Source organism: Coregonus lavaretus (genome assembly GCF_964263955.1).
Source record: "Coregonus lavaretus genome assembly, chromosome: 19".
NCBI lineage: Eukaryota > Metazoa > Chordata > Actinopteri > Salmoniformes > Salmonidae > Coregonus > Coregonus lavaretus.
Window position 1 is genome coordinate 38,016,321 of NC_140006.1, and position 288,358 is coordinate 38,304,678.

At 43.4% G+C, this 288,358-nt stretch overlaps 14 protein-coding genes, 1 long non-coding RNA gene and 1 pseudogene across 17 annotated transcripts in view; 7 read left to right on the plus strand and 9 right to left on the minus strand.

The window, feature by feature from the left end:
- The window catches only part of LOC311146290 (zinc finger protein 644-like), a 7,004-nt gene extending 3,483 nt beyond the window's left edge, over positions 1 to 3,521 (plus strand). The window contains exons 4-7 of the mRNA XM_084182782.1: positions 955 to 1,521; positions 1,686 to 1,811; positions 2,027 to 2,132; positions 2,424 to 3,521. Of these exons, the coding sequence (XP_084038908.1) occupies positions 955 to 1,521; positions 1,686 to 1,811; positions 2,027 to 2,132; positions 2,424 to 2,622 (998 nt within the window). The 3' untranslated portion in view covers positions 2,623 to 3,521. The remainder of the gene's footprint in view (positions 1 to 954; positions 1,522 to 1,685; positions 1,812 to 2,026; positions 2,133 to 2,423) is intronic.
- Positions 3,522 to 7,204: 3,683 nt separating this feature from the next.
- Positions 7,205 to 11,855, minus strand: LOC311146411 (uncharacterized protein). The gene is made up of 11 exons (XM_084182916.1): positions 11,632 to 11,855; positions 11,325 to 11,350; positions 11,114 to 11,201; positions 10,114 to 10,537; positions 9,924 to 10,002; positions 9,571 to 9,643; positions 9,037 to 9,184; positions 8,875 to 8,938; positions 8,408 to 8,538; positions 7,995 to 8,084; positions 7,205 to 7,808 (listed from the first exon to the last, which is right to left on the minus strand). Exons 1-11 carry the CDS (start codon positions 11,697 to 11,699, stop codon positions 7,779 to 7,781), a joined length of 1,221 nt encoding a protein of 406 aa, XP_084039042.1. The 5' UTR covers positions 11,700 to 11,855; the 3' UTR covers positions 7,205 to 7,778.
- A 1,416-nt stretch (positions 11,856 to 13,271) lies between these two features.
- On the minus strand, positions 13,272 to 20,174 carry LOC311146398 (volume-regulated anion channel subunit LRRC8D-like). The gene is made up of 2 exons (XM_084182899.1): positions 19,783 to 20,174; positions 13,272 to 17,012 (listed from the first exon to the last, which is right to left on the minus strand). Exon 2 carries the CDS (start codon positions 17,008 to 17,010, stop codon positions 14,464 to 14,466), a length of 2,547 nt encoding a protein of 848 aa, XP_084039025.1. The 5' UTR covers positions 17,011 to 17,012; positions 19,783 to 20,174; the 3' UTR covers positions 13,272 to 14,463.
- A 5,894-nt stretch (positions 20,175 to 26,068) lies between these two features.
- gtf2b (general transcription factor IIB) lies at positions 26,069 to 37,752 on the plus strand. The gene is made up of 7 exons (XM_084182925.1): positions 26,069 to 26,146; positions 27,574 to 27,686; positions 29,195 to 29,328; positions 29,848 to 29,994; positions 32,089 to 32,218; positions 32,532 to 32,813; positions 37,194 to 37,752. The coding sequence occupies exons 1-7, from the start codon at positions 26,130 to 26,132 to the stop codon at positions 37,325 to 37,327; spliced, it is 957 nt and encodes a 318-aa protein (XP_084039051.1). The 5' UTR covers positions 26,069 to 26,129; the 3' UTR covers positions 37,328 to 37,752.
- Positions 37,753 to 38,615: 863 nt separating this feature from the next.
- Positions 38,616 to 77,429, minus strand: LOC311146397 (serine/threonine-protein kinase N2-like). Its single transcript, XM_084182898.1, has 22 exons — positions 77,102 to 77,429; positions 63,290 to 63,590; positions 58,516 to 58,670; positions 57,492 to 57,621; positions 57,098 to 57,243; positions 56,467 to 56,680; positions 55,980 to 56,165; positions 55,443 to 55,552; positions 55,048 to 55,191; positions 54,779 to 54,854; positions 54,246 to 54,390; positions 53,960 to 54,098; positions 53,512 to 53,654; positions 52,879 to 52,954; positions 52,131 to 52,222; positions 50,033 to 50,209; positions 49,063 to 49,125; positions 48,887 to 48,963; positions 46,563 to 46,705; positions 42,778 to 42,885; positions 42,524 to 42,604; positions 38,616 to 41,096 (listed from the first exon to the last, which is right to left on the minus strand). Exons 1-22 carry the CDS (start codon positions 77,120 to 77,122, stop codon positions 40,893 to 40,895), a joined length of 2,931 nt encoding a protein of 976 aa, XP_084039024.1. The 5' UTR covers positions 77,123 to 77,429; the 3' UTR covers positions 38,616 to 40,892.
- A 6,393-nt stretch (positions 77,430 to 83,822) lies between these two features.
- On the minus strand, positions 83,823 to 106,579 carry LOC311146415 (heparan sulfate 2-O-sulfotransferase 1). The gene is made up of 7 exons (XM_084182920.1): positions 106,151 to 106,579; positions 88,418 to 88,662; positions 87,912 to 87,997; positions 86,773 to 86,911; positions 86,368 to 86,465; positions 85,616 to 85,773; positions 83,823 to 85,157 (listed from the first exon to the last, which is right to left on the minus strand). Exons 1-7 carry the CDS (start codon positions 106,272 to 106,274, stop codon positions 84,931 to 84,933), a joined length of 1,077 nt encoding a protein of 358 aa, XP_084039046.1. The 5' UTR covers positions 106,275 to 106,579; the 3' UTR covers positions 83,823 to 84,930.
- A 163-nt stretch (positions 106,580 to 106,742) lies between these two features.
- LOC311146431 (selenoprotein F-like) lies at positions 106,743 to 124,735 on the plus strand (annotated as a pseudogene). The gene is made up of 5 exons (XR_014615618.1): positions 106,743 to 107,073; positions 109,716 to 109,883; positions 120,923 to 120,986; positions 123,245 to 123,294; positions 123,979 to 124,735. The product of XR_014615618.1 is annotated as a selenoprotein F-like (transcript).
- Positions 124,736 to 126,973: 2,238 nt separating this feature from the next.
- On the minus strand, positions 126,974 to 129,957 carry cldn18 (claudin 18; the record flags this gene model as incomplete). Its single annotated transcript, XM_084182923.1, is given in 6 exon segments — positions 126,974 to 127,592; positions 127,725 to 127,835; positions 127,934 to 128,078; positions 128,304 to 128,468; positions 129,422 to 129,654; positions 129,656 to 129,957. Coding segments are annotated over 6 exon segments (1,059 nt in total). The 3' UTR covers positions 126,974 to 127,489.
- Positions 129,958 to 132,925: 2,968 nt separating this feature from the next.
- LOC311146425 (transcription factor Sox-14-like) lies at positions 132,926 to 133,660 on the minus strand (the record flags this gene model as incomplete). Its single annotated transcript, XM_084182931.1, has 1 exon — positions 132,926 to 133,660. One exon carries the CDS (start codon positions 133,658 to 133,660, stop codon positions 132,926 to 132,928), a length of 735 nt encoding a protein of 244 aa, XP_084039057.1.
- A 10,977-nt stretch (positions 133,661 to 144,637) lies between these two features.
- Positions 144,638 to 162,882, plus strand: LOC311146414 (septin-2B-like). Of its 2 annotated transcripts, XR_014614668.1 has the most exons (14): positions 144,684 to 144,778; positions 146,318 to 146,357; positions 150,707 to 150,821; positions 152,149 to 152,235; positions 152,414 to 152,537; positions 153,014 to 153,148; positions 154,999 to 155,116; positions 156,528 to 156,629; positions 157,030 to 157,175; positions 157,681 to 157,764; positions 158,892 to 158,958; positions 160,741 to 160,838; positions 161,193 to 162,183; positions 162,304 to 162,882. XR_014614668.1 is itself a non-coding variant. In XM_084182919.1 (13 exons), exons 2-12 carry the CDS (start codon positions 146,334 to 146,336, stop codon positions 160,825 to 160,827), a joined length of 1,089 nt encoding a protein of 362 aa, XP_084039045.1. In that variant the 5' UTR covers positions 144,638 to 144,778; positions 146,318 to 146,333; the 3' UTR covers positions 160,828 to 160,838; positions 161,193 to 162,882. The 2 variants fall into 2 exon arrangements, 1 of the variants encoding a protein (XP_084039045.1); XM_084182919.1 differs by having other exon boundaries at positions 144,638 to 144,778; positions 161,193 to 162,882.
- A 2,243-nt stretch (positions 162,883 to 165,125) lies between these two features.
- On the minus strand, positions 165,126 to 171,477 carry stk25b (serine/threonine kinase 25b). The gene is made up of 11 exons (XM_084183935.1): positions 171,074 to 171,477; positions 170,396 to 170,626; positions 170,140 to 170,196; positions 169,655 to 169,763; positions 167,523 to 167,680; positions 166,968 to 167,153; positions 166,433 to 166,578; positions 166,097 to 166,202; positions 165,929 to 166,000; positions 165,676 to 165,812; positions 165,126 to 165,444 (listed from the first exon to the last, which is right to left on the minus strand). The coding sequence occupies exons 1-11, from the start codon at positions 171,101 to 171,103 to the stop codon at positions 165,405 to 165,407; spliced, it is 1,272 nt and encodes a 423-aa protein (XP_084040061.1). The 5' UTR covers positions 171,104 to 171,477; the 3' UTR covers positions 165,126 to 165,404.
- A 32,388-nt stretch (positions 171,478 to 203,865) lies between these two features.
- LOC311147220 (bcl-2-related ovarian killer protein homolog A-like) lies at positions 203,866 to 209,191 on the plus strand (the record flags this gene model as incomplete). The annotated part of the gene is made up of 4 exons (XM_084183865.1): positions 203,866 to 204,073; positions 205,088 to 205,216; positions 208,538 to 208,701; positions 209,066 to 209,191. The coding sequence occupies 4 exons, from the start codon at positions 203,866 to 203,868 to the stop codon at positions 209,189 to 209,191; spliced, it is 627 nt and encodes a 208-aa protein (XP_084039991.1).
- A 1,391-nt stretch (positions 209,192 to 210,582) lies between these two features.
- thap4 (THAP domain containing 4) lies at positions 210,583 to 222,792 on the minus strand. The gene is made up of 5 exons (XM_084183867.1): positions 221,843 to 222,792; positions 215,541 to 215,694; positions 211,928 to 212,037; positions 211,374 to 211,477; positions 210,583 to 211,009 (listed from the first exon to the last, which is right to left on the minus strand). Exons 1-5 carry the CDS (start codon positions 221,865 to 221,867, stop codon positions 210,893 to 210,895), a joined length of 510 nt encoding a protein of 169 aa, XP_084039993.1. The 5' UTR covers positions 221,868 to 222,792; the 3' UTR covers positions 210,583 to 210,892.
- A 97-nt stretch (positions 222,793 to 222,889) lies between these two features.
- Positions 222,890 to 227,490, minus strand: LOC311147221 (alanine--glyoxylate aminotransferase-like). The gene is made up of 11 exons (XM_084183866.1): positions 227,176 to 227,490; positions 226,584 to 226,776; positions 226,350 to 226,414; positions 225,281 to 225,381; positions 225,046 to 225,116; positions 224,778 to 224,862; positions 224,531 to 224,629; positions 224,386 to 224,455; positions 224,112 to 224,207; positions 223,721 to 223,849; positions 222,890 to 223,457 (listed from the first exon to the last, which is right to left on the minus strand). The coding sequence occupies exons 1-11, from the start codon at positions 227,419 to 227,421 to the stop codon at positions 223,350 to 223,352; spliced, it is 1,263 nt and encodes a 420-aa protein (XP_084039992.1). The 5' UTR covers positions 227,422 to 227,490; the 3' UTR covers positions 222,890 to 223,349.
- Positions 227,491 to 229,711: 2,221 nt separating this feature from the next.
- Positions 229,712 to 230,570, plus strand: LOC311146822. The gene is made up of 3 exons (XR_014614716.1): positions 229,712 to 229,754; positions 229,862 to 229,953; positions 230,312 to 230,570. It is a non-coding gene; the product is annotated as an uncharacterized lncRNA (long non-coding RNA).
- A 5,938-nt stretch (positions 230,571 to 236,508) lies between these two features.
- Positions 236,509 to 285,764, plus strand: LOC311146392 (kinesin-like protein KIF1A; the record flags this gene model as incomplete). Its single annotated transcript, XM_084182891.1, has 48 exons — positions 236,509 to 236,614; positions 241,215 to 241,288; positions 241,584 to 241,766; positions 248,583 to 248,651; positions 252,007 to 252,185; positions 252,318 to 252,429; positions 252,781 to 252,858; positions 253,079 to 253,144; positions 253,252 to 253,269; positions 253,443 to 253,521; positions 253,690 to 253,768; positions 254,093 to 254,235; positions 254,335 to 254,373; positions 255,321 to 255,520; positions 257,705 to 257,784; positions 257,897 to 257,972; positions 258,135 to 258,214; positions 258,496 to 258,602; positions 263,041 to 263,124; positions 263,409 to 263,589; positions 263,691 to 263,763; positions 263,889 to 263,985; positions 264,108 to 264,256; positions 265,253 to 265,431; positions 265,593 to 265,730; positions 266,016 to 266,134; positions 266,276 to 266,361; positions 266,496 to 266,631; positions 268,386 to 268,566; positions 269,680 to 269,770; positions 269,944 to 270,062; positions 270,159 to 270,214; positions 270,325 to 270,433; positions 270,549 to 270,615; positions 270,699 to 270,783; positions 271,137 to 271,242; positions 271,512 to 271,535; positions 272,075 to 272,189; positions 272,322 to 272,455; positions 274,094 to 274,155; positions 274,634 to 274,779; positions 275,074 to 275,262; positions 275,445 to 275,516; positions 277,067 to 277,173; positions 277,386 to 277,508; positions 279,429 to 279,621; positions 281,557 to 281,675; positions 281,889 to 285,764. 48 exons carry the CDS (start codon positions 236,509 to 236,511, stop codon positions 281,926 to 281,928), a joined length of 5,148 nt encoding a protein of 1,715 aa, XP_084039017.1. The 3' UTR covers positions 281,929 to 285,764.
- Between the last annotated feature and the right edge of the window lie 2,594 nt (positions 285,765 to 288,358).

Below are 288,358 nucleotides of genomic sequence, written 5' to 3' on the forward strand. Positions count from 1 at the left end.
TATGTTCTGATCCTTCAATATAATGTTCAACAGTGCTGGTCACCTTCATGTTGTTATACAGATGAGCCAGCGGTCAACCATTTGGCTTCACAGAAACCTCCTCTAAATAGAGACGCATAGGGTTTTTATTAGCTACATTTACATTTTAGTCATTTAGCAGACGCTCTTATCTAGCGCGACTTACAGTTAGTGCATTCATCTTAAGATAGCTAGGTTGGACAACCACATATCACAGTCATAGTAAGTAGATTTTTCCTCAAAGTAGATATCAGCAAAGTCAGAGCTAGTGGGGGGGGGGGGGGGGAGTCAAGTGTGAGTGTTAGTTCACGAAAGGCATTTTTTGGGGAGGGGGTGCTGTGGAATTATTCTCTTTTGAAGAGGTGGGGTTTCAGATGTTTTCAGAAGATGGGCAGGTACTCTGCTGTCCTAGCTTCAGGGGGAAGCTGGTTCCACCATTGGTGTGCCAGGACAGAGAAGAGCTTGGACTGGGCTGAGCGGGAGCTGCCCTCCCGCAGGGGTGGGAGGGCCAAAAGACCAGAGGTGGCAGAACAGTGGTCGGTTGGGGTGTAAATAAAGGAAACTAAATATTGTATTGTAAGAAAAAAATTACACACCTGGTTTGATTGGAGAAGTTTACATTATTCAACATAGGCAAATTCATCAATAATTTGGTAATAATTTGTAGGTTGTTAATGTCATTACAATGTATTCATGATGTGTTAATGTATCATGCTAATACGTGAAATACCACACCTTAAAGTTATACGTCCGTGATCTTTCATTACTGTAGTACTAGCTTTGCCATGACACATTTTGGCGTAGTCGGCGGGATTGGGTACACTGCTAAGTACTCGATAAATAATCTTTAAAAATTTTGAATGGGATGGGAACTAATTTCTTTGGCATACAAAGAAGTTTTGACCAATTATTTCTGCTGTGTTGCTATTATTTCAGCACCCAGGTTGGGGTCCGAGGACTCTCCGGTCCGAGGGCACTCCTGTCCATTATGTGGGGACTCTTTTGATAATAAGACTGGGCTGTCCAACCATGTTCGGGGCCATCTGAAACGGCTCGGCAAAACCATCGCCACTAAGTCCAAGTCCCCAATGTTGTTGCTCCGGGAGCTGATGCGTGACAAGAGAGAGTTCCAGAGAGCTCTGCAGATTCTGGGCAAAAAACGGATCCCCTCCCATTCCAGAATCCCCTCAAAGCAGGCCACATCTAATCACCTGACACCTAAACGGAATCCCATCCAGAACCTCTACAACAATGCCAAATCACTGGTGCCCATGTATTCTCTACCAGGGGAAACATTGGATAGGAAACAGGCAGAGACTAAGTTGGAGGTGAAAGGTTCACTCTCGAGTGCCTTGATAGGAATTCTGAAGAGGAGGAAGTGTCAGGTGGACTCAAAGTTGAGGACTTCCTCTCTAACGGCAAGAAACGCCTTGGCAGTTCCCCCCACCAGCGAGCACAGTAGAGGAGCACAAGTCAACTCAACACTCTCAAACTCTACATCAGGTAAGACCAAGAGTCCATTTAAAGTTAGGTATGAAGGGATGTTAACGAAATACAAAATGTTAGCATGAAAGATATGAACGCCAAATCGAGTGTCTGTATGCGTGCAAAACCATGGCTGATGTGGTCAAAAGTGTGATTGATTTTCGTTAAATATTGTTTCACAGAGAAAGGTGAATTCAACAGGAAGGTGTGTGTCCATTGCAATGCAACCTTCCACAGCGGTGTTAGTCTGTCCAATCACTTGCGGGCATACGCAAAACGAAAGAGGACTGCCTTGCTGGAGGGAACAAGTAAGTGCCTTTGCGTCATCATCAATGGCACATGTTCACAAAGTAATATCATTGCTCACGGCCTCACTACTGTAAAGTGAACACAATGCTTTCTTCAATGTCACTGCCTCACACAAACCCACTGCCTCACACAGACCCACTGCTTCAGTACACGCATGGTCACCAGTCAATACCAAACTTACCTGAGCATGTTGTTCTGTCTTGCCCTGTTTCAGCGTATGACTGTAAACAAAGGAGGCAGAGATCGAGGCCTGGTTCCAAGAAGAAGACGTCCCCCACTACGCCACACGCACCAGAGGAGATGTATAGACTAACCTGCAGGTACTCTATACCTCATCTTGTTATATGCCACAAAGGTTGACCACATACCACACTGTCTATGCCGTTGGTGTAAATTATTGTATTATTCATTTAAATGTTTCTGCTAATAAACACTAAGATTTAAGTTGGGGCAAAGCTCTATTCAATGCATTTGTATTGACGCTTTCAAATGAATTAAGTTTACCAAAAATATTTGCATTCAAAGATATTTAAGACCCAGGTTGTAGCTTATACTGTCTTTGAGGGCCACGTCTGAATGGGGGTCTTACTGTGCTTGGATCCTCTTTGCAGATTCTGTGACCTAGTCTTCCAGGGCCCCTTGTCGGTCCAGGAGGACTGGATAAAGCATCTACAAAGGCACATTATGAATGCCAGTGTCCCCAACACAGGGGCAGGCATGAGGGAGGTCACTTCATTGCCCAGGGACCCCTCCTTCTCCACCACCACTGAAAGACAGAACCCATCACTGATAACTCACACTGCCTCCTAAGCCAAGGGGACCTAGTTTTAAAAAATCACTATTTTGGTCCTGTGCGTGTATGTGTTTGTACATTGGATGTTCCTTCAGTTTTATACAGTTATAATTGAAAAATGCTTGCCACTATTACAACACACAATTTCAGAGGAGTATGACTACCTAATCTCTTAAAACACATTACATTTTTTGGCTATTGTTACATTTTATCAACATTTTAAATGTCCCATGTTATGAATATGATTCCATGTGGGCTGACTGTTTTCTTGTGTTTATGCAGTAATTAGTGTGGAACCCATTTCCAATAGAGACAACTCTTACCTCAGATTCCTAAAAATTCTCTGTCCACTTGGTCCAGTTTGGAGCACCTTTTCTCTGTATGTTGATATTTACATTTATGCTACACATGAAAACAAAAATGGGACAAATACAATTCTCTTCTGTATTTTAACATGTATTGAAATCATGATCATATTGCTACGATTTGTGTTTGCAGGTAGGGGGTTCTGGGTAAGAAAATAAATTGATAGGAAATCTACCTAAAGATTAGTTGATGACTATCAATATGGGTAAGTGTGGCTTGCAAGTTAATCACAGAACAAAAGGTTCAAAACATGGATGCCAGTTTGGGGTGGTGGGTTTCACATGCTGCAGTTATCTGCATATTAACTGAAACACCTAAATGAATAGGGTTTATCAGTCAGTCTGTTCAATGATGCAGTCACAGTGCTTATTGTAGCTGCCTTTCATGAATAACTGTTGCCTATATTTAATGTTTTTTAACTGTTTCAAAAAAAAATTGCTGTTTGTCTTTTTAAATAATTTATGTTTAAATGTATATCATACAGATATGATGCAGAAACCATTTTTGTGATGTTCTAAAAAATAAAAAAACGTACTGTTTAGTCAACTGGATTGACCTGTGGTGTTTTCTTTAAGTGTCCCACTATTAGTTTGTCAAGGATGGACAGATTGCTGTCATCCATGAACAATCAAATCATACCTGAAACTTAACTCATTCAGTAGTTTTATGATACTTAATCTGGTGAATACATCAATCTACAGTGGGATACCACAAATGTGTGGGACCACTGAAGACTCCATGAAGTTTCAACTCAATAAGAGGAATCTGTATTCACAGGATATCAAAGGGCACTGTTATTCTATAGAACCAGAAAATTGTTCCTTTCCAAAACTGCACAATTTTAACCTTAAGCAATAGTTGGTATTTCAAATGGCTGGTTTGCATATACTGTAGATGAACTACAGTGGGGAGAACAAGTATTTGATACACTGCCGATTTTGCAGGTTTTCCTACTTACAAAGCATGTAGAGGTCTGTCATTTTTTATCATAGGTACACTTCAACTGTGAGAGACGGAATCTAAAACAAAAATCCAGAAAATCACATTGTATGATTTTTAAGTAATTAATTTGCATTTTATTGCATGACATACAGTGGGGAAAAAAAGTATTTAGTCAGCCACCAATTGTGCAAGTTCTCCCACTTAAAAAGATGAGAGAGGCCTGTCATTTTCATCATAGGTACACGTCAACTATGACAGACAAAATGAGAATTTTTTTCTCCAGAAAATCACATTGTAGGATTTTTAATGAATTTATTTGCAAATTATGGTGGAAAATAAGTATTTGGTCAATAACAAAAGTTTCTCAATACTTTGTTATATACCCTTTGTTGGCAATGACACAGGTCAAACGTTATCTGTAAGTCTTCACAAGGTTTTCACACACTGTTGCTGGTATTTTGGCCATTCCTCCATGCAGATCTCCTCTAGAGCTATGTTTTGGGGCTGTCGCTGGGCAACACGGACTTTCAACTCCCTCCAAAGATTTTCTATGGGGTTGAGATCTGGAGACTGGCTAGGCCACTCCAGGACCTTAATGCTTCTTACGAAGCCACTCCTTCGTTGCCCGGGCGGTGTGTTTGGGATCATTGTCATGCTGAAAGACCCAGCCACGTTTCATCTTCAATGCCCTTGCTGATGGAAGGAGGTTTTCACTCAAAATCTCACGATACATGGCCCCATTCATTCTTTCCTTTACACGGATCAGTCATCCTGGTCCCTTTGCAGAAAAACAGCCCCAAAGCATGATGTTTCCACCCCCATGCTTCACAGTAGGTATGGTGTTCTTTGGATGCAACTCCGCATTCTTTGTCCTCCAAACACGACGAGTTGAGTTTTTACCAAAAAGTTCTATTTTGGTTTCATCTGACCATATGACATTCTCCCAATCCTCTTCTGGATCATCCAAATGCACTCTAGCAAACTTCAGACGGGCCTGGACATGTACTGGCTTAAGCAGGGGGACACGTCTGGCACTGCAGGATTTGAGTCCCTGGCGGCGTAGTGTGTTACTGATGGTAGGCTTTGTTACTTTGGTCCCAGCTCTCTGCAGGTCATTCACTAGGTCCCCCCGTGTGGTTCTGGGATTTTTGCTCACCGTTCTTGTGATCATTTTGACCCCACGGGTGAGATCTTGCGTGGAGCCCCAGATCGAGGGAGATTATCAGTGGTCTTGTATGTCTTCCATTTCCTAATAATTGCTCCCACAGTTGATTTCTTCAAACCAAGCTGCTTACCTATTGCAGATTCAGTCTTCCCAGCCTGGTGCAGGTCTACAATTTTGTTTCTGGTGTCCTTTGACAGCTCTTTGGTCTTGGCCAAAGTGGAGTTTGGAGTGTGACTGTTTGAGGTTGTGGACAGGTGTCTTTTATACTGATAACAAGTTCAAACAGGTGCCATTAATACAGGTAACGAGTGGAGGACAGAGGAGCCTCTTAAAGAAGAAGTTACAGGTCTGTGAGAGCCAGAAATCTTGCTTGTTTGTAGGTGACCAAATACTTATTTTCCACCATAATTTGCAAATAAATTCATAAAAAATCCTACATTGTGATTTTCTGGATTTTTTTTTCTCAATTTGTCTGTCATAGTTCACGTGTACCTATTATGAAAATTACAGGCCTCTCTCATCTTTTTAAGTGGGAGAACATGCACAATTGGTGGCTGACTAAATACTTTTTTTCCCCACTGTAAGTATTTGATACATCAGAAAAGCAGAACTTAATATTTGGTACAGAAACCTTTGTTTGCAATTACAGAGATCATACGTTTCCTGTAGGTCTTGACCAGGTTTGCACACACTGCAGCAGTGATTTTGGCCCACTCCTCCATACAGACCTTCTCCAGATCCTTCAGGTTTCGGGGCTGTCGCTGGGCAATACGGACTTTCAGCTCCCTCCAAAGATGTTCTATTGGGTTCAGGTCTGGAGACTGGCTAGGCCACTCCAGGACCTTGAGATGCTTCTTACGGAGCCACTCCTTAGTTGCCCTGGCTGTGTGTTTCGGGTCGTTGTCATGCTGGAAGATCCATCCACGACCCATCTTCAATGCTCTTACTGAGGGAAGGAGGTTGTTGGCCAAGATCTCGCGATACATGGCCCCATCCATCCTCCCCTCAATACGGTGCAGTCATCCTGTCCACTTTGCAGAAAAGCTTCCCCAAAGAATGATGTTTCCACCTCCATGCTTCACGGTTGGGATGGTGTTCTTGGGGTTGTACTCATCCTTCTTCTTCCTCCAAACACGGCGAGTGGAGTTTAGACCAAAAAGCTCTATTTTTGTCTCATCAGACCACATGACCTTTTCCCATTCCTCCTCTGGATCATCCAGATGGTCATTGGCAAACTTCAGACGGGCCTGGACATGCGCTGGCTTGAGCAGGGGGACCTTGCGTGCGCTGCAGGATTTTAATCCATGACGGCGTAGTGTGTTACTAATGGTTTTCTTTGAGACTGTGGTTCCAGCTCTCTTCAGGTCATTGACCAGGTCCTGCCGTGTAGTTCTGGGCTGATCCCTCACCTTCCTCATGATCATTGATGCCCCACAAGGTGAGATCTTGCATGGAGCCCCAGACCAAGGGTGATTGACCGTCATCTTGAACTTCTTCCATTTTCTAATAATTGCGCCAACAGTTGTTGCCTTCTCATCAAGCTGCTTGCCTATTGTCCTGTAGGCCATCCCAGCCATGTGCAGGTCTACAATTTTATCCCTGATGTCGTTACACAGCTCTCTGGTCTTGGCCATTGTGGAGAGGTTGGAGTCTGTTTGATTGAGTGTGTGGACAGGTGTCTTTTATACAGGTAACGAGTTCAAACAGGTGCAGTTAATACAGGTAATGAGTGGAGAACAGGAGGGCTTCTTAAAGAAAAACTAACAGGTCTGTGAGAGCCGGAATTCTTACTGGTTGGTAGGTGATCAAATACTTATGTCATGCAATAAAATGCAAATTAATTACTTTAAAATCATACAATGTGATTTTCTGGATTTTTGTTTTAGATTCTGTCTCTCACAGTTGAAATGTACCTATGATAAAAATGACAGACCTCTACATGCTTTGTAAGTAGGAAAACCTGCAAAATCGGCAGTGTATCAAATACTTGTTCTCCCCACTGTATGTTGTACCAGATTAATATCACAATGGTAACCTTGACAATGTTTCAAACAGGGTCAACCGTCTATGTTGCGGTTTATAAAAGGCTGTGAATATCAGTCACACACCAACAACTCATTATTTTTTTAAACATTTATTTTTGGGTATTATTCTTTTTTAATGATTGTAAGAAACTACAAAGTTGGGGAAAGCCTGTAAAGACCGTATTTCTCCAGGAAACAAAACATAGCAGTATTTCAAACCTTAAATCTCACAATGAATCGAAGCAGAAGTTCTATGGACAAATGATAATTGCGGGAAAAACATTGCAAATGTGCTTCAATATCTATTGAAATTAAAACCATTTCCAACTGAAAAATAAAAAGGTCCACAGTTACTGATGGATGTTCTTACGTGAAGAAATGTCTACATCAAACACAAAATGACTACAAGTTCTCAACTACGTGATATCTAGCTAATGGATGCTCCACACTCAAGGAAAACAGGTATTCTGTATTAGTTAAGATTATTCTGTATTAGTTTAGATTATTCTGTATTAGTTTAGAGGTACATAAGACTGAACATCAACGCTCAGGGCACAGACTATGTCCATTTGGTCTTTGTCTAGTTGGTTTTAATAGGTGGTTGTTGGCTGTCCATAGTTGTCCATAGCCAGTAGCTAGCAGTTAGCATCAACTGTTTGCCTATTCTTCATGGCCCTCATGATGACTGTTCAAAAGGATCCTTGCCCTGAAATACAACCAATTATTTGTCAATTCCATTCAATTTAAATGTGTTTTTGTCTACAGTTTTATAGAATTAACAGACTTTAAAAAGTAATACAAAACTTTGGTATTTTACAGATTATGGTGTAATTCCTCACAGATTCATAGCATTAGTTTAATGTATAGCAAAATGCCTGTTCAGATTGTTTACCTCACAGAAGCTTGCATACTCAGTCTTCATTCGTTTCATGGTGGCCTTCGCGAAGTTCACACTTTCCCGCAACTGTTTCGTTCTAAATTCCTTCAGTAAAAAGTCATATAAACATGAAATAGTAAGCACACCCACTTGTCTGTTGCAGTGAAAGAACAACAGATTTCAATAAAATAATGTATCATCTATCGCTTTGATGTTTGTTTCTTTAAAGAATTGAGACAAAATTCAAAATCAAACAACACAATCGGCCAATTTGGCCAACTTCATGTTGCATCCCAGCTAACACTACAATGACTTCCAAAACAATATCAGTGAGTGACCATTGCTTTTTAAAGATGTATCATGTGTTCCATTATTCACTGATTATCTGAGGTGTGATAACTGCTGTAGCAGCAGAATGGCTGCCTTACCATTTTGTTCCTCAGGTGGTCTTTGGAGCTCAGGTGATCCTGCAGTGACGATGGATGTACGGAGACGTAGACTTGGCAAGGAGCACAGTGGAAAATATCTACCTTTGTCATGTAATCCTTGTCCTGCAACGCTGCAAATGATAGGGGTGAGATATAGACGTCAAATCACGTGTAGGCTTAATGACACCTGGTAGTGATGTTCTCCAAATCATACAAGTGCATTTAGAATCAATAGGTTTCGTTTCTATTGAGGAAAGAAAAAATACCTAAACATTGGGGAGTTTAAATTTAGCCACCTTTAAAAAATATATATCTTCTAATTACATTCTTCACTTTATTTTCACAGTTGGACACAGAGGGGGAGAATAGTATGAGGGATGGACGCGGGAATGAATCTGGTGGGGAACAGTATATGTGACTAGCCAGGAGCGTTACCGATAGGCCACAGGCTTTGCACATTAAACTACCTCTAAGGCTTTGTCTGTTCATCTGCGGTCTATCACCTTGCCGGACTTTGGTTAACATGGCCTCCTGAAACGTAAAGAAAAATAAATTTCCCTTAATCGTCATACAGATTGATAATCTCACATTTCATTCCATCTGAGAGAGAATGTTTTTGCTTGACGTACATGTAAAAATGCGATTGCCGTGTCGTCGTAGTTGTTTTGATTTTGGATGTGCTCCAGGGTCTCCCAGTGACTATTGCACTTCAGATGCACCTCAAGGACACTCGCTTTATGGAAATCCAAGTTACACATGTCACAGGTGAAAAAATCACTGAAAAGACAATAGAAGGGGTCTTAAATCTGTGTCAACTCAAATCAATGTTTATTGGTAGCGTACACAGTTTTGCAGATGTTATCGCAGGTGCAGCGAAATGCTTGTGTTTCTAGCTCCAGCAGTGCAGTAATACCTAGCAATAAAAAAAATTATAAAAGCATTATACACATAATCCAGAAAAATTTTAAATATCAGAAAAGTCTGTCAGAGACCAGAATATAAATATATATATATATATATATATATATATATATATATATATATATATATATACACACACACATATAATGGTGTGTGTCAATATTATTGTGCATTTTAGTAAAGAGGTCCTTGCAAAAAAAACATGATAAGTCAGATGATGGTTCCTCCAATAATGTCTTTACCTTGGTATGTCCTCATTTGGGCTTCTGCTTCTCTTCTTCGTGACCTCTGGGGGAGACTTGGTTTGGTCCCCTCCTAAAAATGGACATTTAAAGACGTCCTCCAGTGATTTGAGTAAAATTGTGTGTTTTTTTTAGACACCTGCAAACTTCAAGGAGTAGGACATTCAATGAGTTGGTCTGATGGTGACTTTGTGAAGTCATCGGCCTCCCCTTGCTTGAGGAACAATAGAGGAGCAATAGAGAACCCCCCCCCCCCTCCAGGAGACTGGAATAGGACTTAACAATCACACACTTTCTCTCTCTCTTCACAACTCTGCCAGACCATTAGCAAAACAACACAGTTACAATCCTACCTCTTCCACTAGATTCTGATTGGCGATGATTGGGGTTGGTATCCCAGTGGGACCGGGTAAACCCTGGTGGATTTCTTGTCTGCAAAGAACAGAGAAACATCACCATTACAACGCTGCACCAGTGCAAGCCTCAGCAACATCTTTTGACCTTTCCCCCCAAATAATAACCTGACTTCGGTGAACCTCTTACCTCTTTGTCAAGTACTGCGGTTGTGGACATTTCTCTCCCATTTTCCCCCTGCCCCCAATATGCATTGAGGGGGAATGGTGGGGTTTCTGTCGTGGGCAATGACCGTTCTGAGTGGTCATGGCTGGACTGGTCAGGTCTGGAGCCATGGCTGGACTGGTCAGGTCTGGAGCCATGGCTCGACTGCTCATGTCTGATGCCATGGCTCGACTCTTCATGTCTTGTACCAGGCCGAGAGTATAACAAATCCCAGTTGAAGCCGTCACTATGTCCAGCTCCTGAAGCGGAGCCTTGATATCCACTACTCAGGCGGCTGCTCCCTCCACTAACTCTGTGTCTGTGATGGTCTTCCCTGCCTTTGGAAGGCTCCACTTCAGAGTCTGATGATGAGCCAGGATCAGGATCATACGGGTCGTAGAGCTCGGCTCTGGAGGAAAAAACAAGAGCATTTCAGCCAGGTCTTGTGCAATCCACATTTCTATGGTGTAATTTTTAAGCAGGCCTTCCACATCACTAGCTTCTATAGCCACAAAGTCATAAACCCTGCCCAGTTCTACAATTGATCTTGTTAAAATGTGATTTTAAACCTAAATCTAACGTAACAACAATGCTAAACTTATGCCTAACCCTAACCTTAAAGTAAGACCAAAAAGCTAATTTTGACTTTTGTGGCTGTGGAAACTGACTTTGTGGCTATTGGAAACCTTACACTAGGACTTGGCCATGTCTTCAACATTTACATTTACATTTAAGTAATTTAGCAGACGCTCTTATCCAGAGCGACTTACATTATTTATTTATTTTTCATACTGGCCCCCCGTGGGAATTGAACCCACAACCCTGGCATTGCCAACGCCATGCTCTACCAACTGAGCTACATCCCTTCAATAGCCATATAACGTACAAAGCTATGTTCCAAACAAGTCTAAATCACATTTTATGGGAAATACTCTGCTTGATACATTTAGAATGGATAAATCAAAAGCAAAACTGCATATCTTACTTTTCTGAGTTGCTTGTTTGCTGAGAGTTGTAGGATGCTGGGCTTACGGTCGAGTGCCTTGTGTGGTGAGTATAAACATGGGTTGTTTCTATGTGGAATAAAATAAGCTTTGTTCATTGAAATGAAAAACAAAAATAGAATGTAAGGAATGGGTTTCCTATCCCTATCAGACAGGTTTTACAAATATTGGGCCAAAGGTAAAATGACCTACCTGTACTTCGCTGGGTTGGTGTGATGCTGTACTCGAATAAAGAAAAGAGATTAAGGCTGATCTACTCAAACACAACACATTAATAGCTAACTGAGAAGCTAACGTGAATTTATCGCATGAATTATTTTCTTGACATACTTTTGTATTTTCAACAAAAAAACAGCAAACTATCTGTATGTTTATCATCAACTACATTACATTCTTAGATTAGCTAGCTAACAACTCTCAACTAATAGCTAGCAGCTAGTAAACAGTTAGCTACTAGCTAGCTTGCTGGCTACAATGGCTATGACGTTAGCTAGCCTACCTTCCATGAGCAGTGTATGTATTCGGCGGTCCAGAATCATAAAACGAGTGATTATTTCGTCGACTCATTCTCGTCCTCAGGTAATTCACTATTAATGCCTAACGAACGTTCATATTTTTGTTAAATGACTGTCTCGTTTACGTGACTGCAGCTAGCTAAAAGGCTAGTAAGCGGTCATCATGCTACAAATAAGATACGGAACACAATTTTCTATTTCTACCTGCAGGGGGCAGTATCTTCCTACTGTCACAGTAGTCAACGAAGAAGCTGCTTCTAGGCTCTAAAATGTATGATTACTGCCACCTATCGTGCTGGAGTATATAGACTACTCTGTAATGAGTTTCTAAACAACAGCTTTTTATTGATGATTCAACTTGCAAGTTGCAATTTTGAATAAAAGGTATGTACATTATGAAGTATAGCTATAGGGTTTAAAATGACAAGAGCTCTCCACATGCCAAGCAGATATTTGTGGCTTTCCTGGCTTGCTTGTAATGTGTAACTAGGAGCATAAAGCAAGTGCCAACATGCCCCATGTGCTGGAAGAGAAATACAGAAAGTCACCCACATAACTCAACTTGACTATATGTTATAGAATTACTAAAGTACTGGCAAGATAGTGTTCTCTGCAAAGCCTGAAATGTCTGTGACAAATGTCTCTCATCTGTCCGGATGTCAACCTCCCGAGTGGCGCAGTGGTCTAAGGCATGTGTCACTAGAGATCCTGGTTCGAATCCAGGCTCTGTCGTAGCCGGCTGCGACCGGGAGACCCATGGGGCGGTGCACAATTGGCCCAGCGTCGTCCAGGGTAGGGGAGGGAATGGCCGGCAGGGATGTAGCTCAGTTGGTAGAGCATGGCGTTTGCAACGCCAGGGTTGTGGGTTCGATTCCCACGGGGGGCCAGTAGGAAAAATGTATGTATGCACTCACTAACTGTAAGTCGCTCTGGATAAGAGCGTCTGCTAAATGACTAAAATGTAAATGTAATGTCAGAGTTACAGGCATTGACTTCCAGATTGTATTTCAAAAGTTGTCTTCAATTGCCCTATTGTTTTGGCATGACATTCTCCCTAAAGATGTAGCATAAGTTGTACCTTGCTTGATCATTCCCCTCAGTTAATGTAATGCACAGGTTATAACAATATATAATTATGCAATAAGGCCCGGGGGATTGTGGTATATGGCCAATATAGCATGGCTAAGGGCTGTTCTTAAGCACGACACAACACGGAGTGCCTGGATACAGCCCTTAGCCGTGGTATATTGGCAATATACCACAATTGCTATTGCTATTATAAACTGGTTACCAATGTAATTAGAGCAGTAAAAATAAATGTTTTGCCATACCCATGGTATACGGTCTGATATACCACGGCTGTCAGCCAATCAACATTCAGGGCTCGAACCACCCAGTTTATAATATAATAATATATACCATTTAGCAGACGCTTTTATGCAAAGCGATTTAGTCATGCGTGCATACATTTTACGTATAACAAACCCTTAACAAATAAATACTTTTGTACAGCAGCTTACCAATTATGTTATTCTTTATACAGATATAAATGCAGTAATCTACAGTAATGACCAATGACCATTGAGAAAGATATTGAAACAGAGAATAACAACAATTAGAAAAGTGTATCTAAAATCTAGTTTTATTGTGCCAGAAATGTATGGACTAAGCGTATGATCAGTAATTTGGTATGCTTGCAAATGTGAACAGTTTATGTACAGTACAGAAATACATTGGAAAAAGGCAATATAACAATATTTGTCCCATGTGTACACTTAATTGATGCTATTGTTGCCTAATTTAAACACGTTTTTTTGGTGTAAAACATTGTCTCCCTTTTGTTAACCCTAATCTATTTTCAATCATACACACAAAAAAATGCTTAGCATGGTCTGTGATGGGGGAGTGTAATCCATAGAAAACATTTAACAATATTTTAAAAAAGCTAAGCAAATATTGGTTGTGCAAAGTACTTCCAATTTCAAGCGTAATCCCCAAAAGTTAATTACTACTGAAAAGAGCATTTGTTATTTTACTGAATGGTATTGTGAATAATGACAGGGAGTGTATCGACAAACATGAGAGCTGTTTAGTCTTTTCTTATGAAAGCCCTCACTGAGAAATAGCAGCAGTTAAGGCGAAATGATGTTCCCCATGGTTAACATTATACCTGAGTAGCTAATACAATATTTGTTGATAAGCCTAAAAATCTATTCCCGCTTTCAATATTATGTCATAATACCCTATGAAGCAACTAAAATATTTTTATTATCCTGAACATTCTTAAATACTTCATGAAATTATACTTTGAAATGATGTTACATTATTTATAGTGCTATACAGTCTGCGTTGAGGAGAAGCATTCTCTCTCACTTTATTAAGCAAAAAATATATAGGAACTACCCATATAGGGCATTGATAATCAATAAAACGTGGTTCAATACCCTGTGAAAGCAACTGCCCCTTCTGCTTTACTTCCTGGTCATGTCCCCTAATCTTTTGAATGTGCTTGAAGTTACATCATAAAATTCATGAAAACGCGATCATTTAAGATATACATGTATATAAAATTATATTTGTGTTTGTGGATGAATTTACTTCTGCCATATGCCTTTATGAAGTATTTGGCTTCAAGACCATTGCGCTACCTTTTTTGCCCATTGAAGAGGATTCAAAAAGTCTACAAAAGTTTTTAAAACTACAAGGCTAGTTTCTGGTAAATAACGTGTTACTTTCGTAGCATTTTGCTTCAGTGAGTAATATAAATTTCAGTTAATCACTGTACCATAAGGGTTTAAGATATCAGAAATTATCAACTATAAGCCACTCGCAAAGGACACATTGGTCTCCCGACTAATGCTCTCCTTTACCTCTACAGGCAAAGTGTCAAAAAGGTGGTCCTCAACAATGAGGCTGTTTTTACGTAGAAGGTGGCAGTTCCCCAGCAGTGAGGGAAGGCGGTCCAGACAGTTCCCCTTCAGCTCCAGCTGAGCAAGATGCACCAACTGACCCACTGTCTCAGGCAGGTTGGTGAGGCCATTGTTGCTCAAACACAGGAACTTCAGCTTGGTGCACCTGAACAGCTGCTTGGGCAGCACCTCCACCTTGTTTGCATTGATGGCGAAGTGCTGGAGGTTCTGCAGGAGACCCAAGTCCGGCGGGATCACCGTGATGGAGTTGTGACTGACATCCAAGTGCCTCAGCTTGGGGAGGTGGAACAGCGCCGGCGGGAGCGTCTCCAGTTTGTTGTGCGAAAGGTGAAGTGACTCCAAAGACTTGACCTGGCCTATGGAGGCTGGAATGGTGATGATTTTGTTGTGCCACAATTTGAGGCAGGTCAACCTCTTGAGGTGCTGAAAGCTGATGACCTCCTCGATGGTGCGAATGTTGTTGGATTTGAGGTCCAGCTCTTGGAGGTTGGTTAAGCTGAAAATAGCATGAGGGATCCTCTCCAGCTCACAGTTGTGCAGCTCCAGATCAGCGAGGTTTGTCATCTTCTTTAAGCTGTTCAGTACCAGTAGTTTAGTACCATCGTTATGCACCACCAGTTTGATCAGGTGTGGAGACAGCTCAGTGAGGTTGGAGGGCATCTTGGTGAGGTTGCTCTTCAGATACAATGTCTTAAGATGTTTCAAATCACGCATGCACTCTAGTCCTATCATTTTGTTGTTTTCTGAGCTTAAATTCCCTACCAAATTTAGCTCCCTCAAACTCCTCAACAAATAAACCCATGCTGGGATCTCAGCGACGTCTGTGAACTTGACGTGAAGGCACCGGAGGTGGTCACGGAGAAAGACAAAGGCAGTCTGCTCAACTTTGGCGGGGCAGTGGCAGAGGTGCAGCTCCTGCAGATTTGTCATTTGGGATACCTTTGCCGAAAACCTGACCTCAGGAATTAGCTCTAGTTTAAGTATTTCCAGGTCGGTGAGGTCAAACACTGCATTGGGGAGACCAGAGAGCATGAAGAGGTGGAGCTCCTGCTGGTCTTGGGCATTTCGGGTCACAAGCTGTCTGAGCTTCTCGAATGTCCACTCGTGGTTCAGACTGATCTCCCTCAGCTTGTTCTCGCTGACCTCTGAGAGGAAGACACCAAACCGTTTGGAATACAGCTGGTCGTACTGATCGACCATGTGCAGAAGGAACGCAAAGTCGTTCTTCACGTCAGGAATGTCACTGAAGCTACTCTCCTCTCTGACTTTCTCAAATGAGTACTCTTTAAGGGGGCGCCTGAACAGCCAGTGGAGGGAATACAAGCACACCATCCCATAGATCAATATGAGGGCCATGTAGCTGAGGAGGAGCTTTCTCAGCATGAAAGCCATGTTGTGGGTACAAAAGAATTTCTTATATCCGGTTAAGTCTTTGATGTTGGGCTCACATGTGTGGTGAAATTCGATGGCAGCAATAAATGTTGACGTATAGGACAGAATCAAAATGAACTTGACCGTTTTGACCACAGTCTGAGCTACATAGAGCTTGTAGATGAAATCGCTATCCTCCACATGGGCGCGGAATTTCCTCACCTTCTCAAAAAGAGCCTTCGCCTGCTCTCCATCTTTCTTGTCCAGGATAGTCATACTTGGGGCCTCAGCAACAGGCTTATCTGCTGAGAACTTGACTCCTGTATTCCCAAGCATAGGGGTAGATGAGTTGGCAGCATTTTCATCTTTAGTTTCCTGTGATAACTCTCTCTGTGCTGAAGTGGTGCCAGTCAGTCTCTGTTTGTTCTCCTCAGAATCCTCACAGGCTGTCTCGGACAAAGCCTTTGTAGTCCACGGAGACTCAAAGCACCGTCCGAGAATGGACACAAAGTGTTCAATCTTTGAGCTTGTCTTGGGGTATTTGAACCAGAAGTTACTACTGACCATAAGCACAAGGGTGTGGATGAGGGAGAGGTACGGGAAGTACTTTGAGTACCAGGGCAAGGCAACATGGTAACACATTTGATTGACAAAGACGTACTGCTGATAATCTAAGTTGGTTCGGATCCCTGTGGGCTCGGGTTGCTGCATTTTGCTCTCTCGCTTCACAATGATGGGCTGGGTGTTGTGGATCTCGTGTACTGCACTGTCTGGTAGATCTTCAGTGGCCATTGGTGTAGCAAGCAATGTCTTTATGCTAACTGCTGATGAGGCGGTTTCTTGTGGACTTTGGGATGTGCAAGAGTTTGGCCCTGCCGCCTCTTCCTCCAGGCATGGAAGACACGCCACCTGGTCCTTTGTGATCTGCATCGTCATGGCGAAGATGGACAACATGAGCATGACCACCCCCAGGTAGTCCATGAAGACGTCCCACCATGGTTTTAGGATGCGGTAGGTTGGCTGGATGTCGTTCAGCGACGCTAACTCAGTGATGGTAAACATTCCTGCAATGGAAGGAGACAGGGAATTTAGCTAGTAATAAGAGCACTTATTTCTCAAACGATCAAATTATTTTTTTAAAGCACTTCAAATGGGTTTTTGTTGGTAAATGTTTGTACTTGGTATGGTTAAAAAGGTAATAAAGGTTGATCAATTTAGTTTCATAACTAATTTGAATGGCTCTCCATGTCAAAGTGGCTCATGAAAGACAAAGCAGCATTAGTAATAACATTGGCTTATTATATCTGTTTCATATTGCATCTATCTTTAGAATTTGAAAATATCTGATGACAAAGCCAAGAGTCTGTCTGATCTAGTGTAAAGAATTTCCCCTCCTGGGCGTAAATTGGTTTTCCTTCACATCAAGACTAGTTAAGACATGTGGATACTGGAATGGCAAAGGTTCCTTTGATGTTAGTCTACCTATTGTGAGTCATTGAGACACAATATTGTCCATCTTTGGCTTATTATTTTTACTCGTTATTGTTATTAGTTATTCACTGTGTATTTATACTGTGTATTTATTCTTCGTGTCACTATTTATATATATATATTTTTTAAATATTTAATTGCCTTGTTGAAAAAGGACCCATAAGTAAGCATTTCACTGTTAGTCTTCACCTCTTGTTTAAGAAGCATGTGACAACTAACATTTTATTTGAGAAGTTTAGCATGTTGGTGTGCCATTTTGAGAAGCAATGAATGGTAAGTATGCCCAGTTTCAGCATGTTGGCTCACTTCCTGTATTTGCCAGTGTTGTAACTAACTCTAACTCTGTTCCGTTCTCTGATCCTTTTCCCCCAGGACAATTAAAAATAGTTTTAAATGTTTTTATGAGAGTTATTTAAAACAACAATGAAAATACACTTGTGTCACATTGCCCAAACTAAGTACATAATGATCACAACTGTTAATAATATGATTATTACTGTTACTACACTATTAAGGCCAGGCACCACAGGCTGAAATGTCAAAAACGTATTGTGAATGTATATTTTCTTTACTTTATCATACTACCATCATCAACATTTTATTAATTTTAACCACTTTTAAATGGACATCCATCATTTCAAAGCTCACACATAATTTAAAAACCCATTTCATAGTGAATGTTACAAACTGGACTATATGTAGTAACTTACTTTGAAGAGATGGTGATTGGGTCAATATAGGCATTTGGCAATTGGTAGGCTAAATTCAGTGTACATTTCCCCAAAGTAAGACCCACCAGCCAACTCATTTTTCTCAGCTTCAGAAGAATCTACATTCCCCAAAGTTTGTGTGGATATCCTTAGATATATTCTCCAAACTTACTCAGAGGGAATTGTTGATATGTTGTCAAAATTGTATTCTATACTGAAATAAAATATAAACGCAACATGTAAAGTGTTGGTCTCATGTTTCATGAGCTGAAATAAAAGATCCCAGAAATGTTCCATTATATGCACAAAAAGCTTATTTCTCTCCAATTTTGTGCAGAAATTTGTTTACATCCCTGTTAGTGAGCATTTATCTTTTGCCAAGATAATCCATCCACCTGACAGGTGTGGCATATCAAGAATCTGATTAAACAGCATGATCATTACACAGGTACATGCCTATGCCCTTCCAGGTCCACCCATGGCTGCGCCCCTGCCCAGTCGTGAAATCCATCAATTAGGGACTCATTTATTTATTTCAATTGACTGATTTCCTTCTATGAACTGTAACTCTGTAAAATCTTTGAAATTGTTGCGCTTATATTTTTGTTCAGTATTATTCAAATATTCTTGGAAAATTTGCCAAAAATGCTTTTTATGTACATGTCTTTAGTATTTTACTGATAGAAAGATTTATTCATAATCTGGTCAAAGAAAGTCCTGGAGTGTCTTGACAAAATGAAACCAAAATATTTTGGTTGACTTCATCCAGTGTCCCCAAAAAATAGATTTGCATTCTATGCAAACCGTATACAATATTTCAGAAACATTTTAATATAGAAAAGGCATTATATTTAAAAGTTGATTGTGATATGATTAAGTGGGGAAAAAATCCCTATTAGGGTGTGGTGCCTGGCCTTAAGAGTGATTTTATGCCATATACTTTTTCTTTGCCACAAATATGGACACTAGATTTATCACCAATAAATCTTTAGATGATATTTGCTCTCATCAATCATTTCCTTTCATAGTTGAACTAAATAATTATAGTAATATCAATGCATATTTTTGATCCTATAGGCTATAGCCTATTGGCTATATTTATAGGTATAATATTAATAAAAAATGCTTTAAGGTAAAATCCCAGTAAACCATCATCAATGACGTTTTGCATATAGGCCTAATCGAAGTGGGAAGAGGATCTGCAGAGGGCGAGACAGCTTGTAGACAACACTGCTTCTAACAAAGAGACGGGAAGCAGAGAGACCAGTTGTGTAATAAACCTAGGCTACTGATCAAACATATTTACAGTCATTTAACTTATAAGAAATATTAGATAAATGTTAAACCCTTGAGATTTTTCTGGAGATCTTGCGTATGAACTTTTCTGTTGTTGTCTGACTCTGGGGTCAGGTGACTTGCTGTAACTGTAACTGTAACTTTTTTTTTTTACTGTGTGTGACTCAACTTCAACATGTGCCCAGAGTTAAACATTTACAGTGCGTTAACAATTTATTATCTGGCCACTTGCGATAAATAAACTACCCTGGGATAACCGCACAACGTCAAATAAATATATATTATGATTTTACAGTTTTTAAAGCGTGGTAAGTCCGAGAAAAACGAGCATACTTACTATCTTGGTGACGTTATCTAATTAGATGTCCTGTACTCCATTCCACGATTCAGCTCAATCCATTAAACTAACGAATAAAGCTTGTGACCAATAACATTTGTTCGTGACAATGCGAATATCGGCACCATCCTCAATCCCAGCGGTTCTGCATACCTGAGCGGCGTGGAGAATATGCGCATAACGTCGACCTCTCCGTACGCATGTAATTTGAAGAAAAGGGTGGTCCAATTTCAACATGACACCGCTATTACCGGCGTTTCTTATTGGTGGAAGCCACAGATCAACGTCCTTAAGACACAACATTCTTATCTCAAACAGCTTCACAGTTCTTTCAAGCTAGGTCTCACTCAGATGCCACCAAATTCGAGATAATGATGAAAACTAGGTCACCACGGACCGCATACGACTTGATCGAATGTGTCTCCCGCGTGCACATTCTGTTACATATTAATATAACTCATTCGGAAGCTTTGAACTGTAACCATCTATTCAGTAACTATGGAGCAAGTGACTCCAAATATTAATGCTATAAATGAATACATTGTATCCGGCACATCATATCTGTTGCACCTGTAGATTGTAGGCTACACAATGTAATGTAAATCCTCGCCATCTCTCTTCCTCTCTTCCTGTCTGTAGCTAGGCTATATAGCCTAATTGTGAAAATGAAGACATGGGAATCTATGTAGAACCCTTGGTGAAAGTCGCTACCGACTTAAGTCAGATATCTGGATTTGGTTGCACACAGCACACTCGAGGAAGTGTCTCTTGTGTTTGGTACAGGTTCCAACTGGTCCAGGCTAGATAATATAAAAAATAGTTGGCCACCCTCTGCTCAATGTACTCTCGGAGAGGTGAATAAAAATACCAGCCAGGCCAGGTTCATGAGAGGCCATACAACTTTATAAAAACTATAGATTATAATTAATCAAATTATCGTTTATTACACAGTTGAAAGACTGTTATAACATATAAATATTATACACATCCTAAAGGGAGAATACGGTGACCTGATATGGATTGTGATTGTGTAACAGCAGAGATCTGATTACAGACCTGTAGATGGTGGTAGACACACAGAAGAGAAATCTGACACTGGGTCATATAGTTGGGGGCGAGAGCGGTACAGGGTTGTGGTCGTGGTTACAGCAATGGGGAATAGGTGGATCCGTGTAGTAAGGGCCTGTCTACGGGGCGGAAGCAGACATACAGACGTAACCCCCACATGTCCTTAGCAACCAGGTCATTGTGTTGAAAAAGGGCTGAACACAGTAAATTATTAAAAAGCCAGAGATGTACAACAACACCCCACACCTACACCCATCATCCTTTGAGAAATACCTCAGGCAAACATCATTACAGCGATATGATTTTTATGACAAGTGCTGTCTGAAAAGTGCAATCATAACTATCTAGTAGCCCCATGAATTTGCATGAATTTCCCAGATGCAAACCCAAACCCAATCCCACACAGACATATGTTTCCATGACAATTAATGACTAGTAAGCACCACATGTCCCCAATCCCAGTATACCAGATTGTAATATGATTAATAATAACACCAAGTGACTACAGCTACAGCCCTGTATTCACAGTCACTGATACTGTATGTCTGTGCATGTTCACGTTTTTTTCGATTGAGGCTGCCTGAGACGGTCTGAATCAGTAATATTGTCTAATAAAAAATGTCAAGCGCCTTAGGGGGCTCGGGTGAGGCACAGACAGGTGACATATAGACTAATGAAGGAAGACAAACCGCCTACCCGTAGGCTACACATTGTGTTTATGGTGTTCTGTGTGACTCATTGAGAGTGTTGTTTGTGTTTATCAGTGCAGATGAGATGATAACCCCTGTGGTGATGCTGCTATGGGCTGTGGATCAAATACAGGTCCCTCAGATGGGATTTAGGGACTCACACCGCACAGTGCTGGCATCATATGGTGCTTTCAAGGCAACTGGGAACTTGGGGGGGGGAAATGAGGTCAAATCATACGTCTGTGATCTTTAGGTCGTAAAGATGGAGATCTAGAAAGATGCCAGAGTTACATATTGGATTTCTCTTGAAATTCTCCATCAAAGGATGTCTGGCCAAGTGAAATTACTCATTTTTTGGTGGTTGTCGAACCAGAGCTGTTGAGGTCAGTGGTACAATGGGTGTGTGGGCGAGGAGCAATCAAGGCAATACAGTCCGAGATTGGCACAAGGATAGGGCACAGACTGGCACACAGAGACAATGCCATCACTGACAGTTTCATGAACAGGCCTGTCTGCTATGGCTCTCACAGTGAGACTGCTGTATTGACGGCTCAGAGTTGAGTCAGTTTGTTGAATGGGGTTAAGTAGGGTTATGCTTCCACTTGCCACTGCCATTTCTGCTTGAACATGTTTTCTTATGTAGGCTACACATAACCAACCATTTAAGTGCTATTTTTCTTTAGTGGCTGGCAGGTGGAAATATTACCAACCCTGTTGTGTTCCAGCTGCACAGCTTGCAGAGGTGTTGGCTAGTATCCATTGCAACAATAAGCATGTAAAAAAGTTTGAGTGACACAAACAAACAAAAATCCACACATTTGTTTTCCCTTTTCACTAGTTTTTGTTTAGCACTTGATCATTTGCATAATTTTATTCACTTAAATTTCATTCTGTGACTAAAGGTGACACAGTCAGGAAGTCATAGGATTTAATTTGATAAATGTAATAATTTAATATATAATAAATAATAATACATGTCAAAAGCATTGTTCCGTAACTTGGAGTACATTACCCTTTTATAAGTAGCCAACGTCCTCTGTCCTCATATGTCAATCGCTTTTTCAAGATCTAGTTTGTGGATGAGCTGGAGGAGCATGGCGTCTTCAGTGTAAAGACGAGCAGTTGGAAAGGGAGTAAGTCCCGATGATAGTGAGGATAACAGCTCGGATGAGGGATCGGAAGACGATGGTGATTCAGGAGAGGAGGACAGTGGATCAGAAGAGGAGAGCAATGAAGAGGTCAAGGCCCAGGATAGAATAGATGCCGGAAGGGAAAAGAGGGGGAAAATTGAGTCCTTAAAGAAGGCAAGAAACAGATATAGGTTTGGAGAAATGCAGTATTATCATAAGGAGACGTATACTTGGATGAATGAGGAGGAATGGAGGGAAAAAGAGAGGCAGAGGAGGTCTAAGAGAGAGATGGAGGAAGATTGTGAGTTTGTCAGTTAAAAATGGCGGGAAAAGGGAGAAGGTTTGTTAAAGAAGAGTGGTAGGAAATGTAAGCAAAGTGAGCTGAAGGCAGTAGTAGAAATGGAAGTGAATGAGGGTGATGTATCGGAGGCGGAAGGTGTGGTGAAGAACTCGGAGCCCGAGGATTGCACAGCGGGTCAGGATAAAGATGAGTCTGTGACAGAAGGAGTGAAGTTTGTGGAAAAAATGTATCCTTGCCTTTTGGCTGATCCAATTGTGGTTTCAAGATGGGTGAAAAGAGCGTTGGGTAAAGTGGAATCGGTGAGGGTAACCAGAAGTGATCTAGTGATAATTGTTTGTGTTTCTGTTGGGCAGAGGGAGAAGGCGCTCAGCGTTAAACAAATGGGGGAAAGAACTGTGAATTGTTTCGCTCTTAAGAAAAGGGCGCCATTGAGAGAAGTGATTACTGGAGTAGCAGTGAATGTAAAAGTTGACCAACTGAAGGAGATGATTCCCGGTGTGTGTGATGCTCGTCGTTTGGTGCGACGTAAACAGGGTGGCGAGAGAGGGGAAACAGAAGAGTCATTGTCTGTTCTTTTGAGTTTTGAAGTTGAGTCTTTGCCTGAGAAAGTGAGGTTAGGATATACAGTGAGGGAAAAAAGTATTTGATCCCCTGCTGATTTTGTACTTTTGCCCACTGACAAAGACATGATCAGTCTATAATTTTAATGGTAGGTTTATTTGAACAGTGAGAGACAGAATAACAACCACAAAATCCAGAAAAACACATGTCAAAAATGTTATAAATTGATTTGCATTTTAATGAGGGAAATAAGTATTTGACCCCTCTGCAAAACATGACTTAGTACTTGGTGGCATAACCCTTGTTGGCAATCACAGAGGTCAGACGTTTCTTGTAGTTGGCCACCAGGTTTGCACACATCTCAGGAGGGATCTGGTTCCACTCCTCTTTGCAGATCTTCTCCAAGTCATTAAGGTTTCGAGGCTGACGTTTGGCAACTCGAACCTTCAGCTCCCTCCACAGATTTTCTATGGGATTAAGGTCTGGAGACTGGCTAGGCCACTCCAGGACCTTAATGTGCTTCTTCTTGAGCCACTCCTTTGTTGCCTTGGCCGTGTGTTTTGGGTCATTGTCATGCTGGAATACCCATCCACAACCCATTTTCAATGCCTTGGCTGAGGGAAGGAGGTTCTCACCAAAGATTTGACGGTACATGGCCCTGTCCATCGTCCCTTTGATGCGGTGAAGTTGTCCTGTCCCCTTAGCAGGGGACACCCCCAAAGCATAATGTTTCCACCTCCATGTTTGACGGTGGGGATGGTGTTCTTGGGGTCATAGGCAGCATTCCTCCTCCTCCAAACACGCAAGTTGAGTTGATGCCAAAGAGCTCCATTTTGGTCTCATCTGACCACAACACTTTCACCCAGTTCTCCTCTGAATCCTTCAGATGTTCATTGGCAAACTTCAGACGGCCCTGTATATGTGCTTTCTTGAGCAGGGGGACCTTGCGGGCGCTGCAGGATTTCAGTCCTTCGCGGCGTAGTGTGTTACCAATTGTTTTCTTGGTGACTATGGTCCCAGCTGCCTTGAGATCATTGACAAGATCCTCCCGTGTAGTTCTGGGCTGATTCCTCACCGTTCTCATGATCATTGCAACTCCACGAGGTGAGATCTTATATGGAGCCCCAGGCAGAGGGAGATTGACAGTTCTTTTGTGTTTCTTCCATTTGCGAATAATCGCACCAACTGTTGTCACCTTCTCACCAAGCTGCTTGGCGATGGTCTTGTAGCCCATTCCAGCCTTGTGTAGGTCTACAATCTTGTCCCTGACATCCTTGGAGAGCTCTTTGGTCTTGACCATGGTGGAGAGTTTGGAATCTGATTGATTGATTGCTTCTGTGGACAGGTGTCTTTTATACAGGTAACAAGCTGAGATTAGGAGCACTCCCTTTAAGAGTGTGCTCCTAATCTCAGCTCGTTACCTGTATAAAAGACACCTGGGAGCCAGAAATCTTTCTGATTGAGAGGGGGTCAAATACTTATTTCCCTCATTAAAATGCAAATCAATTTATAACATTTTTGACATGCGTTTTTCTGGATTTTTGTTGTTGTTATTCTGTCTCTCACTGTTCAAATAAACCTACCATTAAAATTATAGACTGATCATTTCTTTGTCAGTGGGCAAACGTACAAAATCAGCAGGGGATCAAATACTTTTTTCCCTCACTGTATAAGTTATCCAGTGCGAGCATATGTGCTGAATACCTTAAGATGTTACAGGTGTCAAACTTATGGGCATGTGGCAGCAGTGTGTAGGAGGGAGATTCCAAGGTGTGAGAAGTGTGCAGAAGGGCATGAGACTAAGGAGTGTGAAGCAGTGGGGAAAGTGGTGGTATGTGCTAATTGTAGGGGTGGCCATGGGGCTGGGGATCAGACATGTCCAGTGCGAGAGAAGCAGGTTGAGGTATCCAGGGTAAGAGTAGAGAAGAAGTTGTCATATGCGGAGGCAGTGAAGAAAGTAGAGGAAGATGGGTCAAGGGGGAGGGATCCTGAGAGAAATGGTGTGAGTAGTAGAGATGTACCAGTACAGAGGGATAAACCAAAAAGTGATATATGGTTCAGCAAGATTGGATTTTTAGCGTTTATAGCAATGGTTATTAATTGTACTGCAGGGATGGAACGCAAATTGAAGAAAATTGAGGTGGTGGTTGGCAGCTGCAGAGAGATATTTGGGTGTGCAAGACTTGACAGCAGAAGAGTTACAGGGAGTGTTAAGTGGTGATGTCCCATCAATTCAAGTTGAGGGCATGAGGTAGGAGTGAGTGTATTTAAACAGTGGAGAAGGGTGGGGTTAATTATTAGTTGTAGTGTTGAAGGTGTGAGTGTAGTGTTAGATGGTAGGATATTTCTTAGCTTTGGTTTATTTAATTTTTCAAGGAAAGATAAGGGAGTTGAACTCCAGTTTAGTAGGTGGCGGTAATGCAACAAATTGGATGCCAACCGCCGTTAAACCTCATTGAAGAAGAAGATCTAGTTTGAGCCTTTTGCCATTCCGTCGTCATGTAAACACGTGGGCCAAAAAAGCCATATATAGAGGTAAAAGACGCCATTGTTCGAAACAGTCCACCACTGGTAGCATTATATAAAGAAGTATCTAACATGGCGTCTACGAGCCGGTTTGTATATAATCTATTCCAAACTGTGTTCTTTGTGTTTTGCATTATTATGTTTTCATGTAGGGTACAGTTATTGAACAAAGGGTGGGGGGTGGCGATCAACACCTAGAGACGTTTGTTTCTAACGCGACTCTCCGGTGTTTTTCATCATAGCCGCCGGAATGTCCATACTAGTTCACCTTAACTAACGTTAGCCTACCAGAAAATACTATCAAATCACAGTTTGACACATTGTATAGATCGTATATCATGTTAACTTGATCGTGTTGCTCGTGTGCATCCGAGGTCGAGGACGATGTAGAACAACATGAATGATGTATATATCTTCCAAATCATGACGCACATGCGACTGTGAATGACCGATGTAACGTTTTTAAAAGGGATGGGTGATGTCGCACGGTGATGTTATCGGGCGATCTCAGCTGGCTAACTCCAATTACACTAGCTAACGTTAGTTAATATATTTTTACAGTAGCCGAGTGTCAACGCATGACACCTTGACAGTGATCTAATCATTACAAGTTATTAATCCATTGATAATAGTTATAAGGACACGGCAAGTTGATTTGGTTATTTTACCAACTAACTAACTTAAAATAAATAGCTTGTTTTCGCTTGCCTAAACGAAGAGAAACCGAATGTTAACGTACCCGTGTCAAAGGAAACAGACAGGGGATTGGAAGAATACTTTTAGTGCCAGAATTTCGGCTAGTTAGCTATATGGGGTATGTGTCGGTTTTGGTATTAACGTTATAGAATCGAATTGGTGTCGAAGATAATTTCCAAAACGCAGGATGCCCATTTTATGGGTCCCGTGGTCCCACGAAGGACCGTTTCGATGCGCTTTTTGGCCACATCAGCATAATTTCGGTTGGAAATTCGTCTGGGTACAAGTAAACACACAATCTTTGTGGTGGCTTCTGCACCACTAGCTAGGTTTGCAGTACTTCCCAGTCCAGTTATATTATATTATATTATATTATATTATATATATATATATATATATATATATATATATATAATGGCGGTGATTGCTTGTGAAAAGTTAAAACATTGTAACTTGTAATTTTCAGAAGTGCCTTTTTGTTTTAATAATCTTAAAGGTAGCTAACTATGTTCCTAATATTTCTCTGATCAAGGGGAAGACTGACATGTTTCATAATTTGTGCAAAATTTGAACAAAGGCCTGTAAGATTTCCCTGTCATTATCATCATTTGCCAATTCAAATCTCACAGTAAACAATCGGCTTTAACCGAAGTTCACTGAAGTGTGTAGAGTAAGTGAACTAATACCACAAACTTGACAGTAAACCAGCTTTATGGAGATAAGTACAGTCACATTCAATTCTGGGGTAACTCTCACTAGGCAGGGTCAGAGCTTAGAGGTCACTGTCGGCTGACCTCTGGGATTTCTTCTTTACTTGCAGTGGAGACGTCCTTGCCCTTCCCAAGGTGCAGTGCCCCAACCACCCAGACGCCATGCTGGTGGAAGACTACAGAGCAGGGGACATGATCTGCCCCGAGTGTGGCCTTGTAGTGGGTGAGGGATAGAGCACGCACAGCTTTGTATTACTATACTTGAGGACTTTTTACCCTAAACCGAACCCTAATTCTAACCCAACCTTAAACCTAACCCCTAAGCCTAAAATAGCCTTTTTTAGACGTTAGGACCGGCCAAATGTTCTCACTACTCTGAATTGGCTTTGGTTTACCATTGTTGTAAACCAAGGCCAATTGTCAACAGACTGACACAAAGCCTTATCTGTAGGGAGGATAAGTCTTTGCAGTAGGTAAATAGCGTAACATAACATAAACCGACATAGGCCTGCTGGCCCTACACTTCTATAGACACGTACTCAAAATACTAACCTCTAGTTCAGAGGGAGTGATGTGACAGTGTTTGTGCTGGTATTATGTGACTCGAGCAGTGATGTCATGTCAGACCTGCCACATAGTTAGAGTGCATAATAATATGTAACATGATACCATGAAATTCTAGAAATGACAACATCCTCTCAAAGATGCAATAGAATCAAATCTGTCCACACCTTCCTTAGACTTCCTTGGAAAGCCACGGTAGTTAGAGCAACGGATTGCATTACAAGGCTCTATCTGAACGTAACATAGCAGGTCTCCCATAATGAGTCCCATAGGAAACACTTAGCTAATCATATATAGTGGGTAAGTGGGCCGATTCAGTAATGCTAGATTGTATCCCATAGCTTTGCCATAAGCAGATTAACGTCATATTAGTGCTCGATATTAGCGTGATTTATGTATGGAAAGGGTTTATGGGATTAAGGCGAAGAATCTAATCCCTGACCCTGCTAGTTTCCAGGAAGAGACGATAAACGAGAAAAAATATTGGACAAAGGAAAGTCTCACTCAGGAACTGGACAATGACGCCATCTTGTGGCCTGGTCTGGGAAGTGCAGGGTGTAATCAAATCTGTGACCAGAACAATGGGGAGATGAGCCACGTTTGGTTGATTGTGTCCTGGTTGTATCATTAGACCAAGTGGTGGCCAGGGTCCCACTGACACGCAATACTGCTTCCTTCCCTAATATCGTATTTCCTCATCTCCTTTTGTCCACGCTCTGTCATAGCCGGCCGCGACCGGGAGACCCATGGGGCGGCGCACAATTGGCCCAGCGTCGTCCAGGGTAGGGGAGGGAATGGCCGGCAGGGATGTAGCTCAGTTGGTAGAGCATGGCGTTTGCAACGCCAGGGTTGTGGGTTCGTTTCCCACGGGGGACAAGTATGAAATAAAAAAATATATAATGTATGCACTCACTAACTGTAAGTCGCTCTGGATAAGAGCGTCTGCTAAATTACTAAAATGTAAATGTCACAAAAGGAAGGACTCACTTGGTGTAAGCATTATACTATGATGGTGAAATCAATACAGTGGGTGCTTGATGTTAATCACATTCATGTCAGTGCTCACTGCTCAAGGAGACGAAGTAGAGTAAATTACACAAGGAAAGGAAGAGGTTTGAACGTATTGTAGCGTGGCCCCATGCGGTAATGTGACTGGTTCCTCCTCAGGTGACAGGGTGATTGATGTGGGTTCAGAGTGGAGGACCTTCACCAACGAGAAAGACACCAAAGACCCGTCCAGAGTGGGCGACGCCCAGAATCCACTCCTCAACGGGGGAGACTTGACCACCATGATCAGCAAGGTAAGTACACAAAGTTATCACTTACAGGGAAAGCTGCTCTAAAACTATTTTAATGTTTGTGATCTGTGGCTAGATGTTGATGCATGACAAGAGAAGGACCACATCTAAATGTGGCCCAGGGAGCCAGACAAAGAAATGCAATGACAAGAAAATGTCTGCTCCCCTTTGTGTGTGACATGGTCATCATCAGGTACCACAAGTTCCTCTGGTCTCCATAAAATAGACTTCATTGTCATAAGATGTGTTGGTAGTAAATGGGTTATGCTAATAAAAGGATCAGACATTGCATATGTGTTTAAAAAAAATAATTATAATAGCATTTTTGTATGGTTGTATTTCTCATGATAGTGTCTTGTTGTATTTGTATCATTCATTCCTTGTTATGTAGCTTGTATTTTCTGCTACATCTTTTGTGTGAAGCAGGGCTCCTTGAAAATGGGACTTCCCTGTGAAAAACAAAGGTTAAATAAAAAGTATTTATTACCACTATTGGTTCCAACCATTCTGTTGTCACCATAGGGAACAGGCGCGGCGAGTTTTGACGAGTTCGGCAACTCCAAATACCAGAACCGGCGGACCATGAGCAGTTCAGACCGCGCCATGCTAAACGCCTTCAAAGAGATTACCACCATGGCCGACCGGATCAACCTACCAAGGAACATCATAGTGAGTTCTGTTCTCTCTTCCATTTGTTTAGCTTTGTGGAACCTAGTAGCTAGCTAGCTAACTGCTCATGTCTACCTACAGTGCCTTGCAAAAGTATTCATCCCCCATGCCGTTTTTCCTATTTTGTTGCATTACAACCTGTAATTTTAAATTGATTTTTATTTGGATTTAATGTAATGGACATACACAAAATAGTCCAAATTGGTGAAGTGAAATTACAAAAATTACTTTTTTCAAAAGATTCTAAAAAATTAATAACGCAAAAGTGGTGCGTGCATATGTATTCACCCCCTTTGCTATGAAGCCCCTAAATAAGATCTGGTGCAACCAATTACCTTCAATAATTAGTTAAATAAAGTCCACCTGTGTGCAATCTAAGTGTCACATGATCTGTCACATGATCTCAGTAAATATACACCTGTTCTGAAAGGCCCCAGAGTCTGCAACACCACTAAGCAAGGGGCACCACCAAGCAAGCGGCACCATGAAGACCAAGGAGTTCTCCAAACAGGTCAGGGCCAAAGTTGTGGAGAAGTACAGATCAGGGTTGGGTTATAAAAAAATATCAGAAACTTTGAACATCCCACGGAGCACCATTAAATCCATTATTAAAAAATTGAAAGAATATGGCACCACAACAAACCTGCCAAGAGAGGGCCTCCCACCAAAACTCACGGACCAGGCAAGGAGGGCATTAATCAGAGCAAACAAAGAGACCAAAGATAACCCTGAAGGAGCTGCAAAGCTCCACAGCAGAGATTGGAGTATTTGTCCATAGGACCACTTTAAGCCGTACACTCCACAGAGCTGGGCTTTACGGAAGAGTGGCCAGAAAAAAGCCATTGCTTAAAGAAACAAATAAGCAAACACATTTGGTGTTCGCCAAAAGGCATTTGGGAGACTCCCCAAACATATGGAAGAAGGTACTCTGGTCAGATGAGACTAAAATTGAGCTTTTTTGTCATCAAGGAAAACGCTATGTCTGGCGCAAACCCAACACCTCTCTTCACCCCGAGAACACCATGCATGGTGGTGGCAGCATCATGCTGTGGGGATGTTTTTCATCGGCAGGGACTGGGAAACTGGTCAGAATTGAAGGAATGATGGATGGCGCTAAATACAGGGAAATTCTTGAGGGAAACCTGTGTCTTCCAGAGATATGAGAATGGGACGGAGGTTCACCTTCCAGCAGGACAATGACCCTAAGCATACTGCTAAAGCAACACTCGAGTGGTTTAAGGGGAAAAATGTAAATGTCTTGGAATGGCCTAGTCAAAGCCCAGATCTCAATCCAATTGAGAATCTGTGGTATGACTTAAAGATTGCTGTACACCAGCAGAACCCATCCAACTTGAAGGAGCTGGAGCAGTTTTGCCTTGATGAATGGGCAAAAATCCCAGTGGCTAGATGTGCCAAGCTTATAGAGACATACCCCAAGAGACTTGCAGCTGCAATTGCTGCAAAAGGTGGCTCTACAAAGTATTGACTTTTGGGGGGGGGGATAGTTATGCACGCTCAATTTTTGTTTTTTTTGTCTAGTTTCACACACAAAAATATTTTGCATCTTCAAAGTGGTAGGCATGTTGTGTAAATCAAATGATACAAACCCCCAAAAAATCCATTTTAATTCCAGGTTGTAAGGCAACAAAATAGGAAAAATGCCAAGGGGGGTGAATATAAGCCACTGTACATGGATTCATATATTTCCAAAACTCAAGTTATTTAGCAGGTTACTCTAAATATGGGGTTTTCTCTTAAAGGTGCAATACGCAGAAATCGCTCTGCCATTTCCTGGTTGCTAAAATTCGAATAGTTCGCCTAATTTCAGTTTATCTGACAAATCAAGCAATGCATAGTTTAGAGAACAAAAAACGAGACTTGAGAACAAGAAGCATAGACACAGAACAGATCTACTACTGTTCTTAGACTTGCTTTGAATGAGAATGACAGATCTATAACTCACATTTCTAAGTGAATTTGGTTGGGTTGACCAAAAAGGTACATATTGCAGCTTTAACCAAATTATAGTAATGTCTGCAGCATTTTAAGAGATTTTGCGCTGAGCTGAATGTTGTCCTGAATGTTGTCCTGCAGGACCGAACAAATAACTTATTTAAGCAAGTGTACGAACAGAAGAGCCTGAAGGGGCGGGCCAACGATGCCATCGCATCAGCCTGCCTGTACATCGCCTGCAGACAAGAGGGTGTGCCTCGGACATTTAAAGGTGAGCTCCTATAAATACGATGTTTAGAGCTCATATTAGGATGAAACAATGTTTCACACAACACCTTGGAATGAGTGTCTGTTGCTACAAATTTAAAACCAAGACTTCATGGTTATAATATATTCCTGGGTTGCGTTCATTAGGCACCAAACGGAAGAAAATTGTCAAACAAGGAGGGCTACTACCTGGACAGGTCCAATTAGAAACCCTTATTTTCATCTTGCGTTTTAAAAAATGTTCTCTGTTGCATGCCTTATTAAAATGATCCTGATGGTGTATCACTAATGACTCCCTTGTCATCCATCCCCCGCAGAGATCTGCGCCGTGTCCCGCATCTCCAAGAAGGAGATTGGCCGCTGCTTCAAGCTGATCCTCAAGGCCCTGGAGACCAGCGTGGACCTCATCACCACCGGAGACTTCATGTCCCGCTTCTGCTCCAACCTGGGCCTGCCCAAGCAGGTGCAGATGGCGGCCACCTACATCGCCCGGAAGGCAGTGGAGCTGGACCTGGTGCCTGGCAGGAGCCCCATCTCCGTGGCCGCCGCCGCCATCTACATGGCCTCCCAGGCCTCTGCCGAGAAGAAGACCCAGAAAGGTGAGGTGGGGGATTGTGGGAGATACAGTGGGGGGAAAAAAGTATTTGATCCCCTGCTGATTTTGTACGTTTGCCCACTGACAAAGACATGATCAGTCTATCATTTTAATGGTAGGTTTATTTGAACAGTGAGAGACAGAATAACAACAAAATAATCCAGAAAAACGCATGTAAAAAATGTTATAAATTGATTTGCATTTTAATGAGGGAAATAAGTATTTGACCCCTCTGCAAAACATGACTTAGTACTTGGTGGCAAAACCCTTGTTTGCTATCACAGAGGTCAGACATTTCTTGTAGTTGGCCACCAGGTTTGCACACATCTCAGGAGGGATTTTGTTCCACTCCTTTTTGCAGATCTTCTCCAAGTCATTAAGGTTTTGAGGCTGACGTTTGGCAACTCGAACATTCAGCTCCCTCCACAGATTTTCTATGGGATTAAGGTCTGGAGACTGGCTAGGCCACTCCAGGACCTTAATGTGCTTCTTCTTGAGCCACTCCTTTGTTGACTTGGCCGTGTGTTTTGGGTCATTGTCATGCTGGAATACCCATCTACGACCCATTTTCAATGCCCTGGCTGAGGGAAGGAGGTTCTCACCCAAGATTTGACGGTACATGGCCCAGTCCATCGTCCCTTTGATGCGGTGAAGTTGTCCTGTCCCCTTAGCAGAAAAACACCCCCAAAGCATGATGTTTCCACCTCCATATTTGACGGTGGGGATGGTGTTCTTGGGGTCATAGGCAGCATTCCTCCTCCTCCAAACACGGCGTGTTGAGTTGATGCCAAAGAGCTCGATTTTGGTCTCATCTGACCACAACACTTTCACCCAGTTCTCCTCTGAATCATTCAGATGTTCATTGGCAAACTTCAGACAGCCCTGTATATGTGCTTTCTTGAGCAGGGGGACCTTGCGGGCGCTGCAGGATTTCAGTCCTTCACGGTGTAGGTTGTTACCAATTGTTTTCTTGGTGACTATGGTCCCAGCTGCCTTGAGATCATTGACAAGATTCTCCCGTGTAGTTCTGGGCTGATTCCTCACCGTTCTCATGATCATTGCAACTCCATGAGGTGAGATCTTGCATGGAGCCCCAGACCGAGGGAGATTGACAGTTCTTTTGTGTTTCTTCCATTTGCGAATAATCGTACCAACTGTTCACCTTCTCACCAAGCTGCTTGGCGATGGTCTTGTAGCCTATTCCAGCCTTGTGTAGGTCTACAGTCTTGTCCCTGACATCCTTGGAGAGCTCTTTGGTCTTGGCCATGGTGAAGAGTTTGGAATCTGATTGATTGATTGCTTCTGTGGACAGGTGTCTTTTATACAGGTAACAAACTGAGATTAGGAGCACTCCCTTTAAGAGTGTGCTCCTATTCTCAGCTCGTTGCCTGTATAAAAGACACCTGGGAGCCAGAAATCTTTCTGATTGAGAAGGGGTCAAATACTTATTTCCCTCATTAAAATGCAAATCAATTTATAACATTCTTTACATTCGTCTTTCTGGATTTCTTTGTTGTTATTGTCTCTCACTGTTCAAATAAACCTACCATTAAAATTATAGACTGATAATTTATTTGTCAGTGGGCAAACGTACAAAATCAGCAGGGGATCAAATACTTTTTTCCCTCACTGTAGTGGTGGTTGATTGTCTTTTTGAGGTGGTCATCACTTAAAGTTCTTTATTGGCTGAATCTGAACTACACTACATGACCAGAAGTATGTGGACACCTGCTCGTCGAACATCTCATTCCAAAATCATGGGCATTAATATGCAGTTGGTCCCACCTTTGCTGATATCAAAGCCTCCACTCTTCAGGGAAGGCTTTCCACTAGATGTTGGGACATTGCTGCGGGGACTTGCTTCTATTCAGCCACAAGAGCATTAGTGATATCGGGCATTGATGTTGGGCGATTAGGCCTGGCTCACAGTCGGCGTTCCAATTCATCCCAAAGGTGTTCGATGGGGTTGAGGTCAGGGCTCTGTGCAGGCCAGTCAAGTTCTTCCACACTGATCTCAACAAACCATTTCTGTATGGACCTTGCTTTGTGCACAGGGGCATTGTCATGCTGAAACAGGAAAGGGCCTTCCCCAAACTGTTGCCACAAAGTTGGAAGCACAGAATCGTCTAGAATGTAATTGTATGCTGTAGCGTTAAGATTTCCCTTCACTGGAACTAAGGGGCCTAGCCCGAACCATGAAAAACAGCCCCAGACCGTTATTCCTCCTCCACCAAACTTTACAGTTGGCAGTATGCTTTCGGGCAGGTAGCGTTCTCCTGGCATCTGCCAAACCCAGATTCGTCCATCGGACTGCCAGTTGGTGAAGCGTTATTCATCACTCCAGAGAACTCGTTTCCACTGCTCCAGAGTCCAATGGCGGCAAGCTTTACACCACTCCAGCTGATGCTTAGCATTGCGCACAGTGATCTTAGGCTTGTTTGCAGCTGCTTGGCCATGGAAACCCATTTCATGAAGCTCCCAATGAACAGTTCTTGTGCTGGCTTTGCTTCCGGAGGCAGTTTGGAACTCGGTAGTGAGTATTGCAACCGAGGACAGACCATTTTTACGCGCTTCAGCACTCAGTGGTCCAGTTCTGTGAACTTGTGTGGCCTACCACTTCGCGGCTGAGCCATTGTTGCTCCTAGACGTTTCCACTTCAAAATAACAGCACTTCCAGTTGACCGGGGCAGCTCTAGCAGGGCAGAAATTTGAGGAACTGACTTGTTGGAAAGGTGGAATCCTATGACAGTGCCGTGTTGAAAGTCACTGAGCTCTTCAGTAAGGCCATTCTACTGCCAATGTTTGTCTATGGAGATTGCAATGGCTGTGTGCTCGATTTTATACACCTGTCAGCAACGGGTGTGGCTGAAATAGCCAAATCCACTAGTATGAAGGGGTGTCCACATACATTTTCACAGCACTCTATATCCAAAGTATTTGCCCCCTTTCAAATTGTATCTACTTTTGCATATTTTTGATACTGAATGTTATCAGATCTTCAACCAAAACCTAAAATTAGATAAAGGGAACCTGAGTGAACAAATAACACAACAATTACGTAATTTATTTAACAAAGTTATGCAACACCCAATGCCCCTGTGTGAAATAGTAATTGCCCCCTTACACTCAATAACTGGTGTTGCCACATTTAGCTGCAATGACTCCAACCAAACGCTTCCTGTAGTTGTTGATCAGACTCTCGCCTTGCTGTGGAGGAATTTTGGCCCACTCTTCCATACAGAACTGCGACATTTGTGGGTTTTCAAGCATGAACTGCTCGTTTCAAGTCCTGCCACAACATCTCAATTGGGATTAGGTCTGGACTTTGGCTAGCCCATTCCAAAATTTATAATTTGTTGCTTTTTAGCCATTTTCATGTAGACTTGATTGTGTGTTTTGGATCATTGTCTTGCTGCATGACCCAGCTGCGCTTCAGCTTCAGCTCACAGACGGATGGCCTGATATTCTCCTGTAGAATTCTCTGATACAGAGCAGAATTCATGGTTCCTTCTATTAAGGCAAGTTGTCCAGGTCCTGAGGCAGCAAAGCATCCCCAAACCATCACACCACCACCACCATGCTTGACCTTTGGTATGATGTTCTTACTGTGGAATGCAGTGTTTGGTTTTCACCAGGCATAATGGGACCCATGTCATTTAAAAAGTTATACTTTTGAATCATCTGTCCATAGAACATTTTTCCAAGAGTCTTGATGATCATCCAGGTGCTTCCAGGTACTTTTTGGCAAACTTGAGTCAACTTTTTGAGATGTGGCAGGACTTGAAACAAGCAGTTCATGCTTGAAAAGCAACAAATGTCGCTGAGTTAAAGCAGTTCTGCATGCAAGAGTTGGCCAACATTCCTCCACAGTGACATGAGAGACTGATCAACAACTACAGGAAGCATTTGGTTGCAGTCATTGCAGCTCAAGGTGGCACAACCAGTTATTGAGTGTAAGGGGGTCATTACTATTTCACACAGGGGCATTGGGTGTTGCATAACTTAAATAAATAAAACATTTTGTATTTGTAAACTCAGGTTCCCTTTATCTAATATTAGGTTTTGGTTGAAGATATGATAACATTCAGTATCAAAAAATAGAGAAAATATGAAAGGGGGCAAATACTTTTTCATGGCACTGTGTAGTATATTTGTGTTTGTTTGTAAGCTTTATAACCTGCTTCAGTAAATTTCAGGCATGAATAACAGTATAACAGTGTGATGCTCATGTGGTATTTCTGATTTGAGAGCTCACACAAACAGTTTCTGAAGGTTCGGGGACTCGTATTTCTGATAGTTCTGAGAACACAGGTGCAGCACCAATGGTCTCTGAATATTCTTAAAGCACCAGTAGTAATTTCTGCAAATCTATGCTTTTGGACAGAGATTGGAGACATCGCCGGTGTGGCGGATGTCACGATCAGACAGTCGTACAGACTCATCTACCCCCGCGCTGCCGACCTCTTTCCCCCTGACTTCAAATTCGACACCCCCGTGGACAAACTGCCCCAGCTGTGATGACCCGCTTGCCCCAACAACACTTTCTGCTGTACTGGGTTCTTTTTTTTATTGAATTGGATTTCTACGATTCTTTCCCCTTCTTTTCCCTTGTTAATTAAGCCTTCGGGCCTTTGTGAAAGCACTTTTTGCAGGAATACAGACAAGTACAGGACACACATTCCAATGCTTTTAGAATTAATTGCAAACTGTACATACAGTATTTCATTTGAGTGTGTGTGTATATATACTGTATTTATGTCCAAGTGAGAAAATGTAATTGGTGCTTGCAATATTAGGCTGGTTTTATACTGTATACACCTACTTTTGTAGGAAATGAGCAGGTTACATTTTGTTAGCTTGTTTGCATTGTATTAAATTAAATGCTTTTCTGAAAAGCATGTTGAACATCTCATGCATTGAATAACATTAAACTTTGTACGGAATGTGTTTGCTGAGTGTATTGACTCTAATACTGCTTTTTATTTTATCATTTGAAATATTAAACTTTTGTTCTATTACTAGACATATGTTCCACTTGGGAGTACATTGATCAGTACATCTCTGCCCTTCAGACAGCCAGACAAGTTTATCAAGTTCCAGCTTGTATCGTCCCTCCTGTCAGGTGTACAGTTGTGGGCCTAGGATAGCAATTGAAGCAAGAGTTCAACACACCTTTGCATCTTTTCAAAACCAAAGTAATTTCTAAGGGTCAAAGGTCATCTGGCTGTCATTACATCAAGTATTTGGAAAGTTGAACATGACAAAGTTATACTTTAGCTGTGCCACTCGGTCTAAGGCACTGCATCTCAGTGCTTGAGGCGTCACTACAGACCCCCTGGTTCAACTGGCCGTGATTGGGAGTCCCATAGGGCCCAGCGTCGTCAAGTTTGGCCGGTGTAGGCCGTCATTGTAAATAAGATCTTGTTCTTAACTGACTTGCCTAGTTAAATAAATAAAATAAGGGTTACTTGCTCTCGATGCTTTACCTGGATTGATTAAAGGTAAATGAGTCTCTTTACTCTTCTGCCAGAGGTTTCGATCCTTCTAAGAGACGTTTTAGTTATCCACTTACCTCGACTCCAAATCCAGGTCACTCCCTGCTATTTCTCCAGAGCGCTTCAGTAAGATACACTCTGGGTCACGGCTGAACAGTGGACTGCCGTAGTACGTTAATGGACAGTTCTATTGGGCATGTTGCTCTTCACACCATTGAAGAGATTCTCAAAGCAAAGAGACCAAGACATAGCATGGCCTTGAAAGTGATGCGCTCACACCAATAGAATACAATATGCAAAGGTAGCACCACTCTATTAAAAACGTTTAATTTGTGCATTCATGATAGACGACTGCTTCTTTACACCAGGGCCAACAGTCTTGTAACTTCAATGTGGTGTACCATTCAAAAAAGCTTCTGTTTTTGCAACACGCTCAAGCAGCCATTTAAGCACGGAGAAATAACTTTGTACAATCTATTTTCATAATTACACTAAACATAGATACAAAAATAACTATTGATAAAATGAGTGCTATCAGCTTAATTGTGTGTACATACATATATAATATACCCTGCCCTCACCTGTAGTGATTCATTTACATATTGTCTGCACAAACTGCCACTGAGCCAAGTTGAAGCTCCAGGGTGAAGTTTCCCTTAGGTAAAGATCTAGGGTCAGCTTCCCTTAGGTAAAGATCTAGGGTCAGCTTCCCTTAGGTAAAGATCTAGGGTCAGCTTCCCTTAGGTAAAGATCTAGGGTCAGCTTCCCTTAGGTAAAGATCTAGGGTCAGCTTCCCTTAGGTAAAGATCTAGGGTCAGCTTCCCTTAGGTAAAGATCTAGGGTCAGCTTCCCTTAGGTAAAGATCTAGGGTCAGCTTCCCTTAGGTAAAGATCTAGGGTCAGCTTCCCTTAGGTAAAGATCTAGGGTCAGCTTCCCTTAGGTAAAGATCTAGGGTCAGCTTCCCCTTCCCCAATCCTCCTAACCTAGAGGCAACTTCACCCTACACATAGGTTTAAGTCAGTTCCATCATACATCCATAGTCCCACTGTCAGGACTGAATGGATGAGTTTTGGTAATCAGCTGTACTGTATCAGTCACTTCAGATCCACCATTTGACTAAGTCCAATCATTGCAGGCTGTGACGTCTTCTGGTTCTTGTATCTTCAGTTAAAAAGAATAATTGAGGTATCGAGGTTGGAATCAATTCCATTTCAAATCAGTCAATTCAGGTAGGGAATGGAAATTCAACAGAAATCCTAAATTCATTAATTCGCTGCATCGATTGAATTATAATGGAACGGACCCAAACTCTGTTCGAAATGCTAGAGTAATTGATTCTATCCACAAGAGCACAACATTGCTAGCTGAATGCATTGTTATCCCCCAAGAACAAAATCTGGGTCTGTATAGCTCAGGGGTCTCAGAGTAGGAGTGCTGATCTAGGATCAGGTACCCCTGTTCATGTAATCCTTTTCATTGCAAAACTGATCCTAAATCAGCACTTCTACTCTGAGACGCTTGATTCATATGGCCCCTGCTTAATGGTGCTAGGAATCCACCAGAGGGAGCCATGTCAGATATGTCTCCATATTGTGTGCTCCTTACAAATGACTTTAAAGCAGCACAGTCGCCTTTGATGTGTCTAGAACTCTTTGTTCTACCGCTTAAAACATGGTCCTTTATGCTAGTAAATGAGGGATAGTTGCAATACCATGAGGACTAACACTGGATCCACCGCTTTGCCTAATGATCATCTGTTTAAAATTAAACATTTTCTGCACTCTATTCTTTGAGTCAGCCAGCTCTTAGCTTTGCTAGCAGAAACAGGAAGGCATTCTTTAAAAACTGTGGGAGGGTTCTCCCTGCATTGTTGGGAAGGGCCCGTAACTAAGCATTTCACTGTTAGTCCACACCTGTTGTTTACGAAGCATGTGACGAATAAGTGTGTGGGTGGGGGATGAGAATGACTAGGATCAGCTATAAAGGAGCCCTTACTTTGGGTTTCAAGTCAAAAGGCAGTAGTAGTCAAAATGTGTTTTCTTTAACCTCACGTGACGGTTCAGTGATAAATGCTCAAAATACTCATACAAGGCAGACATGTCAAAACCTTACAGAGAGAAGTCATTTAGTTATGGCTTGAGAAATGACTCGTTAATACAGATGAATAATATTCTGTACATAATATTTTAAAAAAAGACTGACAATGAATAACATGTTGCCGGCGTGTCCTTTGACAGAGTTCATATGAAAACATTCTCAGTGGTCAGACAAAAGAAAACATGCGCTGGAGGCCTCCTTCCCCCTCTTCTCTCTGAATTCTCAGAAGAGAAGCAAAATAGAATCTCTTTATGTTAAAAAAGTTATTCATTTTGTTAAAAAATAAACAAGGGTGTTCAGTTGTGGAGTCGGGGGGCGTCTTTCAATGGCACAGAGTGTGCCCAAAGGCTGGAAGAGCGATGTTTTCCCCTCCCTCTCAATGTTTGTTTGGAAAAGAGGCGGATTTTAAAATGTGAGCTACAGTCAGTCAGCGCTGTGTTGTTTGGTTCACAGTGTGTGTTTGTTCAACGTGTTAGGAGGAGGGAGGGGGGCTAACACCAGTCTGCGATGTAGTCAAAGTCTGAGAACATGTCCTGCTCATTCCTGCTGAGCGCCCTGGGTTCTCTGGGCGGGGTCAGGATGGGCGCTTCTGAGGTAAATTCGTTGTCGAAGTTGCTGACGTCATTGGAGTCCTGGATGGTCGGCACGAACGGAGGCTTCACCTTCTTGGCCAGTAGTCCGTTCCAATCCATATTCTGTGGGGACAAAGGAAGGAGAAAATGGATGAAATAGTGAATTTATGTCAACTATCAAATCAAATCAAATTTTATTTGCCACATGCGCCGAATACAAAAGGTGTAGACATTACCATGAAATGCTTACTTACAGCCCTTAAGCAACAATGCATTTATTTTTAAATAAAAATGTAAAATAAAACAAAAAAGTGTTGAGAAAAAAAGAGCAGAAGTAAAATAAAATAACAGTAGGGAGGCTATATATACAGGGGGGTACCGGTGCAGAGTCAATGTGCGGGGGCACCGGCTAGTTGAGGTAATATGTACATGTGGGTAGAGTTAAAGTGACTATGCATAAATAATTAACAGAGTAGCAGCAGCATAAAAAGATGGGGTGGGGGTGGGGGGGGCAGTGCAAATAGTCCAGGTAGCCATGATTAGCTGTTCAGGAGTCTTATGGCTTGGGGGTAGAAGCTGTTGAGAAGCCTTTTGGACCTAGACTTGGCGCTCCGGTACCGCTTGCCGTGCGGTAGCAGAGAGAACAGTCTATGACTAGGGTGGCTGGAGTCTTTGACAATTTTGAGGGCCTTCCTCTGACACCGCCTGGTATAGAGGTCCAGGATGGCAGGAAGCTTGGCCCCAATGATGTACTGGGCCGTACGCACTACCCTCTGTAGTGCCTTGCGGTCAGAGGCCGAGCAGTTGCCATACCAGGCGGTGATGCAACCAGTCAGGATGCTCTCGATGGTGCAGCTGTAGAACCTTTTGAGGATCTGAGGACCCATGACAAATCTTTTCAGTCTCCTGAGGGGGAATAGGCTTTGTCATGCCATCTTCACGACTGTCTTGGTGTGTTTGGACCATGATAGTTCGTTGGTGATGTGGACACCAAGGAACTTGAAGCTCTCAACCTGTTCCACTACAGCCCCGTCGATGAGAATGGGGGCGTGCTCAGTCCTCTTTTTTTTCCTGTAGTCCACAATCATCTCCTTTGTCTTGGTCACGTTGAGGGAGAGGTTGTTATCCTGGCACCACACGGCCAGGTCTTTGACCTCCTCCCTATAGGCTGTCTCATCGTTGTCGGTGATCACTATTGTGTCGTCGGCAAACTATCAGGACAGACGTATTGAATCGTCTACCTTGTGAGAAAAAAAGTTAATGACAACCAAGATAATAAAGGAGACAAGTCGAATGAATATTATAAACTGGGTGGTTCGAGCTCTGAATGCTGATTGGCTGACAGCTGTGGTATATCAGACTGTATACCATGGGTATGACAAAACACTTATTTTATATTGGCCATATACCACACCTCCTCAGGCCTTATTGCTTAAGTAGCCTACATATGTAATGATGTGTCCACATTGCCTGTAATCCAGGCTGTTTTGGATAACAATATCAAAACAGATCAAATATATAAAATAAAATAAAAAATACTTTCAACTTACTCTGAAGAACAGATGTTTCTTTACTTCTTCTGCGTCTCGTTCTCCTGCCCCCAGACGTCTTTCTGGACTCCTCCTCAAAAGCTACAAACATAAAGAGCATAACAAAGCAGAATAAACATTAAAGCTGTATTTCAATAACGCCATTGTCTTTTGTTTCTTCTCAGTTCACACTTGCTGACAGCAGTCGTTTGAGGTGTTGTGTTTCAGTAGAGGTCAATCTGAAGTTACCGTAGTAGAACTTCACCAGAACCCACCCTTCTCATGATGGAGATGGCCTCTGTTGAGAGGAACCTTGGGTAGCGGACTTCATCGTTGACGATGCTGTCAAACACCTCCTCCTCATCGTCCCCAGGGAATGGAGACTGTCGGACGGGCAAAAACACAGATTTTTGCACATACAGTCAATTATTTAGATTTTTATATGGACAAGTACTGACCAGGTCAGCTATATAAACTCAGCAAAAAAAGAAACGTCCTCTCACTGTCAACTGCGTTTATTTTCCAGCAAACTTAACATGTGTAAATATTTGTATGAACATAACAAGATTCAACAACTGAGACATAAACTGAACAAGTTCCACAGACATGTGACTAACAGAAATGGAATAATGTGTCCCTGAACAAAGAGGGGGTCAAAATCAAAAGTAACAGTCAGTATCTGGTGTGGCCACCAGCTGCATTAAGTACTGCACTGCATCTCCTCCTCATGGACTGCACCAGATTTGCCAGTTCTTGCTGTGAGATGTTACCCCACTCTTCCACCAAGGCACCTGCAAGTTCCTGGACATTTCTGGGTGGAATGGCCCTAGCCCTCACCAGAGCATATGAGCGGAGTGGAGCGGTGAGAATCTCAGCTCCTCGCTCACGGAGCTGTTCACTCCTCCGCTCCCCCCGCCCAAAGCCACATCAGGCCAGTCCGCTCATTATCGCTCAGTGCTCAACGCAGTTTGCATCGCGCTCCACTCAAATGGCCCCCCCGCTCGCTCCAAAAAAATGAAAAAAATCTGCATTTATTTCACTTTTAGCTTAAACCACAGCCTTACCTTATCTCCCCGAGTTTGTTGCATACAGACTCATCTCGGATTATCCATTCTGTCTTGAAACGGGGATCTAACACTGATGGTAAAATGAGATGTTTATCAGTATAGTATATTCCATAGCGAATTGACACGTTGTTTGCCAATGTTTCTGCAAAAGCAGCGATGCCCATTGGAAGTGCAGCGTGAGTGTCATCGGTGAGCAGGGATTTGATTTCTGTGACAGCAGGGAGGATCATCCCCAGGTTCCCCAGCTCCTTCTGCATTTTGTCTGTGAGGTCTGCCCACTGACAAGGTGCGTCAGCTGCCGTACTTGATTCAGGGTGATGTTAGCAACATTAGACTTGAGTTTGTTTTGCCATAACGGGTATTTTTGGAACAACCGGATGAACGACTGAATCATCCGCAGCTGGCTGCTCCATCGAGTGGCGCAGGCATTTGTGGGGCGGACACCTAATTGGTCGGTTTCCTCTGTGTTCAGGGTGCTCTTGCGTACACTTTTCACCAGGTGCCCGACTTTCACTAACAGCCTATTAATGTTGTCGTGCTCGTTAACGGCGTCTTTGATCGCCAGCTGAAGCATGTGAATGGGGCATTTCAGATGTAAATTTGACACAGTAAAGTACTGATTTATCATAGTTTCTACATTAGAGGTTATCACTTCCACAAGGACTTGCGAGGGCGCAGGTGGTCCCTCATCCTCCTCTTCATGTTCTGCGCTGCTGCTGGCATCCGCGGTCACTTCACCCTCTGCCTCCTCTTCAGTGCCAGGGAGGAGGTTAAACGCCTTGATCATGTTGCTGGCACTGTCAGTGACGACCCGAATCACACGTCGTTGCACGTTCCAATATTTCAGTACAGTTCATACTTTTGGTAAATACGATCTGCGGTATGGTGCCCCTGTATGTGCTCACAGCCCAACAAAACCGTGTGCCCCCGGAACGTCCCATCAATGAAACTGGCCACGATGCCAAGGAAGCTGTGCCCTCTTCTACTGGTCCAAATGTCCGCTGACAGAACGAGCCCATCACCATTTTGCAGTAGGTCTTGCAGTTTGGCTTCCATCTCTTCCAGGGCATGTGGCATGAGAGTGTCCCGTACGGTGTTGTAGCATGGGGGGGGGGGGGGTGTAGCCCGGTTGAGCTGCGCTGGCGAAGTGTTGCATCCCTTCGCGTTCTCCTTTACTCAGCGGTTCATAGTCCATAGAAATCATTTTTAAAAATGCTACATCCAGCTCTCTTTTTCTCTCCCTTGTTATGGTTGGGCCTTTGCGTGCAGTGAAGAAACTTTTGAATTCCTCAACCCTTTTCTCTTGTTGCTGCTGCTGCTCCTCTCGCTCTATAAAATACAAATTCATGGACGACACAAATTAAATGAAACAGATGGATTCTGGGTAAGGCTTGAGCATGCTTCAGACTCTGTGTGAGCGAGCGAAATTGGAGCGGGACATAGGGCGACGCTCCGTCCTTTTAAAAATGCCGCTCTGCGCTCTGTCCAAAATCCGCCCGCTCGCGCTCCACGCTCGCTCCCGCTCCACTCCACTCACATGCTCCTCACCCTTCGATCCAACAGGTCCCAGACGTGCTCAATGGGATTGAGATCCGGGCTCTTCGCTGGCCATAGCAGAACACTGACATTCCTGTCTTGCAGAAAATCACACACAGAACGATCAGTATGGCTGGTGGCATTGTCATGCTGGAGGGTCATGTCAGGATGAGCCTGCAGGAAGGGTACCACATGAGGGAGGAGGATGTCTTCCCTGTAACGCACAGCGTTGAGATTGCCTGCAATGACAACAAGCTCAGTCCGATGATGCTGTGACACACCGCCCCAGAGTACAGGCCTCGGTGTAACACTCATTTTTTCGACGATAAACGCAAATCCGACCATCACCCCTGGTGAGACAAAACCGCGACTCATCAGTGAAGAGCACTTTTTGCCAGTCCTGACTGGTCCAGCGACGGTGGGTTTGTGCCCATAGGCGACGCTATTGCCGGGGATGTCTGGTGAGGACCTGCCTTACAACAGGCCTACAAGCCCTCAGTCCAGCCTCTCTTAGCCTATTGCGGACAGTCTGAGCACTGATGGAGGGATTGTGCGTTCCTGGTGTAACTCGGGCAGTTGTTGTTGCCATCCTGTACCTGTCCCGCAGGTGTGATGTTCGGATGTGCCGATCCTGTGCAGGTGTTGTTACACGTGGTCTGCCACTGCGAGGACGATCAGCTGTCCGTCCTCTCTCCCTGTAGCGCTGTCTTAGGCGTCTCACAGTACGGACATTGCAATTGATTGCCCTGGCCACATCTGCAGTCCTCATGCCTCCTTGCAGCATGCCTAAGGCAGTAGAAAGGCCTCTTTAGTGTCCTAAGTTTTCATAACTGTGACCTTAATTGCCTACCGTCTGTAAGCTGTTAGTATCTTAACGACCATTCCACAGGTGCATGTTCATTAATTGTTTATGGTTCATTGAACAAGCATGGGAAACAGTGTTTAAACCCTTTACAATGAAGATCTGTGAAGTTATTTTGTGCCAAGCTTGTAGTGTCATACCCAAGAAGACTCGAGGCTGTAATCGCTGAGTAAAGGGTCTGAATAATTATGTAAATGTAATATTTCCGTTTTTTATTTTCTCAAAACCTGTTTTTGCTTTGTCATTATGGGTTATTGTATGTAGATTGATGGGGGGGAACAATTTTAATGAATTTTACAATAAGGCTGTAATGTAACAAAGTGGGGTCAAGGGGTCTGAATAATTTCCGAATGCACTGTAAGGTCTACAGTATGCTGATCTGAAACTTAATTATCTTTGAAAGACAAGGTCCTGAAAAAGGGACGTTTCTTTTTTTGCTGAGTTAATATATATATATATATATATATATATATATATATATATATATATATATATATAAAAATATATATTTTTAGAGTTGATAAAATATTGGCCAGCTTCACGAGTCATAGTATTGAGTAGGTATGCATCCATATGACAGGTGAGAACCACTAACCTCTCCAACCAGCATCTCAAAGATGAGGACCCCCAGACCCCACCAGTCCACAGCACGCGTGTAGGACGTCTCCGTCAGAACCTCTGGGGCCAGGAACTCAGGAGTACCACAGAATGTACTGGTGCGGTCCCTGAACCCCATTCCTGCCAGAATACACATAACCAAGACATGTTTAGTACAGAAACTTTACTGTCCACACAGACATGGAAATCTGACATGCACATAAGTTTCAGATCAGCATACTGTAGACCTTACAGTGCATTCGGAAATTATTCAGACCCCTTGACCCCACTTTGTTACATTACAGCCTTATTGTAAAATTCATTAAAATTGTTCCCCCCCATCAATCTACACACAATAACCCATAATGACAAAGCAAAAACAGGTTTTGAGAAAATAAAAAACGGAAATATAACATTTACATAATTATTCAGACCCTTTACTCAGCGATTACAGCCTCGAGTCTTCTTGGGTATGACACTACAAGCTTGGCACACCTGTATTTGGGAAGTTTCTCCCATTCTTCTCTGCAGATCCTCTCAAGCTCTGTCAGGTTGGATGGGGAGCGTCGCTGCACAGCTATTTTCAGGTCTCTCCAGTGATGTTCAATCAGGTTCAAGTCCGGGATCTGGCTGGGCCACTCAAGGACATTCAGAGACTTGTCCCGAAGCCACTCCTGTGTTGTCTTGGCTGTGTGCTTAGGGTCGTTGTCCTGTTGGAAGGTGAACCATTGCCCAGTCTGAGGTCCTGAGCAGGTTTTCATCAAGGATCTCTCTGACAGGCCTCCCGAGTGGCGCAGAGGTCTAAGGCACTGCATTGCAGTACTAGAGGCATCACTACAGATCCGGGTTCGATCCCGGGCTGTGTCGCAGCCAGCTGCGACCGGGAGACCCATGAAGCGGCGCACAATTGGCCCAGCGTCGTCCGGGTTAGGGGAGGGTTTGGCCGGCTGGGATGTCCTTGTCCCATCGCGCTCTAGCGACTCCTTGTGGCGGCCGGGCGCATGCACGCTGACTTCGTACGGTGTTTCCTCCGACACATTGGTACGGCTGGCTTCCGGGTTAAGCGAGTAGTGTGTCAAGAAGCAGTGCGGCTTGGCGGGGTCGTGTTTCGGAGGACGCATGGCTCTCGACCTTCGCCTCTCCCAAGTCTGTACGTGAGTTGCAGTGATGGAACAAGACTGTAAAAAATAATAGAAGTATCTCTCTGTACTTTGCTCCATTCATCTTTGCCTCGATACTGACTAGTCTCCCAGTCCCTTCCCCTGAAAAACATCCCCACAGCATGATGCTTCCACCACCATGCTTCACCGTACGAATGGTGCCAGGTTTCCTCCAGATGTGACGCTTGGCATTCAGGCCAAAGAGTTCAATCTTGGTTTCATCAATCCAGAGAATCTTGTTTCTCATGGTCAGAGTATTTAGATGCCTTTTGGCAAACTCCAATCGGGCTGTCATGTCCTTTTACTGAAGAGTGGCTTCCATCTGGCCACTCTACCATAAAGGCCTGATTGGTGGAGTGCTGCAGAGATGGTTGTCCTTCTGGAAGGTTCTCCCATCTCTACAGAGAAACTCTAGAGCTCTGTCAGAGTGACCATAGGGTTCTTGGTCACCTCCCTGACCAAGGCCCTTCTCCCCCGATTGCTCAGTTTGGCCGGGCGGCCAGCTCTAGGAAGAGTCTTGGTGGTTCCAAACTTCTTCTATTTAAGAATGATGGAGGCCACTGTGTTCTTGGGGACCTTCATGGCGGCATAAATTTTTTTGTACCCTTCCCCAGATCTGTGCCTCTAATCCCTATGGACAATTCCTTCGACCTCATGGCTTGGTTTTTGCTCTGACATGCACTGTCAACTGTGGGACCTTATTTAGACAGGTGTGTGCCTTTCCATATCATGTCCAATCAATTGAATTTACCACAGGTGGACGCCAAATCAAGTTGTAGCAACATCTCAAGGATGATCAATGGAAACAGGATGCACCTGAGCTCAATTTCGAGTCTCATTGCAAAGGGTCTGAATACTTATGTAAGTAAGGAATGTTATTTTATTTTTATACATTTGCAAAATGATCTAAAAACCTGTTTTCGCTTTGTCATTATGAGGTATTGTGTGTAGATTGCTGAAAAAAATATGTATATTTAATCAATTTTAGAATAAGGCTGTAACGTAACAAAATGTGGAAAGAGTCAAGGGGTCTGAATACTTTCCGAATTAGACTTTTGACTAAGTCAGGGTAAGGTTATTATACATTTATTTTACATTCAATGGTGTTGGAACAGTGAGAGATGACATTAAGTTGAGGTTGTGTTGTTTTTGTCCCATTTACCCTCTTTGCACAGGCCAAAGTCAGCTATTTTTACATAGCCCTCAGTGTCCAAGAGCAGATTGTCAAGCTTCAGATCTCTGAAATTAAAACAAAAAGAAATAAATCATGAGAATCAGCATCAATATATTAAAACAGGGCATATATTCACCCAGTGAATGGAATTATGGAATCATTACCTGTACACAATCTTATGTTCATGTAAAAACTGTAATCCCAATACGACACAAGCTGCATAAAATCTACAAAAGAGAGAGAGAAAAAAAAGATTTGGTGGATTAGTTGGGAGCGGATTTCAGCAAGGAATCAGAGAAAATGAGAAGAGAATCCACTTTATGATTTAGGGTACCGCTGATTCAGGGTACCACTGATTCAGGGTACCACTGAAAACAAGACACTGGATATGGAGGTGAGCACTTAAGACACTATTTCAAAGCCGGTTAACCCAGAAGATAATCTTGGTGCTCATAAAGCAAGTGAACCTTCATATTACTACTAGACAAAAATACCTTAAAGATTAAATTCACAGTAGGGGAAACAGCGCCACTATCTGCCCCATTGCCGTTTTGTTGACAAGCAGAGCTGGGGAGCATCGTGGTAAAAAGTACATATGCTGCTGTTCTGTCACAAGTGCAATGATGTCAGAGAAGGAAAAAAAAAAAACTGTTGTTTGCAGTAACTTCTGTTGTAATATCACAAATGGACGTGGCAGTTTCACCATGAAGGATTCTAGCTTTAAAAAAGGGGCAATCTGCAGTTGCTACATCCATTTTTGGACTTATAAATTAATAATATGTGTCCATTGATTCTGGAAGAATATAACTTATAAATGCCTCATGAACTTAGTTCAACTGTCGTACCTCATCAGAGCCCAAAATATAAGCTTGTTTTACTCCAATGTTTGTAAACAACGTAAATGTAAACAAACACTATACAGCCTCAAAACATGGTTAAAACTATAATTTAGATATAATGGATGGTCAGTCCTTGCATCCATAGCTCTGTCTATAAATTTGAGAGTGATTTCATTTCTCCAGCCCCATCCCTTAGCTTTTTAGTGAAACAGGGGCAGGAGAGGCTTTGTTATTTTTTCAACAGCTGAGTTCTGCTTTAAAGCATATAAGATATTTTTGTAATTGTGTCACTCACATGGCCCTGGGCTCTGAGAAGACGTCAGAGTGGATGTGCATCATCAGGTCTCCCCCGGCAGCATACTCCATGACGAAGCACACGTGCTCCTGCGTTTGGAAGCAGGCAAAGAGGTTGACCAGGAACGGGTGGCGCACACTGTTCACCGTCTCAAAGATACGCTTCTCACACATCAGACTGGGGGGGAAGACCGAGAGACAACGATGTAAGCCACTGATACCTGATACCTGGGCAAGGCTTTTCTTAGATTACAAGAAAATAAATGTAATGCTACTTAAATCCATGTATAAATAAATTCCTGAAATTAGTGAAATTAAACAAAATCAGCCCAAACTTGTGGTTAGAAAGCTGAGCTAATATCTTTATATCTTTCCCCAGATGGAAAACAGCATCAACTGTTAAAGGAGCAATATGTAGAAATCCCTCTACCAGCGCCTGGTTTCTAAAAATCTAAAATACTCAACTAATTTCAGTTTATTTGACAAAACAACCAATGTATAGTGTAGAGCAGGGCTCTCCAACCCTGTTCCTGGAGAGCTACCGTCCTGTAGGTTTTCACTCCAACCCTAATCTAGTGCAGCTGACTCTAATAGTTAGCTGGTTGATAGTTTTAATTGGGGTTGGGTTGAACTTACGGGGGTAGCTCTCTGGGTACAGGGTTGGAGAGCCCTGTTTTAGAGAATCCTTGTACCATCTAAACACCTGTGAAATGTCTTCAATAACCAAAAATATGGTATTTTCAGCTGTTTGAGCTGGTGTACAAAACCAAAAGTAAAAAGACGCAAAAAAAAGGACATAAAACGGACCTACCGCTTATCAGACTCGCTTTCTATGTGAAAGACACATCTATAGCTCACCTTTCTATGTGAATGACACATCTATAGCTCACCTTTCTATGTGAAAGACACATCTATAGCTCACCTTTCTATGTGAAAGACACATCTATAGCTCACCTTTCTATGTGAATGACACATCTATAGCTCACCTTTCTATGTGAATGACATCTATAGCTCACCTTTCTATGTGAAAGACACATCTATAGCTCACCTTTCTATGTGAATGACACATCTATAGCTCACCTTTCTATGTGAATGACACATCTATAGCTCACCTTTCTATGTGAAAGACACATCTATAGCTCACCTTTCTATGTGAAATACACATCTATAGCTCACCTTTCTATGTGAATGACACATCTATAGCTCACCTTTCTATGTGAAAGACACATCTATAGCTCACCTTTCTATGTGAAAGACACATCTATAGCTCACCTTTCTATGTGAATGACACATCTATAGCTCACCTTTCTATGTGAATGACACATCTATAGCTCACCTTTCTATGTGAAAGACATCTATAGCTCACCTTTCTATGTGAATGACACATCTATAGCTCACCTTTCTATGTGAAAGACAATAATAGCTCACCTTTCTATGAGAATGACACATATATAGCTCACCTTTCTATGTGAATGACACATCTATAGCTCACCTTTCTATGTGAAAGACAATAATAGCTCACCTTTCTATGAGAATGACACATATATAGCTCACCTTTCTATGTGAATGACACATCTATAGCTCACCTTTCTATGTGAAAGACATCTATAGCTCACCTTTCTATGAGAATGACACATCTATAGCTCACCTTTCTATGTGAAAGACACATCTATAGCTCACCTTTCTATGTGAAAGACATCTATAGCTCACCTTTCTATGAGAATGACACATCTATAGCTCACCTTTCTATGTGAATGACACATCTATAGCTCACCTTTCTATGTGAAAGACATCTATAGCTCACCTTTCTATGTGAATGACACATCTATAGCTCACCTTTCTATGTGAATGACACATCTATAGCTCACCTTTCTATGAGAATGACACATCTATAGCTCACCTTTCTATGTGAATTTGGTCCGTTTGCGCACAAAGCTACATATTGCGCCCATATAAATGGACTTTCTTTTTGCGCGTAGTCAACTCTGAACTGAATAACCTGGTTGAAAAAGGTAAACTGTTCTGCTCAGCAAACAAATGGTTAAAAAGACATCAGTATCTGGCCTACTTGGTTGAAGTGCACAGGTTGAGCCCCTTACCTGTCCACCTCATCACGAGCCACAATGTCTCCTTTCTTCAGGGCTTTGATGGCAAACATCTCTCCCATGCTTTTATACTCGGCTAACAATACCTGTATGGAGTGAGGGAAGAGAGGAGACATTTTAGGAAGGCTGGGTTGAGTTTTTCAGTAAGAGCACATTTCTCTAGAGCAGGGTTTCCCAAACTCGGTCCTGGGCAGGCGCCACCTGTGAGACACCACCCCAGCCCCCGAGGACTGGAGCTGCCAGCCGTTCTCCAGGAACAGGGTTGGAGCAAAAACCTACAGGAGGGTAGCTCTCCAGGAACAGGGTTGGAGTGAAAACCTACAGGAGGGTAGCTCTCCAGGAACAGGCTTCGAGTGAACACCTACAGGAGGGTAGCTCTCCAGGAACAGGGTTGGAGTGAAAACCTACAGGAGGGTAGCTCTCCATGAACAGGGTTGGAGCAAAAACCTACAGGAGGGTAGCTCTCCAGGAACAGGGTTGGAGTGAAAACCTACATGAGGTTAGCGCTCCAGGAACAGGGTTGGAAAAGTAAACCTACAGGAGGGTAGCTCTCCAGGAACAGGGTTGGAGTGAAAACCTACAGGAGGGTAGCTCTCCAGGAACAGGGTTGGAAAAGTAAACCTACAGGAGGGTAGCTCTCCAGGAACAGGGTTGGAAAGTAAACCTACAGAAGGGTAACTCTCCAGGAACAGGGTTGGAGAGCCCTGGAATCGAGAAATGGGTTTGGGTGTGTGCCACGTACCTTTCCAAAATGACCACGGCCAAGGACTGCAACACATTTGAAGTCTCTGAGACTAAACTGAAATTGTTCTTCTTCCCTGGAAATGGAGGTAGATGTACATTAGATATCATATATTCAATGGAAAAATACAAAGACAAACTATTGGGGTCCAGTGTGGCTCAGTTGGTAGAGCATGGTGGTTGCAACACCAGGATTCTGGGTTAGATTCCCACGGAGGATCATAACGGGGGGAAAAAAACTCTGAAAATGTATCACTACTGTAAGTCGCTCTGGATAAGAGTGTCTGCTAAATGACTAAAATGTAAAAAAATAAGTATTACTTTCAATAAGATAATAACCAATCAATTAAGAGGTAAAAACATGCACTTTCTCATGGAAGTTGGGAACAATACACTGCCCCCAATAAACTAATTATAACCAATCAATCAAAAACAAACATCTGTTAAAAGTGTGTCATGAATGCATCATTTTCTCCAGAAAATGTCCTCAAACAGTTAAAACAATATTTGAGTCGCTTCAGCCTATTTGAGAGGCACAGAATTGCTGATCTTGAGCTCATAAAGAGTAATTATTTGTAAATCAGTGATTCTGCGCAGTCCAACTGCAATCATGTCCTTTCTCAGTGAGCCCTACCGTATCTCCTTCTGTATGGCTGTGAGCTCCAGGTCTGGAGGCTGGATCTCCTGCTCTACTACCTTGTCTAGTCGGTCTAGGTCCGACGACTTCACCGCTATGCTGTTCCTCTTGTTCAGGAAGTCAAACGATGCCAGGGCGTCCTGCAACGGCAGAACACACTTTTTAGGAGGATGGGGCAGTGTGGTTGTGTTCAGTATGGCACAATGTAGCAAAATGTTTTGCAACGGAAAAAGTTGAGTTGGGATTCAGGCAGTACATCCCCGTTTCAAAACGTTTTCATTGAACATGACCCAGGTTTCCATTGACCGTTTTTGTATGTTTTAATTTGCTTGAACTGGGATGACCATTCCCACTATCATAACCATTATCATAACCATTATCGTATATGACTACATGTGCACTACTTCCTCTATCAGGCATCTCCATGGTAACCCCATGTCTGTACCTGTACTTCCTCCTTGTCGGGCAGTTTGTTGTCCTGTGCCAGTGGTTCTCTGATGCCAGCGGGTACAGGGTAGTGCTTGGGTCCCGGGGTGGGCTCTTTGTCAAAGTCCAGCTTGGTCACCAACGGTTCACTAATGGCACTGGAAAGAAAGGTGCCACATCTTAATGAGAGAGTCTACAGACTGTGTATGTGTGAAGATGTTAGGAAGGTCTCTGGCATTTGTGACAGTGTGTGTGTGTGTGTGTATACAAGCAACAGTGTGAATTCATGCCTGTTTTATATATACCTGGTGGGTGTTGGAGATCCCGGCAGACTGCTGGGCCCGGTCTCAGGCACCTGTGGGCTGCTACCGGTTGGTATGGCCCTCCTGACCAGGCGGCCCCAGGTGGCGATGTTGATGTTCATTTGAGGAGCACGCAGGAACGTCTTCCCTGAGGAGGGACACAGGATATAGGTCAGTGACACACTAACCTCCTTAACACCGGTCACAAAGCCAGACGGGGAACACTAATCCTCACAACACCCCTACAGACCTTATGACCGGGGGTGATCATGGAGATAATATGGGTCATGGAGACCACTATTTGACTACCCTTTATTTAGTGGAAGAGACATAATTAAACCGTCCAAAGAGGACAATAAATAATGTCCTGAAAACCAAAGCAGATACGTGATATCTCAGACTAATTTACATTTCATTTGGAATTAATGAATATGTTCCATAAAAAACATGTCAAGTTTTTCTCCTGTTGAGTATGAAGTAAATTGTATTCTGCTTTGGCCTCTATTTTTGTGTTTTCTCAGAAAATGACGAGTTACCTTGCTGCTTTGAGAATATCTTTTTTTGTCTCTGCAGTTTGGGTCGCCGCTCAATGACAGGGGTGAAAAATGTGACCTGAATAAAAATCCATAGTTTGGAGGAGACATACAGGACAACAAAGCAAACAGACTTCATCATTAGGGCAAGCAAGGAAAACATTTAAAACCGCTAGCACCGAAAACTAAAATGAGCATCTCTTATTGGACTTGTCCAGATAGTCCCCTTCAGTTCATGAACACAACCCTGGTGTAGTATCAAAGTGGGATACCTCTGCGAACAGGGTTCCCTGGGGCTCCAGGTAGAGACACATGCCATGACGCTGGTTGTCCAGGAAGTCCTCCAGTCGCAGGAACTTGACGGCACACAGCGAGCGCCAGTCTCTCCAGTACACCGAGATCTCCAGCTCACGAGACTGCAGGTCAAACAATGCACACAAGGTCAAGCGCACAAGGTCAAGCGCACACACACACACAAGCAAAGTCAAGTATTCATAGGGCAACATTTTCGTGGTGCATTGTGATTTAATTTGGAGGCGATTATTTAACTAGAGTCTGGTGAACTGAGGAATGCATAATAGTCTTCTCCTTATAACACATATTGTTGTAGAAAACACCTACATTAAACTGGCTGCCAGATAATGAGGTTTGTGTGTGTGTGTGGTACCCTGTCCAGCTCCAGTGTAAACTTCTGATCCCAGGACTGGTTACTAACAGGTCTCCAGTTGGTTTGTCCCACCACTGTATTGTCCAGCTTCAGCACAGCACTGATTTCATCTGGAGAGTAACGCAAAGATTGAATACCATTTCCTGCCCAAAATGTACATATTACAGTTCATACATGACATTACATTTAAATGAACATGGTGTTCTTCCTTTAGGATACACTACATATAGAGTGCAGTTGTTTCTGTATATTTATAGCTCTGCTACAACCCATGCTCTCAAGCAGAAGGGATGATGGCAGGGGTAATCAGTCACTGGACAGGTTTCAGGTTTCTCCAATGTGCTTTTGTCAAGTGTGTATATGGCTGTGTCTGAAAATGGGCCCTGGTCAGAAATAGTGCCATTTCAGACAACTATGTATAAATATTTTACATAGTAAATCCTTGGATTTCTGATTGTGACAAAAAAAGTTATCAATGGATTAAGTTATTGATCGAGGGCTGATAGTAGGAGAGAATGCTGGTGTTAGGAAACTCACTGGAGAGGTCTTCACTCTTGGAGAGGTTCCGTGCGCTGGCACCTCGGTTGCGGTTCCCCCGGCTCATGAAGGAGGAGCGGGTCTCGCTGGGGCTCCAGCAAGGCAGCGGCACGGAACCGGCTTTGGAACGACCCGGAACGTTCTCCAGCAGGTCCTGGCAGCCCATGAGCCTGACGTCTAACGTGCCTGTGGGAGACGAGAGATTTTTATCATAAAGTGATAGATTTTATAAGGCCAGGCAAAGCACAGTACTACAGCAATACTGTCTTGATATATTGGTAACTGCATACTTTTTTAAAGACTGAAATCCCAAAATGCCAGTACATAAAAGGCTAGAACTTGAGATCTTTGTAAGTCAAGTTTTCGCACAAATCTTCCATTGACATGATTAACAGGTGCATATCTCAAGTTAAGATTCAGCCCTACATTCAGAGGTTTTTACAGTAGGCAACTGGTGACCACTGCTGTGGGATATGGGCGCTTTTACCTGTGAGTGCGGCGGGCTTGGCCACGGTGCTGTACTGGTTCTGGGTGGAGATGATGCTGGAGCGCGGGCTGAGGGCGGGCGAGGCCATGAGGGACAGCTCCTGCACGATGCTGCTGCTGCGAGGGTGGTTCTTGGGCAGCTCACTCAGCCTCTGCTCCAGGGAATACTTGAGCAGGTCCAGCTTCTGACTGGACTCGTTAAAGCGGGCCTGGGCCTGGGGAGAACAGCAAGGTCAAGGGTCAAAACAGGGGCATCTTCACGAAATGGGTGAAAACTCAGAAGGTACTCATTTTATTGTTTTCGACTTGTAAATATGTTTGCTCTCATACTGATCCAGCAAAAAACAAGTTTACAGACAGAAAGGGGATTTTGTATACTTTAGTTTGTCCAACAGGCACGCCCAGACATTTTGAAAGCGTTTGCTCCCATTTTGGGCATAAGTTTGTTGAGCAGTGAGTTGACTAAGGGTTTAGGAATAGCTTTCGAAAAATATTTTTTGTCTAGTTGTTTATGGGGCCAGGGTAGGAGTGCTGATCTAGGACCAGTTTAGCCTTTTAGATCCTAATTATATAGACGGGGGGGACCTGATCCTAGATCAGCACTCCTACTCAACTAGGGTTGTGGTCTGTACCTCTGAGTGTGCCCTCTTCTCCGTGACCTTGCCAGAGCCCAGGAGCTTCATGACGTTCTTGGCGCCCTCGGCCACGGCTGACTCTATCCTGGCGTGGTGACACAGCTCCTCCACCCGTAGGTCCAACGGGCTGATGATGGGCTTGGCTGGAGGAAGAGGACCTTGTTAGAGAGACTATCAGGGTGTTTGAGGAGAGGAGGTGCAAAATCCCTCATCTGGATCACACAGTGAGTAGTTATTTAGGATGGAAGGTAATTTGTGAATCCACTGTGTGTGTGTGTGTGTGTGTGTGTGTGTGTGTGTGTGTGTCTCTCTCCATATGTGTCAAAGGGGATAACACAGAACAGGAGGCCACGGCCAGAATGAGTCACAGGCAGGTGTGTGTGTGTCTCACCCATGACGTCATTGTTATCGAAGCTCAACTCGCTGGCCTGGCTGCCTTTGAGGATCTGCATCCTGATGAACTCAATCTTCGTCTTGCTGTCCTGCAGCATCTGTTGAGCAGTCGCTAGCAATTTCCGGTCCTGAGCAGAAAGTAAAGACCAAAAAAAAACAAATCATCACCAACAGGTATATATAGGCGTCTATAATTAAGGTAACTAACTGGACGTTGTGACATTGATCAACATCTGATCAAAACAGCATTTCTTCCTGAAAATTCATGAGTATAAGAACACAAAACACCTGACCCAAATTCCGCATCATACTTCAGACAGAATGTGTGTGTCTGTGTGTGTGTGGGTTACCCAATCCGAACAAGGTCTCGTCAAATCATGACCTTAAGTGGAGCAAAAGTTTTCAATGAACTCATGGAAAAAGTTATTCACCTCAGGCAAAAGTAGAATGTCATTGTGTTATCGGTGACCCTCGAGTTGATGCACGCACACACTGGCCCGTGGAGTAAACTAGTCGACTCCACCCAGAATTCCTCTGGTGGCGGAGCGCGCTATGCTATGCCGTGCCGGCGTAGAGGGCAGGAAAGGCTTCCGTCTGACAGGCATTTCCTGGCTGACATCATCAGGCCATGCTATTTCCCACAGGATGGTGCCACTTTCTCCAGGCGCTCCAGCATGGGAGCGCTGACCGGGGGTTGCCAACATTCCATACCTTGATATTATACAGTGCTCACAGAGTCAGCTATGGCTGATTTTAGCAATGGGCACCTTAGCGAATAGAACTCAGCTAATACGCCATAGCTTGCATTAAATGCTGTGGCTAGTAGGTAGCACTGAGGTTGCTAACATTCCATACCTTAGCGCTAACATCCCTACTGTATTAGTGCTGTATGATATTAGCTGAATTCATCCGCATTCTACACCTTAGCAACCAGTGCAGAGCTAAATAAGGCCTGCTAATACTCTGCTAATATTTGTACTGCTAATTATTGTTTATGCTGGTCAAGAGGTCAGTGGGCGTACCTTGGAAGAGCCATTGGAGTACATCTGGATCATATTCTCCGCCCCTTGTTTGACCTTCAGCTCAATGTCGTTCTGCTTCTTCAGGGCGGCCAGGCGGCTGCTGCTGGTGCACATCCTTGCTTCGCTAGCTGGGGTGTCCGGGGTCAAAGGGCACTCTAGAAACAAAGGTAGAAGATCGGAAGGGAAGATATGAAGCTTGGATATTAAAACCATTAAAGCTCTTACAATACAACAATAAAGTTTGCATGTTCATTAGCTACAACATTCAAAGACTTGTATGAAGGGAGGTCTTCGAGTTGGCCATAATGCATTTCTCATCTTGTTCAATGCAGCCATATTGATCTGGTTGTCGTTTACCATCTACAACAAAGCAATTAGTGTAAAAACAGAAGGCCTGTTGGCAGGGATGGAATTTAAGGATTTTGGACACTGGCCAGCAAACTGAAATCTTTACTAGCCCAGGTCGAAAATCTGTGCCATGGGATATTTGAAAATAGTAACATTTCACTATCCCACGGGCTAGTTGGGCACATTTTCTACCAGCCCAGTCTGAAAAGTAATTTACATCCCTGTCTGTTGGTATGAAAACTATTGAAGACGGGGAATTCTTGTTTGTACACTAGATGCTTTACTAAAATGCCCTGAAAAGTTGGGATTTCTGTTCCAAACAGCACAGAAGTTAGGGGAACCCTGTAGCAGTCTCTGGAGAAAAACAAGCATGAACTTGCTAAACACTGGATGTGACGTTCCTGTACATGCAAATATGACATGCACATTTATGGTATGACTGACAGTCCCTTGTTGCTTTAAGCCGGGGTCGTGTTCATTAGGCACAAAACAGAAGAAAATGGACGAACACGTCAAACACACCTGAAGGTGTCCAATAAGAAACGCTCAAGTTCATTTTCCATTGCAAAGCGTTTTGCTACGGTTTTGCCACCCAGGAACTCCATGCTCTTGTCCTGCCCCAGGGGCTATTGTGTCTGGTGCAGCATGCACAGCCCCCTCCTTCCCTCCAAAAACAAAACGTGCTGAGCTCACTGCTTTTTGTGCCTGGGTTGAACCCCTCCTCACCACTACACCCCGAGACGAGTACTGAGCAAACGCTTGCTTCTTCACACACAGGTGGGAAAAACTCTGCCTGACTGACTTATACTGTCTCTTACCGTCATCTTGGTGACAGTTTGAGGTAAACTGTGCTCTTACTTTGAGGGCTAGATTTAATTTCAATTTACAGTTAAATTAGAACTGAGAAATAAAAAGGTCTAATCAAAATGTGAAAATGTGGAATTGACTTGATTCCACAGCGTCACATCCCACCTGCAATGCTACACCAAAATGCAGTGGAGGCTGCTGAGGGGAGGACGGCTCACAATAATGGCTGGAACGTAGCAAATGGAATGGCATCAAACACATAGAAACCATGTTTGATGTATTTGATAGCATTCCACATATTCCGCTCCAGCCATTACCACGAGCCCGTCCTCCCCAATTAAGGTGTCACCATCCTCCTGTGCTGAAATGGCACCACAGCTGACCAACATATGCCACCGCTAACTAGCTCTAGGCCTATACCCAGTCAACAGCGCTAACCACAGTTAGCATTCAAGTATCACACACCACTTTAGCGTGAGAAGCACATCCTGTTAAACATCGGTGTCTCTGGAGACGCCTCAGAAGGTCACCGATTCATTCAAACATAGTCTAATTATTAATTTAATCAGCCATTAACCGGGGCAGTGCATCTCTGTGGTTGATCTAAATGGGGGATATGAAGGAGAGTACGTCAGGTTGCTCTAGGCAGCACCAGTCATAAAGTCGTCTGCTAAATTAGCGTTATTGAGAGAGATTATGGGTCCGCAAGATTCCTCCGACAATATGATTGAACTGTGTTCAAGCTCAGATAGACAGAGGGTCAGCAGATGCAAATATAAACGGTGGATACTCAGCTATGTTGTGTGTGTCTGTGTGTGTGTGTGTAATGTATTGTAGTCCTAACTAACTTTCAATTATTTGTGTGTGTGTGTGTGTGTGTATGTATGTGTATATCCATGTGTATCCGTGTGTTTGTATGAGTGTGTGTGTGCCTGTGAGCCAGGGCTTCCCTCGAGAAGAGAGGGGTTTGGTCGGGGTCAGGACGAGCCAAGCAGTCAAGGGCCTTCTCCTCCACACAGCCCCCGCTGGACCAGCAGACAGCTGAGCCATTGAATATGGTCCCATGTGGCTCAGTTGGTAGAGCATGGCGCTTGCAACGCCAGGGTTGTGAGTTCGTTTCCCACGGGGATCCAGCACAAAAAGTATGAACATGTATGCACTCACTACTGTAAGTCGCTCTGGATAAGAGCGTCTGCTAAATGACAAATGTAAAAAACTAAAATGAATATCAAGCAGGGTGATGTCACTCCTGGAGCGCTGACAGGGGAACCCTCCCCTGGCCCAATGTCTGATCCCAGGTCAGCCACACATAGGGGAGAATGCGACACATACAGTGACATCCTTATTTAACAACTGACCTAAGACTTGTTTCGTTAAGGCTGGGAGTGAAGAAAGGGGGAGGTGATCTGACATCAGTTGTGGAGGGCAGAAGTTAAGCAGACCCCCCCCCCGTTGCTCTAGAACTTGGCTTGAGGTCAGTTCCCACATCCGCAACATTCCACTGGCCATGCGTCATTGAACAAAACACCTTCCTCATCAGATAAGGGTTCAATGTGTCAGGCTAAATTTGTTCCCACTTAAAGATGCATTATAAAGGTTTTGTATCATTTCAGCCAGAAGTTTTGAATGTAGCGCTCACGAGACAAAATGGGTCCCCAGAAATTGTGCAAAATTATGAACAACGTCATCCATTTTGTATGATATGTTACGTCCTAGCAAGTTTTTTAAATAAAAAATATGTTATGAATTCCAATTTGTACAATATGTTACGAATTTTTAAGTGCTTAAGATCCCGTTCAATATCTTTAAGACTACCATTACAGTGAGGGAAAAAAGTATTTGATCCCCTGCTGATTTTGTACGTTTGCCCACTAACAAAGAAATGATCAGTCTATAATTTGAATGGTAGGTTTATTTGAACAGTGAGAGACAGATTAACAACAAAAATATTCAGAAAAATGCATGTCAAAAATGTTATAAATTGATTTGCATTTTAATGAGAGAAATAAGTATTTGACCCCCTCTCAATCAGAAAGATTTCTGGCTCCCATGTGTCTTTTATACAGGTAACAAGCTGAGATTAGCTCTTAATCTCAGCTCGTTACCTGTATAAAAGACACCTGTCCACAGAAGCAATCAATCAATCAGATTCCAAACTCTCCACCATGGCCAAGGATGTCAGGGACAAGATTGTAGACCTACACAAGGCTGGAATGGGCTACAAGACCATCGCCAAGCAGCTTGGTGAGAAGGTGACAACAGTTGGTGCGATTATTCGTAAATGGAAGAAACACAAAAGAACTGTCAATCTCCCTCAGCCTGGGGCTCCATGCAAGATCTCACCTCGTGGAGTTGCAATGATCATGAGAACGGTGAGGAATCAGCCCAGAACTACATGGGATGATCTTGTCAATGATCTCAAGGCAGCTGGGACCATAGTCACCAAGAAAACAATTGGTAACACACTACGCCGTGAAGGACTGAAATCCTGCAGCGCCCGCAAGGTCCCCCTGCTCAAGAAAGCACATATACAGGCCCGTCTGAAGTATGCCAATGAACATCTGAATGATTCAGAGAACTGGGTGAAAGTGTTGTGGTCAGATGAGACCAAAATCGAGCTCTTTGGCATCAACTCAACTCGCCGTGTTTGGAGGAGGAGGAATGCTGCCTATGACCCCAAGAACACCATCCCCACCGTCAAACATGGAGGTGGAAACATTATGCTTTGGGGGTGTTTTTCTGCTAAGGGGACAGGACAACTTCACCGCATCAAAGGGACGATGGACGGGGCCATGTACCGTCAGATCTTGGGTGAGAACCTCCTTCCCTCAGCCAGGGCATTGAAAATGGGTCGTGGATGGGTATTCCAGCATGACAATGACCCAACACACATTTTTGACATGTGTTTTTCTGGATTTTTTTGTTGTTATTCTGTCTCTCACTGTTATAGACTGATTATGTCTTTGTCTGTGGGCAAACATACAAAATCAGCAGGGGATCAAATACTTTTTTCCCCTCACTGTACATATAGAAACCCACCCCCCTCCCATTTCCAATGTCTACGGAGTAGGAAATGCCATAGCACAGACAGACAAACCCATTCCATCTCACAATAAGGAATATGGAACGTATCAGTGTCAGCTCATAGAAGATGAGTCACCACAATAGAGCGCATTCATTGTGTGTGGGTCCTATTTGTGTATTCTGTGCATTTGTCATGCATTGTGTGGACTTGTGTTGCTGCTGTCAAATGTGTAATTATGTGCTGTATCATGTATTGAGTGTCCTTGTACCAAGACATACCACACCTGAAGTGAACTTGGGTACTGTATTCCACTTAATTCACTTTAGACTATGTGAAACATGACAGACGAGGGGGGAAAGCGTTCAGTACATACACCTCATATCAAAAGAACAGTTTCACATAGGCTACATCCCCTAAAGTTCCCAGTTTTTTCACAAAATCCCTGTTGAAGGATTCCCGAAATCCGGAGGGAATAAGCAGCGAGTGAATCCTCCAACTGGGGATCCTCCAACCAGGGATTTCTGAAAAACCTGGGAAAGTTTCAAGAGTTTGGCAACCCTAGTTACTCCCACGCACCATGAAAAATAGCCATACCTAGCAGGTCGTCGGGGTCCTTGACCACGATGTGGGCGTTGAGCTCCTGGAGCTCCTGGTGGAGCTCCTCCACCTTCTTGTTGGACTTCTTCAGCATATTGTCCACGTAGGCCAGGCTCTTCTTGTCCGTGGTGACCTTCCGCAAGTTCTCCGCACCCTCCTTGATCTTCAGCTCTTTGCGGATCTCGCGGCGGATCTGCTCCTTGATCTCGTCCAGCTTCTGCTGCACCATGGTGTCCGACAGGTCCAGATTGTGGCCCAGGCCCAGCCGCTCCGACACCAGCTGGCCCCTGGCGTCGCCCTGGAGGACAACGGAGAAAAGAGGTGGGGGTTAGGATTCATAAGGAAATGTAGGGCTGTCCCCGACTAAAAAAAAATCTTAGTCGACCAAGAGTCGTCTGTTCTTTCAACCAATCGATTTTTAAAAATATTTTTGTATATTAATTTTTTGGGGGGGTAGATCAGCTTTAATATTGCAGATAGATTGTAACTTAGGCCTCTACTTCATGCTTATACATAACTATATACATTTTATGCACACAGTCAATAATTATATTTTGTTTGTTTTTACTCCTGAACTTCCTCCGATCATTTTCATGATGTCCATCTGGTATGCCATATCTTTCTAACTGTGCTCTTTCACAAAAGCTCACAATATATAACTATATACTTATTATGGACACAGCATGTCTTACACTAGTTATCTTGTTGTTATTAGTTGTTGTTATTAGTCCCATCCTTCAGCTCCATTCAACACCTCCCATCTATCTCTTAACACCATCCATATTGGATTTCTATTTGCCATATATTTTTCAACTGTACTGTGATGTTTTACAAAAGTTCTGAACCTTTCTATTCTCATTGTTTCTACAGTTTGTGAATTGAAAATAAACATTTTTGCTAAAAGCATTATTATATTATTGATTGATTGACTATGACTTTTCAGATCACCCAGTAGTGCTATCTGCAGGGTCAGCTCCATGCAAATATTGCAATCCTTCAGCCATTCCTGGACCTGTGTCCAGAAACAAGCTACAAATGGACAGTACCAAAACAAATGATCTAATGATCCTGTCTCTTCACAGCCAAATCTGCAGAGCTGGGAAGATTGTATCCCCCATACAAATAACATTCTATTGGTAGCAAGAATTTTATATAATAATTTAAATTGAAAAATTCAAAGTTTTGAATCCGGCGTCGTTTTGCGTATCAGTTCATATACACTATGCCATGGAATCGGTACGTCAAAAATCTCTTCCCAACTATTTTGCAATCTATATGGGACGGCTGTCAATATTTTGGTCCTTAAATGAAACTGGTCAACTTTTTTATTTATCACAATTTTCTTTAACCAATTATGTTCTTTAATGCAAGGCCGACAGACAAGTTCCTTACTTTTTCCTCCTTCCACTTTCCTCTTCCATTTTTGCGGTAATGCTGCAATTATTTGGTTGTAATTTTGGGTAGAGCAGACATTTCCATATGTTTTTGTTAACTCCACCATTCCTACCGATAATATCATTTTCTTTTATCTAAAAAAATAAAATAAAAATTAAATCAATAATTATATTTGAGTTTAACCACAATATTTGTTGCAATATTTGTTCTGTCATTTCTGGAGGATTAAATTGAAATTGCAACCAACTTTCTATGGCTTGTTTTAGAAATAGTGATATTTGGGAGATTATTTCCTTTTCAAATACCTGAAAGTGAGGGGTTGTAATCTGAATAAAGGGAAAAAGTCCCTTCTTGAACATTGGGTGAGACAATCTTACTAGTTTGCTAGAGAACCAGTTCGGATTTAAGTATAATTTTTGTATGACTGAAGCTTTTAGTGATAGGTCTAATGCTTTAATATTTAATCATTTCTGTCCTCCGAATTCATATTCATTATATAAATAAGCCCTTTTAATTTTGTCTGGCTTGCCGTTCCAAATAAAATTGAATATTTTTTTCTCATAGAATTAAAAAAACTGTTCGCTAGGCGTAGGCAAGACTATAAGCAAATAGGTAAACTGGGATAATACTAAAGAGTTAATCAGGGTGATTTTTCCACAAATTGACAGGTATTTACCTTTCCATGGTAGCAAGATCTTATCTATTTTTGCTAACTTTCTATAAAAATGTATTGGAGTGAGATCATTTATTTCATTAGGGATATGTATTCCGAGTATATCCACATCACCATCAGACCATTTTATTGGTAAACTACATAATGTAAAAATTGTATTTTTTTGTGATCCAATACGTAATATAGTACATTTATCATAATTTGGTTGTAATCCAGAGAGGTTAGAAAATGTATCTAGATCCTCCATGAGGCAGTGGAGGGATTAAAGTTGTGGATTTAAAAGAAAACATGAATCATCAGAGTACAATGACACCTTTGTTTTTAAGCCCTGGATTTCTAATCCCTTGATATTATTGTTGGATCTGATTTTAATAGCTAACATCTTGATGGCAATAGTAAATAGATATGCCGATAGAGGACAACCTTGTTTCACTCCTCTTGACAGTTTAAAACTTTAGGAGAAATCGCCATTATTTACTATTTTACACCTAGTGTTACTATACATGATTTTAACGCAATTTATAAGAGATTGTCCAAAATTGAAATGCTCCAGGCATTTATATATAAACCCCAGTCGTACTTTATCAAATGCCTACTCGAAGTCTGCTATGAATAGTAGGCCTGGTTTCCCAGATTTTTCATAGTGTTCTATTATTTCCAGTACTTGCCTTATATTATCTCCAATGTATTGCCCATGTAAAAAACCTGTCTGATTAGAATGAATAATGTCCGACAATACCTTTTTAATTCTATGCGCTATACATTTTGCAATAATTTTTGCATCACAACACTGAAGTGTAAGGGGCCGCCAATTTTTTAAATGGACTGGATCTTTATATTTTCCACTTGTATCCTGTTTCAGTAATAATGAAATCAGACCTTCTTGAGTGTCTGATAATCTACCGTTTACATAGGAGTGGTTAAAACATTCTAATAACGGTCCTCTGAGTATATCAAAAAAGGTTTGGTATACCTCGACTGGTATGCCATCCAACCCTGGAGTTTTCCCGGACTTAAAGTCTTTAATTGTATCCAGAAGTTCCTCCTCTGTAATTTCACCAATCGATTGGTTGAAATGTTTAAACGTGTATTTTTATATAAACTCAGCAAAAAAATGAAACGTCCAGGACCCTGTCTTTCAAAGATAATTGGTAAAAATCCAAATAACTTCACAAATCTTCATTGTAAAGGGTTTAAACACCGTTTCCCATGCTTGTTCAATGAACCATAAACAATTAATGAACATGCAACTGTGGAAAGGTCGTTAAGACACTAACAGCTTACAGACGGTAGGCAATTAAGGTCACAGTTATGAAAACTTAGTACACTAAAGAGGCCTTTCTACTGACTCTGAAAAACACCAAAAGAAAAATGCCCAGGGTCCCTGCTCATCTGTGTGAACGTGCCGTAGGCATGCTGCAAGGAGGCATGAGGACTGCAGATGTGGCCAGGGCAATAAATTGCAATGTCTGTACTGTGAGATGCCGAAGAAAGCGCTACAGGGAGACAGGACGGACAGCTGATCGTCCTCGCAGTGGCAGACCACGTGTAACAACACCTGCACAGGATCGGTACATCTGAACATTACACCTACGGGACAGGTACAGGATGGCAACAACAACTGCCCGAGTTACACCAGGAATGCACAATCCTTCCATCAGTGTTCAGACTGTCCGCAATAGGCTGAGAGAGGCTGGACTGAGGGCTTGTAGGCCTGTTGTAAGGCAGGTCCTCACCAGACATCACCGGCAACAATGTCGCCTATGGGCACAAAACCCACCGTCGCTGGACCAGACAGGACTGGCAAAAAGTGCTCTTCACTGATGAGTCGCGGTTTTGTCTCACCAGGGGTGATAGTCGGATTTGCGTTTATCGTGAAAGGAATGAGCGTTACACCAAGGCCTGTACTCTGGAGCAGGATTGATTTGGAGGTGGAGGGTCCGTCATGGTCTGGGGCAGTGTGTCACAGCATCATAGGACTGAGCATGTTGTCATTGCAGGCAATCTCAACGCTGTGCGTTACAGGGAAGACATCCTCCTCCCTCACCTTCCTGCAGGCTCATCCTGACATGACCCTCCTGCATGACAATGCCACCAGCCATACTGATCGTTCTGTGCGTGATTTCCTGCAAGACAGGAATGTCAGTGTTCTGCCATGGCCAGCGAAGAGCCCGGATCTCAATCCCACTGAGCACGACTGGGACCTGTTGGATCGGAGGGTGAGGGCTAGGGCCATTCCCTCCAGAAATGTCAAGGGAACTTGCAGGTGCCTTGGTGGAAGAGTGGGGTAACATCTCACAGCAAGAACTGGCACATCTGGTGCAGTCCATGAGGAGGAGATGCACTGCAGTACTTAATGCAGCTGGTGGCCACACCAGATACTGACTGTTATTTTTGATTTTGACCCCCCCTTTGTTCAGGGACACATTATTCAATTTCTGTTCGTCACATGTCTGTGGAACTTGTTCCGTTTATGTCTCAGTTGTTGAATCTTGTTATGTTCATACAAATATTTACACATGTTAAGTTTGCTGAAAATAAACGCAGTTGACAGTGAGAGGACGTTTCTTTTTTTGCTGAGTTACATATATACACACACAGACACATTATATATATATATATATATATATATATATATATATATATATATATATATATATATATACACACACACACATACATATACATACATACATACATCCTATGTGTTTTAATCAAATCAACTATGTTCACTGAGCTTGTCTCATGCTTTAAGCACACTGTTTGATTAAATTATTAAGACACACAAATGACTAGAGGGAGTCCGACCAGCAATTGATTGATTGTGCCGGGCAGGGCTCAAACTTGCTGCGCTGTGTAAAAAAAAAGAGACAGCGAGTGACTGTGTGACTAGCAGCTGTTGTCTCTCTCTCCTCCCTGCTGCAGCGACCACCACAGAAAATCACGCTGTCCTTGCTGCTGAAGCTCCAACATAATTACAGTAATTTCTGACTGAAAAGTTCTGTTACCAAAATCCCTAATTTGTTTAGGAAAAACATTCCCTCAACCCTTGCTCTCTTTACGTGACACATGTATGCATTGCATGCACGTGACCAATAGGGCCTGACCTCTAGCATATCATAATCACATCAATAAACTGGTTATAACAAACTCTGAACATCGTAACAGCAAAATGGATGCAGAGGACCTGACAAATAAACTCGAAACGGGGGAATGTTTACTGGTTGCTCATGAGGTAAAGGGGAGGTCAGATATGTGTAATAAATGTGACTAGTTGTGGAAAATACTGGAGATCAAGAAAAAGAAGGTAAGGAGCAAGCGCTGCGTCATATTATGTGTGCTAAACAGGTGCAGTTAGATTACAATATACTTTTTCTGACCGTTTGGAACAATGTAAACAACACTAAATACATTCTAAGAGTACCAGACAGTCTGTTGTAAAAAATGTTTTAAAGCCTTTATTACAGCAAAGACTAACAGTCGCATTCATTCGTGAATGCAAATTCCAAAATGGAACGGTTTATTTATTGTTTAAGTTAATTATTCAAGGCTCACTTTATTTTAAAACTAAAACGCTTGATTGCATTTCAAAATCATGAATGACTCGTATGATTGATACAGTAGCCTATATAAGTATTGAAATATAGGCCTAAGTAAGTTACGGTATTAAGACTAAACAGGATGCGCTCTTTGGCCTACAGCTCAATGGTGGTTATATAAGGCTGCTATACTAAGCCTACTAATGATAATGACATCACTTATTATTATGATGATCATAATAATAACAACAACAATAAGGAGATCAAGAAAAAGCGTTATTATTATTATTATCATGAATATAATTTCGGACAATTTGGAAGTGTAAACACTAAATAAATTATAAATAATACCAGAGGCGCTGTTCTAACAAAGTAAAGATTAAAAACATCCACATTTGTGAAATTGTTTACTTGACATGTGGTTGCCTGAGGCTTGGTGCTCATGGAATCACTAGGCTATTAAACAAACACTCAAACCGGCAACAGAAGCAGGATATGTCTTATTTCTGTAGATATATATGGATGATTTATAAAGCCAGGCACGTTTAACAGTTAGGATATTGATTATAGACCTAATTAAGTTGGGGTTTCCTCTCTCCTCACTTTTCTCAGACAATAAGGCAAGGGCTGTTTTCTCGTCTCCTCATTCTGCTGCTGCCTCCGCCGCATTGTTCTCAACACCAATATGCTGGTTAACTTTGCTATTATGCACATAGCGACGTGGTCTATGAAAAGGCGCCAATTCAACAGCACACTGATGTGTTTCAGAACAGCCAACAGCGAGCACTATCCAATGCGGTAGAAAGCGCATTTGTTATTAAATAATATTTGTATTGGTGTTGCACCATTGTTCTTATGTAATATATACAATTTCAGTTGCACGTCTTAGAGTGATTGACTGTACCATCCCCATGGGCTCCACATTGGATTAGTCCACTCAGACAGGCGCGAATCAGACAGGTGTCACACACACACACACACACACACACACACACACACACACACACACACACACACACACACACACACACACACACACACACACACATAGTACCAGTCAAAAGTTTGGACATACCTACTCATTCAAGGCTTTTTCTTTATTTTTACTATTTTCTACATTGTAGAACAATAGTGAAGACATCGAAACTATGAAATAACACATATGGAATCATGTATAACCAAGGCAAAGGGTGGCTATTTGAAGAATCTCAAATATAAAATATTTTGATTTGTTTAACACTTTTTTGGTTACTACATGATTCCATATGTGTTATTTCATAGTTTTGATGTCTTCACTATTATTCTACAATGTAGAAAATAGTAAAAATAAAGAAAAACCCTTGAATGAGTAGGTGTGTCCAAACTTTTGACTGGTACTGTGTATATTTTATTTTTGCTAGTGCTCGACTAAAGAAATCTGGGTCGACCAACAGCCTATCGACCAAACAATCGACCAGTCAACTAAATGGGGTCAGCCCTAAGGAACTGTCATGCAGAATACTATATAAAGGATCTGGAGGGCAAAAAGGTTATACCACATTTGGCGAAGCACCAGATAAGGACCCTTTGTATCACGATCACCCTTTATGCAGGCTAGTTAGTATGACTTTGCTAACAAATTATTTAAGCATCTATAAAGTGTTTAGGAATACTTTATTAATGCTTTATAAAAGTTGTAGTTTGTATACAGTGGGACCCATTTAATTGTTTCAGCCTGTAGCACCATCTGAGGCGCAACAGGAAGCCTGTTAGACCTACAAATCTCTCTGTAAACGCTACTTTCAATTATAATTTCTCAAGAATAACTTGATACAAATACAGGCTTATGTCACACTTTTTAGCACACTTTTCTTTCTTTTAACTTTAGGGAAAATAGAATAGGCCTATAATGGACAATTTCATTCCATTACACTCGGGATGAACCCATTGCTAGAACTTCTGTATAATATTTATTTCAAATTGTAGCCTAAAACATAAATATAAAAGTACGCTCCCCCTGACATAGTGAAACCATAAAAAGCTTAAGGCACTTGAACTGAGCTTAGCCTACTCCTCCATTCATAGACAAGGCACAATGAACCCACAACACCAGACCATCTATCTACACCCCATGTTGCATTCAACCAACACAGTGACATAATCCACACATGGGTGTTTTACAATTCCTACAGTGGCTACCGGCTACACAAATCTAAGTTCCTTACCATCACATGATCCATTTCCATCAGCCTTGTCTCCATTGCATCGTCCACGCATTTTTTAAACTTCTGCTTTGTTCTTCCTCTCATAACAAAAAAACAAAAGTAAAGTTCACCCTTTTCTAAAAACAGTTTGGCCTAAACCGTCTGAGGAAGGGGCAGTCAAATCCTGTTTAGCCTCTCGCTCTGTGAGGTCACATGAGACGAGAAAAGGACCTAATCTCACGCCGGGGAGCGAGTGGCGTCTTAAAATAAACTTTGGTTAAAAAAATGGCCTCCCCCGTGGAGCGACGTGTGGGGGAGTAAGAGGAGACTTTTCAGTTGTGTCAGGCTAAATTTGTTCCCACTTAAAGATGCATTATAAAAGGTTTTGTATCATTTCAGCCAGTAGTTTTGAATGTAGCGCTCACGAGACAAAATGGGTCCCCGAAAATTGAAAAGCCTCCTCTCTTAGCAGCTCCATGTAAATGGCTACTTCTAAGGTTGAGATTGGGAGCCTTGGAAAGAGTTTGTAACGCAACACTGTACACATCTTTTAGTAGTTAATTAATCAGTATTTGGCCAATTAAAGAATCGAATTCACTACTTCGGTGACGCAAGCAACCGCCATGTTTCAACCAACTGAGCCAATGGAATAACATATGGTGCTTTGGAGCTGTTGTATTTGAGTCAAAGTAGCCTACATTTATTTTTCCCTAACTGCTATGCTCTTATTGACCCCGTCATAGAGTAAAACAACTAGGCTTAGTGTGTGTTTGAGATTAGACTGCACGGTGGTTCCCTGTTCTGGGTGGCTAAACCTCCTCTAGTTTAAACTCCACCATATCCTCCTATATAGGTGCTTTACAGAGGAAGTATGCATCAGCCTATACAGTGAGGGAAAAAAGTATTTGATCCCCTGCTGATGTTGTACGTTTGCCCACTGACAAAGAAATGATCAGTCTATAATTTTAATGGTAGGTTTATTTGAACAGTGAGAGACAGAAAACACACAAAAAATCAAGAAAAACGCATGTAAAAAATGTTATAAATTGATTTGCATTTTAATGAGGGAAATAAGTATTCGACCCCCTCTCAATCAGAAAGATTTCTGGCTCCCAGGTGTCTTTTATACAGGTAACGATCTGAGATTAGGAGAACACTCTTAAAGGGAGTGCTCCTAATCTCAGTTTGTTACCTGTATAAAAGACACCTGTCCACAGAAGCAATCAATCAATCAGATTCCAAACTCTCCATCATGGCCAAGACCAAAGAGCTCTCCAAGAATGTCAGGGACAAGATTGTAGACCTACACAAGGCTGGAATGGGCTACAAGACCATCGCCAAGCAGCTTGGTGAGAAGGTGACAACAGTTGGTGCGATTATTCACAAATGGAAGAAACACAAAAGACTGTCAATCTCCCTCGGCCTGGGGCTCCATGCAAGATCTCACCTTGTGGAGTTGCAATGATCATGAGAACGGTGAGGAATCAGCCCAGAAAAACACGGGAGGATCTTGTCAATGATCTCAAGGCAGCTGGGACCATAGTCACCAAGACAACAATTGGTAACACACTACGCCGTGAAGGATTGAAATCCTGCAGCGCCCGCAAGGTCCCCCTGCTCAAGAAAGCACATATACAGGCCCGTCTGAAGTTTGCCAATGAACATCTGAATGATTCAGAGGAGAACTGGGTGAAAGTGTTGTGGTCAGATGAGACCAAAATCGAGCTCTTTGGCATCAATTCAACTCACCTTGTTTGGAGGAACACCATCCCCACCGTCAAACATGGAGGTGGAAACATTATGCTTTGGGGGTGTTTTTCTGCTAAGGGGACAGGACAACTTCACCGCATCAAAGGGACGATGGACAGGGCCATGTACCGTCAAATCTTGGGTGAGAACCTCCTTCCCTCAGCCAGGGCATTGAAAATGGGTCGTGGATGGGTATTCTAGCATGACAATGACCCAAAACACACAGCCAAGGCAACAAAGGATTGGCTCAAGAAGAAGCACATTAAGGTCCTGGAGTGGCCTAGCCAGTCTCCAGACCTTAATCTCATAGAAAATCTGTGGAGGGAGCTGAAGGTTCGAGTTGCCAAACGTCAGCCTCGAAACCTTAATGACTTGTAGAAGATCTGCAAATAGGAGTGGGACAAAATCCCTCCTGAGATGTGTGCAAACCTGGTGGCCAACTACAAGAAACATCTAACCTCTGTGATTGCCAACAAGGGTTTTGCCACCAAGTACTAAGTCATGTTTTGCAGAGGGGTCAAATACTTATTTCCCTCATTAAAATGCAAATCAATTCATAACATTTTTGACATGCGTTTTTCTGGATTTATTTGTTGTTATTCTGTCTCTCACTGTTCAAATAAACCTACCATTAAAATTATAGACTGATCATTTCTTTGTCAGTGGGCAAACATACAAAATCAGCAGGGGATCAAATACTTTTTTCCCTCACTGTATGTAGCTGATTAGAGAAAATATTGCACACAGTGGAGGGTGGAGAAATTGTAGGACAGGCTCATTGAAATGGCTGGAATGGAATTAATATAAAGATGTCAAACAATTGGTTTCTTACATTCATTCCATTCCAGCCATTACCATGAGCCAGTCCTCCGTTTTAATGTCACACCATTAAACCAACACTTTTTTCCCCTCACTGTAGGCCTGCGTCTCAGTCCAGAGGGAGAGAGGCTCCGCCTCCCTGTATGACTCACAGGTAAAATGGAGGTCACAACTGCTGGAAGAGGTAAAAAGTCAGCTCAACCCAATTGGTTTCTGTAGCTGTGTTTGACTACCAGTGTGAAGAGCTCCTGAGTGGCGCAGTGGTCTAAGGCACTGCATCGCAGTGCTAACTGTGCCACTAGAGATCCTGGTTCGAATCCAGGCTCTGTCGCAGCCGGCCGCGACACTCATGGGCGGCGCACAATTGGCCCAGCGTCGTCCAGGGTAGGGGAGGGAATGGCCGGCAGGGATGTAGCTCAGTTGATAGAGCATGGCGTTTGCAACGCCAGGGTTGTGGGTTCGATTCCCACGGGGGGCCAGTATAAAAAAAAATATATATGTAATCACTAACTGAAAGTCGCTCTGGATAAGAGCGTCTGCTAAATGACTAAAATGTAAATGTAAGACAATACAAAGCCATGGACCAGCCTTATTTTCCACTCTAAGCAACAATATAGCTATGAAAATCTAACTGACCGAGGAGAAGATTGAACTTGGACAGGCTTGCATAGAAGTTTGAATCAACGCAAACGATAAAAGCTTGTGTCCTTTTCCTTAACTTAGTTTAACCTATTTCTCATGCACCTACAAGAATCTAACCAAAGCAAACATTAGGGCATGAACTTCCACTGTAAGCAGGCTAAATAGTCTTAAGCTCAAACTCCAACAAAAGCTCAATTCAATTCGAGGGACAATGGAAAAGTCGGACAGGCAAACATTAACTTATGCTAAAAGCCTGACTTAAGAAACCAAGACGATTTAGGTTTAAGGTAGAGCGCAATGATACCTGCTTTTTTTAAAGCCTGACTTAAACCTTAAACACCAATTCAACCTAAACAACACCAATTCCTATCCAAAACCGTCTTTATTACATTTGGTTTGGTAGCTGCATTTATACCAGAAATGGCACATAGGATAGAACACGCTCACCTCCAGGCCAGACTAATGCATTTAAAAGACTGCAACACTTGTAAATTACATAGATGACAGGTGTAAACTGAACATAAATATAAAAGCAACATGTAAAGTGTTGGTCCCATGTTTCACGAGCTGAAATAAAAGATCCCAGAAATGTTCCATATGCACAAAAAGCTTATTTCTCTCAAATTTTGTGCAGAAATGTGTTTACATCCCTGTTAGTGAGCATTTCTCCTTTGCCAAGATAATCCATCCACCTGACAGGTGTGGCACATCAAGAAGCTGATTAAACAGCATGATCACTACACAGGTGCACCTTGTGCTGGGGACAATAAAAGGCCACTAAAATGTGCAGTTTTGTCACACAACACAATTCCATGTCTCAAGTTGAGGGAGCGTGCAGTTGGCATGCTGACTGCAGGATTGTCCACCAGAGCTGTTGCCAGAGAATTGAATGTTAGTTGGTAGAGCATGGCGCTTGCAACGCCAGGGTTGTGGGTTCAATTCCCACGGGGGGCCAGTATGAAAATGTATGCACTCACTAACTGTAAGTCGCTCTGGATAAGAGCGTCTGCTAAGAGACAAAAAAAAAAAAAAAAAAAAAATAAGCCACCTCCTATGTCATTTTAGAGATTTTGGCAGTATGTCCAACGGGCCTCACAACCGCAGACCACGTGTAACCACGCCAGCCCAGGACATAAACATCCGGCTTCTTCACCTGCGGGATTGTCTGAGGAGGCGGAGGTAGGTGCTGAGCAGTATTCTGTCTGTAAGAAAAACGAATTCTGATTGGCTGGACCTGGCTCCCCAGTGGGTGGGCCTATGCCCTCCAAGGCACACCCATGGCTGCACCCCTGCCCAGTCATGTGAAACCCATAGATTAGGGCCTAATTTATTTATTTCAAAATCGACTGATTTCCTTTTATGAACTGTCATTCAGTAAAATCTTTGAAATTGTTGCATGTTGCGTTTATATTTTTGTTCAGTATAACTACAACCCTGGTCAGTTTAACTTGATGTGTCACTCTTACATCACAGGACAAGGGCAGTGATACCTGGGAACAGTGTATGGTTTGCCTGTCTTTCTTGGCAGGGTTACAACACAACGCACACAAACTACTGATGACCAAAAGGTTATGGGCGATAGTTAATGGGCAATAACACCACTTCGTCACTCCTGTACATGCACTAGTCCTTTGTCTAGTCGTCGACAGCAATATAATCAACTTGACAAATACCAGATATAGTCTTCCCCTCACTGTCCAAACAATCTCAGCCGTCACCCATCTAACAACACAAGAGTCTTGTGAAACAATGTCTGCAAATAGACAAGGCTGAATTCATGGGTCAGGCTGAGTGGGTACAAATACGGTTCCAAACAGTGACCTACCTCTAATCTAATCACTGAAAGAGCAAACAAATGCAATATGTTCACAGGATAGTGTCCTCGAATACAGAAGTTAGATAAAAAAAAATTGCTATATGTTTCGTAGTATACAAAGTTATTAAATTGCATGGTCAGATCACATCATTATGCGTCCAGGCTACATTGTTGTTCATGGACATTTTTTTTCTCTCCCCAATATAAAAAGTGCCAGATTTGACAGCTGACGTCATCCCAGTGTCAGCAGTCAGTGGTGACTACAAACTTTTTCCGGAGTCATTTGTTGCGGTTCAGAGGTGGGGAAAAAAGATGAACAAAGAACCATGCAACTTTCCAACTTTTTTTTCACAAGACGTGATGTTTCAAAATATTGCAATATGATTAGCTACAGTTACCAGTTTAAAATTCAATCATGTATCAGGGAATGCTCAACCTTCTGGAATTGAAATGTTTTACACTTGCATGTCTTGGAACATTATTTTCTAATAACTTAGTACAAGTCTTGGCGCCTAGTAAAACATGTTTTTCTTTTAATAGACACCTTTGGGCTTTACCACGCGCCCACTTGCCTGGGTCACTATTTACAAAGGACCTTAAAATGGAAATGGAAAATGTTGTTCCATGTATTCGAAACTACGCTATTTTTCTTACAAAACGCTCAAAAACATTTTACTATCATAGTCGATATTCAATTGATTTTATGACATTAAAATAATATACAACAGATTAATTCAGTAGTTCAGAAGGTGGAAGCTCAAGTGCAAAATAACACAAAACTTTGGATATTTTGCTAATTGTTTTCCAGGCCTCAATCTATAATTCCCAGACAATCCTTCGGAAGAGGGGGACGAAATACCTAAAAAATGTATTAAACTCAAAAGATTTGAATCCACTGCAAATGGTCTATAGAATAAAGTTATTTACCAACTTGGAAAGCGCACTTTACAACAACTTTACTAATTTATTGCAACAGTTGTCAACGTTTCATACCTGCACGGAATCGGCGGCCATCTTGGCTTTCGACTTTGAATCAAACTCTACGGAGACAGGGGAGGTAGAACTCCAAAAACAGCCTTGTTTTAAGTTTCCCTCTCGTGTGTCAAAAATAACCTATTCGGTGACCAAACCATCGGTCATATTGGAAATACTTGACTTTCCATGGCTTTCCTTGAGTCCTTGCACCTTTTTTCACTGAGGCAAGAAAAGTTATTCTGTAGTCCACATATATGAAGCAGCAACATAAATAAATATGTCCCACTGCTTTCACTTTGGGAGCGAGAGGCTGTGGTTTGTGTGGAAATGCATCAGCGTCCGCCCATTGGAGCTATGCACTCACTCAACCCAGAGCCCATTCTCGCGGCCAGATTCTATTCACACTCTCTCACGTGATCGTAAACTTCTCACGCGCACGAGCCTCGCACTCTCCTGTAAGAAATAATGTTTACACAATATAATAGCGTGTGAAAATTCTAGAAGTGCAATAAAATGATGAAGATTATGAGCTGGCCACTACTTGTTCCAGGTTATCCTATAGGTGAAACTTCATTGACATCATCATCATTCATCATAAAAATTCACAAATAAATAAATAATAATACATAAAAAGTGGCAGTAGTATAGTATATAGTGGTAGCCTAATACACTGTTGTACAGTAGTAGCAGTTGTAGAGAATGACTATCACGATTGTCTTCAGCAACTGGACAGATTCGATTACAAACTAAAATAACTGTCAACAGACTGCACTACATACCAATGGCATCATGAGCAGGCAGGCCTTCTACAGAAATGGCTGCAACAATATAGAAATAAGCATGTCCATGTGTAACGCTCTGGACATGTGCGCCCTGTTCGATAATATCTGCCCTAACCCTGTGTGAGACATGGGGATGTTTGTCTGGCCATATGTAAGCCAAGGCTGTGCTGAACTCTCACTTAGGAGAGACATACAGTACCATGCATAGGTTTCAATAGAAAGTGGGAGAGAGTGTTTCGTTGAGTGTGCCCATTGCCCATTATCAACTTTTCTGAACACAACCCTAAGCTTCTGATAACCCGAAACGATATGATCTTGTCAAACCAGCAATACTAGTTCATGGGTTTGATATGGCAATAGGTTGGTTTCCTGCCTCCTTTAAAGTCAAGTCACCACTGTGTCATCACCAGTGTGGAAGTAGGTAAGAAAGTTGTAGTTACATCAGACCTCTCTGTCTCATATATGACACTGTAGACTAGAGCCTTCATTACAGGTCCTGGATCTATTTGGGTCATTTTACAGATGATGAGAGAGAGCACTATTTCATCTATTTAATATCAGTCTGGGAAGGAGTACAAACGGAGAAAGGCATAATGCCACTCAACAGGGGTGTTTTCATACCACCGACTCTGTTGCAAAACGTTTCATAAACGGAAGCAAGCAGAACGAAACGGGGAGGGACTGACCTGAATTTGTCCAATAGAAACTCCAAACAGTTGCAAAACGTTCCGTTGTGAAACAGAATCGGTGGAATGAATACACCCTAGGGCATTACTTGTTGAGACAGCTATGGGAAAAACAGACAAGTAACTCTTAGAAGTAAAGATGCTATCTAGAACCCTAAAGGTTCCAGGCAGAACCTTTCCACCAAACAAAGAACCCTCAAAAGAACCCTTTACGAACGAAAAAGTGTTCTACAAGAACAACAAAAATTCTGGGAATTCCATCAGGCCTAATTGTGGTTTGGACAGAGGGCAGGGAAACCCTTTTTATTGGGTCACATTGGCAAAGGAAGCTGTTGTAGACTATCTAATGATGGGATTAATGGGCGATTGGTTCAGTAACTAATGACTAGCATGAGATTACCTGGGCTTGGCTGGGTAGAGTTTAGTGGCACGCTGCTTCAACCATAGAAAAAGTATTAATTCTATGGCTTCAACAGTGTGCACCAGCAGCCCTGGGACTTAGCCTTTTCTATCTATGTAGACTTGTTGGTGCCATTCTTTTCCCCAGTTTGGAAACCCCTCTGTCATTAAATCTCGATTATGGATTTGAACCATGGATTGCATGGTTTAAATCCCCCACCACCACCCTGATAGTTATATATTTTTATTTTACATATTTGGACATATACAGTGCATTCGTAAAGTATTCAGACCCTTTGACTTTTTCCACATTGTTACGTTATAGCCTTATTATAAATTGGATTACATTTTCCCCTCAATCTAAACACAATACCCCATAATGACAAAGCGAAAACAGGTTTATTTTAATGTTTTGCAAATGTATTACAAATAAAAAACAGAAATACCTTATCTACATAAATATTCAGACCATTTGAATGAGACTCGAAATTGAGCTCAGGTGCATCCTGTTCCCATTGATCATCCTTGAGAGGTTTCTACAACTTGATTGGAGTCCACCTGTGGTAAATTCAATTGATTGGACATGATTTAGAAAGGTACACACCTGTCTATATAAGGTCCCACAGTTGACAGTGCATGTCAGAGCAAAAACCAAGCCATGAGGTTGAAGGAATTGTCCGTAGAGCTCCGAGACAGGATTGTGCTGAGGCACAGATCTGGGGAAGGGTACCAAAACATTTCTGCAGCATTGAAGGTACCCAAGAAGAGTGGCCTCCATCATTCTTAAATGGAAGACGTTTGGAACCACCAAGACTTCCTAGAGCTGGCCGCCTGGCCAAACTGAGCAATCAGGGGACGAGGGCCTTGGTCAGGGAGGTGACCAAGAACCCGATGGTCACTCTGACAGAGCTCCAGAGTTCCTCTGTGGAGATGGGAGAATGTTCCAGAAGGACAACCATCTCTGCAGCACTCCACCAATCTGGCCTTTATGGTAGAGTGGCCAGACAGAAGCCACTCCTCAGTAAAAGGCACATGACAGCTCGCTTGGAGTTTGCCAAAAGGCACCTAAAGGACTCTCACACCATGAGAAACAAGATTTTCTGGTCTGATGAAACCAAGATTGAACTCTTTGGCCTGAATGCCAAGCGTCACGTCTGGAGGAAACCTGGCACCATCCCTACGGTGAAGCATGGTGGTGGCAGCATCATGCTGTGGGGATGTTTTTCAGTGGCAGGGACTGGGAGACTAGTCAGGATCAAGGGAAAGATGAACAGAACACAGAGAGATCCTTGATGAAAACCTGCTCCAGAGCGCTCAGGACCTCAGACTGGGGCGAAGGTTCACCTTCCAACAGGACGACGACACTAAGCACACAGCCAAGACAATGCAGGAGTGGCTTCGGGACAAGTCTCTGTATGTCCTTGAGTGGCCCAGCCAGAGCACGGACTTGAACCCTATCGAACATCTCTGGAGAGACCCAAAAATAGCTGTGCAGCGACGCTCCCCATCCAACCTGACAGAGGTTGAGAGGACCTGCAGAGAAGAATGGGACAAACTCCCCAAATACAGGTGGTGCCAAGCTTGTAGCATCGTACCCAAGAAGACTCGAGGCTGTAATCGCTGCCAAAGGTTCTTCAACAAAGTACTGAGTAAAGGGTCTGAATACTTATGTAAATGTCATTTCAGTTTTTTATTTATTTTTAATTAGCAAATATTTCTAAACCTGTTTTGCTTTGTCATTATGGGGTATTGCGTGTAGATTGATGAGGAGAAAAAAAAACAATTTAATCAATTTTAGAATAAGGCTGTAACGTAACAACATGTGGAAAAAGTCAAGGGGTCTGAATACTTTCCGAATGCACTGTAGATATTTGATCTTCATTTCAACACTATTGACAGCTAAAGGTAACCTAATTTTTAAAAAGCACACAGAACAATTACATTTATTATATAATCTATTCTACAAAAATCAACAGAAATACAATTTCCTTGTGCAGAAAAAATACGTACACCCCTATCACCCCTGTGCAGAAAAAATACGTACACCCCTATCACCCCTGGGCGGCAGGTAGCTTAGTGGTTAAGAGCGTTGTGCCAGTAACCGAAAAGTCGCTGGTTCTAATCCCCGAGCCGACTAGGTGAAAAATCTGTCGATGTGCCCTTGAGCAAGGCACTTAACCCTAATTGCTCCTGTAAGTCGCTCTGGATAAGAGCGTCTGCTAAATGACAAAAAAAATAAAAATAAATAAAAATATCATGAAATAACTTAATGTAGGCATTTATTGTTACTATCTATCAGTCTCTTCCTTCGACTGGGAGGAATTTGTGCCCACTGTTCCTTACAGAATTGCTTCAACTGTGTGATGTTTGAGGTCTTTATTGCATGTACAGCCCGCTTCTAGTCCCCCCACAGCATTTCTATAGGATTAAAGATCTGGGCTTTGACTCGGCCATTCCATAACCCTCCATTTCTTATTTTTGAGCCATTCTGTTGAGGATTTGCTCGAGTGTTTTGGATCAATTGTCCTGTTACAAGATCCATTTTCGGTTCAGCTTCAGCCTTTTGACAGATGTCCTCATATTCTCCTCAAGTATTCTCTTGTACAATGTGAATTGATGGTTGACTCAATGATGGCAAGCTGGCAGGCCCTGAAGCAGCAAAGCTGCCCTAAACCATAATGCCCCCTCCACCATGCTTCACGGTTGGTATAAGGATCTTCTGTTCAAAGGCAATGTTTTGCTTTCGCCAAACATGACGTCTGGCATTGCAGCCAAACAACTCCACCGTTGACTCGTCTGTCCAGAGCACATTGTTCCAGCAGTCTTGTTCTTCACTCAGGTGTGGTCTGGCAAACTTCAGTCATCCATTTATATTCTTTTTTTGAGAGCAGAGGCTTCTTCCTTCCTGACCTCCCACGTAGGCCAAGTTTGTGCAGTCTCTTTCTGACAGTTGACTCATGCACTTCGACATTGATTGTTGCAAGATGCCTGTAGATCCCTTGATGTTACCCTGGGGTTCTTAGAGACTTCTTTGAGCATCTTTCAGTCAGCTCTTGGGCTGATAGATTGCCAGTGGTCTGGAATTTTCTCCATTTGTAGATTATCCGTCGGACAGTGGAATGATCGACTTCAAATTGCTTGGAATTGGGTTCTGTAACCCCTCCCAGACTCTGGGCATCAACAATCTTTCTTCGGAGGGCCTCAGAGAGCTCTTTTGTATGGTTAACACCAAACCACACCAAGTTTCTGATCTTTATATACCCTCCAAGTTACTCTCTGATGGTGTTATAATCATTAGCACCTGTTTTGGTGCACCAGATTCTAATTTTAGCCATTCATGGGATGATAAAGTAGAGGTGTACTAACTTTTTCCACACAAATGTCATTTCTGTTTATTTTAATTTCATCAATGATTGCAAAGTGTAATTTTTCACTGTTAAATGTTTGATTAGGTTACCTCTATTTGTCAATAGTTTGAAATGAACGTTAACTATCCATATGTCCAACTATATCAAAGATGTACTTTTTCACAGCACTGTACATACAAAATTGCATGCATACGCCATAACACTGTTGCCAGTGATGGTATAGGGAGGGTTGGATCTGGTCTACACTCGAACAATAAAAGTATCGCCCTGGGGCAGTCAGACGACCTCAACCTATGCAACGAAGACTTGGACGTTTGAGGCTAAAGCTGCTTTTTTTGGAAGGGGAAAGCACCTAGCCTGATCCATCTCTTTTAACTTACAGTATCCAAGTGTTCATTTGCTGTTTCCATCACACACACACCACATCACCATGGACTGGATAATGTCTCCCGTAGACGTCTTCACTCCAGGCAGAGTGAAGACACGATAGCCAAAGAGCTCCCTCTACAGTATGCAGAGAGAACAGCAGCCCTAAACAACATTTTCATCTATCAATGTACTAATCAAGAATGCCATAAAAAGCATGCAGTCATGGTCATTTCAGTTTTTAAATGTGTGTGTGTGTATATATATATATATATATATATATATATATATATATATATATATATATATATATATATTTGACATTAAAAACATGAGAACGACAGAATAACTAAAACATGGTGAGGTTGACATTCCAGCAGATAAATCTGCAACAGAGAGCGGGAGAGAATGTTTTGGGGTGTTTAGAGAGGAATACACATTATGCTATGTAACCAAAACTACAAGACTAGCCTCTCTGTTTAACAAACCTTAAAGGGGCGCCTCACCTCTTTTGAACCTCACATATTCATTATCTCTATCACCATACAGTACCAGCGTCTGTGAAATCAGCGTGTTTCTACATTCTGTAGTCAAAAAAGATGACTAAGAAAATTACTCCTGATGATGTCACATGGTGGAGTGCCTCTTTAATGACATGAGAACACAAGCAATGTGTCTGACATGATCTCAATGTTTGGTTTTTACTGCCTGCCTACCATCCCCTCCCAACATTACAACTCACCTCAGGGAGTCGACCTCTCTTTTATAGTCCCCTGTGAACAAAATCCCTTTGCTTTTAGTACTTCTGCTGCCTCAATGTCTGGGCTAGGGCTTGATTAGCTGGGAAAGTCACTTCTTCACATCACTTTTGTAGGCTGTTCTAGTGCTCCAGCACTGCAGTCACTGTGGCTGGGCTGAGTCACAGAGATGATCTGATCAGTGTCTGTATTAATAGGCCATCAATAGAAGAACCGAATTTGGCATTAGCAGTGTCAGCAGTTAGCAGTGCACACATTGGTTAGGTTATAGTCTTACATAATAACCATACAAATTTAATGAAAATGGTTTGCAAGTTATGATCCAAATTAAGGGTAATAGCAAAATAATAAGAAGAAGAAAATAAAATTCGGTCATCAAATAATGTGTCAACTTCACACTTTGTTTGAAGAAATTCAGCAAGTTCATGAATTTACAGCAGCAAAACAATGGGAGCACTTTGGGTTTAACAGTGGCCCAATGATAGCAAACATGATGACAGATTATGACAGTAAAAGCACAAAAATTAAATGGTCTCTCACCAATATAGAGAAAATAACAAAAGCTGAGAGAAAAATGTACAAATGGCTCTTTAACTAAATGTGTTATATCAAAGCTGAAATAAGTGAATAATAGCACGTCCTCTTGATATAGAATAACTGTTTGATCCAGATTGAAATTAGTATTATGTACAGCAGCTGAATGGTCGGTTGTCTGTCTTCTTCCATAGTTTAATTACAACACTTCACATTCCACCTAGCAATAATCCAACTGGGTGAAAGAGTCAGAATACAACTAAATAAGTAGAGTATAAAACACACAAGAGTAGTACCACAGTCGTGAATCTGTCACTCAAGTCTATGGAGGTCACAGGATTCAGATTTTGGAAAAACGTCTGCAGTTCATATAGGTAAACTCCAAGATAACATAGTAGTCAACTTTTAAGTTATTAGTGAGAGGGTTACGTCATTTCAACATAAAAAAAAAACACCCTCTTGACGTATAAAAGTGGGTGGACAATGTTCCCATAGACAACGATAGTGAAGCAGAATAAACAGGAAAAACACAACCAAACAGAACACGGCCAATAAAAACCATGTGACCAGAAGTAAGAGAACATGGGCAGCTGCCAAGTAGACTCGTCTCCTGTCATGTGTCCGTCAAGCATACCACTCCTGTGACCTTTCACCTGCAAGTAGAAACGGAGTCCTGGACCTTGGATGGTGATGGGAACATGACCTATTGGCACTATCTCGCACCAGGAAGAGGTAGCTTCCTGGTTCTGTCGGCTACTATGGAGACGAGGAGGAGGAGTCAGTTAGTTAAGCGGGCGACATTCCGAAACTGCTGACTAACGTCCAAATAACGTCCAACACCGACAGTTCCACAGACCCACTGATGATATTAGTCTTCCTCCTCTTCTCCTCTGTCCAGTGTATGTAACTACGGGATGAAGCATAGATGAATGGTTCATCTTCCATGTGCATTAGTTAGTTCGTTTTGGGGTAGATCTTCTCGTAGAAGAAGTTCTGAGCCAGCAGGTAGAGTTCCCCGTCCTTCTCCCGGACGGCGTGGGCCCGGACAAACTGGAACTGCTCCAGGGCAAACTCATAGAACTCGTTCTCCATCTTCCAGATGGCCGACTGCTGCAGCTTGGCGATGGACTCCTTGGTGGGCGGCTTCTTTTCACTCGTCTTCCTCAGGTGGGATTTCTTCCCTGTGGGGGAAGGGGAATAGCTCATCACTACCAATCTAGGTCAACCCTTGCATTTTAGTTTTTAGCTAAAAATGGTAGGTAAAAAATATCTAATGTAATGTAGAGGCACTTGTATATTTTTTTAGAGCTGTTAAAAGGTGAGAATTGGTCTCAAAGGGGAATAACAAGTGAAAATGTTGTTTTGTTTGCACATCACCTCTCATGTGGCAAAGGTACATCTACGTGCACGTTCAGAAATAGGTACGTAATCATTCTACATACGATTTACAGAGACTCAAAATACATATTCCTCTATTTGAGTAGGCTGACACAACAATAAAAAAATTGCTTTAAATAGATAGAGAAAACAAATGAATCAATGACAAATCAATTTCTGCTTAGTGATAAATAAAGTAATGAATAAAGTCATAATCTAAAACGTCATCGCAGGAGGCATGGGGGTGCCTCTGGTAGAGTACCTGTTTTGTAGAGCTCTGTGGCGCCCCTGAAGAAGCGTGGCAGCGCCGCCTCCAGCATCATAACAAAGTCCTCTAGCTCCTCTGTCACACCCACCAACAGGTACTCATTGACCAGGTTATACTTGGCCTGCTCCAGGGCCCAGTGACTGCCCACGTTCCTACAAGAGATGTCAATCAATCATGTAATCAATCAAATGCATTTATAAAGTTCTTTTTACATCAGCTGTACATCAGATGTTGTTTAGATCAAGCAAAATAGGCTAGTCTCGCATTCTCAACAGATGAGAGAGAGAGAGAGAGATAGAGAGAGAGAGAGAGAGAGAGAGAGAGATAGAGAGAGAGAGAGAGACAGAGAGAGAGACAGAGACAGAGACAGAGACAGAGACAGAGAGAGAGAGAGAGAGAGAGAGAGAGAGAGAGAGAGAGAGAGAGAGAGAGAGAGAGAGAGAGAGAGAGAGAGACAGAGAGAGAGAGAGAGACAGAGAGAGAGAGAGAGAGAGAGAGAGACAGAGACAGAGACAGAGAGAGAGAGAGAGAGAGAGAGAGAGAGAGAGAGAGAGAGAGAGAAAGAAAATGAACGCCTCTAGAAAAGAAAGACATGCAATATAGCGTGTCTAATGGAGGTAAGTTAGATGTTAAAGGGGTTCACGTTTGGTGTCCTACTGTCAATATACCAGCCCATTAAGAAGTGTGTAATGGGGTTATAGGTTAAGAATGCTTGGTGTGGATGTAACGTAAGGAGTGGTACATACCAGCACTCTGAGTAGTGACCACAGAAGAAGGGGATCTGCAGCCACAGCTTTTCCGGGGCGCAGTCTGAGCCTGACGCCGACACACACTCATCAAAGGTCTGAAACACACATCAACGACAATCAAAGACAGTATTACCTATGGAAGCGTGTTCTACTGTTAAAATACATTGTATATAATGCTGCTAATAAATAAAATTGCATAATTCTTTCCTCAGTGGAACGTTAAAGTAACTATCTGGGACTGGGAATCTGCATTAGTTTGCTGGGATCTCTTTCTCTCCCAGATTGTAGCTTCAGTGTAGGCAGCAATGCCCATTTTATTTACAATCATTTTAACTATATTTTACAGTGTTAATCACTAATACACTAGCTGGTACAAAATAATGCAGAGGATCGCAGACTGACCTTCTTATCCCCCTGTTTCCGGCGCCGCAGGCCGGGCCGGTAGTCATCCCCAAAACGCAGGAAGTAGTAGTAGGACACCAGGCGCTCGATGGGGTCACGGATCACATTGATGTAGATGGGCTTCTTCTTTACTCCAAACCTGGGTCAAAACAGAGAGGTAGTGTTAGAATAAATGGTATAATGATTCACTACCCGTATGTTACGATGCGCTACCCGTATGTTATGATGCGCTACCCGTATGTTACGATGCGCTACCCGTATGTTACGATGTGCTACCCGTATGTTACGATGTGCTACCCATATGTTACGATGTGCTACCCGTATGTTACGATGCGCTACCCGTATGTTATGATGCGCTACCCCGTATGTTACGATGCGCTACCCGTATGTTACGATGCGCTACCCGTATGTTACGATGCGCTACCCGTATGTTACGATGCGCTACCCGTATGTTACGATGCGCTACACGTATGTTACGATGCGCTACACGTATGTTACGATGCGCTACCCGTATGTTACGATGCGCTACCCGTATGTTACGATGCGCTACCCGTATGTTACGATGCGCTACCCGTATGTTACGATGCGCTACCCGTATGTTACGATGCGCTACCCGTATGTTACGATGCGCTACCCGTATGTTACGATGCGCTACCCCGTATGTTACGATGCGCTACCCGTATGTTACGATGCGCTACCCGTATGTTACGATGCGCTACCCGTATGTTACGATGCGCTACCCCGTATGTTACGATGCGCTACCCGTATGTTATGATGCGCTACCCGTATGTTACGATGCGCTACCCGTATGTTACGATGCGCTACCCGTATTTTACGCATATCACAATGATCATGTGTCATTAAATCTAAGATGATCTATGAATACATAAGATGTTCATCTGGGGCCTGTTCAATAGGGCAGTGTTGCAGATGTAAAGCTTCAACCTGCCATGACGCCACCCCTTTTCACATGATTTAAAGCCATATCCCTTCTATAGAGAGTTGCATTCTATCTGTGACGTTCTGAATGTTGCACTTTAATGTTGTATTAATGTAGTATTATATAAGACCACAAGGGGGAGACAGCAGCAAAAGTATATCTGGTAGGATGTGTTCTGCAGTGGTGGGGGGGCACTCACTTTGTAAAGTCCAGGAAAGAGACGTGACCGTGGTAGAACGCCGGCTTCATCTCCCTCCACTCTGTCACGTTCTTCACAAACCGCACCTGAGCAGGTAGACAAGACAATTAATACATGATATGTGCCAATGCAATCCGCTCTTCAGTATCACCCTGCCACTTTCCCCCCTCCTATTCGCTATCTATCCTTGTCTCTCATTCACTCTCCCTCTGACTCTCTCTCTATGTCTCTCTCCCTCTTCCACAGAGGTCAAAACATTGCCACATTAGTGTGCGATCAGTGACGGCTGGTGTGACATTAAAACGGAGGACTGGCTCATGGTAATGGCTGGAATGGAATGAATGTAAGAAACCAATTGTTTGACATCTTTATATTAATTCCATTCCAGCCATTTCAATGAGCCTGTCCTACAATTTCTCCACCCTCCACTGTGTGCAATATTTTCTCTAATCAGCTACATATAGAGGGCCATTGACCCTTGAGATTTGCCTTGCAACCTCACTCACCTGGTCCTGCATGGACATGACAGGGTTGTTCTTGGTGGTGTTGATGTGCAGCACATGGTAGTGGTTCTTGCCACACAGGTCGTAGGCAATGTTGGTGAAGGAGGTGCTGGCCGTCTTGGGCACGCGGTTGTAGATGACCACCACGTCCTCGCTGTCGGCCGCCGAGGGGGCCTCCCGCTCCCGCAGGCTGTCCTGTGTGTGCCGCTGCTCGATCTCACGCACCTCGTGCCTGGCGATGGCCCGCTCTGCCCAGAGGAAGAAGAGTTAAATGGATAGTTCACCCACATGAGAGCCTATATTTTGTTAGCAGGAGTATGCTAACAGTGGCCCTACCACTTCCATTGTTTCAGGCTCAACTATGCCAATACCACACACGGTATATACTGTATATACTGTATATAGGCCACTTTATATCTATAAAATGGGGTGCACTTGTAATTTAGGCGAACTATCCTTTTAACAGCCTTCTGCACCTAATATAAAGAACAGGGGAAAAAAAGATACTCACAAAATTCACTGAGAATACATTACATAGTATGAATAATACTCCAAGCCACAGCTTCATTATATTTGTCAAACATAGAGAACTGCTCCGGTAAACTGGCCTTTAGGGTGGGCTTGGTGTGGAGTCTGACCATTTATTTAGAGCCCTCATGTCTTAATCATTGTTTAAGAGATTCTCTGGTACTTTTGTATACTTTTTAGCCTGTAGTTCTGAAAGTAGAGCTCACGAGCCAAAAGTGGTCCCCGGAAATTGGGTACTACGTCACATACAGTGGGGAAAAAAAGTATTTAGTCAGCCACCAATTGTGCAAGTTCTCCCACTTAAAAAGATGAGAGAGGCCTATAATTTTCATCATAGGTACACGTCAACTATGACAGACAAATTGAGAGAAAAAAAATCCGGAAAATCACATTGTAGGATTTTTTATGAATTTATTTGCAAATTATGGTGGAAAATAAGTATTTGGTCACCTACAAACAAGCAAGATTTCTGGCTCTCACAGACCTGTAACTTCTTCTTTAAGAGGCTCCTCTGTCCTCCACTCGTTACCTGTATTAATGGCACCTGTTTGAACTTGTTATTAGTATAAAAGACACCTGTCCACAACCTCAAACTGTCACACTCCAAACTCCACTATGGCCAAGACCAAAGACCTGTCAAAGGACACCAGAAACAAAATTGTAGACCTGCACCAGGCTGGGAAGACTGAATCTGCAATAGGTAAGCAGCTTGGTTTGAAGAAATCAACTGTGGGAGCAATTATTAGGAAATGGAAGACATACAAGACCACTGATAATCTCCCTCGATCTGGGGCGCCACGCAAGATCTCACCCCGTGGTGTCAAAATGATCACAAGAACGGTGAGCAAAAATCCCAGAACCACACGGGGGGACCTAGTGAATGACCTGCAGAGAGCTGGGACCAAAGTAACAAAGCCTACCATCAGTAACACACTACGCCGCCAGGGACTCAAGTCCTGCAGTGCAAGACGTGTCCCCCTGCTTAAGCCAGTACATGTCCAGGCCCGTCTGAAGTTTGCTAGAATGCATTTGGATGATCCAGAAGAGGATTGGGAGAATGTCATATGGTCAGATGAAACCAAAATATAACTTTTTGGTAAAAACTCAACTCGTCGTGTTTGGAGGACAAAGAATGCTGAGTTGCATCCAAAGAACACCATACCTACTGTGAAGCATGGGGGTGGAAACATCATGCTTTGGGGCTGTTTTTCTGCAAAGGGACCAGGATGACTGAACCGTGTAAAGGAAAGAATGAATGGGGCCATGTATCGTGAGATTTTGAGTGAAAACCTCCTTCCATCAGCAAGGGCATTGAAGATGAAACGTGGCTGGGTCTTTCAGCATGACAATGATCCCAAACACACCGCCCGGGCAACGAAGGAGTGGCTTCGTAAGAAGCATTTCAAGGTCCTGGAGTGGCCTAGCCAGTCTCCAGATCTCAGCCCCATAGAAAATATTTGGAGGGAGTTGAAAGTCCGTGTTGCCCAGCGACAGCCCCAAAACATCACTGCTCTAGAGGAGATCTGCATGGAGGAATGGGCCAAAATACCAGCAACAGTGTGTGAAAACCTTGTGAAGACTTACAGAAAACGTTTGACCTGTGTCATTGCCAACAAAGGGTATATAACAAAGTATTGACAAAACTTTTGTTATTGACCAAATACTTATTTTCCACCATAATTTGCAAATAAATTCATTAAAAATCCTACAATGTGATTTTCTGGATTTTTTTTCTCATTTTGTCTGTCATAGTTGATGTGTACCTATGATGAAAATTACAGGCCTCTCTCATCTTTTTAAGTGGGAGAACTTGCACAATTGGTGGCTGACTAAATACTTTTTTTCCCCACTGTAGGTGCGGATATGTGCACCACGTCATTGCTCTCTCTCTCACTACTGTGTGTGCATCTTGCTAGCTGTCACTTATATGGCAAGGGGCTGAAGCATATTGTCTAGAACTTGAATTGCTAGGGGGCTGGCCAAGTGGGGGAAAATGTAGGGAAAATGGCGCAGCACAGCTTCCAGAAAAACTAGGGACTTCGTGGCTAATTGAGGTAAGACAGTAATTCTGCTCCTAGATTCTGCATGTATGAACTAGGCATACACTGACACATCCAGTCCAAAGTGGGAGGTTAAAAAATACTTAGTAGTCGCCAAAGTTCCGGAGCATGTCTTTAAGAGGAGGTTTGGTCCAAATCGGATGTTGGGTACTATTTTATTGAATAATATATTAATCCTATAAATTGAAAATGGCCAATTTGGCTGCAATCAATTAGCTTAATTTCTCAGAGTTCAAATAATCTTTCAACAAAATAGCATTTCAGTAATGCTAATCTTATCTGTTTCTAACTACAGAAAAGATTTCAGAACAATCTGAGATGGTGGGTGTCGGAATCCTCTTTCTTCTGCTTTTTGGAGGTGGAGTCCTTTGTGTCACACCACAGCTTCGACTCTATCCCTGTTCTATCTCGCCTCTGTGTAACTGTTAACAGATCTGTCTGAGCATGCATGGCCTAATAAGTCTCCTCTTTCTGGGAATGGGACTAGAGAACTACGTCTTCTCTATTTATAATTTACATTTTAGTCAATTAGCAGACGCTCTTTTCCAGAGCAACTTACAGGAGCAATTTGGGTCAAGTGCCTTGCTCAAGGGCACATCAACAGATGTTTCACCTAGTCGGCTTGGGGATTCAAACCAGCGACCTTTAGGTTACTGGCCCAAAGCTCTTGACCACTAGGCTACCTGCCGCCCTTACATTTCTATCTGATACAGCTACTGTATGTGACTAACCGTGAATAAACAGACAACGCTGTAGGCCTAAGCCATTTCCGTTTGGGTTTCCTATCCCAGGTCTAAATCAGTCTCAGATTGACTAGTGGTGACAATGGCTCAGATCTGTGCTGGAACATAACAACACTCCAGCATCTAATACTCATGGGAACGCCGAGCCGAGCCAAGCCAACCCAGGCCATGCAAGGCCATGCCTAGCCACGGAGACACGCTGGCAGCTGGTAGAGATTAAGATGTCATCTGTGATCACGCTGCACTCCCAATCCCCCAAGCCCCCTCTGCCATCCCCACGTACACCCCCCCCCCCCCTTCTTACGCCCTCCCAGGCAGCTGCTAATGTCCCACTGATCAAAGCTAGCGCTAACCAACCGCACTAGCAACTGGTGCTAGCCACCATCCTGGGCTGTGACAGGTGGAAGTCTATGGTCGTCTGTCGTCATGATGAACATAGATAAATATGGTCATAAGGAACACCCAGAATGTATAGCTAAGAGAGACGTCTATCCACACGTCACCTAAAGCACAAAGCCATAAAAGAGCTGTTATAGGACCATTACAATTTCATATAGGATCAGTTTCACCTTTTAAATCATAATGAATAAGATTATATGGACAGTTGGAGACCTGGTCCTAGATCAGCGCTTCCATTCTGATTGCAAGGCTGCGTTTAGACAGGCAGCCCAATTCTGATCTTTTTTTCACCAATTGGTCTTTTGACCAATCAGATCTGCTCTGAAAATGATCAAAATTGGGCTGCCTGTCTGAACGCAGCCTATGTGGAGCCCAGATCTCTAGGCCTAGACCTTAGCCTATTCCCATGGCGTGTCCAAACATTAGAGACAGTAGTAACGGTCTGTAACAACTGAATCAGGATCAGCTCTCCCTAGCCCTAAAACATAATGAGCAGAACTTAAACAGGCCCCAAGCCACTAGTTAAGGGCATTGTGTTCAGTGCCAACAATTAACAGGAGATACAGCTTTATTGTAGTCCATTGTGTTGAACAAGCTTAGTTAAAACCCCACTGTGTCCGAGCAGAGGGCGCCAAACACACTTTAGCTAATGGTCGAGTCTGAGGTCATTTAATTACTGGACAAAGACCCGCTCTGTATAGATGAATCATTCTGGCCACACAGTATGATTCCATTCAGTCGCCATTTCCATTGGTTCCCCCTCGCCATTTCCAGCTAATTATGACCTATGGTCGAACTGGCAACACACTCTTAAACACTACAACAACTAAGCCGACGCCTATTATTCTGATTACATATTCTAAAACGCCGGCCGAGATAGCAATATTTACTAAAAACAATTTCACGCTTGATTAGAATTGTCCATTTCCAATCATCATTCATTTTTGGCGGGAAATCCGTGAATATGACAGTTTGTCGTGTGTTATGGTGTCTCATATGATCTTCCGGGATAATAAAAACAGAGGAGAGGATGATCCTTTCTCCAGGCAGCTCATACATCCATCATCCTCCACAGCTCTTCATCCCTGAGCGGGTTAGCCCCTCGAGCACAAGGCTGAGGAGTAATAGAGAGCCTGAGAGGTAATGCCTTGTATGGATCTGCTTCAGTAGCGCTGGATTGCAAAATCAATGGAGTATGACAGGGAGGAGATCTAGGTTGCTGCTGTAAAAAAAATAATTTGAAGTGGTGTTTAAAAATATATATATACAGTAAGCTTCGATGCGGCCTGTGGTGTGTTTCCTGTGGGACAATTAGGTGCATGACACTCAATTATATCTCTTACGGCGCACCTGCAATATTTGTTTACCGGAGTGCATACACAGCCAGGTGGTAATAGGAGTGTGTGATTAGTAATTTCAAGCATATTGGACAAGGGACCCATGGGCTAGCCTTTCACAGCTGCAGGAACTGGGAGCCTGTTCAACTAAATGCTTCCTCAATGACTGTACAGAACTACTGTTTCAAACAAATGCATGACAGACACAGACACCTCATCACAATCTTGCAGTGTTTGCAAATAAATGACAGAGGCACCATGAGTTACAACTTAATTCCTTTAAGTGCTCTTTTTAGGACAGATTAACGTAGCTGGGGGGGGGGGGGGTTCCTGGCTTGGAGACAACTGCTGCATTGATGGCCCATGAAAGCTCTCATTCACGTCTAGCCTGGCGGCTAAGGTCTAGACAGCTGGGAAAGAGACGACTGGGCCGAGCCGGGTGAGGACACAAGGCAGAAAATGAGAAACGACACTGATGGCTAGTACAGCCTAGCCCAAGCAAGTGGAGATATTTCGCTGGTATCAACAGAGGTGCAGTGGAAAACGAGTAACCAAGCACTCACATGCCCTATTTCCACATGCCAATACAAATCTGGTATGTGGAAGTAGAATATTTCTCAGGGACAAGGTATCTTGTTAAGTAGTCTATTTTCCTCATGGGAGAATACACAAGCCTCTATCAGCAGACAAAACATGCCCTCTGCAGTCCGTTTTTAGGTAGGTTCTTGATTGGGAAAAAGGTATTATGATGGGACTGACTAGAACCGTATTACAGCATCAATACGAGTATCACAATAGAGTGCATTGGTCACACCCCGTGGTAGTGGACGTTACCAATGGTAGGGTTTTAGAAGCCCTCTTGGCCGCAGAGACAAAATGTTGCGGTTTTAAAGCAAATGTCCTGCAATTCTACACATTTTGCCATGGCTTATGCCAGTGGTCACCAACCGGTCGAGCGATCGACTTGTCGGTCTTTTAGGCATTCCTAGTCGATCACCAACATGTCTGTAGAACATTTTTATTTGATTTGACTTTGTGCTTTTGGCGGAAGGTGCACTTGATTCAGAAGCCATGTGCGCCGGGTAGACAAAGTGTTCGCATTTTTAACCATTTCATTTGTCTGAAGCGACAAACTCCACCTACCCGACGGACCAGGAGAGCTGTAGTTAAATCAAGTGTGCCTACTGCGCTGGCCAATCGGATAGCTCCAATCACCATGCCTATAGCTTCCAGGACCCCACAGCTAAGTTTGATACTAGCCTGCATGAGATTTCATAACTTTTAAAACCATGACTAGAGAGAAACTGTCAATGAATACAGCAAAGAGCTGCTGTTTTTATGAGTTCGTTTTCTATTTTTTATTCAGCACTGTCAACACTTTTTATTCACATAACACGCGCTTCTCACGACCTCCTCTTGCGCCGCAACTGCAAAGAATTAGTAGCCAAGTGTTTCGATAGGCCTGCGTTTTTATTATTATTAGCAGCTCGTCATGTGTATTTTAATATCGAGGAATATTTCACTTTCTCTAGTCAAAGGAACAACATGAATTTGAGCAGGAGATAGAAATAATGCGGTGCGATTCGAGTTTTGCCATCAGTGGGAGGACGGTGTCCCTTCTCTGGTCAAAGGAGAGAACAGGGACAGTGAGAGGCGGACCTCTTCTTCTCTCTCCCTCCCTCCGCTGAGACTGACCATCAGATGCAGGTACCATCATTCCAGTTCAATATAAAAGCAAATTATTTCAATTTATGCAAAGCTGTGCCTCGCAAGTGATACAACAACTGATCTATTTTGTTATCAAAGCTTGAGTTTTGAAATATAATATGGTCTTAGAATAACAATATTAGCAGACCAAGCACATAGCCAATATGCTGTGATAATATATTAGGCGACCACGGGCTTATGCTATCTGAGTAACTCAAACATTATAACAGAAATCAATGGTGCCCCATGCCATGGCATTTTTGGAATTGTTTATTCTCCCGTATAGTGGTGATTGTTAGTTCTCAAAGATGATCTTATTTAAAAAATGTATTGTTCCATTATATTTTATACATACTTTACATCTAGTTTTAGTCCTTTAAGTTTACACTGAAAACGTTTTACCATCCCGAAAATTATTACGGTTAGTTTATGCTACACTGAACAAAAATATAAAACACAACATGCAACAATTTCAAAGATTTTACTGAGTTACAGTTCATATAAGGAAATCAGTCAATTGAAATAAATTAGTTAGGCCCTAATCTATGGATTTCACATGACTGGGAATCCAGATAAGCGTCTATTGGTCAAAGAAACCTTTTTTTTATTTTTTTTATAGGGCCGTGGACCACCATTTGCCTCATGCAGCAGGACACATCTCCTTCGCATAAAGTTGATCAGGCTGTTGATTGTGGCCTGTGGAATATTGTCCAACTCATCTTCAATGGCTGTGTGAAGTTCCTGGATATTGGCGGGAACTGGAACACGCTGTCGTACACATCGATCCAGAGCATCCCAAACATGCTCAATGGGTGACATGTCTGGTGAGCATGCAAGCCATGGAAGAACTGGGACATTTTCAGATTCCTTGGGACATGGGGCCGTGCATTATCATGCTGAAACATGAGGTGATGGCGGCGGGTGAATGGCATGACAATGGGCCTCAGGATTTCGTTACGGTATCTCTGTGCATTCAAATCGGCATTGATAAAACGCAAATGTGTTTGTTGTCCTTAGCTTATGCCTGCCCATACCATAACCCCACCATGGAGCACTCTCTTCACAACGTTGACATCAGCAAACGGCTCACCCACACACGCTGTCTGCCATCTGCCATCTGCCCGGTACAGTTGAAACCGGGATTCATCTGTGAAGAACACACTTTTCCAGCGTGCCAGTGGCCATCGAAGGTGAGCATTTGCCCACTGAAGTCAGTTAGAACGGCGAACTGCAGTCAGCTTAAGACCCTGGTGAGGATGACGAGCACGCAGATGAGCTTCCCCGAGATGGTTTCTGACAGTTTGTGCAGAAATTCTTCGGTTGTCCAAACACACAGTTTCATCAGCTGTCCGGGTGGCTGGTCTCAGATGATCCCGCAGGTGAAGAAGCTGGATGTGGAGGTCCTGGGCTGGCGTGGTTACACGTGGTCTGCGGTTGTGAGGCCGGTTGGACATACTGCCAAATTCTCTAAAACGACGTTGGAGGTCACTTATGCTAGAGAAATGAACATTCAATTCTCTGGCAACATCTCTGGTGGACATTCCTGCAGTCAGCATGCCAATTGCACTTGTAAGCTTTTTGGCTACTGTATCACTGCAAGCTTAGCACAGAGACACTGGTACCTTAATGCTAACGTAAGGTACTAAACCCTACCATTTTTCTTAGCAATCAAAGCTCATTTTATCTGACAAGGTGAGCTCATATGATCTCGAAAAAAAGACAGCTTCAGTTTCGTCCATCAAAAACTGGCAGTTATTTGAGATGATAATTTACACAGATGGCAGGCTTTACAGATTAATAATTATATGCCTTGTCAAGGGCTGCTCTGTGGGGTGGACAATTGATTTGACTGGATCTCTTGGCAGGACTTGTCATTGACTAAGCAGGGCAATTAGCCTACTGCTGGAAATATGGGGAAAATATCAGGTTATCGCAATAGTACCATCTATCCAGAATCACACTGGAAGAGAGACAGCAGCGAATTATCCATGTCCACCACCACTTAAGAAATGGTAAGGCAAACTGCATTACCGTCCGCTATCCAAATGTTTAAAAAAACTAAATACATCCCAGAAATAAACAGCTTCCATAACAATGTAGATGTGGGCTAGTTACAACACAGACATCTGATTCTCTCCTCCATAAGTGTTAATAATGCATAGACAGGAGTCCAGGGAAAACTCCACAAATGTTCGGGCAATGCTGAGGGCAGCTATTTATAGGACAGATGAGGAGTGGCTGGACAGGTTAATAGGACCCAAAGCTCCACAGAGGAAGCCCAACAGAGAACTCCTTCTCCGCAATGAAAAATGATGTGAGATCAGAACCATTATCGGCTGTCATGGTAACCAAGTAAGAAGAAGGAAACGGACACCAAATATGTTCCTCTATGGTCACAAGTGGTTCTGAATACTACTCCTCAATAACTATTGCCTGATTAAACCAGACTGAACAATGGAGAGCGCAGCATTCAGTCTGGTTTAACCAGGCTACATGAACTACGGCAGCGGCTAATGAATTGATTGAGATCATTCATGAACAAGAACATCTCGAGTGTTCCAACTGGCCTTTCTGTGACACACCATTTCTGTGGTAAGAGGCTGTCCCCACTCCCCAGAGAGTCTAGGCACACAGTGTGCGAGACTGCCAACACTCACAGTGCATTGCAATACTGAAGAGAAAGTCTGACAAGGAGCGCAGGCCAGAGCAGCAGCGAAACTTTCAGTTCCCCCCCAGAGCTGATAGTACAAGACTACCACACCAGATGAAAGCCAAGCCAGGATACCACAGTATGAGTCATAATACCCATAAAACATAGCGGTCAAACAGGGAAATGGTTCCAATCATTTATCCACCATTCATTTTTCCCATAGGGGATTTTAGAAACACTTAAAATAAGGGTTGTGTTTCATGTAGGCTTACCCTGGCGTGACGTTTTGATAACCGTGTAAATCTCTAAGACAAGGTGACTTTTATCAATATATTCGCCTGTATTTACCCCCCAAAAATGAAACGTTAATTATCTGCTAATGTGGCTATCATAAAGAACTACAAATGCCATGATGATCTGGAAGACACTGCCGAATCGAGGCTAAGGTAAGAATCTAATGTTAGCTAAATGTAGTAATGAATAAATTGGCTACATTTCTTTAAAAATTGACAATTCTGTGAACTGTCTTGTGTAAGTTTTAAATTGACACAATACCTGTTAGCAAAGGTGTCAGCTAGAGATGACGTGCAGGAGCTTGCAGGGATTTGTAGTTTTGCATGATGTCTACTTTGATGCTAATTAGCATTTTTGAATCAGAGTAAATAGAGATTCATATATTGATAAAAGTCACCTTGTCCGAGAGAGATTTACATGGTTATCAAAACGTCACACCAGGGTAAACCTACACGAAACACAGCCCTTATTTTAAGTGTTTCTAAAATCCCCTGAGGGAAAAATGAATGGTGTAAAAACGATTGGAAAACTTTCCCTGTTTGACCGCTAGGTTTTATGGGTATTATGACACCTCCACTGTGGGGCTCTATTCAGCTGCTGTATACAAGGTGGAAGTTAAATGCAAGGCAGAAGGAGCGGAACAGTTCAGCCTTATTCCTCTATTCTCTGATGAAATTGGTTTTAAAACGCTGCAGGCATGTTTCTCTCCCCTCCTTTTGTTAAGGCTTATGATGTGAGCAGCCAGGGGTTTAAATATTTCTGTGTTGAGATGAAAATTAAATCTCTCCCCCCACCCCCCGCAGCTTTGAAGAGGAAGATAGGTCTTTCCCAATTTCCAACTTCCATCCAAAGGCTGTTTGGCCACAGGGGATTATCATCTTGCACTGCAGTAGCATCCCAGGCTCCAGATAATGAGGCTGTTTATGGTTATTGATTAGCAAAGGAAGGACTCTGATGAAAAGTAATATAATTATCAGTTATAATGCAGCGCCCGACTACAGAAGCTCTGTTACAGCTGGGTCTTTCAGAGGGATGTTGATCAGTGTTATAAAAGCGATAAGTCACCCGCCTCGAATAAACGACACCTGCTTTCACGCATGCTTAGGCACACCGACCGCATCGTTCGTCAAACCCCTTGGAAACCGACAAGGGAACACTGCGGTGCGAGGAGAGCGGTCTCAATTACACTCTGGGGTGCGAAACAGTTCATAGCACCGTGATTAGCCTGTCAGTCATCCGCAACTGTGCACGGAAATGTAGCACAGAACATCACGGGAAAACATTCTTCTTTAAAAGTGCCAGCCAATGCCCATAAATACACCAATCAGGGCCCTAACTGCTCGAGCTTAGGGCCATTAGTACTCTGCCCATACCAAATCCATTCCTGACACCTGTGTTTCCACAGTGGGATCCAATCCATTAGGCACTCAAATGGCATGTTTCAGAGTGCTGAGACACTTAGAGATGTACAGTAGCCACTCTTTAGTGAATACCAGCAGACTGACAGTGTATGACTCCATTATATAACCCTGGGGAGGCTAAAAACAGCTTCATGGTGTCAAAAGGAGTTCAAAGGCAATCTGAGTGCTCCGGATAATGGCAAAAAATAGAAAGTGCAGGAGTTGAACTTGGTAAGTAAGGAGATAGCTGAGGTGTGAACTTGGTGACGCAAGAGTTTGATCAGAGGGATTCAAGTTGGCCACTTCTCAATTAATCTACTAACGAGGCCAAATGAATGACAACCAGGTCTTGACCAGAACCACACATTTACATATAGGCCTACTTGATACATGTGTGTAATTGACTATTGACACCAACGGAAGAGTTGGTCTTTGAGAAGAAGTTAATGCTAAGCTACGGGACTGTTTTGCTAGCACAGACTGGAATATGTTCCGGGATTCTTCCAATGGCATTGAGGAGTACACCCCATCAGTCACTGGCTTCATCAATAAGTGCATCGATGACATCTTCCCAACAGTGACTGTACGTACATACCCCAACCAGATACCATGGATTACAGGCAACATCCACACTGAGCTAAAAGGGTAGAGCCGCCGCTTTCAAGGAGCGAGACTCTAACCCGGAAGCTTATAAGAAATCCCGCTATGCCCTCCGACGAACCATCAAACAGGCAAAGCGTCAATACAGGACTAAGATCGAAACATACTACACCGGTTCCGACGCTCGTCGGATGTGGCAGGACTTGCAAACTATTACAGACTACAAAGGGAAGCACAGCCGCGAGCTGCCCAGTGACACAAGCCTACCAGACAAGCTAAATTACCTCTATGCTCGCTTCGAAGCAAGTAACACTGAAACATGCATGAGAGCATCAGCTGTTCCGGACGACTGTGTGATCACACTCTCCGTAGCCGATGTGAGTAAGACCTTTAAACAGGTCAACATTCACAAGGCCGCAGGGCCAGACGGATTACCAGGACGTGTACTCCGAGCATGCGCTGACCAACTGGCAAGTGTCTTCACTGACATTTTCAACCTCTCCCTGTCTGAGTCTGTAATACCAACATGTTTCATGCAGACCACCATAGTCCCTGTGCCCAAGAACACTAAGGTAACCTGCCTAAATTACTACCCACCCGTAGCACTCACGTCTGTAGCCATGAAGTGCTTTGAAAGGCTGGTCATGGCTCACATCAACACCATTATCCCAGAAACCCTAGACCCACTCCAATTTGTATACCGCCCCAACAGATCCACAGATTATGCAATCTCTATTGCGCTCCACACTGCCCTTTCACACCTGGACAAAAGGAACACCTATGTGAGAATGCTATTCATTGACTACATCTCAGCGTTCAATACCATAGTGCCCTCAAAGCTCATCACTAAGCTAAGGTTCCTGGGACTAAACACCTCCTTTTGCAACTGGATCCTGGACTTCCTGACGGTCTGCCCCCAGGTGTTAAGGGTAGGTAACAACACATCCGCCACGCTGATCCTCAACACGGAGGCCCCTCAGGGGTGCGTGCTCAGTTCCCTCCTGTACTCCCTGTTCACTCATGACTGCATGGCCAGGCACGACTCCAACACCATCATTAAGTTTGCCGATGACACAAGTGGTAGGCCTGATCACAGACAACGACGAGACAGCCTATAGGGAGGAGACCTGGCCGTGTGGTGCCAGGATAACAACCTCTCCCTCAACGTGATCAAGACAAAGGAGATGATTGTAGACTACAGGAAAAAGAACACGCCCCCATTCTCATCGACGGGGCTGTAGTGGAGCAGGTTGAGAGCTTCAAGTTCCTTGGTGTCCACATCACCAACAAACTAACATGGTCCAAGCACACCAAGACAGTTGTGAAGAGGGCACGACAAAACCTATTTCCCCTAAGGAGACTGGAAAGATTTAGCATGGGTCTTCAGATCCTCAAAAAGTTATACAGCTGCACCATCGAGAGCATCCTGACTAGTTGCATCACCGCCTGGTATGGCAACTGCTCGGCCTCCGACCGCAAGGCACTACAGAGGGTAGTGCGTACGGCCCAGTACATTACTGGGGCCAAGCTTCCTGCCATCCAGGACCTCTATACCAGGCAGTGTCAGAGGAAGGCCCTAAAAAGTCCAGCCACCATAGTCATAGACTGTTCTCTCTGCTACCGCACGGCAAGCGTTACCGGAGCGCCAAGTCTAGGTCCAAAAGGCTTCTTAACAGCTTCTACCCCCAAGCTATAAGACTCCTGAACAGCTAATCATGGCTACCTGGACTATTTGCATTGCTATTATGCTGCTGCTACTCTCTGTTTATTATCTATGTATAGTCACTTTATTAATTCTACCTACATGTACATATTACCTCAATTACCTCGACTAACCGGTGCCCCTGCACATTGACCCGGTACCGGTACCCCCCTGTATATAGCCTCGCTATTGTTATTTTTACTGCTGCTCTTTAATTATTTGTTACTTTTATTTCATATTATTTTATATTGTATTCTTTTGTGATTTTTTTTTTGGTATTCTTTCTTAAAACTGCATTGTTGGTTAAGGGCTTGTAAGTAAGCACTTCACTGTAAGGTCTACACCTGTTGTATTCGGCGCATGTGACAAATAAAATGTGATTTGATTTGATGTTATGGAGGCTGGTGTATCAGGATTTTGACTTTCTATAACGTTCAGATTCATCCTTACAATTGAAAGCATTCAAACGTCCAAGACGTGAACTACGAACATGACCACATCAGCGATTATGTACTGGTCCTCCAATCACTGCACTGAGATGTACTTTTCAAAGCCATGCTCAAGGCTACTATCAATCACATCAAATAGGATAACTATTTTCAAAGTACTTGTTGTGGGTCTGGGGATGGCAAGGTCTTTTCATTAGCAAATTCCTGTCCAGAGCACTTAGCAGTAAGGGGGTTGGTGCCCAGTATGGCAATGGAAGAAAATTCAGGTCCGACTCTTTAAGAATTTGCAGCGCAGGCAATGAATGAATGTTGAGCAAAAGGCATTCCTACATAATTGTGTCACTCTCTCCAAACACATTCACAATGCATGTACAGTACCCCTTCTCCTTTGCATTAAAATGCCTCTCTTTCATGAATTATTAAAGCAGTGTAGGAAATAAAGACAAAACATCACTTAGGATGTTCCACTCAGCTATAATGTGAGAAAACAATTCAACCAAGCTCTGGCAAACCAACCACAATGATTGAGCTTGCTGTAACATCGTGGCAACTTACTTAGCTCATTGCTCCTCATGGAGCGGCGGGTAGCCTAGCGGTTAAGCGTGTTGTGCTAGTAACCGAAAGGTCACTGGTTCGAATCCTCGAGCCAACTAGGTGAAAAATCTGACGATGTGCCCTTGAGCAAGGCACTTAACCCTAATTGCTTCTGTAAGTCGCTCTGGATAAGATTGTCTGCTAAATGACTAAAATATAAATGTAGTGGAGACTGGTGTGGTGGTTAAATTTAGATACATGGGCCATGAGGTGACAGGTTTATAAACAACGCTTCCATTTACGCTGCTCTTAGCAAGTATCTCATAACTCCCATCTAGAGTTACGGCCAATGAGGAAATCAGATCATCAGCCCCCCCCCAATCAATATACACACGATACCCCATAATGACAAAGCCAAAAACAGTTTTTTATACATTTTTTCTAATGTATTCAAATAAATTGTTGCTATGATACTCGAAATTGAGCTCAGGTGCATCCTGTTTCCATTGATCAGGCACACACCGGTCTATATAAGGTCCCACAATTGACAGTGCGTGTCAGAGCAAAAACGAAGCCATGAGGTCGAAGGAATTGTCCATAGAGCTCCGAGACAGGATTTTGCAGAGGCACAGATCTGGGGAAGGGTACCAAAAAATGTCTGCAGCATTGAAGGTCCCCAAGAACACAGAGGCCTCCATCATTCTTAAATGGAAGAAGTTTGGAACCACCAAGACTCTTCCTAGAGCTGGCCTGCACGGCCAAACTGAACAATCGGGGGAGAAGGGCCTTGGTCAGGGAGGTGACCAAGAACCCAATGGTCACTCTGACAGAAGTCTAGAGTTCCTCTGTGGAGATGGGAGAACCATCCAGAAGGACAACCATCTCTGCAACACTCCACCAATCAGGCCTTTATGGTAGAGTGACCAGACGGAAGCCACTCCTCAGTAAAATGGTACATGACAGCCCGCTTGGAGTTTGCCAAAAGGCATCTAAAGGACTCTCAGACCATGACAAACAAGATTCTCTGGTGTGATGAAACCAAGATTGAACTCTTTGGCCTGAATGCCAAGCGTCACGTCTGGAGGAAACCTGGCACCATCCCTACGGTGAACCATGGTGGTGGCAGCACCATGCTGTGGGGATGTTTTTCAGCGGCAGGGACTGGGAGACTAGTCAGGATTGAGGGAAAGATGAACGGAGCAAAGTACAGAGTACCTTCGCCCCTCAGACTGGGGCGAAGGTTCACCTTCCAACAGGACAACGACCCTAAGCACACAGCCAAGAGAACGCAGGAGTGGCTTCGGGACAAGTCTCGGAATGTCCTTGAGTGGCCCAGCCAGAGCCCGGACTTGAACCCGATCAAACATCTCTGGAGAGACCTGAAAATAGATGTGCAGTGAATCTCCCCATCCAACCTGACAGAGCTTGAGAGGATCTGCAGAGAAGAATGGGAGAAACTCTCCAAATACAGGTGTTCCAAGCTTGTAGCGTCATACCCAAGAAGACTTGAGGCTGTAATCGCTGCCAAAGGCGCAACAAAGTACTGAGTAAAGGGTCTGAATACTTATGTAAATTTGAAATTTCAGTTTTTATTTTTAATACATTTGCAGAAAAGTCTAAACCTGTTTTTGCTTTGTCATTATGGGGTAATGTGTGTAGATTGATGAGGATAAAAAACAATTTACTCAATTTTAGAATAAGGCTGTAACGTAACAAAATGTGGAAAAAGTCAAGGGGTCTGAATATTTTATGAATGCACTGTATGTCACCAGATAACACAGATGAAGCTAGCTACATGGGGTGATTTCAATCTATGCAGAGATTACAAAACCACTCACAATTAGCCTGGAAGCAAATCACGGTGGCTTCTCTACTGGAGACTTCTAGTAGAAAAAGTAATTCAGCCTCTGAGTGAAGTAACAAGCAGATAAGAAAATAAGTTGGGAATGAGCAATATTGGAGTGTGCCAAAAAAAAAAATAGCCTAATAAATATACAGCTTGCTTTCTCAATGTAGACGGGAGAAATGCATAAGCACCTGGTTGGACAGCAAGGGGTCCATGTTTCCCTGCCTCAAACCTTAGAACTAGGCTATTTGACTATGCAGGATATAATTCACGGCTCCAGTTTACAGAGATGTTTGCCCTGTCTAGGCATCAATCAGACGTGTTGTCAAGTCAATAAAATGATTTGAGTAGTCTGAAAGGGAAAAGACAGCTCCCTTTAGGTCTTGTTTCAGCATCTTGTGTTTTTTCACTCCAAAAGCATTTAGATATTTTCTGTGTTGTGTCAGCAGTTGATTTTGATGTCTCTACCCAGAACATTCAGATATCCTCCCAATATTTGTTATGGAACCACCATGATAATTAATTACGATCACAGTTTGTTGAAATGAGCGAGATGTTTAGAACACATTGTTTTGGAACTCATGTTTTACATGCATAAAAGGTTTCTGTGGTACATACAGCACACTACAGGAAGGACATTTCTTGGAACTATTAATTTCACCATGCAAATGTAAATGGTGGTTGCCAATAATAATGCATACATAGAATGCACATTGAATGGGCTGAAATAGTGAACTTGTCTAATCCCCACGGGCCCACGTAGTGCATGTTAACATGAAATCACCTTAGAATGGCCATCAAATCTTAAGTCTCTCTCCATGCAGCACACACACATATATTGTAGTCTCCTTGCATGCTCTGTAAAGAGGTATCTGGAGCTTTATGAAATAGGATGTAGAGCCCTTCCTCCGTAACCACAGGGTCTCTGGTCCAAGCCCGGCTCCAGTTTACTCTCAATTGCTACCTTGGTGGCAGCGGTGGGATAACCATTCAGCTCTAAAGGTGTTATGCACAGGTTGCTTTCTATTTCAAAGTGTAATGACCTCTGCTTTACCAAGAGGTCTGGACCTTCATGGCCAAAAGCTGTACTACACCAGCCCTAAAACTGCAGGGTTAATGGTTCAAGCCTCGTTGTTCCCCCTCAATCACTACACTATCAACAGGTCCCACTTGCTGTTCACACATGATCTGGTCAACCATATGGTAAAAGAGGGCAACCTCATCATACAATAGGTTTGTCGTATCGTTTACTCAACCTGACTGAAAATTGAGTTGATGTTCCTGGGTTGCACTTTGCACTCAAAATGCCAGCTTGTCACTTCCCAAGGGGAGAGAGAATGATGTCGTCACAAGTCAACCCCAAATTGGCAACCAAGCTGACAAGATGTTTAGCAATGATTCAGCCCCTACTGCATCTCACAGACTCGTTTACCTACGTCTTATTACCTGCGGCATGATGAATAAGGACAGCTTGACCGCAGTCTTACCTAGCTTTCCCCGAGACTCCTCCAGCTTCTGGATTTGGTTCTCCAAGAAGAACATGGCCACTGCGAATGCCAACAGCGCCAGAAGCTGAAACTTGGGCGGCATCATGATTCTTAGAAGCCCCATCAAACAATCCAGTAAGAACAGGTCATTCCATGTTCAAAAAATACTACATGAAAGGGTAATGGAATGGTCAATTACAGAGCGAACGAGTGTCTGTTAAAACCCTGGTTTTTCAGTATGGAACACACTCAGGTCCAAATTATTTGTTTCATACTATAATATACTCTCATTAAAGAGAACTGCATGCAACCTCAATGCCGTCTTCTTGATGTTGAGATGTCCCCAAAGGGTGTCAACAGAAGCGGGCTTGTGTTCCTCGGTCTCCGCGAGTCTTCCTCTGTAAAGCTCTCCGGTTCAGTTCACTCCGAACGCCTATCTTCGTCGGAGGACTTATTACTACAAAAACCCTATTGGTGGAATCAACAGTCCACTAAACTGAATAGGCTTTCATTCGTCAGTAGTCAAGTCTGTTAAAATGCGATTGGACACATTTTTAACAGTTCTTGAATTTGGCCACAGGGAGCACTGTCCACGTCGGAATGGAATGTAACTGTCAGTGACCGATAAAAAAAGAGAAGTAAAAGGTGCCTTTCTGTTAGCCATATGAAAAGAGGAATAAAAATGACAAATCATAACTTTTAGACGAATAACATAAACAACCAGATATTATTTTTTGCGAATATATGATAACATTTTGTTGAATATAAAGAGAATTACCAAAAAATGTACAGGACATTAGGCACTTGCTAGTAGCTACTACTTCCTACTTTTTAAGGGGTCCTCAGTTTGCTTCCGTAACAAAGCAATCGCCAAAATGTCGGGGGAGGTCTATATCCTGTGGCTTTTTTCTCTCATACAAACGGTAGGTTTATTAACAAAAATAAGCTAAGCCCAACGTATGCATTTGTCGTTTTGTTGCCGATTGCTCAGCTTGTATCGGATGGCAGGTTTTCTTTTGCTACACTCGATTTATACCCACTTCTTTGCTGCGACATTCGCAACTGGTATTACACCGAATGACGTGGCTTATAACAATTGTACCGGTTTAAAAAGTTTGTCCAGTTGTTTAGTTAGCCACATTTGGTAAAATTGATATTTAATTCCTTTGTAATAAATCTTAAACTTTAACACACATACTGTACTTCAAACAAACTGAGACTGCTCGCGTTCACTGAAGTGACAGGTGACAAAGTAAAGAGCCAATCATGGCGAGACAGCGGCTGCGTTTCTTCACAACGTTCAAGTCATGTGGAAAACATTTTACCTAGCCTGATTGTTGTTGTAGAATTTGAACATGGGTGTGTGACGATAAATGAACGAGAGTTTTAAAAAGGGTTACATGTTATATAAACACATCTTACATGTTTTTATGCAACTTACATCATTGTTAGAAGTTTCACGTTTTTTTTTCTTGCACTGCACAAGTACAGTGAAATGTAACACTATAAAAAAATATGAAAAACACAAGTAAGTAAGCATACTATATACAGGGTTAGTTTCAATATCATATTTATAATGGGCAGGGATACTGGAGTAATGGAGGTAGATATGTATAGGGGGAAGGTGACTAGGCAACAATATATAAGATAAACAGAGTAGCAGCAGCTTGTATAGTGGTCTAGTGATAATTGTTTGTGTTTTTGTTGGTCAGAGGGAGAAGGCGCTCAGAGTTAAACAAATGGGGGAAAGAATTGTGAATTGTTTCGCTCTCAAGAAAAGGGCGCCTTTGAAAGGAGTGATTACTGGGGTAGGAGTAAATGTAAAAGTTTACCAACTGAAGGGGAAGATTCATTGTCTGTTCTTTTGAGTTTTGAAGTTGAGTCTGCCTGATAAAAAATATAAAAATAAAATAAATATGCCATTTAGCAGACGCTTTTATCCAAAGCGACTTACAGTCATGCGTGCATACATTTTTTTGTGTATGGGTGGTCCCGGGGATCGAACCCACTACCTTGGCGTTACAAGCGCCGTGCTCTACCAGCTGAGCTACAGAGGACCACCATAAAGTGAAGTTAGGATATATAAGTTATCCTGTACGAGCTTATGTGCCGAAACATTACGATGTTACAGGTGTCAAATTTATGGGCATGTGGCAGCAGTGTGTAGGAGGGAGGTTCCAAGGTGTGAGAAGTGTGCAGAAGGGCATGAGACAAAGGAATGTGTAGCATTGGGGAAAGTAGTGGTATGTGCTAATTGTAGGGGTGCCCATGGGGCTGGGGCTCAGAAATGTCCCGTGCGAGAGAGGCAGGTTGAGGTTTCCAGGGTAAGAGTAGTGAAGAAGTTGTCATATGCTGAGGCAGTGAAGAGAGTAGGGGAGGAGTGGTGAGAGTAGTAGATATGTACCAATACAGAGGGATAGGCCAACAAGTTATATATGTTTCAGTAAGATTGGATTTTTAGCATTTATAGCAATTGTTATTAATTGTACTGCAGGGATGGAACGTAAGTCCTCTGTAGCTCAATTGGTAGAGCATGGCGCTTGTAACGCCAGGGTAGTGGGTTCGATCCCCAGGACCACCCATACGTAAAAATGTATGCACACATGACTGTAAGTCGCTTTGGATAAAAGCGTCTGCTAAATGGCATATTAAGACAATTGAGGTTGTGGTGGCAGCTGCAGAGAGATATTTGGGTGTGCGAGACTTGACATCAGAAGAGTTACAGGGAGTGTTAAGTGGTGATGTCCCATCATTTCAGGTTGAGCACATGAGGTAGGAATGAATATATTTAAATAGTGGAGTTAGGGTGGTGTTAATTATTAATCATATTTTTGAATTTGTGAGTGTAGTGTTAGACGGTAGGGTATTTATTTATTTTTCAAGCAAAATATAAGGGAGTTGTACTCCAGTCTAGTAGGTGGCGGTAATGCAACAAATTGGATGCCAACCGCCGTTAAACCTCATCGAAGAAGAAGCACTTGTTTGTGGGTGTGCGTGTGTGTAGAGTCAGTATAAATGTATGTGCATATTATGTGTGAGTGATTGTGTAGGGCCCTGTGAGTGTGTGTGTGTGATTGTGTAGGGCCCTGTGAGTGTGTGTGTGTGATTGTGTAGGGCCCTGTGAGTGTGTGTGTGTGTGATTGTGTAGGGTCCTGTGAGTGTGTGTGTGATTGTGTAGGGCCCTGTGAGTGAGTGTGTGTGTGATTGTGTAGGGCCCTGTGAGTGTGTGTGTGATTGTGTAGGGCCCTGTGAGTGTGTGTGTGATTGTGTAGGGCCCTGTGATTGTGTAGGGCCCTGTGAGTGTTTGTGTGATTGTGTAGGGCCCTGAGAGTGTGTGTGTGATTGTGTAGGGCCCTGTGACAGAGCAAACATAAAAAGAAAAGGTCAATAAAGATACCATGGTTACCACCACCCCACTTTAATGTGAGATCCTCCACATTCCTGTTTGAAATACTAGCCAATACTCAATCCGTGACACTGTTGGCTCAATGGAAATTCACTTTTTTTTGAAAACGTAACATTAAGTGACAACCAATCCAATGTCTCTCCATTCTTTCCTGCTCAGCTTTCGGCCTATGGAGCCGACCTGTCCTCAGAGGCATGCAGGGAGCTGGGCTTCTCCAGTAACCTCCTGTGCAGCTCCTGTGACCTACTGGGAGAGTTCAGCCTGAGCCAGATCCAGCCTGTCTGCAGACAGTGCTGCCAGCAGGAGGCCCAGATGGAATCCAGGAAGGTAAGACATTGGGCTGCATTTAGACTGCAGGGTGTATCAACTATCAGTTATCCTTGTTGTCTCAGTCCATCCATCTGCACTGATTAGAAAAGACTTGCCAGGTGAAAATAATGTGTTGGAAGCTCATCAATAGGCTGACTTTCACCCGGTCAGTTCTTCTCAGACCAGTGCAGATGAAAGAGAGGCTAGGAGAGGATGTAGTGAGCTGTATGAGCAAGGATCGACTCGTCACACATGCATGTCATGGGATCAGTTATGTCAGAATATGATTCCGTGGTACCATGTGCATTGTCCCTCTGTGCCCAAACAAATATGAACAATTCTGATGTTCAGGCTTTGCCAGAAGATACCGACCCTACTGTTACGCTTGTTTACACTGAGCTGCACTGAGGTCGGAACGCAATCATGGATCCGGTGCGAGATATGGGTCGGAAAACGTACCTAAATGCAGCTAGCACCGCAGGCATTTTGGAATGGCAGTGTCAGCCAATCAGCTCCTTTGTTGTTCAACGTGATGTGCCATTCTATAATGGCTGCTGTGGCTACTGCTAGCTAGCATGTGGACGAAAAGGGCAGTTTTCAGGAAAAAGTAGCATTATTTCAATCTTCTCGATGGAGCAATGTGGATAAAGGTAAAATTTGGAGTACAGTGGCATATCCCATCCCTGCATTGAGGTACGTTTTCCAACCCATATCTCACTCCGGCTCCACGGTGTCTTAATGTAACCATGATTACGTTCCGGCCTCAGTGTAGCTCAGTGTAAACAAGCGTAACGTTTATGGGTCGGTATCTTCTGGCAAGTTCAGGCTCTACACCAGAGCAAAATGTTGTAAATAGATGCTGGACCACCTGAGTTTTTACATTTTACATTTTTTGTCATTTAGCAGACGCTCTTATCCAGAGCGACTTACAGTTTAGTGAGTGCATACATAATTTTTTATACTTGCCCCCCGTGGGAATCGAACCCACAACCCTGGCGTTGCAAACGCCATGCTCTACCAACTGAGCTACATCCCTGCCGGCCATTCCCTCCCCTACCCCCCTACCCTGGACGACGCTGGGCCTATTGTGCGCCGCCCCATGAGTTTCAGCTATATGGATCCATATTGCTGAGCCCTTCTCATAACTGTGTTATAGATGTTATTATTAGTGTTATTAGCTGTTATTAGTGCTATAGATGTTATTAGTGCTATAGATGTTATTAGATCGCTCTAGAGTGCCTATGATTGCTAAGAAGATGATCATCTTCACTACCAGCGCCCCAGTGTTTGAAACGTTGCCAAATGTTGCAGTTAATGCAGTAACACCCCATTGTACCCATGCCACACTATCCTTAGCATTAGAGCCGTGACGATACCAGTGTCGCCATACTCGTTAGTATCGTGGCAAGGGAACAAAACACGCTAGAGCACACAATATTTTACATACAGCAGGCTCTTAAAGGACTAAAATGTTTGGTCTGCTTCGTGTTTACATTTTTTCCAGGACAAAAAATATTTGCTATACTGGTATCGTCCCGACCCTACTTAACATGCGTTCAACTACTCAAATAGATTAGAAGTTCGCTCAAGTGGTGGACTACAAAACAACTGTCATTTCTGCTTGATTAAACTAAACACTGCCCCCCCCCCCGCCAACCTGAGGGCTGCGGTATCCTAGCAACACTACCTAGGAAAGTGAGCCTACAGAGAGAAGTGTGAGCAGCACCTCATTTCACATCTTGATTATTACCTCCATCCTGTAATATATCATAATATGCCACTTAGCAGACGCTTTTACCAAAGTGATTTACAGTGAGCGCTTACATTTAGTGTGTATGGTCATTTCCATGTGAAAGGACCCATGAGCACCAACATGAGAGGTTCATAGGAGCATGTCAAATTCAGTGTCAAATGAAAGCTAAGAGTCTATATTTTTGAGAAGTTAAGGCACATATACAATTTTCAACCATTGTCGATCCTAAAAATTAGCAATGAGCAAAGGCTTTGATTTCTGGTCAAACAAATGGAAAAGGGGTCTTAGAAAACATCTACCAGAAAAGTCTTAAAAGGTATTAGGAATGCATCAAAACACAATAATTCTGAAGTAAAGACCCCAGCCAACTAATATCAACACTTTTATATTTCGTTTTGGAGACATTTCTCTGCCTTCTGTAAGTTTAAGAAACATTGCCTTGTGCCTTGAAATTCCGTTACTAAAAACCCACATCTTTAAGATATTTTCTCATTTATTTCCCTCATGAGGATGGAGGATAATGAAAGTTCGCAGAACTAACAAGTAAAGGTAGACGACCTATCAATTAGTGTTTTTACTGATATCAATTTTGTTTATGAATTATTAAGTGATTAAACCTCGAGATTCCTTTACCAAATCGGAAACGGAATTTCTACAATGGGAAGTCATAGTAGTCACAAACCACAGTTGGGTTTACAAGTTTGGACAGCACAGTATATAACAGTAAAGAAAAGGATAGGACAGTAAAAAGTAGAGTATAGTTCATTACAGTACAGTACACAGTAGAGCACTACAGTTGCGTTCACTATAATCCACTGTACAGAACTGAACCGTACTGAACTCTGCTCCGCTGTACAGAACTGAACCGTACTGAACTCTGCTCCACTGTACAGAACTGAACCGTACTGAACTCTGCTCCACTGTACAGAACTGAACCGTACTGAACTCTACTCCACTGTACAGAACTGAACCGTACTGAACTCTACTCCGCTGTACAGAACTGAACCGTACTGAACTCTACTCCGCTGTACAGAACTGAACCGTACTGAACTCTACTCCGCTGTACAGAACTGAACCGTACTGAACTCTACTCCACTGTACAGAACTGAACCGTACTGAACTCTACTCCACTGTACAGAACTGAACCGTACTGAACTCTACTCCGCTGTACAGAACTGAACCGTACTGAACTCTGCTCCGCTGTACAGAACTGAACCGTACTGAACTCTGCTCCACTGTACAGAACTGAACCGTACTGAACTCTACTCCGCTGTACAGAACTGAACCGTACTGAACTCTACTCCGCTGTACAGAACTGAACCGTACTGAACTCTGCTCCACTGTACAGAACTGAACCGTACTGAACTCTACTCCGCTGTACAGAACTGAACCGTACTGAACTCTACTCTGCTGTACAGAACTGAACCGTACTGAACTCTGCTTCACTGTACAGAACTGAACCGTACTGAACTCTGCTCCACTGTACAGAACTGAACCGTACTGAACTCTACTCCGCTGTACTGTACTGAACCGTACTGAACTCTACTCCGCTGTACAGAACTGAACCGTACTGAACTCTACTCCGCTGTACAGAACTGTACTGTACAGAACTCTACTCCGCTGTACAGAACTGTACTGTACTGAACTCTACTCCACTGTACAGAACTGAACCGTACTGAACTCTACTCCACTGTACAGAACTGAACTGTACTGAACTCTACTCCGCTGTACAGAACTGTACTGTACAGAACTCTACTCCGCTGTACAGAACTGAACCGTACTGAACTCTACTCTGCTGTACAGAACTGAACCGTACTGAACTCTGCTCCACTGTACAGAACTGAACCGTGCTGAACTCTACTCTGCTGTACAGAACTGAACCGTACTGAACGCTACTCCACTGTACAGAACTGTACTGTACTGAACTCTACTCTGCTGTACAGAACTGAACCGTACTGAACTCTACTCCGCTGTACAGAACTGAACCGTACTGAACTCTACTCCGCTGTACAGAACTGAACCGTACTGAACTCTGCTCCACTGTACAGAACTGAACCGTGCTGAACTCTGCTCCACTGTACAGAACTGAACCGTACTGAACTCTACTCCACTGTACTGTACTGAACTCTACTCCGCTGTACTGTACTGAACCGTACTGAACTCTACTCCGCTGTACAGAACTGAACCGTACTGAACTCTACTCTGCTGTACAGAACTGTACTGTACTGAACTCTACTCCGCTGTACTTTGATGTCCAAACTCGTGAAACAGACTTCTATGATTGATTCAGATTTGGCCGTGTCTGGACCAACCAAATTTGGTCTTGTTTGGGGGCAGAGCTTATTAAAATAATAACCAGTGTGTAGAATAATACCCAAATATGCAAAGGAGGATATTGCATTTTTATACAATTGTGTACCTATTTAAGATTATAGTGGATGGAAATTGTCCAAACATTATGTAGAAATTATGTTGAATATAATAAACTACATTTATCAATCTGACGTCAATATTATGTGAATAAATGCAACAGGCCCTGTACCTGTACGTCTCTGGAGGAGTCTAGTGAAGGCAGCGAGCCTTGCATCACCTCTCAGTATGACTATAATGAACGTGTCTATCTTGCGCCGTTATGCAGTTATTGAGGCTAGATACAAATGGCTAATCCTGGCAACCAATGTTCTAGCATTCATTTGAGTCTAGCAGATCAGAGATGTCAAGGTGGTACCCAAGAATGTGCAGTGTGTGTATACTGTTAATAACTACCAATAGGTCCACTCAAGTATGAGCGTATAGTCAAAATAATTACTCTGTAAAAACGAGGATTGCATTTACTCAATTAAACGAATATAATTGATTAGTCAATAAAGAATGAACACTCAAACAATTCCAGTGTGCATGAAATACGTTATACATTAGACTAACAGAGTAAATGACAATCACCAATAGGCTAAGACTTAACGTGGTTTTACACTTTGCTAGTTAAAACAGTAGACGGGAAAACACACCCAGATTCTAATCTGATCAACTCGATTTAAATGATAGGCGTGCACTCCTGTGTCTCGCCCTCTTTGAAGTAGATGCCATCCAACGAACAAAATACGTTTTCCTTTAACAATGAATCCATAGCACTTACAGTTAGGCTTGGGAGCTATACTGTATATACTGTACACTGGGGTATTTGGATATAGCCACGGGTTTTTCAATACATATTTCTAGGGTGTAGGCAGGTAGCCTAGCGGTTAAGAGCGTTGGGCCAGTAACCGAAAGGTCGCTGGTTTGACTCCCCGAGCCGACTAGATGAAAAATCTGATGTGCCCTCGAGTAAGGCACTTAACTCTAATTGCTCCTGTAAGTCACTCTGGATAAGAGCGTCTGCTAAATACCTGCAGTCAACTTGTGCAATGCGTTGAGAGAAAACCGATTGCCTTCTTCATTTCACCTGTCACATTATTTGACATTATGAAGCTTACATAGTTCCCCATAACAGTTGAGCCAGTCACGTGTGTCTGTAAATGGCACAGCAGGTGAGTCCAGCAGTGTATGGACTGGGGTTACGTTTTATACTGAAAGTCAAGTGTTTTGTTGCTTCAATAGAGTGATCAGGGACGTGCAACTCTATCGTTTTCCTTCCCAGAAAATACATATATTAGTGCAACACGTTCAACATAAAATAGCTCAATTTTCATCAGATGACAAAAGTGCAACGCTATTTGGCTGGCAGCCACACCAGTAAATGAGCTTACAATGAAAAAGCAAGGTCTTTTTTGCTAAAACGATGCATGCCCATCATATTTCTAATGTTTAGGCCCATCATAGAAAGAATGTAGCCAGATACATTTCCTAATGTTTTGCTTAAAGTTAATCTTGCATTTTACCGGAGAAGAATAGCTCCACATCAGTCAGTGCGTCTGTTGATAGAATGCCAGTTGGTGAATTCTCATCCCAGTTTAGAAGTGCAACTGTAGCACAACATTAGTCTGATGCCGAGCAAAAATTACAATAAGAAGCATTTTAGATCGGAGTTTACAAAACGCAGCAAGATATTTATTATGCGTTTTTATATATATTTTTCCTGTGTGAAAAACGCAGAATTATGCATTAACATGACCCCTAGTTTAACTTGCTATTTAAGTAAGTGGCTCAATTAATAAGGTGACGGGGCATCATATTGTGTTATCTTTCTGCCTGTTTGAGAAGTCAAAGGCCTTTGTAGGAGTTATTTGTACAGCTGCCACTGCTATCTTCATTCCCTTGTGTTTTTTTCTCCTATCCGGTCTTGGCCTGTCCGCTCCTCCTCCCCCCCTCCTTCTCCAAGCAGAACAGGCACGCCAGTTGCCCTAGCGACTCCAGACTCCACACAGACACAGCATGTAGACTTGCTGCTGGAGAGCCAGTACTGTACTTCCATCAGACAAAAAAAACGTTGTTTATTTGCACAATGTCTCTCATTCACATTCGCTTGTAAATGTCCAAACTGACCAAAGATTACATTCGGTAGCTCCTACCTGTATATGTAGGCTATAACTTTATGAGCTGGATTGCCTGTCTTTGCAGTTCGTTTTCTTTTTTTCGTTTTGAGCTCGTTAGCATATTTAGGTAGCAGCCTCATGGAAATTTGCTATTACATTTTTTTACATTTTAGTCATTTAGCAGACGCTCTTATCCAGAGCGACTTACAGGAGCAATTAGGGTTAAGTGCCTTGCTCAAGGGCACATCAACAGATTTTTCACCTAGTTGGCTCGGGGATTAGAACCAGCAACCTTTCGGTTACTGGCACAACGCTCTTACCCACTAAGCTACCTAAGCTAATTGTTTTTGGCACTAATCTGGTAATGTCGTCCCCACAGTGACCGTACGTACATACCCCAACCAGAAGCCATGGATTACAGGAAACATCCGCACTGAGCTAAAGGGTAGAGCTGCCGCTTTCAAGGAACGGGACTCTAACCCGGACGCTTATAAGAAATCCCGCTATGACCTCCGACGAACCATCAAACAGGCAAAGAGTCAATACAGGACTAAGATTGAATCGTACTACACTGGCTCTGACGCTCGTCGGACGTGGCAGGGCTTGAAAACTATTACAGACTACAAAGGGAAGCACAGCCGCGAGCTGCCCAGTGACACAAGCCTACCAGACGAGCTAAACCACTTCTATGCTCGCTTCGAGGCAAGCAACACTGAAGCATGCATGAGAGCACCAGCTGTTCCGGATGACTATGTGATCACGCGCTCCGTAGCCGATGTGAGTAAGACTTTTAAGCAGGTCAACATTCACAAGGCCGCAGGGCCAGACGGATTACCAGGACGTGTACTCCGAGCATGTGCTGACCAACTGGCAAGTGTCTTCACTGACATTTTCAACATGTCCCTGACTGAGTCTGTAATACCAACATGTTTCAAGCAGACCACCATAGTCCCCGTGCCCAAGGACTCTAAGATAACCTGCCTAAATGACTACCGACCCGTAGCACTGACGTCTGTAGCCATGAAGTGCTTTGAAAGGCTGGTCATGGCTCACATCAACAGCATTATCCCAGAAACCCTAGACCCACTCCAATTTGCATACCGCCCCAACAGATCCACAGATGATGCAATCTCTATTGCACTCCACACTGCCCTTTCCCACCTGGACAAGAGGAACACCTACGTGAGAATGCTTTTCATTGACTACAGCTCAGCATTCAACACCATAGTGCCCTCTAAGCTCATCACTAAGCTAAGGATCCTGGGACTAAACACCTCCCTCTGCAACTGGATCCTGGACTTCCTGACGGGCCGCCCCCAGGTGGTAAGGGTAGGTAACAACACATCTGCCACACTGATCCTCAACACGGGGGCCCCTCAGGGGTGCGTGCTCAGTCCCCTCCTGTACTCTCTGTTCACCCATGACTGCATGGCCAGGCACGACTCCAACACCATCATTAAGTTTGCCGACGACACAACAGTGGTAGGCCTGATCACCGACAACGATGAGACAGCCTATAGGGAGGAGGTCAGAGACCTGGCCGTGTGGTGCCAGGACAACAACCTCTCCCTCAACGTGACCAAGACAAAGGAGATGATTGTGGACTACAGGAAAAAAAAGAGGACTGAGCACGCCCCCATTCTCATCGACGGGGCTGTAGTGGAACAGGTTGAGAGCTTCAAGTTCCTTGGTGTCCACATCACCAACGAACTATCATGGTCCAAACACACCAAGACAGTCGTGAAGAGGGCACGACAAAGCCTATTCCCCCTCAGGAGACGGAAAAGATTTGGCATGGGTCCTCAGATCCTCAAAAAATTCTACAGCTGCACCATCGAGAGCATCCTAACTGGTTGCATCACCGCCTGGTATGGCAACTGCTTGGCCTCCGACCGCAAGGCACTACAGAGGGTAGTGCGTACGGCCCAGTACATCACTGGGGCCAAGCTTCCTGCCATCCAGGACCTCTATACCAGGCGGTGTCAGAGGAAGGCCCTCAAAATTGTCAAAGACTCCAGCCACCCTAGTCATAGACTGTTCTCTCTGCTACCGCACGGCAAGCGGTACCGGAGTGCCAAGTCTAGGTCCAAAATACTTCTCAACAGCTTCTACCCCCAAGCCATAAGACTCCTGAACAGCTAATCATGGCTACCCGGACTATTTGCACTGCCCCCCCACCCCATCCTTTTTACGCTGCTGCTACTCTGTTAATTATTTATGCATAGTCACTTTAACTCTACCCACATGTACATATTACCTCAACTACCTCAACTAGCCGGTGCCCCCGCACATTGACTCTGCAACAGTACCCCCCTGTATATATAGCCTCCCTACTCTTACTTTATTTTACTTCTGCTCTTTTTTTTCTCAACACTTTTTTTGTTGTTGTTTTATTTTTACTTTTTTTGTTTAAAATAAATGCACTGTTGGTTAAGGGCTGTAAGTAAGCATTTCACTGTAATGTCTACACCTGTTGTATTCGGCGCATGTGACCAATAAAATTTGATTTGATTTGAAATCCCGGCGTGAGAGAAGGACAGTATGATTATATAACAATCTGGATACCGCCCAGCCCTACTTACAGTACAATAGAACATATCAAATACGTAGCTCGTTATGAACTCTTGAAACTATCTAAACATGACAATTTAATTCACACTGTAACATTCATTTAGTAGATTTCACGTTTTCATCTGTCTTCACACCTCCAATGGTGTCCGTGCTCCCAGGGTTCTGTGGGGATGTCCCTCTCTGGAGAAAGCCACAGATAAGGTGTGTTTGATCTCTGTGATAGCCCACAGATGGTCAGCCATCCAAACAATGTCATAAATCGTGATCGAGTCATCACTCTAGGCCTCAGCGCCTGCAGGTTGCCAGTCGCGAGTATCATATCCATGCATTTCTATGTAGTACAGATCAGGGCCCCATGATGAAATTCTGTTACCTCAATTCCGTTACCAGATGTAAATCCACTTCACTTACTGTAGTTCAATAACCAAAATAGATTTGTTCAAAGTCAAGGTGTCATGTCATAGCTGACAGCCAATTCTTTCTGCAGACATCGTTGAATCTTCATTCGGAGCAGATATTTAAGAGTAAAAAAAATAACATCTATGACACAGTTCTTCCAGTAAATGTGTTTTTGTAAAAGGTTCAGTGTAAATTGTTATGTAGTCCTTGTGCATAGAGTAGTATGGTTTATTAAACTTTTTATTAAACATTTTAAGTGAAATATCTGAGTCTCGGCGCAATTCCATTACCTTGGAATTGCCTTTGTGATCCCTCAAGAGTGCCACACTCTTACCAACTGTGCCACAAAGGACCACATGTAAGGCTGCCCTGTTCTAATCCCTGAGGAGACCTGGGAGAGCGTGCTCGCACTAATGCCTTCACTTCAATAAGCACAATTAATTTTCTGACTGTAGAATGTTCTATTCACGCTTGACATTCTGCTGCATTATTAAACATTTGCAAAATGACTTCTAGTTTAACATGAGTCTCGATGAGCATGGAGGACATTTTGTCAGCCATATGGGCGACGCACAATTGGCCCAGCGTCGTCCAGGGTAGGGGAGGGAATGGCCGGCAGGGGATGTAGCTCAGTTGGTAGAGCATGGCGTTTGCAACGCCAGGGTTGTGGGTTCGATAAAATAATGTATGTGCTAACTGTAAGTCGCTCTGGATAAGAGCGTCTGCTAAATGACTAAAATGTAAATGTAAATATCTCTCCGTGTGTGTCCGGAAATGCTACTTCAGCTCTGGCCCTGCTGCCTCTCTGCAGGCTAATATTACTGTCGCTCAGTGGAGCAAGCCAGAAATGGCCAATTGGGTTTTGGCCCGTTCAAACAAGTTTTTACTCCAGGCGATTTAGAAATGCACTGAAACTGGGCGCGACATATTGGCTAGTTCAGAGACTGAAAATAATAAAAAAGGTCATATTATTTTGTGAAACAAAACTAAACTTTGCTGTAAGTGTGAGTGATCGATTAACCCTTTTAAAAGCCACCAAGGTAGGAATCATCACCACCCCTGTGTTCAAGCCTTTGTCGATGTGCCCCCGTAATCAGCAAAACTGTGAAAAAAGAGAATTACATTTGCTGTGCTGGTTTAGGGGAAAGGAAGCTCGCTGGTGTAATTTTATTTGTATTCCCAGTAACAGCGTGCCTGTGAATTACTGCTGTGACACTCCAATTTCCTGTAAGTTATCGTGTATAGGTGTGGAGATTTGATTACCAGCGGGCCACAAAGTTGCCATCCCTCAGAGCCATTCCATATGCAGAGGCTCACAGTATAATGACCCTGAGGAACAGCCTGTCTACCACATTTATGAACCAGACTGTCCAGAATCACATTATCCCAATTCACCGCCAGGAGCTTCTCTGTGTGTGGGCATCAGTGTGTAAAAATGTATTGTCAGGAAGGAAGTTGGTTTGTTCGAGATTTTTCTAAGACGGTACATTTTTGTTGGCCAAAGGATTGCGAAGATAAATCGCAGCATTGGTGTAGAGCAGAGGTGCACAACTCTCGAGGGCCGTAGTCCTGCTGGTTTTCCTTTTTCCCTGGCAATGAATGAATAAATTCATGTAATTGACTACTGGCCAGCGATTGCTGGCTACCACGCCATAATCAAGTCTGGTAAAAATGCAAAGAGGAGAACCAGCATACCTTGTGGCCCTTGAGGTCTGGATTTGTTTAGCTGGTTTTAGTAATGAGCTGATGTTAGGAGCTGTGAATTAGGCGACCTCTAGTAGAACAACGTGGTCGTCCTGCGCCGCACCCTGACCGTCTGCTTGCACACTACAGGACTTAACGCAGTACTTTCCCCTCCACAGCTCTACCCTGGGGCCATCCTGGAAGTGTGTGGATGAAAGTTGGGGAGGTTCCCTCAAGTCCAAGGTGAGTTGTGGGGTAATGTTTTGCGATCACCCATCTTGTAAAGCTAATTGGTGTCAGTTTTCTCTGAGGGGGCTGTTGTTGTTGCCGGCTGCTTCTGTCTTGTTGGGGTAGAGCAGGGATCATCAACGAGATTCAGCCACGGGGCCGATTTTATTTTCTTTAGTGGATGGACGGGGGGCTGGAACATAATTAAAATAATTTGTAGAATGCAGATTTACCGCAAGAAGCTCAAACAGATATAACATTTGACTAAAACATAATAATTTCAAATCTTGCTTACATTTGTACAGTGGGGAGAACAAGTATTTGATACACTGCCGATTTTGCAGGTTTTCCTACTTACAAAGCATGTAGAGGTCTGTAATTTTTATCATAGGTAACTGTGAGAGACGGAATCTAAAACTTTTTAAGTAATTAATTAGCATTTTATGGCATGACATAAGTATTTGATACATCAGAAAAGCAGAACTTAATATTTGGTACAGAAACCTTTGTTTGCAATTACAGAGATCATACGTTTCCTGTAGGTCTTCACCAGGTTTGCACACACTGCAGCAGGGATTTTGGCCCACTCCTCCATAAAGACCTTCTCCAGATCCTTCAGGTTTCGGGGCTGTCGCTGGGCAATACGGACTTTCAGCTCCCTCCAAAGATTTTCTATTGGGTTCAGGTCTGGAGACTGGCTAGGCCACTCCAGGACCTTGAGATGCTTCATACGGAGCCACTCCTTAGTTGCCCTGGCTGTGTGTTTCGGGTCGTTGTCATGCTGGAAGACCCAGCCACGACCCATCTTCAATGCTCTTACTGAGGGAAAGAGGTTGTTGGCCAAGATCTCGCGATACATGGCCCCATACATCCTCCCCTCAATACGGTGCAGTCGTCCTGTCCCCTTTGCAGAAAAGCATCCCCAAAGAATGATGTTTCCACCTCCATGCTTCACGGTTGAAATGGTGTTCTTGGGGTTGTACTCATCCTTCTTCTTCCTCCAAACACGGCGAGTGGAGTTTAGACCAAAAAGCTCTATTTTTGTCTCATCAGACCACATGACCTTCTCCCATTCCTCCTCTGGATCATCCAGATGGTCATTGGCAAACTTCAGACGGGCCTGGACATGCGCTGGCTTGAGCAGGGGGACCTTGCGTGCGCTGCAGGATTTTAATCCATGACGGCGTAGTGTGTTACTAATGGTTTTCTTTGAGACTGTGGTCCCAGCTCTCTTCAGGTCATTGACCAGGTCCTGCCGTGTAGTTCTGGGCTGATCCCTCACCTTCCTCATGATCATTGATGCCCCACGAGGTGAGATCTTGCATGGACCCCCAGACCGAGGGTGATTGACCGTCATCTTGAACTTCTTCCATTTTCTAATAATTGCGGCAACAGTTGTTGCCTTCTCACCAAGCTGCTTGCCTACTGTCCTGTAGCCCATCCCAGCCTTGTGCAGGTCTACAATTTTATCCCTGATGTCCTTACACAGCTCTCTGGTCTTGGCCATTGTGGAGAGGTTGGAGTCTGTTTGATTGAGTGTGTGGACAGGTGTCTTTTATACAGGTAACGAGTTCAAACAGGTGCAGTTAATACAGGTAATGAGTGGAGAACAGGAGGGCTTCTTAAAGAAAAACTAACAGGTCTGTGAGAGCCGGAATTCTTACTGGTTGGTAGGTGATCAAATACTTATGTCATGCAATAAAATGCAAATTAATTACTTAAAAATCATACAATGTGATTTTCTGGATTTTTGTTTTAGATTCCGTCTCTCACAGTTACCTATGATAAAAATTACAGACCTCTACATGCTTTGTAAGTAGGAAAACCTGCAAAATCGGCAGTGTATCAAATACTTGTTCTCCCCACTGTATATGATAACGTATCTCTGTTATGCGTGGTAATACTTGAACAGTTTTTCAAAATTAAAATGATATGGAGCTGATTTCCTGGTGTAATCTTTTTTTTTTATGTCCAACAATGACATTTCTAAAAAAATATCTATTTTTTGGGGGCTCAGAAAACTTGGGGGGCCAAATAAAACCACCTGTGGGCCATCAATTGGGGAACCCTGGGGTAGGGTCTTGGAGCTCTGTGTCTAGTGGCACTGTTTGTGTTTAGGACAGCTGTACGCAACTGTGGTCCCTTTAACTTCATTACCAAAGAATGTTTTCCAAAGGTTTCTGTTTACAAGCATTGTGCAAAAATAGATCTGTCATCAATTGACGGATTCACTAGACCTGCGATAATGAGTTAACCTTGTTTTCTGTCCACAGCTTTTGTCAGGTCTGACAAGCCGAAGATGTTCAAGGGTCTTCAAATTAAGGTACAAATGAATTGTAGATAATCTTGTCTGTTGCGTACAATGAATTAGTTAAGTGTCAAATGCTGTAAAGAAGGAGTTGTTTCTCTCAGCTTTTATACAACCTTGGAAATAAAATAACCAAATTGTCTTGAACATAATCTCCTGTCGGTATGGAAAAGCATGAACCCCATGCACCACCATAAATATTACACAGTATATGGAGTTTTAATAATCTTATAGGCATTTCAATGGCTATGTTGAATTGAAAGGGTTTACTGTCTTGGCCGTAGTCCTGATAGTCCCCTCTCTCTGTGTGTTTGGTTTCAGTATGTGAGAGGCCGTAGTCCTGATAGTCCCCTCTCTCTGTGTGTTTGGTTTCAGTATGTGAGAGGCCGTAGTCCTGATAGTCCCCTCTCTCTGTGTGTTTGGTTTCAGTATGTGAGAGGCCGTAGTCCTGATAGTCCCCTCTCTCTGTGTGTTTGGTTTCAGTATGTGAGAGGCCGTAGTCCTGATAGTCCCCTCTCTCTGTGTGTTTGGTTTCAGTATGTGAGAGGCCGTAGTCCTGATAGTCCCCTCTCTCTGTGTGTTTGGTTTCAGTATGTGAGAGGCCGTAGTCCTGATAGTCCCCTCTCTCTGTGTGTTTGGTTTCAGTATGTGAGAGGCCGTAGTCCTGATAGTCCCCTCTCTCTGTGTGTTTGGTTTCAGTATGTGAGAGGCGCAGACCCTATTCTAAAGCTGCTGGACGATAACGGGAACATCGCTGAAGAACTCAGCATCCTCAAGTGGAACACGGATAGCGTGGAGGAATTCCTGAGTGAGAAGTTGGAAGTATATAATACTGTTTTATAGTGCATCATAAAGAAATTCCCTGCTACAAATCTGTACACCGTTTGAATTTGATTGTCTGATTGTATGTTGAAGTACTACACTGTTTAAAATGTTTATTATTTTTAACCGGAAAATCATGAACTTAATCCGTAGATTTTCCCAATTACATATTGTGCCAGGATGTAAAACGGCTGTTTTGTAGATTTGTAAAGATATCAAAATACTTATACTTACATGCAAAATACCTGCTGTTAACTTTTAAATGATTGGAATTAATTATCCAAAGACACCATAAAGAAGATTTTCACTGCTGGTTACTTTTTATTTGATTTTATAACTTTTTTTTCCCCTCCTTCCGTCTGTCAGTTGTCCCTGTATAGTTTTTTAAATATTGCTAAAGGTGTCAGCGGTAGGATCTTAGGGTGGGGGATCTAGGTGTCTCACCTCATGCGGATGTTTTGGGGAAGCACACATTAGTGAAGGCCTCACAGTAAACCACATTTTGGTATGTGAGACCTGATGTCCCTGTGTGTCCCTGGGCATCTTGCTGTGGAGAGGGACTGGATTCCCCAGTGTGTGAAGCAGTACGGGGAGGAAGAAAAACGCTGCAATGAATAAAACGTCTTTCATGGTATTTATTTCTAATGGTATGCGTCTTTTGTTTGAGCGTACACTGCATTTAATCAATTGTGTTTTGCATACTTCTGAGTCTGCCACTTTCACTAAAAGCAAAAAGGGACAGGTATACACTGAGTGTACAAAACATTAGGAACACCTTCCTAATATTGATTTGCACCCCCTTTTGCCCTCAGGACAGTCTCAAATCGTTGGGGCCTGGACTCTACAAGGTGTCGAAAGTGTTCCACAGGGATGCTGGCCCACAGTGGTGTCAAGTTGGCTGGATGTCATTTGGGTGGTGGACCATTCCTGATACACATGGGGAAACAAACCGGTGCGCCTGGCACCTACTACCATACGGGGTTCAAAGGCACTTACATCTTTTGTCTTGCCCGTTCACCCTCTGAATGGCACACATACACAATCCATGTCGCAATTGTCTCCTTTTTTAACTTGAATCCTTTTTTAAACCTATTGAAGTCATTACCCAATGGTAAATCTACAGGTTATGATCTTATGGACACTTTTTTACTTTATGCTGCTCCCCAGATTGCAGCTCCACTGAAATACATATTTAATTGGTCACTGGAAAAGGGGACATTTCCAAATGTATGGAAGCATGCTAAACTGTGTCCAATCCCGAAAGACAGCAAAGAACCCATTACTCCTGCCAATAGTCGACCAATCAGTCTACTCTCTTCACTCAGTAAGATATTGGAGGGTATTGTAAGTAGACATATGGGAGTACATGGAAAATAATGGTCTGATCACAGCCAATCAGCATGCTTACCGCAAAAAACATTCCACTACCACTGCATTGGTTGACATGACTGACCAGTGGCTCAATGCTATGGATAATGGCAGGTTTGTGGGTGTACTATTTTTAGATTTTAGTGCAGCATTTTATTTAGTGGATCATGAAATAATTTTGACAACATTTTTGCATTATGGGTTTACGTAGGCAGCTTTGAATTGGGTACAGTCCTATCTAACTGACAGGAAACAGTCCACCTACTGTATATCAATGGGTCATTTTCTTCCCCTTATGCTTTAAACTGTGGAATACCGCAGGGCAGCTGCCTTGGGCCACTTATTTACTTAATATATACCAATTACCTTCCTTACGCCTTATCTGAAACTCAAGCTACTATATTTGCAGATGATACTACAATTTATACAGCAAGACAATCAGTTCAACAGGTACAGCAAGCTCTACAGGTAGATCTTGGAAATATCAGGGAGTGGGTTTGCCGGAACAAACTTGTTTTGAAAACCAAGGTTATGTTGGTCTGTTCCACCAGGAAAAGGCCAACACAGCATGGGATACAATTAAGTATGGGCGGAGTACAAATTGAGGAAGTGTCAGAAACCAAACTACTAAGGGTGCAGCTAGACAACTGCTTATCATGGTCGTCTCAAGTAACTCATCTATGTAAAAAAAATATATGCATGCATGATCCGAAGGATAGCTAAATATTTACTGGGAAAAATTCTTAAGCAAACAATCCAAGCATTAATTGGGACTCAGGTGAACTACTGTTCTGTGGTCTGGGGAAATGCATCAGCAAGTGAATTAGGAGGCTGCATATTGCACAGAACAAAGCAGCAAGGATTGTTTTAAGGTGGAGATATGGTTCTTCTGTTGTAGTCATGCACAATGCTCTTGGTTGGTCATCAATCAACAAGATAATTGAAAAACACATGCTTATTTTATTTCACATTGTACACCATTTAAAATGGCCAAACTCCATTCACAACAGTATTCAGTTGGTAAGAGACAGACTAAGTAAATACTAGGAATATATTGTCCACCATCTATGTGTTATCCAGACAGAAAAGAGAAATAGGCAAACTAACATTTCGATTTAGAGCAATAAAGAAATTGAATAATTTATCTGAGCAAACCAAAAACCTTTCAATATATGCGTTCAAACAATACCATTTAAATTTAATAAATTGGAAGTTTGTGCAGGACTAAAGTAGATGAAGGAATCAATCTATATTTTGGTCAATATGTCAGTGTATTGTGTCTGTAACAGTGTGTTATATGTGAAAATGTGATCTTATTATAAATTGTATTTTAATGTTTAAGGACTCTTGGAAGATTAGTCGAAATGATGACTAAAAGAGATCCTAATCAAATCCACTTCATCTACACTGAATAAAGTGGATTTAACAAGTGACATCAATAAGGGATTCACCTGGTCAGTCTATGTCATGGCAAGAGCAGGTGTTCATATTTTGTACACTCGGTGTATGTCCAACATAGAGCTTTGATTTGCCAAAGGGTGTAACGTTCTTGCCATCTAGTGGAAGAAAATAATATCACCGTTTCCAGGTATGAGCCACAGAGTTTTCAAATATAGGCTCTGTGTGTATTGTGTTCTCTGACTCAATGTTATGGTAGGACATTTTAATTGCAGAAAATATGCTTTTGATAAATAGAGGTGTTTAGAAAATGTATTTGGTACATTTCATTGTACAAATGAAAGCTTTACATTAATGGTTTATTGACGAGCAATAACACATTACCCAAGACCACATGAAACTAAAACAGTTACTGGCAGTATAAAATGATATATAAATAGAGCCTACTATCAACCACAACAGAATACACATTTTTCAATAACATGCAGTAAAATGTATGGAAACTCTTCAAACTAATCTAGGAAGTGTGTATATGAAAATGGAGCACTATATTCCGAAGCAACATTTAGATACATGCTTCTTAATGCAAAATCAAATGTATTGTTGCAGAATCTGACAGGAATTATACATATTTCTGGTTGTCTCTCTTCCCATCCTCTGTATGGTGGTCATCATAGACGGGCCTGTTCTGGGCTTGGGGGGCTTTGTAAGCGACTCCTGTGTAGCTGGGGGAAAAACACAAGAAAATTACAATATTGCATATTAAAATTACTTTAAAAAATTGCCTTCATCACACAGTGTTCACTTTTGGGCCCACCTGAATCTAGCTAGAAAATTATGTAATATTGATAACTTACGTTGACTTGTCCGGTTGTAGTCCCCTGAAGGCCACACACTTCAGAATCCCGCCCAACAAGAGCAAAGCTGCGCCTATCCAGGCAACAAAGAGGGCGGGGCCAAACGTGTACCTGTCACAGAGCAAAAGCACAGTCAGGAACTGACTCACCTGTCTATAGCGATACCCTGACCAAATATGGAAATACAGATAAATGAAATCCACTCTTACCTCGGCGTCATATTTCCTCCTCCCATACCACCCATCCCCATGCCCTCACCCATCCCTCCTCCATAATTGGGGTTGTATGTGGTCATCATGAAACTAGCCACGATTTGGTTAGCATAGATTGAAGCTCCAGAAATGGCACAAATGCCTGACAGAGAGGAAGCAAATTCAATGCTCAGTGACAATAAGTGTTTAACAAAAGCAAGCCGGTGAAACTGGAATTGTACATTTATTTTAACGATTGATTGAGGACTTGGGTAGTTACACATTATCACCGAAGACATAAGTTCAGAGAGAGAGACATGTAGAAATAAGTGATTGAATTGCTGTTCTCCAAGCAACATGCACTATATAAATATTTTCGTCCCTATACCTGCAATGATGAACATGACCCCAGCTGTAAGGGTCATCTTGGCTTTGGAGGAATCCTCCATGCTGCCCATTTTCAGGCACTTGAGGGAGAACAGGGCTATCATCGCCCCGATTACACCCAGAACAATGCCCACTATCATCAGTGCCCTCACTGCCTGAAAGGTACCTGGAAGACAACACACATCACACCAGATGACCATCAGTAATACACTGCAATATATTATTCAGAACTTAAATGTAATTAAGCCAAAGTCAGTAAATATGATTAATTATGTATATTACTGATGTACGAGCCACACATTGTTTTAGTACCCATGAGTTTAGCAGTCAAATTACCAGGGATAGAGGTTCCAATGTGAATAACAAGCTGAAATGTATTCTGTTGGTATTTGAATTTTGAATCTGATTCTTTGTCTGTAATTGTTTTGCCTGTGATAATGGTGTTTACTGAACATGAACCTTGCAATGGAACCATGATGCACTGGTGCTAAAGTCAATACTGATAGGAGCAGGCCAGGGCAACGGGCGGGAGTACATTTGGGGAGAGGAGAGGACTGAAACTAAAAGCAGAAAGACTCCTAAATGTAAAATAAGTAAAAACAACTTTTAGCTTCCCTTTTTTTCCCTCAAATGTCCGATAATGATTGAGCCTATTCTGCAAGTAAATAATGTATTTTTTCTTAAACCATGATCAATTTTTGTTATACAGGCCAACTGTTCTGTGTGTTGCTTGATAAATACAATTAGGAGAGGAATCTACTTGATTATTTTGAAAATATCAATGTTCAGAAATGTTCAGGTGATGCCCTGTTTCAACTCCAACCCAGGTGTCAGTGTGAGTTTGGACACAAAAGACCACTAGGCTACTACAGAGTGGAAATAGAACTACAACTCTAGTTTAGTGGTACATTTAAGAACCTTGACACAATTTGGTGATACAGGTAATCACTTTCGGTGAAAACACGTTGTTGATCAACCTTTTGAGGAACTAAACTGCACTGATGACCACCCCAATTCTTCTCCAACTCCCCATACAAGTCAATCTCTAATTCAAACCCTTAACCAGTATCTCAGAAACCTCCAAATGTAAAGAGTTTAATAAAATCCCACATTATTTACCTGAGAAGCCCAGGAGGCCGTAGAGGGGCCGGCACTCAGTGAAGCCTGAGGTGCCCACCTCACAGTTCTGCCACAGGCCCTTATAGGTGTACACCGAGGTCACCACGTCCCCCTGGCGGTCCTTGACGCTCCAGTTGTTCATCCCCGTGGCGGCGATGATGGCGGCCGCGCCGAGCAGGCCCAGGACGAATCCACCCGTCTGGATTGCAGTGGCCATTCTTTTCACTGTCTTTCGTGAGTGTTAAGTGTGAGTGAAATGTGTGTGTAGGAAAGGGATGTCGAAGGGTGAGAGATGGGGAAGGTGAAAGGGCGGTGGTGGAACTAATGTGGAGTAGGGTGGGGTTGCTGAGGTTTCGCCCCGCCGTGTGACGTGGCACGGGCAGTTGACCATGTGCACGTTCATGCTCACGTGCACAGTGGAGATAGGCGCACCAGGTACCTTTCATCTGAGCCAACCGTTGTTGGGCAGGAGCACATAAAGAGGTCTGAATCACTTTAGCCAAGACAACCCCATAATAGCACGGCATGGCGAGCATGTGTAATGTCTATATACCCTGACAGGGACACACTCACTCATACACACCAACATGCACAAAGAAAGCTAGTGAGACAGATGAAGAGAACACAGACAGGCCGAGAGACAGACAGACAGACAGACAGACAGACAGACAGACAGACAGACAGACAGACAGACAGACAGACAGACAGATAGATAGATAGACATATAGACAGACAGACAGACATATGGATAGATAGATAGCTAGGTAGACCAACAGATAGACAGATAACCCGACAGACAGACAGATAGACAGATAGACGAGATAGACCGACAGACCGACAGACAGACAGACAGACAGACAGACAGATAGATAGTGGCACAGTGATCTAAGGCACTGCATCGCAGTGCTAGCTGTGCCACTAGAGATCCTGGTTCGAATCCAGGCTCTGTCGTAGCCGGCCGCGACAGGGAGCCCATGGGGCGGCGCACAATTGGCCCAGCGTCGTCCAGGGTAGGGGAGGGAATGGCCGGCAGGGATGTAGCTCAGTTGGTAGAGCATGGCGTTTGCAACGTCAGGGTTGTGGGTTCAATTCCCACGGGGGGCCAGTATGAAAAAATTAAAATAATGTATGCACTCACTAAACTGTAAGTCGCTCTCGATAAGAGCTAAATGACTAAAATGTAAATGTAATAGATAGATAGACAGACAGACAGACAGACAGACAGACAGACAGACAGACAGACAGACAGACAGACAGACAGACAGACAGACAGACAGACAGACAGACAGACAGATAGACAAACAAACAGTCATGTAAGTAGACAGACAGACAGACAGACAGACAGACAGACAGACAGACAGACAGACAGACAGACAGACAGACAGACAGACAGACAGACAGACAGACAGACAGACAGGATGGCATATTAAGAGGTACACACTTCACAGACACAGGTGATGGAGATGATTTATAGAGTTGATTTTAGGTGAGACTCGAAAGATTCAGAGTGAGCAACAACCTGTAGTGACATCAGGTAAGCCCAGAGTGTATAGTCACCCAGACATTAGTTTTGCATTTGTTGATGTAACCGCATCGATACTTTTAATATGATGCTTAGTAAGACTCATTCCTTTTCACACTCAGAACAAGCAGAAACTCATTTTAATCACATTATCATTTTGTCAACAGTCCAACTGGGCAGGAGAGGCTTTCCATTCTTCTCTTATCGCAAGCCTCTCTTAATCACTGAGAGCACACACACACATCCACACACATACATACACACATACATATACACACATACACACACATACATACACACATACACACACACATACACACACATACATACACACATACACACATACACACACATACATATACACACACACACACACATATATACACACACACACACATTTTTACACACACATACACACACACAAATACATACACACACACATACACATACATACATACACACACACACATACATACACACATACAAACACATACATACACACACACACACACATATACACACACACATACACACATATATACACACACACAAATACATACACACACACACACACACACATATATACACGTACACACACACATATATACACACAAATACATACACACACACACATACACATACATACATAGACACACACATACACACACATATATACACATATATACACACACACATATACAGACATATACACACTGAGCAGTTATACAGGGTATGTTTTTATACAGTGAAACAAAACAGTCTGGATTTAATCAAGCAATACTGGTAGACCATTATTGGCTAATAACATTATTGATACAAATACCATGGTAACACAATCTCGAGAGCTTTTGCTAATAGTCGTTGGTGGACAGGGAAGTAAAATTTGATGTGGTTTTTCAAATAACTTCCTTCGCTTCAGAATTTGAATGTAAATGCGGTCCAATTGAAATCATCAACAAACTAAAAGCTAGGTAGAAGTTGACCTCAAACGCTGTTTTAAGATCAGTTTACTCAACCCCAATCCTCCTTAACCATTAAGAAGGTAAAATGTGAAACTGAATATAAATCAACTTCAATTAGATGAATTTGAATACAGATTAACATGTCCATGGCAACCATCACCTTAACAAAACAGCCGCATTGGTCATCATGGTATTAATTGATTACGTTGAAAATAAAACTGCTCAATTACTGATTGATGTTACAGATAATGGTTTAATGATTAATCATAGAGGCATCGATTGACTGCTTCATTCTTCTGTATTAGAGTTTAAGATAAAGCATCCATTTTACAGCATTAAGAGTCGGTTTCTGTTAGAAATCATCACCGATTCACAGGTCTATCCTGCCCTCCTCTGGCCACTGGTTAAACATAAGAGATGACGTTTGCAAAATTATACTTTGATACGGTCTTATTTATGTGGTAATTTCACAAGACAGAAATTTACCTCATTGGGGTCTATCTTACTTGGTATTTTTACTATGTATCTTCTGATAAACTGACTTATTGGTAGCTGGCTAGGAACAGCTGCCAAGGAATATGGTCTGATCAGTTAAAAACAACTATTTTAATTGACAATAGACAAATCCAGATTTTTCAAGGCATATTGAAAATGTTGATTTATAGTTTGGTAACAGCCTTTTTTGAAATGCCAAAATAGCCTAAATCATATTCCCAAAAAATATTATCGTGTCGTCATAAAGCTAACGAAGTAAACACAACATAAATACAGAACATAAAATACATATAAATAAGGAAAACCAATCAAGAATGAAAATGTAAATTCATATAGACCTATCTACAGTAAATAAATAGTTGTATTCAGTTTTACCATGATCTTAATCTGTCCTCGTTGCGCGCGCGTGGTAGATATAGCCCATTGCTCACCTTGATGTGAGACAACAGAAAAGGTATTTGACAGTTATGATGTGAACATTCATGTATTTTATTCACATGCGTTTTTTCTTTTTTCTTTATGTGGTCACACACTTGAATGTGGTGAACAGGAGTACGGGTCTATGCCGGTCATACCTGGAAAAAGGATGTATGCAACTTGAGGCTGTAATCCCGTCGCCGACCACGTGCCACAGTTACAGGGCAAGGCGTACCCCGGGTTCGTGGGGGACGGGTGAGTGTGAGTGTGCTGGCTGGGGCATCCCAAACTTCCAAACGCGCCAGTCTGGTATCCCAAAGAGGGCGCATAGGACAAGCCGTTGGCAGCCAGCGCGTGGGGAATTTCAGAGATCCTCTGGACAGCGCCGGTGCTGAATTGACCAGGGTCAAGGAGCGAGTATGGTGACGACGTCGGCGGCAAAAGGGCCCTAGCTTTCTCAGCGGAAGCCAAAATGGACTCGGTGGAAAATCCTTTCAAATGTTCTGCGTCCCCGAGGAAGGGAAAGGGGAAAAGGAAACGGTCCTTCTTTAGCAAGCTCTTGGGTTTGCGCCGGGGTCTGTACTTGTAGTTGGGGTGATCTTTCATGTGTTGCGCACGCAATCTCTTGGCTTCATCAATGTATGGTCGCTTCTCTGATTCGGAAAGCAACTTCCACTCCGCGCCAAGTCTTTTGCTGATTTCAGAGTTGTGCATTTTGGGATTCTCCAGTGACATCTTTCGTCTCTGACCGCGAGACCACACCATGAAAGCGTTCATGGGCCTCTTTATGTGATCCAAAGGTTTTGCCATCTCAAGAGCACACGGTGAAATGCGCATCAACATCAACCAAAGTTATAAAGATCTATAGATTTAGATATGTTGTTGTTATTCAGCTAACCAACTGCTCATACTCCTTTAGTGTGTTGGTAGAGATGTGGCACAGGAGAGAAAACGTAGCCTATCCAAATTGGGTAGGCTAATTAACAGAGTTTAAAGATAAAAGTTAATTCAAATGCCTCTGTTAAAAAAACACGACCAAACCCGGTGGCAACTGGTGCTCCAATGCGAGTTGAATCACTTGTGTGTTTCTCAAGAAAAGAAAGCTGCCTGCAGTGCAAACTCAAGAATGTGAAGAGGCGCGTGAATGGGAGCCAAACGTAGCCAAGTTCAAAGGTATGGTTAGAGCTGTGCAGGTCTGCGCGCAACCTGACAACATCATAGAACTGTCACACTCAGGCAAGCCAATCGGAGGGTAGAAAGCAATGTAATCCCTTTCCTAAACCAGCAATTTTGGGGAAGGAAAGCAGTCTCTATTTTGACTCCCCTTTGCCCTCCCACATTTGTGTACAGTATTAGGGGGCGTTCGTTTTTCACCACCTGCAGAGAATGTATTCCGAATTTGGACACTTATCTGGAGTTAATCTCTCGTGGCCATTTTACTTCTGGGTAACCGAGATTAATCTGGAGTGGACTAGTATTGCCTACTTGTCCATGGTCCTGAAATGTCAACTAGAAGCCAGAGGTGTTATGACATCTCCAACTAAAATGTGTAGTAATTACCATGGATTTCTACACTCAAACAGAGACATTTCACTCTGAAAGAAACAGGAAACATTGCTAAAGGAAGTGTAACCTTGTTTATATATATAAAAAAAATAACAGTAGGGCCACATTAGTAAAACATTTAATAAATAAAAGATGTATTGTCAAAAATATATATTTTATTGTCACACACACCAGATAGATGCAGTGAAATGTGTTGTTTTACAGGGTCATCCATAGTAGTACGGTACCCCTGGAGCAAATTAGGGTTAAGTGCCTTGCTCAAGGGCACAGCGACAGATTTTTCACCTTGTCAGCTCGGGTATTCGAACCAGTGACCTTTCGGTTACTGGCCCAACACTCTTAACTGCTAGGACACTTGCCGCCCTTAGGTGACTGATAGGCCATGCCAAGTCTTTTCAGGTAGCCTACCAAACCTAATCATTACTTAAACCCACACTTTCCACAGTTCTCAAACTGCCCTTAAAAGTTGACAGGTTCATAGAAATGCTCAACTGCACCCTCAATGACTTAATATGCGTAAGTGTGTCTCACCTGACCCAGCCACCTTTCCCACCCCAGTGTAATCAATAATAATCACAGAAATAATTCAATAGTCCTGGATGATTCCATTGATTGTGAGGTGCTGGTAATTACTATACCTTATCTGATCAAATATATATTTAAGCTATTTTCCTTGATATTGAAATGACATTGATAAGACAGGGCCAAAAACCAGAATGTCCTTGCCAGAATACTTACATGACAACGAACTGTAAAAAGTGTTTTCATAAATTTGTTCCCTCTTTAGGTTGTGTTCCTCATTCAATCTTTAAAGAAACAAAAACCAATATTTTTACTAAAAAGTGTCATGAGATCATATAGTTTTGTCTTGAAGTTTCCTCTAGAAGCAGGGTGGTCCTCATCTGAAGGGGGCAGCAGATTTCTACATAACACATTATCATTTTGATTAGGATTAAACGTTCTGAAAATCTTGTCCCATGTGGGACACCTTTTTTTGGAGGGGATAAGGGAAATGCACCCCTCTTTGGGGATGCCTCAAAAGAAGTGGAAGCCCTGAAATGTGCGAAGGGGCTTGAACCAAACAGATTATCACCATGACATGCAGATTATGTGTTTTATTACACTGATAGACTTGGTACCGGTGGATCAGAGTTGATAGACTTGGTACCGGTGGATCAGAGTTGATAGACTTGGTACCAGTGGATCAGAGTTGATAGACTTGGTACCAGTGGATCAGAGTTGATAGACTTGGTACCAGTGGATCAGAGTTGATAGACTTGGTACCAGTGGATCAGAGTTGATAGACTTGGTACCAGTGGATCAGAGTTGATAGACTTGGTACCAGTGGATCAGAGTTGATAGACTTGGTACCAGTGGATCAGAGTTGATAGACTTGGTACCGGTGGATCAGTGTTGATTGACTTGGTACCAGTGGATCAGAGTTGATAGACTTGGTACCAGTGGATTAGAGTTGGGAGTGACGGGTATAAACACAGATGACCAGAGTGGAGGCCTTCTTTATTTCAACCCAGCGCCAACTAATCAGAATCAGAATCACTTTATTCGCCAAGTACATTTACACATAGCCTACCCGGAATTTGACTTAGTGAATAGGTGCTGCCAGAGGTAAACAGGATTACCTCAACTCTGTACATCAGTAGCACTGCAGGCCTATGCCACTTCAAAGGCAGACAAATGGACAGAAGGGAATCCAACGGTGCACGTCGATACAGAGGCAGAGATTATAAAGATGTTAAACCACCATTGGGGTCCAAAATGGGCCTCCCCGAGGGCTGTGTGGATAAACTTCCTGGCAGCAGGGGTCAGTGGATCCACAGTAACCCCACAGCCATGTTCTCTATCTGCTGTGAGAGGTTTAGTTCAGAGCTTCAGACACAGGAGGTGTTGACCATGCAGCGAGGCTGATTGCTTCTACAGTACAGGGTAAACATCCTGTTTGTTTGCCCTAGTTTGATGCCAGTTTGAAGGAATCAGCTAATAGATTAAAATAGCAAAGTGTGTAAACACAAATTCAGGTATTTCCCTGGTGAGAGTGTGTAGATAATGACAACACTCCTGTCACTCTTTCCAATAATGCTGTCCCCTCGAAATATTTCCTCTGTATGAGGAAAGCTCTGAGAAGTTTAACTACATGATGGCAATGTTATATGTAGTTTTCTGTACAGTCTGTTTGTGTAAATCAGTGTTGGGTGTGACTATGTTCTGTGAGGACGGCGTTTCCTCTCTAAAGTTCGACAAAACCCTGGGTAATAAGAAAAACTGCCAGCAGCATAAAATGGCCGACATAATCCGGTTATCCTCCAAGCTCTGAAGATACTGGTCCTCTGGAGTCTATCTTTTTCTTCGTATGTCAAAACTGTCCTCCATGCACTCAGGTGGATTAAGAAGAAGTCACGCTGGAGAGAGAGATTGACGGTACAGAAGACCTGGGGGAAGAAGCTAAATGAAAGAGGAGAATGAAGGAGGGAACGTTGTACCTCAGGGCACTAACTTTCTGTTTGATAAAAGGCAGAAAATGGGTAACTCCACAGAGTTCAAAAGGTAAATAAACCCTGCTAATTTTGTGTTGAATACCTGCAGCTATATTCTGTTGACATTAGAAACTCTCAACCGACTTGTATATCTTTGCCACACTGTACGGAACGGTCTCTCTTGGCCTTTCAGAAGGGTTGTATGTGTCAAGCACATTGACGAATGTTAAGGAGTTTAAGGTAGGTGTACCTGAGCTGCACTGGAATCAGCGTGCAGACATTTACTTCTCATTGCTACTTTCTCGTTCAGCTCCTGTGACACATGTGGATCTCCTTTCATGACACACGTATGGAATCTGGTTACATACCCTAACAGCGCTGGAGCTATGAGCCGAGGCTTTAAGAAACCTGCACGGTATGAAACGATGGACGCCATGTAGCCATTCCTGTCTGACTCAATCCCATTGTTCAGTGTCTGTCTCTATCCCCTGCATTTTAGAGTTGCCATTTTTCTGGTGTCTGCAGCAGGCATCCTTCTCTCTTTATCTCAAGTCTGTAGTGCTGGATTAGACAGGGTCAGGCAGGGGAGAGCGCAGGCAGAACATTTATTATTGACACGCAAACACAAAAGAGCTATACCTAAGAGACCGATACAACCTTGGGAACAGGAAGAAAGTACCTGAAGATAGGGAGGCCATAGTTTTTCCTGACCACACAGAGGTTTTCCAGGTCTGGTCATGTGGTTGTGAAAAACTCAGTGCCCTCCTGATGTGGGACCCAATGCCAACCTACACAATATTTTCAATTAATTGAATAACCTTATAAAATACATTACTGTAGTTAATCTAACCAAAGCATACATCACATTTGGTTATGTTAGTAGAAATGTATGTAGACCTTAATGACATGGACTTTGGGAGAGTTCTGCTTGAGGTATGCGATTTAAGCACAAGTTATTTGTTTTTTAAAGTTACTGAATACTTCCTTTTGAATACTTCCACATCACAAATTAATATTCCTTGTGTTATAATTTTTCTATGTTTTACTTTTTTTTCTACTATTTCTCTATTTTCTTTCTCTGCATTGTTTGGAAGGGCCTGTAAGTAAGCATTTCACTGTTAGTCTACACCTGTTGTTTACGAAGCATGTGACAATTAAAATTTTATTTTATTTGAAATCCCAAACCTATATTGTGACCATGTATGCAGGGGACATTTAGCACTAGCTGAGTGTAAAGAGAGTTCAGCATTACCTTCACTTTAAATTGTGTCATTTCAGCTACTCGTACAGTAAATACACAGAAATTCCCAACAATGCAAGACTTCTGGGTATCTTGGGGGGGGGGGGGGGGGGGGGGGGGGGATGTTTTAAATCCAACAAGAGTTTCTGACACTTCCAAAGAGTACATTAGGGAACATTTCAGGGGGAAAATCCCCCAGATTTTCCAGACTCCGGAGGGGATTTCACTAAATCTTGTGCTTATTCTCATGATACTTAGGAAAAGTAAAGCGGTTTTAATAGCTTTCCCCCTGACACATTGATGGCGAAATATGCTTGGGGTCTGTGGCAGACAGCTCCAATCCCGAGGGGGGTTGAGAGATCTACCCCTGCATGCTCTCGCAGCCCGCCGACTAAATTAATACACTTCCACCATCTCAGGATAAACCTGAAGGCCATATTACAGTGGGGCCTATCTGCAAGCTTGTAATAGCACTCAGTCAGCAGTCAATGAGAGACAACCAGGCGTTTGTCAGCGACTCAACATAATGCAGGCTAAAGATTTTAAAATGTCCTGCAGTAAATTAAGTGCTGCTTGAAAGTGAAAGGTGCCAGCTAAGCAGGATGATGCTTTACTTTACATGGCAGAGTGGTTTAGGGGGTGAAAGTGCTCCTCAGTTGGACTCAGATTTAGAGTCCAGTTCATTTTGTTTCCTCCTTGGTGAACATTCGGTAGCGGAACCTGACATCTGAGCGAACGAGTCACAACTCTTTACCATGTTTCATGACCTTCAAACTAGCACAACTGATATCCCACTGGGCACAGACGTCAATTTAAAGTCTACTCCACGTTGGTTAAACGTAATTTAATTGAAATGACGTGGAAACAACGTTGATTCAACCAGTGGGTGCCCAGTGGGATCAATGTTAAACTAAACTGTAGTTGCTTTTATATTCACCACAACTTAATTTAACCCCTCACGTTTTTTAAGCAAAGTAGGGAGTGAAAATGATATCAATCTTTATCATGAATGGCTATCAGTTTTGTGATAGGGCATCCTTGACCAACTCCATCATTTATGACCTACTGTATTTGAAACAGGGACGTACCGAGGGATAACCAATAAGGAAAATAAGCTCTCACTAGACAAGTGTTTTACATACAGAGTGATTTGCCCTCTTTGGTTGGATTAATTACATGCTGAAACGAGATGACAGAGGTTTAGAATAATGCCGGTACCACGAAATGGGACTCCAACATGCAAGATGATCACTAAGGGATCAACAGTTAGGATGCTCGCTGAAGAAAATCATTAATAACTTCAGTTATTAGACGCTACGATTAAAGACAAGCTTTTACTGTATGCAAATGAGCTCGTAAAACGTTATCAGCAGCCAGGAGAGCTTAGCAGGGGAGCAGTGTGTTTTCAGCTGATTAAACGCTGCTTAAAGTTACAGGATTTATTTCCAGAGGGGAAGGGAGAGGGAAAAAGATGCAAGAGAAGATGGTGTTTGTTTAAAGCCAGAATTCCAGAGTCTTGGAAGAAGGTATTGAAAGCAATACAAGTATTCCTCTAATCAGTGTGTTCATGTGTGAGAGAGTTAGAGAGAGAAAGAGAGCGAGAGAGCGCCATTCCCTCTGAAGAAGAAAGGAGGGAATGAAGAGAAAGATCAAGGTTGAGGGTGTGGGGAGATAGGAGGACCCCCAACTTACCTTGTTTGTCTGTTACTTCCAGACAGACATTTATCTACCATCTTCCTCTTCCTTTAGGACACACAGGGGGGAACAGAAACAATCTGCCCTCCAGGTACCAGCCTGAGCCTGGCAGCTTTACCCCTCTCCTCTACCCCTCTCCTCCAAGCGGCCTGGTTACCCCTTTTAGAGGTGAGACTCCCCTTTGAGGAATGGGATTATATAAGTGGCCAGTTAAAATGACTGGAATTATTAGCCCTTTCGTATTCCGAGTAGAACAGGAATTTGTGTTGCCATGTACTGTATGAGGAGAGCCACTTCAAATACAGGCGAATGAGGCAATATCCATAAGGTTCATAATATGACCCCCTAAAATGACAGTTTGGCGCTTCTAAGAGGCTTATGATATAATGAAAACAGTGTTCCCCCCGGCTATGATATGCTAGCTGTGACAGTAAGGAGAGATTTGTATTTACTGAGATTGCCTGTACTCGTGTTAAGCGCCATACTGAGCCAGAAGAGAGGGAGTAGGGAGACACCATGACAACAGTATGCTTAGATAAGCCCCTACCGGGAGAGGACAGGCAGATAGACAGGCATGAAAGTGGAGGTTTTTAAGTCTTTTTGGGATGCTTCTGCTCAACCAATGGGATGGCAGTGAGTGTACTGTAGGTAGGTGGATTTGGTTCCAGGACTGATTATCTGTGGGCACTCCAGAGCTCTTGGGAATCAGGACATGACATATTAATTGTGCCTGTTTCTGAGGTGGGCTGGGTAGAGCGTAGCGTAGAGCATAGCACTACACAGGCAAAATATATGGGACTGGAGAATCTTGATAATCCTCCTCTTTATCAAAACTTTCCCTCTGTCTCATCATTGTTGTGTACTCACTCCGTTGCATATTTCTTGCATTTCCCCCTGATTCCCTAGTAAACTGAGTAATGTTGAACAACAAGACAGGAGACATGATCAAAAATGTTAAGACACGACTGAAAGTAAATCTGAAAACAAACGCAAGTTGGAGAAGCACACCAAGTCAAATCAATGCACACACTGAGGTTAGTACTGAGCAATAAAATGGCATGCAAGGTGTTAAGGACCAGCAGCAGGCATTACAGTGTTGGTTTAACTGCACACAATGGTAGTACTGAAGAGGGCCACAAGAGATCAGTATAACAACAGTCGTTAATTGGCCTATACTACATTTGAGCCTGTAATTCGTTAAAATCAAGTAGGAAAAAGTGAGTTTAGATCCATCCCTGTGTTATTTCTGAGACAAAACATGTTCAAGTGTGATTAGGCCTACTTTCAGTCTTAGAGCTGAGGGCTGGCAACATAATTAGTAAAGCAACCGGAGTAGGGGCCTGAGGGCACACACTTAATATGTTGTGAAATCTGTTGTGAAAGTATGATAATGTTTTTAAAAAATGTTTACAACTGCCTTAATTTTGCTGGACCCAAGGAAGAGTAGCTGCTGCCTTGGCAACCATAATAAATACAAATACAAACCTATAGAAGACATTACAGATCAAGATTCATTCAAATAAAAACATCTAATTTTATTCGTCGCATGCTTTGTAAACAGCGGGTGTTGACTAACAGTGTGATACTTACTTATTGGCCCTTCCCAACAATGCAAAGAGAAAGAAAATAGAGATTTAATAGAACAGTCATAACACGTAATAATAAACATAATAATAGACACACAATGAGTAGTGATAACTTGGCTATATACATTATATACTCATTACACATTATTAGCTATATATATATATATTCATGGATAGATGTGCGTCTGAAATGTTAGAGGGTTGTAAAGTTTAAATGGCTTTGCTACAACAAAACGGAAATGTTGAATAAAATGTGAGAACTATCAAAGATGAAACCAAAGACATTTATAACTAACCTCCTTCTGTCTGTGATGAAACTCTGGGACTATGGTAGCAAAAACACGGGCTCGTCCGGGATTTGAACCCGGGACCTCTCGCACCCAAAGCGAGAATCATACCCCTAGACCAACGAGCCGCTTGCAAAATCCTCAGATGCCGACGTATAAGTAACTACACCCACCATGATAACAGGAAGTCTTTGCAGTCCAGAATTAAATTTATAGCCGTCGTTTACGTGAAAAGTTATCCGCTTGTTGGCAGCAAATTCGTAATTTGCACATGGCTTACGAACTGACACACAAAACAACGCCGAATTAAAACGTTTTTCAATTAAAATTATTATTCAAAATTATTGCAACCAATATAATGTTATGTATATGGGGGATACAACCATTCCATCTCAGCAGACTTTGCTGCGAAGATACAGAATCATTAGCTAGATCATTTGTTTTGGTACTGTCCATATGTAGCTTGTTTTTGGTCGCAGGGTCAGGAATGGCTGAAGAATTGCAACATTTACCTGGAGCTAACTCTCCAAATAGCACTGCTGGGTGATTTGAAAAGCCATAGTCAATCTAGCAATAATATAATAATACTCTTAGTAAAAATGTTAATCTTTCATTTACAATCTGTAGAAACTATGAGAATAAAAAGGTTCAGAACTTTTGTGAAACATTACAACACAGTTGAAAAATACATGGCAATTAGAAATTTAAACTGGGTGGTTTTCGGAGATAGATGGGAGGGGTTGAGGGTAGCTGAAGGGTCAGCCTAAAAACAAATAAAAAAATATAACTAATGTAAAATATACCGTGTCCGTAAAATGTATATAGTATGTATAAGCTGGAAGTGGGAGCCTAAGTATTGTTGTCCATTAGTTTCCTCCAATTATGGGAGGGGTGGTAGGGTTAGGGGAAAATAATAAAGAAGGAAAACATATATACAAATACTATACTAATAAATATATATGGGGGATTGGAAATTAAGCAGACAATTACATTGATAGAACCCACAAGCTATCTGCAATATTAAAGCTTATCTAGCCCCTAAAAAAAAAGAACTAAAAAAAAGTCATACCCCTAGAGTCTAGACCAGGGTTCTTCAACTGGCAGCTTGCAGGCCGAATTTGGCCCAGCAGTGGTTTTATTTTGGCCACAAGTTTTCTGAGCAAGACATTTTCATTGTTTGACAAAAAACACTGTAAAAACACCAGGAAATCAGCTCCAAATTATTTTAATTTTGGAAATCTCTTCCCAACTATTCCCACGCATAATACGATGTGATCATATACAAATGTTAGCAAGGTTTGAAATGATTATGTTTTAGTCAAATAACATATATATGTTTGGACTTCTTGCGGTGAATTTGCAGTCTACAAATTATGTGTAATTATGTTCCGGCCCCCCGACCACCCACTCAAGAAAAAAATCGTCCCGCAGCTGAAACTAGTTGATGATCCCTGGTCTAGACCAACGAGCCGCTTGCAAAAGCCGCAGATGTTGATGTATAAGTAACTACATACCAACCTTGAAGACACGAAGTCCTTGCTGTACAGGATGAATTTGTAGCTGTCGTTTTCGTGAAAACAGTTATCTGGTTTTTGGCGGCAAATTCATAACTTGAAAAATACAAAATGTACGTTTTCATTATGAAGAAAACGCTTTACGGGCTACCATTTCATCCAATTTAATAATAATATGCCATTTAGCAGACGCTTTTATCCAAAGCGATTTATAGTCATGTGTGCATACATTTTCACGTATGGGTGGTCCCGGGGATCGAACCCACTACCCTGGCGTTACAAGAGCCATGCTCTACCAATTGAGCTACAGAGGACCAAACTTGCCTTAACATAGCTAATATTCTTGTAAAAAAATGTTTGGTTGTGGACAATGCTGTTGTGTTGTTTGGTTCAACAAAATGTGTAAAATTGAAGGAAGTTAGCTGCTCCCCCCCCAACAAAATCATTAAAACCACATTTCTGCAGGCCCACCCACCAACGAAGTTCTGGCTATGCCATGAACCCGAGGCCCACCTGGTTTTGACTATAAATGATACTGCTTTTGTCCGATTTTTCGAAGCAGGTTAGGAGAATTTACGCAGCAGGTTAGGATAATTAATTTAGCAGGTTAGGAAAGGGGTTAATGTTAGCTAAAATGCAAATAAAAAATAAAAATAAAATCAACTGTATCCTTTCCAGCCATGACCGGTCCGGCCCTCCTGCCACAGACTAGCCTGAGCATACAGTTATATGGCTAGGCCTTAAGCCTATAATGTTAATAATTATCAAATTAATTTAGGCATACCTTATGATGATGTGGCACTGCAAGTGGTGGCATGGGTGGTGAAGATAGTGTTTATAGTCAGCTAGGCCTAGTCTGTTGGCTAATTTTGGCCATAAACAGTGTGCTCCATACAGGACAATAAACTCAGTCCCACACTCAATATGTTTGGCTCAATCGTAGACTACCTTATTCTTACTTTTCATTCACAGCGTTGAAAATGCCCCTCCAGTGCGGTGATCCAGGTATCTCGAGCCAGATGTCTGTGGTTGGATGCTGCAGACCTTTACAGATTTTGGTGATGCAGATTATTGAGTTTGCCATTGTCATATTTTGCACTGGGCAGTTTTATTAAATGCTTTGTTACCCATTTTTTTATAATCATATTTAAAAAGAATAGACTGCTATTATACGTAGGCCTAATATAATATATCATTAGTAATCATCGTAGCGTACTCTACAGTTTTATTCAAACTTTTGGCAAATTGCTTTCTAGATTATTAAAATTGAAGGACTTTGGATCAGACTGACCAATACTATGTAATTTGTGATTTGAAGTATGATGATGATGATGATGATGAAGATTAATAGTAGTATGAATTGTAAAGTTTGGTAGCTAGTAAATGTAGTGTCATAGATTTTATTGATAAAAAGGCACTGCATTTTGGAAAGGCACTGCATTATTTGAGGACAGTCAACGCCCAATGCATTCTGGTCCCTGTGCTGAAGAAACGGTTCGGTGCCTACCGGAATCTCAAGAATTTGAGGTGTCCATCCAGCCCCCAGAATCACTCGGTTTTCTTTCACCGACAATCGAAAAGGTAAATATTGTATTGTATTTATTAGCAAGTTGTAATATTTCACTGCCTCGTCGAATTAGATACGTTGCTTTAACTTCCTGTCGCATCCCAAGTAGCTTGTTAGCTAGCCTTTAGCAAAAAGGTTGGCTAGCTAAGTTAACGTTAGCTAGCTTTCAAAGCTTGCTTTTAGACACCTTGCCGGAGAAAAAGTAATTGAGCTAGCCACCATTGGAAATCCATTAAATGTATCACAATTTACATAGCTTGTATCTACACAGCCCGACTTGAAATATGTGTTCGCTGGCTAGGTATTGCCAGAGCCATATATTTAATCAATACATGGCTCTGGGTATTGCTAGCTAGCTAGCTAACTTAAACGTTATAGAGGCATATCTCAAGCCGGATTGAATGTCTGGATAGACTCATGTTAGTTAACCAAACGGAGACAGCTAATTATGCATTATTTGAAGTAACTACAATATAACTTGGTTGTATTTTCATTCATTGAGACAGCGCTTTCATAACCCAGTCTCAGTAGTTCTGAAAGAAAGATGTCCCGGCACTATTTCAAGTCAATTTCTCTGGCCTCCTCAGAAAAGAGCCCGTCTGTTGTCAGCTGACTTGTGATGAAGTCAAATGTTCCACTAACTGTAGGAAGAAATAGCTTAGCAGTGTTTTAATATAATTTCCAGTTTGAACATATTACTTAGTTATAGAAAAGTCACTAGCTAGATAAATAAAAGTACAGAGTTGAATTGGACAAAACCAGCTTAAGCAACGTAAATGCATTTGTGAAGTGAAAGCTTCAAAAAAAGTTGTAAGGGATGGCTGTCAGTTTTTTTTTGTGGTGAGACATTCTTTTGAAAAGTCATTCTGAGCAGAGAGCAGACTTCCTGTCTCTCAAAGTCCCCTAAATCATGTAGGCAATGCTACCCTCCATTTTGTTAGTGTACACAGTTGTCATTCTCTTTAAGTAATAAATAGGCCAATTGATATAGTATTTGCATGTTCTGCTGAAAACAGAAGTACACTATATCTACAGAAGTATGTGGATTTGGCTATTTTAGCCACACCGTTGCTGACAGGTGTATAAAATCGAGCACACAGCCATGCAATCTCCATAGAAATATTGGCAGTAGAATGGCCTTACTGAAGAGCTCAGTGACTTTCAACGTGGCACCTTCATAGGATGCCACCTTTCCAACAAGTCAGTTAGTCAAATGTCTGCCCTGCTAGAGCTGCCCAGGTCAACTGTAAGTGCTGTTATTGTGAAGTGGAAATGTCTAGGAGCAAAAACGGCTCAGCAGCAAAGTGGTAGCCACACAAGCTCACAGAACGGGACTGCTGAAGCACGTAAAATCGTCAGTCCTCGGTTGCAACACTCACTACTTCCCAGAAGAGTGGAGGGTGTTATAGCATCAAAGGGGGGACCAACTCCATATTAATGCCCAATTTTGGAATGAGATGTTCGACGAGCAGGTGTCCACATAGTTTTGGTCATGGAGTGTACCTGACATTTGACATCTGTTTTTAATGTTAATGTTGTCTGTTCTCTGGCAGGTTGAAAGAGCGCAAAATGTCTCAGGCGGAAAAAATTAAGGTAAGTTCCAGACCTAGTATGATAAGAGGATGCTCGCTTCCTCTCAGCTCATTTAATGTAATACTGTCAGGCAGATCCCTCATAATATTCCAATAATTATCTCTGCTTATTTGGACTAGGCCTACACCAACAGGATGTGATCTGCTTTGGCAAATCAGGATTTATTAGAATTAAACCATTGGGCCTAAAACCATTTAGTCTTAATTGCAGAATGCATGGCCACTCAAGCAGATGCTGCCAGCTTCCAGGCATCTGCCTCCTTCCCCATGACTCACTGTTGTGCCTTGACCTGGGTCGAAAGGCCCCAGGCTCCATGAAAACACTCCCATCTCAGGCTTCACTCACTCATGCCCCTTGTTCACAGAGGGGGAGGGGGAGCACTAGTCATACAAAGCAGTAAACCATAATAGGTTTTGCATTTCCAACGTATGAGCTTAGTCTAGCTATATTATGTAAAGGTAGTGTAATAATTCCTTCCTTACATCTGTTTATAAGCTGAAAAGATGGGCCTAGGCCTAACTTTGAAACCCTTTAGCTAGACTGCACATTCTCCCTCTTTATGTACAGGCCTGTTAGGGCCATGAACACTGGAATGCAGTGTTAACTCACCCAAAGGTAATTCGTGTACAGCTGGCTCTTTTGAGTAGCCCTCTAATTGCTGGTTGTAATGTTTGCTGTGATTTGCACAACCCACAGATATGATTACTATAATATACTGTAGGTCCATCCTAGCCTGAAGACCCGACGTTGAATTGCATTGAATTATACGGCGGGCATCAATGAGCGTTTGGATAAGAAACGTTTAATCTCACGAGCTCTACAAGCCAGAATGTTCAATAAAATAAAAATTGTACTTTACCTGTTGATCCTTTTGCTGGTAGGAATGTGAGATAATCTGTCCACAGGAAAGTGTAATTAAATCAACTTTTCAAAGCGCTGGTAGTGCATTCAGATTTCTATCACCTGAAGCATATGCACAAAATGAAAATACATGCACGGGACGCATACATACTTGCTGAACTCGTGCACGTGTTTACATGGTTCTCCGCATGCTTCAGGTTATAGAAATCTGAACGCTCTACCAGCGCTTTGAAAAGTTGATTTAATTATACTTTCCTGTGAATATATTGTCTCGCATTCCTACCTGCAAAAGGACCAACCGCATGGACAACCGGTAAAATAAGTTAAAATATAATTTTATTCAACATTCTGGCTTGTAGAGCTTGAGAGGAAACGTGTACAGTGGGGGAAAAAAGTATTTAGTCAGCCACCAATTGTGCAAGTTCTCCCACTTAAAAAGATGAGAGAGGCCTGTAATTTTCATCATAGGTACACGTCAACTATGACAGACAAAATGAGAAAAAAAAATCCAGAAAATCACATTGTAGGATTTTTTATGCATTTATTTGCAAATTATGTTGGAAAATAAGTATTTGGTCAATAACAAAAGTTTCTCAATACTTTGTTATATACCCTTTGTTGGCAATGACACAGGTTAAACATTTTCTGTAAGGTTTTCACACACTGTTGCTGGTATTTGGGCCCATTCCTCCATGCAGATCTCCTCTAGAGCAGTGATGTTTTGGGGCTGTTGCTGGGCAACACATACTTTCAACTCCCTCCAAAGATTTTCTATGGGGTTGAGATCTGGAGACTGGCTAGGCCACTCCAGGACCTTGAAATGCTTCTTACGAAGCCACTCCTTCGTTGCCCGGGCGGTGTGTTTGGGATCATTGTCATGCTGAAAGACCCAGCCACCTTTCATCTTCAATGCCCTTGCTGATGGAAGGAGGTTTTCACTCAAAATCTCACAATACATGGCCCCATTCATTCTTTCCTTTACACGGATCAGTCGTCCTGGTCCCTTTGCAGAAAAACAGCCCCAAAGAATGATGTTTCCACCCCCATGCTTCACAGTAGGTATGGTGTTCTTTGGATGCAACTCAGTATTCTTTGTCCTCCAAACACGACGAGTTGAGTTTTTACCAAAAAGTTCTATTTTGGTTTCATCTGACCATATGACATTCTCCCAATCCTCTTCTGGATCATCCAAATGCACTCTAGCAAACTTCAGACGGGCCTGGACATGTACTGGCTTAAGCAGGGGGACACGTCTGGCACTGCAGGAATTGATTCCCTGGCGGCGTAGTGTGTTACTGATGGTAGGCTTTGTTACTTTGGTCCCAGCTCTCTGCAGGTCATTCACTAGGTCCCCCTGTGTGGTTCTGGGATTTTTGCTCACCGTTCTTGTAATCATTTTGACCCCACGGGGTGAGATCTTGCGTGGAGCCCCTGATCGAGGGAGATTATCAGTGGTCTTGTATGTCTTCCATTTCCTAATAATTGCTCCCACAGTTGATTTCTTCAAACCAAGCTGCTTACCTATTGCAGATTCAGTCTTCCCAGCCTGGTGCAGGTCTACAATTTTGTTTCTGGTGTCCTTTGACAGCTCTTTGGTCTTGGCCATAGTGGAGTTTGGAGTGTGACTGTTTGAGGTTGTGGACAGGTGTCTTTTATACTGATAACAAGTTCAAACATTTGCCATTAATACAGGTAACGAGTGGAGGACAAAGGAGCCTCTTAAAGAATAAGTTACAGGTCTGTGAGAGCCAGAAATCTTGCTTGTTTGTAGGTGACCAAATACTTATTTTCCACCATCATTTGCAAATAAATTCATTAAAAATCCTACAATGTGATTTTCTGGATATTTTTTTCTCAATTTGTATGTCATAGTTGACGTGTACCTATGATGAATATTACAGGCCTCTCTCATCTTTTTAAGTGGAAGAACTTGCACAATTGGTGGCTGACTAAATACTTTTTTCCCCCACTGTATGCGGTTAAACTCAGACTGTGAACCAGAGGTATCACAGTCTGATTGTCAGGCAACCTAGGCTTGGGCGGTATACCTTGGTATTTGGAAATAGCGACAGGATGGTTTTTCAATACCGTTGAAACTATTTATTTGAAGTTTTTCAATACATTTGAATATTTGTAGCAATTTAAGTAAATACCTGCACTCAACTTGTGCAGTGCGTTAGGAGATGAAGCAGATCGCGTTTTTATTTCACCTGTCACATTATTTTATGTTATGAAGCTTACGTAGTTCCTCAGCACTGTTGAGCCAATCACGTGTTTGTCTGTGTATGGACAGGGTTCGCGTCTTATATTGAAAATCGTAATTTTTTGTTGTTGCTTCAATAGAGTGATCAGGGACGTGCAACTATAGTTTTCCTTCCCAGAAAATACATACATTCGTGCAACACATCAGATGACAACAGAAGTGCAACGCTGCTGGCAACCACACAAGTAAATGTGCTTACAATGAAAAAGCAAAAACGATGCATGGCCATCATATTTCTAATGTTTAGGCCTATCATAGGAAAAGTAGCTGGCTACATTCTTTCTAATGTTTTGCTTAAAATTAATGTAGCTTTTTAGGCAAATAGGCTTGCTACACTGATAGAATGCCCGTTCCTGAGTTCTCATCAGAGTTTAGAAGTGCAACTGATGCACAAATGTAGTTTGATGCCGAGCAGAAATTACAATAAGAAGCATTTTAGATCTGTTTATAAAACGCAGCAAGATATTTCTTATGCGTCATCTTTTTTTCCTGTGTGAAAAACGCAGAATTATGTGTTAACACGACACCTAGTTTAACTTTCTATCTAAGTAAGTGGCTCAATTAATAAGGTCATATTATGTTCGCTTTCTGCCTGTTTGAGAAGGCAAAAGCCTTTTGGATGAGTTATTTGTACAGCTGCCACTGGTCTTGATTTCCTAGCGTTTTTTCTCGGCTGTCTGCACCTCCCCCTTCTTCTTCGAGCAGTCAGGTCCGGCCGCCGCCCGTTGCCCTAGTGACTCCAGACTCCACACGGACACAGTGTGTAGACCCTTCTGGAGAGCCTACTGCATGCGTCAACTTTGTTTATTTGCACAATGTCTCTCGTTCACATTCGCTTGTAAATGTCCAAACTCACCAAAAAAAACATTCGCTACCTATATATGTATAACTTTATGAGCTGAATTCCTGTCATTGCAATTCGCTTATTTTTGTTTGTGCTCGTTAGCATATTTAGCTAGCAGCCTCCATGGAAATTCGCTATTACTTGTGCTAATTCTTTTAGCATTCTGGTAATAGACGACCAATTGACTTTTTAGCTTTCTTTGGCGCCCCCTTGTGTACTAAACCGGGGTGAGAGAAGGACGGTATGATTTGAAAATCTGCATAACGCCCAACCCTAGCAACCACAACCCATGCCTCTGGAAATGTCAGTAAAAATGATGGTATACCTGGTTTGAATGACTCGGGTGCTAATGGACATGTGATGTTCTCTCATGTTTTACAGCAGGGTCAATTTACCAACCCAGAGACCCCGGGGTATGTGGGCTTTGCCAACCTGCCCAACCAGGTGCACCGCAAGTCGGTCAAAAAGGGCTTCGAGTTCACCCTCATGGTAGTTGGTGAGTGTCACAATATTTGTAACCTAAATAATGTCTGGTGTTTTTGTATGGAGAGTTGTATTGTTTGTATGCAGTAGCTAGCCATAGTTCCCTTTAGTTGGGCCCTAGACAGAATGGATACTCCAGTTGTTTGATCTTTGCACAAAACCACTTTGTGTCTTTGGTTGTCGGTGAGTCTCCTGTTTTCTTGCTGCAGTTCTTTCCTCAGTTCAGATTATGAGTCTTGGCCTTCGAATGGGGAATGTTAATGTTCACGCAGCTTTGTCAGATCATAAGCATCTTAGGAATGGGACGGCAACTGTAAGGAATTGACATTTTGGGTATGCATTTCCTTTTTCCTCTCTTCATTTGGAGTCAGTGGATAGCATCTCTTCCTTAGGAAACATATGTACTGTGTACAGGTGTTTTTTACAGAATAAAACCAAACTGGGATTAGGCCTAGTTTGTGCTAAGCATTTAGGCATCAGTTCATGCTGTCGACAGAATGGAATGTGACTTCTTTGACCGTAAGCCTAGACAGTTGTTAGCTAGTTGACAAACGCAGACATTTCCTTTTCTCATAGCCTCGCCTCACCATTTTCACATTTCCCCACCCTCCCCACAAATCCGTCAGTAACCACTGTTCCAAATCTCATCACTTCCTTCAGGGTTTTTACGTGAGTGTGTGTGTGTCTGAGACAGTGGGATGTGTCAGGGATGATGTCAGAGGTCCTGGTTTAGGTCACAGTTGTGAGTCCAGCTGCGGACAGAGACAGGGTTTCTCTGGGTGCTCTGGTTTAGCTGTGTGAAATGGTTTTCCTTTCTCTCAGCTCCCTATTTGTCTGTGTGGTGTAGGGGAGGAGGAGAGCCCTATTGCACACTCATCCGCTCTGCCTTAAAATAAACCAGACTGGAATGTGGCCCTGTGTGCTGGACAGGCCTCTGCTGCCGGAAAGTTTCTGTGTGTGTGACTGTGTGCGTTTAGATAAATCTGCTTTTATTGCCAGGTTAATGCATTTCCCAGGCTATGAGAGGCCTAATGTGTGTCATTGGTTAGTGCCTGGCTAATATACAGAGTCCAGGCTGGATGTCTGCCAACTAGCGGGCTATGTTGGGTATTTTGTGGAAAAAGAAAAACCCTGCACACATCTAATTGTAGATTCTTGTAGTATTTGTGGTTTGTAGACTAAAAAGTAGTCGGTTATAAACAGGTATATTGCCTTTACCTTCTATTGGCTGTTTTGCCATGCAGGCACAATACAAACCTGTTCTATTCTGTTTTAATTCGGTCCCTTTTTTGGAACAGAATGATAGTTTTTATATTGATGATTCTGTGTGTCGTGTTTAGGTGAGTCTGGTCTGGGGAAGTCCACCCTCATCAACAGCTTGTTCCTCACTGATCTCTACCCAGAGAGAATCATCCCCGGAGCAGCAGGTAAGGCCACACACACCCCACGGCCACACTCCCAGTTGTTACTCCTGAATTAATTTGTTCCTGTATAACCTAATGGGAGTCCATTTTAAAACCAATTACGCCAAATCACCCCTCATTTATTCAGTGGCCTCAAGAGTATCTGTAAAGTAAAAGCCTAACCTTTTATTGTGATCCACAGAGAAGATTGAGCGCACGGTTCAGATCGAGGCATCCACGGTTGAGATCGAGGAGCGAGGGGTGAAGCTCCGCCTCACCGTGGTGGACACGCCTGGATACGGTGACGCCATCAACAGCCAGGACTGGTACGCCACTATGGTTGTATAGACGGGAGACCTGATCCTGTCAGTTCAAATTTAATAACTTTATTTCTCCATGATCACCTACATCTGTTTGTGCATGGACAATTATGTTATTACTGGAATACAGTTGATGTATTTGGATATCTTTATAGTAAAAAAAATATATATATCTAACAGTTGTACCCATGTCATACGGTCATCACTAGATACCACAGCCACAACGTTTTAATTATGTCTCAACCCCTCCTATTTCTACAATTGATCATCTTAAAATCGGATTTTAACCCTAAGCTTAACCACAACTGCTAACCTTATACCTAACTTTAAATTAACATCAAAAAGCGAATGTTTGTTTTTATGATATATTTAGATTTTGTGGCTGTGGTAACTAATGACAACGATGTCACACAAGGTGTTTAACTACATGGTACCACCAGCATTTCTAATGGCCACCACCGTGCTCCTCTCTTCTCCCCCAGTTTCAGCACCATCATCGCCTACATCGACGACCAGTTTGAGCGCTACCTCCACGACGAGAGCGGTCTGAACCGCCGGCACATCGTGGACAACCGTGTTCACTGCTGCTTCTATTTCATCTCCCCGCTGGGCCATGGGTATACACACTAGGGTTGGGCGATAGTATCGGATATTGAAGCTGATTGACAGCCATCGTCGATGGCGACGACATGGTGATATGACAGACGATGTATAGCCTATTTCAACTTGACTGGCACCACACAGTACAGAGCTGACCGGCAGCCCACAGCAGGGCCATGCAAAGTGGCCTATTCCTTTGCTATAGCCTGCATAACCTTTTTCAATACATATGTTATAAACAACTCATAGAATGCAAGAGAACAATGTAGACAGAGCTAAGATTTCACCAAAGCAGCGCAAAATGTCCAGTCAGAACATTTTCATTTTTTTTCTCTCAATGTCAGATGATTTGGGCCATATAGCCAAAGCCTATTTTTTTTTTTATAGCAGACTTATTATTTTAAAAGCCCAATTTGGTATTTCCTCTCCATTTGATGTGAATATTACTTTAGTTTTTATGCATACTGGCTTTCTCCCGCCGTGCTACTTCATGATAAAACAATGAGTTTATCCAAAGGAGTTCTTAACGTTTTAAGTTATTTTTGAATAACCTAAAAACATTATAGGCCTAAGGTAATAATGAGAGGGGTAGAACAAACAATAGCAAGATAGAAAAATCTAACGAGTAGTTTGAACAAACCTTAGTTCAACAAAGCTTAGTCTAAAATAAATGATGCATGTAGTATCCTTCCTCCTTGCCGTTGCGAACCAAATGGCCAAAAGTCAAATCCTACTAATTTTAAAATAGCCTAACAAAAGCATTAAGACAAGTTTAGTTATGAGGAGTATTTCCCAAATAGCCTATTCTAATAAAGTGTTTAATGTTCTAAAGTCGCAGCTTTCTAATGGAAGGAAGTGTTAAAGTTAATCTGTAGGCGATTCTCTATCACAGTTTTATTTTGAATGACAAATTAATTATTACAGGCAACTAAAAGTGAAATCTAATGACGTCAAAAGAGAACTTACACTACCGTTCAAAAGTTTGGGGTCACTTCGAAATGTCCTTGTTTTCGAAAGAAAAGCAATTTTTTAGTCCATTTAAAATAACATCAAATTGATCAGAAATACAGTGTTGACATTGTTAATGTTGTAAATGGCTATTGTAGCTGGAAATGGCTTTTTTTAAATGGGGATTTTTAATAAGAGGAAGATTAGGCAAAAATGTGAATCATTGAATAATTAATCCCCTGTAGCTCAGTTGGTAGAGCATGGCGCTTGCAACGCCAGGGTTGTGGGTTCATTTCCCACAGGGGGCCAGTATGAAAATGTATGCACTCACTTACTGTAAGTCGCTCTGGATAAGAGCGTCTGCTAAATGACTGAAATGTAATTATCCAGTTCTGAGGACAGCAGAGTTGCGTGGCTGCAGCCGGGCCCTTGATGATTCACAACCCATCACACGATGCACAGCCAGCGAGGCTCATTTAACTGCCACGTGCATGTTGGGGCACACACTTCTTTCCTGCCACCGCACTAACAGAGAGGAATAGGCTACTAAAAAATATTTGGCTCCAAAATATATTTTGTCATGAGTCCTCGCATCCCTTTTTAGTTTTTTTTGTTTAGTTTTTCATTTTTGGTTGGCCAATAGGGGGCGATAACATCGTATAACAAGTTTTTTTTTTATGGGTGCCAATGCTTAATCACAGTAGGACAAAGGTTGACATCGCCCAACCCTAACACACACCAATAGTACTACTAGTAGTACCATAGCAATGCCAGTCTTGACAATGTAATATATGATGAAATGCAATCCAAACTAGTAATACTAACATCACATTTTCAACATTTTAATTTACTTTGACTTTACATGAGCACCCCCCTGTGGAATGTTCAGTTCTTACACTCCTCTCGCTCTCTCTCTCAGGCTGAAGCCTCTGGATGTACAGTTCATGAAGGCCATCCACAACAAAGTCAACGTGGTCCCTGTCATCGCCAAGGCCGACACGCTCACCCTGAGAGAGAGGGAGAGGCTCAAGCGCAGGGTAGGATACATATTATAGCTCAACGTCAGGGTAGGAGACATATTATAGCTCAACGTCAGGGTAGGATACCTATTATAGCTCAACGTCAGGGTAGGATACCTATTATAGCTCAACGTCAGGGTAGGAGACATATTATAGCTCAACATCAGAATTGGAAACACATAGCTCAACGTCAGGGTAGGAGACATATTATAGCTCAACGTCAGGGTAGGAGACATATTATAGCTCAACGTCAGGGTAGGAGACATATTATAGCTCAACGTCAGGGTAGGAGACATATTATAGCTCAACGTCAGGGTAGGAGACATATTATAGCTCAACGTCAGGGTAGGAGACATTATAGCTCAACGTCAGGGTAGGAGACATATTATAGCTCAACGTCAGGGTAGGAGACATATTATAGATCAAAGTCAGGGTAGGAGACATATTATAGCTCAACGTCAGGGTAGGAGACATATTATAGCTCAACGTCAGGGTTGGAAACACATAGCTCAACGTCAGGGTAGGAGACATATTATAGCTCAACGTCAGGGTTGGAGACATATTATAGCTCAACGTCAGGGTAGGAGACATATTATAGCTCAACGTCAGGGTAGGAGACATATTATAGGTCAACGTCAGGGTTGGAAACACATAGCTCAACGTCTGGGTAGGAGACATTATAGCTCAATGTCAGGGTTGGAAACACATAGCTCAACGTCAGGGTAGGAGACATATTATAGCTCAATGTCAGGGTAGGAGACATATTATAGCTCAACGTCAGGGTAGGAGACATATTATAGCTCAACGTCAGGGTTGGAAACACATAGCTCAACGTCAGGGTAGGAGACATATTATAGCTCAACGTCAGGGTTGGGAACACAGCTCAACGTAAGGGTAGGAGACATATTATAGCTCAACGTCAGGGTAGGAGACATATTATAGCTCAACGTCAGGGTTGGAAACACATAGCTCAACGTCAGGGTAGGAGACATATTATAGCTCAACGTCAGGGTTGGGAACACAGCTCAACGTAAGGGTAGGAGACATTATAGCTCAACGTCAGGGTTGGAAACATATTATAGCTCAACGTCAGGGTAGGAGACATATTATAGCTCAACGTCAGGGTAGGAGACATATTATAGCTCAACGTCAGGGTAGGAGACATATTATAGCTCAACCTCTTGACTCTCAAATGTATACAATAGGAGAACAAGTTAAGTAGTGTCAAGTAGCACAGGATAAGTAGTGTCAAATGAGGGATGTGGATGTAGCTATCGTCCTTTCTTATGACAACTGCACCATGTGCCTGTATTGTTTAAATAATCCCTCTGTGGATCAATAAAGTACTGTGTATATATTCAAATCAAAAGTTAAAGCGCAGCTAAAGTAAATTGCCAAAATGACGTTTCCATCCTCCATGTTGCTGTAGATTCTGGATGAGATTGATGAGCATGGTATCAAGATCTATCACCTCCCTGACGCAGAGTCTGACGAGGACGAAGACTTCAAGGAGCAGACCAAGATTCTCAAAGTAACCCTCCTCATCTCCTCCACTCATTTATCTCCTTACAAAGATTCCTAATGCAAAACGTCTTTCCTTATATTTATTCAATAAAAAAACATCAAAACTCAGTCTTTTTTAGTAAAACCAGGGTAATTGGTATTTTGTCTGGATCCCCATTAGCTGTTGCGAAAGCAGCAGCTACTCTTCCTGGGGTCCACACAAAACATGAAACATTACCTAATACAGAACATTAATAGACAAGAACCGCTCAAGGACAGAACTACATACATTTAAAAAAGGCACACGTTGGTTGATTTAGGGTTGTGGGTTTGAATCCTGCATGGGCCACATATACTGAATATAACATGGTAGCTATTTGAACCATTAACCTCTGCTCTTTCCTTGTCCTCTCCTGTCTCCCCCCTAGGCCAGTATTCCCTTTGCGGTGGTGGGCTCCAACCAGCAGATCGAGGCCAAGGGGAAGAAGGTGCGGGGTCGCCTGTACCCCTGGGGCGTGGTGGAGGTGGAGAACCCCGAGCACAACGACTTCCTCAAGCTGCGCACCATGCTCATGTGAGTGGGTGGTTGAGGGGGGGACTGCACTGGTGGACCTTATCATCTGAGGGGCTGCTCTGGTTTCTTCATACATCAGACTTGAATAGCAGCATCAAGCAGCGTTGAATAGCAGCTTGAGAATCCTGATTTGAAATAGTGAGGAATGGAGATTTGATTTAGTGTTCATGGTTGATTTAGCTTATACTCTGATATCGATGAATGCTTGTCTTTTACAAAGCTGTGTCAGTTGTAAGAACTGTGTAGCTGCGGTTCTGGATTCTCTGGAACCCGATTTGCCGTAGCTAAAGATACGGCGATTTCTGCGCGTGAAATCTCCGTATTCGCAGCCACGGCCATAATTGTGTATGTTTTATCAATCTGTGATCAGTCATAAGTAGTGGCTGTCCTGTCTCACATACTGCTTGGTGTTTCGATTATGAGGTAACCCTCTTGTGATTGACTAACTTGAGTTAAGTCATTGGTTTAGTGCTTCATTGATTGACTGATACCTATCCATCCGCAGCACTCACATGCAGGACTTGCAGGAGGTGACCCAGGACCTGCACTACGAGAACTTCCGCTCTGAGCGCCTCAAACGGGGTGGCAGGTTGTCCTCCCATGGTTACGTTCTGTCTCCTGTGTACGTACTTGTCTGCTTGCCTTTCTGCACCCTGAAACCTCCCAAAGCTAGTAATATAATATACAGCCAAAGACAAAGGCTTAATGCCACATACACAGCTGAATATAACAGAGATTATGTTGATACCGTTCGAACACAAGACTCGCTTGACTTACTTGGAATTGAATGACTTATCTCCTTATAAAGACAATGAATGGGTAACTAATCCAGTGTCTCAAAGTCAGACAGTTCCACTTATCTGGGGCTAACTTCTGTCAAGAAGTAGTTAGGTGATCTTCAGCATTAAAAGTCATTAACATTACACTGTTGGAAAACACTTTACAACAATTTGACCTTGGTAGTGGGTTAGAGTTAGGTATGTATAGTCAGTGGGCTATTTTTGACCTTGGTAGTGGGTTAAGGTTGCATTTTCTAGTGGGCTATGGGTTTTTAACCAGTATATAGTTTGGTTATAGGTTGTATGGGTATCATATAACTCTAGGAGTGTGGATCCTTTAGATTTTTTGAGACCTTCCTCTATAGCCAATCCAGGAGAAGGGAGTGATTTTACTGCCTTCCCATTGACTTGTCATCAGCCCAATGATGGTTCTCTGGTCTGTCCAATCCCCTGAGTGGACTGTTAGAGGTACCCCCCCCGACCCTCTCTTCTTGCTTCTGCAGCTTGCCTTCTAGCACCCAGCTGTCCACTGTTCTACCCCCCAGTCTGTTCTTTCTCGCTGAGTAATTAACCTGCCCCTCTTTCTACTTTCTAAGTGTTGCTTTTGTCACGTCTGCTTAAATACTAGAAAGCTAGAAACTGCACCCCCCACACACACACACAACCACCAGATTTGGGCTTTTACTAAACTGCCTTCCAGAGAGCCCCTATGCACAGTGGGGTTTTCACTCCACTCTACCTTTCTGCTGATTCTATGAATGACAATGAGATGCTTTTCAATACTGTCTTTTCATCTGATTGCACAAACTATGTAAAAACAGACTCGCAAGAACTTGAAATGTACAACGTTTCCAGTGGATATTTACGGTAAGTCTCCCCAATGATTGGGCCTTTAGCCTAAAGAGCCAAACTCACCAAACCTGTGTCCGTGTTACAGGCAGGGGCAGGGGCCTGAGCCGGAGGAAATGGACAAGGACATGATCCTGCAGGAGAAGGAGGCTGAGGTGGGATAACTAACTATTCATATCCCCCTCATTCACCACCTACCTTTCACACTACCCTTCTACTATATATATATACTCACTCACTCACTCACTGACTGACACTACCAGTCAAAAGTTTTAGAACACCTACTCATTCAAGGGTTTTTCTTTATTTTTACTATTTTCTACATTGTACAATAATGAACACATCAAAACTATGAAATAACACATGGAATCATGTAGTAACCAAAAAAGTGTTAAACAAATGAAAATATATTTCATATTTGAGATTCTTCAAACCAGCTTCATGAGGTAGTCACCTGGAATGCATTTCAATTAACAGGTGTGCCTTCTTAAAAGTTAATTTGTAGAATTTATTTCCTTAATGCGTTTGAGCCAATCAGTTGTGTTGTGACAAGGTAGGGGGGTATACAGAATGTAGCCCTATTTGGTAAAAGACCAAGTCCATATTATGGCAAGAACAGCTCAAATAAGCAAAGAGAAACGACAGTCCATCATTACTTTTAAGACATGAAGGTCAGTCATATGGAAGATTTCAAGAACTTTGAACGTTTCTTCAAGTGCAGTCACAAAAACAATCAAGCGCTATGATGAAACTGGCTCTCATGAGGACCGCCACAGGAAAGGAAGACCCAGAGTTACCTCTGCTGCAGAGGAGAAGTTCATTAGAGTTACCAGCCTCAGAAATTGCAGCCCAAATAAATGCTTCACAGAGTTCAAGTAACAGACACATCTCAACATCAACTGTTCAGTGGAGACTGTGAATCCGGCCTTCATGGTCGAATTGTTACAAATAAACCACTACTAAAGGACACCAATAAGAAGAAGAGACTTGCTTGGGCCAAGGAACACGAGCAATGGGCATTAGACCGGTGAAAATGTGTCCAAATTGGAGATTTTTGGTTCCAACCGCTGTGTCTTTGTAAAGCATGGAGGTGTTATGGTGTGGGGGTGCTTCGCTGGTGACACTGTCTGATTTATTTAGAATTCAAGGCACACTTAACCAGCATGGCTACCACAGCATTCTACAGTGATACGCCATCCCATCTGGTTTGGGCTTAGTGGGACTATCATTTGGTTTTCAACAGGACAATGACCCAACACACCTCCAGGCTGTGTAAGGGCTATTTTACCAAGAAGGAGAGTGATGGAGTGCTGCATCAGATGACCTGGCCTCCACAATCCCCCGGCCTCAACCAAATTGAGATGGTTTGGGATGAGTCGGACCGCAGAGTGAAGGAAAAGCATCCAACAAGTGCTCAGCAGATGTGGGAACTCCATCAAGACTGTTGGAAAAGCATTCCAGGTGAAGCTGGTTGAGAGAATGCCAAGAGTGTGCAAAGCTGTCATCAAGGCAAAGAGTGGCTATTTGAAGAATCTCAAATCTCAAATATATTTTGACTTGTTTAACACTTGTTTTGGTAACTACATGATTCCATATGTGTTATTTCATCGTTTTGATGTCTTCACTATTATTTTACAATGTAGAAAATAGTAAAAATAAAGAAAAACCCTTGAATGAGTAGGTGTTCTAAAACTTTTGACCGGTAGTGTGTATGTAATGTGTGTATATATATATATATACACGTCCATTCAAATATCACCTTTTATGGGAGTGTCACATGATCTTGAATACCCACTCGCATTACCTCCTACACCCTCACTTGTACTTGAAGGGCTGTGATGTGTTTATTTCATGTGATAGGTGGTTGTTTTGAGGGGGGGGATTTTAGTCAGTCAGTGTTCTATGTTTTTGGTAGTAATGCTGTTTGTTCTGTGCAGCTGAGGAGGATGCAGGACATGATTACCAAGATGCAGGCCCAGATGCAGATTAAGCCTGACGGAGCGGGAGATGTCCAGCATGTGTGAAATACACCACGGTAAGAACAAGTCCATTTGACACTAAACACAACAAAGCTGTGCTGTGAAGACTGAAATGTACACTATGGCATATTGTGCACCTGTATGGCTAAGTTGGTAAGGGCGTGGCGTTAGCAATGCCAAGGTCGTTGATTCAATACCTGTATCAAATACACATACAACAAATATTTGAACTCTCTGAACTGTAAGTCTCTTTGGATAAAAGTGTCTGCTAAGTGGTAAATATAATTTTGATTACTATATTCAGAGATACTCAAGCAGATTTGTTAATATTTTTTAAGTCTTTTGTGTTCATATACATCCAAAGTTAGGAAGTACAAGTCAGAATTTTACAGTATGGTCTTTCCTTGCAGGTTTTAAAGCTGTTATTTGAGCTTGACCAGACATGGATGGAAGGATTGCAGAAGAGAAGGAAGATAACTGGTCCTTGTCTCATACTGCTTGCCACTATTTTTAGTTTATTTCGCTCCTACTTGGGATTATTTTGAGTTTTCTTTTGTTGTTTTTCTTTATTTTTATATAAACAGTATTATGTTTTTATATTTACACTTTCTTTGTAATATTCCATATTGCTCATTATTCATTTGTTCCATTCTATTGGACCATGCCAGTTAGTCACCAAATGAAGAATAACACTCCTTTAACCTGGAGTATGCTCTTATTATAGTGGCCATTGTTATTTTGTTTTTTTGCTGTTGAGAAAGCCAAAAGCTGCTGCTGCTGCCCCTCCTCAGTAATGTCATAGCCAAGGCTGTCCACTCGGCTCCATCTAAAACCACTCACCAACCATCAATCATGTTGCCAACTGTGGTTACAAGTGGGAAAGGCCAATTTACTGTGAAAGTTAGCAGCTCTCTTCTGTCTTTCATGGAGCCATACAGCTAAAACCGTAATACTTTTTTTTCTTTAATGGTTGTCATGCCAATGTTGGAGAATTCTTTAAAGATAGTCTATTGTTAAAGATATTTTTTAAAGATCTAGTCTTTCGAAAAGCAGCTAAATGATTTTTCCTTAATCCTAGGATTCATTGACAGGGTTCTTTCTCCCACTCCCCTTGCATGCAGTTCTTAACCCTGTCTGACGTTGTGTTGAAACGACTGGTTATGACTGAAATGCATGACACTGACCTTCCCAGTCATCCTGTAGCCCTGAACCAATGAAGGAGACATACCTTGGTGTTTTTTACTGTATGTGCCTCTATAAATACTGGGCCTGTAAAGAGTCTGAGGAGGAGTGCCGATCTAGGATCCTTTTAGCCTTTTTAGATCATGATGAATATGGTTACATAGACTGGGGGACCTCCCTTACAAAAAAAGATTGCAGTTTTGTAACTGCAGTCGACTGGTATTTTGGACGCAGAATAACTGCAGTTAAACTGCAATTTTACTGCACTCTTAACTGCAGTTCCACTGCAAAATTACTGCAGTAAGAAAAAGTGTTGTTTCGGAAAACAGCTTACTGCAGTTATTCTGCACTCTGACAGCAATCTTTTTTGGTAAGGGCTGATCCTAGATTAGCATTCTTACTCTGAGATGCTTTATGGGCCTGGGCTCCCTACGCCCCCAGGCTTTAACATATTGTAAAGGGAATTGAGGTTCGAGGCGCAAGTCCTGGTGAACTAAAAGTACATTGAATTACTGTGATGTTCGGACCAGGCTCATGCATTGCAGATGACATTGGCTTTTCTTCGTGGCCCCCCGTGATATTGATTGTGGAATAACGTGCGTCCAGAGTATGTGTGATGAGGTCGTGCTGTAAAGGCACACTGTACTGCGTGTTATATGATACCTATCCATATCCTTCTGTTCTTTATGGCTGTGTGTCAATGGGTTAAGACTGACATTTGGATGTTGGACAGGCCCATTTACAGTGGCTATGACCATCATCATGGTGATCTGGTTTGTTTGTGTCACCCGCTTGGCCCATATCCCACACAAGCCAAGCCAGAGTTCTTAACATTCCAGTTTCTGCTGTTTTATCTAATAACTGTCAAATAAAACCCTTGACGTATACAATCTTGTATTAAAGTTTTTATTAAAGCTAGATTCTAGTTTGCTTCATTAGTAATTTCAAAATAAATAAATATTGATCCAAGTGTTCATAAACCAGGTAGTTTAGATGCTGATTGGCTGAAACAGCATTTCAACCGTGTCTCTATCAAACAATATACCACAGGTATTACACAGAAATGCTTGTTTACTGTTCTATTTAAATTGGTAACCAGTTTATAATAGCAATAAGGCACGTCTGGGGCTTGTGGTATATGGCCAATATACCACAGATAAGGGCTGTAGCATTCCGCTTCGCATTGTCTAAGAGCAGCACTTAGTTGTGGTAAATATACCACACCCCCTCGGGCCTTATTGCTTAAGTGGCTCATGTCTAGCCATGGGATAAATCCTTCCTTATCTAATCTTCCATCCAGATTTTATTTTTACAGATGACCATATCTTCAGTCTGGTAATGCTGGTAATGTTCTCCCAGTGGCTTCTGACTCATGATACAGTAAGATATTGCCAGTTCACCTCAGGTTGACCTGACCGTGTCACTCGTCGACCACAGACTGAAGGAGAACATGCTGACTGAAGGAGAACATGCTGACTACGCTCACTCTCTAGTGCCCCCCTCCACCTTCCTCGACTACATCACTGTCAACCTCATGTCTCCTTGCCTCTGGCAGGCTGGCTATCTTTGGCTGGCTGTCTTGGCTTCCTGTCTTGTCTGCCTGCGTCTCTACACCTTCCTTGACTAAGTACATGTATGCCAGTAACCTTAAATCAAAATTAGTAGTACATTTTGGGCTATATGTGAAATATGCTAAACAAATAACATTTGTATGTTCCTCCTCCTCCCTCTTTCTGCTAGCTTCTTGGCCGTCACTGATGCATTGAAAACAGACATTCTTTCCCCTTTCAAAATGTAGTTATTTGCCAATCTATTTAGATTCATGAGTTCAGTGCTCCTGTTCAGTTTGAAATGCAACTTTCATCAATAGAGAAATTGTAAAAGAACTCCTTACACTAATACTTACAATGATCCAAATGTATCTATTATTTAAAGCTCAGTAGTTGGTATGAGGGTACCCTGGCCAAAACAGTATTAACAGCAGCAATGTTTGTTTCTAAAAATGAATCCTTACTTTCTCCATTTTAATTGAGGTAATCACTGATCCGAATGTGAAGGCAACAGGTGACTGGAAGTGAAGGCAATATTTCCATCATAGCAGATTCACCCATCTAATCTTTGCATATCAGTGGTTGATTTGAGGTAGAAAGTAAATGAAATTAATTCGAACTAGGCCCACACTCTCCCCCGTCTGCTACAGCTACATGATTGAGAACGGGGTGCTGTTGATCACCGGTGCCCTGAAGCAGAGGGATGTGGCAGAGCTGCTGCCAAGGTGCCTCCCACTGGGAATGTTTGACCAGATTGGCAGCGGTTGGCATTGCCCGCACCCCCCTGAGTTCTACTGTGCCATCCTGGTGGACACACCTCTGGGTAATCACTATACTACAATGGGCACCTTCTGTAGGCATCAGCAGGCATCTGTGTCAGTGTAATTTGATGGGTGATGACACTGACTAATAAATATCTGATTGAATATCTATAATATGACATGTTTTACAGAATCTTAACTGAAATATCCAGGGCAAGCAGTGTTATTTCCTCTGAAAACATTTAGCCAAACTAACTACTTTGAATATGGTCCTGCTTTCACAGAGAATGTTCAGTTCAAAGACCTATGTCATTAATACTGTAACCCAGTGACAGCCTAGTCAGAGAGGAGGGCGAAAAAAGGTTTAAAGCATAAACTCCTAACGGCAACAGCGGAGCAGCGTGCCTGGCTAAGACTTAGGTCACCTGAGGCCCTGCCATTCACTGCGAGTGTGAGGAAAGCTAAGGAGCTTAAATTAACCGGACAGGTGGAAACATTGGAACTTGCCACCGATCTAACTGGGATGGTGTTTTTTATATGGGACAAAATGTTCAGAGAATTTGCTGCAGATCTAGATTGAATATGTATATCAAACACTTGCAATACTTGTGGTGTGCTTGATTTGGCGTGTCGAGCACAATGGAATAGTGTCGAAGGTGCAAACTCCATATACCAGGCAAGCTAAACCAGCACACCTGAAGTATTTCAAATATTTTAAACTATGTATTTGACCCAGGTGTTATTTGCTGAAATACATTGAATAGAATTGGCTTCATAGAAAACCTGCAACATTTTGAATGTTGTGTAACAACTGTGCATGTGATGCAACAGAGAAGCTCACAAACCCATAGACGTTTCCATAGACTTTATTTTAGGATTGTGTCTCGATCTAACAGGTATACACAGCGTTCTTAATGTCATGGCTTTTTTTTGTCTTAAATACTCTCCGTTCTATAAAGGAAAAAATGTAAAAATATTTAATCGTAACTAATTAAAAGCTCTCTGGGAGGTCGTCAGGTGGACTGGGGGGCAGAGGAGTGGGTTTTCGTGGTCCATGGGGGGATGTTGGACGGTCTGAGGGGGAATAGATGTAGACGGAAGGGGATTTGGAGTAGCAGCCAGCAGGGGTTCACCGCGAGGAGGGGGTGGTGTTACCATTGAGAGAGAACCTGATGAATAGAAGAGAAGGAGAGTAGATTTAAATGAGTGAATAGGTGATATTGTAGTGATAAGACACCAATGAATTGCACTCGTCTGTGTCCATATAGTCATACCTCACCTTTTATTCTTTGTCCTTTCAGATCAGTGGTGTTAGTCACAAAGGACAAGAGGTGAGAAAAGGATGTCACTGAAGTGTATTGGAATTGTGCGTGTGCTTGAGGCCAGCCCACCAAACTCACCTGCAGACTCTCTCCATCATGTGTGTGACGAGGCGGTCGGAGATGCCGGGACAGGACTCCTCGGCCAGGTTAAAGGCGTTCTCCAGCTCCTCGATGGCCCCCACGCCACCTCCAGCAGCCCTCCGCTTCTCCTTTAACTGGACAGGACAAACACAGGGATTAATTAGATTTCAGCATAGCGTTAATAGAAAAGGAAAATTGTATTGTCCACACAATGTGCACATTCTAAGACGTAGCTTCTGGAACTTGTTACCTCTTTGAAAATGGGAGTGACCAATGCCGACAGACACTGTGACTTGGGTTGCCGTTTCACCGAATCCACAGACTGAAAAAAAAACCCAGAGACAACAAATGACTTCACACAGTGTCCCAGCCCAAGCTGTTTGTTTGTGTGTTTAAATGTGCACCAACATGGTCTCACCTCTGTATCGGCGTGTATGTAGCCCTTCTGTAGTTTGTTCATGGAGCTGGGTCGGACTGTGGGGAAGGTCCACATAGGACACTGGTTGTCGTCACCATCAGCATCCCTGTAAGAAGAGGAGACAGTAGGTCTGTTTGAGATCTTTCATTCAGTACCACGTAAAATAGAGAAGTGCATGTTCTATATCTACAGCCAGTCAGAAATATTGAATATGTTGGGTAGGTTGTCATGTGTGTGTGTGTGTGTTTGTTTTAAAACTGATTCATCCATTGTGTACTGTATATGTCTGTGCTTGTGTGTGAGCGCGTCACTGTGTGTGTGTGTTAAGGGCCTCACATATCTGAGTCGTCTGAGCTGGACTCCTCCCCGTGGCCCTCGGACCTCCAGCGGCGGTAGCGGTCGATGAGTTCCGACAGGTAGGCCGTCTTCTTGGTGTAGCGTGTGATGAACTTGTGCTTCACCAGCTCCTTGGCTGTCGGCCTCTATTGAGGGAGAGAGCGTAGTACAAAGACATGCATTCAATCCCATACCAAATATGACTGCTTTGAGCACTTTATAAATGAAGTTGGTATTATTATGATAAAACTCTAAATATAGGTGCACCAGCAACACCATTGAGGTATTGTAAGTCTATTTCTATGAATAAAACAAACAAATGCTTATAACAGCCTAAGTACACATGTTTATTTTAGGGAAGGATGCCTACAAAGTCATGCTCTTTAAAATTGTTATTTTGATAGGTCGTCTACTGCTAGTCCCCTCAAACAGGTAGACTTTTCAGGGCCAGTTTCCCAGAACCCAGATTAAGCCTAGCACTCAACTAAAAATAATTGTCAATGGAGAACTTCAACAGAGAAAGTAATTGACTCACAAAGCGTGGGTCTTTATTGAGGCAGGCCTCCACAAACTCTTTGAAGGGCTTGCTGTAGGATCCCTCCAGGGTGGGAGGGGTGTTCTTAGGAATGAGGAAGAGGACCCTCATGGGGTGCAGGTCTGAGTTGGGGGGCTCCCCTTTGGCCAGCTCAATGGCCGTGATGCCCAGGGACCAGATATCCGCCTGGGAGGAAGCCAGACAAGTGTAAGACAGACATGTATACACAGATAGATACATATGTACAGACACACTTGATATTTATGTGTACAGAATTCATAAGGGATGTGCTGAACATGTATCAAGAGCCTGACATCAAAAACAATGGAGCAGCAGCAGGATTTGTGTAAATTCCACCTCAATTAAGGAAGTGAAACGATCTTCCAATTCAAAAATAGAAAAATGCTAATTGACAATAAGAGGCTCTTCTCAGTTCTCACATTTGAGTTTCATTCAATATCCTGCACTAACGGAAATAAACCCTGCTGACGCTCCTCCAACCATGTGGACTAGGCCATATTAGAGCCAACTGCCAACTCCATGTGGGTTGCTGACCTTAAAGTCGTAGGCTGACTGTTTGATGACCTCGGGCGCCATCCAGAAGGGAGTGCCCACGAATGTGTTCCTCTTGATCTGGGTGTCGGTCAGCTGACCCGCCACGCCAAAGTCTGCCAGCTTCACGTCGCCTTGCTCTGACAGCAGCACATTGGCAGCTGCCACAGAGAGAGGGAGAAGGGGAGGGAGAGAGAGAGGAGGGTTGGTGGTCAATAAATAATAGTATATACCACTTAGAAGATGCGTTTAGCTTACATTTAAGTGCTTAGCTTACATTTAATAGATATCATCACAACACTCACATCGTTCAAAAAGAAGACGGCAATGAATGTTCTCTATGTTGATCTATTGGCCTACACCTACTGCTTTGTAGAAATCCGTTTTTTAATGGATGATTCTCCTGCAAAATCTCCAGACCCTGATGGATCAGAACATCTACTGTTTTAGCATTAACGACATGTAATAACAAGATTTAACCATATACATGTTGTATACAAGTAGATCACAACACTAACCAGTTAGCCAAAGAGCACCATTAATTAACAGTTTAGCAGTTAGCTAGTCGTTTCAGCACCCCCCATCTTCAGAGTGAGATCGAAGTCAAAAGCTAAATTTGTACTCCTTGGACTGTTCCTCAAGTTTATCGAATTTGACCTGTGTTTAGTGCATGCATCTAATTGTAAGTACTGTGACATGTCATTGCTAAGGCAGTTTAGTTATTTACCATGTTTATGGTATTTTCCTTGTCCATGTGCTTCATGCAATTGCAGGTCATACAGCTAGCTAGCTAACGTTAGCTAGCTAAACCAAGATGTTAGCCAGCCATGCTAACGTTAGCTTGTTAGTCTTGGGATAGCGCATAACGCTACATCGTTTTAGGCATAATATTATTCTATGTTGTCAGGTTAAAGTTATAGCCGTGTTTGTGGACATTTAGAGTATTTTGTGTAGCCTCATGTAATCCTATCATGTAGCTACAGTATGTAGGTACTGTATGTAGCCACATGTTACATATAGACTAAAAGCCTGTCCCTTTCCACATGGTGCAGTTGCCTACTATTCCACGTTGGTTCTGGTCTCATGCAAGACCTTGGATACATTCCAGTCACATTTACTTACCAGTAAATTGATCTTTGTCCTGTCATGGCATAGTAGTACCATGTCATAATGTATTCTGTAAACCCCCACAGTCTACTCTATGGGCCTGTATGTAATGTAAGCCACTTAACTTTCTATTCCGCCATCAGTGGTGGCTGGTGGCACTTTAAATGGGGAGGATGGGCTCATAAATTAGTAATTACTGGAACAGAATTAATGGAATGGTCTCAAACACATCAAACACCTGGTTTCCATGTGTTTGATTCCATTCCATTAATTATTATGAGCTGTCCTCCACTCACTAGCCTCCTCTGCCTTCAATAGAACTACTTTTACACTCACTTACACAGTAGGCAGTCAAAACAAGCAGTGTGGTGTGGTTGAACCAAGTATCTGTAATAAACCTGTTCTGAAGATATCTTGGACTGGACAGACCTGTGGCGGCTGAACCATATATCCACTGGCACCTATAGCTGTCTACTAGGGCCCTGTTCTACATGGTCTTCCCAGATCAGTCTTTAGTATTTTTTTCAACTATTAATGACATGCTCCGGTACTTTGGCAACTAGTAAGTATTTTGTTAAACCTCCCGCTTTGGGCTGGATGTGTCAATGTGTAGTTCATACCTGCATAATATACACTACATGACCAAAAGTATGTGGACACCTGCTCGTCAAACATCTCATTCCAAAATCATAGGCATTAATATGGAGTTGGTCCCCCCTTTGCTGCTCTAACAGCCTCCACTCTTGTGGGAAGGCTTTCCACTAGATGTTGGAACATAGTTAGGGGAACAAAAAGTCTGGAAAAAGTTGGTTCCGCAGCTGCTATTTACTTTTTGAAAATATGTTTACGCCCGGTTTCGAACCAGGGACCTTTCCACGTGTTAGGTGAACGTGATAACTACTACACTACGGAAACCACCAGTAGAGTGCAGGCTCAGGGTATCATTTTGATGGGTGGGGGATTCTGTTAGGGGTTGCTGTCCTGTTGCATAGACAGATGAATAGGGGACCAAAGGGAGCAGCCTGCACCTTTGATATCTCTGTGGATCTTCCTCTCAGAGTGCAGGTACTCCAGTCCCTTCAGTATTTCCCTCAGTATGGTGGCGATATAGGTCTCTTCTAGAGGCCCAGGACGTAGCTGAAGAGAGAGAAATAGAGGGGAGAGAGAGATAATGGAAGAGAAAGAAAGAGAAAATTAGGGGAGAGGAGAGTAGGGGAGAGGAGAGTGGGGGAGAGAGAGAGAGGGGGAGAGAGGGAGAGTGAGGATGACTCAGTCATTGGGAGTTTCTTGCTGAGAGCCTATTTAGATTATTGCTAAATACGTGTGCATCCTCCAACTCATCTTCCAACTCATGCCTTTTGTAATGTAAGTCAGCATTTATTAATCAGACATCTGTAAGTCAGCATTTATTAATCAAACAATTGGCATACAATGTCAATAGCTGCTCCACTGATTCAGTTAAATACAATTGTACTTATCCCCTCAGGAGCAATTAGGAAAGGCATTGTCTTACCAGGTCCAGAGCTGATCCCCCACCCAAATACTCCATGATGATCCATAGCTTAGTGCCCTGGAGAAACAGAGACCGAGACGTTTTTCAATGCGAAGGCCTGCTGTGAGATTTGACCTGAACATAGGCAGAAGTCTCAGAGTGTGTGAGTTTGTGTGCGTGTGTGTATATATATATTGGTGTATGAGTGATATGTATGTGTCTGTATGTCTCTGTGTGTGTCTCTCTTTCGGGTCTCTGTCTATGCGTTTAGCTTTACCTTCAGGTAGGAGCCATAGTACTTTGTGACAAAGGGACTGTCACACTGACTCAGTACGGTGATCTCCTGCTGTATGTCTTCAATCTCGTCCTCGGCTTCCTCCAGGTCAATGATCTTGATGGCCACCACCTCTTTGGTGCGGTTGTTGATGCCCTTGTAGACCTCTCCAAAGGAGCCCTTCCCAATGCGCTCCTGCTTGGTGAAGTACTCCTCAGGGTCCAGCCTGGAATTCTGCTCCACAGGAAAGCAGTGACAACATAGAACGACTTAGTAAGAGGCACAACAACAGGCTTTATTAGCTCGTAAACTGGATCTGTCAAGACATTTGGCCATTCTGGTTTTGGATAAACTACAGTTTTTAGAAATAAGGTAATTTGATTATATGTCGTGCAAATAGGCTACAATGTTATTGGTTAGCTGGTTTACTTGATGGGGATTAGGAGGATGTGTGTTGTTGACAGCGACAAGATTAAACATTGGAGGCTGAATGGATTTCGGATGGGTGTGTACATCTCCGCTATCTTTGAAATCTCCAGTCGTCTGTTTCAGTGTGTGTAATGATTTAGCTAGGCGCCCCCACCCACCTAAACCCGCCCATCTATTCATCGAATGCCTCGCAGTCATCGGTGTTCGCCTTGGCTAAACGGGGTGACAGTCCCTACAGATTAGGCTACCTACCTGGTTCTGCATGTCGCGTAGGTGCGCCATCTCGTCGGCAGGTTTGACAGGAAAAGGGCAGCCGCAGCCCTTTCTGCCTGAAAGATGGAGTTGTCAAAATTCCTCTATCTTATTTTTCCTTCCTCCTCTCGAACCCCTTCCGTTAGCAGACAAGCTAGCCAAATAGCTAAACACCCAAGCTATCGTGCTGTCACTCCGGAGTGTTTTCGGCCTCGAATCCCCCGACGGCGGGCTCTACGGCCCGGCCAAGATGCAAGCTATGTATCGTGTAACTCCATGTATAAGAGTGACATTGAACAGGAACAAAATGTTTCCGTATATTAATATTTAATTCATATCAAAGAACACTCAGCCTGTTCTTCATTTGTTGCTTGAGGTGGACAAAATAATGGGTTGAACAGCGCATGCGCACGTGCGTCTTTCAAGGAGTGCAGGATTGTGGGAGTTGTATTTCCACGCGCAGTCGCGTCAGACACGTTGTACATTTTATCCACAGAGTTCATCATACACATGTACACTGTTGCCATTTATCTCCAATTGTAGCAAGTTGTTACATAACCAACTATCTCATGCAACGCAGTAAATATGTATCTCCAAAAGGGTTTTGTTTCAAACTGAATCATTATATTGTCATAAATGTATGTATACCAAAGGTGAATAGAAGAGTACTTTACTGAAAGTCGTGCACAGGAGTCACTGTTTCTCTACGATGGAAGAGAATGTATGAAAATGTATGCACTCACTAACTGTAAGTCGCTCTGGATAAGAGCGTCTGCTAAATGACTAAAATGTAAATGTATAATGTGAATGATTATTAAATGGCTTTTTAGGTAATGTGGTTGAAGAAATGTCCATGTCCCTTATATATAATTTTTTGATTTTGGGGGGGGGGATTTATTTATTGAGTCAATTTATTTGTTTGTAATTTTCTTTCGTGAGACCTAGGGCACTGTGAAATTTGGAAAAACATGTTTCCGCCCGGTCTCGAACCGGGGACCTTTCGCGTGTTAGGCGAACGTGATAACCACTACACTACGGAAACTACATATTTCTCATCTTGGTTAACTAAACTTAGATGGATAGGTCACCGAAATTACAACATGGCATTGGTTTCCTTATCCTGTAAGCAGTCTATGGACAATGTACGACAGCAATCCATGCTTTGATTTTGTTTCCCTGGCACTGGGAAATGCTAAGGTTTTAGCATTTGTGGCACAAATCTAATGAAAGTCAATAGTACCTATATTACAATTTTCAGCGCTTCATGTCCAAATCATCCGTTAGTGACTGCATTGAGCTACACAATCAATTTTAGATACTTTAGAATGATTTGGACATGAAGCACGAAAAATGTAATATTTGGGAGGGGATCAGCTGGACCTGGTAAAAACAATGGCTCCTGAGGGGATAAGTAAAATTGTATTGAATTGAAGGCTCTTCTCTTACAGAACAATTATTGTCAGTGTGGTGGCGATGTCATTTACAAAATAGCCTCCAACACTCTACTCAGCAAATTGGATGTAGTCTATCACAGTGCCATCCGTTTTGTCTCCAAAGCCCCATACACTACCCACCACTGTGACCTGTACGCTCTTGTTGGCTGGTCCTCACTACATGTTCGTCGTCAAACCCACTGGCTCCAGGCCATCTATAAATCACTGCTAGGCAAATCCCCGCCTTATCTTAGCTCATTGGTCACCATAGCAGCACCCACCCGTAGTCTGCGCTCCAGCAGGTATATCTCACTGGTCATCCCCAAAGCCAACACCTCCTTTGGCCGCCATTCATTCCAGTTCTCTGCTGCCAATGACTGGAACGAATTGCAAAAATCTCTGAAGCTGGAGACTCTTATCTCCCTCAATAACTTTAAGCATCAGTTGTCAGAGCACCTTACCGATCACTGCACCTGTACACAGCCCATCTGAAATTAGCCCACCCAACTACCTCATCCCTATATTGTTATTTATTTTGCTCTTTTGCACCCCAGTATCTCTATTTGCACATAATCTCTTGCACATCTAGCATTCCAGTGTTAATACTATTGTAATTATTCTGCACTATAGCCTATTTATTGCCTTACCTCCATAACTTGCTACATTTGCACACACTGTATATATATTTTCTGTTGTATTTTTGACTTTATGTTTTTTACCCCATATGTAACTCTGTGTTGTTTTTATTGCACTGCTTTGCTTTATCTTGGCCAGGTCGCAGTTGTAAATGAGAACCTGTTCTCAACTGGCTTACCTGGTTAAATAAAGGTTAAATAAAATAAATAAAAAAGTGTATTATCTCTCTACTTCTCTCTCTTCAGCTACATCCTGGGCCTCTAGAATATACCTATATCGCCATCATACTGAGGTAAATACTGAAGGGACTAAAGTACTTGCACTCTGAGAGGAAGATCCAAGTAATCTGTCTGTTTGTCTTTGCAACAGGACAGCACAGTGAAAGGTCCCTGGTTCGAGACAAGGCGAAAACACAGTTTAGTAGACATACAGTATTTACTTTGTGCTCATTTGGGATATAATGGGTGGTAGGGTTTTGGCCACTCCAAATCTTGCTCACTACAGCTGTCTTCTGTCAGTTTCCGTAGTGTAGTGGTTATCACGTTCGCCTCACACGCGAAAGGTCCCCGGTTCGAAACCGGGCGGAAACATCTTTTAACAAAATAGATAGGGCCAATAACGGAAAAAAAATAACAAATACATAGGCCTACGTTAGGATTTCCCATCTCCCAGAGTGATTTCATTTGGACCCCCAAGTTTTTAAAAAGTGTTTTAATTAAAATTGTTGTACATAAAAGTTTGTAAAAACACCAGCAAATCATCTCCAAGTGATTTAAATGTGTGAAATCTGTATTCCAAAGGATTCACACGCATAATAGAGATATATGTGATCGTATACAAATGAATGCAAGGTTTGAAATTATTATATTTTAGTCAAGTATTATATCTGTTTGGGCTTCTTACGGTGAATTTGCAGTCTACAAATTATGTGTAATTATGTTCCTGCCCCCTAACCATCCGCTCAATAAAAACATCGTCCCACGGTTGAATGTAGTTGATGATCCCTGGCCTACAGTATACATAAATAGAACCGTCTTGGACGTTTGTTTAAAAAAAACAGTGGCGATGCAATTGTAATAAACTAAGCTATTTCTAACTTCATCAGGCTCTCTGAGCACGACGAACACCCCACCCAGCCAAAATCATACCTCTGTTCATATTTCTTTCAGTTTCCGTAGTGTAGTGGTTATCACGTTCGCCTCACACGCGAAAGGTCCCCGGTTCGAAACCGGGCGGAAACATATTTTAACAAAATAGATAGGGCCAATAACGGAAAATACGCAAACAAATCCATAGGCCTAATCCATAAATTGACTGTGTCCATAAAATGTAAATAGTATGTATAAACTGGAAGTAGAGGCCTAAGCATTGTTGTTCACTAGTTTACTCCAGTTAGGGAAGGGGTGGTGGGGTTGGAAAGTAATAAAGGGAAATATATACACTGCTGTTCTTCTACTAATCTCCGACCACTACTTTGTATCCTTTTCTCTCTCCCTCTCCTCCAACACTACACACTCTGCCCCTACACAGATGGTAATGCGCCGTCGCAACCTTCGCTCTCTCTCTCCCGCTACTCTCTCCTCTTCCATCCTATCATCTCTTCCCTCTGCTCAATCCTTCTCCCTCCAATCTCCTGATTCTGCCTCCTCAACCCTCCTCTCCTCCCTTTCTGCATCCTTTGACTCTCTATGTCCCCTATCCTCCCGGCCGGCTCGGTCCTCCCCTCCAGCTCCGTGGCTTGATGACTCATTGCGAGCTCACAGAACAGAGCTCCGGGCAGCTGAGCGGAAATGGAAGAAAACTAGACTCCCTGCAGACCTGGCATCTTTTCACTCCCTCCTCTCTACATTTTCTTCATCTGTTTCTGCTGCTAAGGCCACTTTCTACCACTCTAAATTCCCACCATCCGCCTCTAACCCTAGGAAGCTCTTTGCCACATTCTCCTCCCTGCTGAACCCCCCCCCTCCTCCCTCTCTGTGGATGACTTCGTCAACCATTTTGAAAAGAAGGTTGACGACATCCGATCCTCGTTTGTTAAGTCAAATGACACTGCTGGTCCTGCTCACACTGCCCTACCCTATGCTTTGACTTCTTTCTCCCCTCTCTCTCCAGATAAAATCTTGCGACTTGTGACGGCAGGCCGCCCAACAACCTGCCCGCTTGACCCTATCCCCTCCTCTCTTCTCCAGACCATCTCCGGTGACCTTCTCCCTTACCTCACCTCGCTGATCAACTCATCCTTGACCGCTGGCTATGTCCCTTCCGTCTTCAAGAGAGCGAGAGTTGCACCCCTTCTCAAAAAACCAACACTCGATCCCTCTGATGTCAACAACTACAGACCAGTATCCCTTCTTTCTTTTCTCTCCAAAACTATTGAGCGTGCCGTCTTTAGCCAACTCTCTTGCTATCTCTCTCAGAATGACCTTCTTGATCTAAACCAGTCAGGTTTCAAGACTGGTCATTCAACTGAGACTGCTCTTCTCTGTGTCACGGAGGCTCTCCGCACTGCTAAAGCTAACTCTCTCTCCTCTGCTCTTGTCCTTCTAGACCTGTCTGCTGCCTTTGATACTGTGAACCATCAGATCCTCCTCTCCACCCTCTCCGAGCTGGGCATCTCCGGCGCGGCTCACTCTTGGATTGTGTCCTACCTGACCGGTCGCTCCTACCAAGTGGCGTGGCGAGAAGCTGTCTCCGCACCACGTGCTCTCACCACTGGTGTCCCCCAGGGCTCAGTTCTAGGCCCTCTCCTATTCTCGCTATACACCAAGTCACTTGGCTCTGTCATATCCTCACATGGCCTCTCCTATCATTGCTACGCTGACGACACACAACTAATCTTCTCCTTTCCCCCTTCTGATAACCAGGTGGCGAATCGCATCTCTGCATGTCTGGCAGACATATCAGTATGGATGACGGATCACCACCTCAAGCTGAACCTCGGCAAGACGGAGCTGCTCTTCCTCCCGGGGAAGGACTGCCCGTTCCATGATCTCGCCATCACGGTTGACAACTCCGTTGTGTCCTCCTCCCAGAGTGCGAAGAGCCTTGGCGTGACCCTGGACAACACCCTGTCGTTCTCCGCTAACATCAAGGCGGTGACCCGATCCTGTAGGTTCATGCTCTACAACATTCGGAGAGTACGACCCTGCCTTACACAGGAAGCGGCACAGGTCCTAATCCAGGCACTTGTCATCTCCCGTCTGGATTACTGCAACTCGCTGTTGGCTGGGCTCCCTGCCTGTGCCATTAAACCCCTACAACTCATCCAGAATGCCGCAGCCCGTCTGGTGTTCAACCTTCCCAAGTTCTCTCACGTCACCCCACTCCTCCGCACACTCCACTGGCTTCCAGTTGAAGCTCGCATCTGCTACAAGACCATGGTGCTTGCCTACGGAGCTGTGAGGGGAACGGCACCTCCGTACCTTCAGGCTCTGATCAGTCCCTACACCCAAACAAGGGCACTGCGTTCATCCACCTCTGGCCTGCTGGCTCCCCTATCTCTGCGGAAGCATAGTTCCCGCTCAGCCCAGTCAAAACTGTTCGCTGCTCTGGCACCCCAATGGTGGAACAAGCTCCCTCACGACGCCAGGACAGCAGAGTCACTCACCACCTTCCGGAGACATTTGAAACCCCACCTCTTTAAGGAATACCTGGGATAGGATAAAGTAATCCTTCTACCCCCCCCCCCCCCCCCCCCTTTACTCCAACCCCCCCCCCCCCCCAAAAAAAAATACAATAAAAAATACATTGTAAAGTGGTTATCCCACTGGCTATAAGGTGAATGCACCTATTTGTAAGTCGCTCTGGATAAGAGCGTCTGCTAAATGACGTAAATGTAAAAAAATAAAGGAAACACTTAAACAACACAATGTAACTCCAAGTCAATCACACTTCTGTGAAATCAAACTGTCCACTTAGGAAGCAACACTGATTGACAATAAATGTCACATGCTGTTGTGCAAATGGAATAGACAACAGGTGGAAATTATAGGCAATTAGCAAGACACCCCCAATAAAGAAGTGGTTCTTCAGGTGGTGACCACAGACCACTTCTCAGTTCCTATGCTTTCTGGCTGATGTTTTGGTCACTTTTGAATGCTGGCGGTGCTTTCACTCAAGTGGTAGCATGAGACTGAGTCTACAACCCACACAAGTGGCTCAGGTAGTGCAGCTCATCCAGGATGGCACATCAATGCGAGCTGTGGCAAGAAGGTATGCTGTGTCTGTCAGCATAGTGTCCAGAGCATGGAGGCGCTACCAGGAGACAGGCCAGTACATCAGGAGATGTGGAGGAGGCCGTAGGAGGGCAACAACCCAGCAGCAGGACCGCTACCTCCGCCTTTGTGCAAGGAGGAGCAGGAGGAGCACTGCCAGAGCCCTGAAAAATGACCTCCAGCAGGCCACAAATGTGCATGTGTCTGCTCAAACGGTCAGAAACAGACTCCATGAGAGTGGTATGAGGGCCCGACGTCCACAGGTGGGGGTTGTGCTTACAGCCCAACACCGTGCAGGACATTTGGCATTTGCCAGAGAACACCAAGATTGGCAAATTCGCCACTGGCGCCCTGTGCTCTTCACAGATGAAAGCAGGTTCACACTGAGCACGTGACAGAGTCTGGAGACGCCGTGGAGAACGTTCTGCTGCCTGCAACATCCTCCAGCATGACCGGTTTGGCGGTGGGTCAGTCATGGTGTGGGGTGGCATTTCTTTGGGGGGCCGCACAGCCCTCCATGTGCTCGCCAGAGGTAGCCTGACTGCCATTAGGTACCGAGATGAGAGCCTCAGACCCCTTGTGAGACCATATGCTGGTGCGGTTGGCCCTGGGTTCCTCCTAATGCAAGACAATTCTAGACCTCATGTGGCTGGAGTGTGTCAGCAGTTCCTGCAAGAGGAAGGCATTGATGCTATGGACTGGCTCGCCCATTCCCCATACCTGAATCCAATTGAGCACATCTGGGACATCATGTCTCGCTCCATCCACCTACGCCACGTTGCACCACAGACTGTCCAGGAGTTGGCGGATGCTTTAGTCCAGGTCTGGGAGGAGATCCCTAAGGAGACCAGCCGCCGCGGTGGGTCAGCTGGGGTGAAGTGCACGGCGAGGACGGCTCGAAACAGGCTCCTAGGGGCAGGGCTGAAGTCGTGCAAAGCTAGAAAAAAGCCCTTCATCAATGAGAAGCAAAGAAGAGCCAGGCAGAGGTTTGCAGAAGACCATAAGGATTGGACCGTAGAGGACTGGAGTAAGGTCATCTTCTCTGATGAGTCCAATTTTCAGCTTTGCCCAACACCTGGTCGTCTAATGGTTAGACGGAGACCTGAAGAGGCCTACAAGCCACAGTGTCTCGCACCCACTGTGAAATTTGGTGGAGGATCGGTGATGATCTGGGGGTCCTTCAGCAAGGCTGGAATCGGGCAGATTTGTCTTTGTGAAGGACGCATGAATCAAGCCACGTACAAGGATGTCCTGGAATAAAACTTGCTTCCTTTTGCTCTGACATTGTTTCCCAACTCTGAGGTTTGGTTTTTCCAGCAGGACAATGCACCATGCCACACAGCCAGGTCAATCAAGGTGTGGATGGAGGACCACCAGATCAAGACCCTGTCATGGCCAGCCCAATCTCCAGACCTGAACCCCATTGAAAACTTCTGGAATGTGATCAAGAGGAAGATGGATGGTCACAAGCCATCAAACAAACCCGAGCTGCTTGAATTTTTGCGCCAGGAGTGGCATAAAGTCAACTAACATCAATGTGAAAGACTGGTGGAGAGCATGCCAAGACGCATGAAAGCTGTGATTGAAAATCAGGGTTATTCCACCAAATATTGATTTCTGAACTCTTCCTAAGTTAAAACATTAGTATTGTGTTGTTTAAAATTGAACTTATTTTCTTTGCATTATACGAGGTCTAACAACACTGCATATTTTTTGTTATTTTGACCAGTTTTCATTTTCTGCAAATAAATGCTCTAAATGACAATATTTTTATTTGGAATTTGGGAGAAATGTTGTCAGTAATTTATAGAATAAAACATTTACATTTTACATTTTAGTCATTTAGCAGACACTCTTATCCAGAGCGACTTACAGTTAGTGAGTGCATACATTATTTATTGTATTTTATTTTATTTATTTTTTCAAACAAAAATGTTAATTTCACCCAAACACATACCTATAAATAGTAAAACCAGAGAAACGTATATTTTTGCAGTGGTCTCTTAATTTTTTCCAGAGCTGTATGTATATGTATTTACAGTGCCCTCCACAATTATTGGCACCCCTGTTTAAGATGTGGTCGAAGACTTCCAAAAATTCTCCTTTTTTTTTTAACAACATAGAACCCAAATGCAAAAAAAATAGAAAAATCCAACCTTTTATTTAAGTACATTACTTTGGTGTAAAAAAAAAAATCACACATTTAGAAAAAAAAAAACTTGAAATCATGTGTCCCACAATTATTGGCACCCCTGATGTTAGTACTTTGTACAACCCCCTTTTTCCAACAAGACAGCACTTAATCTCCTCCAATAACATTTCACAAGATTGGAGAACACAGAGAGAGGGATCTTTGACCATTCTTCTTTGCACAATCTTTCTAGATCATCCAGTGTCCTGGGTCCTCTCTTATGCACTCTCCTCTTTAGCTCGCCCCACAGGTTTTCGATTGGGTTGAGGTCTGGGGACTGAGATGGCCATGGGAGGACCTTGAGTTTGTGACTGCTGAACCATTTTTGTGTAGATTTTGCCACATGTTTTGGATCATTATCCTGCTGAAAGACCCAATGACGACCCATCTTCAGCTTTCTGGCAGAGGCCATCAGGTTTTTATTTAAAATGTCCTGGTAGTTCAAAGCGTTCATAATGCCATGCACCCTAACAAGGTTCCCAGGGCCTTTGGAAGAGAAACAGGCCCACAGCATCACAGATCCTCCACCATACTTCACGGTGGGCATGAGGTGCTTTTCGGCATACTCATCTTTTGTTTTACGCCAGACCCACTTAGAGTGTTTGTTGCCAAAAAGCTCAATCTTAGTCTCATCTGACCAAAGCACATGATCCCAGTTGAAGTCCCAGTGCCGCTTAGCAAACTCCAGACGTTTACGTTTGTGAGTGTTAGTGAGAAAAGGCTTTTTCCTTGCATGCCTCCCAAACAGCTTGTTGGCATGTAGAGAGCGTCTGATGGTTGTTTTGGAGACTTTGTGACCCCAAGATGCCACTCTTTGATGCAATTCTGTGACAGTGAGCTTAGGACTTTTTTTTACTTCTCTTACCATCCTCCTCACTGTGTGTTGTGGCAAGATAAACATGGGACCTCTTCCAGCCTTGTTTGTCACTGTTCCAGTTGTTTTAAACTTCTTAATGATTCCTCTGACTGTAGATACGGGCAAGTTAAGGCGAGTGGCTATTTTCTTGTAGCCATTGCCTGACTTATGAAGGTCGACACAAATCTGCCTTACTTGAATGGTGTGTTCTCTTGTCTTTGCCATGTTGACAAATGGGTAAGAGAATTAGGCCTCTGTGTCACGTCATATTTATACCCCAGGGAAACAGGAAGTCATGAATTACTAATTAAAAGTTCCTAGATACCCTGACCAACTTTAGCAACTACAGAAAAATGTATTTTTTAAAAAATCAATTAAAATTTTCAGCGGAATTGTTAGGGGTGCCAATAATTGTGGGACACATGATTTCAAGTTTTTTTTTTCTAAATGTGTGATTTTTTTTTTTACCACCAAAGTAATGTACTTAAATAAAAGGTTGGATTTTTCTCTTTTTTTGCATTTGGGTTCTATGTTGTTTAAAAAAAAAAGGAGAATTTTTGGAAGTCCTCGACCACATCTTAAACAGGGGTGCCAATAATAGTGGAGGGCACTGTATATGTATGTATGTGTATGTATGTATGTGTGTATATATATATATATTTGCGAGAAAAAACCCATATATGGGGGATTGGAAGTGATGCAGAAGTGATGCGGAAACGTTTTAGTAAACATACAGTATTTACTTTGAGCTCATTTGGGATATAATGGGCGGTAGGGGTTTGGCCACTCCCAATCTTCCCCAATATGGCGCCGTAAGAGATGGCTGCCTTTTTACGGGCTCCTAACCAATTGTTTTTTCACGTTATTTGTAACTTATTTTGTACATAATGTTTCTACCACCATCTCTTATGACCGAAAAGAGCTTCTGGATATCAGGACAGCGATTACTCACCTCGTACTGGACGAAGATTTTTACTTCAGACACCCAACAAGGCCCAAATCCCCTTCATTCGCATGAGAAAGAGACAGAGATATCGGGGACAGTGGTCGGGGTGCTTTGTAAGGATCCGACGGCGAGTGGGTAATCTGCCTCTACTGTCAGTCCTATTAGCCAACGTACAATCACTGGATAACAAAATAGACGAGCTACGATCACGAATATCCTACCAACGGGACATTAAAAACTGTAATATCTTATGTTTCACCGAGTCATGGACGACGACATGGATCACATACAGCTGGCCGGGTTTACGCTGCATCGGCAAGATAGAACAGCTGCCTCCGGTAAGACAAGGAGTGGCGGTCTGTATATTTGTAAACAACAGCTGGTGCATGAAATCTAATATTAAGTTAGTCTCTAGGTTTTGCTCGCCTGAGGTAGAGTATCTCATGATAAGCTGTAGACCACACTATTTACCAAGAGAGTTTTCATCTATATTTTTTGTAGCTGTCAATTTACCACCATAAACTGATGCTGGCACTAAGACCGCACTCAATGAGCTGTATAAGGCCATAAGCAAACAGGAAAATGCTCATCCAGAGGCGGCGCTCCTAGTGGCCTGGGAGTTTAATGCAGGGAAACTTAAATCAATTTTACCTAATTTCTACCAGCATGTTAAATGTGCAACCAGAGGAAAAAAAACTCTAGACCACCTTTACTCCACACACAGAGACGCATACAAAGCTCTCCCTCGCCCTCCATTTGGCAAATCTGACCAAAATTCTATACTCCTAATACCTGCTTAGAAGCAAAAACTAAAGCAGGAAGCACCAGTGACTCGGTCAATAAAGAAGTGGCGGCCTGGGGTCCGAATTTGGCCCGAGGGTGATTTTATTTGGCCCCCCAAGTTTTTTCATATAATTTTTTATTATTGTTGGACATAAAAGTCTGTAAAAACACCAGCAAATCAGTTCCAAGTGATTTTAATTTTGGAAATCTGTTCCAAAGTATTCCCATGCATAATAGAGCGATATGTGATCGTATAGAAATGTAAGAATGGTTTGAAATGATTATATTTTAGTCAAATATTATATATATTTTGTGCTTCTTGCGGTCAATTTGCAGTCTATAAATTATTTGTAATAATGTTTTGGCCCCCTAACCATCCGCTCAAGGAAAAAATCGGGCCGCGGCTAAATCTAGGTGATGATCCCTGGCCTACAGTATACATAAATAGAACCGCATTGGACATTTCTTCAAATAACAAGTGGCAATGGTAATAGACTAAGCAATTTCTAACTACATTAGGTTCTGAGCACGACGACCCCTCCACCCAGCCAAGACGACACCCAAGTTCACTTTTCTTTCAGTTTCCGTAGTGTAGTGGTTATCACGTTCGCCTCACACGCGAAAGGTCCCCGGTTCGAAACCGGGCGGAAACAATTTTTAACAAAAAAACTATTTAATCCATTTTACAATAAGGCTGTAATGTAAAACAAAATGTGGAAAAAGTCAAGTGGTCTGAATATCAATCAATCAAAATGTTATTTATAAAGCCCTTTTTACATCAGCAGATGTCACAAAGTGCTATACAGAAACCCAACCTAAAACCCCAAACAGCAAGCAATGCAGATGCAGAAGCACGGTGGCTAGGAAAAACTCCCTAGAAAGGCAGAAACCTAAGAAGAAACCTAGAGAGGAACCAGGCTCTGAGGGGTGGCCAGTCCCCTTCTGGCTGTGCCGGGTGGAGATTATAACAGTACATGGCCATTAAGGCCAGATTTTTCTTCAAGATGTTCAAACGTTCATAAATGACCAGCAGGGTCAAATAATAATCACAGTGGTTGTAGGGGTTGCAACAGGTCAGTACATCAGGAGTAAATGTCACTTGGCTTTTCATAGCCGGGCATTTAGAGGTTGAAATAGCAGGTGCGGTAGAGATTGAGAATGCACTGTAAATAGCAGTGTTGGACATTTCAAATAACCAGTGGTGGAAAAAGTACCCAAATGTCATACTTGAGTAAAAGTAAAGATACCTTAATAGAAAATGACTCAAGTAAAAGTGAAAGTCACCCAGTAAAATACTACTTGAGTAAAAGTAGTTGGTTTTAAATATACTTAACTATCAAAAGTAAATGTAATTGCGAAAATATACTTAAGTATGAAAAGTAAAAGTACAAATCATTTCAAATTCCTTATATTAAGCAAACCAGATTTACGGAAAACCAGGGGCACACTCCAACACTCAGACATAATTTACAAACAAAGCATGTGTGTTTAGTGAGTCTGCCAGATCAGAGGCAGTAGGGATGACCAGGGATGTTCTCTTGATAAGCGCGTGAATTGGACCCTTTTCCTGTCCTGCTAAGCATTCAAAATGTAACGAGTGCTTTTGGGTGTCAGGGAAAATGTATGGAGTAAAAAGTACATTATTTTCTTTAGGAATGTGGTGAAGTAAAAGTAAAAGTAGTCAAAAATATAAATAGTAAAGTAAAGTACAGATACCCAAAGAAACTACGTAAGTAGTACTTTAAAGTATTTTTACTTAAGTACTTTGCACCACTGCAAATAACCAGCAACAATTAAATGGTAATAGGCTAAGAAATATTCTACACATCATACTCATAGTCCTACATGATACTCCAAAAGTACAAAGACTTAAATTCAGGTTCTGAGAAAGACAAACTAATCTGTGGGTCTGGATATTTATGTAAAGTGCTCAAGAAATTGGCATAGTAAATAATAATAATAATAATATTTAATATTATTAATAATAGTAGTATTAATGGTGCTTTTTAGCTAACTGGGCAGTCTACCTGTATTTTAAAATATCTGTATACAAAATGTACCACTCACCGGCCAGTTTATTAGGTACACCCATCTTGTACTGGTTCGGAACCCCCTTTGCCTCCAGAACAGCCTGAATTCTTCGGGGCATTCTACAAGGGGTCAGAAATGTTCCACAGGGATGTTGGCCCATGCTGACACGATGGCATCACGCAGTTGCTGCAGGTTCGACACCAGTACATTCATGCTGCAAACATCTCATCCCAAAGATGCTCTATTGGGTTGAGGTCTGGGGACTGCGCAGACCACTCAAATAAACTGAACTCGCTGTCATGTTCCAGGCAATGTTTTTTCAGTCCTCAATTGTCCAGTGTTGGTGATCGTATGCCAACTGGAGCAGCTTCTTCTGCTGCAATAGTCCATCCGTGACAAGGATCGATGAGTTGTGCATTCCGAAATGCCGTTCTGCACACCACTGTTGTAGCCTGTTAGCTTGGACGATTCTTGCCATTCTCCTCTGACCTCTCTCATCAACAAGCTGTTTTCACCCACAGGACTGCCGCTGACTGGATGTTTGTTTGTCGTACCCTTTTTCGGTAAACCCTAGACACTGTCGTGCTTGAGAAGCACATGAGTCCAGCCGTTTCTGAGATACTGGATCTGGCGTGCCTGGCACCGACGATCATACCACGCTCAAAGTCGCTTAGGTCACTCGTTTTGCCCATTCTAACGTTCAATCGAACAGTAACTGAATACCTTGATGCCTGTCTGCCTGCTTTATATAGCAAGCCATGGCCACGTGACTCACTGTCTGTAGGAATGATCAATTTTCATGAACGGGGTGGTGTACCTAATTAACTATCCGGTGAGTATATGTACAGTGAGGGAAAAAAGTATTTGATCCCCTGCTGATTTTGTACGTTTGCCCACTGACAAAGAAATGATCAGTCTATAATTGTAATGGTAGGTTTATTTGAACAGTGAGAGACAGAATAACAACAAGAAAATCCAGAAAAACGCATGTCAAAAATGTTATAAATTGATTTGCATTTTAATGAGGGAAATAAGTATTTGACCCCCTCTCAATCAGAAAGATTTCTGGCTCCCAGGTGTCTTTTATACAGGTAACGAGCTGAGATTAGGAGCACACTCTTAAAGGGAGTGCTCCTAATCTCAGTTTGTTACCAGTAAAAAAGACACCTGTCCACAGAAGCAATCAATCAATCAGATTCCAAACTCTCCACCATGGCCAAGACCAAAGAGCTCTTTAAGGATGTCAGGGACAAGATTGTAGACCTACACAAGGCTGGAATGGGATACAAGACCATCGCCAAGCAGCTTGGTGAAAAGGTGACAACAGTTGGTGCGATTACTCGCAAATGGAAGAAACACAAAATAACTGTCAATCTCCCTCGGCCTGGGGCTCCATGCAAGATCTCACCTCATGGAGTTGCAATGATAATGAGAACGGTGAGGAATCAGGCCAGAACTACACGGGAGGATCTTGTCAATGATCTCAAGGCAGCTGGGACCATAGTCACCAAGAAAACAATTGGTAACACACTACGCCGTGAAGGACTGAAATCCTGCAGCGCCCGCAAGGTCCCCCTGCTCAAGAACGCACATATACAGGCCCGTCTGAAGTTTGCCAATGAACATCTGAACGATTCAGAGGAGAACTGGGTGAAAGTGTTGTGGTCAGATGACACCAAAATCGAGCTCTTTGGCATCAACTCAACTCGCCGTGTTTGGAGGAAGAGGAATGCTGCCTATGACCCCAAGAACCCCATCCCCACCATCAAACATGGAGGTGGAAACATTATGCTTTGGGGGTGTTTTTCTGCTAAGGGGACAGGACAACTTCACCGCATCAAAGGGACAATGGACAGGGCCATGTACCGTCAAATCTTGGGTGAGAACCTCCTTCCCTCAGCCAGGGCATTGAAAATGGGTCGTAGATGGGTATTCCAGCATGACAATGACCCAAAACACACGGCCAAGGCAACAAAGGCATGGCTCAAGAAGAAGCACATTAAAGTCCTGGAGTGGCCTAGCCAGTCTCCAGACCTTAATCCCATAGAAAATCTGTGGAGGGAGCTGAAGGTTCGAGTTGCCAAACTTCAGCCTTGAAACCTTAATGACTTGGAGAAGATCTGCAAAGAGGAGTGGGACAAAATCCCTCCTGAGATGTGTGCAAACCTGGTGGCCAACTACAAGAAACGTCTGACCTCTGTGATTGCCAACAATGGTTTTGCCACCAAGTACTAAGTCGTGTTTTGCAGAGGGGTCAAATACATATTTCTCTCATTAAAATGCAAATCAATTTATAACATTTTTGAAATGTGTTTTTCAGGATTTATTTGTTGTTATTCTGTCTCTCACTGTTCAAATAAACCTACCATTGAAATTATAGACTGATCATGTCTTTGTCAGTGGGCAAACGTATAAAATCAGCAGGGGATCAAATACTATTTTCCCTCACTGTAAATGGATTTAATCATGTTATGACATTGTTATTATGTTCTTACTGTACGTAGTATGATAGAACATGAAGTGGGGCCAGGGATTGTGCTGGAGAATCGTAAAAACAGAAATTTCACCAAAGCAATGAATGTACAATAGATAAACATAAGACATTAGAGGGGAATGGAAACACAAAATGTTCTCTCCTGCCAGTGATGCAACAATGCAGTTAGTTGGCATTCTAAATCCTAGTGTTTCCATTCCGCTTTAATTGCCGTCTCTTTTTGAATGTCGGGAGTGTTGTGATGCTGTCTATTAAATGTTTACACCCACACATTGTACTGTAAGTCACTTTGGATAAAAGCGTCTGCTTAGTGGCATATATTATTATTATTATTCATTGACCACCAGCCTTACCTCTCCTTCCCCCTGCCAACGTGCTGCTGTCGGAGCAAGGTAACATGAATGTCACGGTTCTCTAAGACCGAACCCAGAAGCAGACCAGGACAAGGTGAGTTGAACGAAGGTGAGTGTTTATTTACAGATTCAAAATGATGCAGAATAATCCAGGAGACGGAGCGGGTGGCGGGATGAGTAGGTGGAGGTGAAGTGGCAGATTAAATGATGGCACGGCAGGGTTTGGGTGAGGATTCCGGGAGAATGACTGTAGACAGAAAAAAACGGAGGTAAGTACAAGGCAGGTCAACAAGGTGCAAAAACAACAAAACTAACGCTAGTACTCAGAGGCTGATACGCTGGCAAAACATACTGTTAATGGCTAACGATCCGGCAGGGAATGGATGTCAGGTCAGAGCTTAAGAAGGGGTGATGATCAGGACCAGGTGTGCCGAGGCTGATGAGAAGCAGGTGCGGGTAATTGAGAGATCACCCGCCTAGCAACGTCGCCCGGCAACCGGACAGGGTGCGTTCAGGAACCGTCGGGAAACAGGAGATACCGAGCAGAAAAACGGCAACACAGGCAGGAGCAGACTCAGGACGCAGGGTTCATGACAGTACCCCCCCTCCGATGAACGCCACCGGGCGGACTACCCGGAGCGCCAGGATGGAGGCGGAAGAAGTCACGAAGGAGGTCAGCATCCAGGATCTGACGCCGAGGAATCCAACTCCTCTCCTCAGGACCATACCCCTCCCAGTCCACGAGATACTGGAAACCCCGGCCCCGCCGTCTGGAATCCATGATGCGGCGCACCGTGTAGACAGGACCTCCTCCGATCATCCGAGGAGGAGGAGGAGGCGGAGGGGGCAACAGAGGGCTGAGGAGAACAGGCTTGAGGCAGGAGACATGGAAGGTGGGATGGACTCTGAGCGTCCTAGGCAACTTGAGTCGAACCACAACCGGATTGATCACTCTCTCCACCACAAACGGACCAATGAACCTCGGCGACAGTTTCCTTGACTCAGTCCGCAGAGGGAGGTCCCGTGTATCCAACCAGACCCTATCTCCGATGGCATAAGCTGGGGCTGGAATACGGCGACGATTCGCCTGGAGCTGATAGCGGTCAGAAACTCGAAGGAGGGCCTTTCTGGCCCGATGCCAGGTCCGGTGGCAACGAAGAATGTGGGCCTGGACAGAGGGAACCGAGAGATCCTTCTCCTGAGAAGGAAAAAAGGGGGGTTGGTAGCCGTATAGGCACTGGAATGGAGACATCCCAGTGGCAGAAGTAGGGAGAGTATTGTGGGCATACACAACCCAAGGCAACTGAGAGACCCAAGAGGTGGGGTTGGAGGAAACAAGGCAGCGCAGCATGGATTCCATCTTCTGGTTGGCTCTCTCCGCCTGTCCATTGGATTGGGGGTGAAATCCAGATGTGAGACTGACTGTAGCTCCAATGGCCAAACAGAAGGACTTCCAGACAGCAGAGGTGAACTGAGGACCACGGTCGGAAACTATGTCACTGGGCAGTCCATGAACCCTGAAAACCTCCCTAACCAGGATCTTGGACGTCTCAGAGGCAGAGGGAAGCTTGGAGATGGGCACAAAGTGGGCGAACTTGCTGAATCTGTCCACAATAGTCAGAATGACCGTGTTCCCCTCAGAAGAGGGCAACCCAGTGACAAAGTCCAGGGCCAGATGTGACCATGGTCGCCGGGGGATAGGTAGGGGGTGAAGAAGTCCAGAGCTGGGCCGATTGGCACTCTTGTTCTGCGCACAAACTGGACAGGCAGCAACAAACCTCAGAGTATCTTCTCCCATGGCAAGCCACCAAAATCGTCTGCGTAGAAGCGCCATCGTCCGAGCCACGCCAGGGTGGCAAGCCATCTTGCTGGCGTGGGACCATTGGAGGACAGCTGAACGGACCGACTCAGGCACAAACAACCGACCGGGTGGACCGTTACCGGGGCCGGGCTGCGTCCGAAGAGCCGCCATAACCTCCTCCTCAATCCTCCACATAACGGCTCCTACGACAAGGTTCCGGGAAAGAATCGTCTCAGTCTTGGCCCCACTCTCCTCCGTCTTGGAGAACATCCGGGACAAGGCGTCCGCCTTGCCGTTCTTAGACCCCGGTCGGAACGTCAAGGAAAAATTAAAGCGTCCAAAAAACAACGACCACCTGGCCTGACGGGAGTTGAGACGTTTAGCCGATTGCACGTAAGCAAGATTCTTGTGGTCAGTCCAGACAACAAACGGTTGCTCCGCCCCCTCCAACCAGTGGCGCCACTCCTCCAAGGCAAGTTTCACTGCGAGAAGCTCCCGGTTACCCACATCGTAGTTCCTCTCCGCAGACGAAAGACGACGAGAGTAGTAGGCGCAGGGATGGAGTTTACCGTCAGTGGAGCATCGCTGGGACAGGATGGCGCCAACCCCCACATCAGACGCATCCACCTCAACGACAAACTGACGGGCAGTGTCAGGTTGAGAGAGAATCGGAGCGTTGGTGAATCGCCTCTTCAAATCCAGAAATGTTCGGTCCGCCTCAGGATTCCAACTGAAGGTTCTGGTACTAGAAGTCAGGGCAGTTAAAGGAGCGGCCACACGGCTGTAGTCACGGATAAATCTACGATAGAAATTCGCAAACCCCAGAAACCTCTGGAGCTGCAATCTCGTACCGGGCTGGGCCCAATCCAGAACCGCCCTAACCTTCTCTTGGTCCATCCTAATCTCTCCCCTGGAGATGATGTACCCGAGGAAGGATGTAGTGTGGGCGTGAAATTCACACTTCTCGGCCTTCACAAACAGGCGATTCTCCAACAATCGCTGCAGAACCTGCTTGACATGCTGGACGTGGCTGGAAGGCTCCTTAGAGAAGATAAGAATGTCATCCAGGTAAACGAACACAAAAAGACCGATCATATCTCTCAGGACGTCATTCACCATACTCTGGAACACTGCTGGAGCATTGGTCAGTCCAAACGGCATCCCCTGATACTCGAAATGACCCATCGGTGTATTGAAACCATTCAACCACTCGTCACCCTCTCTTATCCAGACCAGATGATACGCATTGCGTAGGTCCAGCTTGGTGAACACCGTAGCACCCTGTAAGGAGTCGAAAGCAGAGCTCATCAAGGGCAGGGGATACTTGTTCTTGACCGTGATATCATTCAACCCCCGATAATCAATACAAGGTCGAAGAGAGCCATCCTTCTTACTCACAAAGAAGAATCCTGCCCCCAGGGGTGATGACGAGGGACGAATGAGACCAGCAGCTAGGGACTCCTGTATGTAGGTCTCCAAAGCTTCACGTTCAGGTCGGGAGATGCTGTATAACCGTCCCTTGGGAAAGACAGCTCCAGTGAACAGGTTTATGGCACAATCATATGGTCGGTGGGGAGGGAGTGACAGAGCCCTCTGCTTACTGAACACCTCCCCCAAATCGTGATATGTTTCGGGGACCAGGGACAAATCTGGGGGGTTAGCCTCAATGACCTGACTGGGAACAGAATGGGAACAGGCAGTCTTGAGGCAGTTAGCATGACAATCAATGCTCCAACTAGTTAACTTGCCAGTCACCCAATCGAACGTGGGAATGTGTTCCTTCAGCCAGGGGTATCCAAGGACCAGAGGAACATGGGGAGAAGGCAGAATGAAGAATGAGATAACCTCAGAATGATTCCCTGACAACAGCATCTTAACCGGTTCAGTCCTCATCGTGATACGTGCCAGACTACTGCCGTTCAGAGTGGTAGCTTCAATGGCTTCCGGTAGTCGCTCCTTGGGAAGCCCCAGCTGTTCCACCACGTCGGCATCAATAAAGCTGCCATCGGCACCTGAATCGATGAAAGCGTTAATCGCTAAACTCTGATTCCTGTTCATGAGGGTAGCCGGGAAACGGGGTCTGACAGGGGCATTGAGAGGTTGAAACCGGCTCGCTAAAAGTCCTCCCAAACTTAGCGAGCCGGGCAGTTTGACGGCCGCTGGGAACAAGTGGAGATGTAATGTCTCGAACTACCACAGTAGAGGCAGCGGTTGGTCTCACGTCTATGTTGGCGCTCCTCCTTGGTTAACCCGTGCCGCCCCACTTGCATGGGTTCAGAATCTGGAGGCAGGACCTCTCCACTAATCCCGTGTGGTGGACAAAGATCGACGCGTTCTGGTCCACCTCCTGACCCGACTGGGAACCGAGAAGCTGATTGATTGGACGGGCCCCATTGCTTCTCCCTCCTTCTCTCTCGAACTCTGTTATCCACCCGAATAGACAAAGCGACCAAACTGTCCAGGTCACTAGGCTCCGGATAGGAGATCAGCTCATCCTTGAGTTGCTCCGACAACCCCTGATAAAAGGCCGCTTGCAGTGACTCTTCATTCCACCCACTCTCCACAGCCAATGTCCTGAATTCGATAACGAAGTCGGCAACTCTGCGAGCTCCTAGGTGAAGAGAAAACAGGCGCTTAGCTGCGTCCTTACCTCGGACAGGATGGTCAAACAGCTTCCTCATCTCTGCCGTGAACTCCTGGTATGAAGCCATGCAGGTGTCCTGTCGTTCCCATACGGCTGAAGCCCACTCCAGGGCTCTACCACGCAGCAATTCAATGACAAAGGCTATCCTAGCCTTGTCTGTGGCATAAGAGTGGGGCTGTAGATCGAACACTAATCCACACTGCATAAGAAAGGAACGGCATCTTCCCAAATCCCCCTCATATTTATCAGGCATTGGAACCTTGGGCTCACGGAAGGGCACAGCTCCAGAAGCGGCAGGCGAGATGGGTGAAACCGGTGGTGGATTCTCCACCGGCAAACTGAGCTGAGCCTGGATCTTCGTCAGACTGGTAGAAAAGTTCAGAACTGACAACGTAGCGCCGTGCTATGTTGTCCCAACATCTTCTCCTGATGGGTAATGGCATGGCGAACAGAGTCCAGGTCCGCTGGGTTCATTTCATTTCTGGCCGGATCGTTCTGTCACGGTTCTCTAAGACCGAACCCAGAAGCAGACCAGGACAAGGTGAGTTGAACGAAGGTGAGTGTTTATTTACAGATTCAAAAGGATGCAGAATAATCCAGGAGACGGAGCGGGTGTCGGAGATGAGTAGGTGGAGGTGAAGTGGCAGATTAAATGATGGCACGGCAGGGTTTGGGTGAAGATTCCGGGAGAATGACTGTAGACAGAAAAAAACGGAGGTAAGTACAAGGCAGGTCAACAAGGTGCAAAAACAACAAAACTAACGCTAGTACTCAGAGGCTGATACGCTGGCAAAACATACTGTTAATGGCTAACGATCCAGCAGGGAATGGATGTCAGGTCAGAGCTTAAGAAGGGGTGATGATCAGGACCAGGTGTGCCGAGGCTGATGAGAAGCAGGTGCGGGTAATCGAGAGATCACCCGCCTAGCAACGTCGCCCGGCAACCGGACAGGGTGCGTTCAGGAACCTTCGGGAAACAGGAGATACCGAGCAGAAAAACGGCAACACAGGCAGGAACAGACTCAGGACGCAGGGTTCATGACAATGAAGCTGGCAGACTTTGGCGTAGTGGGTCAGCTGACCGACATCCCAGATCAAGGGGAACAGGTTTTCGTGGGCACACCCTTTTGGATGGCGCCTGAGTCTGTAATTGAACAGTCGGCCTACGACTTTAAGGTCAGCAGCTCCCATAGAGTTGGCAGTTGGCTCAAATATGCTTTAGTCAGCAGGGTTGGAGGATTGTCAGCAGGGTTAATTTCCACACACACACACACACACACACACACACACACACGGTTAGTGTATAGTCAAGGCTTTGTCTTTAAATGATTATTGTGCCTCATTCAGATCTGCCCCTGACAGCAACACCACCACTGCCCCTGACAGCAACACCACCACTGCCCCTGACAGCAACACCAACACTGCCTCTGGCAGCAACAGCAACACCACCACTTCCCCTGGCAGCAACAGCAACACCACCACTGCCCCTGACAGCAACACCACCACTGCCCCTGACAGCAACACCACCACTGCCCCTGTCAGCAACAGCAACACCACCACTGCCCCTGTCAGCAACAGCAACAGCACCACTGCCCCTGGCAGCAACACCACCACTGCCCCTGTCAGCAACACCACCACTGCCCCTGACAGCAACACCACCACTGCCCTTGTCAGCAACACCACCACTGCCCCTGTCAGCAACAGCAACACCACCACTGGCCCTGTCAGCAACAGCAACACCACCACTGGCCTGTCAGCAACAGCAACACCATCACTTCCCCTGGCAGCAACACCACCACTGCCCCTGACAGCAACAGCAACACCACCACTGCCCCTGTCAGCAACAGCAACACCACCACTGCCCCTGTCAGCAACAGCAACACCACCACTGCCCCTGTCAGCAACAGCAACACCACCACTGCCCCTGACAGCAACACCACCACTGCCCCTGACAGCAACACCACCACTGCCCCGTCAGCAACACCACCACTGCCCGTCAGCAACAGCAACACCACCACTGCCCCTGTCAGCAACACCACCACTGCCCCTGTCAGCAACACCACCACTGCCCCTGTCAGCAACACCACCACCCCTGTCAGCAACAGCAACACCACCGCTGCCCCTGTCAGCAACAGCAACACCACCACTGCCCCTGACAGCAACACCACCACTGCCCCTGTCAGCAACAGCAACAGCAACAGCAACACCATCACTTCCCCTGGCAGCAACACCACCACTGCCCCTGACAGCAACAGCACACCACCACTGCCCCTGACAGCAACACCACCACTGCCCATCAGCAACACCACCACTGCCCCTGTCAGCAACACCACCACTGCCCCTGTCAGCAACACCACCACTGCCCCTGTCAGCAACACCACCACTGCCCCTGTCAGCAACACCACCACTGCCCCTGTCAGCAACACCACCACTGCCCCTGACAGCAACACCACCACTGCCCCTGTCAGCAACAGCAACACCATCACTTCCCCTGGCAGCAACACCACCACTGCCCCTGACAGTAACATCACCACTGCCCCTGACAGCAACAGCAACCCCACCACTGCCCCTGTCAGCAACAGCAACAGCAACACCACCACTGCCCCTGACAGCAACACCACCACTGCCCCTGACAGCAACACCACCACTGCCCCGTCAGCAACACCACCACTGCCCGTCAGCAACACCACCACTGCCCCTGTCAGCAACACCACCACTGCTCCCGTCAGCAACATCACCACCCCTGTCAGCAACAGCAACACCACCACTGCCCCTGTCAGCAACACCAACACCACCACTGCCCCTGACAGCAACACCACCACTGCCCCTGACAGCAACACCACCACTGCCCCTGTCAGCAACAGCAACACCACCACTGCCCCTGACAGCAACAGCAACACCACCACTGCCTCTGGCAGCAACAGCAACACCACCACTGCCCCTGACAGCAACACCACCATTGTCCCTGTCAGCAACAGCAACACCACCACTTCCCAACAGCAACACCACCACTGCCCCTGTCAGCAACAGCAATACCACCACTGCCCCTGTCAGCAACAGCAACACCACCACTGCCACTGTCAGCAACACCACCACTGCCCCTGTCAGCAACACCACCACTGCCCCTGTCAGCAACACCACCACTGCCCCTGTCAGCAACAGCAACACCACCACCACTGCCCCTGTCAGCAACAGCAACACCACCACTGCCCCTGTCAGCAACAGCAACACCATCACTGCCCCTGGCAGCAACACCACCACTGCCCCTGACAGTAACATCACCACTGCCCCTGACAGCAACAGCAACACCACCACTGCCCCTGTCAGCAACAGCAACACCACCACTGCCCCTGTCAGCAACAGCAACACCACCACTGCCCCTGACAGCAACACATTTACATACATTTTTACATTTTAGTCATTTAGCAGACGCTCTTATCCAGAGCGACTTACAGTTAGTGAATACATATATTTTTTTTTTTATACTGGCCCCCCGTGGGAATCAAACCCACAACCCTGGCGTTGCAAACGCCATGCTCTATCAACTGAGCTACATCCCTGCCGGCCATTCCCTCCCCTACCCTGGACGACGCTGGGCCAATTGTGCGCCGCCCATGAGTCTCCCGGTCGCGGCCGGCTGCGACAGAGCCTGGATTCGAACCAGGATCTCTAGTGGCACAGTTAGCACTGCGATGCACCACCACAACACCACCACTGCCCCTGTCAGCAACACCACCACTGCCCCTGTCAGCAACACCACCACTGCCCCTGTCAGCAACACCACCACTGCCCCTGTCAGCAACACCACCACTGCCCCTGTCAGCAACACCACCACTGCCCCTGACACCACCACTGCCCCTGTCAGCAACACCACCACTGCCCCTGTCAGCAACACCACCACTGCCCCTGACAGCAACACCACCACTGCCCCTGACAGCAACACCACCACTGCCCCTGTCAGTGATGTGTATTTTTAATGGATTATCAGATAAAATTGAGTTAATCATGAACATATAGTTAACATTATTTGTGGCTAACTGAATTGGGTCATTTCGCTGTGTGTGTGGGTAAAAGAGGGAATCTGACCTAGGGTCAGATTGCTCCCTTTTGTCTCTCTCCTCACACAAAGTGATAAAGAGCGGTGCCAGGGTTGAACAGAGTTTAAACTAAATATGAGTGTTTTTGCAAGATAAGGGATTGATTAAGTGTATTACTATTGATTCTGAACTGAATGAAAGTCGAATGTAGCCATCACCATAGACAAAGGGAGTGGGCGGAGCAATAAAAGAGCGGGAAACTGAAGCGGAGACTATATAAGATGGAGGGAGAGCGTAAGGGGGTGTGCCATTCTGCAGGCTGGTATCGGCTTTGTTGAAACTCTAATGGCCCGCTGACCCAGGCTGCATTCAAGAGGATGATGAAAGAGATATTGGAGAATCAGCAGCATCAAAGATCGACAACAAGGACCTGTGTAGCGTGTAGCCAGCCAAAGTCCAACTACCTCGGTGATGGTTCCAACATTAATTTATTTGATCAGACCAGAGAGTTGAAGTACTTCTACTGCTCTAAAAAAAGTATTGTAGACTTACGCAGCAGAAGGCCTCACACCAATTCATGGATGCCATTTGAGTATTTTGCTGCCATGGCCAAAAATAAAATAGAGTGAGCGTGTGTTAGTGCTGAGGGAATAACTTACATTATTCTGTTATTTTTCAGTTTATAAATAACTAATTGGCTGACATCGGTTCAATTATTTTAATTCCATTTTGTGCGGGTTTTTTTCTGTGAGCTTGATGCTCAGTTTCTGTAGAGATAAATCAGATTAAGCCCGAACTGTGCGATGTAGTATGGAGTTGTAGTTTCCAACAGGCCAATATTCTACATAGTTTAGTGCAGAAAATTTGGTAATTAACTACAATGACCATAATCCATTGCACACCTTGTTGATAGAGATGGAGAGAAGAGAGAACGCGCGCGAGAGGGATAGAAAGCAGTTGCTTTGTGAGGTATCTCTACCTGAAAATACATGATCTAAGTGATTGATAGTTGGTATTCAGCAGTCATAAAAGTAGGCCTTATTTACTTTGAAGAACTACTAAAATAGTGATTTTGTCAGACAGTATAGGCAGCAGCTCTATAGAGATGAGATGATGACTTGGAATAAAATAATAAAGTCATCAAATTAAATAAATGTAATTTAGACAACTGAAATAGTAAAGTAAAGTAATATGAATAAATGATGGCTAATACGTGATAAGGAGTAATGGGCAGTCACTACCATCATGTGACTTGTATTAATTGTTTTATTCTGTGTTGTTACAGCATTCAACCCACATAATGCATAGTGCATTTGTCTAAAATAATCGAAACCAGAATCGAAAACTGTGATTATTTTAAAATAATCGAACCGAAACCGACCTCAAAAAGCACTAATCGCTCAGCACTAGTGTGTATATGGTGTGTACATATAGTCTAGTGAGTGTGCGTACGGTCAGTGCAAGATAGAGTCAGTGCAGATAGTTCGGGTACCATTCATTTATTTAGCAGTTTTATGGCTTGGGGGTAGAAGCTGTCTTGGAGCCTGTTGGTTCGAGAGCCGATGCTCCGGTACCGTTTGCCGGACAGTAGCAGAGTGAACAGTCTATGGCTTTGTTGGCTGGCGTCTTTGGCAATTTTTAAGGCCTTCCTCTGACACCACCTGATAGAGAGGTCCTGGATGTCAGAGAGCTCGGCTCCAGTGATGTACTGGGCTGTCCGCACCACCAAGCAGTGATGCAAGCTGTCAAGATGCTCTCGATGGTGCAGCTGTAGAACTTTTTGAGGATCTGATGGCCCATGCCAAATCTTTTCAGCCTCCTGAGGGGAAATAGGCGCTGCCGTGCCTTCTTCACGACTGTCAGGTGTGTGTGGACCATGTTAAGTCCTTAATGATGTGGATGCCAAGGAACTTGAATCTCTTGCGCTGCTCCACAACAGCCCTGTCGATGTGGATGGGGGCGTGCTCTCCCCTCTTTCTCCTATGGTCAACAATCAGCTCCTTGGTCTTACAGCAGTTGAGGGAGAGGTTGTTGTCCTGGCACCACACTGCTAAGTCTCTGACCTCCTCCCTGTAGGCTGACTCATCGCCGTCGGTGATCAGGCCTACCACTGTTGTGTCGTCAGCAAACTTGATGATGGTGTTGGAATCGTGCACGGCCACGCAGTCGTGGGTGAACAGGGAGTACAGGAGTGCACTAAGCACACACCCCTGAGGGGCCCCCGTGTTGAGGGTCAGTGTGGCAGAGGCGTGGTTGCCTACCCTCACCACCTGGGGGCGGCCCGTCAGGAAGTCCAGGATCCAGTTGCAGAAAGAGGGGTTCAGTCCCAGGGTCCCTAGCTTGGTGATGAGCTTGGAGGGACTATGGTGTTGAACACTGAGCTGTAGTCTATGAAGAGCATTCTCACATAGCTGTTTCCCCTCTTGGCCAGGTGGGAGAGGGCAGTGTGAAGTGCAATTGAGATTGTGTCATCTGTGGATCTGTTGAGGTGGTATGCGAATTGGAGTGGGTCTAGGGTGTCTGGAAGGATGGTGTTGATGTGTGTCATGACCAGCCTTTCAAAGCCCTTCATAATTACAGATGTGAGTTCTACAGGGCGATTTACGCAGGTTACCTTGGAGTTCTTGGGAACAGGGACAATGGTGGTCAGCTTGAAACAAGTTGGAATTACAGACTGGGACAAGGATACATTGAAAATGTCTGTAAAGACACTTGCCAGCTGGTCTGCGCATGCTTTGAGGACGTGGCTTGGGATGCCATTTGGGCCGGCAGCATTGCGAGGGTGAACACACTTAAACATCTTACTTACGTCGGATCCTCATGAGCGGTGGGGGCCCATGTCAGCTCGGTGTTGTTTTTATCGAACCGGGTGAAGAAAGTGTTTAGCTTGTCCGTAAACGAAGCGTCGGTGTCTGCGATGTTGATGGCTTTCCCTTTATAATCTGTGATTGTCTGGAGTCCCTGCCACATGCGTCTCGTGTCTGAGCCGTTGAATTGTATCTCCACTTTGTCCCTGTACTGTCGTTTTGCCTCTTTGATTGCCTTACGGAGGTCATAGCTGGTCTGTTTGTACACGTCCATGTTCCCAGTCACCTTGCCATGGATAAATGCGGTGGTTCGCATTTTCAGTTTTGCGCGAATGCTGCCATCCATGGTTTCTGGTTTGGATAAGTTCTAATCGTCAGAGGGGGGGCAGTTAAGAAGGAGAAAACAGAGGAAAGAGAAATTCCTCAGAGCATCGTCCCTCAGGCCGCCTGTACAAGGTCCCAACAGCCCACAGACACACATACCTGCTTTCCTGGAGTGGCAGGAAAATATATCTACTGCCCAGCCAGGCCTGGTCCTGGCCATTCTGTCACCCTAGACAAAAAATTGCCACACTCCTATCCCCCGTAAAACTAGAATAGTGTAGCCTACAGTGTCGGCCCGCAATGCAATTTTATGAACGCCCATTCATGTTGCATTGGCTTTATTTAGCCTACTCCTGATTCCTGACCAAGGCTTAAAGGGTAAGAAGCATGAGTTTTTACTCACCAATGTAACAATACAGTGTGGTCAAAGACTTAGTAACTTAGTTGTAGTCACGATCTGGTTACCTACAGTGCATTCGGAAAGTATTCGGACCCCTTGACTTTTTCCACATTTTGTTACGTTACAGCCTTATTCTAAAATTGATTAAATTCATTTTTTTACTCATCTACACACAATACCCCATAATGACAAAGCAAAAACACGTTGAGACATTTTTGCGAATGTATTAAAAATCAAAAACACAAATACCTTATTTACACAAGAAGTCAGACCCTTTGCTTTGAGACTCGAAATTGAGCACTGGTGCATCCTGTTTCCATTGATCATCCTTGAGATGTTTCTACAACTTGATTGGAGTCCACCTGTGGTAAATTCAATTGATTGGACATGATTTGGAAAGGCACACACCTGTCTATATAAGGTCCCACAGTTGACAGTGCATGTCAGAGCAAAAACCAAGCCATGAGGTCGAAGGAATTGTCCGTAGAGCTCCGAGACAGGATTGTGTCGAGGCACAGATCTGGGGAAGGGTACCAACACATTTCTGCAGCATTGAAGGTCCCCAAGAACACAGTGGCCTCCATCATTCTTAAATGGAAGAAGTTTGGAACCACCAAGACTCTTCCTAGAGCTGGCCGCCCGGCCAAACTGAGCAATCGGAGGAGAAGGACCTTGGTCAGGGAGGCGACCGAGAACCCGATGGTCACCCTGACAGAGCTCCAGAGTTCCTCTGTGGAGATGGGAGAACCTTCCAGAAGGACAACCATCTCTGCAGCACTCCACCAATCAGGCCTTTATGGTAGAGTGGCCAGACGGAAGCCACTCCTCAGTAAAAGGCACATGACAGCCCGCTTGGAGTTTGCCAAAAGGCACCTAAAGACTCTCAGACCATGATAAACAAGATTATCTGGTCTGATGAAACCAAGAGTGAACTCTTTGGCCTGAATGCCAAGCGTCATCTCTGGAGGAAACCTGGCACCATCCCTACGGTGAAGCATGGTGGTGGCAGCATCATGCTGTGGGGATGTTTTTCAGCAGCAGGGACTGGGAGACTAGTCAGGATTGAGGGAAGGATTAACTGAGCAAAATACAGAGAGATCCTTGATGAAAACCTGCTCCAGCGCGCTCAGGACCTCAGACTGGAGCGAAGGCTCACCTTTCAACAGGACAACAACCCTAAGCACACAGCCAAGACAACGCAGTAGTGGCTTCGGGACAACTCTCTGAATGTCCTTGAGAATGTCCAGCCAGAGCCCGGACTTGAACCCGATTGAACGTCTCTGGAGAGACCTGAAAATAGCTGTGCAGCGACGCTCCCCATCCAACCTGACAGAGTTTGAGAGGATCTGCAGAGAAGAATGGGAGAAACTCCCCAAATACAGGTGTGCCAAGCTTGTAGCGTCAAACCCAAGAAGACTCGAGGCTGTAATCGCTGCCAAAGGTGCTTCAACAAAGTACTGAGTAAAGGGTCTGAATACTTATGTAAATGCGATATTTCCGTTTTTTATTCGTTTATTCGTAGCAAACATTTCTAAATACCTGTTTTTGCTTTGCCATTGTGTGTAGATTGATGAGGAAAAAAAGCAATTGAATCAATTTTAGAATAAGGCTGTAACGTAACAAAATTTTGAAAAAGTCAAGGGGTCTGAATACTTTCCGAATGCACTGTATAAGTACAAACATACTTATGTTTTGGGGTTATTACATATTTATTAACTTATTTCTGGATATCTTCTAAACTACCCACAATGCACTATTTCTCAATGTCATATGGAGGATCAACTCTGTGCTACCAAGTTCGTATGCTAGTTTGGTAGCTAGCTCAAGCTGGCTAACGTTAGCCACTAGCCATGCTAGCATGTAATTACATTCCAGACCAAGTGTTGGTGGTGGTGAGCTACAATCCACCATCACAGGAAGGGTGATGTAAACAAGAAGGTGTGTGTGGGGGGGGGGGGGGGGGGGGGGGGGTATATAGAAGATAGCCCTATTTGGTAAAAGACCAAGTCCATATTATGGCAAGAACAGCTCAAATAAGCAAAGAGAAACGACAGTCCATCATTACTTTAAGACATGAAGTTCAGTCAATACGAAACATTTCAAGAACTTTGAAAGTTTCTTCAAGTGCAGTCGCAAAAACCATCAAGCGCTATGATGAAACTGGCTCTCATGAGGACCGCCACAGGAATGGAAGACCCAGAGTTACCTCTGCTGCAGAGGATAAGTTCATTAGAGTTACCAGGCTCAGAAATTGCAGGCAAAATAAATACTTCACAGAGATCAAGTCACAGACACATCTCAACATCAACTGTTCAGTGGGGAATGTGTGAATCAGGCCTTCATGGTAGAATTGCTGCAAAGAAACCACTACTAAAGGACACCAATAAGAAGAAGATACCTGCTTGGGCCAAGAAACACGAGCAATGGACATTAGACCGGTGGAAATTTGTCCTTTGGTCTTGAGTCCAAATTTGAGATTTTTGGTTCCAACAGCCGTGTCTTTGTGAGACACAGTGTGGATGAACAGATGATCTCCACATGTGTAGTTCCCACCGTAAAGCATGGAGGAGGAGGTGTTATGGTGTGGGGGTGCTTTGCTGGTGACACTTTCAGTGATTTATTTAGAATTCAAGGCACACTTAACCAGCATGGCTACCACAGCATTCTGCAGCGACACGCCATCCCATCTGGTTTGGGCTTAGTGGGACTATCATTTGTTTTTCAACAGGACAATGACCCAACATACATCCAGGCTGTGTAAGGGCTATTTTACCAAGAAGGAGAATGATGGAGTGCTGCATCAGATGACCTGGTCTCCACAATCCCCCGACCTCAACCCAATTGAGATGGTTTGGAATGAGTAGGACGGCAGAGTGAAGGAAAAATCAGCCAACAAGTGCTAAGCATATGTGGGAACTCCTTCAAGACTGTTGGAAAACAATTCCAGGTGAAGATGGTTGAGAGAATGCCAAGAGTTTGCAAAGCTGTCACCAAGGCAAAGGGTGGCTATTTGAAGAATAAAATATAAAATACATTTTGATTTGTTTAACACTTTTTTGGTTACTACATGATTCCAGATGTGTTATTTCATAGTTTTGATGTCTTCACTATTATTCTACAATGTAGAAAATAGTAAAATTAAAGAAAAACCCTTGAATGAGTAGGTATGTCCAAACTTTTGACTGGTACTGTAAATCAATTGATGCTTCTACAGTAATACATTCATGTTTATTAGTATAGTCTACATTTGGAATTTAGAGAGCATGTCATTTGCTCATAAAGAGGTGGATTCTATTTCTAACCATTCTAACCCCTGTATGTGTATTAGTATTTATTACGGATCCCCATTAGTTCCTGCCAAGGCAGCAGCTACTCTTCCTGGGGTCCAGCAAAATGAAGTCATTTATATACAATTAAAAACATTAAATTACAACAGATTTCACAACACATTAGGTTTGTGCCCTCAGGCCACTACTCTACTACCACATATCTACAACACAAAATCCATGTGATTTGAAGGTGCTCCACGCTTGGCGTTTCTGTCGTTTTGGTCAATTTAAAAAGAGATAATACACCGTTTTTGGTGTATAGGTAGGCTTAACAATGGGAACAGTGCCACGGGTGCTCAATACCCTTAAATGTATTATAGCTACTGGGCCTATTATCATTTTTTGAGTTGCAGCCAGGTTAGCCTATTTATTTGATTTAGGCTAGTTTTTCCCTTAATTTATATAAAAATGTGAATGAGATTAATTGAGATAAGCAAGACATATGATCAAATTAATTATAGCATATTTTTCAAATTAATATTCATGCCTATAAAGTTAAAGAAGACAACAACACATTTAGGATGTAAAGTTTATGAATGGGGCAAACAATCGCTGAGAACTGCGCCCGGTGAAGAGGGTGGGGCGTCAAAAGACGCACTCTTTGGCTGCGCTTCCCGTCTCCTCAACCCAAATCATTTGCCATCGAAGGAAACCGAAGAGTGGGCCTACCGTTTTCTATGAATTTGGTCAACACACGAAGTACAGGCTAGTAGCTACATTTGTTAATATGGGTTATTTTCAGTGTTTATTGTAAAAGGTTGCGCGCGCAACAAAATGAATTTCATCAACGATTTTTGCGTTGAGATTGCCGTTGTTTGTTTAGATTGTGACGGTATGCAGACATGATTTGTAATTTGAGCACTGTATCCGACAGTACTTTTCCGAAGGAATATCAATGTTTTAACTTTGCACCTGAGGAATGATTTGAATCCAATCAAAATGGCATCGGTAAGATCACTGTGATGCGTATCTTTCAGCAGATGTCGGGTGGAATTTTCTATATCAATTTAGGAAGATACTCTTAATACCTAGGTTAATAGGTTTGATCGAGGTTTAGTAATGATTAATTAATACGAAAATTGTATTTCACTGTAATTTCTCAGCCATACATATTTCCATAGTAAAACGAACGAGGGGAAATGCACTAGGCTACTTGTGTGGTTATTCTAGCTTGTGACATTTCTTTCATACATATATACCGATATTACATAACTGTAGACCTATGATCATGTCTGTCTTGGCTATGCCAAGTTTATGAATCATACAACCTATTTGGAGTTACATAACAGTGGTTTATTAAAATATTAAAGATTTTGAATGCATTTTGAAGAATTCTTATTTGTGTTATCAAAAAAATAGATTTTGTTAACATGTTAAACGTTTGTGATAGGCCTAACTTTTTTAACAGATGAAACATTTTCTTCATTTTGGGGGCTACCGCTGAGAAGAACCACTCAGGCACTGATACACTGAAGTGGTCAGGTGTTTTCCTAATCAGAATCCTGCTTGGGAGATGGAGGTGATTCGTCGCTCCTCTGTGTTTGCAGCCGGGGTGATGGAGGCCTTTGACCATTCCCCGTCCGACAAAGAACTGGTGTCCAAGTCCAAGGCACTGTGTAGGGACTACATACACTCTAGGCTCAACCTCTATGGGCTAGGCTCGTCCAAAACTCAGGTGGACTCAACGCTTTGTGAGGTGGCTGCTGTGCTTCTCTGTCTCGGTAAGGACCTGCTGCAAACTACTACATTTGAAACTTAACATATCAAAAAAGCAGCGTTTCTCTTGAGAATCCCTATGGTCCCTGAATAGATATGGTACACACTGTACTGGTTTTGTCCACCACGTGTATATTGGGGCTTGCCTTGAGATTAAGGACAGACATGCATGACCCAGACAGCTATTAAAAGCGGCTGGCAGTCCGAGGTGAGGGCAATCAAGCTACTAAATGGTTCAGTTTGGTATGCTAATTAAGGCAGGTGAGATGACACCTACATACCCCACAGGGCCCTCTTGGTCATCATCTAGGTTTACTAAATGGGTGGTGCAGGACCTGTATGGACACACTGGTGGGTTATGGGCTATGGCTGATTTTGTTCAGCTTGGGTTGGTTTGTGGACAAGACAATAGATTTGTTTACTTTGTTGATCACAACACATCTCTAAAAGCTTGGTCACAGAGCCAAAAAGATAGGGGAAAAACTGAATTAGTTTCTATGACCAGTCGGGTTTTCTTAAAGCCCCTGTGCTTCAATGATTGATTCACTGTCTAATTAAAGGGGCAATCTGCAGTTGCTACATCCATTTTGGATGTATAAATTAATTATATGTACCCATTGATTCTTGAAGAATATAACTTATAAATAAATGCCTCATGAGCTTAGTTCAACTGTCGTACCCCATCAGAACCCAAAGTATAAGCGTTTTTTACTCCAATGTTTGTAAACAAAGTAGATGTTAACAAACACTATAAAGCCTCAACATGATTTAAACTATAATTTTGATATCATGGATGGTCAGTCCTTGCATCCATAGCTCTGTCTATGAATTTGAGCGATTACATTTCTCCAGCCCTATCCCTCAGCTTTTTACCGAAATGGGCGGGGAGCCACTTTGTTATTGTTTCAATTGTGGATTGCCCCTTTAAGTCATTCATTGGGTAGATAGACCAGTCATGCTTTCTCAGTGCTATCCTGTTCCTAAATGTTCAGCCTTGTGGTCTTCCCTGGTTTTCCAAGGTGATGAGCTGGAGTGCATGCGGCCCAGTGTCTACCGGAACGTGGCGAGACAGCTCAACATCTCAGTAGCCATGGAGACCATGGTTTCCGATGCCTTTGTCGCCGTGGCAACAGAGATATTCGCAGCAGGTGAAGAACTTCAAGGGGGGATGTTGCATAAGCCGACCAGTCAGGGCTGATTTGTCCCTTTAAGAATCTGCACAACTCAAATTTTAACGCATTTTCCATTGACATGCATGATTTACTCAAGTCCCAAGTTATGAGAACAAATGTCAAGTTGTGGTTCAGCCCTATGTGTTTATAGGGGGTAAATAATCCTACATGAGCTATGAGGAATGTGTGTTTTGGGACAGGGCTACAAGATGTCTGGTTATTTGAGACTAGTGTTTCTTGCAACACTTTGATTCACATTGTTTTGGTGATATATTTTTCACACAGTAGTTACATTTTCCGTTTGGTAATCCCTAAAGGCAGAACAGGGTTATCATCTGACAGTCCAGGTCTCTAAACCACTACCCCCTATTGCAGTTTCCTCTACCTCCAAAAATGTCCCTTAAACCCTGGAATGCTGTTTAAATTGCTGAAAATATAGGGACACTCAACCCTGAACATGTATCAAAAACCCACATACATGTCTTATCTTTGTCTGTCTACTTTGATGTAGCTTTGAAACACGAGAACATCGGGTGTGTGGAACAACTGTCTTATTCCGTCACTGGTACATACAATCTCTGCTGTGTAAAAGCGTCACACAGTAGCCTACACCTTTATTATCTTTACTTTACATCGTCTTTGTCTGTCTGTTGGACATAGACAAGTTGAAACTTTGACAAAAACATACATTTCTATTCTCTAACAACTCCCATTCCGTCACTAGTACACACAGTTTCTGCTGTGGATCATGTCACTCCGGCAGGATTAAATAGCGAAAAGGTAATTAAGTGTCACACATGAATTACTGCGACATACACTATGGGTTCCCTGGACCACGTTAATAATACATCGCTCAAACTTGGCTCTGTGTCTGGAAAGATAAAAATGGCCTAACTGTGACTGTTCTGACGTCACCAGGGGCATTTTTGGACCCACCGTGGGATTCCTCCAGAGAGAAAAACTCACTGTTGACCTAGGCAACGTTGGCCTTTTGGGATGTGGGATTAAACAGCAGTATATTTATCAGACTGAAAAGATAAGCAAGATTGTTTACATGTAATGATTGCAATAGAGACTAATGAATAATGATTTTATGTCAATGAAATGCTGCACTCAGAAAAATGGATTGTAATGGATCAAAATCACAACTCTGATCATGAACTGTGCTTAAAAAAACGATTGAAATGAAGTCTTCCAACCATAGACCATTATGACATCATTGCTTTTACATTTGATAAGAAAGTACTTTGGCTAAACGTTTCGCCTAACTTTTCCTCTTTTACTCATTGCCAAGTGTACCAACTAAGCTTGCTTCCCCAATGTCCCCAATTTCTCTCCCTTTCCTTCTACTCCTATCCCTTCTCTCCCTCCATCTTCTCCTTATCCCCAGAAAATCTCTCTATTCTTGGCTGGGTCGTCTCACGTCAGGGTCAGATCTCTGTAGGGAGTTAGACGACGTGAATAACTCCCTGTTCCAGAGGGAGTTAGCTTGTTTAAGCCTTCCCTGAGGTCCATAGATCCCTAGAACCAGGTCACAGGTCAGTCAGTGAAGGCAAACAAAATGGCCGCTGACAAAAAAGGCTTAAAGGAGGCTAATGCCATTAGCCTTCTTGTTGCATCACAGTCATATGAAGAACTTCTGTTAGGTTGCTTCCTGTGAGCAACAGGTGTGCATTTCTTTGTTTATGATTATTTTGAAGCACGTGGAAAATAGTAGAAAATTAATGTAAATAATTATTATGAAAAACGGCGTCCGGTACCCCAGCGGTCAAGAGCGTTGGGCCAGTAACTGAAAGGTTGCTGGTTCGAATCCCTGAGCTGATTAAGTGAAAAATCTGTCTATGCCATTGAGCAAGGCACTAAACCATAATTGCTCCTGTAAGTCGCTTTGGATGAGTGTCTGCTAAATGACTATAATGTAAAGAAAGAAGCAGTACTGCAATGTGACGTCATCTATAAAAATGGGTGAATGTCTATTCTCCAAACGCTGACGAAGGCTGCCGCCGAAACGCATGTGTTTGTTCTGACCTCTGCTGCTAAAAAAATACATTAAAGCAGGCTGGGTTTCTGTATAGCACTTTGACATCTGCTGATGTTCAAAGGGCTTTATAAATACATTTGATTGATTGAGTGCAGGTTTTTCCTTTCTTCAAGCATCAGTCACAACAAGGCTGACACCCAAACGGCTTTACTAGGAAACTAATGACCGTTTCTTTGATGTAGATCTCTGATGCGATCGCAACCGTCTTGCTCTTTCTCTCTGTTGGATAATAGATATACTGTACAGTTGACTTCTGAAGTATGCAGTGTATTGGGACTGCATCTGTGCACTAGACTGGAGCATGTAGATTTAGAGCAATTGAAAATAATGTACAATGGGGTCCGAAATTGACACCCTTGATAAAAATGTTCTAACATTCCTCAAAAGGTAGGTGTCAAAATGATTGACACCCCTGTTTTCAATACTTCAAACCACAGGGTTTCAAGTCCGGGGAGTGGAGACTGAGATATCAATGCAAAATGTTGAACCAGGTTTTTGGCTAAAATGTCCTGGTACTGGGTAAAGTTAATGATGCCGTTGACCTTAACAAAGGCCCCAGGACCAGTGGAAGCAAAATAGCCCCATAACATCAAAAACCCACATTAGGTATAGGGTTATTTTCTGCTCATGCATTCTTATTTCGATGCCAAACCCACCATTGCTGTGCGTGGCCAAAGAGCTCTATTTTCTTGTCATCCAACAAATATAAATGCCTGGAGTTTGCTAAATGGTATTGGCACTTGGATTTGAACTGGAGCTTTGGTCACATGACATGAAAATAGAGCTCTTATGGTCATTGGCATCATGAACTTTACCCAGTACCAGGAGGCAGAAACTTGGCTGCACACAGTGCAGTTAAGGTTAGGTATTGAGTGTCAATTTTTACCCCTACCTTTTTAGATTTGTTTAACAATCTTTTAAAATCTCTTTCTCTGAGCAATTGTTTTACTATAAAATATAATTTCCCCTTTTTTGTGTGTGCCTCTAACGGCTCAGTATTTGAATTTTTTATTTTATAGGTCATTTTTGCTTATCTTTATCAAGGGTGTCAATAATTTCGGACCCCACTGTATTTTAATTGGGACTGGTGAACTGCAATACACACTTATCAGCAGTCTAACTGCCTCAACTGTTTTGATATGAGCTACGTACTTTTCATTAATGTTGCAGTATTGCAATAAATAGCATGAAGCATCATGATCAACTAACCACAATCAGCCAACTGATCCGTGATTCTCGCTCTCCCCTGCCCATAGGTATCACATGGGGGAAGGTGGTATCTATGTATGCCGTGGCCGGGGCTCTGGCGGTGGACTGCGTGCGACAGAACCAGCCAGCTACGGTCCAAACCATAGTGGACAGCCTGGGTCAGTTTGTCCGCAAGAACCTGGCCCCTTGGCTGAAGAAACGCGGAGGATGGGTGAGTGGCTGGACTGTTGTTGCTGACCAAGGGACAGTTTTGTTTCGTAACTACCACATCGTTGTGGTTTAAGTAAGAGGAAGCGTATTGAAGCGCAGCTGGCGCATTCAGGAGCAGTCCTCCCCTCCATGTAGTTTTTTGAAGGATGCAGTTTCGCCTATGCTGCCGTCTAGTGGTTTCCAGTGGAAATGCAGGGGCAACATTACCAGATTTAGGCTTATTTTCAATTCCTTACATCCTCCTCTCCTCCTCAAAGCTCTTAGAAGATCCAAGGTTATTTTCCTCTGACCAATGCATTTTGAGAAGGAGGTAAGGATGGAGGACGCAAGGAATGTCCTGATAGTTTGTCTTTGTCTTTTTCCAGGCAGACATTAAGAAGTGTGTGGTGAAGTTAGATGCTGTTCCTCAGCCCCATTGGCTGTCTCCCATTGCCCAATCCTGCAAGCACTTTCTGTCAACACTGTACATCTACATTATGAAGGAGCCATGAAAGACTTGGGAGAATAGTTGTGGTTGAACTGACATGCGCTTGAAGTCCTGATGCTTCAGATGGACAGCCACTGACTTTGATGGAACCGATTATCTGGAAGATTGTTGATGGCTGTCTAAACAGTGACTTTCCTTCTTGCCGAGTACAAGTCACAATATCATGAACAATGACTGCTCTTCTTCCAGAGAGTAGTCAGTTAATTTCATATACGGGTCGTTCCACCAATTAGGTGCCGCGACTTGGCGAAATTGTTTTATTTCACCTAATTTTAACATCGTCATAAAGAGCATATGTTCAACCTAAAGGAAAATTCCACACAAGTCTTTTGGAATTTGTTTCATAAGTCCATTGTTGATATAGTCCCAAAATGTTTTGCATGTCAGCAATCAAATTTAAAATGTATGATGCAAAATGAATCTCTGGGACTAGAAGTCAGAGGATGCATGTCAAAATGCTGAATTTTGGCACTTTAGCAAGTATTTTCATTAAAAAAAAACAGATTTATTTAATATAGACCACATGGAAAATTCAAGGGCACTTCATTTAATAACAAGCTTTTAAAATTTAATTTGTGCACAATGTCTACTTAAAATATCAAAGGGATGCAAAAGGCACTTATTTCGTGGAACGACACATACACTTCAGTTCAGATGATCAACTTTTGCTCAAAGTACTTGTACAGAACCATGTATCTTTCAGTGTTGTAATGTATTTTCCACTATCGCGTCACAGTGAGTATATGTACTGTGGTAGGTGCTCATACCTCTGAAGTGAGATCCAGTCTGATAACTACAACATATCATCTCTGGGACTTTACACTGAAATAATGGACAAAGCGATAGCATTTGCTCTATGGACAACAAATCCTATTTTTGCTGCACCACTGTGGAGGACATGAATTGTATGATGAGCTACTACTATGTTGTGGGATGCAACAGTCTATCCAGGCTTTGTACACACTTTACAGTGCTGTTGATCTCAGCGGTGTATTCACTAGGAACTAAAAGGGAAGCACGGGCCGAAACGGAGGCATTTGTCCAATAAGAAACTTGTTTTCGTTGCATAATGTTTTGCTACGGTGTGCACTAATGAATACACCCCAGTTGTACCCATCAATCTCTCCCTATTGATTACAAAAGACAGGATGATGCCTATGGGGGATATTTTAGAATGTTGGAATCCTTTTAAATACTATCTTTGACTAATGTATTTTATTCAGATACTGTAGTGATTATTGAATCTTTAAAGTATCTTTCCTGTAGTCACTTACAGTATTTCCTTAATATTATGTGTGCTGTATACTGATGTAAACACTTTCATATGGAAAATAAACTTTTAAACCCTATCGAGATAATGGTGCTGTAAACAGGAGTGAAATTGTCACAATTAGATCATTTTGTTACATTTGTTTTTATTCAACTGATCCATTGGGTTCAATACAGCCTCTATGGGAAGGACATCTTTATTATGGTTGCATTAAATTAAAGGCTGAACACACTTATTTGAACAACAAATCACCTGTTCCACTATGCACGTTACATAAGCAGCTCTCTTTTGGTACAATTACCACATCTAGAAATCGGTTTATCCTCCCCAAACCCCAAGGGGAGAAAACACAACACTAACCTAGATCAGCAACAAGGAGCAAGACAGTCTAACTAAATCTAGTGCATGTTATCACTCCCCGTCACCTCCCGGTGGTCAAGAGGAGCGGCGGTAGGTGATGTGCAAATGCTGCATCAGTGGCCCACCCTCCATCGCCATGGAGACCGTCTGCTCAAGCTTCCCCTCTGGTCTCAGCTGGAACACTCTGGAAATCTGAGGGGGAAAATAGGCATACATAATATCCTAATTACTGTAGTTTAACCAGAGTAGTGCACTTGGCACCAGAGAGTAACCAATTGGAAGGGTGCTTGTTAAATTCTGTAACACTATTGGAACTGTATGTCAACCATGATGTAACAAATGTCAAGATCCAAAAGAACCAGAACATTGTAAGCAATTTGGCACAAGGTAGCTTCCCTAAGCTCCCCGGAAGCTATCCAGTCCCTACAGATCAGGAAATATCAAAGCCGTAACAGTTGTTTTTGGACCAGGCATTGAATATCTATTAGGGGCATAGGTCGATCTTGTTGGATCGAAAAGAGTCTATGGACATCAGACTGGAAAGCGCCGGTCTCACCTGCTGTACATGGGGTTCTTTAGCGAAGGAGGTTCTGGCCAGGGCATGGGTGTGTAGAGTTAAACACTGTCCAGTCAGATCACCCTCCTCTATCTCCACCAGGCCTGTAGAGAAGACAACATAACTGGTACTGTAGAATCTGTCTGGAACTAAATGGGACAACGAGCAGCAGTAGTTCTGTTGTTTTTTTTGTCACTGGTTATTTGGACATATCACGATTTTTGCAGGTGTTAGCATCTTTCGAAATTCGGGAGGGGACATTTGGTCCGTAACTTGGAAAGAGAGGGTGGAGCCCCTTGTTCTGGTTCTGCTCCTTGTTCTAGCATCTCTTCTCTTAACACGTATGGAACCAGACCTTAAATCGAGCAGCTGACTAATTATGTGAGACTTTAGATCTGGGTTATCCGAGATTAGAGGTTCAGACCTCCTGGTTTAATAGCTTAGTTGTTGAATTGACAGATTAAAGGTCGCAGGTTCAAGTCCCACTTGGGCAACCCTCTAAATTAGCTGCGGGATAAGTATAGATTAGGTCTAAGCATTGAACAGTCCCGTACCTGAGTTCTGTGCTATAATGAAGGCTACTCTGTTGCCGCCTGGTTGCATTCTGATGAAGCCACATTCCCTGTGCATAGGTTTCTTATTCTCAGCATGGAAGGCATTAAACCTGCAGAACATGGGAAATGTACACAGATATTATTATTATTATTATTATTATTATTATTATTATTAATATACTGTACATCCATCCTAGCCTGGAAACCCAACGTCGAATTTCATAGAATTTTACGACGGGGCATAAATTAGCGTTTGGGTCAGGACAGTTTCCTCTCATGACCTCTACAAGCCAGAATGTTGAATAAAATGATATTTTAACTTACTTTACCGGTTGTCCGTGTGGTTGGTCTTTTTGCAGGTAGGAATGTGAGAAAATATATCCACAGGAAAGTATATTACATCAACTTTTCAAAGTGCTGGAAGTGCGTTCAGGTTTCTATCACCTGAAGCATGCGCACAAGATAAATACATGCACGAGACACATACATACTTGCCAAGCTCGTGCACGTGTTTACATGGTTCTGCGCAAGCAAACATCAAGGCGGCACTCAACGAACGGTACAAGAACATTAGCCAGCAAGAATCCTCTCACCAGGAAGCAGTCTTTATTGTCACGGGAGATTTTAACCAAACAAATTCTTCTAAAGTATTACAAACATGTATCCTAACCCATGAGAGGAAACAACGTGCTGGAACATGTGTACACAAACAAAGCCATCCACCACCCCCTCACTTTGGGCACTTAGATCACATCTCTGTTCTTACTCCCCGCCTACAAGCAGCAACTCAAGAGGGAGACACCAACACAGAGAATAGTGAGGCGCTGACTCAATGCTGCAGGTCTGTTTTGGGATTACTGATTGGAATATGTTCAAAGTTTAACTCACCCAGGACTCATCCATCAACATTGAGGAATATACATTTAGTCACAGGCTTCATTAGGAAAAGTGTTGATGTTGTACCCACAATAACAATCCAAAAACCCTGGATGAACAGCGAAATACGCACCATGCTGAGAGCCCGTACTGCAGCATTCAATGTCAGCACAATGAACACTGACGACTCGAAGGAGCTCGACGCGTACAAGGCAAGCAGGTAAGAGCTCCGCAAATCCATTAGGGACGCAAAAAGACAAACTCAAACCTGAATCGATGTTCAACAACTCAGACCCGTGACGCAGGTGGCAAGGACTACAGGCTATCTACAGTGCCCACCGAAGCCTCCCTCCCAGACGAGCATAACACATTCTATGCTCGCTTCGAGACAGACAATAACGAGCCATCCAGGAAGACTCACGCTGCACCGGAAGACCAAGCTCTTTTGCTCTCCAAGGCTGATGTGAGGAAAACACAAAGCAGCCGGCCCAGATGGTCCCCTGGCAGCGTCCTCAGTGTGCACTGACCAGTTGGCGGGCGTCTTCTGGACGTCTTCAACCTGTCCCAGGCTGTAGTCTCCACTTGCTTCTGCCCAAGAAGACTAAGGTGACATGCCCAAACAACTATCGCCCCATTTGCTACAGTTCAGCATTCAACACTATTGTTCTCTCTGAGCTCCACACCAAGCTCAGAGTCCTGGACAACACCCTCTGCAACTGGATCCTGGACTACCTGACGGGCAAACCACAGGCTCTGAGGATTGACAACACCACCACCACACTACTCTTAATACAGGTGTGTCCTCAGCCCTCTGCAGTACTCCCTGTTAACCCACGACTGTGTGGCTTTGCACGACACCAACTCCATCATCAAGTTTGCTGATGACACCACGGTTGTAGGCCTGATAACCAACAGCAACGAGTCAGCCTATAGGGAGGAGGTAAGTGAACTGGCATTGAGGTGCCAGGACAACAACCTCTCCCTCAACAGAACAAAGGAGTTAACTGTTGACTTCAGAAAGCAGAGGGAACGCGCCCTGATCCACATCAACAGTTAGCAGTTTCCTTGGCATCCACATCACTGAGGACTTGACATGGACCAATAACACCACCAGTCGAGAGCGCAAAAGCGCCTCTACAAAAGCGGTCCACAATCACAAGGCCCTCCAGCTGGTGGTGAAGACGGCCCAGTACATCACTGGGGCCGTGTTCCCACCCATCCAGGACATCACTGGGGCCGTGTTCCCACCCATCCAGGACATCACTGGGGCCGTGTTCCCACCCATCCAGGACATCACTGGGGCCGTGTTCCCACCCATCCAGGACATCACTGGGGCCGTGTTCCCACCCATCCAGGACATCACTGGGGCCGTGTTCCCACCCATCCAGGACATCTACTAGAAACGGTGCCTGAGGAAGTCCCGCAGCATCATCAAGGACTCCACACACTCCAGCCACGAGCTGTTCTCTCCCTTACCGTCGGGCGGATGGTATCAGAGCATGAGGTCTGATACCAACAGGCTCAGAGACAGTTTCTATCTACAAGCCATCAAACTGCTTGACACTTGAACTGGACTGACCACCTGCACTGACTCTCCGCACCTTAGCACATATGCACTCACACAAACTGCTGCTACCAGACTCTTATTTACTATTGCTAATACTGCACAATTTAAACACTTGCCCCCCAATCGGACTGCTGAACAATTTAACTGGACTGACCACCTGCTCTGATTCTCTGCACATATGCACTCACTCACACACCCACCCACACAGACATTCACACACAAAAAATGTAAAACACTTGCCCCCCAATCCCCCCTTCCCCAAAACACGTGTAAATATTGGACTATAAATTGTGCCTTCCTGTATTATACTGATGCTAAAATGTTTATTCTACTGAGCCATTTAATTTATGTTTGTATTCTCATCTTTTATTATTTATTATTGTGGTTGCATTGTTAAGAAGGAACCTGAAAGTAAGCATTTCCTTGGACAGTGTTGAGAGCTTGGGACTATAAAGGTTCTACCTGCATTTCTGTCCATGTAGTTATTGACACAGCCTTGTTCAATGTTCTCTACCTATATAGTCCTCTAAATACCCAAATTCATGTTGTTAAATTAAAAAGAATACAATATAAAAATTGCTGACACCATTCAAATCAATGAGGGTTCGGAAATGTAAAGCCAATTATCTCAGAATCATATTGTTTGCTGAAAAGTTGATGTAATTATACTTTCCTGTGGATATATTGTCTCACATTCTTACCTGCGAAAGGACCAACCACACAGACAACCGGTAAAGTAAGTCAAAATATAATTTTATTCAACATTCTGGCTTGTAGAGGTCGTGATAGGAAACTGTCCTGATCCAAACGCTCATTTATGCCCGATGTTGAATCCAATACTATTAATAAAATGTCATTTAGCAGACGCTTTTATCCAAAGCAACTTAGTCATGTATGCATACATTTGACGTATGTATGGTTGTTACAAGCGCCATACTCTACCAACTGAAAGGACAATTCAACGTCGGGTCTCCAGGCTAGGTCCATCCATGCAGTATTGCACTCATGCACTGTGATCAATCAAGAAAGCAACAAATACTTTTCATAAGGGCAAAGACAATAATAATGTCATAGTAGGCTAAGCGCAACCTTGACAGGCTCTCCTTGTGTAGAGTGATTTTTGTTAGGCCTGCTGTACCCTATTCAGCTGTCAGTGGCAGTCAAACTCACATGAAGTTGATGATTGGTTGGCCCACATGGGAGAAGTGCAGAGTCTCGGTGTAGCGGAAAGGTGGTATGGAGGAAAAGGAGCCCTCTCCTGGCTCGTCGGACTCCCAGACCCCGAGAAGCCAGTCCAACGGCAGCAGCGCGGGGTTCAGCTCAGCTATGGGGGAAAACAAGGGGTTCATATGAGGACACTATGAGTAATTTATGTAGGCCTACCCGGACAACCACGGCGCGTATCCGATTTCGACGTAGCCTATGAATACACAAAACAAAAACTCGTAGTCGCTCGCAGCTTCAGCTCCACTATACAGGTTGCGTTGCTTTACTATCAATTGTTGCTAGTGGTTGTACTAAATGATCCTCTAATTACACAAGTTGCTTTTGTTTACATTGTGAACATTGTAGCTTCTTGACATCATAAATCTTAGTAAAATGTATTTCAATTCACAAGATAGAATGTACGTGCGCGCCAGCCATCGAGAATTGAACCTTGGCTAGTCTTGAGCATTCCCTCAATAGTCACAGATAGATCTGTCTCATTGTTCTTTCACCGGATGTATAAATGTGAAGCATCCGCTTGACGTTTCCACTCACTACCAAATATGGTAGTGAGAGGAAGCCCACTGGCCGGCAGTGGGAGAAGATGGATTTTGGCCTAAATTCTGCTAATATTCTTGTCGATTAAACATTTGATCTCAATACAGTTCTGTTCCCAAAACTAGAATGTTATGAACAGAGTGGACTAAGTTTTGTAGACTTTACCCTTTGCAAAAGTTTAATAAAATCCTGTTGTTTATAATGAGCGCAAAGGCAAATTGAGGATCTAGCTCGTGCTTGGCTCTGCCCACCTCCTTGCTCAGTTCTGTTCCCATTGGAAATGACAGGCTGTGGTCTATCTTGGTTTAGTTATAAAAATCTTTGATAGAGTGGTGGTGAGGAGGAGGAGCTCCGTGTACCCTTCATGTCCAGAAGTAATTTAGCCGTTCATTGTAGTCGTTGCGCTCTGTAGAGTTGCTATTTTATCGTGTCAATTAACTTGTGACATTCCTGGATTACTCATTATATACTGAACAAAAATATAAAACACAATATGTAAAATGTTGGTCCCATGTTTCAATGTTTTCTTATTTCTCTCAAATTTTGTGCACAACTTTGTTTACATCCCTGTTAGTGAGCATTTCTCCTTTGCCAAGATAATCCATCCACCTGACAGGTGTGGCATATCAAGAAGCTGATTAAACATCATGATCATTACAGTTTTGTCACACAACACAATGCCACAGAGTCTCAAGTATTGAGGGAGCTTGCAATTGGAATGCTGACTGCAGGAATGTCCATCAGAGCTGTTGCCAGGGAATTTAATGTTCATTGCTCTACCATAAGCAGCTTTAGAGAATTTGGCAGTACGTCTAACCGGCCTCACAATCGCAGACCACGTGTAACCACACCAGCCCAGGACCTCCACATCCGGCTTCTTCACCTGCGGGATCGTCGGAGACCAGCCACCCGGACAGCTGATTAAACTGTGTTTGCACAACCGAAGAATTTCTGCACAAACTGTCAGAAACCATCTCAGGGAAGCTCATCTGCGTGCTCGTCGTCCTCACCTGGGTCTTGCCCTGACTGCAGTTTGCCGTTGTAACCAACTTCAGTGGGCAAATGCTCACCTTCGATGGCCACTGGCACGCTGGAGAAGTGTGCTCTTCACAGATGAATCCAGGTTTCAACTGTACTGGGCAGATAGCGTGTATGGCGTCGTGTGCGCGAGCGGTTTGCTGATGTCAACGTTGTGAACAGAGTGCCCCATGGTGGCGGTGGGGTTATGGTATGGGCAGGCATAAGCTACGGACAATGAACACAATTGCATTTTATTGTTGGCAATTTGAATGCACAGAGATACCGTGACGAGATCCTGAGGCCCATTGTCATGCCATTCATCCGCCGCCATCACCTCATGTTTCAGCATGACAATGCACTGCCCCATCTTGCAAGGTTCTGTACACAATTCCTGGAAGCTGAAAATGTCCCAGCTCTTCCATGGCCTGCATACTAACCAGACATGTCACCCATTGAGTAGGTTTGGGATGCTCTGGATCGACGTATACGACAGCGTGTTCCAGTTCCCGCCATTATCCAGCAAGAGAAATGTCACGTTGCATGAGGCAAATGGTGGTCATACCAGATAGCGACTGGTTTTCTGATCCACGCCTCTACCTTTTTTAAAAGGTACCTGTGACCAACAGATGCATGTCTGTATTCCCAGTCATGTGAAATCCATAGATTAGGGCCTAATTAATGTATTTAAATTAACTAATTTCCTTATATGAACTTTAACTCAGTAAAATCTTTGAAATTGTTGCATGTTGCGTTTATTTTTGTTCATTATACTAATAAAGTCTGATTTACTCAACATACAGTGAGGGAAAAAAGTATTTGATCCCCTGCTGATTTTGTATGTTTGCCCACTGACAAAGACATGATCAGTCTATAATTTTAATGCTAGGTTTATTTGAACAGTGAGAGACAGAATAACAACAGAAAAATCCAGAAAAACGCATGTCAAAAATGTTATAAATTGATTTGCATTTTAATGAGGGAAATAAGTATTTGACCCCCTCTCAATCAGAAAGATTTCTGGCTCCCAGGTGTCTTTTATACAGGTAACGAGCTGAGATTAGGAGCACACTCTTAAAGGGAGTGCTCCTAATCTCAGCTTGTTACCTGTATAAAAGACACCTGTCCACAGAAGCAATCAATCAATCAGATTCCAAACTCTCCACCATGGCCAAGACCAAAGAGCTCTCCAAGGATGTCAGGGACAAGATTGTAGACCTACACAAGGCTGGAATGGGCTACAAGACCATCGCCAAGCAGCTTGGTGAGAAGGTGACAACAATTGGCGCGATTATTCGCAAATGGAAGAAACACAAAAGACCTGTCAATCTCCCTCGGCCTGGGGCTCCATGCAAGATCTCACCTCGTGGAGTTGCAATGATCATGAGAACAGTGAGGAATCAGCCCAGAACTACACGGGAGGATCTTGTCAATGATCTCAAGGCAGCTGGGACCATAGTCCCAAGAAAACAATTAGTAACACACTATGCCTTGAAGGACTGAAATCCTGCAGCGCCCGCAATGTCCCCCTGCTCAGGAAAGCAAATATACAGGCCCATCTGAAGTTTGCCAATGAACATCTGAATGATTCAAAGGAGAATTGGGTGAAAGTGTTGTGGTCAGATGAGACCAAAATGAAGCTCTTTGGCATCAACTCAACTCGCCGTGTTTGGAGGAGGAGGAATGCTGCCTATGACCCCAAGAACACCATCCCCACCGTCAAACATGGAGGTGGAAACATTATGCTTTGGGGGTGTTTTTCTACTAAGGGGACAGGACAACTTCACCGCATCAAAGGGACGATGTACGGGGCCATGTACCGTCAAATCTTGGGTGAGAACCTCCTTCCCTCAGCCAGGGCATTGAAAATGGGTCGTGGATGGGTATTCCAGCATGACAATGACCCAAAACACACGGCCAAGGCAACAAAGGAGTGGCTCAAGAAGAAGCACATTAAGGTCCTGGAGTGGCCTAGCCAGTCTCCAGGCCTTAATCCCATAGAAAATCTGTGGAGGGAGCTGAAGGTTCGAGTTGCCAAACATCAGCCTCGAAACCTTAATGACTTGGAGAAAATCTGCAAAGAGGAGTGGGACAAAATCCCTCCTGAGATGTGTGCAAACCTGGTGGCCAACTACAAGAAACGTCTGACCTCTGATTGCCATCAAGGGTTTTGCCACCAAGTACTAAGTCATGTTTTGCAGAGGGGTCAAATACTTATTTCCCTCATTAAAATGCAAATCAATTTATAACATTTTTGACACGCGTTTTTCTGGATTTTTTTCTTGTTATTCTGTTTCTCACTGTTCAAATAAACCTACCATTAAAATTATAGACTGATCATGTCTTTGTCAGTGGGCAAACATACAAAATCAGCAGGGGATCAAATACTTTTTTCCCTCACTGTATACGATAGTCAGTTTAAAAAGATTAAGGGTAAAAGACTACATTTCTGGATGTGTTGGCAAAATCACTACATATCCCATCGAGCCGAGCGGGTCACAGTTCCAAGATCAGTCAGAAACGTCCAGCTCACCCTATGCCAATGACGCCGGTGGATCTCAAAACTGAACTTGGATCCGCGTTAAGTAGCAATGACATCCTTCGCCAACGTGTTGTAGACCGATAGCTCGAACCAGTCATGGCTATTCAACAAACCAATCAATCATTTAAGTTTATTTCCAGTGAATTTCTTAGTTACATGGTTGTATAACTAGCAAAGGAGTTTTGAAGTTGACGATGCAGTATTTATGAAGTTTGGCAATAGAGAGAAATTGTAATGGCGTCTTTTTGTAGGCACTAACTCCGCCATGGTTCGTTGGACAAAGCCTATGGGGAAAATTACATTTACATTTTAGTCATTTAGCAGACGCTCTTATCCAGAGCGACTTACAGTTAGTGAGTGCATACATTATTTATTTTTTATACTGGCCCCCCGTGGGAATCGAACCCACAACCCTGGTGTTGCAAACACCATGCTCTACCAACTGAGCTACATCCCTGCCGGCCATTCCCTCCCCTACCCTGGACGACGCTGGGCCAATTGTGCGCCTCCCCATGGGTCTCCCGGTCACGGCCGGCTACGACAGCGCCTGGATTCGAACCAGGATCTCTAGTGGCACAGCTAGCACTGTGATGCAGTGCCTTAGACCACTGCGCCACTCGGGAGACTAAAAATGAAAATGAATGGATGTTTTTGATAAACGCTGAATATATGGTCTGTGGTAAACACAGGCTTAGTACATCTTATCTTCATCAGATAACGTCACTTTTTGAGAATTTGTAAGCATTTATGTAATTTAAAAAATAAAAGGCTTCAATTCATAAACGTCTTCAGATGTATATGTTTTGTTCTATGAGATAATATCAGTCAGTTATACTGATATTATCTCATAGATCAAAACGTATAAGATCTCCTAAGCCTGTGTTAACCTCAAACATTACTTTCAGCGTTTATCCCAAAACCCTATTCTTTCCCCAAAGGAATGGCTGAACAAACCAGAGTTAACTAATTTCTGGGTTTTAGGATTACAAGCTGGTGAGCTCGATAAAGACAAAAACTAGCATAATTCAGCTAACCAGCTAGTTTACTCACAGATAGAACAATTAGCCAGATATTTCACCGGATGTAGGTTGCAGCAGGTAGCCTAGTGGTTAAGAGCCAGAGCCGAGTAGGTGAAAAATCTGTCTGTGCCCTTGAGCAAGGCATTTAACACTAATTGCGCCTCTAAGTCGCTCTGGATAAGAGCGTCTGCTAAATGACTAAAACGTTTAAATAAAATGATTAAAATGTGAAGCATCTGGTTGGCGTTTCCACTCACTACCAAATATCGTGATGAGAGGAAGTCCAGTGGCCGGCAGTGGGAGAAGATGGAGTGAGATGGATTTTTTGCCGAAATTCTGTCATCGATTAAACATTTCATCTCAATACATTTTTCTGTTTCCAAAACTAGAAATGTTATGAACAGAGTGAACTACGTTTCGTAGACTTTATCCTTTGCCAAAGTTTCAAAAAATTGCTTTCTTTAGAAGGAGTGCAAGGGCGAATTGAGTTATTGCACAGCGCACTTCACAGAGTAGACGTTCCCTATTGGAAATAAGGAAATGTATGCTAGAACGCGCCAATAGGATTTCGTTAGGTTTTTCACCTAGTCGGCTCGGGGATTAGAACCAGCAACCTTTCGGTTACTGGCACAACGCTCTTTAACCACTAAGCTACCTGCCACCTCCCGGCGAAAACTGTGATTAAACAATTCAGAGACAAACGAATTCATCAGATGACATTTAAAGAGAGCGAATAGATAGATATACAATCCCTAAGTCAGCTGTAACTGTCAATAGTAAAACAACGCTTAAAACGATGTTTGAGTGAACCTGAATCCAGAAAATGAATGGTGAAGTCGCCCGATGACTGTAGTGTGGCAGGGCCATAAGGAAGACTATTTATAAATGTGTTGCTTGGGCCGTTTATCGATATTATGAATCTCACCTTATAGCCAACCTACATAAAGCGCAATGTCACAAGTGTTTTATATATATTTTTTAAACAATAAAGTAAAGCTATATCTACCGAGTTAAATTGTATCGAGTTGGTTTGCTGTTGACATTGAATATACGTTTATAGAGAGTAGGCTAAGCAACAGTTCAATGATAAAATGTTTCACCGTTGGAATTCGTTTTTTTTAATGGCTTACCTGACTGGTGAAAAGGGCACGCCATTGCAAGGTTCTCTTATTCAAAGTATGTCATTATGTTAGAAAATGAAGACCATTCTGTCGTGAAGCAGTGAAATAGTGCATATATAATACTGCGACAATATTCTTCTCAGGCCATCGCATTACTGACGCCCCCTTTTTCACAGATGAATCATGGGAGATGTAGTATTTTGCCACTGTGCTGGAGATTCAGTATTTTTTAAATATTTTTTTATTTTACCTTTATTTAACTAGGCAAGTCAGTTAAGAACAAATTCTTATTTACAATGATGGTCTACACCGGCCAAACAGTATAGGCCACAGGAGGTTGGTGGCACCTTAATTGGAAAGGACGGGCTCGTGGTAATGACTGGAGTGGAATATTATCAAACACATGCCATTCCATTCGCTCCGTTTCAGCCATTATTATGAGCCGTCCTCCCCTCAGCAGCCTCCACTGGTATAGGCCTATATTATATAGTTCTTATGATATAATTATGTTTAAACAAAAACCTTCATTCAGGACAATGAAGAAAAAAGCTACTATTACAGGGTAGGAACCATAGTTTTGCCAGGTGACCCTAATTAGCCCAAAGGCCGGCAGATGGCGATATTGAGTCGTTTCATTTAACCTTCCAAACGCATTGTATGCAGCCGGCAATACATTCCTATCCCTCATGGATCGGTTCGTACCTAAAATATTCTCCATTCAGGCTGCATAGTCTTCGATTTCCTCCTTAACTTTATTTAATGGCGAAAAGGCAAAAAAAGAAACGGGGAAAATATGCGTACTTTCCTCATGAAACATCATTTTCCACCACCATGCTAGAGTGGCTAAATGCTAATCCCGGATGTTGTGTATTGTGTTCAGCCAATCAGGTTGCAGCAGTCTGTTTTTTCACACCTAACCTAGCGCATTGGTGGAAACTAACACTGTTCTCAGGGCAGATCTGCCGGTTTTGATTTAACACAGCAAATTAGGAGAATTAACGTGGCAGGTTAGGATAATTAGGTTGAGGTTAGGAAAAGTATTTGGAAACCATGTGATTGATGTATTTGATAGCATTCCATTTATTCCGCTCCAGTCATTAACACGAGCTCGTTCTCCCCAATTAAGGTGCCATCAACCTCCTGTGTGTTGAAGGTACTGTATGTACACTAACATCTTTGTCTTTTGAAGGCAATTTTTCATTAATATCCAAGGTAAAATGGCCAAATTTGAAACAATTGTACATATTTTGTTGACTCTTTCAAACATATTTTATATTATTTCCCAGGAGTGCATTCACCATCTACAATAATTACAAACTCTATTGGGAAAGCAGTTGTAAGTGAATGTATGTCCTAATCTGGCTTTTTACATTTGTGCTTAAAATCTGTGCTCACAAACACCTGTGATACTACTTTCACAGTTTGACGCTTTTGTCCATTTGTTCCAGGTGCCCTCCAGCATAGCCGGCTGCATGTTTGTTCATCTTTAGCGTAGAAAAGGCATAATAAACCATCTTTATGCTTTGCTCTTTTTGCAGTTCTTCAGAGCGTCAGCCAGGGCAGCTAGTGCCATGTCGGCATTGGTCTTCTGGCAGTTGTATCCCATCAGACCCACACGCATCACCTGAGGAATAACAAAATGGTGGATACGTCACAGAGAGCTCACATGAGACTCGACCATCAAATAGTTGCACAAAAGACTCGACCATCAAGACACTGCCATGACAACAACAAGGCACTTTCATCTCTAAATAGGTAGTCTAACCATCCAATTGTATCTACATACAGGGTTTCAGCTCCCATATCAAATGCAATGGTCAATAAACAGATAGTTAGTAATTACGTATGGGCAATTAGCTGGAACTTTAACATTCCCCTCACACTCACCATGCCAATGGAGGGCCCCAGACCCCCAGTCATCTCCATTTTGTGGTGCTTCATGATGTACAGCAGCATCTCTCTCCAGTTGTAGCCCTCAGGAATGGCAATGGTGGTGACGGAGGGCAACCTAAGGTTCTGCATGGACAAAATATCACAGTCACACATTTGGACACACCTCTGTGAAATTCAAGACCAAATAATTGCACCAGCCATGAAACTGGAGGATGTGTTAACAAAAATGGACACTATTATTGTAGAATGTGATCGGTTTGTTGACAATCAGAGCTGTCTGAAATGGCACTCTAATCCATACTGCAGTACCCAAACAGCATCTGGTTAAAATAAGTGCACTATTAGGGAATAGGGTGCGATTTCAGATGCACGCCAAGTCTTTTACCTTGTCCTTGATGAACAGCTTGAGCCCCATGTCTTCCAGGCCCTTCCAGAGGTACCCTGACACCTCCTTGTGGTGCCTCCAGGACTCCTCCAGCCCCTAGAGGGAGACAAAGACTGGCTACTGATGGGACAGGAACAGTGAGTCTGAAAGCCTGAAACTGGTCCAAAACTGATTGTAAATTTAGCTGATTTATTTAGAGAATTAGAAGCAATCCTCAAAGTAATCAGCTAATAGACACAAACATGGTTAATTCATTTAGGTCCTTCTTCCTTACCTTCTCAGCAAGAATAGCAAGACTTTCCCTCAGGGCAAATAACCCAGACACTGGTCCTGTGTGGTGGTATCTGAAACATATTTCAACCTGTTAGGATGGGCGGTTTTCACATAAAGTAGTGTTCATGAGGATACTGTAGACTTACAGTCTGGCTTGTTGACCATCGTTTCCCCAGTAGTTAGACAAGTGGGTCATGTCAAAGAGGTAGGACACTGGTTTAGTTTTCCTGTTGAACATCTTTTGGCTGTATAGGGTATCAAGAGGGAGTGTATAAGTCCACATTTCTCAAAATTCAAACATTTACTTTGTCTCAATTCAATCATTATCCCTCTCTTTCTTCCCTAACTCATACAACACACACGCATGCACACAAATACACACAGAGTCCTTACCATGCTCTTTCATTGAAGGAGATGGGTGCTGTGCCAGGGGGTGCATTCAAGGCCTTTTGAGAGCCAGTGTACAGGATGTCAATATCTACAAAGACAAGAAAATGATGATAACATATTACACTAATACAGACAGACTGACAATGAAATAGGAGTCTGACGTTTTCTAAATACTCATGGACAGACTATGTAAACATAAATGGTACCAAGCATCTGACCAAATTACGCCAGATTTTAGTTCTGGGTTAACCAAGATTAGACGTTTTCTTACTCTGCTGGTCCATGAAAATAGGCGTTGCCCCAAGAGATGCAACTGTATCTACAAGAAACAGGGTATTGTGTCTGAGGAGAGAGGAATTTAGGGCTTGAATTTGGAGTTGTGGCCGTCAATGTATCATCAGAAGTGTGAATTGAGATAAATACAGCGGAGATATACTGTAGTGTATATATATATATATATATATATATATATCTTTGTATAGGTTTGAGATGGAGCTGTGTCTCACTTGCGGCAGAGGTCTCCAATGCCGTCGACGGGGTGGGCGAGCCCGGCAGAGGACTCTCCATGTGTGAGGAAGAACAGAACAGGCTTGTGTTTGGCCAGGGCCTATAGATGGATAAGCAGTCAGATAATAAACAACATTTTTTTGCACAAAATGCCATAGTTAGATTCCTCGCAATGTTGACTATATGAACTTACAATACTGAACAAAAATATAAACGCAAAATGCAACAATTTCAAAGATTTTGCTGAGTTACAGTTCATAGAAGGAAATCAGTCAATTGAAATAAATAAATTTGTCCCTAATCTATGGATTTCACATGACTGGGCAGGGGCGCAGCCATGGGTGGGCCTGGGAGGGCATAGGCCTCCCACTTGGGAGCAAGGCCCACCCACTGGGGAGCCAGGCCCAGCCAATCCGAATGAGATTTTCCCCACAAAATGGCTTTATTACAGACAGAAATACTCCTCCGTTTCATCAGCTGTCCGGGTGGCTGGTCTCAGACAATCCCACAGGTGAAGAAGCCGGATGTGGAGGTCCTGGGCTGGCATGGTTACATGGTGGTCTGCGATTGTGGCTTATGGTAGAGAAATTAACATTACATTCTCTGGTAACAGCTCTGGTGGACATTCCTGCAGTCAGCATGCCAATTGCACACTCCCTAAAAACTTGAGGCATCTGTGGCATTGTGTTGTGTGACAAAACTGCACATTTTAGAGTGATCATGCTGTTTAATCAGCTTCTTGATATGCCACACCTGTCAGGTGGATGAATTATTTTGGCAAAGGAGAAATGCTCACTAACAGGGATGTAAAGACATTTGTGCACACAATTTGAGAGAAATAAGCTTTTTGTGCATATGGAACATTTCTGCGATATTTTATTTCACCTCATGAAACATGGGACCAACACTTTACATGTTGCGTTTATATTTTCGTTCAGTATATTTTATGTATACATGGAATTGGATACAGGGGAGGGTTGGTAACGCTGAAGTTGCTGAGGAGCCTGTATTGAACAATCTCTGTGTGAATGCTACTTTGGTGAGCCTAATGCATTACCAAACAATTACCTTCTTAATTTCTTCAATGGTGAAAATTCCACCCGGGGCTTTCACCATCCTGTGAACATTGGCACCTGGAATAAAGCCAAATGTAAGTCTAATATCTGAAGGAAAACAAAACCGATGTCTACAAGACTATAAACAATGTTCTCAACAATATTTGATCAAATTACATCAAACCACAACTGTTGGTCTTATTTTATGACGGGAAAACTCGTGCGTAAAACCGTGCGTAAAACATACCCATTCTCTCAGCGATATCAGCCACGCGCTCTCCCCAGATCCCGTTGACCGCCACGAGCACGCTCTCCCCGGGTTCTATGGCGTTGAAGACTGCGCACTCCATGGCTGCGTGTCCAGAGCCGCTCATAGCTATTGTCATGTTGTTCTGTGTCTGGAAAGCGTACTGGATCCCCTTCTTGATGTCGTTCATGATCTACAAGCAGCGCATCAAATTGTTAAATAGTTGTAGTTCTAGGCCTACATAGATTAATTATGAGTGGTTCATCAAATCCTTTGTCAAATGTTGATAGATCCGTTGTGAAGGGTAAGAAGGGTAAAAATGCTTATTTGACGCATTCGCAATTACGCATCAGACTTGCTTTGATAATTAAATAAATGGTACAAATGTTAACTACTTTAAAACACATCTCAATTTAAAAATAAATAATATCCTAAATGTGTTCCTAATTATTGACTATGAATTCATAAGCGCACTGATAGTCTAGAAATGACTTAACTGCTGGCTAATAATATCCCTCTCTCTGGCGGTGCTAAGAAGTCAAAAATAGTTATCAAACAATGAATTCATCAGCAAAAGGGGCTACACATTTACCTCATACATTTCTGGGTGCAAATGGCCGATAATTGGCCTGCCCCCCGCGGCTAAAACGCGGGGCGGCAGGTTGGACGGTCCTGGTCCAAACAGGTAGCGGAAAGGAACCTCGAGCGGCCGGAGCATGCACGCCGGGGGCGGGATGGTCACCGAGGACATGGCGCGGTCAATGTGCGGCAGTGAGACCTCCACAGCCGCCTTTTGCGCCAGAAGCGCGCCCCTGCGAAATAAAGCCCGCTGCATCATCGTTAGCTCCTTGCTCCGGTGTAACCGACGACTGTGACTTGCATGGACAGACGGAGGTACTGGAGTTGACTTTGGGTTTTCGTGAAGATTTAAAACAAACAGGTCTTTGACCTCTTGGGCACCTAGCGTGGTGCGTCATGTTGGTTTTGGTAACAACAAGCCCATCATGGACAAATAAAAACTGCACAGAGGTAGAATTGGCTAAAATGTTATATTGTCAACCACCTGCTTAGAAAAACACTAACTGTTAAATATTGTTCACTAAAACATTACCGACCAATTATTAATGAGTGCATGTGGTTATAATGACCGTATTCCCATGTGAAGGCCTTTGTTTTCGAGTTTGAAGGGGTGGAGAAGAGAGGGTTTCTACTATTACCATTATTTGCTGAGTTGTGAGGCAGTGGAATGAGTGGAAGAGACAGTGGAATGCCTTTATTGGTAACTGGAGAGGTCATTTCACAGGTGAAATGGTTTCCCCTTGGTTATGACATAGGCAGAACATTTTCAGAAACACCTGTTTTATGGAATATTTGGGAACTAATTTTGCAAGACAATGCTCACAAAATGTCTATTCATCAATTGAAACATCAATAAACATTTAATTTCAAATAGAGTATGTACAGTATAAATCCTGAATATCTTACTAGCATGTGTCTATCATGAGAAAAGTGAAGATTGCATCTGGCACAGTTTGGAAATGGACAGGCTAGGATCCAGTCGAGTTTGGTTTTGGGTTGTTGTGAGGGGTATGGTCTAGGTGTATGCGCTGTTGATCTTTTCCACCCCTAGTTCTGCATTCGCTCAGGAATTTAGAGAGGAGTCTACCCTTTTTAAGGGAGAGGATTGGCTGAACAGAGGACGGACAAAGAGGCATGTGCATTCACACACACGCACGCGAGAGTTCACATTCACTTTCATGTGTACCAAATTATTCAATATTTTCACTTATGTCAGAGCCCTTTCCTCGAAAAGTGAGGTAGCCTTTTGTGGTTATTGGATCATTATTTGAGTTGGCCATGATTTGAAAAACAACCTGCAGTAACGTTTCCTACTGATTCCTGTGTCAAGAAAAAGTCCCCGAACAACTTCATACATCTTTTACTCAAAAAACAAATGTATTTATTCATTCATTGTGGGCGGGCAAAAAGGTATAATATTTAACGTGCTGTTTCTAATAGTGGTCAGTATGTTGGAGACAAGTCTGGAGTAAACTAGATGGTCTGTCAGTTGCGTGAAAAGGCATACTGACGTATATTGAGGTGCAGATCCTGTTCCAAGAAACGTGCATTGTTATTCACATAGTCATTCAGTATGGGAGTTTTGACCAACCTGTCGACTTATAGGAGTACAATTATATATGCTCCAAAAATGAAATGGCTGGTTTGGAGGCCATTTCATTCACACCATAAGCTGATCAACAAAATGAGAATACGATGTGATAGCAAGGAATCTATTTTGAGAAAGAGCGCTTTAAAAATGTAGACATAGATGAATTGACAAATCCATGCAAAAAAAGCATGTAATAGCCGTACCAATATATAATATGCCACCCACTGTGGCGTACAGCACATCCACCTGTATTCAACACAGTTTGGACAGAAAAGTAATAGTGTTGGATTTACATAATCAATGAATGTGAATGGACAGGATTAATCATTTAGAATTGACTTCATTTGACAAAACAAAGTTGTGAGTTACTGGAAGTAGGGGGCAGTTCAATTGGCTTCAAGTTTGTCCCGTCTGGTTGAGCTATTTTTCTTTTGAAAAAGTTTTTATTGATCAATTCTTTTTAAAACAGCTCACATTATTTAAATACATTTACACACATAAAAACGGCATAAAGTGCATTAAAACCAGCATTATATTACAATTACATTTTAAAAGGTACATGTTGTTTATTTAAAACAATAAAACAATCCTACATAAAAGTACCCATTCTAGTAAAAGCCGATTAGTAAAAGCCATTTTAAAATGTGTGTACATGATTTAACAAAGTAAAACATTTTTAAGACATAAAAAGCCTGTCAAAAAGTCACTTTGTTAAAAAAGCTGTCTTCGGTCCTTTGTACAAAAACGGGGTGAGTCCTTATCAAAAAAGCCTCCTCCTGCTCTTCCTGAATCGACTCCGTACCCGTCTATCTGGTTGAGCTATTATGTCACAACAGGACCTTGAACGATTCGTGTGCCTCCCTCTAATGTCCCACGTGGTCAATAATTAGACGGGCAGGTAAATAAATGGGACTCATGGTTTACCTCTCAGTGGCCTTTGCACTAGAGAGGGGGGGGGGGGAGAAAGGGTATGTTGATTTGGGTAAAGCGAGATTATTATTGTGAGTACTGTCAGGACACCTGCTCTGTGTGTGTGATATAACTTTTTCAGAATCTGCCAGAGTAACACTGTTTGTCTTGCCTAAATCTTTCCTTATCTGATGAACAGAAGAGCAGCAGAAGTTTGACCTCTGTCAAACTGTCAGTCGTCACTGTTGTCCATCACAAGCCGAGTATGCCATTTCTGGGGTCCATGTATGGGTAAGTTCTGCAAAAGAGGTTCTCAAAATAGTGACCTTGAAACATTTTACTATTGTTATAGGCATGTATGAGTCTTGCATTTGTTATGTCTCTACTCAATGTTATCTAGTTAGGATCATCATGAGAGGATAATGAGAAATGATAAAGGAAGTCATACATTGCTAATGGCAGGTCTTACAATGCATTATAACCGCATTATAATGCATTATATACACTGAGCGTACAAAACATTAAGATCACCTGCTCTTTCCATGACATAGACTGACCAGGTGAAAGCTATGATCCCTTTATTATTATTATTATATATATATTTTTTTTTATTGTATATTGAATATTAAAACATACAATCTACTTGCAGTGAAGCCGCTCAACATCTACATCACATCAGTCATCTAACAGACTCCCATCCAGAGCGACCCGCAGAAGCAACCAGGGTCAACGTCCTGCTCAAGGGCACGTTGACAGATCTCCCACAAGGTCAAAAACGGGAACCCGAACCAGCGACCCATCAGCCACTGGCCCAAGCTCCCAACTGCCAGGCCACCAGCCCTCCAAGATCCCCCCACAGTTCCCCAAGAGATGCCCCTCAACCTTCCGAGAGCCCCTCCACAGTCCCCCCCCCCCCCCGAAATTTTTTGAAAAAAAAATAATTCCATTCCCTACCTCCAAGACCCCCGTCCCCCTCAAGGCCCCCCGCCCCCGTCCCCCTCAAGGCCCCCCGCCCCCGTCCCCCTACAAGTCCCCCGTCCCCCCCAAGCCCCCCGTCCCCCGTCCCCCCCAAGCCCCCCGTCCCCCCAAGCCCCCGTCCCCCCAAGCCCCCGTCCCCAAGCCCCCGTCCCACAATGCACCAACAACCAACTAAATGAACAAAAGAGAAAAAAGACAAAGACAAAGGAAAACAGAAAACAACAATGCAAAAAACAAAAGATATCAAGGACAACAAAAATCATGACAGCAAGGCCAACTGAATATGTTTGAGTGCATGTATGGCACTATTTACATGTGTGTGTGTGTGTCCGTGTATGTGCACGTGTGTGTGTTTGAATGAGAGTGTGTGTATATGCATGTGTACAAACACCTGCACGGTATCAGCCTCAGGCAAACAGGCATTAGCTGTAACAACACTGCCCCTCAGTGTCATTCAAACTTACTTTTTGTTATGTTTTATTTTGACTTTTATCTTTCCACTCCCACTTGTCTCCAGTTCCACATCCCAACCCTCAGCTTCCCTCAGCCCATCCCACCTATCTCTGCTGGCCAGATCCCTTATTGATGTCACTTGCTAAATCCACTTTAATCAGTGTAGATGAAGAAGGAGGAGACAGGTTAAAGAAGGATTTTTAAGCCTTGAGACAACTGAGACATTCATAGGGTGAATGGGCAAGACAAAATATTTAAGTGCCTTTGAACGGGGTATGGTAGTAGGTGCCAGGCGCACCGGTTTTGTGTCATGGGTGGTCCTCTGTAGCTCAATTGGTAGCTCAATTGGTAGAGCATGGCGCTTGTAACGCCAGGGTAGTGGGTTCGATCCCATACCTAAAAATGTATGCACGCATGACTGTAAGTCGCTTTGGATAAAAGCGTCTGCTAAATGGCATATATTAAGAACTACATTGCTGCTGAGTTTTTCACGCTCAACAGTTTCAAGAATGGTTCACCACCCAAAGGACATCCAGCCAACTTGACACAACTGTGGGAAGCATTGGAGTCAACATGGGCCAGCATCCATGTGGAACGCTTTCGACACCTTTTGAATTCAATGCCCGCCGACGAATTGAGGTTGTTCTGAGGGCAAAAGGGGGGTGCAACTCAATATTAGGCAGGTGTTCCTAATGTTTTGTACACTCAGTGTATGTTGGCTTTATGTAATAGTGACAGCTGTCCAGCAGATGGGGTCCAAACAATGAGCTTCTATTACCCTCCTCAGCTTCCTCTATGACCAGGCTCTGATAGAGAATGTGATCAAGGATAGATATTCTTTATTCAAATGGATTACTTTGTGAAATGATTTGAGAACGAGTTGACATGTAAAATGATTTGAAGAAAGAGTTTACATGGAATATCTTGGAAGAGAACAACAGTATCTTGGATGGAGGAAAATCCCATTCAAGTATAATATGTTTCCTTCACATAGATCACTCATGAAAATGTAAAATACAATAAAATATTTACTTCTTAGAAGATGTATTAACATATGTCTGCTCTCGACTCTGTAATAGCGTTACAGTCCAGTATAATAACACATTTGTTGTGGTCACTAGACAAAGAAACTATATTTATGAGAAACAATGACCCATATTGTTGACTATTGTCCACACAGCTGAATACTTGAACTTGAACAACAAAGACTTCATTCACTGAACAGCCTTTGGACAGCCAGATTTATGGTGTAGTACTGTAGGTCTACATGCATTGACTCAGGATAGAATTACAATCTTACTCGCTACTGTTTAGCTCAGTGAGACACCAATGAGATCTGTACCACCTTAAATTATCTGTGCTTTGTATAATGGGGTCTTCCCATGGGTACCTGCATGTCCCCTCCCTCCCAGCTCTTTTCTTTCCCTGTTCCCTCCTCCCTCTCTCCCTCCCTCCATCAACCTGCTCTTCTCCTCCTACCCCTCCCTTTTCTTTCCTGTTCCCTCCTCCCTCTCTCCATTCCTCCTCCCTCCCTCCATCAACCTGCTCTTCTCCTCCTACCCCTCCCTTTTCTTTCCCTGTTCCCTCCTCCCTCTCTCCCTCTCTCCATTCCTCCTCCCTCCCTCCATCAACCTGCTCTTCTCCTCCTACCCTCCCTTTTCTTTCCCTGTTCCCTCCTCCCTCTCTCCATCCCTCCATCAACCTGCTCTTCTCCTCCTACCCCTCCCTTTTCTTTCCCTGTTCCCTCCTCCCTCTCTCCATCCCTCCATCAACCTGCTCTTCTCCTCCTACCCCTCCCTTTTCTTTCCCTGTTCCCTCCTCCCTCTCTCCATCCCTCCATCAACCTGCTCTTCTCCTCCTACCCCTCCCTTTTCTTTCCCTGTTCCCTCCTCCCTCTCTCCATCCCTCCATCAACCTGCTCTTCTCCTCCTACCCCTCCCTTTTCTTTCCCTGCTCCCTCTCTCCCTCAGTCTTCCCTCTCTCCCTCAGTCCTCCCTCAGTCCTCCCTCCCTCCCTCCTTCTCTGCGCTGCTGCACTGTTCTCTACCTGCTCCACTCCGATGATGCTGATGATGATGTCATCACTGACTCCCAGCATCCTTGGCTTAGCCACAATAACCATTTTACTTTGGACCGACCGTATATGACGTTCGCTCTCTCTCTCTCACTCTGAGCTCGCCTCCTGCATCCATCCAGTCTAGCCCCCTCCTCTCTCTCCTCCCTCCTCCCTGTCCACTCCCCTACCCTGGCTGGCAGACCGACTGACGCACCACTGTGTACCAGGCCCTGTTGTTAGAACCCACCCAGCCATAGCCCTGACTGGGGTGGTCTAGCTCTCTCTCTCTCTGTTTCTCTCTCTCTCTATTGCTCCGGGCAGATACTCCCTGCATGGATACACTGAGGGAGGCTGTTAGCTGATATCAACGGGAGGAAAAATATCAAGGAGGAACCCACTGCGGTTGTTGAATTCGAGGTGGTTTGGTAAGACGATTTGAGTTTTGTTCTTTTCTGATGAGATGTTGTTTTTGATCATGGCCTTGTGTTGACGCAGTGGGGAACCAAGGATGTTGTTGTTCCTCATGGTTGTCTGTTTGGATTGGCCGTTTTGAGGCCCTTCGGACACTGTGACTTGTTTATGCATGAGGTCTGGATTATTTGGATAATGTACGCTAAATGTGTTGTTATTTTGAGGAAAATTGGCATCCACATGATTAGACATTGTGAAACAATTGTTTTTAGATTGTCCGAATAATCTTGTCAATAGCCTCTTTAATTTGATCAGATCCACAGTCCAAAATAAACAACTAAATCTGATAATCATGAATTTGCTAATGTGTTGCAGGGATTAATTTATGGCTGGATGAATTCAATGACATTGATGTCTACAGTGGGCGAATAGCCTAGCAGTAAATTGAGTGATGGCCTATATTATATTGCTTCGACAGTGCGTTGGGTTTGAGGTGCGGCAGCGCAAAATGGTGGAGATGACAATATTTACATTATGAATGTTGGGTCTTTTCGAGTGTAAACAAAAAACCACGAACTAGGTTGGTGCATAATAACGTTTGTCACTTTAATATCCTTTTCAATTATGTCATTTGTGTATTTTTGCGGGCTGTAGGTTTTGTGATACTCTGACAGTGTGCACATAAAAGGATATGACTGGGAAGATTTTTAGCAGCTGCGTCGCGTTGATATTGCTGTCTGTAGAATCAACGAATTCATGAAACGTAACAAGCCAACCCATTTTGTAATGGATGGGGCATATTTGGGTCAATATAGGCCTACCGACGCAGGCCCCAATTAGGCTACATATTATAGGCTATGAGTCTTCAGGCAGGTGCAGTAAAGTCGGCATTATCAGCTGCAGCGTTGTAGACGCGCCCATTGCAAGTAGGTCCGTCGAGGATGGAGAAAAATAAGGAATGATGTCCGCTACGATGAAAGCAGCCATTTTAATTTGAGATAGCCTAGATTAGAATAATGTTTACCCCAACATGTACTAGGTTATAGTCGACTAAAATGACGCAATGTATTGATAATCTGGTAATTTTAGGTTTTGATTTATCCGACAAAAAAAAGAAGTAAGAATGAGGGGCTAAATTGTGATGATGGCATGATGCGGTATCGTAGGCGAATCAAGTGCAAGTGACGATGTGGGTCATCCGAATTAATTGACGAGGTGGCGAATGACGCAGCATGTAGACCTGCCTAGTCTACGTTTGTGGTTGTCAAAAATAGCTTTAAGAGAATTTATTCTGTGTGTAACAAGTAGGCTATGACAAAATGTCATGTGATTCTGCCAGAATAAGAAACACTGTATGTCAGCTATCAGACAATTCATAACGGAGTTATTGATCTTTAGTTCTTAACAGTTTTTTTTGAAGGCATGAAATTAAACAGTCTTGAGCTGGGGAATATACAGTGCATTGGGAAAGTATTCAGACCCCTTGACTTTTTCCACATTTTGTTATGTTACAGACTTATTCTAAAATGGATTAAGTTGATTTTTTCCTCATCAATCTACACACAATACCCCATAATGACAAAGCAAAAACAGCTTTTTAGAAATGTTTGCAAATGTATTAAAAATATAAAAATGAAATATCACATTTACATAAGTATTCAGACCTCTCTGTACTTTGCTCTGTTCATCTTTCCCTCGATCCTGACTAGTCTCCCAGTCCCTGCCGCTGAAAAACATCCCCACAGCATGATGCTGCCACCACCATGCTTCACCGTAGGGATGGTGCCTGGTTTCCTCCAGATGTGGCGTTTGGCATTCAGGCCAAAGAGTTCAATCTTGATTTCATCAGACCAGAGAATCTTGTTTCTCATGGTCTGAGAGTCCTTTAGGTGCCTTTTGGCAAACTCCAAGTGTGCTGTCATGTGCCTTTTACTGAGGAGTGGCTTCCGTCTGGCCGCTCTACCATAAAGACCTGATTGGTGGAGTGCTGCAGAGATGGTTGTCCTTTTGGAAGGTTAGGGTTCTAGGTCACCTCCCCTGACCAAGGCCCTCCAGCTCCATTCAAGAGTGATGGAGGCCACTGTGTTCTTTCTTGGGGATCTTCAATGCTGCAGAAATATTTTGGTACCCTTCCCCAGATCTGTGCCTCGACACAATCATGTCTCGGGGCTCTACGGACAATTCCTTCAACCTCATGGCTTGGTTTTGCTCTGACATGCACTGTCAACTGTGAGATATTATATAGACAGGTGTGTGCCTTTCCAAATCATGTCCAATCAATTGAATTTACCACAGGTGGACTCCAATCAAGTTGTAGAAACATCTCAAGGATGATCAATGGAAACAGGATGTACCTGAGCTCAATTTCGAGTCTCATAGCAAAGGGTCTGAATACTTATGTAAATAAGGTATTTCTGTTTTTATTTCTTTATAAAAACCTGTTTTCACTTTGTCATTATGGGGTATTGTGTGTAGATTGATTATGATTTTTTATTTATTTAATCAATTTTAGAATAAGGCTGTAATGTAACAAAATGTGGAAAAAGTCAAGGGGTCTGAATACTTTCCGAATGCACTGTATGTGCCTAGACCTTACAACCATACAGTGCTACTAAAAACAAGGTAAGGGCCACAGGAAGGCCCTTGATGCTTATCTGGCTGGCATTTAGTCAGGATCATTATGAGATGATTATAATACCTTATAAGGGGGTCAGGACCTCATGAAGTCTTTCAATGCACTATAACTGTATCATAATGCAACCATGCAGGTTAAGTAAAGTTGTTACCCGTTTTTCTGTTAGATGATGGCATTACAAAGTAGTTAAAATCAGAGCTTCATCTCACCATGACTTCCCTCTCCACAGGTGTCAGGTGTCTACCTGACGACAAGCCCCTCCCCCTCCTGACTGAACTCCTCTATTGTCGCGTCGCCCCCCACTGACAGGCAGCATGGCGGGGGCTTCAGTGAAGGTGGCGGTCCGGGTCCGTCCCTTCAACTCTCGAGAGATCGGGAAGGACAGCAAGTGCATCATCCAGATGACAGGGAACACCACAAGTGAGCATTTGCATATTTGGTGTTGTAAGACATTTCTAGTATTTTCATTGGTTCTAGGTTACTTATTGATGAACCTGGTCTGGATGTTAATGGCCCACAAAAATCAGTATCCAGGGCTGGGCTACCACAACCAAAACAATTTTTTTCTATTGAAGTACACTATATATACAAAAGTATGTGGACACCCCTTCAAATTAGGGGATTGGCCTATTTCAGCTCCACCCGTTGCTGACAGGTGTATAAAATCAAGCACACCGCCATGCAATCTCCATAGACAAACATTGGCATTAGAATGGCCTTACTGAAGAACTCAGTGACTTTCAACGTGGCACCGTCATAGGATACCACCTTTCCATCAAGTCAGATCATCACATTTCTGCCCTGCTAGAGCTGCCCTGGTCAACTGTAAGTGCTGTTATTGTGAAGTGGAAACGTCTAGGAGCAACAACGGCTCAGCCGCAAAGTGGTAGGCCACACAAGCTCACAGAACGGGACCGCTGAGTGCTGAAGCGCGTAGCGTGTAAAAATTGTCTGTCTTCGGTTGCAACACTCACTACTGAGTTCCAAACTGCCTCTGGAAGCAACGTCAGCACAATAACTGCTTGTCTGGAGCTTCATGAAATGGGTTTCCATGGCCGAGCAGCCACACACAAGCCTAAGATCACCATGTGCAGTGCCAAGCGTCAGCTGGAGTGGTGTAAAGCTTCACCATCTGGCAGTCCGACGGACGAATCTGGGTTTGGCGGATGCCAGGAGAACGCTACCTGCCGCAATGCATAGTGCCAACTAATGTTTGGTGGAGGAGGAATAATGATCTGGGGCTGTTTTTCATGGTTCTGGCTAGGCCCCTTAGTTCCAGTGAAAGGAAATCTTAACGCTACAGTATACAATGACATTCTAGATGATTCTGTGCTTCCAACTTTGTAGCAACAGTTTGGGGAAGGCCCTTTCCTGTTTCAGCATGACAATGCCCCCGTGCACAAAGCAAGGTCCATACAGAAATGGTTTGTCGAGATTGGTGTGGAAGAACTTGACTGGCCTGCACAGTGCCCTGACCTCAACCTCATCGAACACCTTTGGGATGAATTGGAATGCAGACTGCGAGCCAGGCCTAATCGCCCAACATCAGTGCCCGCAGCAATGTTTCAACATCTAGTGGAAAGCTTTCCCAGAAGAGTGGAGGCTGTTATAGCAGCAAAGGGGGGACCAACTCCATATTAATGCCCATGATTTTGGAATGAGATGTTCTAAAATATTTTAGTTGGGGGACATGCTGGTATTAGGCCTAGTCTGCCATTGTTATAGTCTATGTAGGCAATGTTCTATAGTGATATCTCTGGAATATGTATTGATGAATCCTTGAAAGGCCTTCCATTGGGATATACAGCATTTTCCAGTCTGATAACTCCAGGCAAAGATGTTCTTATCAATAATAAATACAGTTTGATTAAATATTTACTAATATGGTCTGATTTAGATTGGGCCTTCAGGAGACAACCTCATATTGTCGCGGTATGATGAAACCCTTGTAACTACATTTTTGAAATGTTGTAGTTTTCTTTTACACTTATTGAAAGCAGTAACTCCCCCCAACGTACTCTGAACAGTTCATGAATCTAGGACCAAGCAAATGTATTCAAAATAGCTTCTGAAGTTTCATGATTGTATGTTCATTCATGGTCATTTTTTTCGATTTCCTGAAATGTTTCTGTTTTGGAGATAAGAGATGTTCATCAGACAGTGACAATATGACATTGTATATGGTTTTAAAAGGCTATACATGTGTTTATATAATTGGATCTAACACTATTTCAAACTTATTTCCAGAAATTCATCACTTCACAACATAGGTCCTTCTTGGCTCTATCATCTCTCTTGTGGAGAATTACTGTAGAGAATCAATGAAACGTTGCGCTTCGTGCTTTGTTCTTGGAACACATGCTTGAAAGCATCGCGACGGTGGGCAGTGGGGCATGTAACACATCTCCATAGGAAGTGAAACAAAGGGTCCAGTCAGAACTGTGTATGTGTGTGGACCTCTAGAGCGTCTCATCCCGCGAGTCAGAGGGTCCAAAAGGCCTCGTTGTTTCTGTCTGAGCCGAGACACTGGGTCAGCTGATGTGTGTGTATGTGTCTTATTCCGCCACTTTGTGCCTGTCGGCGGTCTGGTGATGACCTCATTCCCACAGTCTTTGGCATGGCACAGATTAGGTTAGATCTCTGGAAATCTCGGTGAAATTACTTTAGTGGAGGTAATACAGTGTACTGTTTACCATTTATACAACGGGTGGGTCTAATCCTGAATGCTGATTGGTTAAAACCGCATTCCAGCTGGTGTCTATTCCACGAGTTACATCCGGCTAAATCTATGATGTTAAAATGCCTATTTACTCTGTTCCATCTGACTGCGCAATCCACTGTCTCATCAACCCAGCCAGGCAAGTTATAAACTTGATCGCCACTATAAAAAACAGCTAGACTTTATCTCACATTTCTTTTAGACTAACATTTAGTTTTCAACAGCGGAGATTTGTATAAACCTTGCTGTCTGTCTCTCCGACATTTGCAACATTGTAAACATCAACTAGCCTCTTCCTGGTTGCTTCCACTCTACAGTTATTTCAAGGAACTAGGACATAGGAAAGGGAGCCATTTTAGGGCTATTAGGATGGGAACGTTTGCAGAAATCCCATCTCTTGTATCACTGAGGGATTGCAACCACGTTTCCATCCACAGTTTTTATGTGAAGTCATACCTTATAAAAAAATAAATAGTGCCTTGGCCATTAAAGCTTTCATAGAAAGGGACTTGCTCAGTCAGATTCCACCAGCTCCACAATTCTTCCTGAAATGATGACAATGCATTTTCCACTAATTGTATCTTCTGTATGTAGTCAGCCAAATACACTGCTCAAAAAAATAAAGGGAACACTTAAACAACACAATGTAACTCCAAGTCAATCACACTTCTGTGAAATCAAACTGTCCACTTAGGAAGCAACACTGATTGGCAATACATTTCACATGCTGTTGTGCAAATGGAATAGACAACAGGTGGAAATTATAGGCAATTAGCAAGACACCCCCAATAAAGGACTGGTTTTGCAGGTGCTGACCACAGACCACTTCTCAGTTCCTATGCTTCCTGGCTGATGTTTTGGTCACTTTTGAATGCTGGCGGTGCTTTCACTCTAGTGGTAGCATGAGACGGAGTCTACAACCCACACAAGTGGCTCAGGTAGTGCAGCTCATCCAGGATGGCACATCAATGCGAGCTGTGGCAAGAAGGTTTGCTGTGTCTGTCAGCGTAGTGTCCAGAGCATGGAGGCGCTACCAGAAGACAGGCCAGTACATCAGGAGACGTGGAGGAGGCCGTAGGAGGGCAACAACCCAGCAGCAGGACTGCTACCTCCGCCTTTGTGCAATGAGGAGCAGGAGGAGCACTGCCAGAGCCCTGCAAAATGACCTCCAGCAGGCCACAAATGTGCATGTGTCTGCTCAAACGGTCAGAAACAGACTCCATGAGGGTGGTATGAGGGCCCGACGTCCACAGGTGGGGGTTGTGCTTACAGCCCAACACCGTGCAGGATGTTTGGCATTTGCCAGAGAACACCAAGATTGGCAAATTCGCCACTGGCGCCCTGTGCTCTTCACAGATGAAAGCAGGTTCACACTGAGCACATGTGACAGACGTGACTGAGTCTGGAGACGCCGTGGAGAACGTTCTGCTGCCTGCAACATCCTCCAGCATGACTGGTTTGGCGGTGGGTCAGTCATGGTGTGGGGTGGCATTTCTTTGGGGGGCCGCACAGCCCTCCATGTGCTCGCCAGAGGTAGCCTGACTGCCATTAGGTACCGAGATGAGATCCTCAGACCCCTTGTGAGACCATATGCTGGTGCGGTTGGCCCTGGGTTCCTCCTAATGCAAGACAATGCTAGACCTCATGTGGCTGGAGTGTGTCAGCAGTTCCTGCAAGAGGAAGGCATTGATGCTATGGACTGGCCCGCCCGTTCCCCAGACCTGAATCCAATTGAGCACATCTGGGACATCATGTCTCGCTCCATCCACCAACGCCACGTTGCACCACAGACTGTCCAGGAGTTGGCGGATGCTTTAGTCCAGGTCTGGGAGGAGATCCCTCAGGAGACCAGCCGCCACCTCATCAGGAGCATGCCCAGGCGTTGTAGGGAGGTCATACAGGCACATGGAGGCCACACACACTACTGAGCCTCATTTTGACTTGTTTTAAGGACATTACATCAAAGTTGGATCAGCCTGTAGTGTGGTTTTCCACTTTAATTTTGAGGGTGACTCCAAATCCAGACCTCCATGGGTTGATAAATTTGATTTCCATTGATATTTTTTGTGTGATTTTGTTGTCAGCACATTCAACTATGTAAAGAAAAAAGTATTTAATAAGATTATTTCATTCATTCAGATCTAGGATGTGTTATTTTAGTGTTCCCTTAATTTTTTGAGCAGTGTATATTATACATCTGGTCTGCCATATACAGTGTATCACAATAATTTACTTGGTGTAGATTTATGGTTTTGGTTTGGATACTTCTAACCTTTGTTTCCTTCCTGTCTGCCCTTTCAGCGATCCTAAACCCCAAACAGCCGAAGGAGAACAAGAGCTTCAACTTCGACTACTCCTACTGGTCACACACCACAGTGAGTTTTGCCACACCACAGAAGTCCCACACTAGAGACTTGAATGTCGTGCATTTAAAGATCGTGCAAGCCATGAGGTCAGTATTTATTCCGTAATTGCTTAATAAAGGTGTATTAAACCTCAATCTCTTTCTCTTTCTCTCGCTCTCTGTTTCTCTCTCCTCACGCTCTCTCGCTCTCTCGCTTTCTCTCTCTCTCTGTTTCTCTCTCCTCTCGCGCTCTCTCTCTCTCTCTCTCTCTCTCTCTCTCTGTTTCTCTCTCCTCTCTCTCGCTTTCTCTCTCTATCTCTCTGCAGCCGGACGACATCAACTATCATTCCCAGAAGCAGGTGTACAAAGACATTGGAGAGGAGATGTTGCTGCATGCCTTTGAGGGCTACAACGTGTGTATCTTTGCATATGGCCAGACTGGATCTGGGAAGAGCTACACCATGATGGGCAAGCAGGACCAGAAGGACCAGCAAGGCATCATCCCTCTGGTAGGATGGATGGATGGATGGATGGGTGGATGTATGACAAAATGTAGTAAAGATATCATATAATCTATAGTTACTTCATCACGTACATGTCAGATTCTGGAACTATGAAAACACATTTAGGTTTATACCAAAAACCCTCAAAGCCACTTAGTGATAATACATTCTGTATGCTATGTTCAATGACCCAAGCCCAGCTCAGTTAATCCCTACCATTGTGTCACTGTGTTGTCACAATGCTTCAGCAAATGTGCATTATCCCAGGGGCGTTGGAAGACAATGTAAGTAACGTAATTTCTGTCCCTCAAACTGCCCTGAATGCTTCTGCTGATTCTACAGCTATTGTATGCAGTAATCATGTGCCCTAGTAGGAGGTCCACTGTGTGCAGCTCACCCTGCACTAACATAAATAACATGAGTAAAGCAATGAAAACAAGCAAGCATCCCAGAAAAGTGTGATAAATTGCCTACGTTAACATATGTATCTTAAGAAACAAGGTTCATGAAATCAATAATTTGCTAGTAATAGATTACATGAATATTCTGACAATCTCTGAAACTCACTTAGATAATACCTTTGATGATATAATGGTAGCAATACATGGTTATAACATCTACAGAAAACACAGAAATGCCAATGTTGCCGTTTTATATTCAGAACCAAATCCCTGTAAAGCTTAGAGAGGATCTCATGTTAAATACTGTTGAAGTAATATTGCTACAGGTTCATCTGCCTCACCTGCCCCACCTCTTGTGGGAAGCTGCTATAGACCACCAAGTGCTAACAGTCAGTACCTGGATAACGTGTGAAATGCTTGATAATGTACAGTGAGGGAAAAAGTATTTGATCCCCTGCTGATTTTGTAAGTTTGCCCACTGACAAAGAAATGATCAGTCTTTAATTTTAATGGTAGGTTTATTTGAAGAGTGAGAGACAGAATAACAACAAAAAAATCCAGAAAAACGCATGTCAAAAATGTTATAAATTGATTTAGCATTTTAATGAGGGAAATAAGTATTTGACCCCTCTGCAAAACATGACTTAGTACTTGGTGGCAAAACCCTTGTTGGCAATCACAGAGGTCAGACGTTTCTTGTAGTTGGCCACCAGGTTTGCACACATCTCAGGAGGGATTTTGTCCCACTCCTCTTTGCAGATCTTCTCCAAGTCATTAAGGTTTCGAGGCTGACGTTTGGCAACTCGAACCTTCAGCTCTCTTCACAGATTTTCTATGGGATTAAGGTCTGGAGACTGGCTAGGCCACTCCAGGACCTTAATGTGCTTCTTCTTGAGCCACTCCTTTGTTACCTTGGCCGTGTGTTTTGGGTCATTGTCATGCTGGAATACTCATCCACGACCCATTTTCAATGCCCTGGCTGAGGGAAGGAGGTTCTCACCTAAGATTTGACGGTACATGGCCCTGTCCATCGTTCCTTTGATGCGGTGAAGTTGTCCTGTCCCCTTAGCAGAAAAACACCCCCAAAGCATAATGTTTCCACCTCCATGTTTGACGGTGGGGATGGTGTTCTTGGGGTCATAGGCAGCATTCCTCCTCCTCCAAACACGGCGAGTTGAGTTGATGCCAAAGAGCTCGATTTTGGTCTCATCTGACCACAACACTTTCACCCAGTTCTCCTTTGAATCATTCAGATGTTCATTGGCAAACATCAGACGGGCATGTATATGTGCTTTCTTGAGCAGGGGGACCTTGCGGGCACTGCAGGATTTCAGTTATTCACGGCAAAATGTGTTACCAATTGTTTTCTTGGTGACTATGGTCTCAGCTGCTTTGAGGTCATTGACAAGATCCTCCCGTGTAGTTCTGGGCTGATTCCTCACCATTCTCATGATCATTGCAACTCCACGAGGTGAGATCTTGCATGGAGCCCCAGGCAGAGGGAGATTGACAGTTATTTTGTGTTTCTTCCATTTGTGAATAATCGCAACTGTTGTCACCTTCTCACCAAGCTGCTTGGCGATGGTCTTGTAGCCCATTCCAGCCTTGTGTAGGTCTACAATCTTGTCCCTGACGTCCTTGGAGAGCTCTTTGGTCTTGGCCATGGTGGAGAGTTTGGAATCTGATTGATTGATTGCTTCTGTGGACAGGTGTCTTTTATACAGGTAACAAGCTGAGATTAGGAGCACTCCCTTTAAGAGTGTGCTCCTAATCTCAGCTCGTTACCTGTAGAAAAGACACCTGGGAGCCAGAAATCTTTCTGATTGAGAGGGGGTCAAATACTTATGTCCCTAATTAAAATGCAAAATCAATTTATAACATTTTTCTGGATTATTTTGTTGTTATTCTGTCTCTCACTGTTCAAATAAACCTACCATTAAAATTTTAGACTGATAATTTATTTGTCAGTGGGCAAACGTACAAAATCAGCAGGGGATCAAATACTTTTTTCCCTCACTGTATGTGATATAGACAGAGAGGTATATTTTCTGGGTGATTTAAATATTGACTGGCTTTCATCAAGCTGCCCACTCAAGAAAAAGCTTAAAACTATAACTAGTGCCTGCAACCTGGTTCAGGTTATCAGTCTACCTACCAGGGTAGTTACAAACAGCACAGGAATGAAATCATCAACATGTATTGATCACATCTTTACTAATGCTGCAGAAATTTGCTTTAAAGCGTTGTCCAAATCCATCAGATGTAGTGATCACAATATAGTAGCCATATCTAGGAAAACCAAAGTTCCAAAGGCTGGGCCTAATATGTATACGAGGTCATACAATACCTTTTGTAATGATTCCTATGTTGTTGAGGTAAATAATATGTTTTGGTCTGTGGTGTGTAATGAGGAGCAACCAGATGCTGCACTTGACACATTTATGAAATTGCTTATTCCAGTTACTAATAAGCAGGCACCGATTAAGAAAAGGACTGTAAAAATGGTTAAATCCCCATGGATTGATGAGGAATTGAAACATTTTATGGTTGAGAGGGATGAGGCAAAAGGAATAGCCAATAAGTCTGGTTGCACAACTGATTGGCAAAAGAACTGCAAATTGAGAAATCACGTGACTAAACAGAATAAAAAGAAGAAGAAACTATACTATGAAACAAAGATAAATGATATAAAGAATGATAGTAAAAAGCTTTGGAGTACCTTAAATGACATTTTGGGCAAAAAGGCAAACTCAGCTCCACCATTCATTGAATCAGATGGCTCATTCATCACAAAACCCACTGATATTGCCAATTACTTTAATGCTTTTTTCATTGGCAAGATTAGAAACCTTAGGAAAGACATGCCAGCAACAAACGCTGACACTTCACATCCAAGTGTAACTGATCAAATTATGAAAGACAAGCATTGTAATTTTGAATTCCGTAAAGTGAGTGTGGAAGAGGTGATTATAATTTTTTTGTCTATCAACAATGACAAGCCACCGGGGTCTCACAACTTGGATGAAAAATTACTGAGGATAATAGCGGAAGATATTGCCACTCCTATTTGCCATATCTTCAATCTACACTACCGTTCAAAAGTTTGGGGTCACTTAGAAATGTCCTTGTTTTCGAAAGAAAATCAATTTTTTTGTCCATTAAAATAACATCAAATTGTTCAGAAATACATTGTAGACATTGTTAATGTTGTAAATGGCTATTGTAGCTGGAAATGGCTGATTTTTAATGGAATATCTACATAGGCGTACAGAGGCCCGTTATCAGCAACCATCTGTCCTGTGTTCCAATGGCACGTTGTTTTTGCTAATCCAAGTTTATCATTGTAAAAGGCTAATTGATCATTAGAAAACCCTTTTGCAATTATGTTAGCACAGCTGAAAACTGTTGTGCTGATTAAAGAAGCAATGCAACTGGCCTTCTTGAGACTAGTTGAGTATCTGTAGCATCAGCAATTGTGGGTTTGATTACAGGCTCAAAATGGCCAGAAACAAATAACTTTCTTCTGAAACTCGTCAGTCTATTCTTGTTGCGAGAAATTACCAAGAAACTGAAGATCTCGTACAACGCTGTGTACTACTCCCTTCATAGAACAGCGCAAACTGGCTCTAACCAGAATAGAAATAGGAGTGGGAGGCCCCAGTGCACAACTGAGCAAGAGGACAAATACATTAGAGTGTCTAGTTTGAGAAACAGACGCCTCACAGGTCCTCAACTGGCAGCTTCATTAAATAGTACCCGCAAAACACCAGTCTCAACGTCAACAGTGAAGAAGCGACTCCGGGATGCTGACCTTTTAGGCAGAGTTGCAAAGAAAAAGCCATATCTCAGACTGGCCAAGAAAAAGAAAAGATTATGATGGGCAAAAGAACACAGACACTGGACAGAGGAAGATTTGAAAAAAGTGTTATGGACAGACGAATCGAAGTTTGAGGGTTTCGGATCACAAAGAAGAACATTTGTGAGACGCAGACCAAATGAAAAGATGCTGGAGGAGTGCTTGATGCATCTGTCAAGCATTGTGGAGGCAATGTGATGGTCTGGGGGTGCTTCGTGGTGGAAAAGTTGGAGATTTGTACAGGGTAAAAGGGATCTTGAAGAAGGAAGGCTATCACTCCATTTTGCAACACCATGCCATACCCTGTAGACGGAGCTTGATTGGAGCCAATTTCCTCCTACAACAGGACAATGACCCAAAGCACAGCTCCAAACTATGCAATAACTATTTAGGGAAGAAGCAGTCAGCTGGTATTCTGTCTATAATGGAGTGGCCAGCACAGTCACCGGATCTCAACCCTATTGAGCTGTTGTGGGAGCAGCTTGACCGTAAGAAGTGCCCAATTTGGTACGTAAGAATTTGTGGGAGGTGCTTCAGGAAGCATGGGGTGAAATCTCTTCAGATTACCTCAACAAATTGACAACTAGAATGCCAAAGGTCTGCAAGGCTGTAATTGCTGCAAATGGAGGATTCTTTGACGAAAGCAAAGTTTGAAGGACACAATTATTATTTATATAAAAAATCATTATTTCTAACCTTGTCAATGACTACATTTCCTATGCATTTTGCTATATTTCCTATTCAAACTTATTTCATGTATGTTTTCATGGAAAACAAGGACATTTCTAAGTGACCCCAAACTTTTGAACGGTATTGTAAGCCTACTAGAAAGTTTTGCTTCCCTCAGGCCTGGAGGGAAGCAAATGTAATTCCTCTACCCAAGAATAGTAAAGCCCGCTTTGCTGGCTCAAATAGCCGACCAATTAGCCTGTTACCAACCCTTAGTAAACTTTGGGAAAAAAGGGTGTTTGACCAGATACAATGCTATTTTATTGTAAACAAATTGACAACAGACTTTCTACACGCTTATAGGGAAGGACATTCAACAAGCACGGCACTTACACAAATGACTGATGATTGTCTGAGAGAAATTGATGATACAAAGATTGTGGGAGCTGTTTTGTTAGACTTCAGTGCGGCTTTTGACATTATCGATCATAGTCTGCTGATGGAAAAACGTATGCATTATGGCTTTACACCCCCTACTATATTGTGGATAAAGAGTTACCTGTCTAAAAGAACACAGAGGGTGTTCTTTAATGGAAGCCTCCCCAACATAATCCAGGTAGAATCAGGAATTCTCCAGGGCAGCTGTCTAGGCCCCTTACTTTTTTCAATCTTTACTAATGACCTGCCACTGGCCTTGAGTAAAGCCAATGTGTCTATGTATGCAGATGACTCAACACTATACACGTCAGCTACTACAGCGAGTGAAATCACTGCAACACTTAACAAAGAGCTGCAGTTATTTTCAGAATGGGTGGCAAGGAATAAGTTAGTCCTAAATATTTCAAAAACGAAAAACATTGTATTTGGGACAAATCATTCACTAAACCCTAAACCCCAACTAAATGTTGTAATAACTCATGTGGAAATGTAGCAAGTTGAGGTGACTAAACTGCTTGGAGTAACCCTGGATTGTAAACTGTCATGGTCAAAACATATTGATACAACAGTTGCTAAGATAGGGAGAAGTCTGTCCATAATAAAGTGATACTCTGCCTTTTGAACAACACTATCAGCAAGGCAGGTCCTACAGGCTCTAGTTTTGTCGCACCTGGACTACTGTTCAGTCGTGTGGTCAGGTGCCACAAAGAGGGACCTCGGAAAATTACAATTGGCTTAGAACAGGGCAGCACGGCTGGCCCTTAAATGTACACAGAGAGCTAACATTAATAATATGCATGTAAATCTCTCATGGCTCAAAGTGGAGGAGAGATTGACTTCATCACTACTTGTTTTTGTAAGAAGTGTTGACATGCTGAATGCACCAAGGTGTCTGTTTTAAACTACTAGCACAGAGCTCGGACACCCATGCATACCCCACAAGACATGTCACCAAAGGTCTCTTCACAATCCCCAAGTCAAGAACAGACAATGGGAGGCGCACAGTACTACATAGAGCCATGGCTACGTGGAACTCTATTCCACATCAGGTACCTGATGCAAGCAGTAGAATCAGATTTAAAAAACAGATACAAATACACCTCATGGAACAGCGGGGACTGTGAAGAGACACACACACAGGCACAGATACACATACACATGATAAGACACATACTATACACACATGTACACATGGATTTTGTATTGTAGGTATGTAATAGTAGAATGGTGGCCTGAGGGAACACACTTAATGTGTTGTGAAAAGTGTTATAAAATGTAATGTCAAGTAATATTTTTAATTGTATATAACTGCCTTAATGTTGCTGGACCCCAGGAAGAGTAGCTTCTTCCTTGGCAGGAACTAATGGGGATCCTTAATAAATACAAATACAAATAACAATAACAATAATAACAACAAATAACAATAACAATAATCCTCCATGCTTTCTTCTCTGCCAGCTGTGTGAGGACCTCTTCACCAAGATCAGTGACAGCAATACCGACAACAGCTTGTCCTACTCCGTAGAGGTGAGTGCTCCCGACCCTCTTGTGTTTTTAGAATAAGCTTGAATACGGGAGAGGCATACTCCATAGTAGGTTAGGGCTTTTATAGGAAAGATCCACCCAAAACCACTCATTCCTTTAATTTACAGTGTTAAATAACACTAATATGTGAGAACAATATTTTTTGTGAACAGATGTTTCATTTTGGAGTTATAATAAGTTTGGTAGCAACATGGAAAATCGTTGTGGAAATCAGTTGCAGCCCAAGTCGACTACAAAATCCACAATGCAATGCTCACTCTATGGGCTGGCTGGCTAGCTAGGTAGCTAGCTAGCAAACGTAGCTACACACAGGGGCGGTGTGTTCATTAGGGCGATATGGGCGACGCACTGCCAAACGGGAAAAGGAAGGGATTTTTTTCTAATCAATTATATCACGGCAACAGTAGTTATCAGTGTTCTAATCTAGACGTCTGATCTGCCACTAAATGTCCAATCAGGCTAAAGTCGTGCTTCAAATGCCCCCCCCCCCTTTTGGGGCGATTTCAGTCAGGTTGAAAATCGCCCCAGAAGTCTCTCATAGACTCTCATGTAAAAAAATTTTTTTTCAAATATCAGAGCTTTCAATACAATCTCTATGGGTTTCTGAGGGCTTGCACTTACGTGCTTTCGTCATACGTAACATAACCATGAACGTAACTAAGAAAAGAGCGGGTAGCAGCGTCAATCAATTCACGTACTACTATCAAGATGGCTAACGTTCAGTGCAACTCGATTGTCTCTTTGAAAGAAGTTCACATCAAAGACCATTCAAAACGAGCTACTGGAGTGTATGCTAGCGGTCATGAGGGAACATATTGTGGAGGAGGTGAAGTCGGCGAACTTCGTAGCTATCCAAGCTGACGAGACCACGGACGTTTCTACACAGACACAGCTGGTGCTTGTGCTGAGGTACATAGATAGCAACCACAAAGTGCAGGAGCGCTTTTTTGAGTTCCTTCCCATCTCGGAATCAACCTCAGTCTCAATCGCCAGTGTGCTTTTGGAGAGACTGAACGGTATTTTTGCCGACGACGAGAAAGTCAAACTGTGGTGCACTGGCACTGTACCAGGTTCTCATGAGCTACAACCTCCAGGAGACGTTCTCTGAGACTGTGACTCTGTTGAACATCCTCATAACTACTCCAATGACAACAGCTGAAGCTGAGAGATGTTTCTCAACTTTGACACGAGTTAAGACATTCCTGCGAAATTCAATGGGCCAGGAACGTCTGAATGCACTGGCCATGCTTTCCATGGAGAGGGAACTAGTCCTCAGCATGCCTGATTTCAATGAGAAAGTCATTGACCGCTTTGCTGCATTGAAAGAGAGAAGAGAACAGTTTCAGTACAAGTAATGTAGCCTCTCTCTCTCTTTGTCCCTCCCTGTCTGTCTCTTTAACACACACACGCCCAAATCAGTTCACAGTTGATGTTGTTTAAAATAGTTATTTTTCATTTAAAAAAAAGTAAAAAAAATCTGTTCATGTTCATTTTTACAAATCTATACAATTGGCCAGAATATGGTTGTTCATATTTACAAAGCCATACAGATAGCTGTGTTTACCTTTTCTAGAAATTATTTTCAAATTCTGTTTTCAGGCAAAATGTCTATCACTGTTCATTTTCACAAATATATACAAGAGGGCAGAATATGGAAGTCTATAAAAATGTCTTATTACCAATAACTTGCATCAATGTTTTCAGTAGCCTCTATCAAAAGCTCCTGCTTGCTTGTTGTGAATTATGCTCAGGTGCACATATTTCCAATTCAACCATGAGGCAAAAAATGTGGTAAAAGCTCTTGTTGATCCTGCAATCTGAACAAATACCAAGATGCTGTATTTTCAGCTGATATTTCATTTGTTTATGGAAATGCATATTGTTTATGCAGTGTTGAGGAATGTGAAAGAACACCCTTGATTATTTTTACTGTGATAACTTATTTTGCTTTTGTAAGCCAACACTTTTGAGATCAGTCAATAAATGCTTCTGGCATTGACTTATATGCTGCCCCTGTCTTCATGTTGTTGCTGGACATATCTTTTTGAAAATGTGTGTAGGTCACCTAAATCATCAGAAAAATTGCCCCCCTGAGAATTTTTTCAGGAGCCGCCACTGGCTACACACAATAGTACCAAAGACAATATCAGCATGTAACGTAGCTAATTAGCTGTAAAATCGCCTAAACAAACTGCACCATCAATTTAGGAGTCTACAATCTCACCATGTTCAACCTACAGATCGATGTGCCTCACAGAGTCGAGTCTGACATTCGCAACGGCAGATATACTTTTGAGGAGATGGGAAATGTTGCCCGTGCTGTGCATTCTGGGCGATTCTGGGTCAAGGAGCGCTCTCCTTCAAGGATTGAAGCACGAATTTCGTCAACAAGAAGTACAACATTACAAATCTTTTCCGAGATGTGAGATAATTAACTTGCTATCTGTATTATCGAGTAGCTTTGGAATTGTGACATTACGTACTTTTGAGGAAAATAGGCATGTTTCTCGACATATACACTGACTTTGAGAAAGGATTGCGTGATGATTAGCTTAGCAACCGCGTGACACAGCATGAACGTGATTGGGCGACAGTCTGCTGGGTGGGTGCGTTATACATACTTCATCCATTGGATTCCTATCTCCTTTCTATAATATCTCTGGCATCGCCACCATGCAATGCACCCTGGACTAAAGTGTGCTAGACCCTCTGTTAAATTGCAAATTTCTCGAGGTAGGAATATTGCAAAAATATGATCAATGGCTCAATCGAGAGAAGACATCCTCCCGAGTTATGACATCGGCCAGTATTGAAATCTGACATGTATGATAGACGTTTTCGTGATCTAAAAGTCGTATTCCTATTAACTTCCAGTGTAGTGAGAGCGACTTTATCACAGTGCTACGTCATACTGGCCGAATTTCTGCCTGCTTGAATGCCAATAACTCAGATACACATGAAAACGTGAAATAACCCTGGGAATTGATAGAACATCACTCAGAGATGCACAAAAACAATATAACACTCAAAATGGGTTAACCTTTCCTTTAACCACTGGGTGATATGAATAGCTCTGTTAAATCTATATAGAACCACCATAACTAATTGTATCCTAACGTGGGTCACAGTCATGAAATGGCAAATCCACATTACGGTGCTTAAACCAAAGACAAGTGATATGTAAAAGCAATGGGGAGGACACAGTATTGTCATAACACAAACATAAGATAAGAGTTCTGTTAAGAGTGTCTTCTCTACCCCAAGTGCTCAATAGACATTTGATTGGCACTTACTTCGTTTGATTGGCACTTATATAGAGTATTGACAACCTCCACAGGTGAGCTACATGGAGATCTACTGTGAGCGTGTGCGTGATCTGCTGAACCCGAAGAACAAGGGGAACCTGCGTGTGAGAGAGCACCCTCTGATGGGGCCCTACGTGGAGGACCTGTCCAAGCTGGCTGTCACCTCCTACAACGACATCCAGGACCTCATGGAGTCCGGCAACAAGGCCAGGTAAATGGGACTTTGAATGGATGGATTGATGATAGATGGATGGATGGGCGGGTGGCTTTGGTGGGTTGGAAGGGTGGATGGAAGAGAGAGGGATGGATGGATGTCATACGGTTAAATTCTCTCTTCCTTCAGGACGGTGGCAGCCACCAACATGAATGAGACCAGCAGCCGCTCTCACGCTGTCTTCAACATCATCTTCACTCAGAAGAAACATGACATGGATTCAGAGAACACATCTGAGAAGGTACGGTACAGGCTTATAACAACTTAATAACCAGGTTCAACCTCCTGTTCAAGCTACTGCAATAGTTTGAGGCCATAGAGTTATAAACCGTAGATAGGTGATTTTCACTCTAGGGTTAATAACTCTGACCAATATGTATGGTTTACACTTTTATAGTTGAGATCTATTGCCATGTTATCTGGACATCCACAGTGTTATCATTTATGCTCATTACAGATAAGTCCTCAAAGAGAGTTTATTGGAGCTGCCACTGTGTATTAGGAATCTGGGCATTTTTCCTTTTTAATACAGAGTACGGTAGCATATTTATGCCAAAATAAATTATGACACCCGAGTCGTTTCTTGTTTAAGGTGAGCAAGATCAGCCTGGTGGATCTGGCTGGGAGTGAGCGAGCCGACTCTACAGGAGCCAAAGGAACCAGGCTGAAGGTGAGAGGTTATTTTTGGGTCTACTTTATAGGCTGAATCCGATCCCCCAGTGATATCAATTAATGAATTCCTCAAAGTATTGAGTTCACATTTCTAGTTGACATGTCTATGCATTTTACAAAGCCTAGGCTCTGTGTCTCGAGATTGTGGAGATTGTAGTTTTTGTGTCCCAAGCAAGGCTTCTCGTTTGATTAACTACGCCCCATCTGTTCCTTTTCAGGAAGGAGCAAATATCAACAAATCTCTAACCACACTGGGAAAAGTCATCTCTGCTTTAGCTGAAGTGGTTAGAGTCCTTACTCTTCAGTACACAACTCTTTGTATGTATGGTAATTTAAGCAATTTGGTAAGACTGTCTATTCATTCAATACTGTCAATTTCTTATTTTTCTAGGACTCGGCACCAAATAAGGTACACCATTTCAATGACTTATTCAATTTCTGTCATGAGAAAATATTTTGGGAAATGGTATTTAGAGATGATTAACAAGCGTTTCTTCTTATACTGGTATGCCTACATTTGTCAACATGTAAAGGCACTTCTATTGAAGCAGTATCCTAATTGGGAAGATTAACTGTTAACAGAACAAGAAGAAGAAGAAGGTGGAGAGCCATATCCCATACAGAGACTCAGTGCTGACCTGGCTACTGAGAGAGAATCTGGGTACGTACTTTCCACCTAGTAGCCCAGATCCTGCAGACTACACCAATTGTAGCATCCCATCACTGCTTACTCTTTTTTTAAAAATTCCTCTGCAGATGCCCGGTAAATAATCCTTCCTCCTCTCGCCGGCATCCCCAATTAACCTGTTTTCCCCTTTCTGTCCATTAGGAGGTAACTCTCGCACCGCCATGGTGGCAGCCCTCAGCCCTGCTGACATCAACTATGACGAGACCCTGAGCACCCTCAGGTAAGAACCCAGCTCTGAGGTAACATTCTCCGGTTAAAAACATAGTAGTCATTGGGTGACCCTATAGTACTTCACTATCACTGTCATTATTTGTGAGGAGCAGTTTTAGTTCCAAACCCCTGCCCCTTTATAATGTAATGTACACAAGTGTAATGACAATGCATTGTGAGACTAAACCAGAAAGTAATCCAGGAGCTTCAAATAATGATACCTTGAAGGCTCCCATGTTTTCACTGTCAATTCCGATTTTTTCATATAGTTATGAAAAAAGTAGAATTTAGATTTTGGGGTGAACTTCCCCTTTAATGGTTTTCAACCTCTCAGGTATGCTGACCGCGCTAAGCAGATCCGCTGTAACGCTGTCATCAACGAGGACCCCAACAACCGTTTGGTGCGTGAGTTGAAGGAGGAGGTGTGTCGCCTCAAGGACCTCCTCTATGCTCAGGGCCTGGGAGATATCATAGACAGTGAGTACACACACACACACACACACACACACACACACACACACACACACACAGGATGAGTGTCTCACACACACTCTTCTCTCTCCCCTCTCCTCTCAGCATATCGATGTCCTGGTCCTGTGATAGCTGGTTTGAAAAGTGTGTATATTCTGGCAACCTCACGCTTTTGCAGCTAACTTGAAAATTAAGCTCTAACTTTTATCACACTAGAGTCCATACAACACAGAGCTATGACAGGAGAAACTGCTCTCATAGTTACTTTCCAAGTCCTCATTTCCTCTTCCTTATCTGCACTGATCTGCAAACACGGGATAGGTGAAAGCAAGATGGTGGACTCCTCTTAGGGAACAGACCTTCACCTGTCCAGTCCTTTCAGATCAGTGCAGATCAAGAAGAGACGAGGGGAGGAAGCCATTTTAGACTGTTGGGATGCATGCAGCCTTGGTTACACTCCGGTTCTCTGGGTGTGTAGCTAGCTGATTGGACGCTCTGCTTCTGTAGAGGAGCTATGCTATGCCAGGTTCTTAATGTGGGCTCTGGTTGGGGCTCTAGAGCTCAGCTACCTTCTAATTCACACTGCTTGCCCAGCATAATTGTCCCTTGCGGGATGAATAACATTTTTTGGAATTGCATTGAATTTAATTGAATAATGCTTTCACAGCCTTTCAGCCTGGAGATTATGCTGCAAGTAAGAACTAAAATACATTTCTTCTAGATTGCCTGCCCTATATATTGGCTGGTCTTCATATAAGATTGCTTGTTTTTAGCTTGGTATTGTATGTATTTTGCATATGAATGTCAGAGAAATGCATTGGCTCTAACTTATCGTATGCTTTCCATATTCCATCGGTTTAAGTTGCTATTTTCTCGCTCCTCTCTCTGCAGTGGCTTTGGTAAGCACCTGTCTCTGCTTCTACAATCCATTTTGTTTCAGCTCTTCTTCTTTTTTTCCCCCTCCTTTTCTTCCTTCTGTCCATCTCTCTGTTTTCTCTCCGCCCCAATGTCTCCTCTTCCTCACCTTCCTGCTGTCTGCTCCCTCTCTCTCCCTCTCTCTCCCCCACACGCTCCCGCTCTTCTTCTGGCAGACTTGTGCGATTACAACAACTTTGTCAATAATCGCCAGGCTGTCAATCAAATGGGTGATCTATCCACAGTGACCAATGCCATGACTGGGATGAGCCCCTCCCCCTCGCTCTCCGCTCTGTCCAGCCGCGCGGGCTCCATGGCAAACCTGCACGACCGCATCTTCAGCCCCGCCTCCGAGGAGGCCATAGAGAGGCTCAAGGTAGGGAGGAGGGAGGGAGGGAGGGTGAAATGAGAGGTAGTGGGTGAGTGAGTGAATGAGCTAGAGAGATTGAAGGAGAAAGAGACAGGGTGGGAAGGGGAAAGAGAGGAGGAGAGGAAGGGCAGTGGAGAGAGAGGGAGACGGCTGGGGACAGATGGAGAAAGAGAGGAGGAGAGGAAGGGCAGTGGAGAGAGAGGGAGACGGCTGGGGACAGATAGAGAAAGAGAGGAGAGGAAGGGCAGTGGAGAGAGAGGGAGACGGCTGGGGACAGATGGAGAAAGAGAGGAGGCGAGGAAGGGCAGTGGAGAGAGAGGGAGATGGCTGGGGACAGATGGAGAAAGAGAGGAGGAGAGGAAGGGCAGTGGAGAGAGAGGGAGACGGCTGGGGACAGATGGAGAAAGAGAGGAGGAGAGGAAGGGCAGTGGAGAGAGAGGGAGACGGCTGGGGACAGATGGAGAAAGAGAGGAGGAGAAGGAAGTTAGAGAGAGATGGCAAGGGTGAGGTAGGCTAACCACGATGCTAAGTAATGCCATGTACAGTGGGGAAAAAAAGTATTTAGTCAGCCACCAATTGTGCAAGTTCTCCCACTTAAAAAGATGAGAGAGGCCTGTAATTTTCATCATAGGTACACGTCAACTATGACAGACAAGTTGAGAAGTATTTTTCCAGAAGATCACATTGCAGGATTTTTTATGAATTTATTTGCAAATTATGGTGGAAAATAAGTATTTGGTCACCTACAAACAAGCAAGATTTCTGGCTCTCACAGACCTGTAACTTCTTCTTTAAGAGGCTCCTCTGTCCTCCACTCGTTACCTGTATTAATGGCACCTGTTTGAACTTGTTATCAGTATAAAATACACCTGTCCACAACCTCAAACAGTCACACTCCAAACTCCACTATGGCCAAGACCAAAGAGCTGTCAAAGGACACCAGAAACACAATTGTAGACCTGCACCAGGCTGGGAAGACTGAATCTGCAATAGGTAAGCAGCTTGGTTTGAAGAAATCAACTGTGGGAGCAATTATTAGGAAATGGAAGACATACAAGACCACTGATAATCTCCCTCGATCTGGGGCTCCACGCAAGATCTCACCCCGTGGGGTCAAAATGATCACAAGAACGGTGAGCAAAAATCCCAGAACCACACGGGGGGACCTAGTGAATGACTTGCAGAGAGCTGGGACCAAAGTAACAAAGCCTACCATCAGTAACACACTACGCCGCCAGGGACTCAAATCCTGCAGTGCCAGACGTGTCCCCCTGCATAAGCCAGTACATGATCAGGCCCATCTCAAGTTTGCTAGAGTGCATTTGGATGATCCAGAAGAGGATTGGGAGAATGTCATATGGTCAGATGAAACCAAAATATAACTTTTTGGTAAAAACTCAACTTGTCGTGTTTGGAGGACAAAGAATGCTGAGTTGCATCCAAAGAACACCATACCTACTGTGAAGCATGGGGGTGGAAACATCATGCTTTGGGGCTGTTTTTCTGCAAAGGGACCAGGACGACTGATCCGTGTAAAGGAAAGAATGAATGGGGCCATGTATCGTGAGATTTTGAGTGAAAACCTCCTTCCATCAGCAAGGGCATTGAAGATGAAACGTGGCTGGGTCTTTCAGCATGACAATGATCCCAAACACACCGCCCGGGCAACGAAGGAGTGGCTTCGTAAGAAGCATTTCAAGGTCCTGGAGTGGCCTAGCCAGTCTCCAGATCTCAACCCCATAGAAAATCTTTGGAGGGAGTTGAAAGTCCGTGTTGCCCAGCGACAGCCCCAAAACATCACTGCTCTAGAGGAGATCTGCATGGAGGAATGGGCCAAAATACCAGCAACAGTGTGTGAAAACCTTGTGAAGACTTACAGAAAACGTTTGACCTGTGTCATTGCCAACAAAGGGTATATAACAAAGTATTGAGAAACTTTTGTTATTGACCAAATACTTATTTTCCACCATAATTTGCAAATAAATTCATTAAAAATCCCACAATGTGATTTTCTGGATTTTTTTTTCTCATTTTGTCTGTCATAGTTGACGTGTACCTATGATGAAAATTACAGGCCTCTCTCATCTTTTTAAGTGGGAGAACTTGCACAATTGGTGGCTGACTAAATACTTTTTTTCCCCACTGTATGTACCATGCCAACTTAGACATTTGTCATTCTTTCCACCCTAGGAAACAGAGAAAATCATTGCAGAGCTCAATGAGACATGGGAGGAGAAGCTGCGCCGTACTGAAGATATCCGGATGCAGAGGTGTGTTAGACGGATTTAACCATTATCCTCATCTGAGTCCCTCTGTCTTAAATAACCGTTATAACTAACCCAAACCCTAACCCAAATTACCGTGGCTCTCTGCTATCTGTAGGGAGGCGTTACTGGCTGAGATGGGCGTGGCCATGAGAGAAGATGGAGGCACCGTGGGCGTGTTCTCTCCCAAGAAGGTCAGAACCTCAAAAATACAGTACACCCCTATCACAACTGTAATGATATTTACTACAGTACCCATAATGCTCTGTACATAATCATTTTTTCCCATCATGCTACAACAACCCCTGTCAACAACATTTGGACACAAAGTCATAATGTTCATGTCTTTCTTTTAGACCCCTCACCTGGTGAACCTAAATGAGGACCCATTGATGTCTGAGTGCTTACTCTACTACATCAAAGATGGGACCACCAAGTAAGAACTACTGTTTTCTTTAATCTGCAGGAAATGTGTACTTTTCATTGAGAACACTTTTTTATTGAGGTGGGCTCCAGTCCTGTAGTACAGTATATATGGATTTGGAGTAGGGGGTCAGCTGTTTAAATTGACTACCTGGAATATCAATGGTCCTGTGAAGTGGGCTAGGATATTTTCTCATCTTCAGAATGTGAAGACTGAAATAGCTTTCTTACAAGAAACACATCTGCGTACAGAAAATCACTCTAGACTCCATATCCTCCGTATCTTTCCCTCAGGGTGGGTCGTGATGACGCCAGAAGTCGCCAGGACATTGTGCTCAGCGGCCATTTTATCCAAGATGAGCACTGCACCTTCAGTAGCACCACAGGCCCCGGGGGAGAAGGTGAGACTGAATTGACCAATTGTGGACGAACCATGCTAGTTCTATTAGTTATATTTCTATGGGAGGAATAATCAGCAGATTATGCCTGAGTGCTCCAGAGGTTATAGAGACTCTGTAGAGACTGGGTTATAGACTATAGATTAGGATGATGGGGTTATAGACTATAGATTAGGAAGACTGCATTATAGACTATAGATTTGGATGACTGGGTTATAGGCTATAGATTAGGATGATGGGGTTATAGACTATAGATTAGGAAGACTGCATTATAGACTATAGATTTGGATGACTGGGTTATAGGCTATAGATTAGGATGATGGGGTTATAGACTATAGATTAGGAAGACTGCGTTATAGACTATAGATTTGGATGACTGGGTTATAGACTATAGATTAGGATGACTGGGATTATAGACTATAGATTAGGATGACTGGGTTATAGACAATAGATTAGGAAGACTGGGTTATAGACTATAGATTAATATGACTGGGTTATAGACTATAGATTAATATGACTGGGTTATAGACTATAGATTAGGATGACTGAGTTATAGACAATAGATTAGGAAGACTGGGTTATACATTTACATTTAAGTCATTTAGCAGACGCTCTTATCCAGAGCGACTTACAAATTGGTGCATTCAATTTAGGATAGCCAGTGGGACAACCACCACTGGGGGAGGGGGGGGTGTAGAAGGATTACTGTTATACTATTCCAGGTATTCCTTAAAGAGGTAGGGTTTCAAGTGTCTCCGGAAGGTGGTCAGTGACTCCGCTGTCCTGGCGTCGTGGGGGAGCTTGTTCCACCATTGGGGTGCCAGAGCAGCGAATAGCTTTGACTGGGCTGAGCGGGAACTGTGCTTCCGTAGAGGTAGGGGGGCTAGCAGGCCAGAGGTGGATGAATGTAGTGCCTTCGTTTGGGTGTAGGGTCTGATCAGAGCCTGAAGGTAAGGAGGTGCCGTTCCCCTCACAGCTCCTTAGGCAAGCACCATGGTTTTGTAGTAGATGCGAGCTTCAACTAGAAGCCAGTGGAGTGTGCGGAGGAGCGGTGTCACGATCGTCGGTAAGAGAGGAGGACCAAGGCGCAGCGTTGCAGGCAAACATACTCTTTATTTAGCGATATTACGACAACATAAACAAAACGATAACGTGACAGTTCACGGTCTAACACAAACCAACTAGAAACAAGATCCCACAACTACTGTGGGAAAACAGCCTGTATAAATGTGGTTCCCAATCAGAGACAACCAGCCACAGCTGACACTCGTTGCCTCTGATTGAGAACCACACTGGCCAACATAGAAATGAAACACCTAGAACTACAACACAGAAATCTACACACCCTGGCTCAACATAACAGTGTCCCCAGAGTCAGGGCGTGACAGTACCCCCCCCTAAAGGCGCGGACTCCGACCGCGCCAACCAAATACCACAGGGGAGGGACCGGGTGGGCACTCCGCCTAGGCGGCGGATCCGGCTCCGGGCCTGATCCCCGCTCCCTCTCCAACCCCCCAAAGTATCCCTGGTCCGGTCTGGCCCCGCTGGCCGGAGCTGGACTGCACACTGGTGGAGCGGATTGCTCTAGCTCCGGCGTGAAGCACCGGTGGAACAGGCACGGGACGTGCCGGACTGACGACGCACACCACTGGCTTGGTGTGGGGAACAGGCACGGGCCGTGCCGGGCTGACGACGCACACCACTGGCTTGGTGTGGGGAGCAGGAGCGGGCCGGACCGGGCTGGCTATGCGCACCATTGGCTTGGTGCGGGGAGCAGGAATGGGCCGGACCGGGCTGGCAACGCGCACCATTGGCTTGGTGCGGGGAACAGGAACAGGACGGGCCGGGCTGGCGACGCGCACCATTGGCCTGGTGCGGGGAGCAGGAACAGGACGGACCGTACTGGGGACACACACCACTGGCCCTACGCAGGGATCTGGAACGGGCCGGACCGGACTGGTAACACACCCCAGTACCTCTCGCCGTGCCTCTACACCTTCCATCCCCTCTTTGACCAGTGGCCCCTGTAACCTGGCGGCCTCCTCTGCCAACCCGCTGGCCCGCTCTGTCGCGGTCTCCTGCTGGCCCGTCGTCCACGGCGTTAGCCCCCCCCCTAAAAAATGTATGGGCTTCACTCCTACCCGTGGACCAGGTCTCCATACTTCTCGCCAGCCTTTCGCCCTTCTGCTTCCACGTCAAGCCCCTCTCTTCCTCACCCAGCTTGACCCAGTCGAGAAGGCGCTGGATATCCGCTAGGGATTTCCCTGGCGATGGCTCCTGGACCCGCTGCTTGGTCCAGTTCTGGTGGGATCTTCTGTCACGATCGTCGGTAAGAGAGGAGGACCAAGGCGCAGCGTTGCAGGCAAACATACTCTTTATTTAGCGATATTACGACAACATAAACAAAACGATAACGTGACAGTTCACGGTCTAACACAAACCAACTAGAAACAAGATCCCACAACTACTGTGGGAAAACAGCCTGTTTAAATGTGGTTCCCAATCAGAGACAACCAGCCACAGCTGACACTCGTTGCCTCTGATTGAGAACCACACTGGCCAACATAGAAATGAAACACCTAGAACTACAACACAGAAATCTACACACCCTGGCTCAACATAACAGTGTCCCCAGAGCCAGGGCGTGACAAGCGGGGTGACATGAGAGAACTTGGGAAGGTTGAACACCAGACGGGCTGCAGCGTTCTGGATAAGTTGTAGGAGTTTAATGGCGCAGGCAGGGAGCCCAGCCAACAGCGAGTTGCAGTAATCCAGACGGGAGATGACAAGTGCCTTGATTAGGACCTGTGCCGCTTTCTGTGTAAGGCAGGGTCGTACTCTGCGAATATTGTAGAGCATGAACCTGCAGGATCGGGTCACCGCTTTGATGTTAGCAAGAACGACAGGGTGTTGTCCAGGGTCATGCCAAGGTTCTTTGCACTCTGGGAGGAGGACACAATGGAGTTGTCAACCGTGATGGCGAGATCATGGAGTGGGCAGTCCTTCCCCGGGAGGAAGAGCAGCTCCGTCTGAGTGAGCAGCGCCGGAGATGCCCATCTCGGAGAGGGTGGAGAGGAGGATCTGATGGTTCACAGTATCAAAGGCAGCAGATAGGTCTAGAAGGATAAGAGCAGAGGAGAAAGAGTTAGCTTTAGAAGTGCGGAGAGCCTCCGTGACACAGAGAAGAGCAGTCTCAGTTGAATGAACAGTCTTGAAACCTGACTGGTTTGGATCAAGAAGGTCATTCTGAGAGAGATAGCAGGAGAGTTGGCTAGAGACGGCACGCTTAAGAGTTTTGGAGAGAAAATAAAGAATGGATACTGGTCTGTAGTTGTTGGAGGGATCGAGTGTAGGTTTTTTGAGGAGGGGTGCAACTCTCGCTCTCTTGAAGATGGAAGGGACATAGCCAGCGGTCAAGGATGAGTTGATGAGCGAGGTGAGGTAAGGGAGAAGGTCTCCGGAAATGGTCTGGAGAAGAGAGGAGAGGATTAGACTATAGATTAGGTGTAGACTTTATTGTGAAATGCTTACTTACAAGCCCTTCCCAACAATGCAGAGTTGAAAAGATGACTGGGTATAGACTATAGATTAGGATGACTGGGTTATAGACTGTAGATTACGAAGACTGCGTTATAGACTATAGATTAGGATGACTGGATGATAGACTATAGATTAGCATGACTGGGTTATAGACTATAGATGAGGAAGACTGGGTTATAGACTATAGATTAGGATGACTGAGTTATAGACTATAGATTAGGATGACTGGGTTATAGACAATAGATTAGGATGACTGGGTTATAGACTGTAGATTAGGATGACTGGGTTATAGACTATAGATTAGGATGACTGGGTTATAGACTGTAGATTAGGATGACTGGGTTATAGACTATAGATAAGGATGACTGGGTTATAGACTGTAGATTAGGATGACTGGGTTATAGACTATAGATAAGGATGACTGGGTTATAGACTATAGATTAGGATGACTGGGTTCTAGAATATAGAGACATGGACTAGTGAGGTTCTAGACTATAGAGACGTGGACTAGTGAGGTTCTAGACTATAGAGACGTGGACTAGTGAGGTTCTAGACTATGGAGACGTGGACTAGTGAGGTTCTAGACTATAGAGACATGGACTAGTGAGGTTCTAGACTATGGAGACGTGGACTAGTGAGGTTCTAGACTATAGAGACGTGGACTAGTGAGGTTATAGACTATAGGTATAGTAGTATAATCACAGCAGAAGCAGACAGTAGCTAGCCAACCAGTTGCCTTTTACCCACTTGCCTTTTCCTATCCAGGCTTTGTAGATCACAGCTCGTTGAGGGCAAAACAATTATCCATTCAGTACATGTAGCGTAGGAAAGGGAGCCACTGTAGAACGGCCAAATGTTCACCATCCCCGGTGGTTCTTGTCTGTTGATGATGATGACACAGGGAACGTCATCCTGGAGCCCTGCGAGGGGGCGGAGATCTACGTTAACGGGAAACTGGTGACCACGCCTACTCTGCTTCGCTCAGGTAAATCTTGACTCCTCAGCGTCTTCCACTGAGCGTGCAAAACATATATAGCACACACGTAAAACATACTGAAAAACCCTATAAGGATTTTATTTATAAATGTTTTATTTGTTTTGGCATGAATCTGCTTCCATATACAACATCTACAAATACACAAAGAATCATCCCAGGTGATTCACACGTGAACACTCCAGGGTTAGAAAAACATCAATAGGTTAAAATGTATGAAATGACTGAGGCGTGATGCGGTTGACCTCTGATTGACCTTTGACTCCTGACCCCAGGGAACCGCATTATCATGGGGAAGAGCCATGTGTTTCGCTTCAATGACCCGGAGCAGGCGCGGCAGGAGCGGGAGAGGACCCCCTGCGCTGAGACCCCCGTGGAGCCTGTGGACTGGGCCTTCGCCCAGAGAGAGCTGCTGGAGAAACAGGGCATCGACATGAAGCAAGAGATGGAGTCAAGGTACAATAATCGATGGACTACCTTTGGCAAAGCACCAGCTGTAATTAACTTTTATATAGTATGACTTTGTTAAAACTGATTTGTGCCAATTTTGTCTCCAGGCTTCAAGAGTTAGAAGATCAATACCGCCGAGAACGAGAAGAGGCCAGTAACCTTCTGGAACAACAGCGACTGGTAAGACAGGCCACTAAGAGATACCCCTTTAAAAGTGTTGTTTTTATAAATATATAGGAGATATATGGCCGATATATGGGCTTCTGTCATGTGATTTGATGTGTCTGTACCGCGGTCTCTCCTAGGACTATGAGAGTAAACTGGAGGCCCTGCAGAAACAGGTGGACAGAAACTCCCGTTGCCTGGAGTCCCCAGAGGAAGAGGAGGAGCCTGAGGAGGAAGGTGAGACAGTGATCCACCTTTTCTTCACATTTTTACAATAATTTTGAAATAAGATGCCCGTTGCTGAGGCCAGACAATGGAGCATTTTTAGAATGATGGAATGTTTGAAGTTTTTCCCATAGTTCCGTGGACCAAGTGTGAGACGGAGCTTGCACTGTGGGCATTCCGTAAGTGGCGTTTCTACCAGTTCACCTCCCTGAGGGACCTGCTGTGGGGCAACGCCATCTTCCTCAAGGAAGCCAACGCCATCAGTGTGGAGCTGAAGAAGAAGGTACACTGTCATTATATACAGTGAGCTCCAAAAGTATTGGGACAGTGACACATTTTTTGTTGTTGTTGTTTTGGCTCTGTACTCCAGAATTTTGGATTTGAAATGATACAATGACTATGAGGTTAAACAGCATTTTTTAGGGTATTTTCATCCAAATTGGGTGAACCATTTAGAAATTACAGCACTTTTTGTACATAGTCCACCCATTTTAGGGGACCAAAAGTATTGGAACAAATTCACTTATCTGTATTAAAGTAGTCAAAAGTTTAGTATTTGGTCCCATATTCCATAGCACGCAATGATTACATCAAGCTTGTGACTCTACAAACTTGTTAGATGCATTTGCTGTTTGTTTTAGTTGTGTTTCATATTATTGTGCTCAATAGAAATGAATCGTAATTAATTATATTCCTATTTACAATAAAAGTGACTCCATAATGACACAACACATTATTTACCATTAATTTCTATTGGGCACAAAGTATCATTTCAAATCCAAAGTGCTGGAGTACAGAGCCAAAAAAACAAAAAATGCGTCACTGTCCCAATACTTTTGGAGCTCACTGTACATTATATCTATAAAGTAGAACAAAGATTCCACGTAGAAACTGTAAGATATCAGTCAAATGATACTGCGTTGTTAATCAGTTCAGTCAATCTACCAAATGAGTGTGCATAGAATTAGACGGTTACTATTCTTAGTACAAAAAAATAGGAAAATGTATGTACTCACTGCTGTAAGTCACTCTCGATAAGAGAGTGTGCTAAATGACTAAAGTATAAAAATGTTAAATGGAAACTGTAAATCCATTCAATGAGTCAGCAAAGACTGGTATTGAAAAAAAATATCCTTGCGTTGTCATTGAACCTTTACAATTGTGAATCGGTTCGTTGAGTCAGTGAAATTAGATTTAAATTGACAACAACATTCTACAACAAAACTAATTTGTTGCTAACGTGCTAAAATGTAAAAATGATCCTCTCTCTCCTTTGCAGGTCCAGTTCCAGTTTGTGCTGCTGACCGACACACTGTACTCCCCACTGCCCCCGGACCTGCTGCCCCCCAGTGTGGCCAAGGAGAGGGAGAGACGGCCCTTCCCCCGCACCATCGTAGCAGTGGAGGTCCAGGACCAGAAGAACGGGGCCACACACTACTGGACCCTGGAGAAACTCAGGTATGTGTGGGGGGATCGTGGGAGTTTGTACAGGTTTATTTTAAACGTAGCTCAGGTATGTAGGACTATATGGGTTTACGTTACCCAGCATCTACTTTACTGTGTCTGTTGCTTTGATGTAATTAGTGCTGACTGTGTGTTGACTGTTCTGCCCCCTGTAGACAGAGGCTGGACCTGATGAGGGAGATGTACGACCGTGCGGCGGAGGTGCCCAGCAGCACCGTGGAGGACTGTGACCAGGCCCTGACCGGGGGAGACCCATTCTATGACCGCTTCCCATGGTTCCGTCTGGTGGGCAGGTCAGTCATGGACCCAGTCCCTGTTCTTTTCAAATGTATCCGTCTTTCCCTTCCTTCCTTGAGGTAATCACTAAGCAGCCAGTGTTTTCATTATGAGAGCAAAAGGATGGAAACAGATCCAATAAGATACAGATACGGAGGGGAGGATACACATGAAAAATATTTGAACAGGGCCCCACTAGAGACCACCTCAAGATTCTACGACGCTCTGAAATGATTGCCCTGTGTCTGTTCCTGCTCCTCCTCTCTATCTCTCCCGCTCTCCTTCTCTGTCCCCGTCCACAGGGCGTTTGTGTACCTGAGTAACCTGCTGTACCCCGTGCCCCTGGTGCACCGTGTGGCCATCGTCAGTGAGAAGGGAGAGGTGAAGGGCTTCCTTAGGGTGGCAGTGCAGGCCATCTCAGGTACTGAGAGTTGACTCTTGTAGTGTGACTGAGACCGACTAAGACAGAGTGATCCAGCAGCTATTACAGTTTGTTTATGGATGCTTCTAGTGTTTGTTGAGTGTTTGGAGTCGTAACCAACCAGCTGTCTTCTCTCCCCAGCTGATGAAGAAGCCCCTGACTATGGCTCTGGTGTCAGACAGTCAGGAACTGCCAAGATCTCCTTTGAGGACCAACAGTTTGAGAAGGTAGAATCAGTAAGAAATTATATAAAAACTTGAGTATTTGCCAAGCCACTGTCTGCATGCTGTATCTAAAACAATGCAGTGTCATTATCTAAAAGGGTTCTAATATATATAATATCAAGTGTTTGTCTGGTCAGTTCCAGACAGAGTCGTGTTCTGGCGGCATGTCCCACTCTAACACCTCCCAAGAGGAGCTCCGCTTTGTTGAGGGGGAGGGACAGACCTCTGACATAGGAGCTGACCCTGATGAGGTCAACAACAACACCTGTGCTGGTGAGGGCATCTTCGTCATCATCTTCACACTTGATCACAATCATCATCACACCTGATTTCTCTATAATATAATTTGTTATGTAAGTTCTGTTGGTATTGCAAGTGTGGTCTCAAAGTTAGGCCCCCCTTTCTACTATAAATAGATATTCAATGGTGTACAATGGCAGCGCCCACAGTACAAATCATTGAGGATGACAAACAAAGTCAAGGACTTATTCCCATTGTGGTCCACAGATATTAACCGCACAAATATGTTTAGAGAAGACATACAGTGGGGAGAACAAGTATTTGATACACAAGTATTTGATACACTGCTGATTTTCAAAAATCCAGAAAATCACATTGTATGATTTTTAAGTAATTAATTTGCATTTTATTGCATGACATAAGTATTTGATCACCTACCAACCAGTAACAATTCCGGCTCTCACAGACCTATTAGTTTTTCTTTAAGAAGCCCTCCTGTTCTCCACTCATTACCTGTATTAACTGCACCTGTTTGAACTCGTTACCTGTACCTCGGTCTGGGGCTCCATGCAAGATCTCACCTCGTGGGGCATCAATGATCATGAGGAAGGTGAGGGATCAGCCCAGAACTACACGGCAGGACCTGGTCAATGACCTGAAGAGAGTTGGGACCACAGTCTCAAAGAAAACCATTAGTAACACACTACGCCGTCATGAATTAAAATCCTGCAGCGCACGCAAGGTCCCACTGCCAGCGCATGTCCAGGCACGTCTGAAGTTTGCCAATGACCATCTGGATGATCCAGATGAGGAATGGGAGAAGATCATGTGGTCTGATGAGACAAAAATAGAGCTTTTTGGTCTAAACTCCACTCGCCGTGTTTGGAGGAAGAAGAAGGATGAGTACAACCCCAAGAACACCATCCCAACCGTGAAGCATGGAGGTGGAAACATCATTCTTTGGGGATGCTTTTCTGAAAAGGGGACAGGACGACTGCACCGTATTGAGGGGAGGATGGATGGGGCCATGTATCGCGAGATCTTGGCCAACAACCTCCTTCCCTCAGTAAGAGCATTGAAGATGGGTCGTGGCTGGGTCTTCCAGCATGACAACGACCCGAAACACACAGCCAGGGCAACTAAGGAGAGGCTCCGTAAGAAGCATCTCAAGGTCCTGGTGTGGCCTAGCCAGTCTCCAGACCTGAACCCAATAGAAAATCTTTGGAGGGAGCTGAAAGTCCATATTGCCCAGCGACAGCCCCGAAACCTGAAGGATCTGGAGAAGGTCTGTATGGAGGAGTGGGCCAAAATCCCTGCTGCAGTGTGTGCAAACCTGGTCAAGACCTACAGGAAACTTATGATCTCTGTAATTGCAAACAAAGGTTTCTGTACCAAATATTAAGTTCTGCTTTTCTGATGTATCAAATACTTATGTCATGCAATAAAATGCAAATTAATTACTTAAAAATCATACAATGTGATTTTCTGGATTTTTGTTTTAGATTCCGTCTCTCACAGTTGAAGTGTACCTATGATAAAAATTACAGACAATCTACATGCTTTGTAGGTAGGAAAACCTGCAAAATCGGCAGTGTATCAAATACTTGTTCTCCCCACTGTATTTATGTACGCCTATCTAGGGTGCAATGCATCGGATAATTGTTTATTCAATGTGTCGATGTGTTTCGTATCGGTCCCTATCCAAATAAACCATAATATGAAAATGAAATGTTAACTGAAAGGTCGACATGTACTCACTATGACCACAGACTTGTCCCCCGTCACAGCCACTCCGGAGGCCCCTCAGAGCCCGTTGAAGGGGGTTCTGGGTCTGGAACTACCTCTGGAGCTGAACCAGGAGAAGGGCCTGTCCCACCTCTGCATCGGATCCACCTTCACCTTCAGGGTCACCGTGCTGCAGGCCTCCAGCATCTCCGCCGAATATGCCGATATCTTTTGCCAGTTCAAGTGAGTGCCTCCCACCCAGCTTTTTGATGTATTTTATACTTTATTTGACCAGGAAGTGTCTTGAGGTTTAGGTTAAATGTTTTTGAGAGAGACTTGACAAGATGTCAGTGAGGAAAAGCATTTGGAATGATGATGATGACAAGATGTTGCATATGGGGGCATTTGTTTCTAAAATCTCCTCTTAGGAACAACTGCAAGTGTCTATGGTTCAAGTACTTTAACTCTGGCAGTCCTCATATTCTAACTGTCTCATAGCTCATTGCTATGACGACGCCGTGCCATTCAGGAATTTTCACTTCTCTCTATCCAGAAACCACCCCATCCTCTCTTGATTTAAACAAAAATCTTATGGTTAATGTTATTCCTAAGGATTTGTGTTATTCGTAAGGGTTTGTGTTATTCGTAAGGGTTAGTGTTATTCCTAACGGTTAGGGATATTCCCAAGGGTTAGTGTTATTCCTAAGGGTTAGTGATATTCCCAAGGGTTAGTGATATTCCCAAGGGTTAGTGTTATTCCTAAGGGTTAGTGTTATTCCTATGGCAGACTCGTCTGATGGTGAAAGACAAGTGTCCACCAAATGTGATCATAATCAGTGCAGCATATTGCAAGTAGTAAATAGTATATACTGAGTGTACAAAACATTAGGAACGCTTTCCTAATATTGAGTTGCACCCGCTTTTGCCCTCAGAACAGCCTCAATTCGTTGGGGCATGGACTCGGGAAACTGTTGAGTGTGAAAAACCCAGCAGTGTTGCAGTTCTTGACACAAACCGGTGCGCCTGGCACCTACTACCATACCCCGTTCAAAGGCACTTAAATATTTTGTCTTGCCCATTTACCCTCTGAATGTCTCAGTTGTCTCAAGGCTTAAAAATCCTTCTTTAACCTGTCTCCTCCCCTTCATCTACACTGATGGAAGTGGATTTAACAAGTGACATCAATAAGGGATCATAGTTTTCACCTGGTCAGTCTATGTCATGGAAATATGTTTTGTACACTCAGTGTATATTAGTGTTACAGTGCAGTAGTATAATGTATATGGTTTTGTATACACTCAATGTACATGATTACTGAATATTTAATATTGATTGAATGTGTTTTCCTACTTACAGCTTCATCCACCGACATGACGAGGCGTTCTCCACTGAGCCACTGAAGAACACTGGCAGAGGTCCTCCTCTGGGATTCTACCATGTACAGAATGTAAGTACTGACCATAAACGATATATTCTTATTCATTACAACTAATAGGTGACTACAAGTGTTATTTCTATGATATTACCATGAATTAATCATGAATTTGTATTTCCTTGTATCATCCATTGTTATACGCCTTATTGAGTGATGGCTAACCTCGCTTTTGATTTGTCTATTAGATCACAGTGGAGGTCACCAAGTCGTTTGTGGAGTACATCAAGACCCAGCCCATCGTCTTTGAGGTGTTTGGCCACTACCAGAAACAGCCGTTCCCACCCCTCTGCAAAGACCTCATCAGGTGATAGAACTGTACTTGCTCTCTTCTTCTTCAAATTGTCCTGTTTCACTGTCTTGCTAAAACAGTCCATTTTAAAAGTTCACACTTTTTTCCCAGTCCCCTTCGACCTTCTAGGAGGCAATTCCCGAGGGTCATGCCCTTGTCTAAACCAGGTGAGGGGTCAAACGTGGCTTTGTGTTCTTCTCTTTATCTTAGCAAAGTATTTTGTCACAGTGCCAGAACGTTAACCAGAACAGATTCATTCATTCCTTCTCTTTCACAGTGCCGGCCACCAAGCTAAACACCTTGACCCGCTCCACGGCTGGCCCATGTCACTCCAAATATGACCTCATGGCCTTCTTTGAGATCTGTGAGCTGGAGGCCAATGGAGAGTGAGCAACCTTACATCTGTTTCCTTACTTCCCCATTCATATCAAGGAATCAAATGGACACAACAATCATAATCCACTCATATAGTTTGTAAATGTGTTCTGTGTCTGTCCTCAGCTACATCCCTTCAGTGGTGGACCACAAAGGTGGCATGCCTTGCCATGGAACCTTCCTCCTTCACCAGGTAAAGAATTGCAACTTTTTCAGAGGGGAGTTGATTTGAATCTATTTCCAGTGTTGATTTCCTGTCTGCTGGCCTGTCCACAGGGCATCCAGAGGAGGATCACAGTTACCGTAGCGCACGAGACAGGAAATTACGTAGAGTGGAAGGAGGTCAAGGAGCTGGTGGTGGGTGAGTACGGATGGAAGAATGCTTTATTAGGAGACAACAGAGCGTAATGACAATAAAGATCCACTAGCTCCATCTTTACAGTACATCAATAAATCAATCAAATATATTTATAGAGCCCTGTTTACATCAGCAGATGTCACAAAGTGCTTATACAGAAACCCAGCCTAAAACCCCAGAGAGCAAGCAATGCAGATGTAGAAGCACGGTGGCTAGGAAACACTCCCTAGAAAGGCAGGAACCTATGGAGGAACCTAGAGAGGAACCAGGCTCTGAGGGGTGGCCTGTCCTCTTCTGGCTGTGTCGGGTGGATCATAAAGATCCATCTCTGACTTTTGACCTTTGACCTCTCTCAGGGCGTATCCGGAACACTCCGGAGGCTGACGAGACCATCATTGACCCAAACATCCTCTCCCTCAACATCTTGTCTGCAGGCTACGTCTGGCCCTCGTATGACGACAAGTACGTACGCTTTCCCCTTTCGGAGCTTTTACTGTACACACTGTACATACTGTAGTTATGTATCAATGGCCTTAGCTTGTTTCTCTCTTTCACAACAGCACTGAATATGATTTTCCTTAATGTGATGCTGCAGTATGTCTATTTTTCTCTCTTTCTGTTGTTGTATATTAGCACTGTGTATTGTTGTCACGTTGCTACTGTGAAATCCACAGCCAAGCTGCTTGTTTAACCCGCTCCCCCTTCTCTCTTTGTGCTTCGCTGTATTGCAGTGTTTCCCTGGGAGTTGACCATAGGTATAACACACAACCTTTTCCCTTCTCTCCTCTCAACTCTCTTTCTTTCTTTTTTTTTTTTTTTGTTTATTTCGAACATTTTTCTGCTGTTTTTTTAATCCCACGTGTTCATTTGACTTGACGCTAAACAGTGAATTAAAAAGCTGTTGTTTCTGTCCATGTATAGAGTTTGTTTCACTACCCCTTGTCTTTTGAGGGGCTTGCGCAACTGAATACTCTTTCCTCCTGATATTGCCTGATCTATGACGATGAAGGAAAGTCATACTACATGTTTCCATTCATTCACCATTGACAAATTGAAAACGACATCTATATACCAGTGGAGGCTGCTGAGGGGAGGACGGCTCATAATAATGGCTGGAACGGAGCAAATGGAATGGCATCAAACGCACAGAAACCATGTGTTTGATGTTGTTGATACCTTTCCACTAATTCCGCTCCAGACATTACCACGTGCCCGTCCTCCCCAATTAAGGTACCACCAGCCTCCTGTGCTATACACAAAAAACACTCACTTTTGCCCTTACGTTTACCTACAGGACGTTTTACCGATTTGAGGCAGCGTGGGACAGCTCCATGCACAACTCCCTCCTTCTGAACCGCGTCACTCCCTATGGAGAGAAGATCTACATCACCCTCTCAGCTTACCTAGAGGTAAACATTTCCCTCGCTGCAACCCCAAAACATCACCCAGGTTGGCTCTCTATATTGACGGGGAAAGTTAGCCTGTACAGTACAATGTAAAGGGCTGTGAGTTTAGTGCTGGTTCTGATCCATTCCTTTCAGATGGAGAACTGCACCCAGCCGACGGTGATCACCAAAGACTTCTGTATGGTGTTCTACTCCCGTGACGCCAAGCTCCCCGCCTCTCGATCCATTAGGAACCTCTTCAGTACCGGCTGCCTCAGGCCCTCGGAGAGGTAGCTAGGCCCGTTGAAATAGAATTAGAACATATTATTCTAGGTTATATACACTACCAGTCAAAAGTTTGGACACACCTACTCATTCAAGGGTTTTTCTTGATTTTTACTATTTTCTACATTGTAGAATAATCAAAATAATGAAATAACACATATGGAATCATGTAGTAACCAAAGAAGTGTTAAACAAATCAAAATATATTTTATATTTGAGATTCTTCAAAGTAGCCACCCTTTGCCTTGATGACAGCTTTGCACACTCTTGGCATTCTCTCAACCAGCTTCATGAGGTAGTCACCTGGAATGCATTTCAATTAACAGGTGTGCTTTGTTAAAAGTTAATTTGTGGAATTTCTTTCCTTCTTAATGCGTTTGAGCCAATCAGTTGTGTTGTGACAAGGTAGGGGTGGTATACAGAAGATAGACCTATTTGGTAAAAGACCCAGTCAATATTATGGCAAGAACAGCTCAAATAAGCAAAGAGAAACGACAGTCCATCATTACTTTAAGACATGAAGGTCAGTCAATATGGAAAATGTCAAGTTTCTTCAAGTGCAGTCGCAAAAACCATCAAGCACTATGATGAAACTGGCTCTCATGAGAACCGCCACAGGAAAGGAAGACCCAGAGTTACCTCTGCTGCAGAGGATACGTTCATTAGAGTTACCAGCCTCAGAAATTGAAGCCCAAATAGATGCTTCACAGAGCTAAAGTAAAAGACACATCTCAACATCAACTGTTCAGAGGAGACTGTGTGAATCAGGCCTTCATGGTCAAATTGCTGCAAAGAAACCTCTACTAAAGGACACCAATAAGAAAAAGAGACTTGCTTTGGCCAAGAAACATGAGCAATGGACATTAGACCAGTGGAAATCTGTCCTTTGGTCTGATGAGTCCAAATTTGAGATTTTTGGTTCCAACTGTGTCTTTGTGAGACTCAGAGTAGGTGAACGGATGATCTCCGCATGTGTGGTTCCCACCGTGAAGCATGGAGGAGGAGGTGTGATGGTGTGGGGGTGCTTTGCTGGTGATTTATTTAGAATTCAAGGCATACTAAACCAGCATGGCTACCACAGCTTTCTGCAGCGATACGCCATCCCATCTGGTTTGCGCTTAGTGGGACTATAATTTGTTTTTCAACAGGACAATGACCCAACACACCTCCAGGCTGTGTAAGGGCTTTTTGACCAAGATGGAGTGCTGCATCAGATGACCTGTCCTCCACAATCACCCGACCTCAACCCAATTGAGATGGTTTGGGATGAGTTGCACCGCAGAGTGAAGGAAAAGCAGCCAACAAGTGCTCAGCATATGTGGGAACTCCTTCAAGACTGTTGGAAAAGCATTCCAGGTGAAGCTGGTTGAGGGAATGCCAAGAGTGTGCAAAGCTGTCATCAAGGCAAAGGGTGGCTACTTTTTTGGTTAATACATGATTCCATATGTGTTATTTCATAGTTTTGATGTCTTCACTATTATTCTACAATGTAGAAAATAGTACAAATAAAGAAAAACCCTTGAATGAGTAGGTGTCCAAACTTTTGACTGGTACTGTATATATCTCACTGTGGGTAGGCCCAGCCTCAAGCCATCTCTGTGGAATCTGACAGTACTTACTCTGTTCTCTCTTCTCTTCCTCAGTAACCGCGTCACTGGAGTGTATGAAGTCAGTCTCTGCCATGTCGCTGATGCCGGAAGTCCAGGTAGAGTAAAGGAATGGCAGAATGCTTCGCTGTAAACACGATTATAAACTGGATGGTTCCAGCCCTGAATGCAGATTGGCGGACAGCCGTGGTATATACCACGGGTATGACAAAACATGTATTTTTACTGCTCTAATTAGGTTGGTAACCAGTTTATAATAGCAATAAGGCACCTCGGGGCTTTGTGGTATATGGCCAATATACCACGGCTAAGGGCTGTATCCAGGCACTCCGCGTTGCGTCGTGCTCAAGAACAGCCCTTAGCCGTGGTATGTTGGCCATATACCAGACCCCCTAGTGCCTTATTGCTTAATTCTACACAAGCATCTGGGCTGCATGTCATCCAACTTGTGTGTGCAACTGTCAATTTAACAATTCAGTCACTCTATATCTGGAGATACATCTGGCAGTATATAGATGTAGTTGTGTTTTTCCAGAGCTATATATTTGACATTGTGTGCTGTCTTTTTACCCTCAGGCATGCAGCGGCGGCGCAGGCGCGTCTTGGACACCTCAGTGGCGTACGTCCGTGGAGAGGAGAACCTGGCTGGGTGGAGGCCCCGTAGCGACAGCCTCATCCTGGACCACCAATGGGAGCTGGAGAAACTCAGCCTTCTGCAGGAGGTGAGGCCTGGGATTGGTAGGATCTTTAGGGTGGGTGGGGCTAGAATCCAGAGGGGTGGAGTCAAGTGTGATAATTAGTTGAATGAATGAATGAATGAATGAAATAAATAAACAGCCATTGAAATGTGGTCTGAATAATAAATAATCAATTATGGTTTCCAATCATAAACAGTAGCTGTTTTCACAATAGTATTGTGTGGTGGTACTACTCACCAATGAGTCTCTCACCTGGATGATGGACAGTGGCCATTTTGTGCCAGAGACTCAGCGGTTTCTCTGTGTGTGTCTCTACAGGTAGAGAAGACCAGGCACTACCTGCTGCTGCGGGAGAAACTAGAGGCCTCCCTGGCCGCGGGGCAGGACGCGCTCTGCAAGAGTGGCGACATCAGCGACTTTGCCAAGAGCCCCATCCTCAGCTACATCCCCGGGGGCAGTCCCGCCCTGGAGAGCCCCAGCCAGAGGCAAAGGGAGCTGGCTGCCAAGGTGACTACAAGTCCCTGGCTTCTATTAGGAACCAGGCCCGGCCTACCTTGGAGCTCCTAATACAACACGTGCTTGCTAGGCCACTTTCTGGTTCTCTCTCGTTTTTGGACTTTTAATGGTTTTTATTATGAGTAATAATAATCTATTTTTCTGCTCCTCCTCCTCTCCTCCTGTGGTCTCAGTGTCTGCGGCTGCTCATGCACACCTTCAACAGGGAGTACAGCCAGGTGAGCAGCAGTGCCAGTGAGAGCAAGGTGAGCCCCAGCCCCAAGGCCCTTTAACCCCCTCTATAACCCACTTACAGTACACCGTGCAGGATACTTTTACCCAACCAGCCCCTAGCCCAAAGCACTTTGTATCCCATCAAAACGTACATCTTCATCCTTTCCCCTCCTGATCCCCTGTCTCTTTCACACACGCAGCCTTTCTGATCATTTAGTTCTTGGTTAAACAAAGAACTAAACTCTTAACAAATAACTGAATTCTAACAAGGAAATACATTCTAACGAAGAACTTAACCTTAAAACGAAATAACTACCTGATTCACTTCACTCTGTTAATTAATTAATTAATATTCAGTTGCTCATCATCACTCGTAAACCCCATCCCCTGAGGGTGTAAACCCAATCCCCGGAGGGCGTAAACCCCATCCCCTGAGGGCGTAAACCCCATCCCCTGAGGGCGTAAACCCCATCCCCTGAGGGCGTAAACCCCATCCCCTGAGGGTGTAAAGATAATCCCCTGAGGGTGTAAACCCAATCCCCTGAGGGCGTAAACCCAATCCCCTGAGGGCGTAAACCCCATCCCCTGAGGGCGTAAACCCCATCCCCTGAGGGAGTAAACCCCATTCCCTGAGGGCGTAAACCCCATCCCCTGAGGGTGTAAACCCAATCCCCTGAGGGCGTAAACCCCATTCCCTGAGGGCGTAAACCCCATCCCCTGAGGGCGTAAACCCCATCCCCTGAGGGCGTAAACCCCATCCCCTGAGGGCGTAAAGATAATCCCCTGAGGGTGTAAACCCAATCCCCTGAGGGAGTAAACCCAATCCCCTGAGGGAGTAAACCCCATCCCCTGAGGGCGTAAACCCCTTCCCCTGAGGGCGTAAACCCCATCCCCTGAGGGTGTAAACCCAATCCCCTGAGGGAGTAAACCCAATCCCCTGAGGGAGTAAACCCAATCCCCTGAGGGAGTAAACCCCATCCCCTGAGGGCGTAAACCCCATCCCCTGAGGGCGTAAACCCCATCCCCTGAGGGCGTAAACCCCATCCCCTGAGGGCGTAAACCCCATCCCCTGAGGGCGTAAACCCCATCCCCTGAGGGCATATACCCAATCGGCTGAGGGTGTAAACCCCACCCCCCTCTCCTCCCACCCACCTCTCCTCCCACCCACCTCTCCTCCCACCCACCTTTCCTCCCACCCCCCCTCCTCCTACCCCCCTCTCCTCCCACCCCCCTCTCCTCCCACCCCCCTCTCCTCCTACTACCCCCCTCTCCTCCCTCCCACCTCTCCTCCCACCCACCTCTCAGAGAATGGCAGGCTTCTTTGTACCTACTACAGCATGTTGTCTCTAACATGTTTAACCAAAGCCTGGGGCTGAAACACATGTCCTCTCATGAACTCATCGTATTGCTTGATGAGTATCAGATTATGTCATAGACCTTGCTGACCCTCCAAATGCAATACATGGGAACTGTTGATGTATGTATAATGGTGTCAATGTATGTGCGTGTTTGTGTGTGCTTATTTTGTGTGTGTCTGTGTGATTATCTGTATGCGTTGTGTGCTTGTGTGTACGTGTTTCAGCTGTCTGAGATGTCAGCGTCGCTGATGTCACCGACCTCTTCTGGTCTGAGCACGCTAACTCCGTCCTCTACTTGCCCCTCATTGGTGGAGGGACATTATGACATCAGGTATATGTCCTTTCACCTTTCAACTGTCACCCCTCACTCCCATTTTATTCACCCCAGACCTGCTGCTAGACAAGTAGTATATATGTAAATTCATTCATTCTCTTTGTAGAAAGAGCTTTGTTAAAAGGGCATTGATAGAACATTGAGAAAGCACAGAGAATGTTTTGAGAACGTTGAGAGAACATTGATGGAACGTTGTCCCTGGTCTGCAGACACATTGAGCCCAGCTCTGGAGCTTCAACCCCAGACCTGGACCCCTTTAGCCCTGTAGATAGGAAGAGGACCCTGGGTAGAGGCTGCACTTTCGTCCCTGACATCCAGGAGATCCGCGTCAGGTGAGACCAGACCACTCTGGGGCTTAGAGATTTAAACTAGGGCTAGACTACTGTACAGGATTCCATAGAGGTCAGATGAGTCATAGTTTGATATTGGGGTGAATGATGATATACACTGCTGCTTGAAAGTATGTGAACCCTACAGGGCAGGTCATTATTTTGCTATAAAATATTCAAATAAACATAAAATCCTTATCTAAACACCAATTCTTAATAAAGACATTCCAGGTAAATGACAGAAATAAAAAATATATATTTTCATTGTTTATTTAACAAAAGTGGTTTATTTAACAGAAACTCAGATTTGATGTGTGTAAACATATGTGAACCCCTTCAGTCAATAGCTTGTGGCACATCCATTAGCAGCGATAACTTGGACTAAACGTCTCCTATAGCCAGTAATCAGTCTCTGACATCTGTCCTCTTTACAGAACTCAGCCAATTGAGTGAGGTTTGAGGGGTGTCTGGCATGAACTGCCCGCTTCAGGTCCTGCCACAGCATCTCGATTGGATTTAGGTCAGGACTTTGACTTGGCCAATCCAAAACACAAATCTTCTTTCTCCTGAGCCATTCTTTGGTAGATTTGCTTGAATGCTTTGGGTCGTTATCTTGTTGGAAGACCCATTTTCGGCCCAGCTTTAGTTCCTTGACTGATGGCCTGACGTTCAAGAATCTCCTGGTATACCTCAGAATTCATGGTTCCCTTAATGATGTGGAGTCGTCCAGGTCCAAAGGAGGAAAAGCAGCCCCAGATCTTGACATTCCCACCACAATGCTTGACTGTTGGTATAAGGTTATTTTGGTGGTAGGCAGCGTTGGGTTTTCACCAAACATAGCGGTGTTGATTGTGACCAAAAAGGTCAATTTTGGACTCATCGGTCCAATGAATGGACTTCCATTAACCTTCAGGTTTGTCCAGGTGGTCTCTGGCAAAGTTAAGACGGGCAGTTTGGTTCTTTTTTGACAGCAGAGGCTTCTTCCTAGCAACCCTCCCATGAATGGCATTTCGATTCAGTGTTCTTTTTATTGTTGAAGCATGCACAGTTACCTGAGATGCAGCAAGGGAGGAATGCAAATCTCTAGATGTTATGTTTGGGTTGGCTTTTACCTGATTTATTATTGTTCTTGTGGCTCTTGGGGATATTTTGGAAGGGTGTCCACTTCTAGGCCGAGTTGCTGTCATGTTAAATGCTCTCCATTTGTAAAGTATTTGCCTCAAAGTGGACTGATGGAGCTCAAATCGTTTTGAGATGATTTTATAGCCTTCCCCAGACTGATGTGCTCTCACTTCCCTCGTCCTGATGGCCTCTGAGATCTCCTTTCCTCTCGGCATGGTGTGCTTTGCATTCATCTGGATGGGTAACACCAAACGGACCAGTTTTCCTATCTCTATTTATCAGAGTCCCGCCCAAACTCTTTCCTAACGATCTCTCCTTTGATTGATTCATTTGGTAGCTAATTATTTACCTACCTGATTCTGCTTACCTACTTGATTTAACCAATGCAACATGGGGTTCACTTATTTTTGCACCTGCACTAATTCCTTTTTAATTTTGTTTTTCTACTACACACATTATTTCCTCTACACCAACATATGGTATTGGTAAATATAAACCTGTTATGTCAGATCAAAAAGACTGGTTCTGATTAAAGGAAGATTTCATGGTAAAAACTGAAAAAATCTGTAATTGGACAAGGGGTTCACATACTTTCAAGCAGCACTGTATCGCTGCTAGATTAATTGTTTGGAATCACTATAAAGATGAAAAAATATATATGCAATACTTAAGTTATTTGGATAATAATCAATGTATCGAATGGGCTGTATTTCTACTAAATCAACAATAAATAATAAAATATAATGTTTACTTCATATATAAGTGAAATATAACTGTCCTTCTATCTCCCCTGGGCTGCAGCCCCATCGTGTCGAAGAAAGGTTACCTGCACTTTCTGGAGCCCCACACCAGTGGCTGGGTGAAGCGCTTCGTGGTGGTGCGCCGGCCCTACGTCTACCTGTACCGCAACGAGAGGGACAGTGTGGAGCGCGCTGTCATCAACCTCTCCTCCGCTAAGGTGGAATACAGCGAGGACAAGCAGACTCTGCTCCGGGTAGGACTGACAGAAACTTCTTTCAAATATATCATAAATATATCCAAAATATATTTCAAATATACCATATACATTTGACAAATGAATCACTAATTTATTAAAAATATACTATGGATATACCAAAAATACAGTATACCACTAATATATTTGTTGGAATATACTTATTGGGTATATTTTCCCCATAAGTATATTTGTTTATAGACAAATATAAAACTATATACAGTGAGGGAAAAAAGTATTTGATCCCCTGCTGATTTTGTACATTTGCCCTCTGACAAAGACATGATCAGTCTATAATGTTAATGGTAGGTTTATTTGAACAGTGAGAGACAGAATAACAACAAAAAAATCCAGAAAAATGCATGTAAAGATTTTTATAAATTGATTTGCATTTTAATGAGGGAAATAAGTATTTGACCCTTCTGCGAAACATGAGTTAGTACTTGGTGGCAAAACCCTTGTTGGCAATCACAGAGGTCAGACGTTTCTTGTAGTTGGCCACCAGGTTTGCACACACCTCAGGAGGGATTTTGTCCCACTCCTCTTTGCAGATCTTCTCCAAGTCATTAAGGTTTCGAGCTTGACGTTTGGCAACTCGAACCTTCAGCTCCCTCCACAGATTTTCTATGGGATTAAGGTCTGGAGACTGGCTAGGCCACTCCAGGACTTTAATGTGCTTCTTCTTGAGCCATGCCTTTGTTGCCTTGGCCGTGTGTTTTGGGTCATTGTCATGCTGGAATACCCATTCCCGACCCATTTTCAATGCCCTGGCTGAGGGAAGGAGGTTCTCACCCAAGATTTGACGGTACATGGCCCCGTCCATCGTCCCTTTGATGCGGTGAAGTTGTCCTGTCCCCTTAGCAGAAAAACACCCCCAAAGCATAATGTTTCCACCTCCATGTTTGACGGTGGGGATGGTGTTCTTGGGGTCATAGGCAGCATTCCTCCTCCTCCAAACACGGCGAGTTGAGTTGATGGCAAAGAGCTCGATTTTGGTCTCATCTGACCACAACACTTTCACCCAGTTCTCCTCTGAATCATTCAGATGTTCATTGACAAACTTTAGATGGGCCTGTATATATGCTTTCTTGAGCAGGGGGACCTTGCGGGCGCTGCAGTATTTCAGTCCTTCACAGCGTAGTGTTTTACTAATTGTTTTCTTGGTGACTATGGTCCCAGCTGCCTTGAGATCATTGACAAGATCCTCCCGTGTAGTTCTGGGCTGATTCCTCACCGTTCTCATGATTATTGCAACTCCACGAGGTGAGATCTTGCATGGAGCCCCAGGCCGAGGGAGATTGACAGTTATTTTGTGTTTCTTCCATTTGCGAATAATTGCACCAACTGTTGTCACCTTCTCACCAAGCTGCTTGGCGATGGTCTTGTAGCCCATTCCAGCCTTGTGTAGGTCTACAATCTTGTCCCTGACATCCTTGAAGAGCTCTTTGGTCTTGGCCATGGTGGAGACTTTGGAATCTGATTGATTGATTGCTTCTGTGGACAGGTGTCTTTTATACAGGTAACAAACTGAGATTAGGAGCACTCCCTTTAAGAGTGTGCTCCTAATCTCAGCTCGTTACCTGTATAAAAGACACCTGGGAGCCAGAAATCTTTCTGATTGACAGGGGGTCAAATACTTATTTCCCTCATTAAAATGCAAATCAATTTATAACATTTTTGACATGTGTTTTTCTGGATTTTGTTGTTGTTATTCTGTCTCTCACTGTTCAAATAAACATACCATTACAATTATAGACTGATCATGTCTTTGTCAGTGGGCAAACATACAAAATCAGCAGGGGATCAAATACTTTTTTCCCTCACTGTATATATATAATAAATATATATTTATACCATTGATTTCCTGTATCTGTCCAATTGTAATTAATTTACCAGGTACCGTCCTTTTAGTAACTAAATAATTTCTGCTTTTAGACTCCAAACACATTTGCAGTGTGCACCGAGCATCGCGGAATACTTCTCCAAGCCAGTAATGACAAGGAGATGCACGACTGGCTGTATGCTTTTAACCCTCTGCTCGCCGGAACCATCAGGTATAGTAACCCCTAACCCAAACCCTCACTGCCTCAACCTTTTTGCCTCATGTGTTCATTCATTGAAACCCCTCCTCAAACCTTTATTATGTAATACCAGGTTACTTAAATCTTCTAGTAAACACTTGTTCAAGCTAATTTCAAATTCAGTGTCTCCCCACAATCATTCTTAGTCAAACATTAACCCTCCCCTCTTCCCCCTCCCTCCCCAAGGTCTAAGCTCTCCAGAAGAAAGTCAGGCCCAAGGATGTGAGAGAGAGGAACACGCGCGAGGGGGGAACAAAAAAACAACACAATCTCAAAGCTCCTCCTACCCTCTCCTGTATATAGCTCATCTAAACAGCTCTCCCTGTCCTAACAGCGCTCCATCCTGTCGCTGATACGTCCTCAAACAGCACTTAAAACCATCCCAGCTGATGCCCTATTTGAAGCCTTTTCCTGGTTACCTGGAACATGCACGGTATAAACTACCCATTGAACACCATTAAGACCCATATAAGACTAACCAACAACCCAACCCTGTGTAGTGGGGCTTACCCCTGCTGGCTGTGACGCTCCCCATTGTAATGTGCATGTAAACTTTACCATTATCTAACAGACTAACAGTCCCCATAGGGTTTAGCAAAACAAAGAGAAACGTTATAGTCTATAAGTCTTAGTCCGAGTCGTTATCACTTCCAATGTTCTGCTACTTACTACCGTCCCACTCTAACTGTAAATTATGCCCCAGATCAAAACCTCTCATGTATTTCTTATAAACACTGTAGACTGATAAGAAAAATAATAATGGTATATTCCCTTTTCTAGTCGTCTCATAAGACATCTCTGTTTCTGTGTGTGTGTTCTCATGTTAAAACAGCATATCCACATTTACCTCATGTTAAAATGGCTGCCGGTCGCATACTGTAACTCATTGTCGTTGCATGTGTTTTGTATCCAGGTTATAGACAGTATAGGATGAACGTGATACAATAAGACTGTGTTTTGTATCCAGGTTATAGACAGTATAGGATGAACGTGATATAATAAGACTGTGTTTTGTATCCAGGTTATAGACAGTATAGGATGAACGTGATACAATAAGACTGTGTTTTGTATCCAGGTTATAGACAGTATAGGATGAACGTGATATAATAAGACTGTGTTTTGTATCCAGGTTCTGGACAGTACACAGTGGGATAGATGTGGGGTGCTGTAATAGTTTGAGAATGCAGTGGACAGATAGGGATATGATATGAAAATAGGATTACTCTTTGCCTTCCATGCTTTGATAATGGTGAGTTCACTGTGTTGACATTTCATAGTAACACGTTTGTAGAGTATTAGGCAATATAATACGCCAGCTGCCTGACTTACAGTGGAGAGTAATGTGTCCTTGACTTGTGTGTTTTTACATATTCTTTGTGTATATACATTATTTATTTGTTTTGTTTTGTTTTACTGACCGGTTTTGTCGCATGGCACTTTATTGTTGCGTTATATACACTTTATTCTCTTGACTTGATGTCTGTTCATTTCACTCAGTTGTTTTTAACCAAAGCATTCCTGTCTATTTTAAATAGTGAAGATATCGTCCGTCATGTAGACTTGACAAAATGGCTCCTAGGTTTTAGTGAGATATTAATGTAATCCTTTGTGAAACCTATGATTCTGCTATTGGCCCTGAATGTCTGTTTATAAGTGAAATATTCCACGTGGATACACTAAGAATGGCTCCTCTCCAGCAAGAGGATGTTTATTGCGTTCTATGGTGGTGGGTTACTTTGCGTTCTATGGTGGTGGGTTACAGTATATTGAATAATTTAAAGGAACCCTGTGATTATACTCTATTGATATGTTAGTGGGATATTTTGGACCTTTTTTCCGCCAGTCGAGTTGTGTCTGAAAGTGCATCGTTACGCACCAGGTAGTGCCTCCCTTGCTCCACTTCTCTCTTTTTCCTGTTTTTCATCAAGTCCACACTTTAATATCGTTGACGTCCACCACATTAGCTCAATGTTACATGTATCGAAGCAAGCTTTTATTTACTCTGTTGCTATGAACCTTATATTGATGCAATGTGTCCATGTGATTCTATCCATTTTGACTAATATGTGTACAGTCTATAGACTACACTAGCTCCTTGTGTAAAGTAGCAGCTAACATCCTCGCTTTTGTATAGCTGTTTTACAGCCTGGTGCTTGTATCAGAAACCTATACAGTATGAACCTGTAGATGTTATGAAGTCGCACATCCTGGGGACTTTGGAGGCGGTTTATTGTTGCTGTGACCATACTTTCACACCCAGATGACCACAAACTGCTATCTGAAATGAGAATAGTCCAAAGTGAATCAAGGGGGCACTGCCGACAGAGGTAAAGTGACTCTTCAGTGCTACGTTGGTCTAGCAGCCATAGGAGATGGGCAATTTCTAACTAAAGTTGCCTGTTGTCTCATAGTCTGAGTGTTCTATGCTCTTGTACGTTCTTTTGCATTATTCAAAAACAAGTGTTAGTGTTGTGTTTACAGCAACATCGTGTGTGAGTGCAGCCATGGCCAGTCAGCCAATTGGATCATGTCCTACTGTTGTTCCTTTTTTGTACTGCGAGGTTCGTGTTTTGGTCAAACACAATTCTCCCGTCTAACACACAGTGTTGGGTTTATGCATGCCTTAGATCTGCCAACCTATAGAGCATGCTCAGATAGCCACAGCAAGGGAGCAACATGCAAGTCATGACATTCTCACACATGATGTTCCCTAACTGATGTTAATAAGCGCTTATATCCTCAATTATGAACATGTCCTCTTATATCCTTCCTATAAGGAATATATTGCGTGTGATAATTGAGAGTTGATTGATTTCTGTGGAAAATCTAGTGGTTCTTTATGTTTTCTGGGTTTCATATTGTGGATCGTTTTTTTACATTTATGTCATTTAGCAGACAGCGACTTACATGAGCATTTAGGGTTAAGTGCCTTGCTCAAGGTCACATCAACAGATGTTTGTTTTTTCTCACTTTTTCAGCTACGGGATTCGAACCAGCGCCCTTTTGGTTACTGGCTCAACGCTCTTAACCGCTAGCCTACCTGCTGAACGGGTTGTGGTCATCTTGGTGTGTGTTGTGTGCCATTTTTTACATTGGTCTACACTAGTATGCCACTATTTTGCCTGCTTGAACAATGGAAGAAAAGAAAGCTTTATTTATGAATTCTTGTTTCTATGTGGAGGTGGATTACGTGACTAGGGAATATTAGGGCTATTGAATTGTCATCCAAGTATAATTTATTGTATTTATCACATCATCATTTATCATATTAAGAATGGACTGATCTACTGTAATTCTTAAATCTACTTCTTAAAACTAGGATAATTCTTAAAACTAGGATACTTCTTAAAGCTAGGGTCCTTTTTAAAACTAGGATAATTCTTAAAGCTAGGGTACTTCTTAAAACTAGGGTACTTCTTAAAACTAGGATAATTCTTAAAACTAGGATACTTCTTAAAGCTAGGGTCCTTTTTAAAGCTAGGGTACTTCTTAAAACTAGGGTACTTCTTAAAACTAGGATATTTCTTAAAACTAGGGTACTTCTTAAAACTAGAATATCTGAAGTTCCGTCCTCAAAGAAGAAGTTACAACGACGCATTTGAAGTTCCGTGAGTTGGCTATATACGAATACAGATGGGTTCTGTTATTGATTTGACAGCTTTTTTACGTGGCATTACATTTCCTGGATCCAAGCATGTGGATCGGCCTCTTCCTCACCCTTCTCTCTCTTTCCCTCACTGCTTGCTAATGACGCCCTATCCCCCTCAGTGCAGCCCTGTAGAGAAACAGCCCTGTAAAGAAACAGCCCTGTAGACTAAACGCCCGCCTAAATGACTCTGCATTGACCTTGACATTTGATTGGCTCTTGTCTTGTCAATAATGAACCTGATTGGTTGTGGTGGGTCCTATCACACAGGTGTAACCCCCGTTCCATAATAACTGGCCTGTGATGTCATCTCAGTGCTCACGTTATCTTTGAGTGTTGGAGTTCTAGTGTCTTCTAATGTTTGTGGACACGTAACAATTTGTCAAAATAAAGTGAAATAAATGTGAAACTTATGCAACATTTGCTTGTGTCCTTTGTCTGGATTTTGTTGTCTGGCATCAATAATTAGCTGAAACTCATAGATTCTACCTTATGCAAGGATGTGCTGGTTTGAAATTTGTACAAAACATTTTATTTTTGGACTTCACAGAGCAACAAAACAACTAAACTGGACAACTATAATTGTAAGTGTCTCTAATGTAGTGCTGTTCAGTCCTGGTCCTGGGGCCCTACTGTATATGGTGTGCAGGTTTTTTCTTCACAGATACCTTTAAAAAAAAGTGCCTTACAATGGGCCTCAGGATCTCGTCACGGTATTTTTGTGCTGTCATCGATAAAATGCAATTGTGTTTGTTGTCTGTAGCTTATGCCTGCCCATACCATAACCCCACCGCCACCATGGGGCACTCTGTTCACAGCGTTGACATCAGCAAACCGCTCGCCCACACGACGCCATACACGTGGTCTGCGGTTGTGAGGCCGGTTGGACGTCCTGCCAAATTCTCTAAAACGACGTTGGTAGAGAAATTAACATTCAATTCTCTGGCAACAACTCTGGTGGACATTTCCTGCAGTCAGCATGCCAATTGCACGCTCCCTCAAAACTTGAGACATCTGTGGCATTGTGTTGTGTGACAAAACTGCACATTTTAGAGTGGCCTTTTATTGTCCCCAGCACAAGGTGCACCTGTGTAATGATCATGCTGTTTAATCAGCTTCTTGATATGCCACACCTGTCAGGTGGATGGATTATCTTGGCAAAGGAGAAATGCTCACTAACAAATTTGTGCAAAAAAAAAAGAGAGAAATAAGCTTTTTGTGCGAATGGAACCTTTCTGGGATCTTTTATTTCCGCTCATGAAACATGGGAACAACACTTTACATGTTGCGTTTATATTTTTGTTCAGTGTACTTGACGATGAGTTGTTTGGTTGACCGCTGCGCCAGTGTGTGATCCAGCCCAATTCAGGGATTAAAGGGCCTTTGTAATCTGTGACATATTGGGGAAGATGGCCTGTTTGTATGTGGAATTATAATTATTATTGTATTGTGTGTGTGTGTGTGTTTGGCTTTAGTGCTATGCCTTATCACACATGTTCTCCCTATAGCCTCACTCATTTTGTTTGGCCCCATCACTGCAAAGCCAAATCTCTTTATCAATCAACAGCCTGATGCCAATGAATGTCTCCAATGCTCCAACATAAAGGCTACCCAGTCAGCCAAGAAGTATTCAATGCCTCTGTTCTGGTTAATCTGACTGACAGGCCTTCATTTATTTCCCCTGCCCTAGCCGTTGGTTCTCTAACATACATACAGTGCATTCAGAAATATTCAGACCCCTTGACTTTTTTCCGCATTTTGTTACGTTACAGCCTTATTCTAAAATTGATTAAATCGTGTTTTTCTCCTTCTCAATCTACACACAATACCCCATAATGACAAAGCTAAAAAAGGCTTTTAGAAATGTTTGCAAATTTATTAAAAGTACAAAACGGAAATATCACATTCAGACCCTATACTCAGTACTTTGTTGAAGCACCTTAGGCAGCGATTACAGCCTCGAGTCTTCTTGGGTATAAAGGTACAAGCTTGGCACACCTGTATTTGTGAAGTTTCTCCCATTCTTCTCTGAAGATCCTCTCAATCTTTGTCAGGTTGGATGGGAGCATCACTGCACAGCTATTTTCAGGTCTCTCCAGAGATGTTCGATTGGGTTCAAGTCCGGGCTCTGGCTGGGCCACTCAAGAACATTCAGAGACTTGTCCCAAAGCCACTTCTGCGTTGTCTTGGCTGTGCGCTTAGGGTCGTTGTCCTGTTGGAAAGTGAACCTTCGCCCCAGTCTGAGGTCCTGAGCGCTCCGGAGCAGGTTTTCATCAAGGTTCTCTCTGTACTTTGCCCCGTTCATCTTTCCCTTGATCCTGACTAGTCTCCCAGTCCCTGCCGCTGAAAAACATCCCCACAGCATGATGCTGCCACCACCATGCTTCACCGTAGGGATGGTATTGGCCAGGTGATGAGCGGTGTCTGGTTTCCTCCAGACGTGACGCTTGGCATTCAGGCCAAAGAGTTCAATCTTGGTTTCATCAGACCAGAGAATCTTGTTTCTCATGGTCTGAGAGTCTTTAAGCGCCTTTTGGCAAACTCCAAGCGGGCTGTCATATGCCTTTTACTGAGGAGTGGCATCTGTCTGGCCACTCTACCATAAAGGCCTGATTGGTGGAGTGCTGCAGAGATGGTTGTGCTTCTGGAAGATTCTCCCATCTCCACAGAGGAACTCTAGAGCTCTGTCAGAGTGACCATAGGGTTCTCAGTCACCTCCCTGACCAAGGCCCTTCTCCCCCGATTGCTCAGTTTGGTGGGGCGGCCAGCTCTAGGAAGAGTCTTGGTGGTTCCAAACTTCCATTTCAGAAATGTTCTTGGGGACCTTCAATGCTGCAGACATTTTTTGGTTCCCTTCCCCAGATCTGTGCCTCGACACAATCCTGTCTCGGAGCTTCGACCTCACGGCTTGGATTTTGCTCTGACATGCACTGTCAACTGTGGGACCTTATATAGACAGGTGTGTGCCTTTCCAAATCATGTCCAATCAATTGAATTTACCACAGGTGGA

What these genes read in the sequence shown, in the direction of transcription:
- LOC311146411 (XM_084182916.1), bottom strand. Translation starts at nt 11,699, where the DNA reads ATGAGTCGACGAAATAATCACTCGTTTTATGATTCTGGACCGCCGAAT. An exon ending in CCGCAGTACTTGACAAAGAG is followed by an intron (nt 10,003 to 10,113) that starts GTAAGAGGTTCA and finishes TGTTCTTTGCAG; the next exon opens with ACAAGAAATCCACCAGGGTT. An exon ending in CGGCAATCGCATTTTTACAT is followed by an intron (nt 8,939 to 9,036) that starts GTACGTCAAGCA and finishes TTTACGTTTCAG; the next exon opens with GAGGCCATGTTAACCAAAGT.
- LOC311146398 (XM_084182899.1), bottom strand. Translation starts at nt 17,010, where the DNA reads ATGTTTACCATCACTGAGTTAGCGTCGCTGAACGACATCCAGCCAACC.
- gtf2b (XM_084182925.1), top strand. An exon ending in TGTGCCTCGGACATTTAAAG is followed by an intron (nt 32,219 to 32,531) that starts GTGAGCTCCTAT and finishes CATCCCCCGCAG; the next exon opens with AGATCTGCGCCGTGTCCCGC. An exon ending in CGAGAAGAAGACCCAGAAAG is followed by an intron (nt 32,814 to 37,193) that starts GTGAGGTGGGGG and finishes GCTTTTGGACAG; the next exon opens with AGATTGGAGACATCGCCGGT.
- LOC311146397 (XM_084182898.1), bottom strand. Translation starts at nt 77,122, where the DNA reads ATGGCCGCCGATTCCGTGCAG. An exon ending in GAACATAAGATTGTGTACAG is followed by an intron (nt 48,964 to 49,062) that starts GTAATGATTCCA and finishes TTTTAATTTCAG; the next exon opens with AGATCTGAAGCTTGACAATC. An exon ending in TTGAGATGCTGGTTGGAGAG is followed by an intron (nt 42,886 to 46,562) that starts GTTAGTGGTTCT and finishes CCCGTCCGACAG; the next exon opens with TCTCCATTCCCTGGGGACGA.
- LOC311146415 (XM_084182920.1), bottom strand. Translation starts at nt 106,274, where the DNA reads ATGGGGCTTCTAAGAATCATGATGCCGCCCAAGTTTCAGCTTCTGGCG. An exon ending in GGAAACAGGGGGATAAGAAG is followed by an intron (nt 86,466 to 86,772) that starts GTCAGTCTGCGA and finishes TGTGTGTTTCAG; the next exon opens with ACCTTTGATGAGTGTGTGTC. An exon ending in CACAGAGCTCTACAAAACAG is followed by an intron (nt 85,158 to 85,615) that starts GTACTCTACCAG and finishes CTTCCCCCACAG; the next exon opens with GGAAGAAATCCCACCTGAGG.
- LOC311146414 (XM_084182919.1), top strand. Translation starts at nt 146,334, where the DNA reads ATGTCTCAGGCGGAAAAAATTAAG. An exon ending in AATCATCCCCGGAGCAGCAG is followed by an intron (nt 152,236 to 152,413) that starts GTAAGGCCACAC and finishes TGTGATCCACAG; the next exon opens with AGAAGATTGAGCGCACGGTT. An exon ending in ATCTCCCCGCTGGGCCATGG is followed by an intron (nt 153,149 to 154,998) that starts GTATACACACTA and finishes TCTCTCTCTCAG; the next exon opens with GCTGAAGCCTCTGGATGTAC.
- stk25b (XM_084183935.1), bottom strand. Translation starts at nt 171,103, where the DNA reads ATGGCGCACCTACGCGACATGCAGAACCAG. An exon ending in ACTATGGCTCCTACCTGAAG is followed by an intron (nt 170,197 to 170,395) that starts GTAAAGCTAAAC and finishes CTGTTTCTCCAG; the next exon opens with GGCACTAAGCTATGGATCAT. An exon ending in TCACTCCCATTTTCAAAGAG is followed by an intron (nt 165,813 to 165,928) that starts GTAACAAGTTCC and finishes TGTCCTGTCCAG; the next exon opens with TTAAAGGAGAAGCGGAGGGC.
- thap4 (XM_084183867.1), bottom strand. Translation starts at nt 221,867, where the DNA reads ATGGCGTGCCCTTTTCACCAGTCAG. An exon ending in CATTATAGCACAGAACTCAG is followed by an intron (nt 211,478 to 211,927) that starts GTACGGGACTGT and finishes TCTTCTCTACAG; the next exon opens with GCCTGGTGGAGATAGAGGAG. An exon ending in AAGAACCCCATGTACAGCAG is followed by an intron (nt 211,010 to 211,373) that starts GTGAGACCGGCG and finishes TTTCCCCCTCAG; the next exon opens with ATTTCCAGAGTGTTCCAGCT.
- LOC311147221 (XM_084183866.1), bottom strand. Translation starts at nt 227,421, where the DNA reads ATGATGCAGCGGGCTTTATTTCGCAGGGGCGCGCTTCTGGCGCAAAAG. An exon ending in GATGGTCAACAAGCCAGACT is followed by an intron (nt 224,456 to 224,530) that starts GTAAGTCTACAG and finishes AATATGTTTCAG; the next exon opens with ATACCACCACACAGGACCAG. An exon ending in TGGGGCCCTCCATTGGCATG is followed by an intron (nt 223,458 to 223,720) that starts GTGAGTGTGAGG and finishes GTTATTCCTCAG; the next exon opens with GTGATGCGTGTGGGTCTGAT.